Here is a 245,362-nt window from a genome sequence, read left to right as displayed (position 1 = left end):
GTGGAATAGCACGTTCGGGAGTCTTTCCGAACGTGCAGAGCAATATTTGGCATGTCAGATATTCTGAGCGTGCGTCTGAGCGTTGACCAATGAGATGGCACAACGCCACCTACGTCACACGCACGCCCTCTCCCTTCAGTACACAGTTGAGAGGCGCCATATTGACATTCATTTCAAGCCTATATGTATATATGCCGTTTCTGAGCACAAGTAAATTGAGAATCACTGGAAAACCCGTTGTTAACTGTGTGATTCGTTCCAATAAAATAATGAGAAATATCATTTTCGTGGCAAAAGAATTATTGTAACTTTCGTATTATGAGAGTAGACTATTTGAAGGCAGCGACACACTGAAGATCCACCCAAAATGCAGTGTTCTTGGTGCAGTTTGTTATAATTAATAATTAAACTTCAATTAGTAACATATCTACGATTAAGGTTTTCAGCAAAGTGGAAGATACTTTTGTTAGATGTAGCTTGGTAGTTGTTGGTGTAGCGTAATGAGTAGCATCAGTGCCCGCTGTTGCGATATGTGTTGGGGCGGTGGTTCGCATGTTGCCACTACCGATTTTTTCCCTAACATTCGCGTTTTTATTACGTTCTGGTACTTCATTATTAGTTTAATATAAGTATATGCTATAATATTTGATGTTATGTAAAGATAAGTTCACCTTTTTTTGAGGCCTGACTTTGTTCGATTGGCTTAATCTACAGGACTACTTCTTGTATAAAGACATTTTGCTCCTTTTTCTTTTATACTTCGTAATTCACATGTTGCTAAGATTCTGCTACTGGGTAGGAACAGTGATAAAGTAAGACTGACCTTGGGGTTTTACTAAAATGTGGGAATGATGAAATAATGTTTATCTTATGTGGAGATGTATTCCAAATTTGTAGCGCACTGTTTGTAATGGAACTTTTATAAGCCTGTGTCCTTATTGATTGGACGTGGTACTTTCCTTTTCGTGCACAATGGAGGAAATGTGCGTTTTAATAGAGCTAACGTAAGAATTTTAGGCACGCCCATTGAGTAAACAGTGTGATTTACGAACGAGAAACATCCCTCAACTGCCGCTGGAGTGCGTTGCGATCGCGTATACCACGTTGCGGCCCACGTACCGAATCGTGGAAGTAAGAATAGAGGGAGACGCCGTGACGTCACAGCTGTGAAGCTATGTGAAGCCGAGGGTAACCATCTCAATCCGACCAAAACATTGCTGCTGTAAGCTTGTGTGCATAGGCTTGTCGCTCGTTTTTGGAAGGATTTTGCGCTACTATGGTGACTTGTGTGGTGTTCGGATGTACGAATCGTTCTGATTGTGATGCGAAATCGAAGGGAATAACATTTCATGTGTAAGTTCTCTCGTTAAATGTGATTTTACAACTTCATTGTGAATGAACGTGTGCTACATCGGTACTTATACTATAGCGTGTTTTTCTCCTGTATGATTTTAGATTTCCTAAAAATGAAAGTCGGAAAGCTTTGTGGGAGAATGCCGTGAGGAGGAAGAATTGGCGTGCGTCTAAATGGAGCACTATATGTTCTCAGCATTTCCGAGAAGAGGACATAGGCCGAACTTCCCTTTCAACAGTAAGGCTCCGAGAAAATGCTGTACCATCAGTTTTCCCTACACACCCAAAACATTTGCAAAATGTATGTTAGTTCAAAGAATTAAATTCTTAGTTTTCAAGTTCACGTTTCAGTATAATACGTACGTATCGTCGATAATCGAAGTGTTGAGTAACTCACTTTGTCTTCATCATGTACCAAATTAAAAGCTAACACTACATTAACTGGCGTAAAGTATAGGCCTAAACAGGACACTGTGTAGATTTGCCATTCTTTGTACCGTATTTCAGTAAATATTGGTGGTAATGAACAGTGTTTCCCAGTAGTGTAACGTAACTGAAATGTCCCAGTACGTATTAAAAACAAGATGTATTTATGGGGCTTTGGAGGGAGGGTATAGCTAACTTAGTTTTCAGTTTCTATTATTTAGTTTGTGATACACGTTTATTATTGAATTAACAAAATGGTATCGTTTACATTGAAGGCTAGCTATTCGTAATATTACATTAATAACTTTTTTTATCAAAAGAAACGCGGAATTTCGCCTTTACGAGATTTTATTTTAAACAAAAACTTTGAAACAACCAATCTGATGACGTGACATGCGTATATGGTGCAATTAGCGACTGTAATACACGCAGCGCTATAGCACACTGGCAATGTTTTGGTCAGAGTGTCACGGCAGAGAGCCACGCCCCCATGGCTTCAAAACGTAGTACGGCTGGGATACGTAGCGCCGTCTCCCCTTATTCTTACCTCCATGTACCGAATGCACAAGTGGCATCGTTCCAGAGCGCTCAGCAGCACGTTGGACTTGGCACGCTCAACGTTAAGGGGCTCCGGAACGCCCTATACTTGCAATGTTAAAATAACGCTTATAAATTACATCTTTCCTCACAAAGTATTTGAGGTAGGAAGTTGAACTTTTTACAGATTATTTATTGGAATATGGGCTACAACTTAACACAGGGATTTTACAAAATTTTAGTTCAGTTATTAAAGATGATTTTTTTTCAATTGTAATGAAAATTCACAACATTTTTTTGCAATTTTTTATTTATATATTCAAAAATATACAGTTTTTTTGGAAAAAGGCTGTGTTAAATTATGCAAAAGGTACTGTGTAACATTTACTGAAAGTTTGAAACAAATATGTTTGGAATATCCTTAGAAAACATGTAATTAGAATGAGAAAATAAAAGTTTTGGGAATCGAGCGACAAAGATTGGATTAACTTTTTAGTGCATTCCAGGTCCATAGGATGGATTATCTTTATCCTCTGCAAACTCCTCCTCCAGCTTCCTCTTGTTCCTCCTCCTGTTTACTCTTGCTTGTATTTTTAGACTCTTTACAGCCCTGTCTGCAGCCCGAAGGCGTTCCTTGTCTAAAGCAAGCATCGCTCGTACCATGTTAGAACCTATCTTCATTCCCATATTTCTAAATACCTTGCACCTTACAATGTTGCCATCATTGAAAGTCGCAACAGCAACTTCACTTTTACTCATTATTATACTTCAACAAAACAGAGACTCAAGAAACAGAATTAATTACGAATATTTTCGAGATAACGACAGAGTAAATAAACATGAAACAATCGACAATCACACCAGCGATAAATATTGAACCATCACAGGTTAGCCACAACACATACTTTGTCTCACATCACTAAAATGTACCTGATGAACACGGACGTTAATAATAATACCATTTGACAGCAGTTCAACAGCGCCACAGTGGGTCACGCCGATGTAGAACATATTTAAAAAAAAATTTAAAAATACACTCCTGGAAATGGAAAAAAGAACACATTGACACCGGTGTGTCAGACCCACCATACTTGCTCCGGACACTGCGAGAGGGCTGTACAAGCAATGATCACACGCACGGCACAGCGGACACACCAGGAACCGCGGTGTTGGCCGTCGAATGGCGCTAGCTGCGCAGCATTTGTGCACCGCCGCCGTCAGTGTCAGCCAGTTTGCCGTGGCATACGGAGCTCCATCGCAGTCTTTAACACTGGTAGCATGCCGCGACAGCGTGGACGTGAACCGTATGTGCAGTTGACGGACTTTGAGCGAGGGCGTATAGTGGGCATGCGGGAGGCCGGGTGGACGTACCGCCGAATTGCTCAACACGTGGGGCGTGAGGTCTCCACAGTACATCGATGTTGTCGCCAGTGGTCGGCGGAAGGTGCACGTGCCCGTCGACCTGGAACCGGACCGCAGCGACGCACGGATGCACGCCAAGACCGTAGGATCCTACGCAGTGCCGTAGGGGACCGCACCGCCACTTCCCAGCAAATTAGGGACACTGTTGCTCCTGGGGTATCGGCGAGGACCATTCGCAACCGTCTCCATGAAGCTGGGCTACGGTCCCGCACACCGTTAGGCCGTCTTCCGCTCACGCCCCAACATCGTGCAGCCCGCCTCCAGTGGTGTCGCGACAGGCGTGAATGGAGGGACGAATGGAGACGTGTCGTCTTCAGCGATGAGAGTCGCTTCTGCCTTGGTGCCAATGATGGTCGTATGCGTGTTTGGCGCCGTGCAGGTGAGCGCCACAATCAGGACTGCATACGACCGAGGCACACAGGGCCAACACCCGGCATCATGGTGTGGGGAGCGATCTCCTACACTGGCCGTACACCACTGGTGATCGTCGAGGGGACACTGAATAGTGCACGGTACATCCAAACCGTCATCGAACCCATCGTTCTACCATTCCTAGACCGGCAAGGGAACTTGCTGTTCCAACAGGACAATGCACGTCCGCATCTATCCCGTGCCACCCAACGTGCTCTAGAAGGTGTAAGTCAACTACCCTGGCCAGCAAGATCTCCGGATCTGTCCCCCATTGAGCATGTTTGGGACTGGATGAAGCGTCGTCTCACGCGGTCTGCACGTCCAGCACGAACGCTGGTCCAACTGAGGCGCCAGGTGGAAATGGCATGGCAAGCCGTTCCACAGGACTACATCCAGCATCTCTACGATCGTCCCCATGGGAGAATAGCAGCCTGCATTGCTGCGAAAGGTGGAAATACACTGTAGTAGTGCCGACATTGTGCATGCTCTGTTGCCTGTGTCTATGTGCCTGTGGTTCTGTCAGTGTGATCATGTGATGTATCTGACCCCAGGAATGTGTGAATAAAGTTTCCCCTTCCTGGGACAATGAATTCACGGTGTTCTTATTTCAATTTCCAGGAGTGTAGTTGTAGTCTTCGGAATTGAATAAATTATGTATCTATTAAAAGGTAATAGTCTGCAGATTCAGAAAACGCAAAAAAGTAAAAATTGAACTTTTCATGATTTTGAGCCTTTCCGGAGCCCCTTAACGTTCGGCAGAACGGCCCGTGTGCCGCCGGCTTCAGGCGGGGGCCGAGCGAGAGGAGGCCGTTTGCCTCCCACCTGTGCCCGGCGCCTCGTTACAGGAGTCGCGGCGGCTTATCTGGCGGCTCAGTGCGAGGTGCCCGGCAGACGGCGCGACAGGATGGCCGCCCTCGACCGCAGGTTCCTCAACGTCGTGGTGCTCGGCCTGGGCTTCATGTTCGCCTTCACTGCCTTCCAGACCATCGGCAACATCGAGGTGGGGCCCACGCTCTTTCTACACGTACATCTATACTCTGCAAACCACTGTCACATGCTTGGCAAAGGGTCCTTCACATCACGTATCAGGATTTCTTCCCATAAGCAAGTCACGAAGGATGTAGCCAGAATTTTGTCAAAGGGAGGGTCGGATTTGTTGTAGAGGGCCTTAAAAAGACTCGTGTCTTCCATTTATTCTGAAAGTCTCCACAAATAACGATCAACCATTTTACATTAAATGAATCCGCAATTGCAAATGAGGACAACCATCAGCTGTAGAAAGTAAAGACGGCAATCAAAATTTGTGCCGGCCGCGGTGGTCTAGCGGTTCTAGGCGCTCAGTCAGGAATCGCGCGACTGCTACGGTCGCAGGTTCGAATCCTGCCTCGGGCATGGATGTGTGTGATGTCCTTAGGTTAGTTAGGTTTAAGCAGTTCTAAGTTCTAGGGGACTGATGACCACAGATGTTAAGTCCCATAGTGCGCAGAGACATTTTTCAAAATTTGTACCGGACCGGGACTCGAACCCGAATTTCCCACTTATCGCGAGCAGTTGCCTTGCCATTTGTCGTCAACCATGCGTCTGCGACCTGTACATCCACTACGTACGGGGTGTTCAAAAGTCTCTCCGCAGTGCCGTACGATTGTTAGCCGCGCGTGCCGTATGATTGTTCGCCTACCTGGGTTACTTCCCTTCAAGTGGACTCTCCCAACAATCCACTGTTTCCTTTATCTCAGCTTCTGTTAAGTGAAATACTGATGGGTTATTTTCAACAAGATGGTGCAACCGCGCATACAGCTCGAGTTTCAATGTCGCTCTTGTTGATGTTTTTGGTGATCGGATAATTTCACAGGGTCTTTGGCCTCCACGGTCGCCTGATCTAACACCACCTCACTTTTCTTTTCTTTTGGGGTGCAACGAAAGCCACTGTTTATAAAAACCGTCCATCGATGATTTGAAAACTGCAACATCCACTTTCACTGCTTCTGTTACAGAAGATATATTACAGCTTGTGTTTGGAAACATGATTAGACGAATTGAATTGTGTTCAAAAATGGTTCAAATGGCTCTGAGCACTATGGGACTTAACATCTGAGGTCATCAGTCCCCTAGAACTTAGAACTACTTAAACCTAACTAACCTAAGCACATCACACACATCCATGCCCGAGGCAGGATTCGAACCTGCGACCGTAGCGAGTTCGTTTTATATTATTGCGAAACAGAGGACAGAGTGTCTCGGATATGATACGTGAATTGGGGTGGTAATCGTTAAAACATCGGCATTTTTCGTTGTGACAGGAGCTTTTCACGAAATTTCAATCATTAACGTTGTCCTCCGAATGCGAAAATATGTCGTTGGCACTCACGTCGGGAGAAATATTCGTTGTAATAAAATAAGAGAAATCAGAGCTCGCTAGGAGAGATTTAAGTGTTATTGTCTCCCGTGCGCTGTTCGAGAGTGGAACGCTACAGAAGTAGCTTGAAGATGGTTCGACGAAATTTCTGCCAACCATTTAACTGTGAAATGCGGAGTAGGCGTGCAGACATAGATGTAAATGTGAATGGAGCGCTGTAACAATTTGCTTAAATGCCTCTCTGACCGCGTTATAATTAGCGTAATATTGCCTTTGCGGTCGGTTCTGGAGGCATACGTAAGGCGTTGTGGTATACTCCTAGAATCCTCACGAACGCTGGTTCCTGGAACCTTCTAAGTAAACTCTGGCAGGGTAATTGGTGTTTTAAACGTCTCCCAGTTCAGATTTTCAAGTTTCTTCGTGGTACTCTCCCAAGGGTTAAAAAAACCTTTGACCATTCGTGCTATCCCTTTCTGAATACATTCAGTATAGAGATGGGTCGTTCGCGAACTAACGGGTCCAAAGGAACGGTTCACCAAGATGAACGGAACGAGCGAGGAACGAATTGTAAGGAACGGTGTTTTACAGTTCACTTCGGTCGCGGCTTTCTAATTATAGTTCCCGGGAACGGGAACCGGTCGGTTTCGTTCCCGAAACGGGAACGTCGGCCGGTCTCGTTCCAGCCTCGGTCCCGTTCCCGTCTGTCTCGGTCTCGCTCGGCCGGACTCGTCCTTCTTCGCGCGGCCACTCGTCGCAGTTCCATTACCGACTGCTCATAGTTCTTTATCGAGTTGTTGCTCGTTCCGTTCGCTTCGCACCCTCATTCTAGATCTGTTTCAAACCTTTTTTGAACTCTGAACTGAGCGTCCGCAGCTCGTGGTCGTGCGGTAGCGTTCTCGCTTCCCACGCCCGGGGTCCCGGGTTCGATTCCCGGCGGGGTCAGGGATTTTCTCTGCCTCGTGATGACTGGGTGTGGTGTGATGTCCTTAGGTTAGTTAGGTTTAAGTAGTTCAGATGGTAAGTCCCATAGTGCTCAGAGCCCTTTGTACTCTGAACTTCTGGTCTGGTTCTATTCAGCTTCCACGACCGGTAATTAAAATGTATTTTATAATTATGTAAATTACATAAAAATATCGTGATATGTAATACATACATATTTTCAGGTAACAAAACGGCGTATCAGCTTACTTCACTTTTCCGATAAACAGCAGAAGAAATACAGGGTTATTACAAATGATTGAAGCGATTTCACAGCTCTACAATAACTTTATTATTTGAGATATTTTCACAATGCTTTGCACACACATACAAAAACTCAAAAAGTTTTTTTAGGCATTCACAAATGTTCGATATGTGCCCCTTTAGTGATTTGGCAGACATCAAGCCGATAATCAAGTTCCTCCCACACTCGGCACAGCATGTCCCCATCAATGAGTTAGAAAGCATCGTTGATGCGAGCTCGCAGTTCTGGCACGTTTCTTGGTAGAGGAGGTTTAAACACTGAATCTTTCACATAACCCCACAGGAAGAAATCGCATGGGGTTAAGTCGGGAGAGCGTGGAGGCCATGACATGAATTGCTGATCATGATCTCCACCACGACCGATCCATCGGTTTTCCAATCTCCTGTTTACGAAATGCCGAACATCATGATGGAAGTGCGGTGGAGCACCATCCTGTTGAAAGATGAAGTCGGCGCTGTCGGCCTCCAGTTCTGGCATGAGCCAATTTTCCGCGGGCTACGCGTGAAACTTGCCCGCACACGTTCAACCGTTTCTTCGCTCACTGCAGGCCGACCCGTTGATTTCCCCTTACAGAGGCATCCAGAAGCTTGAAACTGCGCATACCATCGCCGAATGGAGTTAGCAGTAGGTGGATCTTTGTTGAACTTTGTCCTGAAGTGTCGTTGTACTGTTATGACTGACTGATGTGAGTGCATTTCAAGCACGACATACGCTTTCTCGGCTCCTGTCGCCATTTTGTCTCACTGCGCTCTCGAGCGCTCTGACGGCAGAAACCTGAAGTGCGGCTTCAGCCGAACAAAACTTTATGAGTTTTTCTACGTATCTGTAGTGTGTCGTGACCATATGTCAATGAATGGAGCTACAGTGAATTTATGAAATCGCTTCAATCATTTGTAATAGCCCTGTACTTGTAAAAAGGAAAGATTTTTTGTTATTACACATGCAAAGGACGTCGGCACGGCACACACTAGTAGCCATTTTCCGTCTTTTTTTAATGCAAGGTAAAAGAGCATGTTCATTATTATGGAAGGAAGACCGACTTATAACCGAGTGTATGGTGTCAAACATTTTGTAAAGAGCATATGATAACTCCTACAATATTATTTCAGTGGTACAGGGTAGCGCACGAAAAATCGGCCCCGAGTACTAGCTGCTCATTGTCGCTTACCAATCGTCATCTATTGTTTCGAAGTTGTTTGTATTAGCTTATTTGTTATTTCTTCACTGCGTAATTATTACATATTTATCTGTTCTGCTCGTAGCGGTCTACAAATCGTGCGTAATTGGCGAGCAGTCTGAACTCGAGGCTGGTTTTTTGTGCGCCACCTTATATCATTTTACTGCGATCAGCCACATAACGCTACAGTTCGCTAAACGAGATGTTTTGCAGAATCACGAAAACTACAAGTGTGTGAGAATTCTGTTATGAATAAAAACTAAGTACTCCAAGGGGCACGCAAGTGCCCCCTCTTGGCGGCTTCCATCTTCTTTCATAAGAACTATATACCAAGCACAGTGAACGGTGAACGAGTAAAAATGAACGGTTCCCAAGAAAGAGCGATCACCAGCGAACTAGTTCCCAAGGATGAACGACTTTGCCCACCTGTAGCTCAGTATCGGCTGCTACTCCCATGTAGTATCGCTGCCACACATCAAAGCATTCTAGGACGGATCGCACGAGTATTTTCTAAGCAATCTCCTAGCATCTGACCTGTGAACTGAAGTTAACCACCGGCTTTATCCATTTCATCGTTCCGTTTTACATCGTTATAAATTGTTAAACCCAGATTTCTGTAAGGGCTGACTGATGCTAGTTATGACTCACTGACGTTGTAGCCTCGTTTCTTGCTGGTTGGTTGGTTGGGGAAGGAGACCAGACAGCGTGGTCATCGGTCTCATCGGATTAGGGAAGGATGGGGAAGGAAGTCGGCCGTGCCCTTTCAGAGGAACCATCCCGGCATTTGCCTGGAGTGATTTAGGGAAATCACGGAAAACCTAAATCAGGATGGCCGGACGCGGGATTGAACCGTCGTCCTCCCGAATGCGAGTCCAGTGTCTAACCATTCTTGCTGGTAGAAAAGAAAAGTGTGCCATTAGGTTTAGTTACTACAATAAATTATTTTTTAAAAATACTCTACGTTTTCATTACTACGTTAGTCTGCAGTGGCTATTAAATCATTATCGTCAATTATTTGACATTCAGCTTTGGATAAATGTCTCTTTCAGGCCCTTTCATGCCACAGCGTTTTCAGCGAGTTCTCATCTTCGCTACTTCTGTATTTCTTTTTCCTAGTTCGATCTATTAATGCTGCCTTAGGTCGTCATTCAGATCATTCTCTATCTCTTGCAAACCAAAAAGAGAACTTCCTGATCGATTCACTATCCACTCGTCTGGCTACATGTACTTGGCACATCCATTTCGTTTCCATTACTGCCGAAACACGCGTCTATCCCAGCCTGTTCCCCTATCCATTTTTGTATTTTCCTGCGTAATGATTTCTATGCAAAAGCAGCCCTCGTCAGTTTTACTCTTCTGTTAATTTTATTCGCTGCTAGTCATCGGAAATGAATTGTCTTAACATTGATTTTTATGATGTGGAAAATACACTACTGGCCATTAAAAATGCTACACCACGAAGATGACGTGCTACAGACGCGAAATTTAAACGACAGGCAGAAGATGCTGTGATATGCAAATGATTAGCTTTTCAGAGCATTCACACCTACAACGTGCTGACATGAGGAAAGTTTCCAACCGATTTCTCATACACTAACAGCAGTTTACCGGCGTTGCCTGGTGAAGCGTTATTGTGATGCCTCGTGTAAGGAGGAGAAATGCGTACCACCACGTTTCCGACTTTGATAAAGGTCGGATTGTAGCCTATCGCGATTGCGGTTTATCGTATCGCAACATTGCTGCTTGCGTTGGTCGAGATCCAATGACTGTGAGCAGAATATGGAATCGGTGGGTTCAGGAGGGTAATACGGAACGCCGTGTTGGATCCCAACGGCCTCGTATCACTAGCAGTCGAGATGACAGGCATCTTATCCGCATGGCTGTAACGGATCGTGCAGCCACGTCTCGATCCCTGAGTCAACAGATGGGGACGTTTACAAGACAACAACCATCTGCACGAACAGTTCGACGACGTTTGCAGCAGCATGGACTATCAGCTCGGAGACCATGGCTGCGGTTACCCTTGACGCTGCATCACAGACAGGAGCGCCTGCGATGGTGTTCTCAACGACGAACCTGGGTGCACGAATGGCAAGACGTCATTTTTTCGGATGAATCCAGGTTCTGTTTACAGCATCATGATGGTCGCATCCGCGACATAACGGTGGACGCATATTGGAAGCGTGTATTCGTCATCGCCATACTGGCGTATCACCCGGCGTGAAGGTATGGGGTGCCATTGGTTACACGTCTCTGTCACCTCTTGTTCGCATTGGCGGCACTTTGAACAGTGGACGTTACATTTCAGATGTGTTACGATCCGTGGCTCTACCCTTCACTCGATCCCTGCGAAACCCTACATTTCAGCAGGATAATGCACGACCGCATGTTGTAGGTCCTATACTGGCCTTTCTGGATACAGAAATTGTTCGACTGCTGCCCTGGCCAGCACATTCTCCAGATCTCTCACCTATTAAAAACGTCTGGTCAATGGTGGCCGAGCAACTGGCTCGTCACAATACGCCAGGCAGTACCCTTGAACTGTGGTATCGCGATGAAGCTACATGGGCAGCTGTACCTGTACAACGCCATCCAAGTTCTGTTTGACTCAATGTCCAGGCGTATCAAGGCTGTTATTACGGCCAGAGGTAGTTGTTCTAGGTACTGATTTCTGAGGATCTATGCACCCAAATTGCGAGAAAATGTAATCACATGTCAGTTCTAGTATAATATATTTGTCCAATGAATACCCGTTTATTACCTGCGTTTCTTCTTGGTGTAGCAATTTTAATGTCCAGTAGTCTATACTGATCAGCCAGAACATTTTGATCACCTACCTAATAGCCTGCGTGTCCAACTTTGGCACGGATAACAGCGGCGACACGTCGTGGCATGGAAGCAATGAGGTCTTGCTAGGTCGCGGGAGTGATTTGGTGCCGCATCTGCACACACAGGTCACCTAATTTCCTAAAATTCCAGGTAGAGGGGCGATAACCTCTGACGCCACGTTCACATCCCAGATGTGTCCGATTAGGTTCAGATCTGGCGAGTTGGAGGGGGGAGGGGGGGCAGCACATCAATTGAAATTCGCCACTGTGTTCCTCGGACCAATCCATCACACTCTTGGTCCTGTGGCGTGACGCATTATCTTGTTGAAAAATGCCTCTGCCGCCAGGAAACATGATAGTCATGAAAGGGTGTACGTGGTTTGCAGCCAGTGTACGATATTCCGTGGCGTCATGGTGCCTCGTACAAGCTCCACTGGACCCATGGATACCCATGTGAAAGCTCCCCAGAGCACAATGGAGCAGCCGCCAGCATGTCTCCATCCCACAGTCCTTGTGTCAAGGAGCTGTTCCTCTGGAAGACGATGGATTCGCGCCCTCCTATCGGCATAATGAAGAAGGTACCGGGATTCATCAGACCACGCAACGCTTTGTCACTGTGCCAATGTCCACTACTGATGGTCACGTGACCATTTCAGTCGTGGTTGCCAACGTCGTGATGTTAACATTGGCACTTGTATGGGTGTTCGGTTGCGAAGGCCCATTGTTAGGAAAGTATGGTGTTAGTTCCTCCACAGTTCGCCACCTATCCTGTTTTACCACTCTGCCCAGCCTGCAACGTCCGACATTTGTAATGAGGGGTGGCTGCCCAACCCCACGACGTCTGGATATCTTCATCTTCACCTTGATTTCGCCACGTGTTGAAGACACTCACCACAGCACTTCTCGAACATCCGACAAGTCGTACAGTTTCCAAAATGCGTCCCGGCCATCACAATATGTGTACAACACAGACACAGGTTAATGCTACAAACCTCAGACGAAACAGCACAGTATAGCTTTGTCGTACAAATGTTCCATAGCACTCACTGAACATGTACATGAGGTGCACATCGAACAACTCTTCATCAATAAACCTATCGATACTGCTGTGTACTGGTGATAACGTACAACTGATACTGCCAGAAAGACAACCCCGATAAAGGACTGAACAGTACTGAACGGAAGCCTGAGTGTGGACATTACTGTGTCAACAGCAAGTACGAAGAGTGAATGCAACAAGTTTGTTCAAACAAGCCAAACAGCCCATACAGTTGACATTTACACTGTTGTGCAGTTATTTTCAGTGTAACAATATTATGAAAAGGATAGTTGCTACTCACCATACGGCAGAGATGCTGATTTGCAGATAGGCACAACAAAAGAATGTCAAAAAGTGAGCTTCCAGCCAACAAGGCCTTCGTTGGAAACACACACACACACACACACACACACACACACACACACATGCGTGCAAACACAACTCACACACTCATGATCAGAATTTCTGCGTGCTGGGGCCAGACTGTGAGCAGCAGTAGTGTATGGTGGGAGAAGCAGCTGGGTGGTGGGGGTAATGAGGAGCTGGGGCAGAGTGAGGAAGGGATAGCAGGGTAGGGGTGGGGGGCGGTAAGGTGCTGCTTGTGGGAGCATACAAGGACGAGGTGGAGAGAGGGTAGGGTAACTATATGCAATTGGGTGGCTAGATGGAGGGTAGGAGGGAGGGGGCAGCGGAAAAGGAGAGAAGTAAAAAGACTGTGGGTGTGTTGGTGGAATAGAGGGCTGTGTAGTGTTGGAACTGGAACAGGGAAGGGGCTAGATGCATAATGACAATGACTAACGAAGGCTGAGGCCAGGAGGGTTAAGCGAACATAGGATATATTGCACAATTAAGAAAAGCTGGTGTTGGTGGGAAAGATCCAGATGGCACAGGCAATTCCGTGCAGTAGAGATACAAAGGTAAATGGGGATCAGAAATCCATTTACTCTGTAATAATCCACCAGAAATAAGCCACTGGAGACCATGTGCCTCTTATCAATGGGTATGAAAACAACAGATTTGTGTCAGGTAGAACAGTCACCAGAGTGTCGTTACCAGGCCTGGTAGGATATAGGCCCACATAATGGGTCATTAACAGCGTCAGATGTTGAGTAATCACTGTGAAGGACACGGAGATGCTGCATACTCATGAGAGACAGTGTTATCAGCACTTGACAGAATTTGAAAGGGACCTTATTGTGGGTCTCCATTTGGCTGGTTCGTCGAATCGTGGAATATCCAGGTTGGTAGGGCTTTTGGATGTGACAGTGGCCCTATGATGTACTGCATAGGACAATGACAACAGGCATACTTGTCATTAACGTTCCAGTCGACGTCATCTGACCACCACAAGGCAGATCTGCCGTATTGTGCATCGGACACATGGTAACCCTTTCACATCTCTATCTGCCATCTAAGAACAAAAAGGGACTCTCTGCAGCAACATTCTGTGTCGTCCTGCACCAGTGGTCAGTGACTAGCACCAACTGGATTAGGGAATTAACATCCCATGTATAGGCTGCAGCTAACACCACAACAAAAACTCTTCATTTGGAGTTGTGCCGTGACTAGGAAGCACAGATTCTTATGAATGGCGTCGCGTTGTGTTCAGTGACGTATCACTGTTTTGCACTACCCTGAATGCCTATCGTCGGCGAGTTTGGCGGCTTCATATAGAGAGGACCAATTCTTCTAATGTTTTAGAGAGGCATAGTGTGTTATTCCTGGTATCAAGATGTAGGGAGGCAGCAGATATGGCCACAGGTGATGGCTGGAGTGATTGAAGGAGCTCTGTCAGCACAACAGTATGTCATGGACAAGCTACATCCTCGTGAATTACTTCTCGTGTGACAACATCGTGTTGCAATTTTTGAACAGAAAGAGCTTGTCCACATGTGGCATGTGTCTCTGTCAACCATGTGTGTGATGTTGAGGTATTCCAGTGGGCAGAAAGATCCCCAGTACCAGTCTAAAGGATATGAAGAACAGTTTACGACATTTGTTGACCATCTTGTATCAGGAGAGGATATATCCGCTTTATGATACCCTACCCAATTGAACCTGGACAAAGGGCCTCTTTCAGTCCATTCCAGTACCAGTATCAACGATGACAACGACGATTTACAACATTTGTTCGCCATATAGTGTCATCAGAGGATACATTGACTTTATGACACCCTACCCAAATGAACCAGGCCAAAGGGGTCCTGCACCAGTATCAAGGACGATTTTCAACATTTGTTGGCCGTCTTGTTTCAGGAGAGGATACATCAGTTTTATGATACCCTGCCCAAATGAACCATGCCAAAAGGGCCCTGTCAGCTCCATTCCAGAACCAGTGTCAAGGATGTTGGCCATCTTGTCCCTGGAGAGGATACATCAGCCTTATGGCTCCCTACGCAAATGAACCAGACCAAAGTGCAGCTTCATACTTATAAGTGGGCTCATATTGTTAAGTTCTTTGTAAATTTTACTCGATTGTGTAACCACTGAAATAACATCATATACCCTCTCAACCTGTTAAATTTAATTTCATTTCCTCCTTAACTTCTGCATTCTTCACTTTTTTACTGTCAAAGCAAAACAAAAAACAAACACTGTCCAAACAGGCCTTGAATGCCCACCAGTACCGACCGGCCGCTGTACCGTCCTCAGCCCTTAGATGTCACCGGATGTGGATACAGAGGGGCATGTGGTCAGCACACCGCTCTCCCGGTCATTGTCAGTTTTCCCAACTGGTATCACTATTTATCAATGAAGTAGCTCCTCAATTGGCCTCACAGAGCTGGGTGCACTCTGCTTGCCAACAGCACTCAGCAGCCCCGGACAGTGACCCATCCAAGTGGTAGCCAAGCCGACAGCACTTAACTTCGGTGATCTGACGTGAACCGGTGTTACCACTGTGACACGGCTGTTGGCTTTTTTTGTTGTCAGTCAGTGGATATGCATATGAAATTGCTTCAATCATTCCAGAACCATGCTCAGTTACACTGCCCAGAACACAACTGCAGCCCATAGTGAAGTTTAACCTGCAAGTGTATTTTGAAGAGAATTTGTACATTGTCTAGCTACTTTACCAGTAAACCCCAGATTATTTAAAGAATCAAACTCCCATATATAAAACAGATCCAGACATCTGATTTCCCTGCAAATGAGTTAATTTGTTAAATATGTGATGTTAAACATGTAAGTGGGAATAAGTCTCTAAATGTAAAGATTTTTGGAAGTCGCTAAGTGCACTCATTCTCAAATACTAGACGAATATAGTTTGGGTAATTTGCGTGCCATGAGTTACACTGCTTCAAGACATATACACACTTTCGAACTGTAGTACTTGTCTTACTGTGGTTAAACTCTTAATATAAGATTACACCTCTTACTGAGTAAATTATGGCAGCATTTTAAATTTGTAAATTCGATCAATAATTGTACGAAATATTGGAAATCAAATTTTTTTTGCCCGTGAGACCGTTGAATAAGCAACTTGCAAATGGAGGGTTTCTGGCAAAAAAAACAACCAAGGTAAAAAAAATGAAATTTTCAGAAGAGGTAAGAATTTGTCTGTATTTGATACTGCGTTACGATGAAAGCCGGCAAAATTCTCATACATTTGCTCATAGGAAAGAAACAGTTTGTTGAAGTTTTTGAAGTTGAAAGTTTGAAACAGCCCTCTTAAACAACAAAAAATATACTGGCATTGGTTGTTTTTCCATGAAACTGCCTCAGAGGCACATAATATTTCTTGCATTCACCTTTTAATGCAGCAGAACCAGTGATTACAGTTGCACGTTTAGTTCAAGGCAATATTTTCACAATTTCTTCAACAAAACGTGATGTGCTATAGATATGTTTATAGTTTTTTTTACTTATTTTCCTTTCATCGCGTGGTACTGAAAACGGACTAAGAAAATTACACCGTGATGTCATGATTTCACTCGGTGCACCCATCACTGTTGTCGCCTTCACCTGCATTAATATCCCCACCGGCAATATATTCTGGGCTCTCATCCAGCTGTGTGTAGAGCAGCCTACATTCTGGATTTTGAAGGAATGCTCGCAACCGTTTCAAATCAGGTCCACTGGGGGCCGAACTGCACAGTAACCCTGAGTTCGGTGTGGGGCAGCGATAGGGTGCGTGGACTGCTGTGACCTGTTGTGGGGTTGTGAACCACTGAGGACTACGGCAGGACGAAGCCTCTCCGCCGTTTCTAGGTCCCCGATTCAATACAATACAATACAATCAAATGGCTTTACCATATGTGAACTGCAATGATTACTGATACATGAATCCCCAAAAGCACTCGCTCAATGATGCACCATGTGCTTTGTAATTAGGCACACATAACCTTAAAGTTAACAAGCAACATACCTGCAATCTCACCAGTTGTTCTTCTAGGAAGTGAAACACCTTTGTTGCTTTGATAAGACACTCCATTCACTCTGTATTCTTTTATCTCGGCATTTCTTCGTTTCTCCTGCCTGTTAAGTGGGCATGCTATCCAGCACTCAGGATACCTCTCAACTTCCGACCTAATGCAACGGAAACAGCGGATGGCTGGAACACAAGATGGCGCAACATGTTGTAGATTGCAAGCAAAACAATCAATGTCATCTGGCTACGGTTGTTCTTGCTAGAAAGCTGGCATTGGTCGTTTTTACAGAACTACCTATATTTCTTGGCATTTTTATGTCAGTGACTATGGTTGCTTTCGTAAAATGTAGTATGTGATGTACATAGAGAGAGGAGCATCTGTTATTCCCATTCTACTAATACTCTCATTTTTGGCATTTTTTGACTTTGGTTGTTTTTGCCAGAAACACTTGAACTGTGACTGTCAACCATGAACCGGATCCGTCCGTTAGCAATATAATTGCAATTAAATTAGTTGATCATGTCGATAGTAATGTTACACTGTTCATTCATATCTCATTACTGCACATATTGCAAGCACTGAAAACATTATATTAGGACCATGTCAGTATACCGGCCGCTGTGGTCGAGCGGTTCTAGGGGCTTCAGTCCGGAATCGCGCTGCTGCTACAGTCGCAGGTTCGCATCCTGCCTCGGGCGTGGATGTGTGTGTGATGTCCTTAGGTTAGTTAGGTTTAAGTAGTTCTAAGTCTAGGGGACTGATGGCCTCAAATGTTAAGCCCCGTAGTCCTTAGAGTCATTTGAACCTTTGAACCATGTCAGTATCCCCTCATCTGCGTTACATTCTTCAAGCCTTTCCAGTTTTTTTCTGTCTGAAAAACGCAGTCTGCATCCCTTCACAGTGGAGCAGATGTTGAGTTATGCACGGTTATTTATATAAATGATTGTATCATACATTTTAGCCTTCATGGTTAAGGAAGGCGGAAGGAAGTCTTACACATCACAAAACACGAGTGTAAGTTTTTTCAGTAATACGCTTATACAGTGGAAGTGTTCTTTGCAGTGGCAAGTGTGTTCCATTATTAACATTACACCTTTACCATCTGCTGCTCTGCGTTATCCAAATATCCTTGAATATGTGTTGTTCAAGTGGCACACTTTAAATCTGGTCTCTTTGGACAATTTATTGTAGCATTTTACGTCACCAAATTCTAAATTTTAAGAATAAACATGCTCTGAGAAAAAAATTGTGGGGCATTAATGATGGAATGACCCTCGTATTTTTACCGATTATAAACATTTTAGAGGGTTCTGTGCCTTATCTGGGTGGAGGATGGACAACACGAAAGTCTCCGTGCGTGCTGGGAATGCTCAGATCTCGCGCTCATAATGTAACTGGGTCTGCCTCTGTTCGACTGGTTATCTCGCTGGCCTAGTCTCTCGTTCCGTTACAGGAATCTGAAAGATCAATGAATGTAAGGAGGAAGGAGTATGGAGCGTGCAGCTTTCAAGGTGGCTTGTTATTTGTGTCCATTAGACGTAAACACGCTCCTGGTAGCCTGCTCTGCTAATGGAGATTCAAATGGTTCAAATGGCTCTGAGCACTATGCGACTTAACTTCTGAGGTCATCAGTCGCCTAGAACTTAGAACTAATTAAACCTAACTAACCTAAGGACATCACACACATCCATGCCCAAGGCAGGATTCGAACCTGCGACCGTAGCGGTCGCCGGCTCCAGACTGTAGCGCCTAGAACCGCACGGCCACTCCGGCCGGCGCTAATGGAGATCTCGTATTCTGGATGCTTAAGTAACAGGCCACTCTTAACGGTTTCTTCCAATACAGTCCGTCACAGCTCTGCTCAGCTGAATAAGTGGATGAGGCTGCGAGAGAAAGTAGCTTCGCGATCAGGCCCAGTGGAGCAAACGACGCAGACTGGCTGTCATGACATCCCTCTGCACACCACTCTCCCGGCTGTTACAAATGGTTCAAATGGTTCTGAGCACTATGGAACTTAACATGTGAGGTCATCAGCCCCCAGACTTAGAACTACGTAAACCTAACAAACCTAAGGACATCACACACAGCCACGCACGAGGCAGGATTCTAACCTGCGACCGTAGCAGCAGCGCTGTTCCGGACTGAAGTGCCTAGAATCGCTCAGCCACAGAGGCCAAATTTTGGAGCCGCTACTTCTCATTCAAGTGTAGTTCTTTAATCCGCCAGAGGCTCAATGGATCCTTTCTCAGTCCTTCTGTACAGGAAAATTTCCTGGCAGTACCGCGAGCTGAACCAGTTTCTCCCGTACGGCAGCTTCTCTCGCTGACCGCTCACATATGGTGGCGGAAGGTATGAACTACGAAGCTCATCAAAAACATTAATTTTTTATTATTTCTAACGAAATTTGGTCTCTTATTTCTCAGAACAGGTAAGATGAAACCTAATGTATAAACATAGAATTTTTCGGCGGAGTCGATAATTTTGGTCCTCACTTACTGACAACAAAAATTTGCGTCTAGGACAAGATGCGTACAGCCGTCGCGGGAAAATTCCGGAAAGCCAACCGTGTTACTCAGGAAACACCCCGCGAGCTGTTCAACAAGAATTTTTTTTTTGTTCTGCTCGCAAGCACATTTGTTATTTATTGTTAATATAACGCATTGCCACGCCTTTAGAGCTGGTTGTACTCATCATTCAGGCGATTTCGCTGCATGCATATGCAAATTCGCTGGAAAAAATCTAAATTTAACTATCTGTTTATTTCGAAATCGGATATAACATAATCGTATCGCAGTCGCTTCTTTGAGAAAATGCAGTATTGAGGGAGGGGGGAGATTGAAAAAGTGACGTGCTCTGTTGCTGTGATGTCGATCTGTATATTGTTGATTGGATACATGATGATATTTTGGCAACAGTTAGTATGTAGTAATAATTATCTAACATCGTCTTCGCAGTTTCCATCATAACATTATAAGTACAATTTTCTGTAGTGCTGTGATGCAATTCTGCAATGTAATGCATTAATTCTCCAAGAATTACGTGAAAATGAAGCTTGGAACGCTTAAATGTGACGTAAAACCTGTGAAATACAGAAGAATGTAAAATAATTATTTATTTGTTTTCTTTATTTATTGCCAAATTATAGACCTGTTACCTGATGTTTTAAAACAGGTCGTACATCTTACAAGTTTCGTTTTTCATTTTTTTTGCAATTTTCTTTTCTTTTGTTTTATCTACAATATTTACAAAGACTGATACGTTTCAAAATTACAATAATTTAAGGTTGAAATATAAATAAATGTTGTTGTTTTTTAAGAAGAATATAAAAAGATGATAGGACAGAGGAGAGATCGGAATGGTTTCTTCGAGCCGTTGACCGCCAGTCTCTCTCTCTCTCTCTCTCTCTCTCTCTCTCTCACACACACACACACACACAGAAACAACGCGCGCGCCCACGGACACACACTCCTGTTCCTCCTCATTGTCGCTGTTTTCGCTGTCACTGTGGGTATCGCTGTCCACCCTCTGGAGATTGTTGTTACGCTGCACACAGGCATGTCTGTTATGTCGTGTCCGCATGTACTCATCATGTGTTGTTTTTGAAATACTGTTTGTCAGTACGTTCTATTGTGCCCATTGTTCTCCGTCTCTTATTGCTGTGTATACATCTATGTCTGTATCTGTGTAGTCTAAATGTAGTGTATGTCTATTGTTCGTGTATTGCCCTCAGAAAAAGACGGTGTGTTCTGGGGAACCTTCTTCCCCGCATGTGCATGTAGGTGTCAGCATCAGATTCACGCGGTGTAAGTGCGTGGGATAAGGTCCGTGTCCGGTTAAGAAATGTACCATACCGCGGCTTAACTAGCGTAACTTAGTAAATGACGCAAAAAAGCGTCACTCATCCTCCACATTCAACAAGGTGCAGCTCAGCATCACTACAGCAACAACAGCCACCTCTTATTTTCTCACTAGAGCGACTGTGTCAAGATTATAGTATAGTTGGAACCGCGGGACTGCTACGGTCGCAGGTTCGAATCCTGCCTCGGGCATGGATGTGTGTGATGTCCTTAGGTTAGTTAGGTTTAAGTAGTTCTAAGTTCTATGGGACTGATGACCACAGAAGTTAAGTCCCATAGTGCTCAGAGCCATTTGAACCATAGTATAGTTTGTAAATCATCAAAACATCTACCGTCGGTTCTTAGTAGAACAACATTATATTAAATGAAAAGCACCAGTTTGCTTTTACTCCACAGTATACTGTGGAACAAAAACAAACTGGTGCTTTTCATTTATTAGGTACTTTTAGATTATTTCGGTACTTTTCTTTTCATATGAATCCAATGAAATCGGGTGACGATGAGCATAACGAATACTAAGCTCCAAAAGAATTAATATAATTTATTTTACTTATTTACACATTTATTATCCTGAGTGACAAGGTTTATCAGAATCTTCCGTTTAACATCTAATCAATTAACTTTTACAAATTTCTTTAAATTTTAATTTGATTTATAAAAATGACGGAATAATAATAATAATAATAATAATAATAAAACCACACTTAATATCCAAACAAATTCAGATAACATCACATCACAGCCAATACAGATTAAGCGTGGAATATACCAAGGAGACTCATTAAGTCCTTTCTGGTTCTGTCTTGCTCTGAACCCACTATCCAACATGCTAAATAATACAAATTATGGATACAATATTACTGGAACATACCCACACAAAATCACACATTTGCTATACATGGATGATCTAAAACTACTGGCAGCAACAAATCAACAACTCAACCAATTACTAAAGATAACAGAAGTATTCAGCAATGATATAAATATGGCTTTTGGAACAGACAAATGTAAGAAAAATAGCATAGTCAAGGGCAAACACACTAAACAAGAAGATTACATATTGGATAACCACAGCGACTGCATAGAAGCGATGGAAAAAACAGATGCCTATAAATACCTAGGATACAGACAAAAAATAGGAATAGATAATACAAATATTAAAGAAGAACTAAAAGAAAAATATAGACAAAGACTAACAAAAATACTGAAAACAGAATTGACAGCAAGAAACAAGACAAAAGCTATAAATACTTATTCTATACCAGTATTGACCTACTCATTTGGAGTAGTGAAATGGAGTGACACAGACCTAGAAGCACTCAATACACTTACACGATCACAATGCCACAAATATAGAATACATCACATACATTCAGCAACAGAAAGATTCACATTAAGCAGAAAGGAAGGTGGGAGGGGATTTATAGATATAAAAAACCTACATTATGGACAGGTAGACAATTTAAGAAAATTCTTTCTAGAACGAGCAGAAACTAGCAAAATACACAAAGCAATCACTCATATAAATACATCAGCTACACCATTGCAATTTCATAACCACTTCTACAACCCTTTAGATCACATAACATCAACAGTTACAAAGAAAGTAAATTGGAAAAAGAAAACACTACACGGCAAGCACCCGTATCATCTAACACAGCCACACATAGATCAAGACGCATCCAACACATGGCTAAGAAACGGCAATATATACAGTGAGACGGAAGGATTCATGATCGCAATACAGGATCAAACAATAAACACCAGATATTACAGCAAGCATATTATTAAAGATCCCAATACCACAACAGATAAATGCAGACTTTGCAAACAACAAATAGAAACAGTAGATCACATCACAAGCGGATGTACAATACTAGCAAATACAGAATACCCCAGAAGACATGACAATGTAGCAAAAATAATACATCAACAACTTGCCATAAAACATAAACTAATAAAACAACACGTTCCCACATACAAGTACACACCACAAAATGTACTGGAGAATGATGAATACAAATTATACTGGAACAGAACGATTATAACAGATAAAACAACACCACATAACAAGCCTGACATCATACTCACCAATAAAAAGAAGAAATTAACACAACTAATTGAAATATCCATACCCAACACAACAAATATACAGAAGAAAACAGGAGAAAAAATTGAAAAATACATCCAACTGGCTGAGGAAGTCAAGGACATGTGGCATCAGGATAAAGTCGACATTATCCCAATTATACTATCAACTACAGGAGTCATACCTCACAATATCCACCAGTACATCAATGCAATACAGCTACATCCAAACATATATATACAACTAAAAAAATCTGTAATTATTGATACATGTTCAATTACCCGAAAGTTCCTAAATGCAATATAACATATACCATACAGTTACAAGGAAGTCACGCTTGACCGAGGTCCGCGTCACGTTCCATTTTTAACCAGACTTAAGTCTGAGAAAAAAAAGTCAATTATTAAATAATAATAATTATTATTATTATTATTATCATTATGAGATAAAATGCTTTTTGTAGCCTAAACATGAAGGAAGAATAGGCGGAGAAAAACAGGATACAAAAATACTAGTGGTGAGGGAAGATTGATCACGTGAAATAAATTTCTTTAAAAGGAAGGGGCAAAGAAATAATGGAGTTGGGAGAAGCATTACGAAAATAAATAAGCATCTCCTTCACTTTTTGTACTGTTAAGGAAGTCTCTTCTGTCATTATTGGGACAGGTTGTGTGACGATTGCTGAACTGGTGACTTTCTTTCACTAAGCGTGGCTGTGCATTATATGCAGACTGCAGGATACTTGGCTCTAGTGTCCGGCCGCTGTGGTCGAGCGGTTCTAGGCGCTTCAGTGCGGAACCACGCGGCTGCTACGGCCGCAGGTTCGAATCCTGTCTCGGGCATGGATGTGTGTAATGTCCTTAGGTTAGTTAGGTTTAAGTGGTTCTAAGTCTAGGCAGTAAAGGAAACAAAAGAAAAATTCGGAGTAAGTATTAAAATCCATGGAGAAGAAATAAAAACTTTGAGGTTCGCCGATGACATTGTAATTCTATCAGAGACAGCGAAGGACTTGGAAAGCAGTTGAACGAAATGGATGGTGTCTTGAAGGGAGGATATAAGATGAACATCAACAAAAGCAAAACGAGGATAATGGAATGTAGTCGAATTAAGTCGGGTGATGTTGAGGGTATTAGATTAGGAAATGAGACACTTAAAGTAGTAAAGGAGTTTTGCTATTTGGGGAGCAAAATAACTGATGATGGTCGAAGTAGGGAGGATATAAAATGTAGACTGGCAATGGCAAGGAAAGCGTTTCTGAAGAAGAGAAATTTGTTAACATCGAGTATAGATTTAAGTGTCAGGAAATCATTTCTAAAAGTATTTGTATGGAGTGTAGCCATCTATGGAAGTGAAACATGGACGGTAAATAGTTTGGACAAGAAGAGAATAGAAGCTTTCGAAATGTGGTGCTACAGAAGAATGCTGAAGATTAGATGGGTAGACCACATAACTAATGAGGAAGTATTGAATAGGATTGGGGAGAAGAGAAGTTTGTGGCACAACTTGACCAGAAGAAGGGATCGGTTGGTAGGACATGTTCTGAGGCATCAAGGGATCACCAATTTAGTATTGGAGGGCAGCGTGGAGGGTAAAAATCGTAGGGGGAGACCAAGAGATGAATACACTAAGCAGATTCAGTAGGATGTAGGTTGCAGTAGGTACTGGGAGATGAAGAAGCTTGCACAGGATAGAATAGCATGGAGAGCTGCATCAAACCAGTCTCAGGACTGAAGACCACAACAACAACAACAAGTCCAGGGGACTGATGACCTCAGACGTTAAGTCCCATAGTGCTTAGAGCCATTTGAACAATTTTTTTTTTGGCTCTAGTGACGGAGGCATTTTTTGTTTAATAGCGGGTATGGTATACTGTTGATGATTAGGATCCTTCATGCTGGTTGGAAGTTGGAAATCACTTGTGGATTCCGGGTGTTAGCCCGCATTTATTTCCCCTTTCTTTTCTTCCTCAAAATAATTTTATCGCTGTTGAGTTTTGACAAAATAAAGCACAAAGTATTTCTGTAGGATTTTTAAAGCTCCTGACATCTCAATAAAGGCATATCATTGAACTAAAGGAAAGTTGACATATCGGGTAGAGTGGGAATTCCATTACCCTTTGGCTTTCACCAGTGACGTAGACTGCATAAGTAACATTGCAACTATAGCGTCATATCCTTGACCATATTTTGAAACTTAACTAGAACAGTCAGTTTTGATTGGGAGTATTTAATGCACAGGGAAAATAAATTACGAGTTACAACTACGATACTCAGTCACAGATAAATAACAGAAACATTTATCGGAAAGAAAGTGAATCGAGTATCGTAAAAGAGGCGCTATTGCTCTAATGGATATCACGACGCACAGTATGAAGATATAAAAAGAAGACATATTTATTGTAAAGAAAGTGACGTAAAGTATTGCAAAATACATTTTAGCTATATAATAGGCCTTGCTCAACTGCGGACTACGTTACGCAGTTACAAACATACGTATGGATTCGAAACGGCTATCTCAGGAAGTTTAACTGTTGAGCGAAACGAAAATGAACCGAGTGTCGTAAAATATACTTTGAAGTTGTAGGGTAAAATACGTGAGACAGCAAGAATTAACAAAAAAATGTTTGCCGTTAAGAAAAGAATGATTGATAAATCGACGAAGTATTAAGGACCTTACATACACACGTTTTAAGAAACTCATGTTGTGCCCCACTTCAGATGATAGATACAGCAATAAACACACACAAGAAATGAAGCATTTAACAACTGTCGGAACCATAAAAACCTTTTCAGTGCAGTAACCTGCTCCTCACAGCAGACAGCGTTAGCTTGATTTTAAACACTTCCAACAATGAAGCAAGCGCTTCATTTCTTTCATCTCTGTTGTTCCTCCTACGACAAACATTCACAATCTTTAAACTTCTCCATAAATTCTTTCATTAGAGTTTCGTCCGACTTGCACTCTGTCATGTTAGCGTTTTTTCCCGCGCACTGTGACGACGAACTTTTGTCGAGCGGTTGGCAATATAGCTGTAAACGGTAGGGGTAGGGGAATCAGCTGCCGAGTGACTACTTCCATCGGACAGCCCGATACGCGAAATCTGTACGTTGGTCGCCCAACAAGTCAACACACGTGCAGTTTGCTAGGTCGGCCGATATATCGGCGTGTGTGTAGGGTCCATTACAATCATCGCCTAGAAAAATGACAGAATTTTGCTTTTCAAACGATGTAGAAATTTAGAAATAATTTCTCTTACAACCAATGAAAAAATGACATGTAATGACGGTATAAAGTGTGGTGTCACCGCCAGACACCACATTTGCTAGGTGGTAGCCTTTAAATCGGCCGCGGTCCGTTAGTATACGTCGGACCCGCGTGTCGCCACTGTCAGTGATTGCAGACCGAGCGCCGCCACACGGTAGGTCTAGAGACACTTCCTAGCACTCGGCCCAGTTGTACAGCCGACTTTGCTAGCGATGCTACACTGACAAATACGCTCTCATTTGCCGAGACGATAGTTAGCATAGCCTTCAGCTACGTCAATTGCTACGACCTAGCAAGGCGCCATTACCAGTGTATATTGAGATTGCACTTATGTATCATCAAGAGCGATGTACAACAATTATGGATTAAAGTTAAGTATTCCAGAAGCTATGTACTATTTTTGGCTACTATATATAATTCCTTGTCATTTTCCAGACCTCAAGCCAGCCTGCGTGAGCTTTAACGCGTGCATTTCGGCCTCCTCTAGCTATACGGTGTTGGCTCTTCTGCCAACACATCATAAAGAAATTAAATTCCAAGAAAGCACCAATAAATGATGTCACAGCAGCCGACATGTAGTGCTACAAATTCCTCTCGACCCGACAAATTCATACTCATATACATCAGATAGAAATAAAATCATTTGGAACTAATTTGCAAGAAATTGAGGTCGTGCAGTATTCAGTAATCTCTCATATCTTTAACCTTGTGGGCACATCTGGTGGATTACTATGACAAAATCTCTTAAAATCAGTACACCCTCTTATAACGAGTTCGAATGTTAAGTTCGTATTTGTTACGCATCTCTGTTATTCTATTTTTAACTGTCAATAAATGATTGTGTCGTACATAACAGACTGTCGCTATTTACGTTGGTCGGTGTCCTGTATGAAATGGCCACATTACAGACTAAAACTGAAGTTAACTTTTCACTGTCACTTACGACACATTTAATATGTAATTGGAGGGACGTGAAATGTCAGTACAACATCCTGCCGTAGACGTTTCGTAGCGAAGCATAGTTGGTCTTACCTTGTACTGACGTGAAGCCTATGGGATGTGATATCTTTGAAGATGTGCTATCTGCAGCGCGGGAAAAAAGATGGCGGAGAGTGTTCTCGTGGTATTATTTAAACTACTGTCCGCTCCCGGTATCCGAGTGGTCAGCGCGACAGACTGTCAATGCTAAGGGCCCGGGTTCGATTCCCGGCTGGGTCGGAGATTTTTCTCCGCTCAGGGACTGGTTGTTGTGTTGTCATCATCAATTCATCACCATCGACGCGCAAGTCGCCGAAGTGGCGTCAAATCGAAAGAAAGACTTGCACCCGGCGAAAGGTCTACCCGACGGGAGGCCCTAGTCACACGACATTTACATTTAAACTACTTACGAAATCATCCGGGATTCCAGTCACTGAAGACGTACTCGCTTCGGCGGTACATATACTAAAATTGGAACGATACAGAGATGATTAGCCGGCACGTTAGCTTAGCGTGTTCGGTCAGAGAGCTGGTTGGCCTCTGTAATAAAAAAAAAAACTGAGTAGAAGGATCAACAAACAAACTTTAATGTATGTCTTGTGACGTTCGCAACGACCAAGCACAACGATAAAAAAGACCTGCAAATGTTAAAAGTATAGGAGCAGTAACACAGCTAATATCAGGTAGTAAATGCAATTATTTACTCCATTAACAAATTTATTTTTCCAGAACATGCTTCAGCGCCTCCACTCATTGTTTGATTTCGCGACGTTTCTTGCAACAACATAACACTGATATTTAATCATATCTTTTGCTCTCGCAATAAATAGTTGCCACGAATACAAAAAACTTCGGTTCAATATTAATATTTTCGTTCGGTCCAAAACCTTATTATCAAAGCAAATTTCTGTACATTAAGCACATGTGCGCACTTCCATATTACTCCACCGTACAACACAACATGTCTACAACATGAAAACTATATGACTAGTTATGGTCCTTATTCCCTTGTAAACAATTTCATGTTCTTCACGATTCAACATGGAAGCCAGACATGTGTGACTCGAAAATCAAACATTCATCTGTCTCGCAGAAGACACTCTTTTCTTGTTCATTTCTGTTTGGCCTGTTGGAATTTTCACGCAGAAACATTTTTGTTTGGTCTGTTGGAGTTTTCAGCCAGAAACAGTCGCATTTAATTTTGGCAGTTAACTCTGCGCCCACAGTTGTTCACAAATACAAACTTTTCACCATCTTTATATAAAATTAACTTTCAAAAACGAATTGTCGACCTGCACAGAATAATGAAACGGTGACAGAATTTTACAACGTAACATTAGTATGAACTCTACAAGTATATCCACGGGCCTAAGCAAAAACTTTTCCGAGAGGGCGGAAATTCTGAAACTGTAGTTTTTATGTAACTGGTTCGATGAGTTTGAAAAAGCGTTGTGCACCAGGAACTACATTTGACAAAACTATACAAAACTTACTGTACATCGAACGATGTACAGTTATCCAATAAGAATTTTTAAGATATATTACTTTGATATCCAAATGGTAAGCATATTCAGTTGCACGTGCAAAGTACATCTTTTTATGTTATTAGTACGAATATGGATGATGCCTCCTTCTTGATTCAATAATGTAAAATTTCACTGTCATATGACTAAATCCAGCGTATCCAACGCGTTATGAAATGAAGCCGGAACATATTTACAGGATGGGGCAACTGGAAGTGGCCGGCCGATGTGGCCGTGCGGTTCTAGGCGCTTCAGTCGGGAACCGCGTGACCGCTACGGTCGCAGGTTCGAATCCTGCCTCGGGCATGGATGTGACGTCCTTAGGTTAGTTAGGTTTAAGTAGTTCTATGTTCTGGGGGACTGATGTCCACAGATGTTAAGTCCCATAGTGCTCAGAGCCATTTGAGCCATTTTTGAAAGTGGCCCAGACGAGTCAATACGATTGGACATGAATGTATGCGTACAACCACACCCCAGAGGAGGGAAAAACCTAGTTACAGTCCGCGCAGGATACGGTGGCCGATGCGCCATGACTAATTTTCGTCCATAGTAACGGGCGAGTTCATTCGTTTGTTTGGAAGGGAAGGCCAAATTTGCTTGCCACCTTTCTGCGGGTCGGCGACGACACAATCGAGGCGTACACTGTGCAATGTTCCTCAAACGATTTTACAGAAGCTATTCGCAAAAAATTTCATTTTTGCGTTACTTGGAGTTTTATATGTCAGATTCGTGACTATGTGCCCACCATTTTGTTAATGGTCATTGCTATTGTGATATTTATGCGCGAAATTCGAAACAGTTCGCAATGAAAAATAGGGGTCACTATGATTTTGCGTTTGGTACTTATTACATCATATGTTACTGCGTATGAAATTTAGTTAAAATATCGAATTTTTCTTTAGACTTGGGTGGAGGTTTCTATCTGTCAACAATATCGAGAAATGTGATTTGATGCAGCAAACTCATTTGCGATCACGCTGCTCCAGTGATAAAGCCAGTGTGAAATATCCACAACATTACTCGTATTTTATCAACGGTTTGAGGTATCCAGATGAGATTTTGGCAAATAATAGCACGCAAATAGGAGAGCATTTTACCATTTGGTTAATATGCGAAAATTCATTGCCTACAGTGATATTCCACCAACTACAGACTTATTAGACGAAAGAATTTAATTTCATGGGTCATCAATAGTTGGTTAAACGAGAAAGGCTATGAGTTTCGGAACAATGTAAATGAAGGCACTACAAGCTTATTTTGTACCAAGTATATACATTTTCATAAGCTACTGTCCTTACTTTTCCTCATTTGCTCTGTTAACAAACTTAAAAAAATCACTGTTTCAGAATCCACTCACAACTGCATCTGCACGACATGTTAGTGGAGTGACACTGTGTTAACTCCACTGTGTTTTGACAAAAGAAGCAAATTCAAATATGGCAACAAGAGAAATGTGTAGGTTTTACTCAATATTCGCCTCTCATGACGCTTCACTGGGAGTTACAAATGGTTAACAAGTCAAGCGAAAATAGATCTCTGCATTTTCAGCAGAATTCTTCTTAGGCACTAACCAAAGCAGATGTGACAGATCTTTTTGAATGGTCACCATGCAAATGTGGGCATGGGGGGGCTCCACTTAATATTTGCAAAAACTCGAGCATAGGCTCCAGTTTAGAGCAGCACATTCCCTCCAGCCCTTGGCATTTCCCCTACAGCGTCTGCCCATAACCCCCACCACTACCTCCTACCTCCAACGAGGAGCAGCACGTTTCGTTATAGATTCATCTAGTAAGCGCGAAAGCGTCACGGATGCTCAGCCAATTCCAGTGTCACGCGCTGCAAAAGAGGCGTTCTGCATGGCGGTTAAAATTCCGAGAGCGTACGTTTCTAGAAAAAGACAGCCAATGTATTGCTTCTTCATACGTATATTTCGCGAAAAGACGATGAAGATAAAATTAGAGAGTTGGAGCCCACACGGAGGCGTACCTGCAATCTTTCTTCTTACGAACCATTCGTGAGTGGAACAGAAAATGGAAAGTGATAGTGAAAGTACCCTCCACCGCACACCGCCAGGTCTCGCGTGGAGTACAGATGTAGACGCGGAACACTGGAACACTACTCTGGAAATGGACGCATTTCTCTTACAGATGTGTTGCATTATTGAAAAAACTGCTCCAGCGACTCTAACAAGGGGAGGCCACGCGGATTTACTGCAAACTTCGTACACTCGTAGTACTCCATGAGGACAACAAAATGTGTAAGCAGTAGCGCGTACTTCTCAAGCGTTATTGAGAAAATCGCAAGATAATTTCGGTCGTCAGATATATATACAGGGTTATTACAAATGATTGAAGCGATTTCACAGCTGTACAATAACTTTATTATTTGAGATATTTTCACAATGCTTTGCACACACATACAAAAACTCAAAAAGTTTTTTTAGGCATTTACAAATGTTCGATATATGCCCCTTTAGTGATTCGGCAGACATCAAGCCGATAATCAAGTTCCTCCCACACTCGGCGCAGCATGTCCCCATCAATGAGTTCGAAAGCATCGTTGATGCGAGCTCGCAGTTCTGCCACTTTTCTTGGTAGAGGAGGTTTAGACACTGAATCTTTCACATAACCCCACAGAAAGAAATCGCATTGGGTTTAGTCGGGAGAGCGTGGAGGCCATGACATGAATTGCTGATCATGATCTCCACCACGACCGATCCATCGGTTTTCCAATCTCCTGTTTAAGAAATGCCAAACATCATGATGGAAGTGCGGTGGAGCACCATCCTGTTGAAAGATGAAGTCGGCGCTGTCGGTCTCCAGTTGTGGCATGAGCCAATTTTCCGCGGGCTACGTGTGAAACATGCCCGCACGCGTTTAACCGTTTCTTCGCTCACTGCAGGCCGACCCGTTGATTTCCCCTTACACAGGCATCCAGAAGCTTGAAACTGCGCATACCATCGCCGAATGGAGTTAGCAGTTGGTGGATCTTTGTTGAACTTCGTCCTGAAGTGTCGTTGCACTGTTGTGACTGACTGATGTGAGTGCATTTCAAGCACGACATACGCTTTCTCGGCTCCTGTCGCCATTTTGTCTCACTGCGCTCTCGAGCGCTCTGACGGCAGAAACCTGAAGTGCGGCTTCAGCCGAACAACACTTTTCTACGTATCTGTAGTGTGTCGTGGCCATATGTCAATGAATGGAGCTACAGTGAATTTATGAAATCGCTTCAATCATTTGTAATAACCCTGTACTTGTGCGTGGCCATTTTTACCATGAAGCGGCGGCAGCCGAGTGGGTAGCGTTCAAGCCCCGTAATCGATGGATCGAGTCCCGTTCGTCAGTTTTTATTTTTATTTTCAACACAGTCATTTTCTTTACTATTTATATTACAATTGATGTAATTGGAAAAATACGTGTAATCGGATGAACTTATATTAAATTTACAATGTTATTTGGCACTCTACAAATTTTTTATCATCACAAATAATATAATATTCATAACTATCGACTAGTAAACGACCAAACACATAAAGTGATACTGAAAATGTATGCTTGTCCGTGATTTGAGAAATCCCTCATACCTGAAAGGAGCCCGTAGCGACTTGTTACCTCCAAGTTTATGAGCGGCACAGGCGGATTTCGAAAGATGTACAATTAATCGTCGCTTTCGACATTACGAGTACAAGGTGCAGGATGGTATTTTTCGTAAAAGCAAGGAAAACAAAGTTAAACGGCACCAGCTGCATTGAATAAATGCTATGTTTCCGCAAACGCAAGGTCTTTTGAGGTTTTCCGTGGGGAAACGAACCTCGTTAGCATTTTCAAAAACCTGTCTTCCAGACGATAATTTGGAAGCAAACCATGCATAACGCAGCATTTCCTTAAATATGGACGCTGTTAATTGGTTATGCAGTATCGATTGTATTTTAATAGCGTCTTCACGAGAAGCAATTTCTCGTTCTCTTTCGATTAAATACGAACTATTTTGAAAACACGGACAAGCATACATTTTCAGTATGACTTTATGCGTTTGGTCGTTTACTAGTCGATAGTAAATTATATTATTTGTGATAATAAAAATTTGTAGACTGCCAAATAACACTTTAAATTTAATAAAAGTTCATCCGATTACACGTATTTTTCCCATTATATCAATTGTAATATAAATAGTAAAGAAAATGACTGTGTTGAAAATAAATAAAACTGACGAACGGGACTCGATCCAGCCACCCAATTGTTACGGGGATTGAACGCTAACCTGTCGGCTGCCACCGGCTCATAATAAAAATGGCCACGCACAGGTATATATTGGACGACCGAAATTATCTTGCGATTTTCTCAATAACGCTTGAGAAGTACGTACTACTGCTTACATATTTTGTTGTCCTAATGGAGTACTACGATTGTACGAAGTTTGCAGTAAATCCGCGTTCCAAACATCGTGGCCTCCCCTTGTAAGTCTTCCAACTACCTCCCTAATGCTGTTTTTACGTAGTCGTCCTATCCCATATCGCTTCATAATATCACTGGTAAACAGTTATGGGATGTGCTATACTGAAAATGTTCTCCACTATTCTTGCAATCGGACGCTGCCGGGTTGTCTCTCCTTATCACGGGCATTATCCTGCATTTTATCCGAATTTAATGAAATATGCCATTCGGCAAGTGGAAATTTTGTCCGAGTCTCTTTGCAGTTTCTTACAGTAGCCCGACGACGAGACGTTTCTGTGTACAACAGCTTCGTCAGTGAGCAGTCTTACCGTTGCGAACAACTCGTGTTTTCCTACGAGACACCGTTCGTCGATCCGTCACTCCCGAGTGTCAATAAGTGGACAGGCAGGCCGTTTGACTTGGCCGATAATCGCTGTCCCAGTTCTTCGGCTGTCGCTGTTTACCGAACCTCCGACGGCGCAAGTGGAACAGAAATCTCATTCCCACACGTGGCACTCTACGCACTTAAGAAAATAGCGTTTCAGGCTCTTGCTGTCGTCATGTTAGATGAAAAGTGGTACATCGTGTTAGAAAAGTGTGTGATGATTAGCGGACGACATATGTTTTTAGGATCGTTGAAATACTTTTTTTCAGATAATGAAAAAAACTGAAATACCAGGCGGTACGTACTCAAGGGAAGAGCTATCATTATCGTACGCTCCAGAATAGGAAGTCGACTGGTCCAGTGTCAGAGCATACAACGATCGTGGTACCGCCATGGGAAATACGCGGGTGCAGTCAGTGCAAAATAGTGAATGCAGACAAGCAGAATTCTGTTTGTGTTGTCCTGGCAACTTGGCAGTGACTTAATTATCGCTTCCCCGAATAATGTATGGCAGTACTCTATTTTGTATGTAAGCATATAGTCATATCAGAGAATACACGTTTCATGTTTTACATACACAAACGGAACGCAAAATGTTACATCACGAAATATTAGTCCGATATTTATGAAACTTTGTGCAGGTGATCACCACATAACACGTATAAAATTATTAAACTTTCATCCCGTTCTTAACTCACGCGTATCTGTATCATCATCATCATCATCATCATTATGAGATGCGAGCAGCACGGGAGCGAGTACGCTGTTATTTTTCTAGTAGCATGGAAGCAAATGTTTTCTTGTGGAATTTCCTGCCCTGCTGTGTCAATGCTTGAAGACTGCTCCTTCCATGGTGGTATATATCTTCCCATCGCATCGCATACATGCTCTGTAAGTGACAAATTAGTAGACCAGCAGGTTAGTCAATGGTCCTTCCATTTCTCGAGGCGTTTGTTGCGTGAAATGCAGTGTGCAGTCTTGCATTAGCATGCTGGATATGTCATTTGGTACTGTGGTGATGATAACAGCGTTTATCATTCTTGCCACCCACTGGCGACCATTCAACCTTCCTTCATCAATAACCAAATCACTCCTATTGCCATATCCAATAGCTCCCCAGAATTGGAGTGGTACGGCTCACGAGAACTCTTGCTCCTTGTAATATTTCGAAATGTCCAATAGGTGCTCCAAGAAGAGAGGAAGGTGTGGTAAATGGGTGAGTTTTTATAGGATGCGGGTTGGGGAAGGCAGGCGTATCTAGAAGGCGAGACAGAGTATGTGTCTTTCTCGGATTCAAGGGTATGCAGCAGTCTAGGAGTGGCGAAGACGTAGCGACATTTAGATTCGTTAGGTTGGGGTGGATGAGAGATTTATAGATGATCCTAGAAGTATGAAGACCACAGATGCGACCTGTCAGTTTTGGCACAAATGCAATTATTAACACCGGCATAAATGCAGCCACTAATCCAAAATTCTAAATACTAATCTTTTCCAGACCACAGAACAAACAGCTACAAATAAAACAATGCCGAAACAACGACAGTAAAATATTTATTTATTTTTAAACCATCGTATTGGATACAAGTTACTGTCATGATTCCTGGCATGGTTCTATGTATGTGTGTTTATTGTGTTACCTGGACACTATTCGTACCCGTTAGAAGTTTTTAGCTGCGGCTGCATTTACGCTTGTTTGTATATCTGCATTTGCATGCGTCCTCTCTAAATACATCCATTCACAAACGACTTGAGCAATGCTTTCCACAATCTGTCACGCAGCGTAGCTCCCGTCGTAGCTTCTCCGCTGATGAGCAACTCCTTCACCAAAATGACTTCCTTAAAGAAAAAACTACTACTACTACTACTACTACTACTACTGACGCCACGCGTCCCTTTTCCTCTCCTCAGGCATCGAAAAAGCCTAAGACCGCGTCTGGCGGTTAATTACATCTGCCTAATTACATCCTTTCTGGCCAACATAATCCATTTTTCGTCCAATAGCTGACGCCCTTTTGCTTTTAGTTAATCCTAGCCTATATTCCATCAGCCGGTTCCCTCAATTTCCTCTCTACTACTTCAACTTCTGTTTTAACCAGTGGTACCTTTCCATCTATACCACAGAAGTCCATGCAATAGTTATAAGAAACACCTGCCCAGTATTCTGCCCCAGAGACCTTTGCCTGATAATCCACAACAGTGCTATCTACGTAACTAAAACACTAAAATTAGTCCACTACTGTTACATAGCCCACAACAGACTAAAACGGCTAAGGGACCGAATACTGAGATTAAACCCCACGGCCAAATCGAAAGCTATAAAACTCTCATCCATCCCATTCCTACCTATGCCAATGTAGCACAGTGCCCCCCCCCCCTCCCCCAAGTTGTATCACTCCCTCCAAAATCTCGCTTTCCTTATTCGACTACCTTCTCACACAAGTATCCTCAACCAGCTGAAAAGTCTCCACATCTACTCAAACAATAGAACACCTTCGCCTCTCCTGCATCTCCTGTAAACTTGAGTCACAACACACTGCAGTCTCCCCTGGACTTGAGAACCCTGACCTTGTCCTCGCCTCCATCAACATGTCTCACGAGCCCTCCATCTCCAGCACTCCATGTCATTTCCCGTTGTAATTTCCATAGTCTTCCCCGTCGAGACGATGGAGTTATCCTTGAAATTTTCCCATCATTCCAATTACACCTCACCCAACTTATCCCTAATGGCCGGCCAGAGTGGCCGAGCGGTTCTAGGCGCTACAGTCTGGAACCGCACGACCGCTACGGTCGCAGGTCAGAATCCTGCCTCGGGCATGGATGTGTGTGATGTCCTTAGTTAGGTTTAGGTAGTTCTAAGTTCTAGGGGACTGATGACCTCAGAAGTTAAGTCCCATAATGCTCAGAGCCATTTGAAACCATTTATCTCTAATGAGGGTTCTAGCCAGTCCTTATCCTGCCCTTCTGACATCGAGCTCCTCTGTCGACACCTGCGTTACCTGATCGAACGTGTCCGGACATCTATTAGTTGACATTAAACTGGAGTGTGTGCACACTTATTCTTTCCGGCGGGTTGAACTCTGCTGGGAAGACTTTCAGTTCCGTTTCTGAATGTCTATGAAGGAATGGCAGCCCATGTTTTATCAAAAGCCAAAACTAGAGAAGGTAGTGATGTTAGTGCGGGGGTCTGGAACTAAGTCATGTTCTTTTAGAAGGAATATTAGGATTTAATGTTGTAACCTCCCAACAGAAAAATATTTATAATATATATATATATAATATATTTAAGTTCCCAATAGAGAAATTTCTTTACAATAATAAAATTTCCAGTTGTAATGTGACCTTCCATTAAAGAATGACTGCATATAAGTTTTGGCGTCAACAGCGCTGTGTCATGACCCTGTGAAATCATCCTGAATAAACTGAAAATTCTTACCTCACAATGACGTCGCCGGATAACGCTGTCTGTATACCTGCTCCTATAAGAAATTTTTGGCACAGCCCAGTGCAATGCTGGTCACTAGATTTTCATTTGTAGGAAAACAACAGATTTTTTTTTACTTAATCAACGTGAGTATGCACAGGAAAAATTCGTAAAGTCTTTAAACTCAAATAAATGACTGGCAAAAGCTTTCTTCAGAACAAAAGCTATTATTGAAACTTTTCTGCAAGGAACTTTAACATTACAATTGTGGTTAAATCAGTTGTGGCAATTAACATATGCGCGCGGCAACAAAGAAAAATAATTTTTTTTTACCTTATCCCACATCGCTCAGGCACCGTCATCGTTCTGCGCGATTGGCCCAACTCAAGTCAACCGCTAGACTGCCTTGCCGGAACTCAATTGCTCTGTGTGAACTACAAAACACGACTGCTCTCTGCTAGCTACTAAACTCGACTTCCTGCCAACACTGCTCTGACCTGCGATTCTATTGTAGCATAGATATTCCATATCGCAGGCAGCGCGTGAGCAATCCATCGAAATTACATCTGCTCAAGTGCGCTAGCGAATAGTAAGGAACCCGTAACCAACCCCCTACAATGTCTTACCGACAACGAGATCATTACAGACGGAAGATATGGGAGGCACACACAACACTGGTGTAATATTCTACAATATTTATTATTTGTTACGGGAACCAGTTTTCGGCTGTTAAGCCATTTTCAGGTACAAATATACAGGGTCATTACAAATGATTGAAGCGATTTCACAGCTGTACAATAACTTTATTATTTGAGATATTTTCACAATTCTTTGCACACACATACAAAAACTCAGAAAGTTTTTTTAGGCATTTACAAATGTTCGATATGTGCCCCTTTAGTGATTCGGCAGATATCAAGCCGATAATCAAGTTCCTCCCACACTCGGCGCAGCATGTCCCCCATCAATGAGTTCGAAAGCATTGTTGATGCGAGCTCGCAGTTCTGGCACGTTTCTTGGTAGAGGAGGTTTAAACACTGAATATTTCACATAACCCCACAGAAAGAAACGCATGGGGTTAAGTCGGGAGAGCGTGGAGGCCATGACATGAATTGCTGATCATGATCTCCACCACGACCGATCCATCGGTTTTCCAATCTCCTGTTTAAGAAATGCCAAACATCATGATGGAAGTGCGGTGGAGCACCATCCTGTTGAAAGATGAAGTCGGCGTTGTCGGTCCCCAGTTGTGGCATGAGCCAATTTTCCGCGGGCTACCTGTGAAACTTGCCCGCACGCGTTCAACCGTTTCTTCGCTCACTGCAGGCCGACCCGTTGATTTCCCCTTACAGAGGCATCCAGAAGCTTTAAACTGCGCATACCATCGCCGAATGGAGTTAGCAGTTGGTGGATCTTTCTTGAACTTCGTCCTGAAGTGTCGTTGCACTGTTATGACTGACTGATGTGAGTGCATTTCAAGCACGACATACGCTTTCTCGGCTCCTGTCGCCATTTTGTGTCACTGCGTTCTCGAGCGCTCTGGCGGCAGAAATCTGAAGCGCGGCTTCAGCCGATCAAAACTTTATGAGTTTTTCTACGTATCTGTAGTGTGTCGTGATCATACATGTCAATGAATGGAGCTACTGTGAATTTATGAAATCGCTTCAATCATTTGTAATAGCCCTGTAAGTATGTGGTGTAGCGAAATTTTATTGGATCGAAGATTTTAAATTTATGCATCCACACAGTACCTCCATTTCCAGAGATGGTTAATATTTGAATTAAGAATAAAAGAAGCGAGATTGTTTCAGTGTAAATGTGACGTAAGATTATGTAACCAAGATAAAATATCTGACTCATTAACTAATGAACTGTAGACAAATTACAACAGTTGTAAATAGAAGAACTTTGGTGACATATTCCAGTGACGTGGCTGAACAAAATAATCTTGTCTTTCATAGATTATAAATTACAAACAAATACGATATAATAGTGATATTAAGCAGGTGAGTGAAGCAGCTGTGATTATACAAAGTAATTGTTTTTTAACAAACGATAGAAATTACACTAACATAAAGGAAAGAGGGGTGGTTTACAACATGACCCGGATGGGATTATGAATATTATCTGCAGTTACAAGTGATGAGTAATGGAACAGTATCTGCTCATTCAGTACTAAGCTTGGGTTGATAGACATGTGTTTATTAATGTCCATTATTTCATATAGTTCATCTGCCTTCCTTTGTGAATGTGACGTAGTACTTCATGTTTCACCTTGTAACTACGGCCTACTTTAAGCAGGTGGTCTGCAAAAGCTCAAAAGGAGAACAAGGAATGCTGAGAACATTGCACACATTCCTTGTCGGATAATCTCAGAATATTTTACTGAGGAAAAAAAAATTGTTGAACGTGTAGTGAAAGTTCTGTAATTAAATTATGATCTCGAGTATTACAGTGAGTCCAAAAAGTATTCGTCTAGCTGCATATCTTTTAGGAAACAAAGGCTGTGTAACATGAAAAGAACTGCATACAAAATCTAAAAAGCCAGTCGTGTTAGAAGTACCCCTGTAAGTCATTTTTGTTGAAAAGAAAGGAGAGAAATACATCCAAATCGACAGCAGATTAACAAAATAGAAAAAACTCTACCATCTGGTGAGCAAGATGTATGAGACAGGCGAAATTCCCACAGACTTCAAGAAGAATATAATAATTCCAATCCCAAAGAAAGCAGGTGTTGACAGATGCAAAAATTACAGAACTATCAATTTAATAAGCCACAGCTGCAAAATACTAACGCGAATTCTTTACAGACGAGTGGAAAAACTGGTAGAAGCCGACCTCGGGGAAGATCAGTTTGGATTCCGTAGAAATGTTGAAACACGTGAGGCAATACTGACCCTACGACTTATCTTTGAAGAAAGATTAAGGAAAGGCAAACCTACGTTTCTAGCATTTGTAGACTTAGAGAAAGCGTTTGACAATGATGGCTGGAATACTCTCTTTCAAATTCTGAAGGTGGCAGGGGTAAAATACAGGGAGCGAAAAAGCTATTTACAATTTGTACAGAAACCAAGTGGCAGTTATAAGAGTCGAGGGGCATGAAAGGGAAGCAGTGGTTGGGAAGGGAGTGAAACAGGGTTGTAGCCTCTCCCCGATGCTATTCAATCTGTAAATTGAGCAAGCAGTAAAGGAAACAAAAGAAAAGTTCGGAGTAGGTATTAAATCCATGGAGAAGAAATAAAAACTTTGAGGTTAACCGATGACATTGTAATTCTGTCAGAGACAGCAAAGGACTCGGAAGAGCAGTTGAACGGAATGGACAGTGTCTTGAAACTAGGGTATAAGATGAATATCAACAAAAGCAAAACGAGGATAATGGAATGTAGTCGAATTAAGTCGGGTGATGCTGAGGGAATTAGATTACGAAATGAGACACTTAAAGTAGTAAAGGAGTTTTGCTATTTGGGGAGCAAAATAACTGATGATGGTCGAAGTAGAGAGGATATAAAATGTAGACTGGCAATGGCAAGGAGAGCTTTTCTGAAGAAGAGAAATTTGTTAACTTCGAGTATTGATTTAAGTGTCAGGACGTCGTTTCTGAAAGTATTTGTATGGAGTGTAGCCATGTATGGAAGTGAAACATGCACGATAAGTAGTTTAGACACGAAGAGAATAGAAGCTTTCGAACTGTGGTGCTACAGAAGAATGCTGAAGATTAGATGGGTAGATCACATAACTAATGAGGATATATTGAATAGAATTGGCGAGAAGAGGAGTTTGTGGCACAACTTGCCTAGAAGAAGGGATCGGTTGGCAGGACATGTTCTGTGGCATCAAGGGATCACCAATTTAGTACTGGAGGGCAGCGTGGAGGGTAAAAATCGTAGAGGGAGATCAAGAGATGAATACACTAAGCAGATTCAGAAGGATGTAGGCTGCAGTATGTACTGGGAGATGAAGAAGCTTGCACAAGATAGAGTAGCATGGAGAGCTGCATCAAACCAGTCTCAGGACTGAAGACCACAACAACAACAATACAAGATTTAGTTCATGAAGTATTCGTCCACCAACTGAACATGCCGAAATTCTGCGTGCAGTGATTAATCTATAACACTGCCCCACGGCACACACTAGAGTCAACCATGCGCAGCCCCACTCTATCGCCTGTTGTGGTTCTGAATGGCGCCGATACAGTGCAATTAGCGTCATGGGCCGTAAGGGTAGTGAGGCGTCGCTGATAGAAAGGAAACTTATTCCGCGCTTACATAATGAGTGCAAATCTTCTTAAGAGATTGCTAAAGTAGTCGGTAGACCTAGATCGACGATTCAGTCGATGTTAGATCGATTTTGCGCAACAAAATCATTAAGAAACCAACCACGTACCGGACGCCCTCACACTTTGACTGATGCAGATGTCAGATTTATCATGAGGAAAATGAAGAAGAAACCTAAAATCAGCGCTCCTAAGTGGGCTGGGGAGTTAGAGTTGGCACATACCTTCTTTCCCCTAGACTCTATCAGCAATACCTTCAAAACGTATGGGTATGACGGCCAGGTAGCGAGCAAGAAATTTTGGGTTAGTGAACAGAATCGAAAGAAACGTCTCCATTTTGCGATGTAACATAGATTCAAAAAGGAATACTTCTGGAATAGAGTAATATTTTCTGATGAGAGTAAATATAACGTATTCGGGTCGGATGGCAGGCGAATGGCGTGGCGTAAGAAGAATGCGGAGATGTTTCCACACAATCTCGTGCCAACGGTTAAACCACAGTGTGGTGTGGGGCTGTATGAGTGCTACAGGTGTTGGAAAATACATTTCATGGAAGGTACAATGGATCACTATATGTATATCGACATTTTAAAGGACAATCTGAATCCTAGGGCCGAAAAATTAGGTCTGCAAGGAAATTACATTTTTCAACAAGATAACGACCCAAAGCATATGGCTCTATTACAAGGCTGTGGCTCCTGTGTATACCTCAAAACAATTTAACACCCCTCCAAAGAGCCCAGACATTAATCCTACTGAACACCTTCAGAAAGTAAAGGAAGATAAGAAGACACATTTCTAACAAGAGAGACCGAAAAGAAGCACTTCAGGACGAATGGGACAAAATTCCAGCCTCTCTGACGGTAAACTTGGTCAAGTGATGCCCAGACGACTACAAGCAATAACAGTTGCAAAGGGAAACACTACTAAATATTAATTTTTGTAACTGAAATCATATTTTCAGATTGTAAATTTTTTTTAAAAAATATGAGTGAAGGAATACTTTTTAAAGTAGCCCTTGAATTAATTCTCAATTTTGTCAAATTTGTTATCGCTATAGATGTATTTATTTCCTTGTCTATTAATAAAAATTACTTACCAAGGTTGGTTGCATATGACTGGATGTTCACATTTTATGTTACCTTCTTTCACGTGACATTTACTTAGCTTTTTTTTTAAAATTACAACGAGACGAATACTTTCTGGACTCACTGTAGTTATTTATGCGTACCATGCAGTGATCAAAGATAATAAGAGGCAAAACAAAATACGAAGGGCACACATTTTAATTTACATTTATTATACACTACTGGCCATAAAAATTGCTACACCACGAAGATGACGTGCTACAGACGCGAAATTTAACCGACAGGAAGAAGATGCTGGGATATGCAAATGATTAGCTTTTCAGAGCATTGCAACAGGGTTGGCGCCGGTGGCGACACCTACAACATGCTGACATGAGGAAAGTTCCAACCAATTTCTCATACACAAACAGCAGTTGACCGGCGTTGCCTGGTGAAACGTTGTTGTGATGCGTCGTGTAAGGAGGAGAAATGCGTACCATCACGTTTCCGACTTTGATAAAGGTCGGATTCTAGCCTATCGCGATTGTGGTTTATCGTATCGCGACATTGCTGCTAGCGTTGGTCGAGATCCAAAGACTGTTAGCAGAATATGATATCGGTGGGTTCAGGAGGGTAATACGGAACGCCGTGGTGGATCCCAGCGGCCTCGTATCACTAGCAGTCGAGATGACAGGCATCTTATCCGCATGGCTGTAATGGATCGTGCAGCCACGTCTCGATCCCTGAGTCAACAGATGGGGACGTTTGCAAGACAACAAGCATCTGCACCAACAGTTCGACGACGTTTGCAGCAGCATGGACTATCAGCTCGGAGACCATGGCTGCGGTTACCGTTGGCGCTGCATCACAGACAGGAGCGCCTGCGATGGTGTACTCGACGACGAACCTAGGTGCACGAATGGCAAAATGTCATTTTTTCGGATGAATCCAGGTTCTGTTTACAGCATCATGATGGTCGCATCCATGTTTGGGGACATCGAGGTGAACGCACATTGGAAGCGTGTATTCGTCATCGCGATACTGTCGTATTGCCCGGCGTGATGGTATGGGGTGCCATTGGTTACAGGTCTCGGTGACCTCTTGTTCGCATTGACGGCACTTTGAACAGTGGTCGTTACATTTCAGATGTGTTACGACCTATAGCTCTACCCTTCATTCGATCCCTGCGAAACCCTTCATTTCAGCTGGATAATGCACGACCGCATGTTGCAGGTCCTGTACGGGCCTTTCTGGGTACAGAAAATGTTCGACTGCTGCCCTGGCCAGCACATTCTCCAGATCTCTCACCAATTGAAAACGTCTGGTCAATGGTGGCCGAGCAACTGCCTCGTCACAATACGCCAGTCACTACTCTTGATGAACTGTGGTATCGTGTTGAAGCTGCATGGGTAGCTGTATCTGTACAAACCATCCAAGCTCTGTTTGACTCAATGCCCAGGCGTATCAAGGCCGTTATTATGGCCAGAGGTGATTGTTCTGGGTACTGATTTCTCGGGATCTATGCACCCAAATTGCGTGAAAATGTAATTACATATCAGTTCTAATATAATATATTTGTCCAATGAATACCCGTTTATCATCTGCATTTCTTCTTGGTGTAGCAATTTTAATGGCCAGTTCAACAGGAAATAATTTTCCTGTTTTGAGACATGTCTATGAAAATAAAATTTGTATGTAATTAGGCTGACAATAATTATTTTATAGATAAAGAACGATAAAATGAAAACGAATGCGCTTACATGCGCAAATTTCACCACAGAACGGTACAAAGATAAAGCAACAACTAAATCGCAACCGACGTTCACTTCAAAATGCCCGGTCACGGACTGAGGCAAATGTGACCCGCACAGTAAACAATATAGACTAGACAGCTCCCATACAACACACTAGGCGTGGCGTCGGTCACCTGACGTTCCCCGAGCTACCAAGCCTGGCGGGACGGGACACCGAACGTGTTAACGGAACAAAACCGACAGAGGCAAAGATAACTTCGAGAGTACCACAAGCACGTGTTTTAGGGCCTCTACTATTGACAATTTATGTGAATGATGTGATGGATAACGTTGGAGGCTAAATGGGACTATTCGCGGACGATACTGCTGTCTAGCAGAAGGCGGAAACGCCAGAGGAGTGCAGCAAAATGGAGGAAGACCTGCAGAGAATCGACGGCCGGCTGGTGCAGAGACTGGAAGAAATGTGAACAAATAAGCGAAGAGATCCACAATATAGACCACAAATCACTGGAAATAGTAACCACCGTAAAATACCTCGGAGCAAACAAAGTTAGCAGTGACTACATTTTTTGCTGCAAACTTTTCTAAATACGCGTTGCGTTTTTCTTCATTTCGAAGTATCACAATAACCATGGGCAAACCTGAAAAGATAACCAGTTCACTGCCGGCCTCTGTGACCGAGCGGTTCTAGGCGCTTCAGTGCAGAACCACGCGGCTACTACGGTCGCAGGTTCGAATCCTGCTTCGGGCATGGATGTGTGTGATGTCCTAAGGTTAGTTAGGTTTAAGTAGTTCTAAGTTCTAGGGGACTGATGACCACAGATGTTAAGTCCCATAGTGCTCAGAGCCATTTGAACCATTTTGAAAGTCAGACAACGCCGGAAGGGGGGGGGGAGGGGGGGGTATGTGCCGTCAGCCTGACTGAGATACCCAAGCACGACAGAGGACCCGCCCTCATAGCTTTACTACCGCCAGTACCTCGTCTCCAACATTCTAAACTTCACAGAAGCTCTCCTGCGAAACTTGCCGGACTAGCTCTCCTGGAAGAAAGGATATTGCGGAGACATGGCTTAGCCAGAGCCTGGGGGATGTTTTCAGGAGAACTTCTGTGAAGTTAGGAAGGTAGGAGACGACGTAGTGGACGGACGGGCCCTCAGTTGTGCTCGGGTACATCAGTTGATAGAGCACTTGCCCGCGAAAGGCGAACTTGCCGATTTCGAGTCTCGCTGCGGCACATTGTTTTAATCTGACAGGTAGTTTCTCATCAGTGCCTACCCCACTGCATAGTGAAAATATCATTTTCGTTAATGAATATGTTAGGTAATTATATGAGGACTGCGTTCTGCTCCCACCTCAGATAAGTGCTTGATTTGTTATTCATCACGAGCAGTGCCGACAGAAAGCTCGTGTGCATTGTCTGTGGAAGGGGCGAGCGCTGATTCGTCGGCAGCAGCGTTGACGGGATGCGAACCCGCGGTCTGTCGCGTCGCCGCCGACGCGCGGCTGTTTGAGCTTCACACGGCGCGGCGCCGGGCCCCCCTTCGGAGGAACAAATCCCATTTGCATCGGAGACGTGTTTACTGGCGTGTCGCGGCCGGTGACCGCCAGTAAACAGTGCAAGCGCGTCCGCATTTGCATGGGAAGTACACGAGGAGGGAGCGGCAGTGGAACGTCAGTAACTTTCCGCGCCCTCCGCCAGAACCTGCCGCCCGTCAAACGCAGCCTTACTGCTCCGCGGCTCTTGACTCTGCTAGCAAACGGTGGCCCAACTGAGAACAGAACTACCAGTAAACAAGCACACCCTTCGAGACGCGTCCATCTACAGAGTACTACGTACGTAGGCACGCATATTTTCTATTCTTTAAAAAATGTCGGAACGAGCCTTCCCTTAAGAAATTGTGCTGAAAGTCCTTCTGTTCTGAATTGAAAATGTTCAAATGTGTGTGAATTTCTAAGGGACCAAACGGCTGTGGCCATCAGTCCCTAGACCTACACACCACTTAAATTAACTTATGCTAAGAACAACACACACACCCATGCCCAAGAGAGGACTCGAACCTCCGGCGGGGGGGGGGGGGGGGGGGGGGGGGGGGGGGTTCGCGCTGTCAGTGACATGGCGCCTCTAACCGCGCGGCTCTGAATTGAAAATTGTGCACTAAATAATCTCATTTGTACTCATTTGTATAGTATTTAAATTATTCAAGGTATATCCTTACAATTTCCATTCGCTTTCAGTTGCAAAGACGAATAAGTTTCGTGATTATCCAACACGTGAACATGCTACGTATACTGATCCATGCAAGAAACTCGAGTGTTTTAAATTGACTCCGCTACACTGGAATATTTACCCCTGTGCTAACCTTATCGGAAATACGAGAATGATAAAGTTAGCTGAAATTAGTGTAATTGGTGGTATGAATAATGACTTGCGTTTTTATTCTCCGGTTAATACGAAGGTTGTTCAGAAAAGAATGATGATAATTTTTTTTGGCAATATGCATCCTTTGGATGCGATGGGCTTGTCCTAGAGTTTCTGCCAGTCTGTAAAGCCATGCTGCAAACCATTTTTGAAAAGTCCTTTACAATCGCAGCTGGAACATTCATTACTACCTCTGAAGATGGATAACGCCTCCCACAAAAGTGTTTCTTCAGGTTAGGTAGTAGACAAAAAGATATGGAGCTGAATCTGGACTGAGAGACGAACTCCGCATTGATTTTTACAAGATATTCAGTAACAGCATTTGCAATATGCAGTAGAGCGTTATCGTGGTGCATTATCCAGCCTGTTTTACGGATATGTGGTCTCAAAATGGTTCAAATGGCTCTGAGCACTATGGGACTTAACATCTTTGGTCATCAGTCCCCCAGAACTTAGAACTACTTAAACCTAACTAACCTAAGGACATCACACACATCCATGCCCGAGGCAGGATTCGAACCTGCGACCGCAGCAGTCACGCGTTTCCGGACTGCGCGCCTAGAACCGCTAGACCACCGCGGCCGGCCGATATGTGGTCTTTTTCACTTGATATGCACTTCCGAAGTTTTCAGGAAAAAATGGTTCAAATGGCTCTGAGCACTATGGGACTTAACTTCTGAGGTCATCAGTCCCCTAGAACTTAGAACTACTTAAACCTAACTAACCTAAGGACATCACACACATCCATGCCCGAGGCAGGATTCTAACCTGCGACCGTAGCGGTCGCGCGGTTCCAGACTGAAGCGCCTAGAACCGCACGGCCACCCTTGCCGGCAATTTTCAGGACGTGCTTGTAGTATACTCCAGTTTTGACATGTGTGCGAGAAAAACGTGCTAATATACCATTCCACGAAAATTAAAAAAATGAGATGAACGTAACTTTCTCGGAGAAAACAGCCACTTTTGCTTCTTTTGTGTCGGTGATCAAGGAAATTTCCACACTGAGCTTAGCTGTTTGCTTTCAGGATCGAAATGACGTACCCAGGTTTCATCACAATAGTGATTGTCTTCGAAGAAAGTGAAACTTACATCAGCTTCAACGAATGTCGTTTTGTTCGGAAATCTACAGTCTTGGAATCCACCGTGCAAAAGCACGTCTCATGAGTAAATTTTCTGTCGCCATCTTGTGGGCGGCACCCAACGAAATACTAAGAATTTCACAAAGAATTTGTAATGTTATTCGTCGATCCTGTCACACAGTGACAGCAGCGGTGTTGTTTTTTTCCCCTCTCGCAAAGCAATAACCGGAGTGCCGGGTCCACCTTCCTTTCAAACTGATTGTCTCCAGTCTTTAAATAATTTAAATCACCTTCGAGCTGTGCTGTCGGGAAGAACAAACTCTCCGCAAACGTCCTACTACGTTACACAGGCCTCAGGTAACGATTCGTTGAGGCAGAAGGAGGACTTAAAAGCCACAAATTGTTCATCGCGCATCACCTTCACTGTTGAGTTAGGCGATACTGAACACGTCTCACCTTACCCGCCTCTCTGAGGTGACAACCAGAAGTGTCAATAATGAAAATAGTACCGCGTGTTCGTTACACATTAAGCAAAAAGAATATCGTAATATTAAATTCCAGTACAAGTAATTATGACCGTAAAAGAGTTATGATCATTCTTTATCGATCAGACTACGCATTTCCTCTTCTATGACGTTGTTTAGCAGATTTTTGCGAGGGAATACCGGGAGTATTGAGAGAATTTAGGAATTGTTTTGTGAAGCTTATACACTCCTGGAAATTGAAATAAGAACACCGTGAATTCATTGTCCCAGGAAGGGGAAACTTTATTGACACATTCCTGGGGTCAGATACATCACATGATCACACTGACAGAACCACAGGCACATAGACACAGGCAACAGAGCATGCACAATGTCGGCACTAGTACAGTGTATATCCACCTTTCGCAGCAATGCAGGCTGCTATTCTCCCATGGAGACGATCGTAGAGATGCTGGATGTAGTCCTGTGGAACGGCTTGCCATGCCATTTCCACCTGGCGCCTCAGTTGGTCCAGCGTTCGTGCTGGACGTGCAGACCGCGTGAGACGACGCTTCATCCAGTCCCAAACATGCTCAATGGGGGACAGATCCGGAGATCTTGCTGGCCAGGGTAGTTGACGTACACCTTCTAGAGCACGTTGGGTGGCACGGGATACATGCGGACGTGCATTGTCCTGTTGGAACAGCAAGTTCCCTTGCCGGTCTAGGAATGGTAGAACGATGGGTTCGATGACGGTTTGGATGTACCGTGCACTATTCAGTGTCCCCTCGACGATCACCAGTGGTGTACGGCCAGTGTAGGAGATCGCTCCCCACACCATGATGCCGGGTGTTGGCCCTGTGTGCCTCGGTCGTATGCAGTCCTGATTGTGGCGCTCATCTGCACGGCGCCAAACACGCATACGACCATCATTGGCACCAAGGCAGAAGCGACTCTCATCGCTGAAGACGACACGTCTCCATTCGTCCCTCCATTCACGCCTGTCGCGACACCACTGGAGGCGGGCTGCACGATGTTGGGGCGTGAGCGGAAGACGGCCTAACGGTGTGCGGGACCGTAGCCCAGCTTCATGGAGACGGTTGCGAATGGTCCTCGCCGATACCCCAGGAGCAACAGTGTCCCTAATTTGCTGGGAAGTGGCGGTGCGGTCCCCTACGGCACTGCGTAGGATCCTACGGTCTTGGCGTGCATCCGTGCGTCGCTGCGGTCCGGTCCCAGGTCGACAGGCACGTGCACCTTCCGCCGACCACTGGCGACAACATCGATGTACTGTGGAGACCTCACGCCCCACGTGTTGAGCAATTCGGCGGTACGTCCACCCGGCCTCCCGCATGCCCACTATACGCCCTCGCTCAAAGTCCGTCAACTGCACATACGGTTCACGTCCACGCTGTCGCGGCATGCTACCAGTGTTAAAGACTGCGATGGAGCTCCGTATGCCACGGCAAACTGGCTGACACTGACGGCGGCGGTGCACAAATGCTGCGCAGCTAGCGCCATTCGACGGTCAACACCGCGGTTCCTGGTGTGTCCGCTGTGCCGTGCGTGTGATCATTGCTTGTACAGCCCTCTCGCAGTGTCCGGAGCAAGTATGGTGGGTCTGACACACCGGTGTCAATGTGTTCTTTTTTCCATTTCCAGGAGTGTATTTTGGTCTTGATTAATGATTGTATGAAAGTGTTTGATGTTGTGGTATCAATAGCTACGATGCCACAACGTAGGTGCGCTCTGCTAGGTTGGCACTACGACAGACACCGACGACAGCGCCCTCTAATCGGAGCGGGAGATCTCTACGAGCTCCGCTCCAGATTCTGCCCATTTTCATCAAGAGCTGACGGCCTGGAAACATCGCTTCAACCTAAGCTTGCTATTGAGACTATGTATTACTTACGACGGGAATACGGTTTTGCACCTACAGACTCTTCAGCTGTAAAGTTACGTGTGTCACTGACTAATAATTAAATGTACTTTCATGTAAAAAGCCGTACCGAGAATCTTACCTCACCTGCTCCTACTCACTTCCTACATTCGACCTACCCATTCAGTTTACAGGAGCAGACCCACGCGCCGGTGGGATACAAAAGTTGTTTTTCTCCTGGTATCATATTCTGTACTCGGTAATCTGGTGGCTGAACTACATTTTCCTTTGCTACAACTCTCCGCTCATACAGCCATTGTTTGTTTATGTAGTTTATAAGGGGGTACACATTCTGAATGAGTTTTTCCTCTGTCTTTACTCCAGGACTGCGGATCAATCTGATACGCGCTGCTTCGAAGATGTACTCTAGATCATTCGAGAATAATCTAGAAAGTAAGGAAACATTTGTTCAGATTGGAGAATATTCGTAAAACCACGAGAGCATTTTAGAAAAAATCTATTATTTTTCCCTTGAAACATACACTGAGGCGAAAAAGACCAACACGATATGATCGCGACCACTTCAGGCAGTCATATCTCCACAGCCGCAATGGATAGGTACCACCGCATAACCACGGTAGTGCCCAACGAAGGAACCAAGGGTGAAGGGTGGCAGCGGACGCAAAAGCCCATCATTAGCTGTGGGTGGTTTTGAATGTATCATCAACTTCACCCATAGACGGGTTAATTTTTATAAATGAAAGGCTGCTCCAGCTGCTGATATATTCTTTGTTTCAAGTCCACGGCCAGTTTCTAGCTTGACATTGAGGCCATTTCCAAGTGTATCTGAAACTGTCATTGTCAATGCATGATACACTGAAGCGCCAAAGAAACTGGTATATGCATGTGTTTTCAAACAGGCAGAATATGGTGCTGCGGTCGGCAACATTATATAAGACAACAAGTGTCTGGCGCAGTTGTTAGATCGATTACTGCTACTACAATGGCAGGTTGTCTAGCTTTAAGTGAGTTTGAACGTGTTGTTATAGTCGTATCACTAGCGATGGGACTCAGGATCTCCGAGGCAGCGATGAAGTGGGGATTTTCCTGTACGACCATTTCACGGGTGTGCCGTGAATATCAGGAATCCGGTAAAACATCAAATCTCCGACATCGCTGCGGCCGGAAAAAGATCCATCAAGAATGAGACCAACGACGACTGAAAAGAATCGTTCAACGTGACAGAAATGCAACCCTTCCGCAAATTGCTGCAGATTTCTATGCTGGGCCATCAACAAGTGTCAGCGTGCGAGCCATTCAACGAAACGTCACCGATATGGGCTTTCGGAGCCGAAGGCCCACTCGTGTACCCTTGATGACTGCACGACACAAAGCTTTACGCTTCGCCTGGGCCGACATTGGACTGTTGATGACTGGAAACATGTTGCCTGGTCGGACGAGTCTCGTTTTTATTGTATCGAGTGGATGGACGTGTACGGGCCTGGAGACAACCTCATGAATCCACGGACGCTGCATGTCAGCAGAGGACTGTTCAAGCTAGTGGAGCCTCTGTAATGGTGTGGGGCGTGTGTAATTGGAATGATATGGGACCCCTGATACGTCTAGAAACGACTGTGACAGCTGACATACGTACGCATCCTGTCTAGTCACCTGCATCCGATCATGTCCATTGTGCATTCCGACGGACTTGGGCAATTCCAGCAGGACAATGCGACACCCCAGACGCCCAGAGTTGCTACATAGTGGCTCCAGGTACACTCTTCTGAGTTTAAACACTTCCGCTGGTCACCAAACCCTCCAGACATGAACATTATTGAGAATGTCTGGGATGCCTTGCAACGAGCATTCAGAAGAGTTCTCCACCCCCTCGTACTCTTACGGATTTCTGGACAGCCCTGCAGGATTCATGGTGTCAGTTCCCTTCAGCACTACTTCAGACGTTAGTCGAGTCCATGGCATGTCGTGTGTGCCACCTCTGACTTCGACGGCAAAGCACCGGATTAGCACCGGAGACCATCAACCAATAAGCAAGAGAGCATGTCGTGTGTCAGCAACGAAGCGTCGAATAATTCGCGACGAGGTAGAGAAAATGATGAAGAATGACATCGTCCAGCCTTCGCAGAGCTCATGGTCGTCACCAGTGGTCCTCGTCAGGAAGAAGGATGGCAGTTGGCGATTTTTGTTGATTACAGATAACTAAAAGGGACGTTTACCCTCTTCCACGAACTGACGATACACTAGATTGTCTGAAGTGGGCTAAGTTTTCTCAACCATGGACATGTACTCGCGATACTGGCAAATCGAAGCAGATGAAGCTGATCGTGAGCAACTGCATTTATCACCTCTGAGGGCCTGTATGAGTTTAAGATAATGCCGTTTGGTTTGTGTAATGCACCAGCAACTTTTGAACAGATGATGGATAATCTTCTAAGGCACCTGAAGTGGACGATGTGTCTGTTATTTATATGACATTATAGTGTTCTCAGAAACATTTGATGAACACATAAAAAGACTGAGGGCCATTCTTAAGTGTCTCCAACAAGGCGGTCTGAAACTTAATCCAAGAAAGTATCTCTTTGGAGCAAAAGAAATAAAAATACTTGGACACCTTGTGTCAAACGAAGGTGTGCGGCCAGACCCAGTAGAAGTGAGATCTATAACAGAATTTCCTATTTCTAAAAGTATTAGAGATGTGAGGAGCTTCCTCGGGTTATGTTCTTATTATTGTCGTTTTATAAATGACTATTGTATCAAAGCCAGGCCACTCCAAGAATTGTTAAAAGCTGATGCTCCATTTATCTGGGGTGGTGCTCAGCAAGATTCTTTCGATGTGCGGCGAAAAGCTCTGACGGCTGACCCTGTACTTGGTCTGTATGATGACAGAGCACCTACAGACCTACACACAGATGCCAGTGGATATGGGATCGGTGCTGCTCTGGTGCAAATTTCGGATGGAAAATAGAAGGTTATAGGCTGTGCTTCTAGGACACTTACAAAAACCGAGAGAAACTACTCAACTACAGAAAAAGAATGTCTTACTGTGATCTGGACCATGTGCAAATTTCGACAGTATCTCTATGGAAGGCCATTCACAGTTGTTACAGACCATCATTCACTTTGCTGGTTGACGGGTCTTAAGGATCCAACAGGACGACTCGCCAATTGGGCACTACGTCTTCAAGAGTATGACATTACCACAGTGCACAAAAGTGGAGGAAAACACCAAGATGACTACTGTCTCTCAAGAAACCCTGTGCAAGACCATCAAGACTTTGATGAAGATAGTGACTGTCTCGCTGCACTCCAGGATCTCTGTGCTGAGCAGAAGAAGGACCCCAAGATATCTCAAATTATGCTTGGCTTAAATCGGTCAGAGGATGTGAAAGGACAATTTAAGGTAGTTAATGGATTACTTTGCAAGAAAAACTTGGATCCGTTTGGTAAGTGGTGCATACCAGTGATTCCTAATCACTTGCGCTTGGATGTTCTACAGAAATTCCATGACACACCGGACGCCAGGCATTTAGGATTTTGTTAAGACATACGATAGAATCCGCAAGAGATTTTTCTAGCCTGGTTTATTTAGGAGTGTCCGTCACTATGTGTCGCACTGTCGAGAGTGCCAGAGAAGAAAGACAGTTCCTCAGGAACCACCTGGCCGACTCATACCAATTCCACCAGCCGAAACGCCTTTCCAGCGTGTTGGGATTGACCTCAGACGATTTCCAACGTCTGCTAGTGGCAATAGATGGATTATTGTTTGCGCTGATTATCTGACTCGCTACGCTATTACAAAAGCCGTGAAAACACCCGAAGCATTCGAGGTAGCCAAATTCATTGTGGAAGACATTGTATTAAAACACGTTGCCCCAAGGTCGTTAATTACGGATCGAGAGAAATTTTTCAATCGAATCTTACGACAAAGACCGTCGATGCAACATTACTCATCACATCACGACTGCCTACCATCCGCAAACTAACGGGCTTATTAAACGCCTTAATAAGACCTTGGCCTACATGCTATGAATCTTCGTCAATGTCGAGCAGAGCAACTGGGATGAGGTGCTACCTTTCGTGACGTTTGCTTATAACACCGCCAAACAAGACACCACAGGATTTACGCCATTTTTTCCTGGTGCATGGGCGTGAGGCGACTACGACGATGGACACTGTGTTTCCGTTACATCCTGATGACGTGGACGACGACTACAGCGGCCAGGTGTTAACCAGAGCTGAGGAAGCTCGGCATTTAGGTCGACTCCGCGCGCTGCAGGCTCAAGAAAACGATCACTGAAGATATGACGCGAGCCACCGCCCTGTTTTCTACCAGCCTGGTGACCTCGTCTGGATCTTCACTCCTGTTCTCTCTGAGTAGCTCCTCAGGCGCTACTTTGAACCTTATAAGGTTGTAAGACAGTCGTCTGATGTTACTTATGAAGCTGAAGATTTCGACCCCGACACAAGACGACGAAAGATCAGAGATACGGTCCACATCCTTCGAATGAAGCCCAATCGAAGCTCCAGCGACAGGCAACAAGCGGAAAGGTGACGAAGAGCGTAGAGCAGGGGCGGGCAAACGTTGCACGCGGCTCATGAGCACACAGCGCTGCACGTGTGCTGCTCGCGTGCAATCGTCAAACGGGACAGTGACGACAGCCGGCAGGTTGTGGCAGTGTAGTACCAGGCTAAGCTGCGGACGTTGAAGCGAAGCGACCACTACGTAGTGAACGTTGTATTTCAAGAACCAGAAAATGCAGAGTGAATCAAGGAAATGGAGAAGTGGAGATTTGCTATCTTCTAAAAAGGAATGGGAGAATCATTTTTTCTTTGTGTAAAAACGTGAAAATTCGAAATGTATAACATGTGATAGTATTCTCGCTGGTCAGCGGAAGTTTAATATTGAACGCCATTATAATAAATTTCAATATGTTCCCGTACTTAGTGCAATAAAAGAGGAATTTCTCAAGCGATTTGGGGATATATCACACTTATCCCAAGGTTTTGAATAGTTCTCGAGACAATTTGCTGTTTCTGTAGATGATATTCATCCCAGTTTGCAAATGGAATTAATAGATCTGCACTGTAGATTCTACAGCATAATTCTCGTCTGAGAGACAAGTTCCTTTTGGCAAGACGTGTAATAGATTTTTATAACAACTTTCCACAGCAAGAGTTTTCTCGTCTCCATCGTGAAGCCACGAAGATAATGTCAATGTTTGGCTCGACATACGTTTGTGAGAGACTTTTTCTGTTATGAAAATTAATAAGTCTCGGTTAAGAACAAACACAAGTAATGAAAATTTACGTAACTGTTTGCGTTTGTCTGTATGTAGAAATTTTGTTCCAGACATTAAATGTATTGTAAACTCCACCTGTGATAAATAAATAAAACGTATCGTAGGTAATAGGTACTCTTTCAAACCACGATTTCTTTCAAGCACTCCTACTAACCTTATTCCTTCATTCAATAAAACAGCCAGGAAACAAAACGCATTACAGAGGAAGAAGCGGAAAGACGATATGGTGGGGAGTGGAGAGAAGCGGGTGGCCAGGTTTCCCCTGTGTGCACGCAGAACACCTGTTAACTGCACACGTGCAAGTGCATCGCACACGTGCAGGATTCCTGCCCGCCCCTGGCGTAGAGGCAAAAGAAGTTTTAAGTTGACCGCCAGGGCGAGCATCAGTGATCGGGAGTCTGAGTATGCAGGACCGATGACTCGTTCCCGGACCAGGACGACGTAACACCGAGACGCTATTCTCTTTAACGAGAGAGCAATGTCCCAGGAGAAGCTGAGTAGCACCATGGTGTAGTGGTTTATGATACTAAACTGTTGCATGGCGGGTCGTGAGTTCAAAACTCACTTGGACTGTACAATTTTAATTTCTATATTCGGTTCGGGTACATTCTAGAAGTATCCACAAATGTCAAGAAGCATTGTACTGGAATGTTCTGTAGCTTTATATATACTGTATGTGTTCTGGCCAGAGGCAGTTCACTCCGCGCTCTTGTTTGTGTAAGTACTGAATAAACTTTCGTTAAGTGCAGTTAGTGTTTGCCATTCATCTAACTACACCGTCTTCTACGTGACAATAATTTATCTCCGCTACTTTCAGAATTTCAAAGACAGTATTCCAATCAATGTCGCCATAAGCTTTCTCTAAATCTACAAATGCTATAAATGTAGGTTTGTCTTTCTTCAAGCTGTCTTCTAAGATATGTCGTGGAGTATGAGAGACTTTTAATGTAACATTTCTTGACTTCCTCCTAAAAACATTGTATCTTCGGTAATAGGTGGGTGTAGCCGATCATTGTAAACATAAGAAGACTATAGAGTAATAATGAATAATTTGGCCGTGGTATATGTTTTGAACTCACCAGTTTTCATTTCTTTGATCAGTATCACTGACAAGTATTCTCCGCTCAGTGACAGAGAAAGAAGCCATACTTTCATATTTTTGTCATTTGTTTCGTCAGAGAAGGGCAGTGAAAGCAATTTCTGTGGATAAAATTTACACAGATGATTGACATGTTGAACCAACTTCCAACCACAACGAAATAAATTCTACTAATAATAGAAATAATTGAGAGTTTCCATGGTCCCCCCCCCCCCTTTTTTTTTTTTTTTTGCTTGTCGCTTCTCATTTTCATCAATTTCATTAATGTTTTATAGCATTTCACGGTGGGAACGGGCCGAATAAGGTTATTCTGATGAGAGTATTTGTACTGAGAGCTCAAATTACTTTTCACTTGATTGCTACGCTCCATTACTTCCCTGTGTGGCTTGTTGCGAGGCGAGCACTGGAGGACGCGACACACTGAGTTTTCGTGCGGGCGGGGGGGGGGGGGAAGGGGGGGTCTGCGCTTCTCCGAACATGGAGAGAGTCGTACACAATGGGTTTGTGTACTTGGTTGGACGACTGACCTCGGTCAGGTTTCACCTACTGTATGGAGGCCAAAACGACCTGCGAGCTGTCTGAATGTCACCACAATTTATGTGTTTACCGTTCCGGTGCGTCTGGAACGAAGACTGCTGGCGCCGACTGACTATTGTCTTCACGATTCTGGGAATTCTTGAGGGCGGTGCCCTGCTGGGTGTGACTGTCTGGCGCCAGATGGCTGGTGGTCTTGGCGTGCTGCTTATGTCGTCGGTCAAACGCCAAGATCAGGGTCCTAAGCTAAATAGCAGAGTCATGATGGTCAACGTGAGCTGTGGTCAGTTGACGTCATAAAGCCCTGCACGAAATTGGAGGGAATGGTCGCTACTGGCGTGAATTATGTTCTGAGATAGTGTGAGAAATTTTGGAATCAGCATTGAATGCTGATTCGCGGCTTTTCGAGGGCGGTGGGGAGTTGCTTAACGGTGGCTTCGCTCTTTCGTTGCGCGGGCGCATAGTATTCGGGATCTGATCTTCATCGGAATCAGACGGTCCTGCGTCTTAGTCGCACTTTTTCAGAATCGTTCGGTCATACTCCAGTTTCATTCTGTGACTTAAGACCCAGATTCTTACTCTGCGTTTTCGCAACTGTACCGACAGGGCGAGTTTAGGCGGTTTGCTGTGTCTCTTCCTGGAGATGCATCCTCGTGCATCCAGGAGTTTCTCTGCTTTCGCCATGTGAGGAGAACTTAGAATTCTCAGATAGCAATCGAGGCCACGGGTTGAAACTGCGTTGCTGCGCAGCAGGAGTCGGCGCCTGCATCATCAGAACGCTGCTACCGACGACGTGCTGCAGGTTTCAGTACTGGTTAAGTATTTTGCTGCTCCGGCATTGTAGGACCTATCATTTTTATACTGAAGTCCTCAGCAGCAGCCGGCCGTGGTGGCCAAGCGGTTAAAGGCGCTACAGTCTGGAACCGCGCGACCGCTACGGTCGCAGGTTCGAATCCTGCCTCGGGCATGGATGTGTGTGATGTCCTTAGGTTAGTTAGGATTAATTAGTTCTAAGTTCTAGGCGACTGATGACCTTAGAAGTTGAGTCGCATAGTGCTCAGAGCCATTTGAACCATTTTGAATCCTCAGCAGCACACACGCTCGCTTTGGTACAAGTCCGCTTTGTCTATTCCTCAATGTGTTCGCATTTGAACTCTCACTACAAATTGCGATACTGCATTATAGTTGGGGGAGTAATATTTGATTCATTAGGACCTCCAGTCATTATCATCACTCTATTGCATCATAGAGAGTAGGAGCCTCTTCTTCCCGAGCCAACTCTTATTCTCATAATAGTTCAATATACCCCACCTTTAGCCTAGTGTTTGTATTGACAGTCAAGTACCTTCATGTTCTGATTTATAATAAATCTTATTGTAATATTTAATCCGCAAATCATTTCGTAGGTAGATGCAGAATCCCATTTGCTGTCGTTTGTTATGGTAAAATTCCCTTCTTTTTACTGAATACATTACGATTTTTATTAAATTATTGTGAGTGTGCACTCCTTACTTTACCAACTAGCAGGGACCACCATCAATTCCTTTCGTTGCCGTTGTGCACATAATTAATTAGGTGGTAAGTAAGGAGCGGGTCGAGTGCATTCGCCAGAATTAAAGAGGTACAAACTCTTCTCCATCCCAGAACCTCGCGTAATGACCAGTCGTTTCCTGCCGCCGATAGGGGAGGTGTATGGGACCTTACAGTGGTCAGTGCCGTCTCATGTTTCTTACAATTCTTTACCGCTACGTGTAAAATGTTATTGCGTGTGAAGTGCCCAGGACGTGAAAGGCAGCGTCTTAAGAGCGGTGATGCAGGAGGTACCTGCTGACAGGAAGCAGTTTATGTTCCCTCGTTTGTCGTCAGTTAATGCTGGAGCGTCCCACGTCCGTATTGAGGCTACCTGACGCTCCGAACGTAAATACTGCTAGTAGGAGGCAATTTGGCGTGCGTTACGTCTCGTAAATGCTGTGAGTGCTCCACATACGGAAATAACCTCCTTTCACGCAGTCTTACGACAGCAGCTTACAAATTGTAAACTACTACAATAACCGTAGCATTTTTCTCACGGTTTTGGTTTGGCCTACACTGTTCTGCCCTAAGTCTGCAGACACTGATGGTTATCCAAAAGGCGACATCAGTGCAGATGTTCGCGTGTGACATCGCTCTTTGCTGCTATTCTACTGAGCAAAAGTGCAGTTTCAATTACTTGATGGAAACGCTGCGAAATGTAAAAACGATTTCTATGTGCCTATGTTCGTGCTGTTTTGTCTCTTGCTCATATGACCCGTAACCTATACGCAAAGGGAGCGGCAGTGAAACTGGCGATTTTCAAACCTTCATCAGCTATACAAATTTATTGACAGCGGTATAAAAGAAATACGATATGAATTTATAATGACTGCAATTTAAAATTTCCATGTCTTGAAAATGACATCACGTATGTGGCCGCCATTTTCCTTCACATTTACTTCGAGCCTTTTGCGGAAGTTAGATACAGTATCACATCTTGCAGGACTGGCACTGGAATCCGATTAATTTCCTCTCGAATTTGATCCTTCAGTTCCTGGATGGTGTGTGGTGGGTCACGCCGCTAGGTTTGAGATTTCAGATGACCCCAAAGGAAGAAATTACACGTTGGAAGGGTACTGGATCTAGGAAGCCAGGGACGAGGAAAGGTGTTCTGTAGCGTGTTGATGGAATGTCGAGAGGTATGACATGTGACGCCGTCTCGTTCGAAGAAAGTGTTTGCAGTTACAGGAAGATCAGTAAGCTGTCGCCCTAGGAAACTGTTCGACACGTGAACATAACGTTCTGCATTCGCAGTAACAGCATTGCCGCGAACGCCTTAGAAAAGAAAAAGGTCCTATGATTCCAAATGGTGATTGATAACGCTGCCCCACACTACTTCTTTCGCACTGTGAAGTGGCTTATCATGAAGCATTTCAGGACTTTCACATGACCAGTACCTAAAGCTTTGCTTGTTAACAAAGCCTGAGAGATAAAAATTGGCCTCATCGCTCATCATCAGATTGTTGCACAGGCCTCGGTTACCTGAAGTAAGCAGTGAATTCATCGTCCGCAAAAATTTAATTCTGGAGGCCACTACGTCGTTCTCTTCAAGTCAAAATTGTCTACAGCCATTCTGACGCTTGTAGTTAAATCCTATATCGCTTAATATGCGTATCATAGATCGAGCGGACCCAATAAAATTTATTTTTTCAATTAACTTTTTTGTCAGTTTTTCTGACGTTGGGTAGTCGCCGTTGTCGTAAAATTTATAGACTGTCCGCCTGAGGACGTTTTGTCTGGTTAAGACTTTAGTTACTTAATACACTCCTGGAAATGGAAAAAAGAACACATTGGCACCGGTGTGTCAGACCCACCATACTTGCTCCGGACACTGCGAGAGGGCTGTACAAGCAATGATCACACGCACGGCACAGCGGACACACCAGGAACCGCGGTGTTGGCCGTCGAATGGCGCTAGCTGCGCAGCATTTGTGCACCGCCGCCGTCAGTGTCAGCCAGTTTGCCGTGGCATACGGAGCTCCATCGCAGTCTTTAACACTGGTAGCATGCCGCGACAGCGTGGACGTGAACCGTATGTGCAGTTGACGGACTTTGAGCGAGGGCGTATAGTGGGCATGCGGGAGGCCGGGTGGACGTACCGCCGAATTGCTCAACACGTGGGGCGTGAGGTCTCCACAGTACATCGATGTTGTCGCCAGTGGTCGGCGGAAGGTGCACGTGCCCGTCGACCTGGGACCGGACCGCAGCGACGCACGGATGCACGCCAAGACCGTAGGATCCTACGCAGTGCCGTAGGGGACCGCACCGCCACTTCCCAGCAAATTAGGGACACTGTTGCTCCTGGGGTATCGGCGAGGACCATTCGCAACCGTCTCCATGAAGCTGGGCTACGGTCCCGCACACCGTTAGGCCGTCTTCCGCTCACGCCCCAACATCGTGCAGCCCGCCTCCAGTGGTGTCGCGACAGGCGTGAATGGAGGGACGAATGGAGACGTGTCGTCTTCAGCGATGAGAGTCGCTTCTACCTTGGTGCCAATGATGGTCGTATGCGTGTTTGGCGCCGTGCAGGTGAGCGCCACAATCAGGACTGCATACGACCGAGGCACACACGGCCAACACCCGGCATCATGGTGTGGGGAGCGATCTCCTACACTGGCCGTACACCACTGGTGATCGTCGAGGGGACACTGAATAGTGCACGGTACATCCAAACCGTCATCGAACCCATCGTTCTACCATTCCTAGACCGGCAAGGGAACTTGCTGTTCCAACAGGACAATGCACGTCCGCATGTATCCCGTGCCACCCAACGTGCTCTAGAAGGTGTAAGTCAACTACCCTGGCCAGCAAGATCTCCGGATCTGTCCCCCATTGAGCATGTTTGGGACTGGATGAAGCGTCGTCTCACGCGGTCTGCACGTCCAGCACGAACGCTGGTCCAACTGAGGCGCCAGGTGGAAATGGCATGGCAAGCCGTTCCACAGGACTACATCCAGCATCTCTACGATCGTCTCCATGGGAGAATAGCAGCCTGCATTGCTGCGAAAGGTGGATATACACTGTACTAGTGCCGACATTGTGCATGCTCTGTTGCCTGTGTCTATGTGCCTGTGGTTCTGTCAGTGTGATCATGTGATGTATCTGACCCCAGGAATGTGTCAATAAAGTTTCCCCTTCCTGGGACAATGAATTCACGGTGTTCTTATTTCAATTTCCAGGAGTGTATTTTTCCTTGGAGAATTGAACGTTTGAGATTTTCCTCCACGACTCACGTGCTGGATAGTTCTTAAACTAATATCACAAGCTGCAGCACAAATAGCCTGTACGGTAGCAATGTTTTTTTCTTACAATGGTTGTTTTTTCCGGTAACATACCATTCATTGCATTTCTTGATACGACCGCTATTTCTTGATACCATCGCTATCTTCCGCAAATCTTTCATAACGTGCCTGAATGTAGATGCTGACACTTCACCACCACTGTCTACAAGATGCTTTAAATATTCGTAGACTCTGTGGATTATGGATTTGCTTTGCCGCTGAAAGTCAGTTGCCTTTTCCTGTCGCATTCTTCCTGCTGTCAAAGTACGTCTTGCAGGATTGTTTGGAACCCGACTCACATGGCACAGGGCCAAACTCTCTTTTTTCCTGCTTTTCCGCTTTCAAGTTACACAAACACTACGCATCAATAAATACGTAGGTTGGAACTTAAATAGTGGCAACACTGCTGTGGAGACTTCAAGCAATGGGATCTACTATTGTCGCTGATAGCACACGTTGTTGACATACCTACCTTACCTCCGAGCAAACGGATTCGCCCGTTCCACGTCACCGGCGTGCACACAATCGAGGGAAACACAGTCACTTGCGAGCGAGCGGTCTAACGTAACGGTGTCACTATGTTTTTCGAAACAGGAACAACAGAGTTGGATCAAGATTGAGTGTGCCAGAGGTCGTACAGAACGACAGTATCATCAAGGTCTTCAAGAGGCGTGCTGGGAATCGGCATTACCGTACAGAACAGTGGCACGTTGGGTAAAAGCCTTCAACGAAGGTCGGCAAACTGTGGCTGACAAGCATCGGGCAAGTCGTCCTAGCGTCTCTGAAGAAGAAGCGCATGCTGTTGCCGCGTTAGTGGACAGTGATCAACGCCATACGATTCGTGAGCTCGCCCACGAAACCGGATTAGCGCATACGACTGTGCTTCGCATCCTGAAGGAACGCCTTGGCATGCGAAAAACTGCATGACGATGGGTTCCGCATGACTTGACGGAAATGCAGAAATGGATGCGTTACGACGCTGCTCAGACGCACTTGAAGCGCTACGAGCGCGAATGAGAGGCTTTCTTACGCCGTATCGTAACACTGGATGAGACATAGGCCACATCACGAGTCAAAACTGAAATGCCAATCCAACGAATGGCGCCATTATGGGTCGCCGTGAAAGTCGAAAGTGCATCAGAGCCCCAGTATGGTGAAAGTTGTAGTGATTCTCGTGTACGACTGTGATGGTGTTATCCTAACGCATTACGTTGCTCCATGGCAGAAGTTCGTTTTTGGAGCATCACCTGCGACTAGCTTTGCGAAAGAGGCGGCGACACTTTCTGCGCAACCCGCCCATAATTTTGCACGGCAATGCGCGGGCGTTTACAGCGCAAGCTGTGGCTGCTCTGTTCGGTCGATAGGACTGGGAAGCACTGTACCATCCACCATACTCCCAGGCCTTAAATCCTTCTGACTTTGATTTGATTCTGAAGATGAAGGAACTACTTCGTGGCATTTGCTTCAGAATTCCAGAGATTCGACAGGCAGTAGACCGCTCCATTCGCACCATCGACAGAACAGGCTCTGCTAACGGTATACTACGCCTTCCACATCGCTGCCAACGGATTCTACACAACGCTGGTGACTACTTTGAAGGACAGTAACAGGTGCAAACATGTAACATTTTTGTATCGGTTGTGAATAAATAGTTGCCACTATTTAAGTCCCAATCATCGTAAATTGTACAATTAATACTATAAGATACACTATTTTACCTCGAGTCAAACTGCAGAAAATAATAACTCAATAAGGAGATGAACAGCAACAAAAGCAAAACGAGGATAGTGGAATGTAGTCGAATTAAACCGGGTGATGCTGCGGGAATTAGATTAGGAAATGAGACGCTTAAAGTAGTAAATGAGATTTGCTATTTGGGGAGCAAAATAACTGATGATGGTCGAAGTAGGGAGGATATAAAATGTAGACTGGCAATGGCAAGGAAAGCGTTTCTGAAGAAGAGAAAGTTGTTAACATCGGGTAGTCATTTAAGTGTCAGGAAGTCGTTTCTGAAAGTATTTGTATGGAGTGTAGCCATGTGTGGAAGTGAAACATGGACGATAAATAGTTTAGACAAGAAGAGAATAGAAGCTTCCGAAATGTGGTGCTACAGAAGAATGCTGAAGATTAGGTGGGTAGATCACATAACTAATGAGGAGGTATTGAATAGAATTGGAGAGAAGAGAAATTTGTGGCACAACTTGACTAGAAGAAGGGATAGGTTGGTAGGGCATATTCTGAGGCATCAAGGGATCACCAATTTAGCATTGGAGGGCAGCGTGGAGGGTAAAAATCGTAGAGGGATACCAAGAGATGAATACACTAAACAGATACATAAGTATGTAGGTTGCAGTAGGTACTGGGAGATGAAGAAGCTTGTACAGGATAGAGTAGCATGGAGAGCTGCATCAAACCAGTCTCTGGACTGAAGACCACAACAACAACAAGGAATGGAAAATAAGAACTGCGCGAAAATCTTCACACCGTATCGTTAGTGACACTCGACCTATGCAACTACGAACACTCAGCGTTGCCATTTTCGAATTTTAGAGAGAGCGCGTTACGCTAGACTAGACACAAGTGCGGCGTCAGCGCGGTTGCTGTCACTCACTATTACGCCTGGGCAGAGCTATACTTGTATCGATGTTTGCTTTTGTCAATAGGAGCAGTGAGAGTGATGGAACTGCGATACGTTTTTGCAGAAGACGATCTTGGACAGCATCCACGGCGACGACCCTTCGTTCTCGGGGGACGGCTACAGCAGCCTGGCCATCATCTACGCCGTGCTGTCGCTGTCCAATTGGCTAACGCCGTCCATCATCAGCGTCACGGGGCCCAGGGTCGCCATGGATGTGGGCGCCCTCACCTACGGGTTGGTCTCACACTCTCACTCTCTCTCTCACACCTGTATCTGTGCCTCTTTGCTGCGGAAGATACATCAGCAGCAACCAATTGTCACCCAGAGCACGAGAAAGGCCTCTCTCAGACTTTACAGCGCGTCCATCTGTTATTGTCTTCAGCCATAGGAACGAGATGGGCAATGCCGTTCAATTTTGAGAACCAGTCCACTGGCGACCGATCCTTTTTCGGGTCCGTTCATTTTTACTCATTCACCGTTTCTTTATTATCTAATTGCGTAATGCCGTATGGGTTTTAAAAAGTGAAAATGGAATATTACGACTACTGTATCCAGTAACAATAGCCTACCCTGATCTGTGTTAGGAGGGAGGGAGGGCAACTAATGTTAGTTTCTAGGTGAATGGCGAAATAGTTTGAGATTTTCCGACAAATGGCTCTGGGAACACATGCTACTGTCACTGTCACTACATCCGTTACATGTTCCGCCTTAGTTCAGACTGATACTTAACCGGTACTCGACAGTAGACTGGTTTTGTGTTTTGTGACTGGGTACGACGCGAGTCCTTTCGTTCGTTGGGGCTGTGGACAGATGAGTGTTGTAGAACCTTCCTTCTCCCATCCTGTTACCTGACCGTAGGGCACACCTGTGTAATAGTGGCAGGGAGAAATTGGCTTAGCAGTGTATTGTGCCGCACGGAGTGACCGCGCAGTTTGAGGCGCCATGTCACGGACTGCGCGGTCACTCCCGCCGGAGGTTCGAGTCCTCCCTCGGGCATGGGTGTATGTGTTGTTCTTAGCATAAGTTAGTTTGAGTAGTGTGTAAAGGTAGGTCCCTTACGTATTCACACACATTTGATTTGAACAGTGTATTGTATCAGAAGCCGTTTCACGAACTCTCAAACTCTGCCTACCGTAACGGGAGTGGCAGCTCGGCCTCCACAGCAGTAGCGACGAGGCCTTTCCAAAACTGGCGACGAGGGTGTACAAAAAGAGGTGTGCATGCCCGTAGTACCACTGGTAATAACCAGTTCACAACAGTTCGTGTTGACAAGTCTGGGCTCACAAGCCCTCTTATATGTGCTGTGGTAGCTGTAGGATATGCCATTGCTGCCCTCACAATACGACGATATGAATGTTCATGTGACCATTGAGACCAGCATCATTACACAATTGAAGCAAAAGAAAAAAAAAAAGGTTCAAATGGCACTGAGCACTATGCGACTTAACTTCTGAGGTCATCAGTCCCCTAGAACTTGGAACTACTTAAACCTAACTAACCTAAGGACATCACACACATCCACGCCCGAGGCAGGGTTGAAACCTGCGACCGTAACTGTCGCACTGTTCCAGCCTGTAGCGCCTAGAACCGCTCGGCCACTCCGCCCGGCCAATTAAAGCAGCAGGTCCAACTTCGGTGGTAATTCTCCGAAGGGACCATCCCTCCAATGGAAGGCCACAATTTGACCCCTTCCAAACTCGCTCTGCTGGCTGTAGGAAACACGAGTGCGTCACTGTGGCATGCTTGCCTGCTTGCTTCACACGTTTGCACCACATTGAGCCTTCTGCCTGCTAGCATTCCCTATTAAATAGTAGACAAAGATGGCACTCTGGTAGCTAAGCTACTAAGCTGTCCGTTGGCGGACGACGTTGGAAACATGATCAGTATATCTTCTATCCTATAGGTGGCATATGCCGTCATCGGATCAAAATTTCCAGGTGTATTAATTTTTTTCTGGCAGCGTAGATCAGGCGAGAAGAGAAAAGAAGCTTTTCGTATCTGGCGCTACAGAAGAATGCTGAAGCTCAGTAGATATGATAACCAACGAGGCGGAACTGAATCGAGCTGAGGAAAAAAGAAATTCATAGCACAACCTGACTAGAAGACCACAACAGCTACAAGTTGGCCGCGCATTTGTAATACTGTTTCTGACACACGATGTTCTAATAGTAGAACCGCAGGCGACTCCAGCCTTTGCTATTGACAAGGGATTCCAGATAGATTCCGTATTTCTGGATTTCCTGAAGGCATCTGACACTGAACCACACAAGCGGCTCGTATTGAAATTGCGTGCTTATGGAATATCGTCTCAGTTATCTGACTGGATTTGCGATTTCCTGTCAGAGAGGTCACAGTTCGTAGTAACTGACGGAAAGTCATCTAGTAAAACAGAAGGGATTTCTGGCGTTCCCCAAGGTAGTGTTATAGGCCCTTTGCTGTTCCTTATCTATATAAATGATTTGGGAGACAATCTGAGCAGCCGTCTTCGGTTGTTTGCAGATGACGCTGTCGTTTATCGACTAATAAAGTCATCAGAAGATCAAAACAAACTGAAAAACGATTTAGAAAGCCGGCCATGGTGGCCGAGCGGTTCTAGGCACTGCAGTCTGGAACCGCGCGACTGCTACGGTCGCAGGTTCGAATCCTGCCTCGGGCATGGATGTGTGTGATGTCGCTAGGTTAGTTAGGTTTAAGTAGTTCTAAGTTCTACGGGACTGATGACTTCAGAAGTTAAGTCCCATAGTGCTCAGAGCCATTTGAACCATTTGATTTAGAAAAAAAAACATCTGAATGGTGCGAAAAGTGGCAGTTGACCCTGAATAACGAAAAGTGTGAGGTCATCAATATGAGTGCAAAAAGGAACTCAAACTTCGGTTACACGATAAATGAGTCCAATCTAAAAGCCGTAAATTCAACTAAATACCTAGATATTACAATTACGAACAACTTAAATTGGAAGGAACACATAGAAAATGTTGGGGGAAGGCTAACCAAAACCTGAGTTTTATTAGTAGGACACTTAGAAAATGTAACAGACCTACCAAGGCGACTGCCTAACTACTCTTGTCCGTCCTCTTTTAGAATACTGCTGCGCGGTTTGGGAGTACATCGAAAAAGTTCAAAGAAAGGCAGCAGGTTTTGTATTATCGCGAAATATGGGAGAGAGTGTCACAGAAATGATACAGGATTTGGGCTGGAAATCGTTAAAAGAAAGGCGTTTTTCGCTGCGACGGAATCTTCTCAAGAAATTTCAATCACCAACTTTCTCCTCCGAATGCGAAAATATTTTGTTGACACCGACCTACATGGGGAGGAACGATCACCACGATAAAATAAGGGAAATCAGAGCTCGTACGGAAAGATATAGGTGTTCATTCTTTCAGCGCGCTATACGAGATTGGAATAATAGAGAACTGTGAAAAGGTGGTTCGATGAACCCTCTGCCAGGCACTTAAATGTGATGTTCAGAGTATCCATGTAGATGTAGATGTACCTAAATCTCTCCTCCATTAATCCATGCAGAGGCGTGGTAGGACTCTCCTTTAACCATGAGGCTAAGTGTTCAATCTGATGTGACTGACTAGAGCAGACACCTGGAGAGTGCACAGAGTTTTGTGGCTGACACAGGCTGTTCATCGCGTCGTTCTTGGCGGAGAGCACGTGGCTTCTGTACGCCGCCTCTGCGCTGGTGGGCTTCGGCGCCGCCCTTCTCTGGACTGGCCAGGGCGCCTACCTGGCCCACAACTCGGACCCGGACACCGTCTCCAGGAACTCGGCCGTCTTCTGGGCGCTGCTGCAGTGCAGGTGGGTACACGTCTCCCAATTTCCATATTCCTGCCGCCAAATCTACATCTCTGCAGTGGCACAGGGCTCTACCGACCAGTACCATCTTCTCCCCTTTCCTACTAGTCCATTTTTTTAATGATGCACGCGAAAAAATACTGACGGCCGTCCTGTAAACGCTATCTGGTCAAAAGTGGCCGGTCACCCCTACGTATCACATGATATCTTGTGAACCATGGATGAAGGGTATCAGACGGATGCCATATTCCTTGACTTCCGGAAAGCGTTTGACTCGGCGCCCCACTGCAGACTCCTAACTAAGGTACGAGCATATTGGATTGGTTCCCGAATATGTGAGTGGCTCGAAGACTTCTTAAGTAATAGAACCCATTACGTTGTCCTCGATGGTAAGTATTCATCGGAGGTGAGGGTATCATCTGCAGTGCCCCAGGGAAGTGTGGTAGGTCCGCTGTTGTTTTCTATCTACATAAGTGATCTTTTGGATAGGGTCTAACATTCTGCGTGGTGTCTGTTTGTTCTAAGTCGTGTCTCCCTACCACTTTCGCGCAACGACGCTCTGAGCGTGTTTTTTAGGGAATTAACTAGTTTGAACCTGGGACCTATTGCTGGTAAGGAGACGCCAGACCACACATAACTTGTAGATTTCAGAAGAGTTCAGTGAGACTAGCGATGATACAATCAAATACTTAATGATTTCAGCGTCAGCTCCACGGCACTCCCTGTAAAAGAATCTTAATACTAACTACTATTTTTAGTTAGCTGGTAAAATAACGTCGAAAAAGTAGTTAAGTTTATCATTGGAATTCTTATTCTACTCACAAAACATTGTTTATAAATTGCACTATTGATAAAAGGAAATATTTTAATACAGGATGATAAAAACCAACTGCGTTCAACAAAAATGTGAACGAATATTCCCTGATTGGGTTTCCAAGTTCTACAATGGATCGAAGGATGACATATGCCATATCACATCTATAATCTAGATTTAAGTTAAGTTTCATAAAAGAGAAAACTATCAAAATGGTCTACAGTGGCCCTCAATTATCTTTAATTACTTATTTAACTTGTCATAAATTACAGTGGCTGATGTGGCTTCTCAATAATTATATAACAGAAAAATCATCGCGTTTCAGATTTTTACTTCTAGTAGCAAATGTGAATACCACGAAGTTTAATTGACGATCGACAGTAGTATTACGTAAAAAGGGGATGTAACAGATGATACTTCTGCAGTTCTGAGTGAAGCCTTAAGGCGGCACCGCGTGCATTCATTACCTTGTCGGTGTTTAGGCAGCATCAGGGGGTGGCGGGTGGCGCAGCTCCACGCACCTCGCTGTCTCGGAAACAACTCTTTTCTAACTTCTCCTTACTACTATTTACCGAAGTTGGTTTAAAAAAAAGGTATCTGGCTCTGTTTTCAACTGACCAATCAGGGTCTCAATGTTAACCTTAAGCTCTGCGTACAAAAATTCTGTCTATCCAATGAGAAGCGTAATACTTTTCGTGGTGGGGCAATGTTTTTAACGATTACAACGTAACAGAGACGCGTATAGTCTCACGCTAAAACTTTCAGCTGGTGTGGTCCTTTTAGTGTTATCGTAAGATCTATACTGTTCTTCTGGAGGGCTCTATCTTTTAACATGGGCTGGGGGTTGGTCCTGGCGGTCGGCTGGTGACGTGGGTGTCCGTCCCTTATTGTAGGGCCTCCTAGCCTACACCACTCTGCTCTCAGTTTCTGTTCTCGTTTCTTCCCTCAGAACTGCGTCTGGTTCACGGTGGGAAAGTATGACATGCATTTAGGCGTTCTTGTGTTAGTCTGTGGTATTCCATTTGCTCACTCATTGATCGTATTACTTTGGTTAATTTAATGTCAGGATTTATTCGGAGCTATGTGACATACTGCCGGATTTGCTATCATGTCAGGGTTTTCATGGAAGGTGTTGGATGTTTCCTGACACCTTACAAGGGTGGATAGCAACGTGCGGCTGTTTGCTGACGATGCTGCAGTGTACGGGAGGATGTCTTCGTTGAGTGACTGTAGGAGGATACAAGATGACTTGGACAGGATTTGTGATTGGTGTAAAGAATGGCAGCTAACTCTAAATATAGATAAATGTAAATTAATGCAGATGAATAGGAAAAAAATCCCATAATGTTTGAATACTCTATTAGCAGTGTAGCGCTTGACACAGTCACGTCGATTAAATATTTGGGCGTAACATTGCAGAGCGATATGAAGTGGGACAAGCAAGTAATGGCAGTTGTGGGGAAGGCGGATAGTCGTCTTTGGTTCATTGGTATAATTTTGGGAAGATGTGGTTCATCTGTAAAGGAGACCGCTTATAAAATACTAATACGACCTATCTTGAGTACTGCTCGAGCATTTGGGATCCCTATCAGGTCGGATTAAGGGAGGACATAGAAGCAATTCAGAGGCGGGCTGCTAGACTTGTTACTGGTAGGTTTGATCATCACGCAAGTGTTACGGCAATGCTTCAGGAACTCGGGTGGAAGTCTCTGGAGGAAAGAAGGCGTTCTTCTCGTGAATCGCTACTGAGGAACTTTAGAGAACCAGCATTTGAGGCTGACTGCAGTACAGTTTTACTGCCGCCAACTTATATTTCGCGGAAAGACCACAAAGATAAGATAAGAGAGATTAGGGCTCGTACAGAGGCATATAGGCAGTCATTTTTCCCTCGTTCTGTTTGGAAGTGGAACAGGGAGAGAAGATGCTAGTTGTGGTACGAGGTACCCTCCGCCACGCACCGCATGGTGGGTTGGGGAGTATGTATGTAGATATAGATGAGGATGTAATGCGTGAAACGCCTGGTTAAATCCGCAGGACAGAACAGGCAGTTGGAATTGTGGAAAGGGGCCAAAAATGAGCAGCTGTCAGTTACACTCGAACACACATAACTTTATTTAGTTGCCCAAACATACAGCGCAAATTTCCGAGCTTAACTATCGACTGAATATGTCAGACAATCATATGGCTTAAGGGCACAACCTCTTTAATTTTTAAAACGGCTGAAGGTCCAAGATTTAAAACAACTACAATAAATTTTCAAAAGGCAGAAAGCGCGAGGTTTTAGCCTTAAATAATATTTCAAATGAGGCTCAAGGCCCCTACAATCTAAGACTTGACAAGTAAGGAATTTTAATTTTAAATTGGCTGAAGGCCCATGATGTAAAAACACAACTACAATGAATTTTCAAAAGGCAGAAGGACCAAAGCTATTTTAAATGAGGCTGAAGGCCCAAACAATGCAAGGCTTGACAAGTAAGGAACTTTCAATTTTAAAACGGCTGAAGGCCTATTATTTAACCCAAGTAAAAGTATACAAATTCAAACAATCGGCTATGAGCCATTAAAATACACATTCAAACACTAATAAGAAAAGGCAGTACAGCCAATGGCGCTCAGAAGTTTCCGGTGGTCGGTCTGCACTTGAAATATTAAGGTTCGCTTAGGGGAGACAGGTAGTCGGCCCAACTATATCCGATCCGCCGGCGACCCAACCAAGAGACAGTCAACTGATCCACCGACAAGACGACTCGCTTTCACCCGACCAGTACATATGGAACTCCAAAGCCTAAACGTAAAAGGCATAGCCGCCCACAACCAAGTATGCATAAGCTGTCAAAACTACACACACGTGTTGGACAGCGACAACACGGTGAGGAAAGGACACTGCCTGAGTTTTACGTCAGCGGCCAGGGCAGGTAAACGGAACGCTAACGGCCACAAGGCAGAAAATTCCGCTGGTCCACTTGGACTTCAAATAACCAAAATACAGTTAAACTCCACAAGATGGTGGCCAAACTTTCGCCAATTCGAACACTCGCTGTTGCTCACGGGAATACCCCCAACAGCCAACCATGAAAACCAACGGCACAATGTGAACAGTCTGGCTTCGGTAATTAAATCACAACTCTACTTCGATGTCCTGGGTCGGTGAGCCACGAACCTCGTAGGAATCAGAACAGCTCCCACACACTCCGACACTGCGTAGAGACCGCCAGCGGGCCCGGCCCACTGCGCCGCGCAGAGATTTCCTGCTTGATCCACACCAACCGACCGACTGGCGCACACCGGCTAGCCGGAAACTACAAGCACAACGTGCTGCCACATGTAGAAAGAGGAAGAAACACGGCATAATCGCGGGAAACCAACGCAGAGTAACAGCAAAGGTTTAAACCAATGCATAAGCCGGGGCCAGCACGGCTCAATGCGGAACCGACCAGTAGATGTCAAGAGACGCCTCGCCAGTTTAAAAGGGGGTGGAGAATACTGAGTTATAGCTAGAGGAGCAGTAATAGAACTGTCAGTCAGGAGAAATCAATGACTGTGGAAGTGGACTAGTCGTTGGCTGTCACTCGAACAAATCCATTACGGATATTTCAAAACAGTGACAGTGAGCAGGGAGTTAAAAAGAATGGGATACAGTGGCCAAACGGATCCTGATAAGCCACATATTTCTTCCGTCATTGATAAACGACGCTTGAGGTGATGTAAAGAGAGACGTCATTGGACAGTGGATGACTGCAAACGAGAGATGAATCACGCTGTACTCTGTGGCAATCCGATGGAAGGGATTGGGCTTGGCGAATGCCTAGAGAATGTTACATGCCACCACATTTGGTGCGAACAGTGAAACACGGATGAGGTGGTGGTACGCTATGGATGTGTTTTTCGAGGTTAGGGTGTTGAATTAATATTTTCGAAACAGAAAGTTTTCTCTCTATTTTGTGTGGCGCTCTTTAGTGGTAAATGATAAACAAATTTTGATAAGAGGAAATTAACTGGAGTGCCGTTAGTTAAAAGAAGCAGCCAAGTAAAAAAAAAAGAGAAGTTTAAACTATCGCACGGCACAGATAAATTTACCACTAAGAGAGAGAAAATTAATTATTCAAGAGTTTGCCTAACCTTCTTTGATACCGAGGAGTGTACAGACCGCGCACATAGTTTGTTGGCTATTTGCCGATCATTAATATTACGCGTTTTGCACAGAAGTGCTGCCCGGAAATTGCATTTACAGTCGGCTTAACAGATCTCAGGAACACTCGAGTGGCTGGTACAAATTCGAACATCAATTATGTTCGGAGCGGCCAGCAAACGATACGTCGGCAATCTTGCGGTTTTCCTAGCTGAAACATAGAAAAGTTGGCAGACAAGGTTAACGTTGTTGAAATGAAACACTGGTAAACAATAACAGTTATTCATATAATGACGATACTTTTACATAGATAAGTACACACTTCAAAAAAGTTTTGCATCACCCCGGTTTCCAAAACTCCTGAAGATAGACGTTGAATATGGATATTTTATCACAGACACAATCCCTTTGAGCAGCGCCAATTAGACGGAGGGGGTCCGACAGCCGATCAGTTCCAGTCGTTCCACCAGGAAGGAGGTACACGGCTCGTGTTGTCTTTAGTTCAACCATGCCTACACTGTCAATACAGCGGTTCGATCGCGTCTGCATTGTTACTTTGTGCCAGAAAGGGCTGTCAACAAGGGAAGTATCCAGGCGTCTCGCGGTGAACCAAAGCGATGTTGTTCGGACATGGAGGAGATACAGAGAGACAGGAACTGTTGATGACACGCCTCGTTCAGGCCGCCCAAGGGCTACTACAGCTGTGGATGACCGCTACCTACGGAATTTGGCTCGGAGGAACCCTGACAGCAACGCCATGTTGAATAATGCATTTGGTGCAGCCACAGGACGCCGTTTTATGACTCAAAGTGTGCGCAATAGGCTGCATGATGCGCAACTTCACTCCCTACGTCCATGGCGAGGTCCATCTTTGCAACCACGACGTCATGAAGCGCGGTACATGAGGGCCCAACAACATACTGAATGGACCGCTCAGGATTGGCATCACGTTCTCTTCACCGATGAGACATCGCATATTTCTTCAACCAGACAATCGTCAGAGACGTGTTTGGAGGCATCCCGGTCAGGCTAAACGCCTTAGACACACTGTGCAGCGAGTGCAGGTGGAGTTTCCCTGCTGTTTTGGGGTGGCATTATGTGGGGCCGACGTACGCCGCTGGTGGTCACGGAAGGCGCCATAACGGCTGTACGATACATGAATGCTATCCTCCGACTGATAGTGCAACCATATCGGCAGCATATTGATGAGGCATTCGTCTTCATGGACGACAATTCGCGCCCCCATCGTGCACATCTTGTGTGACTTCCTTCAAGATATCGAAATTGCTCGACTAGAGTGGTCAGCATGTTCTCCAGCCATGAACCCTATCGAAACAGGCCAGGGATAGATTGAAAACGGCTCTTTATGAACGACGTGACCCACCAACCACTCTGAGGGATCTACGTCGATTCCCCATTGAGGAGTGGGACAATCTGGACCAACAGTGCCTTGATGAACTTGTGGATAGTATGTCACAACAAATACAGGCATGCATCAGTGCAAGAGGACGTGCTACTGGGTATTAGATCTACCGGAGTCCCCCCTGCGGGTTCGGGGGTAAGAATAGGCCCGCGGTATTCCTGCCTGTTGTAAGAGGCGACTAAAAGGAGTCTCACATGTTTCGGCCTTATGTGATGGTCTCCTCTCGGGTTTGGCCTCCATCTTTCTAAATTATTCCGAAGAGCGAGCCAATTGGGGAAGGGCGCCTTACATGGTGCACTGTATCAATCGTGCAATTAGACCTTTAGCCAGCTTTCTCGTCGTTGCAATGGTGTCCCACTCGTTTTCGATCGGGGATACGTCCCTGGGTGCGATTACCACGCTGCACTCTTCAGTGTTTCTTTTAACTGTGACGACGACCTTGGACATTTTTGCACCTAAGATCCAGCACGGTAGCCAGTCCGTTGTGGTGGGGCCGCCATGTACCCTGTTGGTTGTAGCCCCCTGACAACACAGGGATCGCTCTACTGATGCCTGCGCCGTTAACTCCCCACGTATGCCAAGGAGTAGATGCCCATCTCCCTGGGGCATCAGGACTCCTGGCAATGGCCATCCTGCCAGGTGGCTATTGCTGCGGCTGGGTGGCTCCCGTGGGGAGGGCCCTTGGTCAGAGTAGGTGGCATCAGGGCGGATGACCCGCAATGAAGCGTGGTACATCATCTCTCGCTGGTGGGCCTCCACCAGCAGTCTCTAAGCGATCGAGGTCTAACCTCAACGTGAAGAAATTTGATCAACGATCGTTTCCCTCCCTAGCCACTCCATGGGAGGAACGTCTTGCTAAAGAAGGCAGTGGAGACTATTCCCCCCGGTACCTCGTGTGTACGCGGGTTGATGGAGAATCGTTTATGTCAACCAAGCCCCAGTTTTTTGTGGAGAATTTAGAGGACAAGTTCGGGGAGGTGGAGGGCTTGTCCAAAATGCGCTCTGGTTCTGTGCTCATCAAAACGGCATCCTCTGCCCAGTCACGGATGTTGCTCAATTGTGACAAGCTGGGGGATGATTCAGTTAGCATCACGCCGCATAAGAGTCTCAACATGGTCCAGGGTATTATATTCCACAGGGATCTTCTTCTGCAGTCCGACGATGAATTACGCGCCAACCTCGAACGACGAGGTGTTCACTTCGTCCGGCGCGTCCATTGGGGTCCGAGGAATAATCAGGTAGCCACCGGTGCCTTCATCTTGGCCTTTGAAGGTGATGTTTTACCCGAAAAGGTCAAGGTGATGGTTTACCGTTGTGATGTGAAGCCATATATCCCTCCTCCGATGCGGTGTTTTAAATGCTGGAAGTTCGGGCACATGTCATCTCGCTGTACTTCCACCATCACGTGTCTGGATTGTGGACGTCCTTCGCATCCCGATACTCCATGTGCCCCGCCTCCTATCTGTGTTAACTGCGGAGAACACCATTCCCGCTGCTCGCCGGACTGTAGGATATTGCAGAAAGAAAGGAAGATAATGGAATATAAGACCCTGGACCGACTAACCTACCCTGAGGCTAGACGGAAATATGAGAGGCTCCATCCAGTGGCAATGACGTCAACCTACGCCGCTGCTGCAACGACGGTTCTCCCATCATCACGAATCGGCTCTAAGATCGGTCAGCATCCACCAGCCCCCTTGCTTGTGGGGGGCACTTCACAACCTGTTGCTCCTGCTCCATCTACTTCAGGAGCAACACCTCCCAAACCATTGGGGACATCAGTTCCCCCTTCCCAGCTGGAGAAGAGTAAGACTTCTTCGGCTACTCTCGCAAGGAAGGGGTCCCTTGGGGATCTCCCTTCGCAAGTTCCGACCAGCGGCACAGCAGACACCTGCAAGTGGCTCAAACAACCACCAGTCCCTGGTCGTAGGGCCTCACGGTCGTCCTCCGTCCCTGAGACTGTCCCTGTGCAGCCCTCCAAGCCTGAACCACCGAAGGCACGACGAGAGAAGCAGAAACAGAACCAGAAGAAAGTCCCCAAGAATACCAACATTGTGGTGGCACCCGTCCCACCGCTTCCTACAAGCTCTGCGTCTGAAGACGAGGTGGACATTCTGGCGTCCGCTGAGGACCTCGATCTCGCCGATCCCTCAGACGCCATGGCAAGCACTGGCACAGGTGCTCAATCGGAGGCAGCAGGTGACCCAACGGCGAAATCTGCCTACCCAGTCCCGTCACGCCTTTCTCAGACATGGACAATACCATCCTCCAGTGGAACTGCAGCGGTTTCTTCCAACATATAGCTGAGCTGCGCCAACTTATCAGCCTTCACCCTTTCTTCTGCATTGCACTTCAGGAAACATGGTTTCCAGCAATGCGAACCCCCGCCCTCCATGGCTATCGGGGTTATTATAAAAACCGGGTAGCTTATGAAAGGGTGTCTGGTGGCGTCTGCATCTATGTCCTTAACTCTCTCCACAGCGAGTCTGTCCCTCTACATACCACTTTAGAGGCTGTCGCTGTTCGGGTGTGGACGCCACAGGCTGTTACTGTCTGCAGTCTTTACCTTCCACCAGAGGGTGATGTCGCGCAGCATGTTCTGGCTGCGCTGATAGCCCAATTGCCGCCACCTTTCTTGTTACTGGGCGACTTTAACGCCCATAACCCTCTGTGGGGTGGGTCAGTGGCAACAGGTCGAGGCGCCACTATTGAGCATTTATTGGCGCAGCTCGATCTCTCGATCTTAAATGACGGTGCCTCCACACACTTCAGTGTGGCGCATGGCACATACTCCGCCATTGACCTATCGCTCTGTAGCCCTAGCCTCTTACCGTCTGTCCAATGGGGTGTGCATGACGACCTGTGTGGTAGTGACCATTTTCCAATCTTTCTGTCACTGCCACGGCACCACTCTTCTGGGCGCCCCAGCAGATGGGCTATGAATAAGGCTGACTGGGACTTGTTTTCCTCCACTGCCGCTATTGAGCCTCTCTCTCGTGATGACATTGATGCGGTGGTTCAATCGGTCACCACCGGCATCGTTACTGCTGCCGAATCTGCCATTCCTCGTTCTTCTGGGTCCCCTCGGCGGAGAGCTGTGCCTTGGTGGTCGCCTGAGATCGCTGAAGCGATTAAAGATCGCCGGCGGGCGCTCCAGCGTCACAAGCGACATCCCTCCATAGACCACCTTATCGCCTTCAAACGGCAGAGTGCGCGGGCCCGCCTCCTTATCCGCCAAGGCAAGAAGGAGTGCTGGGAGCGGTATGTGTCCACCATTGGCCTCCATGTCACTCCATCGCAGGTCTGGGCGAAGATTCGACGCGTCTACGGCTATCGGACCCCTGCCAGCGTCCCTGCGCTCTCACTGAATGGAGCAGTTTGTACTGACTCCGACGTCATTGCAAGCCGCTTGGCAGAGCATTTTGCTATGAGTTCCGCTTCTACGAATTACCCCCAGGCCTTCCGCTCCATTAACGAGCGGATGGAATGTCAGAGTCTTTCTTTTCGCACCCACACTTCTGAATCCTACAATGCTCCATTCAGTGAGTGGGAATTTCACAGTGCCCTTGCCGCTTGCCCTGATACTGCTCCCGGGCCCGATCGCATCCACTGTCAGATGCTGAAACACCTTTCAGTGGACTGCAAGCGACGCCTCCTCGACCTTTACAACCGTCTCTGGGTCGAGGGTGAGTTTCCGTCGCAATGGCGGGAAAACATTGTCATCCCCATTTTGAAACCGGGCAAGAGCCCTTTGGAGGTGGACAGCTACCGCCCCATTAGCCTCACCAACGTTCTTTGTAAGCTTCTCGAACGGATGGTGAGCCGGCGCTTGAATTGGGTACTGGAGTCTCGGGGCCTTCTGGCTCTGTCTCAGGGTGGGTTCCGGAGGGGCCGCTCCGCCGCCGACAATCTGGTGAGCCTGGAGTCAGCCATCCGTACTGCCTTTGCCCGCCGTCAGCACCTGGTCGCTGTCTTTTTCGACATGCGGAAGGCGTACGATACGACATGGCGTCATCACATCCTTTCTACGCTTCATGAATGGGGTGTTTGGGGCCCTCTGCCGATCTTTATCAGAAATTTTCTGTCGTATCGTACCTTCCACGTGCAAGCCGCAGCCTCATATACTTCCACCCTCGTCCAGGAGAACGGTGTGCCACAGGGTTCTGTTTTAAGTGTCTGCCTGTTTTTAATAGCCATTAACGGGCTCGCTGCGGCCGTGGGAAATTCTGTCTCTGCTTCCCTGCATGCTGACGACTTCTGCCTTTATTACAGCTCTACTGGCATTGCAGCCGTTGAACGTCAGCTACAGGGTGCTATCCGCAAGGCTGTAGCTCATGGGTTCCAGTTTTCGGCAGCCAAGACCTGCGTTATGCATTTCTGCCGGCGACGCACTGTCCACCCGGAGCCGCGGCTTTATCTAGCCGGCGACCTTCTTTCAGTGGTGGAATCACACAGGTTTTTGGGGGTGGTTTTCGATGCCCGGTTGACTTGGCTGACTCATATCTGGCAGCTCAAACAGGCGTGTTGGCGGCATCTCAATGCTCTGCGATGTTTGAGCCACACCCGCTGGGGCGCCGACCGATCTACCCTGTTGCGGCTCTACCAGGCGTTAATCCAGTCTCGCCTGGATTATGGGAGCCTAGCCTATGGCTCAGCATCCCCATCTGCGTTGCGGGTGCTGGACCCAATCCTCCATAGCGGGATACGCCTTGCCACTGGTGCTTTTCGGACCAGCCCTGTGGACAGCATACTGGTGGAGGCAGGTGTCCCTCCACTGCGGTTACGACGCCAAAAATTACTGGCCGCTTATGCTGTCCATGTTTTTAGCTTGCCCGGGCATCCAAATTAGCGTGTCCTGTTCCCGCAGTCTGTCGTCCATCTGCCAGACCGTCGGCCCCGGTCGGGTTGTTCGATCGCCGTGCGCGTCAAAGAGCTTCTCTCCGGGATTAAGGGTTTCACTGTTCCTCCACCTCCTTTCCGGGCCCCTTTGCGTACACCCCCATGGTGTGTTCCTCGCCCTTGCCTTCGGCTCGACTTGGCACAGGGCCCGAAGGACTCCATCCCTCCAGAGGCCTTCCGCCGCCGCTTTTCTTCTATCCTGGCCACGTATCAGGGCTCTGGCATTGTTTACACTGACGGTTCGATGGTCGCTGGTCGTGTCGGGTATGCATTAACTCTAGGGGACCATTTCGAACAACGTTCGTTGCCGGATGGCTGCAGCGTTTACACTGCTGAGCTGGTCGCCATCTTTCGTGCCCTAGAGTATATCCGCTCCTGCTCAGGTGAGTCCTTCGTTATCTGTAGCGATTCCCTGAGCGGTTTACGAGCTCTCGACCAGTGTTTTCCTCGTTCTCGTCTGGTGATGGCTATCCATGAGTCCCTGCATACTCTTGCGCGTTGCGGCCGCTCTGTGGTCTTTGTGTGGACCCCCGGTCAAGTCGGTATCCCGGGCAATGAACATGTTGACCGCCTGGCGAAAGAGGCCACAAGACAACCGTCTCTGGATGTTGGCCTCCCAGAGACTGATTTGCGGGCAGTCCTCCGCCGAAAAGTTTTTGCGTTTTGGGACGCTGAATGGCGCGATCGGATCACGCCCAATAAACTCCGTGCCATTAAGGAGACGACGACTGTGTGGCGGTCATCCATGCGACCCAACCGCAGGGATTCAGTCGTCCTTTGTCGGCTCCGCATTGGCCACTCCCGGCTGACACACAGTTATTTACTGCGCCGGGAGGACCCTCCTGTATGTCGCTGCGGGCTGCCTTTGACAGTGGCCCACATTTTGTTGGCCTGCCCCCTTTTAGCTGTGGTCAGGCAGACATTTGCGCTGCCTGATACGCTCCCTGCCCTTTCATCTGATGACCCTGTTATGGCTGACTTAGTTTTATGTTTTATTCGGGCAGGGGGCTTTTATTCTTTAATCTGAGTGTTTCTGTTTTATTTTCTTGTTTTGTGTTGATTCTGGACTTTGGCCTACGGTTTTAAACTAAGTTTTTAATGTGTTTTCGGTGGTTGGCTTTTCCTTTTTTTTGTTCCTATGGTCGGCCAACCACCGTCACACTCTGTGTGATTTTATTTCGTTTTGTCTGGTCCTTGTCTATGTTTCTTTTGTTCTCTGTCGTCTGTCTCCTATTTTGTTGAACTTTTTTTAATTCTCTATGGCTATTTTTAGAATTTTGGAGAAAGGGACCGATGACCTCTGCAGTTTGGTCCCTTTAATCCTTAAACCAACCAATCTACCGGAGTGTACAGCAATCTGGACCACCACCTCTGACGGTCTCGCTGTATGGTGGTAGAACATGCAATGCGTGGTTTTGATGAGCAATAAAAAGGGCGGAAATGATGTTTATGTTGATCTCTGTGCCAATTTTCTGTACACGTTCCGGAACTCTCAGAACTGAAGTGATGCAAAACTTTTTTTGACGTGTGTACTTTACAAACCTTTCAAGCACAACTGGTTGTTACAGAATGATTCGAGAGATCGATCAACAAGAGCGGAGACATCAATAGAGAGCTGGCTTCTCGAGAGAGCGATCCAGACGCCGCACGTGTTTATATACAAGTAGACAACTGAAGGCAGCTCTACTGTCATGTTTCCTCAGTCTCTTCCTGTTCTGGAAGCCTCTTGCGTGGAAAAACGTCGCTGCGCTCCTTTCCGGCGCGGCTGATCGCATCAAATCTGATTGCTGTCGCCACTTGCAATGCGTCTGATGCATTATTTGCCAATTAAAAAATACAACTGCTTTCTTTTTCTAGTTTTAACATCTGTATGCTCTATCACATTCAAGAATTAACTACGATTTTACATTATAAGACAACTTAAAGAGCATACGCAGAATTAATACAAAAATACAGCGTTTCTTACTTAGGTTTACATATTTTTTTTACTGTTGGGGCATAATCTTATTTAGACATGAAAAGAAACCTTTCATTGTAGCACCCTTATTACCCTCCAGAAAACGCCGAATGCGAAAAGATGCGAATACATTTTCAAGAATGTGTATCCCATAAGGTCGAGGAACAATTAGGAGACGACAGTTGTTTCTACCAGCATGATAACGCACTGCCATAAAGCAACATCTAAGAGGCAGTGGTCTGTGTACAATAACATACTGTAAAACGGGCTGAGTTGCCCGGAGTCCCAACCTGAATCCTGTGGAACACCTGTGGGACGAGTTAGAATATAGGCTACGATCCACACATCAATATCTGATATCACTACCTGCTGTGATTTTCGTTCTTGAGGGAGAATTGGTTACCAATGCTGCACAGACATTCAGACACCTCTTCGAAAGTGTCCCCAACTGACTTCAAGCCGTCATAAGGACGAAAGGTGGCCACATCCAATACTAATGACCATTAATAGTTGCATGGGTACTTTTGATCAGACAGTGTATAAGCCTGAAGTACTGTTCTTTCGCAGTTATGGTGATTATTAAGACGTATACTGGAGAAATTAATACCGACCTTGATATCCTCGAACCTATCCTCTTGGAATTTTGGAACATTCCTTCGCCTCAGGCTCAGAGCTTCCTTGGCGACGCGCGATGGCCCAGTTCATGCACTATTAGCGTTTAGCGCCGCACGAAGTCAATTAGGCAGTGTGTAGTGTAGATCCGAAGGTTTAATGGGAAACGTTTACTGGTGGAACCGGGTTAATAGTCTGAGATGTTGCACTGTGCTCTATTGAAACCAGTCTAGGTAATGGTTGAGACCCTCGATTTGATCGCCAGACAGAGTTAAACTGGTCACTACTCCACAGTCCATGATTAATGCCCTGTAGCTATCCAGCTCTATAGAGTAAGATGCTGAGATGCGACAACTAGGTTGTACATGTGAACCGCTAACACTTAGTGCACCATATCCAGCTGATACAACAAGTTCTGTGTATAATCTCCGTAAAGACTTAAAGGATAACAGCTGAAAGTGAGTAGGCCAAAGGACTCTCAGAACACTACATTCCACCGAGCGAGGTGGCGCAGTGGTTAGGACACTGGACTCCCATTCGGGAGGACAACGATTCAATCCCGCGTCCGGCCATCCTGATTTAGGTTTTCCGTGATTTCCCTAAATCGCTCCAGGTAAATGCCGGGATGGTTCCTTTGAAAGGGCGCGGTCGACTTCCTTCACCATCCTTCCCTAATCCGATGAGACCGATGTCCTCGCAGTTTGGTCTCTTCCCCCAAACAACCCAACCCAACACTACACTAACTTTCTCAGACAGATTTAATATATTGCCTTCACATATACCTCTCTGATTAACGACCACCTCCATCTCTCTTATGAAGCCCAGCTCTGATACAAGGCGTTTTCCCACCCCGCATATCGCTGAATAGTCACTCGTATACTTCCTGACAGAAAAGTGAAACACTCAGAAGAGGAGGAGGAAACGGAAGTTCTCGTATTGAGAGGCTATTTGATGTTATTTCAGTAATTGCAAAATCAATTCAAATTTACAAAAAAACTTGACTTCATGAGTCCACTTGTTATTATGACATGTCCGAGAGAATAGAAACCATATACACTGAAGCGCCAAATAGGCTTATACAGGCATGCGTTTTCAAATACAGAGATATGTAAACAGGCAGAATACGACGCTGCGGTCGGCAACACCTATATAAGACAGCAAGTGTCTGTTAGATCGGTTACCGCTGCTACAATGGCAGGTTATCAAGATTTAAGCGAACTTGAAAGTGGTACTATAGTCGGCGCGCGAGTGATGGAACACAGCATCTCCGAGCTAGCGATGAAGTGGGGATTTCCCTGTACGACCATTTTACGAGTGTACCGTGAATATCAGGAATACGGTAAAACATCGAATCTCCGACATCGCTACGTCCGGGAAAAGATCCTGCAAGAACGGGACCAACAACGACGGAAGGGAATCGTTCAACACGACAGAAGTGCGACCCTTCAGCAAATTGCTGCATATTTGAATGCTGGGCCATCAACAAGTATCAGTGTGCGAACTATTCAACGAAACATCGTCGATATGGGCTTTCGCAGCCGAAAGCCCACTCGTGTACCCTGGATGACTGCACGACACAAAGTTTTACACCTCGCCTGGGCTTGTCAACACCGACATTGAACTATTGACGACTGGAAACATGTTGACTGGTCGGACGAAAGTCGTTTCAAGTAGTATCGAGCGGATGGAGTGTACTGGTATGGAGACAACCTCATGAATCTTGCATGTCAGCAGGGGACTGTTCAAGCTGGTGGAGGCTCTGTATTGGTGTGGGACGTGTGCAGTTAGAGTGATATGGAACCCCTGATAAGTCTAGATATGACTCTAACGGTTGACACGTACGTAAGCATACTGTCTAAACACCTGCATCTATTCACGTCCATTGCGCATTTCGACGGACTTGGCCAATTCGAGCAGACAATGCGACACCCCACACCTCCAGAATTGTTACAGACTGGCTCCAGGAACCCTCTTTTGAGTTTAAATACTTCCGCTGGCCACCAAATTCCCCAGACATGAACATTATTGAACGTATGTGGAGTGCCTTGCAACGTGCTGTTCAGAAGAGATCTCCACCCCCTCGTACTGTTACGGATTTATGGACAGCCCGGCAGGATTCTTGGTGTCATTTCCCTCCAGCACTACTTCAGACTTTAGTCGAGTCCATGCCAAGTCATGTTGCGGCACTTCGGCGTGCTCGTGGGGGCCCTACACGATATTAGGCAGATATACCAGTTTCTTTGCCTCCTCAGTGTATTAATGCGTTGATAGAAAACACGGATGACAGAATGAGACTCACTAGAATTTATTCAGCAAGGAAGTGCATGGGGGCTTAATTATAAAAATGAATATGCAATAATTTTAGTAGCTGTGTGTCCGGTTACGAAGTCTCGTAACCGGTTGGCCCCGAGTAGTATTAGTACGCAATCTGACTGCATAAAATGACAATAAACAATGAAAGGAAATTTCCGTTAACACAATTGATTAATTAAGTCCCCAGAAACTATAAAAGCTACGAAACAACAAAGCACAAGTGTAACTGTTCTGTGTGTGGAAGTATGATTCAACGTACACGTATCTAGCACGGTTCTTCCTCAATACGACGAGATATTTTAAACACCATTTACAATGAATTAATTGAAAAACCAGAAATACTATAATTGCACATAGAAACCAGAATTACAAGTCTAATACATTGAAACATCCCCTTAGAACAATTTATACACGACTGTGCTTATACTGACACACAATATTATTTAGTGCAACGCAATCTGACTATCAAAGATCCCTGCAAAAGAATGGCCCTGAGTAACATCAAACTATACCTTTCACAAATAACTTACCTCACAAAAATCTTCGTTACTCGAACTACTGCAATACAGCGAGCGCCACTACTGCCAGCTAAATAAAAGATTCAAACTACTGAAGGCACTAACTACTGATAGGGATAGTTAGCAAATGAAAGATATTAATAGAGAACAAACAATGTATTTACCTTAATATTCATAATTGACATCCAGTATTACAAATTATCAAAACTCCGCCATCTCTCTCCCCACATCCACCACTGCTGGCGGCTCACCTCCAACTGTGCAACGCTACGCGCTGTTCACATCCAGCTGCCGCTGCCTAACACTACAATGGCAGACAACAATGCAAACTAGCCACAGGCTGCACACAGCACAGCCAGTGATTTTCATACAGAGCGCTACGTGGCATTACCAATATAAAAATCTAAACAGCCTACTTACATAGCCCCCATGCTCCCCACAAAAAATTTTACAAATTTTTTTGGCTAGTGGCCAATAATGATTTGTAAAAATTTTTCATAATTAAAATAACAAAGATATCAAATGCACACACTTATTTATACAATGTTGGTCAAAAGCTAAAATTTTCTCACAGTCCATAAAGACAGTCCTGATCATTCATCATAATAGTAATTACAGTTTTTTTTTCACAAAGTCTCATTAGTAAAAGCAATTGCACACAGAAGTAGTGGATTTCCATGCAGTCTTGAAGAAGTAGTGTTGTCCTTCCAACGGAAAGACAGTGCTGACACTTGACATGCTGACAGGTAATGGGCCACAATGGAGCAAACCCACAGCAGAGTCATTCGAAGTTCTGACGAATATTGGTAGGTAGGTCATCACAGAGTAGACCCACTGTAGTCCTGGTAGAGATTGTGGTATTGGTGGGCCACCAGAGGTGCAGACCCACTGCAGTCCTTGTAGAAATAAGCAAATGAAAGATATTAATAGAGAACAAACAATGTATTTACCTTAATATTCATAATTGACATCCAGTATTATAAATTATCAAAACTCCGCCATCTCTCCCCCCACATCCACCACTGCTGGCGGCTCACCTCCAACTGTGCAACGCTACACGCTGTTCACATCCAGCTGCCGCTGCCTAACACTACAATGGCAGACAACAGTGCAAACTAGCCACAGGCTGCACACAGCACAGCCAGTGATTTTCATACAGAGCGCTACGTGGCATTACCAATATAAAAATCTAAACAGCCTACTTACAACATGAACAGCAGCCAGATGCTTTGTTGACTGAACCTGTGACCAAGAGGCATTGTTATTTAGGAAATTTGAAATAAAAAGTTTTTTGTTACCTTCATATATATTGACGAAAGAATACACTGTGATCATTGCAACATCTTCCACCTATACATTACACCAACCGAACAGCATCTGCTGTCTCGCCCAACAGTACAACTGCACACGACATGCTCTCAACTAGTACTGCTCTCCACATCCTCTCAACAAGCACTGCCCACGGCAACCTCTGAACTACAACTGCCCTCGACATTCTCTGAACAACTACCGCGCCAGTGGAGGCGGCGGAATAATACTCTTTGGCGCAATCTCTGGCGCTGTGACTCAGTGTAGCCACCTTTCAGAAGTTACTTCAAAAATCTATTGTTCATCGACATATGACCCCTAATAAAACGACTTGGGGGCAACAGAGAAAGGAGATTCATAAATGAGCTGCATGAGTGGTTACTAATTTCCAGAACGAGATTTTCACTCTGCAGCGTAGTGTGGGCTGATATGAAACTTCCTGACAGATTAAAACTGTGTGCCGGACCGAGACTCGAACTCGGAACCTTTGCTTTTCGCGGGCAAGTGCTCTGCCAACTGAGCGACCCAAGTACGACTCATGCCCCGTCCTCACAGCTTCACTTCTGCCAGTACCTCGTCTCCTACCTTCCAAACTTTACAGAAGCTCTCCTGCATACCTTGCAGAACTAGCACTCCTGAAAGAAAGGATATTGCGGAGACATGGCTAGTTCTGCAAGGTTCGCAGGAGAGCTTTTGTAAAGTTTGGAAGGTAGGAGACGAGGTACTCGCAGAAGTAACGTTGTCAGGACGGGGTGTGAGTCGTGATTGGGTAGCTCAGTTGGTAGAGCACTTGCCCGCGAAAGGCAAAGGTCCCGAGTTCGAGTCTCGGTCCGCCACACAGCTTTAGTCTGTCAGGAAGTTTCGGTCACTAATTTATTTAGTCAGTGCAAGATGATCACAGAATTCTACAAAATATGACCACCATGACACAAAATCGACAGACACAACGAATCGATACATATTTTTAAAAAATGGATAAATGGATGTGGATGTGTATTACACGTCTCCTCCTAAACCACTTGACAGATTTCAAACAAATGTGGTAAATGTATCCCTTACTGTTTGAGAAGAATCGCTGTCTGGGTAAGAATCACCTACCTACCTTAGTTCAGGAGACACGACGTCACAAACACTGAGATGCATGAAGAAATGCCGCATCACGCAAGAAGTTTTAACACATTTTTTCTCTACTCTTGAGACAGTCCTACAGTCGAGTCAGTTGAAGGATATCCCTGGCACATGGCAGCGCTTATGACTGCTTTCAACTGCGAAGTGCAAATGGCTGTAGGCGAAAACAATGGTTAGTAGTTGAAGAAGGTCGTAATGTGAAATAGGCAGACATCTATCCAGACAGCTCACACAGGAATTCCAAATTGCATCAGGATCCACTGCAAGTACTATGGCCGTTAGGCGAGAGGTGGGAAAACTTGGATTTCACGGTCAAGCGGCTGCTCATAAGCCACACATCACGCCGGTAAATGCCAAACGACGCCTCACTTGGTGTAAGGAGGCAAACATTGGACGATTGAACAATTGGAAAACGTTGTGGCGAATCACGATACATAATGTGGCTATCCGATGGTATGGTGTGGGTATGGCGAATGCCCGGTGAATGTCATCTGCCAGCGTGTGTAGTGCCAACAGTAAAATTCGGAGGCGCTGGTGTTATGGTGTGATCGTGTTTTTCATCGAGGGGGTTTGCACCCCATGTTATTTTGCGTGGCACTATCGCAGCACAGGCCTACACTGATGTTTTACGCACCTTCTTGCTTTCCACTGTCGAAGAGCAAATCGGGGATGGCGATTGCATCTTTCAAAACGATGGAGCACCTGTTCATAATGCACGGCCTGTGGCAGAGTGGTTGTACGACAATAACATCCCTCTAGTGGACTGACCTGCACAGAGTCCTGACCTGAGCCCTACAGAACACCATAGAGACGTTTTGGAACGCAGACTTCGTGCCAGGGCTCACCGACCGACATCGATACCTCTCCTCAGTGCAGAACTCCGTGAAAAAATGAGCTGCCATTCCCCAAGAAACCTTCCAGCACCTGCGAGAATGGAAGGTGTCATCAAGGCTATAGGAGGGCCAACACCATATTGAATTCCAGCATTGCCGATGGAGGGCGCCATGAACTTTTAAGTCATTTTCAGCCAGGTGTCCGGAAACTTTTGGCCACATAGTCTATGTATGGCACATGTTAATGTTTCATTATGCGGAAGTGAGGAAGTAGGTTTTCCTTACATACTACATTTGATGTGTTTTCTGGACGATTTGAGTCCCTGGTATCCGTTAAATGTAAGAATATTTTGCTTACTTAGTATATTATTTTGTTCTCTTTGCTCTTAAGCATTTCCAAACCATTATTACGTCCTCCATACTGCTTTGTATTGCTGGGTCTTTGTTACATTACTTTATGTATTTCACCTTTCTTCTGGTTTGTTGATGTATCTTTCAATGGTGCTTGTTCCTTTCCCTGCTCCTGTAAATGCCTATATACGTGTTGTCTGCCACGACTGTTTTCTTCTTCTTTCTTTAACATTGGAATTTCATTTATTTTATTCTATAGCATTATGTGTTGTGGTTCACACTTTCTGTCAATACGTCATTTGTGCATAATTTTGATTTTGTGTAACTGGTTTGTATACCTTATGCATGTTGTTTTAGACGTCTATTCTATTGATGGCATTTATGGCAATGTAAAAACTGTTTTACGGCGTTTTGTTTAATTTTCTTGCTTTGTATATCTTTCTGTAAATTATGTTTTACATTCAACAGTTTTTATGGACATAAATTAAAAGTTATCATTCTGTTTTCGCCGCTATGCGGCAGCACCTATGTCTGCTTCACCGCTCTCTGGTGGCGTAAATTGTCTACCTAGAAGAATGATGTAGTTTTGAAGTTAGTCTGCCGTGACTGCTGTATCAGTTGCAACGTGTCTTTATGTATCTGAATACGTAGATGACCATGGTGTGTAAGTCAGTTCCCAATATGACGAAACTTTGTAATGCTTGTACTCTTATGTTGCTGTCTATACCTTTGTCTATTTTGGTTTCCAGACTATCTGATGATGGATATCTCCCGAAACGCGTCAAATAAAGAAACTAGTTTTGTAACTAGTGGCGTTTCATTTAGCGGCCAATTCTGCAATTTTCCGGCACTCACGTTCGTAGTCATCCATGATGAACGTAGTTTTTCAGGCGTGTCAGTATTTAAGTCACATCTCCTGAACTAAGTTTCATACAATGATATCCTTTGTGGGTGCATTCAGCCACATATGTGCATACTATCTGCGATAAGTTTTCGAATAGAGTTAGTAGCAACGGAGTAATATATTTAAACGTCTTGACTGATGCGGAAGTTTTTCACGCATCTCAGTATTTATGATGTCATCTCTCTTGAACTATGAGTCATAAATTAAAACGTCTTGCATGAACAGCGAAAATATAGTAGGCGACAAAGTTTTTTCCTTTCATCGTTTTGTGGGGGTCATCAGTGATAAAAGGTTTCTTAGAAGTTTGAAATTATGTGTAAAGTTCGGTGCAAGTCTCTAAGTGCTCTCATTCTGAAATACAGCATGAGGATAGTGCTATGTCACAGCTTCACCAACACCTGCACCCTCTTGATAGGCATGTGTTTCTTGCCCCAAAAGCTATTCTCTCCAAACAATATATGATATGTGTACCAAGGTTGGTTGAAGTCGGTCCAGTGCTTTAGGGGGAGATGTGAAAAACACACACACACACACACACACACACACATATATATATATATATATATATATATATATATATATATTAGTGGGATTGGTATAATTAGCGGTTTCTGCAACCCTGTCAAGCATATTTTGTATTGAGCGTGTTGCTTCTTAGTTTACCACTTGCGACATAAACGTAACGATATTGCATATAGAGACCCAGTACTCATCATCAAGAACTATTCCTGCACCTATGGTGCGCCAAGACTGCAGTGCTACGTTATGTAGTAAAGAAATACCAACGAGAATGGTCGAAATGCTTAGGTCGGCATACGACAGTTAAAGGAAGCTGCTGCCACTTCGCAGCAAATAGGGGTCACTTCGAAAATCCATTTCCGCACTGGTGGCATGTTATTTTACGCAGGTACTGACAATGTAAGCAATTTTAAGTTAATACAGATGAGTAGGAAAAACAAATCCGTAATTCTCAAATACAGCATTAGTAGTGTCCTACTTGACACAGTCGCGTTGTTTAAATAACTGGGCGTAATGTCGCAAAGCAATGTGAAATGGGAAGAGCATGTGATGTCTGTGACAGGGAAGGCGAATGGTCGATTTCGGTTTATTGGTAGAATTTTTGGAAAATAAGGTTAATCGGTAAAGGAGACCGCATGTTGCACGCTAGTGCGACCTATTCTTGAGTACTGCTGGAATGGTTGGGATCTGTACCAGTTCGGATTGAAGGAAGACGTCGAAGCAATTGAAGGGGGGCTGCTAGATTTGTTACGGATAGGATAGAACAACACGCAAGTGTTACGAAGTGGTTCGGGAACTGAAATGGGAATCCTCGGAGGGAAGCCGATGTTCTTTTCGAGAAAACTATTGAAAAAATTTAGAGAATCGGCATTTGAAGCTGACTGCTGAACGATTCTACTGCCACGAACATACATGTCGTTTAAGGACATGTTTGTAAACACAGAGCGATAAGCGATAGGCGATTGCGTAATGACCAAGGTCAATGCTCACACAGAGTATCTCCCATGTGGCTGACGCAATGGCTTTGTAATTTGTTTTTTTATTATTTGGTATTCTTCTTTGAAAGGACTAAGGGAAAGGAAAGATTAATTTCTATAATAATGGGTAAGGTCACCGACGAGTTTAATTTCTTTGCAATTGTCAGCACCTTTAACCCGTACAGACACAGATTCAGATTCATTTATTTTACGATGATTTCTGGTCCTGAGAACGAAGGGCATGGTTGACAGGTAATATGATTTCCCCATATCTCTGTCGTAGACCTCTGCGACGTGAAATGTCCGGTATGCGATGACGTCACGGCTATTAAAACTTTCCAGCCCTGGAACTTTATCGACTTTGGGTCCACGGACGAGGGCTACGGTTACCCATCCGTTACCTTGCAGCAGGGTATCACTGTTGCTATTAGTAAAGTTCAGAATTCCACCACAGAGAACTGATGGACATGCAGGATGACTTGTCCACCAACGTAGTTAGAGGTATTAATAGCAATATTGTCTGTTGCTTTATACACTGTAAGGCGCATACGCCTTCTTCTCCAGTAAAATACCAAATAACAAAAAATAAATTACAATGCCATTGCATCAGCCACATGTGAGATACTTTGTGTGAGCGTTGACCTTGGTCACTAAGCAACCGCCTGTCACTTCTCGCTCTGTGTTTAGAAACATGAAAAGCCAAATGAGACGCGTGCTGCTAGTTTTACTACAGCACGCATACGGGATATCCACCCGACTTCGGACTTAGAAAATTTATGACTACTAGCGTCAGCCGAGAACCGCCAAGTGTACATCGAGAACCAGGGGCTCAAGGATCCAACAGTTTTGTCTATATAAGTAATGAATCTGGTAAGAAGGCGTCAGTCTTCTTGCAGCCCTGCGAGCAACAGCACTGGACCGCTCACGCAGAAGATGCCACGATTTTACAGGAGAAGAAGGCATACGCGCCTTACAGTGTTTAAAGCAATAGACAATATTGCTATTAATACGGAGAACTACGTAGATGTACAAGTCGTCCTGCATGGTCCATCAGTTTTCTGTGGTAGAGTTCTGAACTTTTCTATTAGCAACAGTGATACCATGCAGCAAGGTAACGGATGGGTAACCGTAGCCCACGTCCATGGACCTAAAGTAGTCGAGAAAGTTCCACGGCTGGAAAGTTTTAATAGCTGTGACGTCATCGCATACCGGACATTTCACGTCGCAGAGGTCTACAACAGAGATATGGGTAAATCATGTAAGGAGATGAGATACTAGAAATTTGGGCTCATACGGGGATATATCGACAGTCGTTTTTCCCTCACTGTAGCTGCGAGCCTAACAGGAAGGCAAACGTCTAGTAGTGGTACATGGTGCAGGGTACCCTCCGATATGCATTTCACGGTGTCTTGCAGCGTGCGTATGTAGATGTAGATGTATTTTAATAGTTACGTTAAATACTGCCAGTTCCTCACAAAAACACGAACTGCGAGGCTGTTTGAGTTTACTTCCGAACAGCTGCAGACAGTCCAAGTGGAGTGACTGAGCGACCGGCCCGTGCGTTCCAGCATGTTCTTCGGCAACCTGTTCGTGTACGTGGCGTTCTCGGGCGCTGCGCGCATCGCCCGGTCGACTCGCCGGTTGGTGTTCGGGGTGCTGGCGGGGGTGTGCGGCGTCGGACTGGCGATGCTGGCGGCACTGCGGCCCGCCCCCGCCGTCCCTGCCTCTGACGACGACGCCTCCGCCGGCAGCGGGGCCGACGGACCCATGGACGCCTTTCGCGGAGCGCTGCGACTCGCCGCCACGCCACAGATGCGCCTCCTGGCTCTCACCTTCCTCTACTCTGGTAAGCCGCCTGCAGTCCCGCCGACATTCCTCAGTTGTGACACCTCGTACCAATGATATCTTTACTGTAAACAATGTGATCAAAAGTATCCACCTACTAGTGGGCTCTGATACCGGGTCTGACCACCCTTGGCCTTTATGATGGTTTGAATTCCACTGTGAACACTTTTAATGAGGTAAACTCTGGAGGAATGGCAGCTTATTTACGCTGGAGAGCCGAAACTAGAGAAAGTAGTGATGTTTGACGACGGGGTCTGGAGCGAAGTCTACATTCTGACTCATTTCAAAGGTGTTCTGCTGGGTTCAAGTATGGACTCTGGGCAGGACAATCCATTTCAACAAACTGCTGCCTAATAGTTGCTGCTTCATGATAGTGTGCATTATCACGCTGAAACAATTAGTCATGGTCTGAGAACTGTTACACTACTGTATGCAATACACAATGCTGTAAACTGTGTCCATATCCTTCTGCATTTAGTGTTTTGTTAATCCCAATAAGGGAACCACAGCCTAACCAAGGAAACAACTCTCTTACACCACCACTCTCTTACACCACCTCCTGCCTACTGTAGTGTTGGCACTACAGATGATGGCAGATGACGTTCTCCATGCATTCGCCAAATCCAAACCCCTCCATTGGACTGGCACAGGTTACAGAGTCATTCATCACTCCAAATCACTCATTTCTAATCATCCATTGTCCAGTGGAGTCACTATTTATGCACCGAGCGAGATGGCGCAGTGGTTAGCACACTGAACTCGCATTCGGGAGGACGACTGTTCAATCCCGCGTCCGGCCATCCTGATTTAGGTTTTCCGTGATTTCCCTAAATCGCTCCAGGCAAATGCCGGGATGATTCCTCTGAAAGGGCACGGCCGACTTCCTTCCCCGTCCTTCGGTTATCCGATGAAAACGATGACGTCGCTGTTTGGTCTCTTCCCCCAAATAACCCAATCCACTCTTTACGCCATCTCAATCGTCTTTTAACCCTGGCTAAATAAATGTGTGGCTTACTGAGGACATGCTCGATTATTATACTTCACAGTTTTTAAGTCCTTGCATGTGGTCATTGTCCTAGCTGGATTGCTGCTAGCACTTCACAGCACACAAGTGATTCCTTTCGCTGACATCATGCTCAATGATCGACGGTTTCTGTCCATCAGTAAATGAGGTCTGCTTGGTCCTGCTTCAGCTGTGGTTGTTCCTTCGCCTTTCCACTCCAGTCACGCATCAACAGTCCACTTGCATAGCTTTACAAGGGCTGAAATGTCCCTCAGGTGACATCCAATGGCTAGTCCAAGTTTCAAGTACTAATCCCTCCTGATCGGCGCATTCTGCTATTTCTTCTTCTGTACTGGCAACGCAATGCTTCCTGCCTTTTATATAGTCTCATGGCATCTGAATTACATATAGGCATCTGGATGCTTTTGGCCAGACACTGGTAACTGTTTCTCCTTTCCTCGACTTGCTTAAATAATTTTCTTTAAGGTCACGCTAATAACAATGTACCAAAAGGCTTCACCTAACTTGAATATGATGCGTAGTCCTATAATTTTAATTATCACCTAGAAAAAAAATCAAGCTTTGATGACAGTATTGGGTGAAGGTGTTACTGTTCGAAATATTCACCTTTCAGTGAGAAGACTTTTTCGTAATGATGGGTTACTTGGCGTAGACCTCGGTTGCAGAAGTCCCTATTTCGGCTGTTCAGGAAACGTCCGACTTGGAAAATAACAACTTCGTCATTCTAGAGATGCTTCCTGCTGGGCAATGGTTTCTTTATCAGAGGAAATACGAAGAGGGCACTGGGTGCTGAGCCAGAAGTATATATAAGTTGAGGCAAAACTTGACAGCCCATAGAAGCAGTATGTGGACTGTGTCCTGTGCAGAATGACCTGGAGAGTGGGTCTAAGGCAGAAATACCCTCTTGTATAACTTCCCATGATTGTCTTAACAGCCTCCCACAACCTTGTTGTGAGACTTCAACAGTACATCCCTGTGGAGGTTTGTCCCTCATGCCCATAATTCATTTGCACCAGGCTGTGGCAATCAAAAAGATATTCATCGTCACTCGCCTGATAATGGTTAGGTGCTACACTTTTTCGACAGTGGCGTATTTACTTCATTGGCTCAATCATGCCATGACTTCCAACTTGAATGCAAAACCTAAACATAAAACAAACAGCCCGCCTTTTCTCCATGGCACCCATGCCTTTGCTTATGTATATATTCGAAACACACAATGAACACACCTTCTCAACCTGTCTGTTTCCACCTCTTCCTCCCTCTGTCTGTCCAATTCATCCTACCACCTCTATCTATCTCCTCCTCCCCACACTCACTGTCTCTTCATCTCCTCTTCCCCATCTCTTTGTCCATATCTTCCTCCCCTTCTCTCTTTCGGTCTCTGCCACCCATCTTCTTTTTTCACCTGCCCACCTCCCCACCAAACCTTCCATCTGCCTCATGGATCTCCCCCTCCTCCCTTCTCTCTGTCCCTTTCCTCCTCCCTCCACTCTGTTCATCCCCTCCTCTATCCATATCAACCTGTCACCAGCCATATTCATCGGCACATGAAGCCCCTGCAATACAGTTCAACAGAACAGGCTAATGCCACCCCTACAGCACATCTGTCATGCAGGGCGGGCTACATACCAAGGGATTGAAATTCATTTACTTACTCCTGAAGTACCGGACCATGCAAAGTAGGCCAATACAACTCCAACACAACATACCTGTCATTCAGGGCAGACTGTATGCCAGGAGCTGGAAACAACTCCTTTTGCCCATATTTCCACTCCTGCTGGAGCTAGGAGTTACCAGTTTTCTTTGGAATCGATCCAGGGGTGTGGGAGAAGATCCCAGACATACCAAAATACACACCCACACTTTTCTTTGTGTATATATACAACAGATGTTATGTAAGATGACTTTAACAGTTCTTTAGTTTTGACCATGAATCTAATGTTTCCTTGGTTTTGGTTGTTGCAGTTGGGTGTCTCCGTTTGATCACTTTCTTTTCCTTAATCTGACTGATCTCTTCACTTTAAGAGCTGATTTCTATTTTATCATATCTACAGTGCCATGTACAAATAATTTTGAAAAAGGTGATTGTATTTTTCTTGCAACTTTTGTACTAACATCCAGAGTTGTTGGATTAAATATTGATAGAATCTTTACTCAGATGAGATGATGGCCTACACTATGTAATGTGGGCAGTAACCCATTAACCAGATGTACTCGTTATGCTTTACATTTCAAAAGAACTTCTATTCAGGTCATGACATACACAAGATGTCTGTCTCTTTGGGCGCCATCCAGGTAATTGTCACTAATTTGAGGTGTCCATCTCCATATAATTTTGGATTCTCCATAATGAAACTGACACAGAATGTCGGGTCTGAGTTACACACATTACATTGCAATATCTAATGTTAAACATAATCTATTATTTTCAGGTGTCTTGAAAATTTCGTTGACTGCTTTCACCTACGTCTTTCTGACGTCAGAATTAGTAATGTACTATGAATATTCCACCATATTTAATTCGAGTAGCATATGGATGAGCAGTTGGAAGAGCAGTTGAACGGAATGGATGGTGCCTTGAAGGGAGGATATAAGATGAACACCAACAAAAGCAAAACGAGGATAATGGAATGTAGTCAAATTAAGTCGGGTGATGCTGAGGGAATTAGATTAGGAAATGAGACACTTAAAGTAGTAAAGGAGTTTTGCTATTTAGGGAGTAAAATAACCGATGATGGTCGAAGTAGAGAGGATATCAAATGTAGACTGGCAATGGCAAGGAAAGCGTTTCTCAAGAAGAGGAATTTGTTAACATCGAGTATAGATTTAAGTGTCAGGAAGTCGTTTCTGAAAGTATTTGTATGGAGTGTAGCCATGTATGGAAGTGAAACATGGACGATAACTAGTTTGGACAAGAAGAGAATAGAAGCTTTCGAAATGTGGTGCTACAGAAGAATGCTGAAGATAAGGTGGGTAGATCACGTAACTAATGAGGAGGTATTGAATAGGATTGGGGAGAAGAGAAGTTTGTGGCACAACTTGACTAGAAGAAGGGATCGGTTGGTAGGACATGTTTTGAGGCATCGAGGGATCACAAATTTAGCATTGGAGGGCAGTGTGGAGGGTAAAAATCGTAGAGGGAGACCAAGAGATGAATACACTAAGCAGATTCAGAAGGATGTAGGTTGCAGTAGATACTGGGAGATGAAGAAGCTTGCACAGGATAGAGTAGCATGGAGAGCTGCATCAAACCAGTCTCAGGACTGAAGACCACAACAACAACAATGGATGAGCATCAGGTGCCTCCACATATAATGTGATATGTTGTCATTGCTGATTTCTCTTCTGCTGAATCCAAGAAATTATAAGTTGAAGTAATTCGGCACATGGACTTCCCTACCGTCATCAATGATGAACTATCTGGACTAGGACTGGTAAGCAAGAACTCACTCCTAGATGGGCAAGAAAAAAGGAAACATTTATTTTAAAACAACAGAAAACAACACTTCACAATTGTTTGTGCGCTGTCAGTAATTCAATCAGCAGTAAAAATCACAACTATCTATTGTCTACTTATAAGCCGTCTGTGTGAAGTTCATATTAGCTGTCCATAACTAAGTAAGTTCACTGAATTTTACATAGGTGAAGAAGACTATGTCTGGAAAAAAACCACTGTTTTGGACAGCTGTCCAGTAGCACTAACACAGTAACAAGCTGGTGAATACCAAAGTCTTGGCACCAGAGCTCTACGAGACCAGTGTCGCAGTGTTGCTTCGCGGTGGACGATGGCAGCACGAGGTCGACTCTGCAAGGCTGTGGTCTCCAGATTGGGGCGACGGCTTTGACTGCCGGGCATTGACCGTGTGGCTTCATAGACAAAATGCCAACTGAAGAATACGTAGCAGTCTATTTGCGAATATGTGAGAGGGCAAAAACAAATATCTCCGCACTGGCAGCGCCTCTTACGGGGGTTGTGTCTGCTGGTTGGCGGCATGCCGAGTGCCTCTAGTCACAGTGGCAATCAGTGTTGGTACAAAGTCACAGCAAATGGATCATACAACCCACTATAAAAATGTCATGCTACCACCGAAAATACTATAAATCTTTATTTTTTAATCTGCGCCTCCCCTTCTACCATCTCGTCCTTCGGTCTATGTTCTACTGTTACAAAGAAACATTAAAACTTTTTAACAAAACAAGCTAATTTTTATCAGAAGGTACAGTAGCGTTTCTTGTAACAGCCATTCTTTTGCTTCTTTTCATAACACTATTTTGTACTATTCTAGAACCAGGAACAGCATAGTTGTCAAATGGTCAGTTGTTGTTGTTGTTGTGGTCTTCAGTCCTGAGACTGGTTTGATACAGCTCTCCATGCTACTCTATCCTGTGCAAGCTTCTTCATCTCCCAGTACCTACTGCAACCTACATCCTTCTGAATCTGCTTAGTGTATTCATCTCTTGGTCTCCCTCTACGATTTTTACCCTCCACGCTGCCCTCCAATGCTAAATTTGTGATCCCTCGATGCCTCAAAACATGTCCTACCAACCGATCCCTTCTTCTAGTCAAGTTGTGCCACAAACTTCTCTTCTCCCCAATCCTATTCAATACCTCCTCATTAGTTACGTGATCTACCCACCTTATCTTCAGCATTCTTCTGTAGCACCACATTTCGAAAGCTTCTATTCTCTTCTTGTTCAAACTAGTTATCGTCCATGTTTCACTTCCATACATGGCTACACTCCATACAAATACTTTCAGAAACGACGTCCTGACACTTAAATCAATACTCGATGTTAACAAATTTCTCTTCTCCAGAAACGCTTTCCTTGCCATTGCTGGTCTACATTTGATATCTTCTCTACTTCGACCATCAGAAGTTATTTTGCTCCCCAAATAGCAAAACTCCTTTACCACGTGTCTCATTTCCTAATCTAATTCCCTCAGCAACACCCGACTTAATTCGACTACATTCCATTATCCTCGTTTTTTTTTGTTGATGTTCATCTTATATCCTCCTTTCAAGACACTGTCCATTCCGTTCAACTGCTCTTCCAAGTCCTTTGCTGTCTCTGACAGAATTACAATGTCATCGGCGAACCTCAAAGTTTTTACTTCTTCTCCATGAATTTTAATACCTACTCCGAATTTTTCTTTTGTTTCCTTTACTGCTTGCTCAATATACAGATTGAATAACATCGGGGAGAGGCTACAACCCTGTCTCACTCCTTTCCCAACCACTGCTTCCCTTTCATGCCCCTCGACTCTTATAACTGCCATCTGGTTTCTGTACAAATTGTAAATAGCCTTTCGCTCCCTGTATTTTACCCCTGCCACCTTCAGAATTTGAAAGAGAGTATTCCCGTCAACATTGTCAAAAGCTTTCTCTAAGTCTACAAATGCTAGAAACGTAGGTTTGCCTTTTCTTAATCTTTCTTCCAAGATAAGTCGTAAGGTCAGTATTGCCTCACGTGTTCCAACATTTCTACGGAATCCAAACTGATCTACCCCGAGGTCGGCTTCTACCAGTTTTTCCATTCGTCTGTAAAGAATTCGCGTTAGTATTTTGCAGCCGTGGCTTATTAAACTGATAGTTCGGTAATTTTCACATCTGTCAACACCTGCTTTCTTTGGGATTGGAATTATTATATTCTTCTTAAAGTCTGAGGGAATTCGCCTGTCTCATACATCGTGCTCACCAGATGGTAGAGTTTTGTCATGACTGGCTCTCCTGAGGCCATCAGTAGTTCTAATGGAATGTTGTCTACTCCCGGGGCCTTGTTTTGACTCAGGTCTTTCAGTGCTCTGTCAAACTCTTCACGCAGTATCTTATCTCCCATTTCATCTTCATCTACATCCTCTTCCATTTGCATAATATTGACCTCAAGTACATCGCCCTTGTATAAACCCTCTATATACTCCTTCCACCTTTCTGCTTTCCCTTCTTTGCTTAGAACTGGGTTGCCATCTGAGCTCTTGATATTCATACAAGTGGTTCTCTTCTCTCCAAAGGTCTCTTTAATTTTCCTGTAGGCAGTATCTATCTTACCCCTAGTGAGACAAGCCTCTACATCCTTACATTTGTCCTCTAGCCATCCCTGCTTAGCCATTTTGCACTTTCTGTCGATTTCATTTTTGAGACGTTTGTATTCCTTTTTGCCTGCTTCATTTACTGCATTTTTATATTTTCTCCTTTCATCAATTAAATTCAATATTTCTTCTGTTACCCAAGGATTTCTATTAGCCCGCGTCTTTTTATCCACTTGATCGTCTGCTGCCTTCACCACTTCATCCCTCAGAGCTACCCATTCTTCTTCTACTGTATTTTTTCCCCCATTCCTGTCAATTGTTCCCTAATGCTCTCCCTGAAACACTCTACAACCTCTGGTTCTTTCAGTTTATCCAGGTCCCATCTCCTTAAATTCCCACCTTTTTGCAGTTTCTTCAGTTTCAGTCTGCAGTTCATAACCAATAGATTGTGGTCAGAATCTACATCTGCCCCTGGAAATGTCTTACAATTTAAAACCTGGTTCCTAAATCTCTGTCTTACCATTATATAATCTATCTGAAACCTGTCAGTATCTCCAGGCTTCTTCCATGTATACAGCCTCCTTTCATGATTCTTGAACCAAGTGTTAGCTATGATTAAGTTATGCTCTGTGCAAAATTCTACAAGGCGGCTTCCTCTTTCATTCCTTCCCCCCAATAATGGTCAGTTATATTAAACGAATCTCATGAACTGCTAGGAACGCGGCAATTTTAAGTTCGGTTTCCCAGATGGAGTATGGGGACCGAATGAACATGTCTCCAGGACCACACACGAGGGCTAGCAACAATGGAAATCGTAAGCAACACGGAACGATAATTTAACCTCACGAAACTTGTGCTGCTCTAATGTTGTTTCTAATCCGAAAAACAAGAGAAAAACATGGGAAAAAGTAACATTGTAACATATTTGTAACTACTACGTAATATATTAATTATAAATGTAAAAAAAACACGTATTACCGGCCACTGAAGATGTTTCATAAATAAAAAAAAGCGGAACGTGTATGGCATAAAACAAACTGCCTTTCTTACTTTTGAATACATTGTGGGAGTGAACAGTGATCAATGTGTTACAAATATTTACTATCAAAAACAGTCTTGATCACAATTTATTTATTACGGTTACCAGTTTCGACCACTACTGTGGTTATCTTCAGACCAACGAGTAGGAACCTCCTTCTAGTGATTTACCACCAGAAGGAGGTTCTTACTGATTGGTCTGAAGATGACCACAGTAGTGGTCGAAACCGGTCACCGTGATAAATAAATTGTGATAAAGACTGTTTCAGATAGTAAAAAAAAAACTGCCTTTCATTTAGTTGCAAATACGGAACATAATTAATGTTTGCATCGTAAAATATTTATATTTATTTAATTAGTTCATGTGATGTGCTATGCCATTGTGGAGAGCCTCGGTGCGAGGCAGCAGCCTTGGATGAGCCCCCACTTGATACCCGCCCTGCGCCGTGCTGTGGTGTGCCTGCAGGGCTGGAGCTGTCCTTCTACAGCGGTGTGTACGGAGCCAGCGTCGGCTTCACGACCCGCCTGGGCGCGCAGGCCAAGCAGCTGGTCCCCCTGGCCGGCATCTTCTGTGGCGCCGGCGAGGTGGCAGGTGAGTCCCGCCGACTGCAAGCCGTCTTCACCTTACTCGTGACAGCGGTACCATTTTTGGAGCGCCCTTAATTTGCAGCTGTGCACTAACAACTAATGATGCTTTCTCACACAGTTCGACGCCTTGGAATCAGCTCCACCAGCTGCGGTTAGCGCATTCCATACTGGGTAAGGCTGCGAATCTGTTATAACTTCCCGAGTGCTCGAGAGTTCTGCCGATTTTTCTGTTCTTTTCAGTTAGTCACGAAATAAGTGTTTTTGGCAATTCTATGTAACATACGAGTTCCAAAACCCACCAAAAATGCACCTGAAGCAACGAAAAGAAAACTTACAAACGACGTACTTTAACATGCAACTGCAGCTGGCAACGGAAACTAAGGACACATAGCATTGAGAAACATCTGAAACCGCTAAACTCGAACAAAGCGGTCGGCCGGAGTGGCCGTGCGGTTCTGGGCGCTACAGTCTGGCACCGAGCGATCACTTCCGTCGCAGGTTCGAATCCTGCCTCGGGCATGGATGTGTCTGATGTCCTTAGATTAGTTAGGTTTAATTAGTTGTAAGTTCTAGGCGACTGATGACCTCAGATGTTAAGTCGCATAGTGCTCAGAGCCATTTTTCGAACAAAGCCAAGGGCCCACTGGAATCCCTGTCAGATTCTATACCAAATTTGCGGTTGTGTTAGGCCCTCTTTTAACCATTATCTACCGTGGACTCCTTCAGCAAAAAATCATGCCCAATAGTCGGAAGAAAGCACAGATCACCCCCCCCCCCACATGAAGGGCAGCAGAAGTGATCCAATATTCTTGAAATCCTTTAGTTGGAGAACCATAGAACATATCTGAGCTGAGTAACCACATATCTGAATAGAATGATGTCCTTCATGCCGACCCGAATGGATTCCGAAAACATAGATCACATGAAACCCAATTCGCACTTTTCTCGTATGACATACTGAAAGACATGGAAAAATGCCTCAATGCGGTCAGGTAGATGGACTATTTCTCGATTTCCGAAAGATATTTTACTCAGTACTACATCTACGCTTATTAGCAAAAGTACCATCATATGGGGTAGCAAGCAGACTTTGTGAATTGATTGAAGAGTTTTTGGTAGGGAGGGCACAGCAATTTATTTTGGTTCACGCGTCATGAACAGATGTAGAAGTAACTTCAGGTGTGTCCCAGGGAAGTGTGTTGGGAGAAAGGTGGTAGAAAGATTGGTTACTTGCTTTGAATGGTCAGAAATGTAGAATTGTTCACTACACAAAACGAAAATGCGTAGTACCCTATGGCTACAATATCGAAGAATCAAATAGAATTGGTCAACACACACAAATACCTGCTTGTAACAATTTCTAGAGAGATGAAATGCACGATCACATATGCTCAGTTCCTAAGTAAACCAGCTAGCAGACTACGGTTCATTGGCAGAATACTGGGGAAATTGTCACCAGTCTACGAAGGAGACTGTTTGTACAACGCTCGTGTGACCCAACCTGAAATATTGCTCAAGGGTTTGAGGCCCGTACCAAATAGGACTAACAAGGGTATTGAAAGTGTACAGAGAAAGGCAGCACGATTGGTCACAGGTTTGTGTGGTCCGTGGAGGGAGCCAGAGAGATGCTAAAGAAACTAGACTGCCAGACGCTTGAAATTAGAAGCAAACTATCCCGACAAAGTCTACTTATAAAGTTCCACTGACCAGCTTTAAAATGACGAATCAAGGAATAACTACAACTCGTTCCGTATCGCTCCCGTAGGGATGGTTCAAATGGCTCTGAGCACAATGCGACTTAACTTCTGAGGTCATCAGTCCCCTAGAATTTAGAACTACTTAAACCTGACTAACCTAAGGACATCACACACATCCATGCCCGAGGCAGGATTCGAACCTGCGACCGTAGCGGTCGCGCAGCTCCAGACTGTAGCGCCTAGAACCGCTCGGCCACCCCGGCCGGCCCGTAGGGCTGGCTAGGGCAAGATTAAACTAATTACAGGGCACTCAGATCCATTTAACCGATCATTCTTCTCGCACTTCGCTCCATACATGAATGAAATGCGTAGAAGCCGTAATAAATGGTACAGTGAGAGAGCGCAGCATGTTATCATGGATTTCGGGGGGGGGGGGGGGGGGAGAAGGGGGTAACTGTAATTGTGTGTGTGTGTGTGTGTGTGTGTGTGTGTGTGTGTGTGTTTGTTGTACATGTGAGCATGTTTCGCGCCCTTATTTCATCCAGTTAGATTAGACTGGATTATATTAGACATAATTTTTGTTGTGTAGACCCACAGTGGCGAGCCACTCAACGATGAAGAAAATTGCAAAAAAACAAGAATACAAAATAGATATTTCCATTAAAGAGGTAGTAACAACTTGTCACAAAACATGTAAATGTATAACACACTGACGTGCATATAACATTTCTTAGGCTAATGTAGACCCGGAAACAGAGAATCAAATGGCAGTATGCGACTTAACATCTGATTCATCAGTCCCCTAGAACTTAGAACTAATTAAACCTAACTAACCTAAGGACATCACACACATCCATGCCCGATGAAACAGAGAATCAGTTAGAACACTTACTTACATTAATCACAATACTATACTGGAGATGTCCGGAAGTCGGGTTTTACCTAACACTCACGTTCTCTGAGATTGTTAATACTATATGCGTCAGTTTGTTCTACTAACAAATTCAACAATGGAATGGCAGCAATTAGCCATCAATAAATCGCTTAGGTTCCTCTTAAACTGAACTTTACGAAGAACTCGTGTGTCCCTCAAAAGAGTGTATAGCCCTCAAAGGAGACTGTTGAAAAGTAAGGTGAGTTGTTCACAAAACATTTTTCTTGCTTTTTTTTACCAGACTTATCAAACCAGCTAGGCACTCGTAGATAAATTTTATGGTGGTTTTAAGTTATTGAAAAGCCGTAGTCCTGGATAATGGACACCTCTCTGGAGCAAATAATTATTATTATTGCTTCTAACATTCATTCCTTGAATTTAGCTGTTGGCTTGAAGAAGACTTAAATAATAAGCCTATACATGACGTTTTTCAATGCATTCCACAAATAATTCGTATCATACGGTCATCTAATGCATTCTAGCGAGGCATTTACAAGTTAAGCGTATCTTTTGTACAACGGATAGATTTGGCAATGACAGCAACAAAAACTGTATGTTTCACACTATTAAAAGTTTAGTTTTAAAAGTCAATTAATGACGCATCAAAGCATATTATAGAGAGTTACACAGGTATTCGAAGAGTGAGGTTCAGCCACTCTCGTGATTCCCCTTCACTGCAAGAAACATCCGCCCCGATAGCTGAGTACAGTCTGCCTTCGGCGGTGCTACGGCACGGACGTCTGTTTACGTCCCTGCCGGAGAAGTTCGCGCTCGCGCAGTTGTTTACCTCGTCGGCGTACTCGTGCGTTTAGACGACTCGATATAGAATGGCACATGCATACCGAAAGTCGACTCTCAAGATTAGTTCTTCGAATGAATATGCGAGACCGAAAGCCTACGAAATAGAACTTATCGGAATCCACCTCTCCATAGTGAGCAGTGTTGTTTACGTCAAGCTGATTAACGACGCAGTATGTGACAGAATCATCCGAGATACTAAACATGGACTCAAATTTTGCCACTCTGATGGACATGTTGGAGAAGTAACTATTGATCATGCAGGACTGGGCTTACGGAACATACGTATTTTCGAACTTCCCTTCGAGGTTCCGTCTGACTTGGTCGTTGACGCCTTACGCCCATATGGAAGAGTGCTTAGCCACGTTGAGGAAAAATGGTCCAACTTCACGACTTACCCCGTTCTCAATGGGGTGCGTCAAATCAGAATAGAACTGACACGACATGTACCCTCGTACTTGTTCATCGGCGGATGCAGAGCTATAGTCATCTACGATGGACAACCCAAAACATGCACAGGCTGTGGGAAAGAGGGCCACGTCCGTTCCGAATGTATGCAGCGGAAGATAGTGCAAGTTCCAAACGGCGAACCCGTACCTCCGTCCACGTTGACGCCGCTGCCACTAACGTATGCGGACGCATTTCGAACGGATCCCATCCCGAAGACTGACCAGCTACAGAATCCTGACAGTTTACGGCAACCGACTGCGCCAGAGACCGCCTCCAGTGACGAAACGACGCACACCTCTGCCGCTCCGGCGCCGACGACGCACTTAACCGAGCGGAAAGGATCGGTAGGAGAAATGGAAATTGATCCTGCTGTTGTGCCGACAGTTGCTTTCGTCCCTGGGCACCGGGAGTCACTTCCGCACTCGGATACGGAGGCGCACACGCGCAAACAACGATCACCGAAGCGCCACAAGAAACGACGGCTCGCGCCGTCGGATACCTGCTTACTGCAGTACACGTCCGACGGACTTGGGTGTAACGTCGATACAGTGCCTCCGGATGCGCAACGGGAGGATCTGCCTCCCACACAGCAGTACGACGCGAATCATGCTACGCAGGGGTTGAATACAGACACACCGGACGGAAAGCCGACGGACGGAGTCCCTCCACCCACCGCAGCAACGCCACCGCCTTCGGTCAGCCCGGCCGGAGAGACACGACGGGAGCTGGACCTCCAGCACAGGAACTGGGCCGACGAATCCGATACTGACCCCCACACCGACGACGCACCCGTAATGGCGAGTGCTGCGTCCACCGGATGTTAACCGCGCAGAAGATGCAGACTGACGCACAGACAGCATGTCACCGGGCAGCAGCACACAAATTAACATAAGCGTTTATGTGCGCTTTACGCACTGAGGAACAGCGGCAGGCATATCGAACAGCCTCTATTAATATTAATACGATCAGAACGCCTGTCAAATTGCAATTATTACGAGACATGTTGCATGCGTCAGACGTCGACATCGTTCTGCTGCAGGAAGTATGTGTTGAGAGCTTCCCCGACCTCTATGAGTACGATACGTACATTACACCTACTACCGACGGCGGCAGCGGAACAGCGATACTTCTACGTAGCGGCATAGTAGCCGAGGACGTGGTGTACCTGCCGTCAGCGCGAGGACTAGCGCTCACAGTGCTGGGAGTACGCGTCGTTAACATTTACGCACCGTCGGGGTCAGACAGACGGCGCGACCGACCCCGATTTTACGCAGAGGAGATTGCAACACTATTCTTAGGTCGGTATGAACATGTCTTATTTGGAGGCGACTTCAACTGCGTGCTCGCACCAAAAGATCAACACCCCCGTTATACTTCATGCCCGGAGCTGCGGCAACTCATACTGGACATGAATCTCATTGATACATGGGACCAGATACATGGCGACAGACGTGGATACACCTACGTCACGAGTCACTCTGCAAGTCGTCTCGATCGCATTTACGTAACACGTCGTCTCGAACCTGCGATCCTCGATGCGGAATTGTGGCCTGTCGCCTTTTCAGATCACATAGCATATATATGCACGGTCTCCCTGAGTCGTCAACAGGTGTGGATGAGTCGCAGTGTTTGGAAACTGAATACAGCACACTGTAGGGAACCTGAGTGCAGACGCTTAGTCGAAGACACTTGGCATGTGTGTGAACGACGCCTCCCGACATATCCGACTACGTTGCAGTGGTGGCTGGAATGCGTTAAGCCTGCATTGCGCCGAGCGTTAATTGCATACGGAAGAGAGCAGATGATGTGGAGGCGGTACACGACGGAATTTTATTTCACGATGCTCCGCGAACTATCTGTACAAGCACCTTCACAGGAGGGTCGTGCCGGTATAAAACGAGCACAGGCCCAAATAATTTCCATAACGCGCCGCCGACTGGAGGGTGTCGCAATCCGTGCAAGGGCCTTTGAACGAGTCCGTGGAGAATCCCCGTCGATGTATCACGTTATTAGAGAAAAACAACGTAGCCGCAGAACCTTAATACAGACGGTCGTACTGCCAGATGGTCGCCGCATGACAACGCAAAAAGACATTGCCAACGCTTTCGTGGAACACTACGGTCATCTCTATGAAGAAGCGGAACACTTTCATGAGGTCCGACGAACGCTCTCCGCGTGTCTCGACGAGTCGGCCAACCTGGAGTTAACAGGTGAAATCACAGTTGACGACGTAATGGAAGCGATTGATAAGGGAGCGTCGCACAAATCGCCGGGGCCCGACGGGTTTCCGTTAGAGTTCTATCGTACATTTAAAGATCTCATGATTCCACGATGGACTGCCATGTACGGCGAATTGATGTCTCCCAACGTGCCTCTTCCACCCTCCTTCGTGGAAGGAATGATCATCCCCATCCACAAACCATCTGGCGGCACATGGATACAGGCCTACCGGCCACTGACCCTTCTTAATTGCGACTACAAGATCTACGCCAGGATACTTGCAGCACGCTTTAAACGCGTAATACGACAAGTGATTTCACTCGACCAAACCCAGCTAGGAGGAGCTAGCAATATACAAACGGCACTCAGCGACTACCGCGATGTTATCGCACTGGCATCAACATGTCGTCTCCGGGGTGTATTGGTATCGATAGACTTCGATCGCGCATTTGACAGGCTGAGTCATGCTTATCTCACGGACGTGATGACGAAAATGAAGTTTCCGGAAAGTTTTGTCACCGTCGTCATGCGACTACTCCACGGAGCCGCATCCAAAGTGCTCATCAATGGACGCTTGGTGGGGCCCATCACCATCTCACGATCGGTCAGACAAGGGTGCCCGCTGTCAACGATATTGCATGCCATCGCCGCTGCTTTGCGGACTCCGGAATCGACTCCAAGGAATGACGATAAGGCACAACAAGTTTGTATGCCGAACATACGCAGATGACCTAGTGTTTTTAGCACGGTCAGGCGACGAGGCAGGAACGGCCTTGCATTGGATTAATTTGTATTGTATGGCTACGGGAAGTCGCCTGAACATGGCAAAGTCGGGAGCGATGAACATCGGGAGAGGACTCCCAACAGGAAGTGTAGCACCATTACAGCCGATCAACAAAATGAAATGCCTAGGAATTATCTTCACTACCGACGTTCGACGCACGGTGGCACTGAGTTACAGAAATCTTCTGCAAACAATTCGTGCGAGTGTCCAAAGTCACAGGTTAAGGGCACTGGATATGATACAACGGGTCACCTTTGCCAACACTTATCTAGCCTCTCGCATCCCCCACCTGGCACAAGTCCTTCCTATGCCGGTGGTGTTGGCCCGCCGAATCCTCGCGGCACTCGGATATTTTGTGAGCACAGGTCTGCTTTTTAAGGTAGGGTACGAAACCCTCATCCTTCCTCGTAGTCGTGGAGGTCTTGGACTAGGGACTAGTCCACGTACGCGACCGAGCAGTGGCTATTTATGTAACCACAATGATCAAGATGTGGACACGACACCAGACAAGTCTGACGGGCAGCTTGATAGACGAACTCGCTCCACCTTCTCTTTCGGCTCCGGTAGCGGTGGCTCACATCTCACCATCGCTTGCCCATATGCGAACCTTCTTTGTGGAACACAGTTATGTACATATGGAACTACCGACTACCAGGACGGCAACGGCACGTGATATATATCACATCTTCACTCGACGACGGCCGAATAATGCCGTAGAGCGCCGCCAACCAACAGTTACGTGGTCAGTGGTATGGCGTACAGTGCACCACCCACACCTCGATACGGGAACGCGCGCATTGTGGTATCAGGTGGTAAATGGGAAATACGTGACTCGTTCCAGGTTGTATACAATTCATATGGCGGACGAGCCACTGTGTACGCAGTGCAATGTTGTAGACACTGAGGAGCATCGCCTGATATGCGGTCCTTCGGCGGACGTCTGGTGTTTGGTCAAAAAAATGATCGCCTTCCTCCTTCGGGTGGGGCCGCAAACAATAGAACCACGCACACTACTTCTCCCAGATAGGACATATTATCCCAGAACGAAGACAAACGCAGTGACTTGGATTCGAGGTTTGACTGTGCGTTATCTTTTCCGAGACGGCAGTAAGAATGTGCTTGACTTTTGGGCCTTACTACAGGAACATCACTCACAGCTTATGAGACATCCGAGATATCGAACATATTACGCAAATTTTTTAGGGAGTGCCTTGCTTGATCCCCCACCCAGTTGGGGTGTCCCAGGTAGGAGAATATAATTATTGTCTATAAGTATCAGAACAAGAAAGGACCAGGACAGTGGAGGATCCACAAACACACGTGAAGACGTACCCGACACCAACGCGAGGTGTGACGGGATTAGCGAGGTACGCGCCTAAAAGAGGAACGTAGACCGTTATTGTTTGTACTGCCAGAAGCAGGATATTTTATTTATTTTTTTCACTATTATGTTGAAAAAAATCCACTTATTTACGTTTCCCAGAAACATTTTCTTTCATAAAGTCATCGTCTTATATATTAAAAAAATGCTAGAAGCAGTTTATGTTTGTTATTGTAAAAAAAAAAAAGTCGGTAGAGCATTAGGCTTTTAACCTAAGGGTCCAGGGTTCAAGTCCCTGTTCGGGCGAAAATTTTAAGTAAATTATACTCCGCTCCCGTGCACATGTTTACATATGTTGTACCACTTATTCTGTTGCATATACTGTACTCAGAAATAAATCTACCGAACTCAAAAAAAAAAAAAAAAAAAAAAAAAAAGTGGTCAGCGTGATGGATTACCGTCCTACGGGCCCGGGTTCGATTCCTGGCTGGGTCGGAGATTTTTCTCCGCTCAGGGACTGGGTGTTGTGTCGTCTTCATCATCATTTCATCCCCATCCAGCGCGCAGATCACCCAATGTAGCGTCGAATGTAATTCGATTACATTCCTGATCATTACATGATTCCTCGACTTGCGCCATAGGGTGGTGGGGTTTCGGGTTCCGCTGGATAGGTCAGGAGTCCACTACACGCAACAAGCGGCTACACGGGTAGCAGGGGTTGTGTGGCGTGGGCTGGGCGGTTTTTTAGGTTAGATGGCCTTGGGCAAGTACAGAAAGGGCAACAGCCTCAACGGGTGCGGGGCAAAGTCAGGACATGCAGGGACCAAGCAGCAATCGGTATTGTAATTGTAAACTGTCGAAGCTGCGTTGGTAAAGTACCGGAACTTCAACGCTGACAGAAAGCACCGAAGCTGAAATCGTTATAGGTACAGAAAGCTGGCTGAAGCCAGAGATAAATTCTGCCGAAATTTTTACAAAGGTACAGACGGTGTTTAGAAAGGATAGATTGCATGCAACCGGTGGTGGAGTGTTCGTCGCTGTTAGTAGTAGTTTATCCTGTAGTGAAGTAGAAGTGGATAGTTCCTGTGAATTATTATGGGTGGAGGTTACACTCAACAACCGAGCTAGGTTAATAATTGGCTCCTTTTACCGACCTCCCGACTCAGCAGCATCAGTGGCAGAACAACTGAAAGAAAATTTGGAATACATTTCACATAAATTTTCTCAGCATGTTATAGTCTTAGGTGGAGATTTTAATTTACCAGATATAGACTGGGACACTCAGATGTTTAGGACGGGTGGTAGGGACAGAGCATCGAGTGACATTATACTGAGTGCACTATCCGAAAATTACCTCGAGCAATTAAACAGAGAACCAACTCGTGGAGATAACATCTTGGACCTACTGATAACAAACAGACCCGAACTTTTCGACTCTGTATGTGCAGAACAGGGAATCAGTGATCATAAGGCCGTTGCAGCATCCCTGAATATGGAAGTTAATAGGAATATAAAAAAAGGGAGGAAGGTTTATTTGTTTAGCAAGAGTAATAGAAGGCAGATTTCAGACTACCTAACAGATCAAAGCGAAAATTTCTGTTCCGACACTGACAATGTTGAGTGTTTATGGAAAAAGTTGAAGGCAATCGTAAAATGCGTTTTAGACAGGTACGTGCCGAGTAAAACTCTGAGGGACGGGAAAAACCCATCGTGGTTCAACAACAAAGTTAGGAAACTACTGCGAAAGCAAAGAGAGCTTCACTCCAAGTTTAAACGCAGCCAAAACCTCTCAGATAAACAGAAGCTAAACGATGTCAAAGTTAGCGTAAGGAGGGCTATGCGTGAAGCGTTCAGTGAATTCGAAAGTAAAATTCTATGTACCGACTTGACAGAAAATCCTAGGAAGTTCTGGTCTTACGTTAAATCAGTAAGTGGCTCGAAACAGCATATCCAGACACTCCGGGATGATGAAGGCATTGAAACAGAGGATGACACGCGTAAAGCTGAAATACTAAACACCTTTTTCCAAAGCTGTTTCACAGAGGAAGACTGCACTGCAGTTCCTTCTCTAAATCCTCACACAAACGAAAAAAAGGCTGACATCGAAATAAGTGTCCAAGGAATAGAAAAGCAACTGGAATCACTCAACAGAGGAAAGTCCATTGGATCTGACGGGATACCAATTCGATTCTACACAGAGTACGCGAAAAAACTTGCCCCCCTTCTAACAGCCGTGTACCGCAAGTCTCTAGAGGAACGGAAGGTTCCAAATGATTGGAAAAGAGCACAGGTAGTCCCAGTCTTCAAGAAGGGTCGTCGAGCAGATGCGCAAAACTATAGACCTATAGCTCTGACGTCGATCTGTTGTAGAATTTTAGAACATGTTTTTTGCTCGAGTATCAATCGTTTTTGAAAACCCAGAATCTACTATGTAGGAATCAACATGGATTCCGGAAACCGCGATCGTGTGAGACCCAACTCGCTTTATTTGTTCATGAGACCCAGTAAATATTAGATACAGGCTCCCAGGTAGATGCTATTTTTCTTGACTTCCGGAAGGCGTTCTATACAGTTCCGCACTGTCGCCTGATAAACAAAGTAAGAGCCTACGGAATATCAGACCAGCTGTGTGGCTGGATTGAAGAGTTTTTAGCAAACAGAACACAGCATGTTGTTCTCAATGGAGAGACGTCTACAGACGTTAAAGTAACCTCTGGCGTGCCACAGGGGAGTCTTATGGGACCATTGATTTTTCACAATATATATAAATGACCTAGTAGATAGTGTCGGAAGTTCCATGCGGCTTTTCGCGGATGATGCTGTAGTATACAGAGAAGTTGCAGCATTAGAAAATTGTAGCGAAATGCAGGAAGATCTGCAGCGGATAGGCACTTGGTGCAGGGAGTGGCAACTGACCCTTAACATAGACAAATGTAATGTATTGCGAATACATAGAAAGAAGGATCCATTATTGTATGATTATATGATAGCGGAACAAACACTGGTAGCAGTTACTTCTGTAAAATATGTGGGAGTATGCGTGCAGAACGATTTGAAGTGGAATGATCATATAAAATTAATTGTTGGTAAGGCGGGTACCAGGTTGAGATTCATTGGGAGAGTCCTTAGAAAATGTAGTCCATCAACAAAGGAGGTGGCTTACAAAACACTCGTTCGACCTATACTTGAGTATTGCTCATCAGTGTGGGATCCGTACCAGATCGGGTTGACGGAGGAGATAGAGAAGATCCAAAGAAGAGCGGCGCGTTTCGTCACAGGGTTATTTGGTAACCGTGATAGCGTTACGGAGACTCTGCAAGAGAGGCGCTCTGCATCGCGGTGTAGCTTGCTCGCCAGGTTTCGAGAGGGTGCGTTTCTGGATGAGGTATCGAATATATTGCTTCCCCCTACTTATACCTCCCGAGGAGATCACGAATGTAAAATTAGAGAGATTAGAGCGCGCACGGAGGCTTTCAGACAGTCGTTCTTCCCGCGAACCATACGCGACTGGAACAGGAAAGGGAGGTAATGACAGTGGCACGTAAAGTGCCCTCCGCCACACACCGTTGGGTGGCTTGCGGAGTATAAATGTAGATGTAGATGACCGCACCAAGGCGGCCGGAGCTGCCCCGCAAAGAGCCTCCCGGCCAATGACCTCAAACGCTCATCTCCATTTCCACTACAAGAAACGACTTGTCAAAATCGCGTGGAGGTTGATATTTCCTTAGGTTCAGCTAGTTGTGTCTTATAGAATTCCTCACAGCCACTCTCACAAACCTCTGCTACACCGAGCGAACTTGTATTTGAATGTGCAGACTTAAGGCGATCTACTACCTTTTTGAAAAGATCAATCGGAGTCAATAGTTGTAACGTTCTTTTAAATAAAATGAATGAGTATGATGACGATTACGTTGAATCAATGTCTGTACTGTGGAATGGATACATAACTCGAACTGTCGTGTAGCGTGTTGTAACTACAAGTGGTGTGCTTACTCTGTGTTATTGTTAGCAATAACTTTATACGAACTGATTGGGCAATGCAACTCCCAATACCAATAACGAAATACAGTCAGTGCAAAATACATTCAGCCCTCTTAGGCCCTGAATCATCTGGCCCTGTTCAAAACTGGTAACTTCGGTCCCTGTGCACATAACAAACCAATTAAATTGTCTTACCTCTAAAGCAGCAACGGAGTAACGCGATATAGTCTGCTCTCTTAAAAAATAATACTTGAAATGGACATGAAATCCATTTGGCTGATAAAGGTGAACATTTAAGAAAATCCAGCTTATTTAAAAAAAAAAAATATGACCTGGACTGGTAGGCGGTACTGATTACGGTGAATTACTCAGTTTTTTTTTAGCAAAGTTATATTGGAAGTTAAGTTTGTCTTTTAAAAAACAACTGACAACTGAAGCTACATTACTCACAACTGATTCACAAACAATGAGATTTAAACAGCAAGTATTATCTAACTTCATTAATCCAACATAAATGCAAATCATCAAATTACACATAGCTGTATTAACAAATATTAAAAGCATTACGAAAATGAAATATGTAAGTACTCCTTTTCTTAAAGCAATATACGTACATTCTGGGGTTACTCAACAATTATAAATTATCAGCCAACTCACCAATACTAACGCGCTGGCAAAAACAGAAATCATTATTATTATCACGGTCGGCGTCCGTAGATGAAAAAAGGGTGACGTAGAAAGGGGTGACGTAGAACCTTAATTGAGGAATGTCTCAATTTCAATCAAATTTTGTATATACATGTATTATTACTTGTATAATTTTCAATAATTATTTCCCTGAAGACTTCTGCTTCCATGTTCAACAATATTGACATACCTACATTAATGTAATTCTTGGTGGCTTCACGCAGCACACCATAAAAACTGCCTAGTACATAGTCTTTCCCTCACAGACAGCTACTTACAACTCTGCGCCCAGCGCTCTCTTACTCCAACAAAACAGTACAGTATCTTTGGCTCTGTGGTTCGCGCACAGTCATCGATCTACATTACCGTGCCTATCAGACACATTTATCGTTTATAGTATCCTAGTTTCATTTTAATTTATTAATATTCTTATCTTATTCTGGTGCCACATACAAGTGTGCCCCAGTATACTCCTTTCATAGTTCTTAAAAATGTTGAGTGCCATTATTTAAGTGATATGGAAATCATACGAAACGTTTTCGAATCAATTTCTGGACTGAAAAAGAATTTATTGTACCTCTTAGAGAAACTCCGCTCAGAGCACTTATCTACGAGCCGTCCCTGTCGCGGATATCTGGTTCAGTAATGTGACGTTTCACTTCGCAATAAAAAAAAAAAAAGTCCGGGATGGAAATTCCGAATTAGTGAATATTAAAGAGTATAAGGAGTATTTCGGCACTTGAGGACAGATGGAATCCAGAAGAGAGTCTTGACATGGAGAACATTCTATAAATGTAGCCAGCTGCTTTTTAATGTATAAAAATGAATGTTTGCTTGTCCGTCTTCTGCGCGTTCCTGCATACCAGTGATCAGATTATAAAGAAACTTTAGTGAGTTGTTCTTGCGCACGCCTGCTAAAGTTTGTGAGAGTCTAAGAGCTACCCATAGGTCCGTAGATGATTTTCAATTTCAATTTGCTCTGAGCACTATGGGACTTGACCTAGAACTTAGAACTAATTAAACCTAACTGACATAAGGACATCACACACATCCATGCCCGAGGCAGGACTGGAACCTGGTCGCGCGGTTCCAGACTGTAGCGCCTAGAACCGCTCGGCCACTCTGGTCGGCGTCCGTAGATGAAAAAGGGGTGACGTAGAAAGGAGTGACGTAGAAAGGGGTGACGTAGAACCTTAATTGAGGAATGTCTCAATTTCAATCAAATTTTGTATATACATGTATTATTACTTGTATAATTATTTGTATAAACATCTTGGGGGGGGGGGGGATATACTCCAATCAGTCCTAGGCGTCGGGATAAGAAGACTTGATATGTACAAATATTCGATAATGATCGATGTTTGCATCAAATCAACAGTTCTCTGGGTCGTTAGAAGTTTAGTGACAATCACAGTGACGTTTCACGCCTACAGTAAGGATAAGGGGAATGGATGCAAAGACAGTGACACATCTGCATATCTCTGCAATGCCTGAAGGAATTTGTACCAAATCTGGCACACTTAACTGTTATACGGAAAAATTTACTGTGACAGTAGTACCCCTAGCACCTAGGCTGAGAATTTGCGGTCAAATGAGGTTTCACAAAAGCGCAACTCAGGAACGTCTCAAACAGTTTTAACAAAGTGAAAATCTTCTCTGTTATTAGGCCGCGTCATATTTCTTCTAAAATGATCGACGTTTCGACCCCTCTGCTCTAGCAGTAGCGGACAACAGAAGATCCCGAGGATGATCCCAGCACAGGGCTCGAAACGTCAATCATTTTAGAAGAAATATGACGCGGCCTAACAACCCAGAAAATTTTAACTTCAGTGACAACGGCCACGAAAGCCTGCACACTTACATAATTTTAACAAAATTTAGCGTATGCAAGACTCATTATTTGCATAAAAGTACTGTGCAGTTTAGGAACCCTTACTGCCGCTGGGGGTGGCGGTGTGGAGAAGAAGGGGTGACATGTAGGGATGCGTTCCAGGGCCAAAGATCATACCAGACGACTCATAATATGTACATGTACCGTTCTATTTAGAGTCACATAGTCTGAAACAGCGGAGAATCTGAGAATTGCCGTCGACTGTCCCTCTCGAAGCGGCACTTAGTTAACGGTAGAATTATAAGCTTCCTCCAAATTCAGATGAAGCTGCATTGAAAAATTCGGTAGAGGTGAAATATGTGTACAAATATATACGTGTGTGTATGTGTGTGTGTGTGTGTGTGTGTGTGTGTGTGTGTGTGACTTACGCTTACGTGGCCGAAGCCATGGGCAACAAACCAGCTAATTTTATGCACAAAAAAACCATTGTCTTCCATTCGTTTTCTACATGTAAATGTTTATGCTTTGTATATAACTGCCTACTTAGAAAAAAAAGAGGCACTGCACTGCATGCTAGGCATAGCTAGTATTTCTGAATGTAACATACTGAAAGGAAAATGCCACAAATTAACAAAAAAGGCATAGAACTGGCTGATGAGTTCTTTGTATTTAGGGAATTCGATGCCAGTTGTTGGAATGAAGAGCGGTTGGAGCGATACTCAAAGCATGCTCCGCGGAGCCCTGGGGCTCCACAGGGCCTCTACGAGGACTCCACCGAAATAATATCAACCTAAAAAACAAAGCACGTCACGTACTATCACAGACCTATAAATACCAAATCAATATTGGTTTTATTAAAGTTTTTTTTTCTCTTAGTGCGAAATAGCCGAAAATGAGGGGAGAAGCAGCATAATAATTCTATAATAAGACTCATCAAAAACTATGTACTTCCCCCCCCCCCCCCCTCTCTCTCTCTCTTTCTCTGCGTGCTATCTCATCCACACACGCCGCGAACATTCCACTACGCTCTCTCCATCTTTCTCTCATCCAAAAACATCTTGATCCACTTCGAAAGATTTAGTCGCTTCACCACCCGGGCTATATAAACCCATGCCCAGCAGCCCACTATACAGCTCGTGCTCGAGTTTACAATTGCAACGTGCAGTTCATTTTAGCGCGGCGTTTCCGCGCCCTACTCTCAGACCGCGGCATATTTGAGTCATGTTTCTTATTGACTGTAGTTGCAAAATTCAGTATCCAGTGGAGATATTTTCTGTTTCTGTCACATTGTAAAATCGAACTGTTGGTTTTAAAAGATAGAATGGGGCGTTGGCTTAATGGTGTTGCAAGAAAAAGTTTGAAAACTGGTTCACCCGTAAGATTGGGCACCAACTTCAAAGATTTCATAAAACCATATGCGGCAGACGTAACACAGTGTGTTGTTGCACAGGACAATAATTTATCATGCAGGCTTAAAATTTTGTTAATGTTCTACCAGGCGAGCTTGTAATAGAGTAGGCCAGCGCTGGGTTGGTGTACCAATCGTTATGTCAACAAGACATGCAACAGACCTCGAAAGGAGGCAGACTCAAACGCAAGCACAGCATCATTATTGAAATTAACATAGCAAAGCAAGGATCACTGATGGGACCGATAGAAGCGCTCATACATCCACAGCCACAAAGGTGTGCGCTTGGCCCAATAAATAGAGATTCTTCCACAGCTGAAGAACACATTCTAACATGCTGCCATTCTGTCTGTGTCGCTAGAACCAGAGGGAATGACAGTCTATGGCGTTTCAGTGAAACCACCACATGCTGATCAAAGATGGCTGGCCTGCTACTTGCTTGCTGGTCTGCCATTACTGCGTCATTGCGGATGAAGAGACTGGTGAGTGACGAGCCCTCCTCCATTACTGGATCATCACATACGACCTGAAAGCTGCGACCTTCGCACCGACGAGCCAACGCACGCTCACGCAGCCTTCTTGTCGACTCGTGAGTATCTGCTGCAATCTTGGTCGATCCATGGTGGGTCACAAGGCCGAGTGTTCATGACAACTGGCATCCTGGACCACAGTCGACAGTCTCCACCAGAGCGCACGATGGGCTGTCTTCAAGAGTGCTTGGGTGGTGGCCGTACTATATCAACGTAAAACTTCTGGCCGGGCAGCCCCTTCTTCGCCCCTCCATCGACGCCAGCACAACACACGCTGACTCAGGCTCTGCGGCGGCCGGCCGCCGGCCAGGTTTTTTGTCAACGAGTGTACCAATCTAGCCCTGGCACTGACTCGCGACGGCGACATCACGACTCTCTGATGAGACGTCAGCTCTCCATCGCGGCTCGTGCACTCGTGGCGATTGCACCTCTGGAGATAGCTATACCTTTGTAAATCTGCACGAGGAATAAATGTTATTTCAGATATCACTGTATCACTGACCCCTTGGCTGGACCTGACTATGCTCGACCTCGTAATCAGGACATCTAAGGAGGATGCCGCAGCATTGGTGTTAGTAGCCAGGTCGCAACAGTATGCAGTCTGCAAAGCATCTTTTTACAGTGCTGTGCGTCTAATTATCAGTTTTGCAGGCCATCTCAAACAAGACCTACTTGGTCACCTTCAACACGAGAAATTCGTCCTGCAGATGAATGAGCTGACAGATGATGCTGAACTGGCTTCTTGCTGATAATAATTGTATGATATCCATGTAAACATTCACTCGAAGAATACTTGCTTAGGTAAGCAATGCTGGCAACTAACACTATAAATTTTCTACAGAATTAACAATTTTTTGATATAACCATCCCGACTGGAACGATTGTAACGACATTTGTACTTTTGGGACTGGTAAAATAGCAGAAGCAGTATCGCTAATGAGAAATAAAGCGCCACACGGTGGTTCCAGACATTTTATCCCGCATAGACGAGCAGTTGCGTTAAAGAGGATGCCGCCAAAATCTAAAATTGGTTCTATATGTAGAAGTAAAAATAATTAGTTACATTAAATCGCGTGCTTTTCAGAACCAGTTTCAATATTGTGTGAAGACTATGAGAGCAGACATGAAACACTACTGCTCCACGCTCACACCGTTGGTCCTTGGGAAAAGACCTTAACAAAATTATTCGAACTAAGAGCTGAATTACAAGCTTTTATGACTGATATATCTTTTAAATTAAAAGAACGTTTGATCGATGTGACTTGGTTATTAGGACTAGCTCATTTAGCAGATATATTTCGAAGAAATACTGAATTAAATTCGTCTTTACGAGGAAAACATACAGCTTTCATTACCAACAACAAAATAACCGCCTCATAAGAGGGCAGTTCAATAAGTAATGCAACACATTTTTTTTCTCGGCCAATTTTGGTTGAAAAAACCGGAAATTTCTTGTGGAATATTTTCAAACATTCCCGCTTCGTCTCGTATAGTTTCATTGACTTCCGACAGGTGGCAGCGCTGTACGGAGCTGTTAAAATGGCGTCTGTAACGGATGTGCGTTGCAAACACCGGGCAGTGATCGAGTTCCTTTGGCGGAAAACCAGGGCATCTCAGATATTCATAGGCGCTTGCAGAATGTCTACGGTGATCTGGCAGTGGACAAAAGCACGGTGAGTCGTTGGGCAAAGCGTGTGTCATCATCGCCGCAAGGTCAAGCAAGACTGTCTGAACTCCCGCGTGCGGGCCGGCCGTGCACAGCTGGGACTCCTGCAATGGCGGAGCGTGCGAACAGACTCGTTCGAGATGATCGACGGATCACCATCAAACAACTCAGTGCTCAACTTGACATCTCTGTTGGTAGTGCTGTCCCAATTGTTCACCAGTTGGGATATTCAAAGGTTTGTTCCCGCTGGGTCCCTCGTTGTCTAACCGAACACCATAAAGAGCAAAGGAGAATCATCTGTACGGAATTGCTTGCTCGTCATGTGGCTGAGGGTGACAATTTATTGTCAAAGATTGTTACAGGCGATGAAACATGGGTTCATCACTTCGAACCTGAAACAAAACGGCAATCAATGGAGTGGCGCCACACCCACTCCCCTACCAAGAAAAAGTTTAAAGCCATACCCTCAGCCGGTAAAGTCATGGTTACAGTCTTCTGGGACGCTGAAGGGGTTATTCTGTTCGATGTCCTTCCCCATGGTCAAACGATCAACTCTGAAGTGTATTGTGCTACTCTTCAGAAATTGAAGAAACGACTCCAGCGTGTTCGTAGGCACAAAAATCTGAACGAACTTCTCCTTCTTCATGACAACGCAAGGCCTCACACAAGTCTTCGCACCCGAGAGGAGCTCACAAAACTTCAGTGGACTGTTCTCCCTCATGCACCCTACAGCCCCGATCTCGCACCGTCGGATTTCCATATGTTTGGCCCAATGAAGGACGCAATCCGTGGGAGGCACTACGCGGATGATGAAGAAGTTATTGATGCAGTACGACGTTGGCTCCGACATCGACCAGTGGAATGGTACCGTGCAGGCATACAGACCCTCATTTCAAGGTGGCGTAAAGCCGTAGCATTGAATGGAGATTACGTTGAAAAATAGTGTTGTGTAGCTAAAAGATTGGGGAATAACGTGGTGTATTTCAATACTGAATAAAACAACCCCTGTTTCAGAAAAAAAATGTGTTGCATTACTTATTGAACTGCCCTCGTAAAAAGATTTTCGGCTTGTTTGTCTTGGCAAGAGAGAACTAGGTGAGACAACAGAATTACCAAATGAAATACTTGAAGAAGTGGCCCAGTGTCTCCATGATGTCCAATGTCACTTCATAATTTTTGGTGCAGTGTTCGTGATGAATGCCCACAACTAGTCACAGAGTCTCTGACTTTTCTTCTCTGGTTCCCAACAACATTCTTGTGTGGAATAGGATTCTCAGCATATGAAACTACCAACACAAAATACCACATTCGACTGGATGCTGAACCTGATACATATTTTCAGCTCTCTTCTGTCAAGCGTGACATTAAACAGTTGACCAAAAATAGAAAACAACTCCACATCTCCCATTACATGGAAACGATTTTATGAATTTACAGTGGAATCAATACAGAGTTATTTTGTGTACACTGAGGTGAAAAAAGTCATATCTCGTAATATTGTGACGGACCTCCTTTTACCCAGAGTAGTGCAGCAACTCGACGTGGCATGGACTCGGCCAGTCGTTTTAAGAAATGCTGAGCCATGCTGTCTTTAAAGCCGTCCATAAATGCTGAAGTGTTGCCAGCACGTCATGTTCTGCGCGTATTGACCTCTCGATTGTGTCCCATAAATGTTCGACAGAATTCATGTCGGGCGGTCTGGGTGGACGGATCATTCTCTCGAATGGTCAAGAATCTTCTTCAAAGCGATCGTGAACAACCGTGGTCCGGCGACATGGCGCATTGCCATCCATAAAGATTTCATCCGTGGACGGTTGCAAATGGTCTCCAAGTTGCCGAACATAACCATTCCCAATCAATGGTCGACCAGCTGGACCATTCTATACAAACACAGCTCGCACCATTATGAAGCCACCAGCTTGCATCGTGCCTTCTTGACAACTTGGGTTCATAGCTTCGTGGGGTCTTTACCACACTCGAACCCTTCCGTCAGCTCTTACCAACAGAAACTGGGACTCATCTGACCAGGCCACGGTTTTCCAGTGGTTTAAGGTTCAGCCGATATAGTCAAGAGCCCCGGAGACGCGCGGCTGGCGATGCCGTACTGCTACCAAAGGCACTCTCATTATTCGTCTGCTGCCATAGCCCATTAACTCCAAACTTTGCCCCACTGTCCTAACGGTTACGTTCGCCGCGCGCACGACGTTGATTTCTACGTTTATTTCACACACTGTTGCTTATCTGTTATCCCTGAAAAATCGATGCAAATGCCGCTTCTCTCGGTCGTTAAGCGGCCATCGGCCACCGCGCGGTCCGTGTTAAAATATAACGCATGAAATTTGGTCTTACCGGCACACACTAGTCACTGTGGATCACGGAATATTGAATTCCGTAACCATTTCCGAAATGGAATGCATGCATCTAGCTACTATCATACCCTGTTCAGAGTCTTAATTCCCGTCGTGCGGCCATAATCACGTAAGACACAGTTTATCACCTTAGTAGAAATGACAGCTTCACCAGTGTCCTGCCCTTTTCTGACTTGTGTAGAGGATTCTAGCGCCGTTTGTACACGTGCGTATCGCTATCCCTGTTTTTGTTAGCTCAGTGAATCTTATTATTGTCTGTTTTATATGATTTGTGTGAGTCAGTAGCGTATAGCGTAGCTATTTTTGTCTGCTTTTCATTAAATGACTGTAAATAAAGAATGAACGTCAAACGAGGTTTTGATTAAGGCTCCGTAAAATATTTGGTATTTCAAAAGGATTCTGTCACAAAAAATGTTTGAGAACGCTGCTTTAGTGTATTCCCTCTGTGCCTCAGGGGGCGTGGCGCTGGGCGTGCTGGGTAAGCGAGCGACGCGCCACGGCCTGTTCCCCGGGGTGGTGGTAAGCTGCCTGCTCCACGTGGCCGCCTTCTGCCTCGCCTTCCTCAACCTGCCCGACGCGGCGCCCTTCAAGGACACCGACGACCCGGCCTTCATCAACAGCAAGTGAGCTACACACTCCTGTCACCATATTCCCTGTTTCAGCTAAACATATACTCTGACCGAAAATGCTTTACAATCCTGGTTGGTAACTATAACAATGTCACCGATATTGTCAACGGAGGGCTTACACTGTCTGACCAAAAAAGTGAACCGCCAAGAAGAAGAGGAAGCAAAATGAAACTTCACGCATTGAGATGGTCAACGTAAATGTCGTGTGAGTAGGGCCTCGCGTCGGGTAGACCGTTCGCCGGGTGCCAGTCTTTCGAGTTGACGCCCCTTCGGCGACTTGCGCGTCGATGGGGATGAAATGATGGTGATTAGGACAACACAGCACAGTCCCTGAGCGAAGAAAATTTCCGACCCAGCCGGCAATCGAACCCGGGCCGTTAGGATTGACATTCTGTCGCGCTGACCACTTTTCATTTTTTTAAATCTCATTTTGTGCGCTTTTGTTCGTTGCATCTGCTCGGAGCGGACGTCGTACGACATCCGTTTAAGTTCGTTGTTGATCGATTAGCTCAGTTTTTTTCATTACAGAGGGCTGCTAACCCTCTGACCGAACACGCTGAGCTACCGTGCCGGCATTTACAAAATAGCCAGATTTAAGAAGAGCTTGGCAGTATGAGACCATTTACTAGTATGATGCTGCATCCCCTCTGACCTGAATGCACACAATGATTCGGTTTATTTATTTATTTATTTAACCTGGCAAGATTAGGGCCATCAGGCCCTCTCTTACATCTAACCAGGCATTCTACTTATTTTACATTCATATGTTTTGGTAGCATGTTAAACTACATGTAGTACAAAAAGTGAAATAAACAATTACAAAGGCACACTTGGAAAAATAGATACATATAGAGTTTATATTCGTAGATGATAAGTACTGTCATAATTAGACATTATGAAAGAGACAGATTTTTAGATAGGAGTGCTAGCAGCAGGGAGTATGAGTGAGACTGATCGTGAAGGGAGGAGAAGAATAGAGACGTGATGTAACATAATTAAGGAAATATAAAGGAAAAGAAGATTGCATGGTTAATAGAGATAGATGAAGAGGAAGAAGAGAAAGGAGCAAGATAGGAGATACTACCTTTGCTATTTGACAGAGGAGAGGATTGCCCTTTTACATTAATTTTGTGGAAGACGCTATGAGGATGATAGTAGGAAATGCTTCAACTTCTTCTCGAAAACAGCAGGGGATTGAATTTTGCGCAAGGTAAAGGGCAGTTTGTTCCAGAGGTAACTGAGAAGGAGTTTGCAAACGTTTTTGTTTTGTGAGTGGGCACAGTTAGATTACCAGATAAGAGTGACTTCGTGTTCCGATTATGATGGCATGAAAGGTGTTTAATCTCTGGAGCAAGATACTGGGGTGCTTGCGCGACGAGGAGTCGGTGAAGTAGACAGTCATAAAAACATAGTATCCTCTTCTGAGGCAAACTGGTCCATAACTCTTGTAACTGACCCTTGATATCCTCGATACGAGTACAGTGGTGGAGTCGACGCCGAAGTTGGTCCTATACATCTTCTATCGAAGACAGATCTGGGGATGTTGCTGACCATGCGTGTCCTTCAACATCACACAGACATTTCACTGAGACATGTGCCATATGGGGGCGAAAATCGTCCTTTTGAAACATGACATCAGGATACTGTCACTTGAAAGCTAACACATGGAGAGACAGGTTGGGTATGGAGTTCATCTATCTACATCCACACTCCGCAAGCCACCTGACGGTGTGTGGCGGAGCAAGCGCAGTATCATGTGTGAGATACAGAGACGAGCGAGTGTGGCGGGACGTAAGCCAGTTCACTGCTAGTAGCGCCACGTCACCTTAACGCGTCTGCGCGCAGCGCGCAAGTATTGCACCACAATTAAGTTGTTGTTGTTGTTGTTGTGGTCTTCAGTCCTGAGACTGGTTTGATGCAGCTCTCCATGCTACTCTATCCTGTGCAAGCTTCTTCATCTCCCACTACCTACTGCAACCTACATCCTTCTGAATCTGCTTAGTGTATTCATCTCTTGGTCTCCCCCTACGATTTTTACCCTCCACGCTGCCCTCCAATACTAAACTGGCGATCCCTTGATGCCTCAGAACATGTCCTGCCAACCGATCCCTTCTTCTGGTCAAGTTGTGCCACAAACTTCTCTTCTCCCCTATCCTATTCAATACTTCCTCATTAGTTATGTGATCTACCCATCTAATCTTCAGCATTCTTCTGTAGCACCACAATTAAGTATGAAATTAAAAATCAAAATTTATGTTTAAAACTGTGTTAAAATATAGTTTTGTGTTATAATGTTCCAAATACCAAATCTTTAAGTACTAGACTTAATAGTTTACGTTAAAAAAAGCCGTTTTAAGAGGAAAATAAGTGGCGCTAAATAATAAAGCTAGAAAACCAGAATTTAGTCAGAAGGTGCAGTTAGAGCTTATAAATAAGTGGTGCAGATTTCCAAAACCATATAACAAAAATTAACACCGGAATCCACGTTTTTGGGGAAAATCGGAGGCGCTAAATAATGGACTTAGAAACATGAAAATTTGTTCTATGCTTCAGTTCACCCCAAAAAATAATAACTGAGAGACCACGTTAAGCTAACTCCTAATTTGAGTAATTAAGTAAAAGCCAATTTTGTAACTAAAGTATGCCCAGTCGTAGTAGATTAAGTACCTGTAATTTTAATGATAAGAGAATTTTGGTTAAAGTGAATGATAAAACATACGAAATGATAAAGCTATAACAAATTTTAGAGTCGTAGTGTTAATGACATACGATATAAATGTTAGTAAATGTTAGTAGCGGTAACGATCTACCGTTAGTTCCACTATGAAATTTCTAGAAGGCAAAGTATTCATTCCAACGAGCTGAAACTTCTTCGGTGATTTCAAACAACTTAACTGAATACAAATAAAAATTAAGAGGTTTCTGACGTAATTTGTAACCATATTATTAAAGTTCGTGTGCCCGAGAAAGCGGTCGTTCGGAGGCTGCTGCAGTATGCAGATAGCCGTAGACAACAGACGTTCCCTCGGCCGTCCGCTGCGGCACCTATATAAATACAGCCCGAGAGGCACTAGTAAGGTTCACTTCGAATTTAGCTGCTGTAAGATCCACCTGTGTTAAACGTCGGATCGCGCCCTGCCTCGGATGACGTCAGAGCCGAACTGTGTCAAATCGCGTATTTTGCGGTAAAAACGGACAGTGAACTCGCGAGGACTGTACACCGTCCTGGATGGCTTAGAATTCGCCAGAGTAACTGTTAGTGTGCCGTCTGTGCGAATTACAATTCCGCAAGGCGAGTAGTGACTTTATTGCCACTTTTAAGGCAAGCATTAATTTTGAACATTTATTACAAATTTCCATTGAGTAATTTTAGTCAGGGTGAAGGACAATTTGGTAGGAACGTACCGTAGAGGTCGTCTCTGAACTGCTAAATTTGTTGTTAGAATAGAAAGACTTGCTTTCAATTGAAAATAGCGAATTTACAAGTGTTGTATGGGAGAAACTTTGTGCAATATAATTTTGATTGGAACTTTATACTTTTAATTAAAATCGAAGTCCTGATCCCGCAAAGAAATAGGAGGATAGAAACTTTTCTTTCAGTGGGCTGGACTAGAATGTGGCCATGTTGTTGTGTTGTTGTTGTTGTTGTTGTTGTTGTGGTCTTCAGTCCTGAGACTGGTTTGATGCAGCTCTCCATGCTACTCTGTCCTGTGCAAGCTTCTTCATCTCCCAGTACCTACTGCAGCCTACATCCTTCTGAATCTGCTTAGTGTATTCATTTCTTGGTCTCCCTCTACGATTTTTACCCTCCACGCTGCCCTCCAGTACTAAATTGGTGATCCCTTGATGCCTCAGAACATGTCCTACCAACCGATCCCTTCTTCTAGTCAAGTTGTGCCACAAACTCCTCTTCTCCCCAATTCTATTCAATACCTCCTCGTTAGTTATGTGATCTACCCATGTAATCTTCAGCATTCTTCTGTAGCACCACATTTCGAAAGCTTCTATTCTCTTCTTGTCTAAACTATTTATCGTCCATGTTTCACTTCCATACATGGCTACACTCCATACAAATACAATCAGAAACGACTTCCTGACACTTAAATCTATACTCGATGTTAACAAATTTCTCTTCTTCAGATATGCTTTCCTTGCCATTGCCAGTCTACATTTTATATTCTCTCTACTCCCCAAATAGCAAAACTCCTTTACTATTTTAAATGTCTCATTTCCTAATCTAATTCCCTCAGCATCACCCAATTTAATTCTACTACATTCCATTATCCTCGTTTTGCTTTTGTTGATGTTCATCTTATACCCTCCTTTCAAGACACTGTCCATTCCGTTCAACTGCTCTTCCAAGTTCTCTGCTGTCTCTGACAGAATTACAATGTCATCGGCGAACCTCAAAGTTTTTATTTCTTCTCCATGGATTTTAATACCTACTCCGAACTTTTCTTTTGTTTCCTTTACTGCTTGCTCAATATACAGATTGAATAACATCGGGGAGAGGCTACAACTCTGTCTCACTCCCTTCCCAACCACTGCTTCCCTTTCATGTCCTCTTATAACTGCCATCTGGTTTCTGTACAAATTGTAAATAGCCTTTCGCTCCGTGTATTTTACCCCTGCCAGCTTCAGAACTTGAAAGATATTATTCCAGTCAACATTGTCAAAAGCTTTCTCTAAGTCTACAAATGCTAGAAACGTAGGTTTGCCTTTCCTTAATCTTTCTTCTAAGATAAGTCGTAGAGTCAGTATTCCCTCACGTGTTCCAATATTTCTACGGAATCTAAACTGATCTTCCCCAAGGTCGGCTTCTGCCAGTTTTTCCATTCGTCTGTAAAGAATTCGCGTTAGTATTTTGCAGCTGTGACTTATTAAACTGATACTTCGGTAATTTTCACATCTGTCAACACCTGTTTTCTTTGGGATTGGAATTATTATATTCTTCTTGAAGTCTGAGGGAATTCGCCTGTCTCATACATCTTGCTCACCAGCTGGTAGAGTTTTGTCAGGTCTGGCTCTCCCAAAGCTGTCAATAGTTCAAATGGAATGTTGTCTACTCCTGGGACCTTGTTTTGACTTAGGTCTTTCAGTGCTCTGTCAAACTCTTCACGCAGTATCATATCTCCCATTACAGCTTCATCTACCTCCTCATCCATTTACATAATATTGTCCTCAAGAACATCGCGCCTGTATAGACTCTCTATATAGTCCTTCCACCTTTCTGCTTTCCCTTCTTTGCTTAGAACTGGGTTTCCATCTGAGCTCTTGATATTCATACAAGTGGTTCTCTTTTCTGCAAAGGTCTCTTTAATTTTCCTGTAGGCAATATCTATGAGATAAGCCTCTACATCTTTACATTTGTCCTCTTGAGGGGCGGCGGGTGGAATAATTTCGTTGTTATATATGTGTAGAATGTTGTGTAGAAAAGTTGCATTTCCCGGCCGATTAACCATATGTGGGGCGGCGCGTGGAATTAATTGTTGTTAAATGTTCCTAATATTTATGCAGTCTTTTGCCATTCTCAACACTGGCTCTCTAACTACAATATTGGCAACCAGAAAGTGATTAACAAAACGTGAAGCCTGTAATTAGAATTCCTAGTGCCCACTTCATCTCAGAAATACATTCACAGCTACAGCTTATAGCTCTGAGGAATTAGGATATTGTCTGGGATTCATAAAAAAAAATGATTCTCTCTAAAATGTTCACTATATTCTGAAAGTCACAGACCAAAAAGAATTCACACAATCCAACTACCAGAGCAGTTCAGAGTCTAATGCGCTGATGCAACTATAACTGTTCAAACCAAATGTTTAAGTGAATGCCCGCCATAATTTGATGATAATGTTCATCAAACGCCACGCTAAATAATGGTAGAATGTCTGTCCCGCGGCGGCACGTGAAAATACGACATACGCAAACTGAAGATAGATCATTAAAGTCATCCCAGAATTAACACTTCACTCGAAAACGATTTCATGGTTACTCGTATCCCGAGTAACTTATTACGGCATCCGAGGCTGTTTCTAGCAATGATACCGACGCGACGCGACTCCCGGCGCAGGTAGTGTGCTATTCAGCGTCTGGAGAGAACTGGGGCCTTCTTCTCTCGCGCCGCGTTCTTATATATAAAGCCGCGGTGCGGACGGCTAAGGGAACGCCTGATCAATTCCGCTCTCCCGACTAGCCGCTGGGCTAGTAATGCACCACTGTAAGTTATCGAATAAATCATTGATTCCTTTGCTGATGGCCGATGAAGCTCTCAATTTAAATGTGCAAATTAGCACACAGGTAAGTAATCATAATAAAAGTCTGACGTGGCTAAGTCAAATATTTTGGGCGAGAGAATTAATTTAATTACACTACACGCAATAGACGAGCTCTGAACTTGCTGTTTCGAGATACGCTAAACCACTTTCATTATTATCGTTGGGTTCCTTCTCAAGTGACAATTGGTTACAGCTACTGGGTTCATCGACCCCCAACAGGCTATCCTCTACATTCTCACTTACCTCCTGTCCTAAATCTATTAGTACAGTATCAACATCCTGCACAGTCACTTTAGATAAGAGCACATCATCCTCATCGTAAATATAAGCATGAATTTCTTCTGCTTCTTCCCCTGACAATTCAGTATCTTGTAGCTCTTCCCTACCGTTACACTGCTGCGCCTTCTCTTTCTCTTCCCACTTACAAAGCGTCTCTAACACGGTATCTATCAAATACTGTGAGTGATCTAATATTTCTGCTGTATCCTTAGATTCTACCGACCCTTCATCCACATGTTCAGTTTGAGTATTCTGATCTGTCTTACCAATTACTGTAATTACTGGCTTAGGAAAAGTAACCGCCTGGTGAGCGCCAGTGTCCTCATAGACGGGAACTAATTTTCCTGCCTCGGCCTACTACTGTTTCCTTTATTTGCATTATAGTTAACTGGCACCGCATTGCTTTCCGCACTGTTGTTTACCTGCATAATTTTGTTCGAAAAAAAATTACTATCATTAGGATGCCATTGTTGGTTCTGATAATTATTTCTCCAATTCCTACCTCTCTTAGGATGGCGAACACCTACTGTTCTGATGTTAACATTGTCATTCTGCTCGTTCTTAAAATTACTACTAGTGTTATTAGCATTTCTGTTATTATGTGCTTGCTCCTCGTTGGCAGCAACACGCTCTACACGTTCCAAATATTCAATGAAACGATCCAGATTATCTCTAGGGGCAGATATAATTCTAGTTTGCCAATACCATGGCAGTTTGGCTTCAAGACCTAGTATTATCATTTCAGGTTTTAGCTTTTCGGCCAAGTGTGACAAACGTGAGATCCATGACCTGGCAAACTGTTTAATAGATTCCTTGCCTACATTGAAGCGTTTTCCACTCCAAAATTCTCTCAACACTTCATTTTGCTTATTACTAGACCAATACTCATTAATGAAAGCTGTTTTAAATTCCGCTAATGTTTTACACTTCAACATAACATCAGCTGACCAACGCATGGCGTCACCTGCTAAATGGCTTCTAATAAATGAGATTTTCTCTCGTTCAGACCAAGTTGGTGGAATCACATCTTCAAAATCGTTCCAGAAATCTAGCGGTTGGATATTTTTATCTGGATCGAACCGCAAGAACTGCCGACACCCGATAAAAGCGGCGTTTGCAACTACAATTTGTTGCATACTACCATTACCAGAAGTTACTGAAGCTACTTTACTCTCAATGTTAGCAATGTTAGTACTAATATTTTCTACTCTCATTTCAACATTATTTACTCTTTGCACAATATTAGTATCAGTTTTGATTGCGTCTACTTCTGCTTGACATATGTTATCTTTTATATTAACATCTTTAAACCTATCTGGGCACAGTTCAGATTCCGCCTCGATCTTTTCTGTTAACTTGTGCTCCAGCTTCGCATCTTCCGTTTGGAAGTCTTTGCGAACCTCAGCCACTTCGGATTTTACTGTTTTATACATTTCAGAAAATTGTTGTGCAACCTTTTTCTTAATATCCTCATGATTGTAATCAATTTTATAATTCAAACTGTCCAGATCCTCTTTCAACTTATTGCAACCAGCCTTGAAGGTATTGTCCATTACCTCCAATCGTTTATTAAAATTAGTTTGGCTGGCCACAATCTCATATTTTAATTCAGCATTGCTGCTTTTGACCTCAGTTATTTCAGACTTTAATTCAGCATTGCTGGTAGCTATTGCTTGTAATATAACATTTAAATCAATAGCCCCAGTATCTTTGGGTTGCTCACTAGCTGGCTTTTTATCACACTCAGGTGACGAAAAACTAGCTCCAACACCAGAATCATCAAAACTAAATGAAACTTCTGATTGATCAGTCATATCTAACTTATCCTTTTTAAACGCTACCACCTCTGATGACTGTTTCGTTTTTAACTCATCAGATAAACTATCATCCAATAAATTAACAATTTCTGATTTCTGCTTTACTACAGGGGTTTCTATTATTGAATCATTGCGCCTTTTTACACTACTGTGAGGAGACAATACTTCATATTTCACTTTAACATTACTATTTTCATGCATATTTACACTTGAACCGTTGTCTAGATTTACAGTTCCCTCAACAGACATAGGTTCTGATTTAAGTTTAACCCCAGTTTCTTCTGGCAGTTCCATCGCCGACAGTCTTTTAGTGCAGGTTAGTAAAATTTTTAACAGCTTTTCACTTAACTTAGTTCCTTCTGCATGACATATGGCGTTGCCGGCGCGGCGTACCAGGATTACTGATGCGACGCGGCGCGTTGAACTGCAGACGGCACTTCGATGGCTGCTGTGTTTGCGTGGCCCGTAAATGCCGGCGCGGCTCCGGTTGCTCCGGCGGACGACTGCGGTGAGGCGAAACTGGCTTCTCGCGATGCCGGCAGCGCCGCTAGACTCAGTGCCAGCTCCGTCAATCCAGCTGCGTTGTTAGTCCAATTGCGTCGCCCACATGCACACGTAACACTATCACTGTCCTATTACTCAGTTGTGTGTCGCATGTCACTTCTGAATCCGAATATTTAAAAATCACTTTCACTTTTACTCAGTTTCTTTCCCGGCCGATTAGCAACATACGTGGGACGGCGGGTGGAATTTAATTGTTAATAGATGTAGAATGCTATGTAGAAAAGATGCATTTCCCGGCCGATTAACCATATGTGGGGTGGCGGGTGGAATTAATTGTTGTTAAATGTTCCTAATATTTATGCAGTCTTTTGCCGTTCTCAACACTGGCTCTCTAACTACAATATTGGCAACCAGAAAGTGATTAACAAAACGTGAAGCCTGTAATTAGAATTCCTAGTGCCCACTTCATTTGAGAAATACATTTATAGCTACAGCTTATAGCTCTGAGGAATTAGGAGATTGTCTGGGATTCATAATCAAAAAAACGATTCTCTCTAAAATGTTCACTATATTCTGAAAGTCACAGACCAAAAAGAATCCACACAATCCAACTACCAGAGCAGTTCAGAGTCTATGCGCTGATACAACTATAACTGTTCAAACCAAATGTTTAAGTGAATGCTCGCCATAATTTGATGATAATGTTCATCAAACGCCACGCTAAATAATGGTAGAAAGTCAGTCCCGCGGCGGCACGTGAAGATACGACGTACGCAAACTGAAGATAGATCATTAAAGTCATCCCAGAATTAACACTTAACTCGAAAACGATTTCATGGTTACTCGTATCCCGAGTAACTTATTACAGCATCCGAGGCTGTTTCTAGCAATGATACCGACGCGTCGCGACTCCCGGCGCAGGTAGTGTGCTATTCAGCGTCTGGAGAGAACTGGGGCCTTCTTCTCTCGCGCCGCGTTCTTATATATAAAGCTGCGGTGCGGACGGCTAAGGGAACGCCTGATCAATTCCGCTCTCCCGACTATCTGCTGGGCTAGTAATGCGCCACTTTAAGTTATCGAATAAATCATTGATTCCTTTGCTGATGGCCGATGAAGCTCTCAATTTAAATGTGCAATCAGCATACAGGTAAGTAATCATAATAAAAGTCTGACGTGGCTAAGTCAAATATTTTGGGCGAGAGAATTAATTTAATTACACTACACTCAGTAGACGAGCTCTGAACTTGCTATAGTTTTATAGTTGTTCTGTTGAAACTTCTCACATCTTTATGATTATAGCGGATCTCTCTTCTACTTAAATTTAAACATCCTAGTCTTATTTATTAGCCTACTTAATCTATCTCAGTTCCTTAATTTCTAAGACAAAAACCAGAAAATCATGAATTTCAACAAAAATTTTAATTTGTGAGATCCAGAATACTGTTTCTACTAAATTATTATGCAAAAGGAATCTAAATACAAATTTTTAAGTTTCTAGCTCTTTTCTGTTGCGCCAATGATTTTTACAGAAAAACGTCCAAATTTCGAAAATGGTTAAAGTTATTGAACTGACATTCAACACATATTGATTTAGTATTACTCCTGAAATGCTAGAAACGTTTCAGGTAATTTACTTGATTTTTAAAGTATTGTGCAACATTTATGACGTCAGAGCTAATTACAGCGGACTGGTTTGCACACAATGGAAAGACTGATGTGGATTTTATACAGCGTGAGTAGGCTGCTTCCCTACACTCTAGCCATGTGCATGTGGCCATGCAGACTGAAAACTAAGGTCAGTGTGTTTCCCTTCGCTTTCTGTCTGACCACTAAATTAGTTGCAAGGCTCGCATGAGAAAAACTGCGAACAAAAAAATGATTAACTTTTAGCCGCCGCCCCACAGTCTGCCGATGTGCTGTCAGAGTTCTCTCAGCCGCTACCAGCCTTGAGTTGAAAGCAGCACCGCTTTCAAAGAAAATTAAAGCAACAACGTTACACATCCTGGCAGGGTTGCCATGTGTAACGTTGTTGCTTTAATTTTCTTTGAAAGCGGTGCTGCTATTCAAGACCATAAAAGTGGGTTAAAAGCTGTGAGCTGTCTGGGGAAGTTGTCTAGCTTACCAAATTCCCAACCAGACTAACATTAATTATAATCTTTAAAATAGTCATACGACAACCGGTGATATAGATATAAAAAAGAGAATTTAAATAAAAAGAAATAAATCAGTTTATATTTGGAAATTTATTTTAACATTGATCATTGAAATTTCAGCATATTAAACGTGAGTCATAACTAAGCTGGTGCCTTATTTAGGACTGTGAAAATGTGAGTTCGTAATCTTCTGAAACACATCAAATATGGAGCCAAGATTGCGAGACTGCATACAACACTGCATTCATAAAATAACACACGGAGAACGTTGAAACATATGCAAGAAGAAATTAACCACAACCAACCGATTCAATTTTCACCCAAAGAAGTTACGTTCGTAGCACAATCCTGTCCATCATGTAATCACCACACACTGGTATCCTAAATTCATACTAACTCCCTGTGAAATCTTCCCGAAAAGAGTAGCTGAGGGCTACTTTGATGATTACAGCACATGCTTCACGTGGTCAACTTGGTTTACACAAAGAGTGTAACTCCACAATAAATTTCGATAATTAAAATAAATTAGATTGAAAAGCAATTTACAAAAGAAAAACCTCAAACTGGTTACTATCGTCTTACTATTAACCTGATGGTTCAAACAATTGTATAAGCACGTGGTACTGGTCTCACAAAGTACACCCCACGTGGGTTGAACATAAAGAAAAGTTGCTATATTGAAAAATATTGTCGAGACGAGACGTTATAATCTCACGCACATTCGCATTGAAGATTGATGATGCTAGTTAGAGTTACTGATCAACACGTGGTTCCACTTTACTCATAAAGTAGTGACAAAGCAACTACCGGAATATATTCTGAACTTCACGCTCGAATTACACTGCGTTGCAATTTAAGATAACATTAGATATTTTAGAGCTAAACCTGAAATAAAGGTGATTAAATTTTCAGTTAGGCTGAACTTAAGAAATCCATTGTCCTAAGGACTTAGCAGACACGCGCTTAGCTGGAGATCTTACCACTTCAGACGCTCGCCGCGGACAGACTGCCGTGGTCCCTTCCTGAGGGTGGCTCACAAATACAAACGGAAGTGGCCAGAGGGGCAGCTTCCTATACCAACATGACAAGGGATGGACAGGACCATACTAAGGATAGAAACCTCTTTGCTTTTAGAAAGCGTAGCTACCTGTTCCGACGTTGGTCCTACTGTTCTCTAGCAGACAGGCTTGTCTGCTACCCTCAAGCATGCAACTAGAAATACATTTGCTCATTCATCCTCTCACACAGAAGGGAAGGGGGATGACAGTATCTTATCATATACAGTATATAAAAGAAAGCAGATGTAGGTTCCGTATGAGACTGTGTGACATGAATTACATATAAACTGTGTTTTAAAGTGTAGTAGTGTGACAGATCGTTCTAGTTTATGTGTAAAAGAAACACGTTTCACTGCTCAGTCTCCGCCCAGATAGAAACACCACAGTAAATTTAGAAGAGGAATTTATGCCATAAATGACAACAGATTTAAGAAATTAACATGAAAGGAATCCAACAGAGACCTTTTACCACTCGGCCACTGCGGCCGGCAACCAATCATACAGGATGACACAGAATGTTGCACGGTGTCCAATATTTGTTCTCTGATGGCAGTGGCAGATGTGAATGGATTACAATGTGCTTGGTGCGGAAGATGCCGATCCTCCCATGTGGCGACTGGAACCTTGGCAACGAGTGTGCATTCCCTCTCGTTCTCATACAGCTCAAGTCTCCGTTGTATGCTAGGTCTGGGGGATCCCCGACCCTATATCCTTGACCAGCCTACTCTTTCACACCTGTTAACCTGTGTTTTATTCGCTTTTAGATTCGGTTCGCTTTCTTTCTGCCAAGCCATATTTCTACATCTACATACATACTCTGCAAACCACCATACGGTGCGTGGTGGAGGGTACCTCGTACCACAACTAGCATCTTCTCTCCCTGTTCCACTCCTAAACAGAACGAGGGAAAAATGACTGCCTATATGCATCTGTACGAGCCTTAATCTCTCTTATCTTATCTTTGTGGTCTTTCCGCGAAATGTAAGTTGGCGGCAGTAAAATTGTAGTGCAGTCAGCCTCAAATGCTGGTTCTCTAAATTTCCTCAGTAGCGATTCACGAAAAGAACGCCTCCTTTCCTCTAGAGACTCCCACCCGAGTTCCTGAAGCATTTCCGTAACACTCGCGTGATGATCAAACCTACCAGTAACAAATCTAGCAGCCCGCCTCTGAATTGCTTCTATGTCCTCCCTCAATCCGACCTGATAGGGATCCCAAACGCTCGAGCAGTACTCAAGAATAGCTCGTATTAGTGTTTTATAAGCGGTCTCCTTTACAGATGAACCACATCTTCCCAAAATTCTACCAATGAACCGAAGACGACTATCCGCCTTCCCCAGAAATGCCATTACATGTTTGTCCCACTTCATATCGCTCTGCAATGTTACGCCCAAATATTTAATCGACGTGACTGTATCATGCGCTACACTACTAATGGAGTATTCAAACATTACAGTTTTCTTTTTCCTGTTCATCTGCATCAATTTACATTTATCTATATTTAGAGTTAGCTGTCATTCTTTACACCAATCACAAATCCTGTCCAAGTCATCCTGTATCCTCCTACAGTCGCTCAACGATGACACCTTCCCGTACACCACAGCATCATCAGCAAACAGCTATCCGCCCTATCCAAAAGATCATTTATGTAGATAGAAAACAAAAGCGGACCTACTACACTTCCCTGGGGCACTCCAGATGATACCCTCGCCTCCGATGAACACTCACCATCGAGGACTATGTACTGGGTTCTATTACTTAAGAAGTCTCCGAGCCACTCACATACTTGGGAACCAATCCCATATGCTCAGAGCCATTTAGTTAGGAGTCTGCAGTGGTGCACCGAGTCAAACGCTTTCCGGAAGTCAAGGAATATGGCATCCCTCTGATACCCTTCATCCATGGTTCGCAAGATATCATGTGAAAAAAAGGGGCGAGTTGTGTGTCGCAGGAGCGATACTTTCTAAAGCCGTGCTGATGCATGGACAGCAACTTCTCTGTCTCAAGGAAATTCATTATATTCGAACTGAGAATATGTTCGAGAATCTATTTTGTGTGTCATACTTCCTTGAATACTGGCGCTCTTGACTTTAAGGGGCTCCAGAACGCCCTATACTTGCAATGTTAAAATAACGCTTATAAATTACATCTTTCCTCACAAAGTATTTGAGGTAGGAAGTTGAACTTTTTACAGATTATTTATTGGAATATGGGCTACAACTTAACACAGGGATTTTACAAAATTTTAGTTGAGTTATTAAAGATGATTTTTTTTCAATTTTAATGAAAATTCACAACATTTTTTTGCAATTTTTTATTTATATATTCAAAAATATACAGTTTTTGGGAAAAAGGCTGTGTTAAATTATGCAGAAGGTACTGTGTAACATTTACTGAAAGTTTGAAACAAATATGTTTGGAAGATCCTTAGAAAACATGTAATTGGTATGAGAAAATAAAAGTTTTGGGAATCGAGCGACAAAGATTGGATTAACTTTTTAGTGCATTCCAGGTCCATAGGATGGATTATCTTCATCCTCTGCAAACTCCTCCTCCAGCTTCCTCTTATTCCTCCTCCTGTTTACTCTTGCTTGTATTTCTAGACTCTTTACAGCCCTGTCTGCAGCCCGAAGGCGTTCCTTGTCTAAAGCAAGCATCGCTCGTACCATGTTAGAACCTATCTTCATTCCCATATTTCTAAATACCTTGCACCTTACAATGTTGCCATCACTGAAAGTCGCAACAGCATCATACACACCAAAGTGAAGTGTTTCTATTCCAACAAATACAGTCTTGGGGATTCTCGACCATATAACACTATTTACACTTTCATTGGGGTTTTGAGTTTTTCCGTGAATACACTTTTTCAACAGTTCAGGTGCTGCTAAGTATCTGAAAATAGGTTAGCCACAACACATATTTTATCTCACATCACTAAAATGTACCTGATGAACACGGACGTTAATAATAACACCATTTGACAGCAGTTTAACTGCGCCACAGTGGGTCACGCCCATGTAGAACACATTTCAAAAAAAATTTAAAAATAGTTGTAGTCTTCGGAATTGAATAAATTATATATCTATTAAAAGGTAATAGTCTGCAGATTCAGAAAACGTAAAAAAGTAAAAATTGAACTTTTCATGATTTTGAGCCTTTCCGGAGCCCCTTAATGGATCAGGGGTGTGACAGCAGTGGGTAAGACTTTTTCTGTCGCAAGCAGAACCCCAGAGATGTCAACCTGCTGACTTCCGCACCTCATTCATCTTGCTTTCATTATTGACTGGATAAAGGATGTACATTAAGTTTTTTATCCGTCTCGCTTTGACTGTTATGAATTTCTCGACTTCAGCACAAAACGTCAGTGCTTGGAGTAGGCACTGCGACGCTGACGGTGTGGTGCGTGTTGCAGCGCCTACGTGGCGATGACGTGCGCGGCGCTGCTGGGTCTGGGGGACAGCGTGTTGGTGACGCAGCTGTACGCTCTGCTGGGCGGCGTGTGGCCGCGCGATGGCGCCTCCGCGTTCGCCATTTTCAAGTTCGTCCAGGTGAGCGCAAATTGTGTACCACTGACTGCACAACACACGCCGCATCTCTCCGTGTTTAAAGTACAGCGTTATTACAAATGATTGAAGCGATTTCACAGCTCTACAATAACTTTCTTATTTGAGACATTTTCACAAAGCTTTGCACACACATACAAAAACTCAAAAAGTTTTTTTAGGCATTCACAAATGTTCGGTATGTGCCCCTTTAGTGATTCGGCAGACATCAAGCCGATAATCAAGTTCCTCCCACACTCGGCGCAGCATGTCCGCATCAATGAGTCCGAAAGCATCGTTGATGCGAGCGCGCAGTTCTGGCACGTTTCTTGGCAGAGGAGGTTTAAACACTGAATCTTTCACATAACCCCACAGAAAGAAATCGCATGGGGCTAAGTCGGGAGAGCGTGGAGGGCATGACATGAATTGCTGATCATGATCTCCACCACGACCGATCCATCAGTTTTCCAATCTCCTGTTTAAGAAATGCCGAACATCATGATGGAAGTGCGGTGGAGCACCATCCTGTCGAAAGATGAAGTCGGCGCTGTCGGTCTCCAGTTATGGCATGAGCCAATTTTCCAGCATGTCCAGATACACGTGTTCAACCGTTTCTTCGCTCACTGCAGGCCGACCCGTTGATTTCCCCTTACAGAGGCATCCAGAAGCTTTAAACTGCGCATACCATCGCCGAATGGAGTTAGCAGTTGGTGGATCTTTGTTGAACTTCGTCCTGAAGTGTCGTTGCACTGTTATGACTGACTGATGTGAGTGCATTTCAAGCACGACATATGCTTTCTCGGCTCCTGTCGCCATTTTGTCTCACTGCGCTCTCGAGCGCTCTGACGGCAGAAACCTGAAGTGCGGCTTCAGCCGAACAAAACTTTATGAGTTTTTCTACGTATCTGTAGTGTGTCGTGACCATATGTCAATGAATGGAGCTACAGTGAATTTATAAAATCGCTTCAATCATTTGTAATCTCTGCATACATCATACTAAACAAAATGCTATGAGGAACGTGTGTCATATCAGTTGCTGTTATACAAGGTGTTATACCACAACCATCAAGTGAACTCAATACAATTTTAAAATTAGACTGAAGGAAATTACTTACTTGGGGCTACAAATTGGTGCAGGAAGTTCGGTAATTCAAAGACCGTCCAAATTTCCAGATCGATTTTACTCTGATGAGCCAAAAGATTATGACCACTGCTCTCTGCGACGTTCGATGCTGCCTGGTGGCACTGCGGGCAAGTGACGCGTATATAAGCGGAGCAGACACAGACGCCGCATCACCCTAGCGAAGATCTGGGCTGCAAATGGGGAAGTCCATTGAGATAAGCGACTTCAAAAATGGTTCAAATGGCTCTGAGCACTATGCGACTCAACTTCTGAGGTCATCAGTCGCCTAGAACTTAGAACTAATTAAACCTAACTAACCTAAGGACATCACACACATCCATGCCCGAGGCAGGATTCGGACCTGCGACCGTAGCGGTCACGCGGTTCCAGACTGAAGCGCCTTTAACCGCACGGCCACACCGGCCGGCCTAAGCGACTTCGACAAAGGGCAGATTATTACATATATGCACAAACAGTGCCCGAACTCTTACGGCAATCGGCAGTAAAGCCGCGAGTAATCAGTACGATGTGCAGGGGTACTATGAATATAGTGCGGGACAATAAGTTGCGAATGTGGGTCTCACGGGAGACGTGCCAGACGTAAGTCCCTGCAGTCGCACTATCCTCTGTGTCCTCGGTGGCTCAGATGGATAGAGCGTCTGCATGTAAGCGGGAGATCCCGGGTTCGATTCCCGGTCGAGGCACACATTTTCTGTAGTGGACTGACAAGAGAGCCAGTCCATAGTGACGGGTAACCGAAAGGCACGCGTACACACACGCCGACTGGCGTGAAGTCTGGAACAGGATACGTTATTAATGCACTAAAGAAAAGTACGTAGCGTCTGTTTACTTAACTTTAATTCATCCTTGTGGTACATCGCTCTTGACTATACAAATGAGACTCTCTCCAGATATGGTTAATGGGCGCCTTGCTAGGTCGTAGTCATGGACTTAGCTGAAGGCTATTCTAACTGTCTCTCGGCAAATGAGAGAAAGGCTTCGTCAGTGTAGTCGCTAGCAAAGTCGTCGTACAACTGGGGCGAGTGCTAGTCCGCCTCTCTAGACCTGCCGTGTGGTGGCGCTAGGTCTGCAATTACTGACAGTGGCGACACGCGGGTCCGACATGTACTAATGGACCGCGGCCGATTTAAAGCTACCACCTAGCAAGTGTGGTGTCTGGCGGTGACACCACATTTTCAACTGTCCCCGTTGACTTATATCAACACCTGTATGCAGCCGAGGGTATTCATTTCATTGTAATTTCAGATTATTGTTACACAGAGCCAGTGAACCAGCATCTCGGAAACGGCGAAGCTAGCCGAGTGTTCACGTGCTACTGTCGTGAGCAACTACGAAAAGAGGTAGAAGGACAGTGAAACAACCACTAGGCACCAAATGACTGGACGTCCACGACTCTTCACAGAACGTGGGGTTCGGAGGCTTGCCTGCTCTGTAAAGTAGGATAAGTGGTGATCTGTGCCATCTCTGCAGAAAGAGCATAGTCTGGTGCACGCACAAGCGTTGCGGAGCCGTTCATCCTCAGTTCGTACAGGCGGTTGGCGGAATTGGTGAAGGCGGAAAGCCTCGCTCGCGGGGTGGAATCAGAGCTAACTATTTGTAGTATCGTTCCCAGAACCGATCGCGGGCCTCTGGTTTGGAGCCGAGTGGAAGGCTTAAACCAGAGGCTCAGACGATTCTGCGGAGATCTGGGGTGCAAATTTCTCGACCTCCGCTATCGGGTGGAGAAATGTAGGGTCCCCCTGAATAGGTCAGGCGTGCACTACACGCCGGAAGCGGCTACAAGGGTAGCGGAGTACGTGTGGAGTGCACATGGGGGTTTTTTAGGTTAGAGAATCCCCTCCCTAGGCCCGACAAGACGCCTCCTGAGACGCGGCAAGGTAGGAGTAGGCAAAATGCAACAGGGAATAACAATATTAATGTGCTAATAGTAAACTGCAGGAGCGTCTATAGAAAGGTCCCAGAACTGCTCTCATTAATAAACGGTCACAATGCCCATATAGTACTAGGGACAGAAAGTTGGCTGAAACCAGACGTAAACAGTAATGAAATCCTAAACTCAGATTGGATTGTATACCGTAGAGACAGGCTGAACAGTGAAGGGGGAGGCGTGTTTATAGCGATAAGAAGTGCAATAGTATCGAAGGAAATTGACGGAGATCCGAAATGTGAAATGATTTGGGTGAAGGTCGCGGTTAAGGCAGGCTCAGACATGGTAATTGGATGTGTCTATAGGCCCCCTGGCTCAGCAGCTGTTGTGGCTGAGCACCTGAAGGAAAATGTGGAAAATATTTCGAGTAGATTTCCCCACCATGTTATAGTTCTGGGTGGACATTTAATTTGCCGGATATAGACTGGGAGACTCAGACGTTCATAACGGGTGGCAGGGACAAAGAATCCAGTGAAATTTTTTTAAGTGCTTTATCTGAAAACTACCTTGAGCAGTTAAACAGAGAACCGACTCGTGGCGATAACATATTAGACCTTCTGGTGACAAACAGACCCGAACTATTTGAAAAAGTTAACGCAGAACAGGGAATCAGTGATCATAAAGCGGTTACGGCATCGATGATTTCAGCCGTAAATAGGAATATTAAAAAGGGTAGGAAGATTTTTCTGTTTAGAAAAAGTGACAAAAAGCAGATTTCAGAGTACCTGTTGGCTCAACACAAAAGTTTTGTCTCAAGTACTGATAGTGTGGAGGATCAGTGGAAAAAGTTCAAAACCGTCGTACAATATGCGTTAGATGAGTATGTGCCAAGTAAGATCGTAAGAGATGGAAAAGAGCCACCGTGGTTCAACAACCGAGTTAGAAAACTGCTGCGGAAGCAAAGGGAACTTCACAGCAAACATAAACATAGCCAAAGCCTTGCAGACAAACAAAAATTACGCGAAGCGAAATGTAGTGTGAAGAGAGCTATGCGAGAGGCGTTCAATGAATTCGAAAGTAAAGTTCTATGTACTGACTTGGCAGAAAATCCTAAGAAATTTTGGTCTTATGTCAAAGCGGTAGGTGGATCAAAACAAAATGTCCAGACACTCTGTGACCAAAATGGTACTGAAACAGAGGATGACAGACTAAAGGCCGAAATACTAAATGTCTTTTTCCAAAGTTGTTTCACAGAGGAAGATTGCACTGTAGTTCCTTCTCTAGATTGTCGCACAGATGACAAAATGGTAGATATCGAAATAGACGACAGAGGGATAGAGAAACAATTAAAATCGCTCAAAAGAGGAAAGGCCTCTGGACCTGAAAAGAGGAAAGGCCTCTGGACCTGATGGGATACCAGTTTAATTTTACACAGAGTACGCGAAGGAACTTGCCCCCCTTCTTGCAGCGGTGTACCGTAGGTCTCTAGAAGAGCGTAGCGTTCCAAAGGATTGGAAAAGGGCACAGGTCATCCCCGTTTTCAAGAAGGGACGTCGAACAGATGTGCAGAACTATAGACCTATATCTCTAACGTCGATCAGTTGTAGAATTTTGGAACACGTATTGTGTTCGAGTATAATGACTTTTCTGGAGACTAGAAATCTACTCTGTAGGAATCAGCATGGGTTTCGAAAAAGACGGTCATGTGAAACTCAGCTCGTCCACGAGACTCAGAGGGCCATAGACACGGGTTCACAGGTAGATGCCGTGTTTCTTGACTTCCGCAAGGCGTTCGATACAGTTCCCCACAGTCGTTTATTCAACAAAGTAAGAGCATATGGACTATCAGACCAATTGTGTGATTGAATTGAGGAGTTCCTAGATAACAGGACGCAGCATGTTATTCTCAATGGAGAGAAGTCTTCCGAAGTAAGAGTAATTTCAGGTGTGCCGCAGGGGAGTGTCATAGGACCGTTGCTATTCACAATATACATAAATGACCTAGTGGATGACATCGGAAGTTCACTGAGGCTTTTTGCAGATGATGCTGTGGTGTATCGAGAGGTTGTAACAATGGAAAATTGTACTGAAATGCAGGAGGATCTGCAGCGAATTGACGCATGGTGCAGGGAATGGCAACTGAATCTCAATGTAGACAAGTGTAATGTGCTGCGAATACACAGGAAGATAGATCCTTTATCATTTAGCTACAAAATAGCAGGTCAGCAACTGGAAGCAGTTAATACCATAAATTATCTGGGAGTACGCATTAGGAGTGATTTAAAATGGAATGATCATATAATGTTGATTGTCGGTAAAGCAGATGCCAGACTGAGATTCATTGGAAGAATCCTAAGGAAATGCAATCCGAAAACAAAGGAAGTAGGTTACAGTACGCTTGTTCGCCCACTGCTTGAATACTGCTCAGCAGTGTGGGATCCGTACCAGATTGGGTTGATACAAGACATAGAGAAGATCCAACGGAGAGCAGCGCGCTTCGTTACAGGATCATTTAGTAATCGCGAAAGCGTTACGGAGATGATAGATAAACTCCAGTGGAAGACTCTGCAGGAGAGACGCTCAGTAGCTCGGTACGGGCTTTTGTCAAAGTTTCGAGAACATACCTTCACCGAAGAGTCAAGCAGTATATTGCTCCCTCCTACGTATATCTCGCGAAGAGACCATGAGGATAAAATCAGAGAGATTAGAGCCCACACAGAGGCATACCGACAATCCTTCTTTCCACGAACAATACGAGACTGGAATAGAAGGGAGAACCGATAGAGGTACTGAAGGTACCCTCCGCCACACACCGTCAGGTGGCTTGCGGAGTATGGATGTAGATGTAGATGTAGAACATGGACCTCTGCAGTAGACTACCCCTACATGTTCACATCTCAACCCAACGACTTCGTCAATTGCGATTCTAGCGGGCACGGGACCGTCAGTATTCGATCGTCGACGAATGCGAAGGTGTCGGGCTTTGGGTGAATCTCATTTGCTATACCAGGTCGATGGTCGTCCCCACAAACGGCGTCACCGAAGTGAAAGGCGGCGCTACGGACGCAGCTGGCGGGAGCAGTATTATGCTGTGGGAGACATTCCCCTGCGCTTGCATGGGACCTGAGGTAGCAATCGAAGATATCTGAGAGGTGCGAACCAACTACATCCCTTCGTGCTTAGTGTCTTCCCCGACGGCTATGTCCTCTTCCACCTGTATAATTGTCCGTGTCTCGGAGCAAAAACCGTGCTACAGTGGCTTGAGGGGAATTATAGTGAACTCACATTCATGTCTCGGCGACCAGATTCTCCTGCTGTAATCCTATGGGACCCATCTGGGTCGCTGTCGGGCGCCATCATGGCGTACGCAAATCAACGGCCCATTATGCACACGAATGTCATCATCTAATGCCACATACCTCCGCAAACCTACAAACAAACTGTCGAATCCCTGATACGCAGAATCAGTGATGTATGTTGTTCCAAAGACGGACATTCAAGCATCAGTGTACTTGTGATGCGACAGATAGTAAAAACATAATGGTGATACTGAGGTATAAAGGAACATTTGCTTGATATTGCCAGTCGATATCTCGTTCTAGTAAATACTTACTAATTATTGCGCAAAAGCCGATTTTAGTTAAAACCACGTCTTTGTGTGAACCTGACTGCTTTCACACACGAGGACATCCAGCAATGGGAAATTGGCCGTTAGAAGAGGACAGTACATGGAAAATTAATCTCCCATAGTGACACTACCAGAATGAAATATATAAACGAGTCCACGATCTTGTCTGGCACTTAATTATTTTTTTCTTCTGCGAACCTAGCAGAACTAGCACTCCTGGAAGAAAGGATATTGCGGAGACATGGCTTAGCCACAGCCTGGGGGATGTTTACAGAATGAGATTTTCACTCTGTGGCGGAGTGTGCGCTGATATGAAACTTTGGTAGAGCACTTGCCCGCGAAAGGCAAAGGTCCTGAGTTCGAGTCTCGGTCTGGCACACAGTTTTAACCTGCCAGGAAGTTTCACAGCTTGTTTTACCCTGATTTTAAGTAGCGATTTTGTTATTACATACTGTATTGTACTTTAAGATGTGTGTGCTACACTAAAACATAGTCACGTGAAACTATTTTAACTAACGATCATGAATATTCCATTTTAAGCTATGTTATCTGTAATGCTGGTCACTTACGAACCTCAGAATTAGCATCTCGTACCGGCTATAGATCATGTTACTATAATTATAGGACCCCCAAGGACATCGCTAGCACTCACCCATGTACTTAAGTGTACAAATTATTTTACGACTGTCAGATATTTTATCTTTTCTACGTACTGAAAGGTAACCCAGTGAGGACTGTACAAATGACTGAGAATGCTGGCATAATTTTAGTGTTCTAACAACATTTATGTTTTGTTTAAAACAGACACAAATTATGCTAAACAAGTTTTTGATTGAATACCGTAAACAACTAACAGGTGATGAGACAGTTTAACTAGTGGAACGAGTCAATTCTCTGGCCCTAAAAATGTGGGTAACGCAATCTGAATTGATCTGACGCTGAGCAGACTGTGATTGATCAAATCTACTGTAGTTTCTCTACGTAGGTGCAGCTGAGAGCAAGTGGCAATTGAGATCTGTACGCCCTGATAATGCCGGAGCGGCAGTACGTTACCCCGTTTGCTTCGTGCCGCGATGTAACTTGCAGCTGGCAAGATGTGTGCGGCGGAGGTGAGGCGAGGAGGCGGCACCTGTGAATCGATCGCGGCCACCAAAGAAATGCAAAAACTATCACGGTCTAGCGATCATTCAGACGGATCCCAATTTATTCTCTACCAGAGCCCTGAAACCACGGTAGATTTCAGTGTGTGACACACTCTTTCGCTGGTAGTACCAAGGACCAATTTGGCTCACTTACACGACAGAGCGCACAGGGATACCAAACGTCAAGACTGGTAAACCGTAAACGAATAAGTGTGCCCTCGGCAAACGAGTAGTCCGAGAAGTTTGAAGTCACACTGTCGGTACAGTAAGAACTTCACCACAGGCTCCACAATCTAAACTACTCGCAAGGGAAGTCAGTCTCAGGACAGGTCCCAAGTACCAATCACACATTCCAGAGCTTCGACCAGAAGTACTTCCAGACCAAAGTCCTGCACCCGAGTGCTTCGCACCTCTCCAAAAGTAAATTCCGTTTTCCTGCGAAGTGATGCTGATCAGACAGAATGCTTACGTACGTGTCACCTGTCAGAGTCGTATCTAGTCGTATCAGGGGTCCCATATCACTCAAACTGCACAGTCCCACACCATTACAGAGCCTCCACCACCTTGAACAGTCTCCTGCTGACATGCAGAGTATGATTTAATGGATTGTCTCCATACCCGTACACGGCCATCCGCTCGATACAATTTGAAACGAGACCCATCCGACCAGGCAACATGATACCAATCATCAACAGTCCAATGTCTGTGTCGACGGGCCCAGGCGAGGCGTAAAGCTTTGTGTAGTGGAGTCATAAGGGTACACGAGGGGCCTTCGGCTCCAAAAGCCCATATCGATGACGTTTCGTTGAATGGTTCGGACACTGACTCTTGTTGATGGCCCAGCATTGAAATCTGCAGCAATTTGCGGGAGGGTTACACTTCTGTCACAAACGATTCTTTCCGTTCTTGCAGGATCTTTTTTGGGCCGCAGCGATGTCTAAGCTTTTTATGTTTTACGGGTTCCTGATATTCACGGTACACTCGTGAAATGGTCGTACGGGAAAATCCCCACTTCATCGCTACCTCGGACATGCTGTGTCCCATCGCTCGTGCGCCGACAATAGCACCATGTTGAAACCTACTTAAATCTTGATAACCTGCCATTGTAGCACCAGTTACCGAACTGCGTCAGACTCATGTTGTCTTATATATGAATTGCCGACCGCAGCGCCGTATTCTGCCTGTTTATATATCTAGTACACCCCCCCCCCCCTCCACCCTTTTACGCATATTATCACCAACTTTAGCGCGTAACTAAACTGTACAAAGAAAGACTTTTGTTGGAACACTTTTACTTTTAAAGTTATGAAAGATGAACGATATTTAGTTAGTGTTTGCGTGCGTATGCGTGTGCGTGAGAGGGGGAAGTGTTAGGAATTCGTGGTGTATCGCAAGTGCTACCCACAACTCCTTCTCAGGTAAGAAAGCTAACTATTCACAGTGAGGGTAGACACTTGTTACAAAACATACTTCCCCTGCATTACTCCTCTCTACTGAGACATTTACTTGACCTGCACATTGCAACCCCATTTAAAATCAGACAAGTTCGAATGTGTCCACTATACTTACTATTCGTAAATCACTTGATTTTTGCGCTCATTACTTCTGCACTGGCAGAAATTAGAAGACTTCAGGCTGTTAATGCTTTGCATGTAATCACTCTAATAACGATAATAATGTTGTTGTTGTGGTCTTCAGTCCTGAGACTGGTTTGATGCAGCTCTCCATGCTACTCTATCCTGTGCAAGCTTCTTCATCTCCCAGTACCTACTGCAACCTACATCCTTCTGAATCTGCTTAGTGTATTCATCTCTTGGTCTCCCCCTACGATTTTTACCCTCCACGCTGCCTTCCAATACTAAATTGGTGATCCCTTGATGCCTCAGAACATGTCCTACCAACCGATCCCTCCTTCTGGTCAAGTTGTGCCACAAACTTCTCTTCTCCCCAATCCCATTCAATACTTCCTCATTAGTTATGTGATCTACCCATCTAATCTTCAGCATTCTTCTGTAGCACCACATTTCAAAAGCTTCTATTCTCTTCTTGTCCAAACTATTTACCGTCCATGTTTCACTTCCATACATGGCTACACTCCATACAAATAGTTTCAGAAATGACTTCCTGACACTTAAATCTATACTCGATGTTAACAAATTTCTCTTCTTCAGAAACGCTTTCCTTGCCATTGCCAGTCTACATTTTATATCCTCTCTACTTCGACCATCATCAGTTATTTTGCTCCCCAAATAGCAAAACTCCTTTACTATTTTAAGTGTCTCATTTCCTAATCTAATACCCTCAGCATCACCCAATTTAATTCGACTACATTCCATTATCCTCGTTTTGCTTTTGTTGATGTTCATCTTATATCCTCCCTTCAAGACACCATCCATTCCGTTCAACTGCTCTTCCAAGTCCTTTGCTGTCTCTGACAGAATTACTATGTCATCGGCGAACCTCAAAGTTTTTATTTCTTCTCCATGGATTTTAATACCTACTCCAAATTTTTCTTTTGTTTCCTTTACTGCTTGCTCAATATACAGATTGAATAACATTGGGGAGAGGCTACAACCCTGTCTCACTCCCTTCCCAACCGCTGCTTCCCGCTCATGCCCCTCGACTCTTATAACTGCCATCTGGTTTCTGTACAAATTGTAAATAGCCTTTCGCTCCCTGTATTTTACCCCAGCCACCTTTAGAATTTGAAAGAGAGTATTCCAGTCAACATTGTCAAAAGCTTTCTCTAAGTCTACAAATGCTAGAAACGTAGGTTTGCCTTTCCTTAATCTTTCTTCTAAGATTAGTCGTAAGGTCAGTATTGCCTCACGTGTTCCAGTATTTCTACGGAATCCAAACTGATCTTCCCCGAGGTCGGCTTCTACTAGTTTTTCCATTCGTCTGTAAAGAATTCGTGTTAGTATTTTGCAGCTGTGGCTTATTAACTGATTGTTCGGTAATTTTCACATCTGTCAACACCTGCTTTCTTTGGGATTGGAATGATTATATTCTTCTTGAAGTCTGAGGGTATTTCGCCTGTTTCATACATCTTGCTCACCAGATGGTAGAGTTTTGTCAGGACTGGCTCTCCCAAGGCCGTCAGTAGTTCCAGTGGAATGTTGTCTACTCCGGGGGCCTTGTTTCGACTCAGGTCTTTCAGTGCTCTGTCAAACTCTTCACGCAGTATCGTATCTCCCATTTCATCTTCATCTACATCCTCTTCCATTTCCATAATATTGTCCTCAAGTACATCGCCCTTGTATAGACCCTCTATATACTCTTTCCACCTTTCTGCTTTCCCTTCTTTGCTTAGAACTGGATTTCCATCTGAGCTCTTGATGTTCATACAAGTGGTTCTCTTATCTCCAAAGGTCTCTTTAATTTTCCTGTAGGCAGTATCTATCTTACCCCTAGTGAGATAAGCCTCTACATCCTTACATTTGTCCTCTAGCCATCCCTGCTTAGCCATTCTGCACTGCCTGTCGATCTCATTTTTGAGACGTTTGTATTCCTTTTTGCCTGCTTCATTTACTGCATTTTTATATTTTCTCCTTTCGTCAATTAAATTCAATATTTCTTCTGTTACCCAAGGATTTCTACTAGCCCTCGTCTTTTTACCTACTTGATCCTCTGCTGCCTTCACTACTTCATCCCTCAAAGCTACCCATTCTTCTTCTACTGTATTTCTTTCCCCCATTCCTGTCAATTGTTCCCTTATGCTCTCCCTGAAACTCTGTACAACATCTGGTTCTTTCAGTTTATCCAGGTCCCATCTCCTTAAATTCCCACCTTTTTGCAGTTTCTTCAGTTTTAATCTACAGGTCATAACCAATAGATTGTGTTCAGAGTCCACATCTGCCCCTGGAAATGTCTTACAATTTAAAACCTGGTTCCTAAATCTCTGTCTTACCATTATATAATCTATCTGATACCTTTTAGTATCTCCAGGGTTCTTCCATGTATACAACCTTCTCTCATGATTCTTAAACCAAGTGTTAGCTATGATTAAGTTGTGCTCTGTGCAAAATTCTACCAGGCGGCTTCTTCTTTCATTTCTTAGCCCCAATCCATATTCACCTACTACGTTTCCTTCTCTCCCTTTTCCTACACTCGAATTCCAGTCACCCATGACTATTAAATTTTCGTGTCCCTTCACTATCTGAATAATTTCTTTTATTTCATCATACATTTCTTCAATTTCTTCGTCATCTGCAGAGCTAGTTGGCATATAAACTTGTACTACTGTAGTAGATGTGGGCTTCGTATCTATCTTGGCCACAATAATGCGTTCACTATGCTATTTGTAGTAGCTTACCCGCATTCCTATTTTCCTATTCATTATTAAACCTACTCCTGCATTACCCCTATTTGACTTTGTGTTTATAACCCTGTAGTCACCTGACCAGAAGTCTTGTTCCTCCTGCCACCGAACTTCACTAATTCCCACTATATCTAACTTTAACCTATCCATTTCCCTTTTTAAATTTTCTAACCTACCTGCCCGATTAAGGGATCTGACATTCCACGCTCCGATCCGTAGAACGCCAGTTTTCTTTCTCCTGATAACGACATCCTCTTGAGTAGTCCCCGCCCGGAGATCCGAATGGGGGACTATTTTACCTCCGGAATGTTTTACCCAAGAAGACGCCATCATCATTTAATCATACAGTAAAGCTGCATGCCCTCGGGAAAAATTACGGCCGTAGTTTCCCCTTGCTTTCAGCCGTTCGCAGTACCAGCACAGCAAGGCCGTTTTGGTTATTGTTACAAGGCCAGATCAGTCAATCATCCAGACTGTTGCCCCTGCAACTACTGAAAAGGCTGCTGCCCCTCTTCAGGAACCACACGTTTATCTGGCCTCTCAACAGATACCCCTCCGTTGTGGTTGTACCTACGGTACGGCTATCTGTATCACTGAGGCACGCAAGCCTCCCCACCAACGGCAAGGTCCATGGTCCATGGTTAATAATAATAATAGTAATAATAATAGTACTGTGTAAGGCGCTATAGTAGCCGTTATGTACACTCATGCTGATAAATTAAGGATAATTACAGAATGGGGTGCCACACAATGTGCACTACACAAAACTGTTGCTAACAGCATAGGCACATAGGGAACACACACGACACAGATCTGTAAGTCCACGGTATTGGTGATAAGTTGAGAAAACCGTCCCGAAACGCATGTGCTACGAAACGCCACTGTTTCCTGCGCATGTACCCGACATCAATATGGGATATTATCACCATGCACACGTACACAGGCCGCACAACGGGTTGGCATACTCTGGATCAGGTGGCCGAGCAGCTGCTGGGGTATAGCCTCCCATTCTTGCAGCAGTGCCTGTCGGAGCTTCTGAAGTGTCCTCGGGGTTTTAATATGTGCAGCTATACGTCGACCGAGAGCATCCCAGACGTGCTCGATGGGGTTTAGGTCTGGAGAACAGGCAGGCCACTCCATTCGCCTGGTATCTTCTGTTTCAAGTTACTCCTCCACGATGGCAGCTCGGTGGGGCCGTGCGTTATCATCCATTAGGAGGAAGGTGGGACCCACTGCACCCTGAAGAGGCGGACATAGTAGTGCAAAATGACGTCCCGATACACCTTGTAACCTCTCCACAAAAAATGAAAATGAAAATGAGCCAAGTGTAACCTACCCAAAGAATAATAATTAAATGAATTTTAAATATTATAACCTCTGAACAAAATTGTCTTGCATTTATAGTCTGTGTGCAGAAATCCATTCACATTTAATGTTACCACAAAAATTCTATTCTCATTTAGTGTCAAGTTCGAAACAGAAATATTCCTAACACCAAAATAATAAAAAAAAATTTTGTAACCTGATGGATTTTATGAGGACAGCAGCGCTGCCCTTCGGCCCTGTATTCTGAATAAAAAAAAGCAAAAAATTCTTACCTCAATAAAACTGTAATTATATCTGCTCTTAATTAGTCATTTTTCGACACAGCTTCGTGCAATGCTGGCGTATATATATATATATATATATTTTTTTTTTATTCTTGGATGCAATGATAATGCATTGGAAATTCTTTAAATTAAAATGAATGCTTTTCTTTAAAAGAGTTACTTTATATTATAAAAAATATTATTGGGGCATTTTTTTGAACAAATTAAATTACAATTAACATACATTATTAAATATGCGCAAGGCTGCTTCTTTACCTTCTACAACAATACTCATCCTCCAGAGTCCTGACCAGAGTCCCGAGCAGAGCACACAGCCGACGCATGCCGACTCACGCCGACTCACCAGACTTCACCGGACTATTATCGACTCGCGCAGACAAGCGACAAGCAACAACTAACGATAAACTACTCTCTGGTCAGAGATTCTGTCATGCCTCGCCCATCGCCGGCAATGTATACGTCTTACAACCTGACCTGTTACAGTTCCTCTGTGTACGTGCACCAATGATGATCCCACCCCACACCATCAAATCATGACGTCCATATAGGTCCCTTCCAAGGACATTAAGGGTTGGTATCTGGTTCCTTGCCACTTTGTGGCACACGGGGGGCCCGTGCTACGACCTGCTGTGTATGACCAGCTTCCAGTCGCCCTAGTATTCTACCCCTCATAACGTCATCAATATGTGTTCTTTGAGCCATTTTCAACACACAGTTACCATTAGCACGTCTGAAAACGTCTGCACACTCACTAGCTGCACCGTACTATGACATGCACCAACACACCTCTGCGTATGTGGACTGCTGCCAGCGCCACCGTGCGACGACCGCAGGTCAAATGCACCGCACGGTCGTACTCCGAGGTGATTTAAACCCGCAAACCGCCCACCAGATCGTTGTTTCACCATGTATCAGCATTATACTTAATTTATGAGTGTAGTTACTGCTGAGTCATTGTGTCAATTAATTCATTTATCTGTTTCGATGAGAGTAATGAAGCAATTTCTGGACTAGCTACAACTTTGAGAAGACATTTTCTTGCGATATATGTATATGTATGTGTATGTATATGTGTCACTTTTATCATCAGCGATGTATGGGACAAAGCACAACATATTTGTGTAATGGGTGGACTATGTGAGGAACCCATAACTTACACCACATTAAAGATGCTAATTGTGAAGAAGTGACTATTGACAACTTACATAGTCACTATTATAGACATACAGAACTGTGTTTATAGTAACGACGTTTCGAAAATAATTTAGTTTTGTTGCTGAAACAGAATCGAATCGGTTAGTTTTTACCCTTCAGAAGATTTCATATCGCCCCTCAGGGGGGAATTGCCCCCACATTGGGGACCGTTGCAATAGTGGAACACGTTATTCCGAAGAATCTGATCTACACCTACATATCTAAATATATACTCCGTTAGCCACCAAGCGGAGTGTGGCGGAGGGCACAATTCGCGCCAAACTCATATTTCTCCCCCTCTGTTCCACTCGCGGATCGTGTGAGGGAAAAACGGCTGTCTGAACGCCTCTGTACGAGCTCTTATTTCCCTTATCTTTGAATGATGATCATTGCGCGATTTGAAAGTTGGTTGTAGTAATATATGCTCTACATCCACGGTGAAGATTGGATTTCGGAATTTAGTGAGCAGCCCCTTCTGTTTAGCGCGTCGTCTATCTGCAAGTGTGTCCCACTTCAAACTTTCTATGAGATTTGTAACGCTCTCGCGATGGCTAAATGTACCAGTCACGAATCTTGCCGCTCTTCTTTGGACCTTCTCAATTTTTTTAATCAGACCCAACTGGTAAGGGTCCCATACAGACGAACAATACTCGAAGACTGGGCGAACTAACGTATTGTAAGATATTTCCTCTGTTGAAACATTGCATCGCTTCAGGATTCTACCTATAAACCGCAATCTAGAGTTCGTCTTACCCGTTACTTGTGTAATCTGATCATTCCATTTGAGATCATTTCGAATAGTCACACCAAGATACTTGACTGATGTTACCGCTTCCAAAGACTGATAATTTATTTTGTACTCATACATTAATGGGGATTTTCGCCTTGTTATACGCAATAGGTTACACCTACTAATATTGAGAGACAACTGCCAGTCATTATACCACGCATTTATTATCTGCAAATCCTCATTGATTTGTTCACAACTTTCGTGTGATACTACTTTCCTGTAGACTACAGCATCATCGGCAAATAGTCTAATGCCGTTGTCAATACCATCAACCAGATGGTTTATGTAAATCGTAAAAAGCAGAGGACCTATTATGCTGCCCTGGGGCACACGTGAAGTTACTCTTGTTTCTGTTGAAGTTAGCCCGTTCAGGACGACATACTGCTCTCTGTCTGTTAGACAACTTTCTATCCAACCGCATATGTCATTGGATAGGCCGTAAGCGCGCACTTTTTGTAGCAAGCGACAGTGCGGAACTGAGTCGGACGCCTTTCGAAAGTCGAGAAATATGGCATCAACCTGGGAGCCGGTATCTGAACACAAAATATGTTCCATGATTCTACAACAAATCGATGTCAGTGAAATTGGCCGGTAATTATGTGCATCCGATTTTGTACCCTTTTTATAGATTGCTATGACCTGGGCCTTTTTCCAGTCCCGTGGAACTTTCCGCCGTTCCAATGATCTCTGATATATGACGGATAAGAATGGTGCTATATTTATAGTATAATCAACATAAAATCTTACGGAGATACCGTCTGGGCCATATGCCTTTCTGGCGGCTAAGGATCTTAACTGTTTTGCAATCCCAGATATACTAAACACTATGTCAGCCATCCTTTCGTTTGTTCGATAATTGAAAGGGGGAATGGTGCTGCAGTCCTCTATCGTAAAAGAGTTTTTGAAAGCTAGGTTTAGAATTTCGGCCTTCTGTTTATCATCATCAGTTACATTACCCATTACCCATACTGTCAGCAAGAGAAGGTATTGAATTATTTGTAGCGTTCATAGATTTTACGTACGACCAAAATTTTTTGGGGTTATTTTTAGAATCTGCAGATAAAATATTGCTTTCAAATTCGTTAAAAGAATCTCTCATTGTCCTTCTGACAGCTGCTTTCATTTCGCATAATTTCAATTTGTAAGCGGGGCAGTGGCTACATTTAAAACGACTGTGCAAAATTCTCTGCTTTCTCAGCAACTTTCTAATATGTATGATGTACCAAGGTGGATCCTTTCCCTCCCTTATACTTTTGCTAGGCACATACTTCTCTAGCACATGCTGGACAATACCTTTAAATTCCGACCAAAGGTGCTCAATATCTTTGTGTCCCGCAGTGAATACTTTGAGCTGACTATGAAGATATTCATTAATGACACTTTTATTTGCTTTCCCAAACAAGGAAAACTCTACGCTATTTTTTTCAGCTTCCGCTGACATAGAATCCACAAAGACATTATGGTCATTAATACCTTCTTCTAGATTAACTTCCTCAAAAAGATCAGGTCTGTTTGTCGCCAAGATATCTAATATGTTCCCATCTCGAGTTTGTTTTCCAACCAATTGCTCAAGGTTGTATGTTGAGAGCGCTACTGGAATAACTTTACACGAATCTTTGCTTCTGCCCCTTGTGATAAACGTGTAATTTTCCCAGGCAATGGATGCTAGATTAAAATCTCCACCTATAATTAATGGATAATTTGGATATTTACTTCCTATGTACTCAAGAGTTTCCCTGAATCGTTCCGCGACGTTTGTTACGGATGCCGGTGGTCTATAAAAACATCCTAATACAATGGTCAATCCTTGTCTGATTGACAGCTTTATCCATACTATTTCACAGTCCGACGCAGTATCGATCTCAACTGCGCTTAAACAGCTTTTAACTGCAATGAACACCACCACCTCCCACAGCATCAGTCCTATCCTTCCTAAACATTTGAAACGTCCCCTTAGAAGAATTATACAAGACTGTGCTTAAACTGACACACAATATTTTTAGCGCAACACCATCTGACTTTCAAAAATCCCTACAAAAAAATGGCCCTGACTAACATTAACCTATATGTTTCACAAATCGCTTACCTCACAAAAATCTTGGTTACTCGAACTACTGCAATACAGCGAGTGCCACTACTGCCAGCTAAATAAAAGATTCAAACTACGGAAGGCACTAACTACTAATAGGCATAGTCAGCAAGTGAAAGATTTTGATAAACAATGTATTTACCTTAATAGTGTTGAAAAATCATAATATACATAGCAGTTCATAATATCCAGTATTACAAATTTCAAAACTCCGCCATCTCTCTCCCCACATCCACTACTGCTGGTGGCTCACCTCCAACTGCGCAATGCTACGCGCTGTTCACGTCCAGCTGCCCAACACTACAATGGCAGACAACAATGCAAACTAGCCACAGACTGCACACAGCACAGCCAGTGATTTTCATACAGAGAGCGCTACGTGGCGGCGGCGTTACCAACATAAGAACCTAAACAGCCTACTTACACATTGTCCAATCAGAGTTCAAAATTCCGCTGCTTTTTATGTCTGATTTCAACCAGCTTTCGGTACCTAATACAATATTGGGATTGCTACAGTTTATGTCGGAGATTAACTCGGGGATCTTGCTACAGACACTTCGACAATTTACTAACATGAGATTAAGCGTATTTAAATCCTTTTGAATGAGCTGTTTAGGCGGACTAACAATTTTTAGAGTTGACACACCCACATGAGTGTCACGAACTGGTAATTTTTCATGAATTGGATTAGCAGTGTAGGTGCGCAGCGGCCGATGAGCAATCAGTGTGTGAGCTGAGTGATCTTTTGCTTATGTTAGTGCTGGTCTCTAGAGAGTGTTTATAGGCGGTGTGTTTGTCAGTCGGTGGGCGCGGCGGCGAGCTTCGTGTACAGCCGGTGGCTGGGGCTGCACGCGCAGCTGGGGGTCCTGGTGGTGGGCTGCGCCGTCTCCACCGCTGCCTTCAGCCGGGCAGAGGCGTCCCTGCGGCGGCGCCACGGCGCGCGCGCGGACGGCGACAGCAGCGCCGACGGCGACGGCGACGGCGACGACAAGCCGGCAGTGTGCAGCAGCAAGCAGCGGCAGGCCATGGCCGTGCTGTGCGACGCCGAGTAGCCCACGTCCTGCTCTGCGGCGCCGACCTGCTGCAGTGTGGAGGGGCTGCGCCGCTTCTCTACAAAACCTGAGGCCTGCTGTGGCATCTCCGTTACACCGCCTCAGACATTATAGCACAGTTCCCTCTGAGGCAGTGCAGTATGTGGTACGACACGTTCCAATAAACAGGGCAAGAGCGACGGTTATCTACACGACACTCGTGTTCCCACACAAGCGATACGACAAGCAGCAGGACACAGCTGGCGGTAACAGCCTTGCGTGCGGCACGTCTCTATCAGCCTCGTCGCGGACGACTTCCAAATACATCACATTTTTACTCTAGACTAGAAAGAAGTATAGCTCCTCTTCCAGCAGTAAAAACAATTTTGATATGTTAGCTAAATTTGGTACGCAGTGTTGTATGACCTGAAATGTACCAAACAAAGTCAGCAGTGACTACATTTTTTGCTGCAAACTTTTCTAAATACGCGTTGCGTTTTTCTTCATTTCGAAGTATCACAATAACCATGGGCAAACCTGAAAAGATAACCAGTTCACTGCCCGGCCTCTGTGACCGAGCGGTTCTAGGCGCTTCAGTCCGGAACCACGCGGCTACTACGGTCGCAGGTTCGAATCCTGCTTCGAGCATGGATGTGTGTGATGTCCTTAGATTACCTAGGTTTAAGTAGTTCTAAGTCTAGGGGACTGATGACCTCAGATGTTAAGTCCCTTAGTGCTTAGAGCCATTTGAACCATTTTTAACCAGTTCACTACCAAGCTGTGATATTAGACCGTAAAAGCATTTTTTTATAGTTTTTACCGAATAGTTTCCTCAAAGTCCAATGAGAGAAGCTGCATAGCGAAGAACGCGCGCAAAACCCAAAACGATGGTTTTTAATTTTTTACGCAAAAAGTATAAGTGTCACTGAGAAATTAACTACGGAGACAGGTGTAGCACTGCTTCATCTACATAAGACAATTTCTTTGCACGCACATCAATGGCTTGAAAGGTCCCTCTCCATGTATCGTAAGATACAGCTGCATGGAGCAATGAGCACTCAGAATTGCGCCAGGCAGTACGACAGAGAATCGTGTCGGTGTTGTATCGCTGTCGGCCCAGTGTGAAACAGTCAATCCCTCCTTCTATATGTCTCTACCTGCTTCACCAATCCAGGTTGCTTCTGCGTCATGTCGTGAGTCACATCACGTGTCATAAGGCATATTGCATCGCCTTAGTAAGAACCGCATCTATCAAGTATCACCAACGCACAGGGCAGCAATATCTCCATATTGAGCATAATGAGCGTGTCGCCGGTATGAAACCAAAACAGTTTCGTGTCGATGGTATGTCGCCGTTGTTTACATTTTGCGCTGACACCGAAACTTTGATGTATTGCACGTATTAATGTGTTTCCAACAATTAATTTACTGTCAACAGCAGTGATGCCGCATTGTTTCTGCTACGGTTGCAAATCGAAATTTGTTGATTGAGTAAAAGTTACTTTTCATAACTAAGTATAACTAAGGTCTGTTTATAGTTATCATGAGAGCCCCCTCTTCCGGATTCGCACAGGTAACACGAAGTGTCTACGACTTGTCTGACGCAATGCTAATAAATTATACTTGCTCGTGAATCAGTCTGCTAGTGAAAACCATATCAAAATTCTTACAGTAGTTCCTGAAATTACCCTTTACATAAAGACTGTAATCTACATTGATGTGTAGATACTAAGAGATGCTTTATGTCTTGATTAATGTCAAGCATAGCATCCTTTATGGCCATATATTTACAACGCGCTTTAATAGTGTGGAAGGTGCTGCCAGTCAGTTCGTTGAATTTACACTCACTTCGATCAGTGTTCATCTGCATATAAGGTGTTTTTACATAGACAATCTGATTCATTTCCTTCGTGTTATTCAGTTTTCCAAATTATTGTGCTTATCTTACACTCGCCAAAGTTCCTATAACGTGGTCAATGATTATGTGCGATTGATATTTCACTTTCCCTAAGAATGAATAGACATTAATTCGATTGTAACACGAAGTAAAAACAGAATAAATGCGTCCCTAAAAATATTTTATGGTGTGATAAATCGCTAATTTGCTGTATGTCATAGTTCCAAATGCAAAGGTTTTCGGCATATTTTCACTTTGGAGGAGTAGGAAATCATTTTGAAACACCCCAACAACACAATTTATTAAAAAAGAAACTCGACAATGTGATGACGTTCAGTTCAAAACGAAAAATAGTGATGGCTATCCCTTCTTTACTTACAGCGAAATCTAAAAATAGCGACATACGAGTTGTTACACGTGCCACAAACAAGCAAAACGCCCTCGCGTTTATGTCTTGAGAGCTTTAAATCGAGTTCACTCCACTTATGAAATGGAAGTTGTTAAGATGCATGTGGATCCACGATACTTTTGAACAAGATCTGTCAATAATGGACATTTAAAATCTGCAGTGCCCTTACGGTCAAACCTTACGTCGTATCATAGTCACCTGACTTACGTAGTCGATACATGCTGGCCACGAAAAGTCTGTTCGCACATCTGAATCCTCATTCCTTACATACTGGTACACTATGCACTGATGCAACGATAATACAGTGAGTAGGGCAACGTGTCACGTATCTTTGTACTTTGAATTTGATGTAAGGTTTCTTGACCTTATGAAGTGAGTGTGACATCTAAGGAAACAATGTCAACTGAACTTTACGATACACTTGCAGAGATACTCGAGTTATCGATCTCTCATCACAAAATAAACAAAAGTCAAACCAACACCCTCCTTAAACTTGGGTGTGATATACACATCTACAGGAGCTGCTGAGACATACGAGGTGCGACAATAAAGTAATGAGACTGACGTGAAAAAAAATGTTGCTTACAGTTTTAGTCAAGTTTAGTGTTGTCTCCTTCAAAGTAGTTCCCTTCTGATTGCACACACTTTTTCCAGCACTTCTGCCATTGATGGTAACATTTCTGGAACTCATCTTCTGTAATATCCTCCAAGACCCTCGTCACAGCTGTTTGGACATCTTGTGTTGTTTGAAAATGGTGTCCCTTGACCGCTGTTTTGACTCTTGGAAATAGAAAAAAGTCACACGGACCGATATCTGGTGAATAAGGTGGCTGTGGTAGTACTGAAATTTGTTTTGATGTTAAAAATTGCTGTACTGATAGAGCAGTATGGGATGGCGCATTATCATGATGCAGAATCCAATTGTCAGCGATTTTGGCACAGACACGAAGAACTCTTTTACGAAGCCTTTCTAAAATTTCTTTGTAGTAATATTGGTTAACTGTTTGTCCAGGAGGCACTCACTCTTTACGAACAATTCCCTTGGAATCAAAGAAGCACACAAGAATGTATTTCACTTTTGACTGACATGCGAACTTTTTTTGGTCTGGGTTATCCCTCTGAGCATCATTGTGAACTTTGGCGTTTTGTCTCTGGATCTTACTGAAAAAACCAACTTTCATCACCAGTGATAACACGGCTCAACAATTCTGGATTGATTTCCGTTTGCTCTATCAGGTCGGCTACCACATTTTTCTGTGTTTCTCGCTGTTATGGTGAGATATTTTTGGGACCATTTTTGAACAAATCCCTCTCATAAGAAGATCTTCAGTTATTGTTAGCCAAACCGCTTCTCGATTGATGTTCAGTTCTTCTGCAATCATTTTTACGGATAATCTTCGACCAGGTCGTACGAGTTCACGCACCCTGGCCAAGTTGACATCCGTTGGTGAGGTTGATGGTCGTCCACTGCGGTCTTCATCTTCAAAATTCGTTCTGGCTTCACTAAACATTTTATGCCAACGAAAAACTTGAGGTCTTGACATAACCTCCTCCTCAAAATCCTTCTGCAGCTTACCGTAAGTTGTCGTCGTGTTTTCACCCAATCTAACGCAAAAACATGGCATACTGTTGCGCAATATTATGCGCTTCTTCGTTTCCGTGACGAGAGACACAAACACGTGTTAACTTATTACAGCACAACTCACGACTGAGCAGTTGCACCGATGTGCCTCTTGGACTAGAAGCAGCTTATAGACCAAGGTCAAAGATATCGCGCCTATGCAAGCCTGCAGAGGTGCCACATCTTGCAAAGAAAATCAGTCTCATTATTTTATTGTCGCACCTTGTACAACTTTAGTACTGGAGACAAAATAATCATCTCTCCAAACATTAATAACTGGATGTTTCGGAGTTAAAGTGACGATGTCCACTTTTGTTGCAAGTATATTGTAAATTCGTACAACTGTATTGTAATAGAATATTCGTTTACAGTGTTGTGTTGAACCAGCTTTTAAATTTTCATCCACCAAATGGGAACAGACCCCTTCCACTCATTTGTGCAATCAATTACTTTCAGAGTTATAATGAAACCAGGTCACAGTAGTTCTCTTGGTGTATTTTTTTCATTTAAATGTTTTGTAAATAAACAGCGAAACTTTAGTTTCAGTTTTAATGCTTTGATGAAGTTCATGTCATCAGCATCTTTTATCAGCGAATTTTTAAGAGAAAATGCTCGAAACTTCAAGCATGTAGTTTTATTTTCAGACTCGTGCGCTGGACAAAATCAAAACATCATATTAGCTCTGTCTCTGTTAAAACCATCTCAAGCTCCTGAAGTGAAAGTACTAAAAATGCATTTGAAGTTCCTCCAGTGTGGGAATTCATTATTGCTTAGCGATGCTGACACTGGTACATTCGAAAAGTAAGTAAAACGAAACAGTGTGTTTACGTGCCAGGGGACTGGACCAAAGGGACAAAAGCTGCAAAGACGAATAAGCTTAAATTCACAGTCGTTTTAATGTTCAGTAATTAAAGTATAAGGCTAAAGCTTTGGAAAATTCCATAACTGGCAGAAGAATGGACGCTCTGTCAATTAGATGAACAGAAATATGAGCTGAGGTTCAATTCAAAGAAACGTTCAACGAATTTTGTACTTCGTTTCGAGATACTAATCTGAAAAAAAAAGACAGTGACGAAATGTGCAGTCTTTGCCAAACATGCATCAACGTTTACCTTATGACTCCAGAAGACCAGTGAGTAGGTACAAGAAAACGGCATGAAGTCATTCTTGCCATGCGTACCACCAACACATCACCCATGATTATAAAACCATTCAGTCCAGTTGATCAGACAGTCCAGCAACGTAACCTGCAAAATGAAGACCACTGAGACATATTTTATAACTAGAATGTTGAGAAATACGAAGTTGCGACATCAGGATTGATATTACAGGCTCTGTAAACTCTACTACTTTAAAAACAGAGGATATGAGGAATATGTCTGTATATGTGGTAAACACGTATTTCGTATGCAAGGCGAAAAAAGTATTCCGTATTTTGAGAGGTGTAATATGGGTAAACAATAACAAAAAAATCTAGTAAACATGGGCTCTAAAATGTATACCCTAAAACCCATGTTTACTGGACATTTTTATCTTATTTTGGCTTATATTACCACATTTCAAAATATGGAGTACTTTTTCTTTACAACCTGTATTTTGTTACAGAAAACTAATATTAATAATGAATGTTATGTCAAATCTTATCTAAAAGGTTGAGATGGAAATTGAATCAATTCCCAAACTCTTAAATTTGATGCTTCTAAGCTGTAAGTATAATGAGGTAGTGCACGTAATGTGAGAGAAATGGTCAATTTAAATATTTAATAAACATACCTCAGCCTTGAAAATAATTTAAATCGTATGGTTAATTAATGCAAGTGGGTTTCCTTTACAATTCTTCCTTTCGAAACTAACTTTAATAGACCTGGTGCACTTTTTGTACCAGAAACAGACAGATCAAATACAATCAACAATATGCTTAAGTCAAACTACAGAATTGGAAAACCATAAGCATAAGCAACATCTGAGTGTTAGAAGTAGATGGATAACGCTATGATAGGGTTTAATGAATGTTTCCACATACCGCTTCATTGATCAGCTGTGTGCATATATACCAGACAGTGGCTTAACGAAATACGAAACGTAAGATTAGGACCCTTTATATTACCAGTCAAAAGAGTGGTCAAGTACTTAGCGCTTTGCGTATGTCATAATATAACATGGTCACATCATATTAATCGTGTAATTAAAAAATGTGAAGGTTCCGTAAATATTCTTCGCGCTGTGACAAGCATTTGTTGGGGAGCAGACTCAACAATCTCCATTAACACACATCGCGCTATAATACGACCTTACATTGACTACGAAAGTATCTGTTACGGCTCAGCAACGCAAAATACAGAAATTAGGAAAGTGCCAGAGTAAAGCTACTGTAGCATTAAAATCAACTCAAATTACTGGTTTGCTGGTGGAAGTAAATGAAATGCTATCAGAACTATGTAGAAAACACGTCACCGTCAAATTTCTTTTGAAACGTTTTCTCTTCTTAAATGTCTGTTTATTAATGGAGATTACAGATCTCACTACAAAGTGATGTGCAGGTTGGTATTGGATTAAGAAGGAATTACCGCCATAGCAGAATTTTATTTCGCTGCTTCGTCGTTTCATAGATACTTCGCCGCATCCCTGAATTTAAGCTGTTCCGGCGCGCCCTAAGGTAACATTTTAATCAAGCTGAATATCAAGAGGTACTTCCCCTTTCATCCGAGGTATTCTGAATGCAAAAATTTTAGCCGACAGCCAATCAGCGTGGCCATCCTCAAGACACAGATTTACACAGATCGGTCTACACAAATAGACAGGGCAGAATGTTAGCTCCTAGGGGACAAGACTAACCGAGCAAGCAAATTCAAGCCCCCTGAAGTTGGGTCCATACTCACTGCAACAGTGCAAAACATGCTGCAAACCACAGAGTAACTAGAAACTTACCTCGTTGTGGAGATCTTTAGGTTACAACGCCAAAAAACTGGAGGAAACATAGTTCCACTGTATTTTTTTTTAACGAATACCGATGTCAATGATATAACGGAATCCAAATTACCCTTGTAGATCCAAATTACCCTTGTAAATCCAAAATAACCTTGTACTTTACAAAGTCAAATATGGTGTTTCCTGTATTTAGAGAACCAGCAAATATCTCTTCCACCTGTCTTTACCATCTAGATGCACACAACAGACACCACAATCGATGTTCTCTCGATCAAATACAGACGGGAAACTTGCAGAAGCAGTCAACAGGCCAATTTACACTGTCCACCGCAAACACACGCCCATATTGAATCTTCTCAAATTTTCACAGACAACACAATTGATCACGAAGGCTCCCCAGTACGTACTGAATATTAGATCGCAATCCACGCGCCTAGAGGGCGACAGGGTTAGGTCAGCTGCGTTCTTGTACTCCAACCCGTCCAGTTCGGACGGCTCCGCCGTCAGTCAACCGTTCCTGCTACAGGAAACTGCCGTAACGCGCGCTCCCGCACCCCAGGTAGAACAGTCCTAGGAAACTAGCCACATAAATTTTGTCACTCCACTTACAATTAAGTATTACGATTGCAGAATCAATCTGGCGACATTCGACGAGCGCTGTATCGAAAATATCCCCTCCTGACGACTGTGACTCTGGAAATAAAAATACCTACATCCTTCTTATGGCTGGACATAATTTTCTACGTAAAAAAATCCTTCATCCCCTTTACGCCAATCACGGTTTTCACCTTCAAATCCATGCCTTCCTTACGACAGGACATAGTCATTTTCTTTGCATACGTCAGAACACACACATTCTTTATAAGCCTGTGATCACAGCGAATCTATCACACATCCCCTACAAAGAATAATACTTTGCCAATAACTGAATGATGGTGACACCAAACACTCCATCCACGATGATGTACATGCCTCATTTATTTATTTATTTATTTATTTTGCTCTTGGTACCAGTGTGCCTTAGGAAGAGACGTGTAATTGTCTTATAAGCGTCCAGCTATTAAGAAAACATGGGTGCAACGGCTACATTACTGTCACGAGTGGTCTTGGATCTACATGCTCACTCAAGTATCACTAACGTTATCCACGTTAAAAACTATACAAGTTTTGTAAGTCAAGGTGTGGTATGGCTTCTGAATGAAGTGGTCTTCCACACAAATACCGTAACATTGAATATAGATGGTGACCGCTGGGGTGTATATTAACAGACCGAAAGTGTGGAGTGCACGTCGCCGCCATTGTAAGCTTGTAATAAAATCGCCAAATATAGAAAGTGATTCGCCTAAGGAACGTGGTACGAAGCTAATATTTGCAACTCCCTCATACCGCCGCTAGATATTTATCCAGTATTTGTAACGCATTCTATCTCGATGCCATGTGACACGTTCTGCGATATATCCACTGGATTATAGGCCACGGAAAATGATGGTAGATTGAGAATGACCACATACAATAGATGGTGTGCTGTGCGACGAATCACTTTAAAAAATGCAACGCTAGACTGTGGTCGTGAGAAATACATAAAATTCTATGATCAGTACACTGGCTTGATCTGTAGTGTTACGCTTCTGATTTTTTCATGTAGTTTGTGTATTTAGTGTAGCTTTTGTTTATTGCTAGCACGTAATTATAGAGAGAATTTTCTTGGTAGTTGTGGTTTTTCATTGTTGCACAGTAAAACAGTTGTGGCATGCATGTAGATTTGCACCAAGTATTTCGCAGCTGCGCTTGCTATTAACTAGATATTATTTTCAGTTCTATGTTAAAAAAAAAAAGAAAGAAAAAAAAGGTCTTTTTTTTCGGCTCGGATCACCACGTCGGGGTCACCATTTTTTTCTTTCTTTTTTTTTAACATAGAACTGAAAATAATATCTAGTTAATTGCAAGCGCAGCTGCGAAATACTTGGTGCAAATCTACATGCATGCCACAACTGTTTTACTGTGCAACAATGAAAAACCACAACTACCAAGAAAATTCTCTCTATAATTACGCGCTAGCAATAAACAAAAGCTACACTAAATACACAAACTACATGAAAAAATCAGAAGATTCCAGTGAGGTATCCTCGGCTAAGGGTCGACATATGAAACGTCCCCTTTAGAACAATTTATACATGACTGTGCTTAAACTGACACACAATGTTTTTAGCGCAACGCAATCTGACTTTCAAAAATCCCTACAAAAGAATGGCCCTGACTAACATTAAACTATACCCTTCAGAAATCACTCACCTCACAAAAATCTCCATTACTCGAACTACCGCAACACAGCGAGCGCCACTACTGCCAGCTAAATAAAAGATTCAAACTACGGAAGGCACTAACTACTGATAAGGATAGTTAGCAAATGAAAGATTTTAATAGAGAACAAACAATGTATTTACCTTAATAGTCATATAATATATATAGCAGTTCATGACAAATTACAAAACTCCGCCATCTCTCTCCCCACATCCACCACTGCTGGCGGCTCACCTCCAACTGCGCAACGCTACGCGCTGTTCACATCCAGCTGCCGCTGCCTAACACTACAATGGCAGACAACAATGCAAACTGGCCACAGGCTGCACACAGCACAGCCAGTGATTTTCATACAGAGCGCTACGTAACATTGCCAATAAGAAAACATAAACAGCCTACTTACACGCTTTCTGGTATAAATGCTGTCTGCCATTTGGAATCAAATCTTCCCATTCAACCACATACCTGCGTTGGATCCGAGGGAGATGTCTTTTAATGATTACAGCCACTATTGAATCAAATTCATGGCACTCTCATATCACGAAAAGAGTCACCTTTTTCGAACCCATCTGCTTCAATATAAAACTGCAACATTGTTTTATTTTCATGCAGCCCCTATCCATCTTTTAATTGTTCCTTAGTCTCTGCCCCGCTCTCCCTGCAGCTTTGTGCATTTGATCGTTCCAATTTAAGCCGGAACTGAGCAGAAATCGGAGAGCGCTTCATCTATCACCTTCAGTTAATGCGACAGGACCGTATTTGGACCATTCGGTGGAAATAGGAACATGTTGCTGTACATCACCCAACATAGTACGATGTATAAGGCCAACGCTAAACGAAGCTTTCTTCTGCAACGTGTGTCAGTAGTACAAAAAGACAGTATGGGATTTGGAAGGAGGACGAGGATTTCGTTACTGCATTGCGGTGTCTCTCTAAACTACAGGGCTATTACAAATGATTGAAGCGATTTCATAAATTCACTGTAGCTCCATTCATTGACATATGGTCACGACACACTACAGATACGTAGAAAAACTCATGAAGTTTTGTTCGGCTGAACCTGCACTTCAGGTTTCTGCCGCCAGAGCGCTCGAGAGCGCATTGAGACAAAATGGCGACAGGAGCCGAGAAAGCGTATGTCGTGCTTGAAATGCACTCACATCAGTCAGTCATAACAGTGCAACGACACTTCAGGACGAAGTTCAACAAAGATCCACCAACTGCTAACTCCATTCAGCGATGGTATGCACAGTTTAAAGCTTCTGGATGCCTCTGTAAGGGGAAATCAACGGGTCGGCCTGCAGTGAGTGAAGAAACGTTTGAACGCGTGCGGGAAAGTTTCACGCGTAGCCCGCGGAAAATTGGCTCATGCCAGAACTGGAGACCGACAGCGCCGACTTCATCTTTCAACAGGGTGGTGCTCCACCGCACTTCCATCATGATGTTCGGCATTTCTTAAACAGGAGATTGGAAAACCGATGGATCGGTCGTGGTGGAGATCATGATCAGCAATTCATGTCATGGCCTCCACGCTCTCCCGACTTAACCCCATGCGATTTCTTTCTGTGAGGTTATGTGAAAGATTCAGTGTTTAAACCTCCTCTATCAAGAAACGTGCCAGAACTGCGAGCTCGCATCAACGAAGCTTTCGAACTCATTGATGGGGACATGCTGCGCCAAGTGTGTGAGGAACTTGATTATCGGCTTGATGTCTGCCGAATCACTAAAGGAGCACATATCGAACATTTGTGAATGGCTAAAAAAACTTTTTGAGTTTTTGTATGTGTGTGCAAAGCATTGTGAAAATATCTCAAATAATAAAGTTATTGTAGAGCTGTGAAATCGCTTCAATCATTTGTAATAACCCTGTACATACAGGTACTGCAGTCGAAGGAGATCCGTGTCCCTCAGGGTGCATTCACGTCTTTCACCCTAACATTCTCCCTATCAAAGTTACACTGTACCACCCAACATATAATAAAAAACTACGAACTATAAAAATTCCGCTAACATCATCCAGTAGAGAACACGGTAAGATTTTACCACGGCCCTGTATTCCGAGATATACAGGGTGTCCCAATCAAACCTCCCTGATTTCAAGAGACCAGGAGAGAAAAACCACAGTAGAGACGACAATGAAAAATGCACCACATTGTAGAGCATCTCAAGGAATTTATATTCGCGCGTCAGAAGTGCCAAGTATAGTCGCCAACGTGCAGCATGGTCGCATGAAGTGAAAATGTCGACTCCACAGCTGCGCGCGCAAGCAGTAGTGTAGTTTGCACAGACAAAATCGCCGATTACCGTGCAAAGAAATTGTCGTGTGTATGAATGTGATCCACCTGATGTGAAAACAATTAAGGAATGGTACAGGAAGTTTCTGGCAACTGGAAGTGTTCTGAAACATTCTGGCGGTGCACGTTGCGGAGTTTCAGAAGAGACAGTGGAGGACATTAGACAAACGTTTCTCAGAAGCCCAGGTAAGTAGTCACTTCGTCAGGGATCTAGGCAACTTGATGTACCTCGATCAAAACTGCATCGTGTAGTTCACCAGCGTCTTCGTATGCGTGCTTACAAAGTGCAAATTCAGCAACATCTGACGCCGAACGACAAACCACGCCGAAAACAATTTGTTGCGTATATGCTGCAGTATATTGATATGGATGCCAGCTTCATCGCAAGATGTTTATTTTCAGATGAGGCAACCTTTCATCTAACAGGAAGGGTTAAAAGGCATAATGTTTGGATTTGGGGTTCCTTAAAATCCGCACGTTGTCATTGAACAAGTTCGTGATAGCCTTAAACTAAACATCTGGTGCGGGCTAATGCACAACAGGATTGTTGGACCGATCTTCTTTGCGGAACAAACAGTGAGTGATCTGGACATGTTGGAGCAGTTTGTGTACCCTTAGAAACAAGACTTGCAACCCAACTCTATTTTTCGACAAGATTGAGCTCCGCCGCATTGGTGAACGGCTGTTCGCAAATTACTGTAATTTGCCATCATTGGATCGGAAGCGGAGGACCCATTGCCTGGCCACTACTTTCACCCGACAACACGCCGTTGATTTCTTGATGTAGTGATTCGTGAAGGACCGCGTGTATGCGACCAAAGTGGACGATATTCCTACGTTGCGACATAGTATCACTAATGCGATTGCAACAATAACAGAGGAAATGTTACAAAGAACTTGGCAAGAAATTGAATGTAGACTCGATATTCTTCGTGCTACAAATGGTTCACATGTAGAGGTGTATTGATGATAAATAAATTCTTTGAGATGCTCTACAAGGCGGTGCATTTTTCCATTGTCGTATCTACTGTGGTTTCTTTTCCTGGCTCTTTGAAATCAGGGACGTTTGAGTGGACACCCTGTATAGATAGAAAAAAAATGCAGTCTGCGTGCTGGCATCAATCATATGCGCTGACCCCTATTAAATATACAGGTACTGATCCACTCAGTGATAGAAGTCGCTTACACAGACCAGTCTAAAGTGTCATCGCCTGTACTGTAGAAGGGCCACATCCCCCAGACTATCAGTAGTAACAGAGGGTTCCTGTGTTGTTTGACACTTGTTTTTTCTGCTATAACACGTGCAAGCTGCGTATGACACAGCTTGCACACCGCCGTACATTTCGTTTTCTCCAGGACTTCGAGGTCTGTGTCAGGTTCTAAACTGACATTAACACGTTTCGATCCATTTGCTCTGTTTGAAAGCTGCACGTCGCAAGGTGTCAATTATGCTGCCGCTCCCACAACATAAACACAAGATGATTTTAAGTAAAAGATAGTCACAACATATGGAAATTGGAAGAGTTTGTGACGTTGTGAAGCGTTGTGAAAGTGATTGACAGCCTCTACATTTAAACTCCTATTTCACAGTGACGGGATAGCAGATGGCTCATCGTTCCGTTTCGATTGATTCCTCATATCAGCCATGTACACGATCACTGTTTCGGTGCTAGCCGTCGCCGGAAGGTGTTGCCCCTCCACCAAGACTTTTTCTCCATCTTAAACAAGGGATGTCAGTCAATCATTATGTGGTAATCAACAGTGTACCGGTGGATGGATGTGATGGGAAAGACACTATCGATGTACTGTCATAAGCATCATGGTTGATAGAGCGATCAGCTTTATCAATTTTTCCATAATTTCAACCAATAACGCGGCAGCATGCTTCCCAATTTCTTTATCATCACTAAACCGCCCCTCCATTACTTTGTACCACATACTAGATTGTGAATGTAGATAGATGGCGGTTCTAGACACTTCAGTCCGGAACCGCGTGACTGCTACGATCGCAGGTTCGAATCCCGCCTCGGGCATGGATGTGTGTGATGTCCTTAGGTTGGTTAGGTTTAAGTAGTTCTAAGTTCTAGGGGACTGATAACCTCAGATGTTGAGTGCCATAGTGCTCAGAGCCATTTGAACCATTAGATACATGACTGTGCAGTACGTCCATTCATTGTTAATTCTCGAACATATACACTACTGGCCATTAAAATTGCTACACCAAGAACAAATGCAGATGATAAACGGGTATTCATTGGTCAAATATATTTTACTAGAACTGACATGTGATTACATTTTCACGCAATTTGGGTGCATAGATCCTGAGAAATCAGTACCCAGAACAACCACCTCTGGCCGTAATAACGCCCTTGATACGCCTGGGCATTGAGTCAAACAGAGCTTGGATGACGTCTACAGCTTCAACACGATACCACAGTTCATCAAGAGTAGTGACTGACCTATTGTGACGAGCCAGTTGCTCGGCCACCATTTTCAATTGGAGAGAGATCTAGAGAATGTGCTGGCCAGGGCAGCAGTCGAACGTTTTCTGTATCCAGAAAGGCCCGTACAAGACCTGCAACATACGGTCGTGCATTATCCTGCTGAAATGTAGGGTTTCGCAGGGATCGATGGAGGGTAGAGCCGCGTGTGGTAACACATCTGAAATGTAACGTCCACTGTTCAGAGTGCCGTCAATGCGAACAAGAGGTGACCGAGATGTGTAGCCAATGGCACCCCATACCATAGCGCCGGGTGATACGCCAGTATGGCGATGACGAATACACGCTTCCAATGTCCGTTCACCGCGATGTCCCCAAACACGGATGCTGTAAACAGAACCTGGATTCATCCGAAAAAATGAAGTTTTGTCATTCGTGCACCCAGGTTCGTCGTCGAGTACACCATCGCAGGCGCTCCTGTCTGTGATGCAGCGTCAAGGGTAACCGCAGCCATGGTCTCCGAGCTGATAGTCCATGCTGCTGCAAACGTCGTCGAACTGTTCGTGCAGATGGTTGTTGTCTTGTAAACGTCCCCATCTGTTGACTCAGGGATCGAGACGTGGCTGCACGATCCGTTACAGCCATGCGGATAAGATGCCTGTCATCTCGACTGCTAGTGATACGAGGCCGTTGAGATCCAGCACGGCGTTCCGTATTGCCCTCCTGAACCCACCAATTCCATATTCTGCTAACAGCCATTGGATCTCGACCAAAGTGAGCAGCAATGTCGCGATACGATAAAGCGCAATCGCGATAGGCTACAATCCGACCTTTATCAAAGTCGGAAACGTGATGGTACGCATTTCTCCTCCTTACACGAGGCATCACAACAATGTTTCACCAGGCTACGCCGGTCAACTGCTTTTGTGTATGAGAAATCGGTTGGAAACTTTCCTCGTGTCAGCACGTTGTAGGTGTCGCCACCGGCGCCAACCTTGTGCGAATGCTCTGAAAAGCTAATCTTTCGCATATCACATCATCTTCTTCCTGTCGGATAAATTTCGCATCTGTAGCACGTCATCTTCGTGGTGTAGCAATTTTAATGGCCAGTAGTGTACATCAAAGTATACCAGACAGCGATCAACATATTTCTAGCACTTCCATCATAGTGCGTAATTTACGATTACGATTTCCCTGTATGGATGGGAATCATAGTGTCCTCGCATTTTTAGATATAAAATGGTTCAAATGGCTCTGAGCACTATGGGACTAAACATCTCTGGTCATCAGTCCCCTAGAACTTAGAACTACTTAAAGCTAACTAACCTAAGGACATCACACACATCCATGCCCGAGGCAGGATTCGAACCTGCGACCGTAGCAGTCGCGCGGTTCCAGACTGAGCGCCTAGAACCGCTAGACCACCGCGGCCGGCACTTTTTTAGAATAAAGTTAGAGATTGAAAGATCTCCTCGTATTGTCTTTGATCAACGCTCCCTGCAACACTGTCATCGATTACATTTCCAGCTGACCAGAAGTAGATCGCTACATTCTACGTTTCGTGAAGGAACAGAGCAAGCTGAGTTCGTAACTGTTGTCCTGCACCAATCTTTCTCACTGCACCCACCCAAGTGGACAAGATTTCTCCAGATGAGCGCATGTCGAGGAGCTTAGCACCCCTTATAGGTGTATAGTACATTTGAAAGCGTTGGGATGATGTAACAGACGGTCAGGAAGAAGAAACGCGCGGTTTTTATGCATGATGGAGCTCCAGTTGGACGGATTTTGACGGAGTTTATGTACATCAAGATCTTAAAGTATTGTTCTAGTGTCTGGGTCTAGTACCAAGAAACTACTGGTAAAAGAGAACATAAACACATGCACTCCTACGCCTACCTGGATCTGCACTTAAAATACGCTATAATGCTGTTTCAGACCTATTAGTCATGGGGAATGCAAGACTGTTGATCTTCCAATGTAAGAAATATAATTCCAGCGCATGACATTCTCCTTGCAGGTTTCTCTACGATAAACTACGGTGACAAACTATAAAACGAAAAGACTATTACCTTGCGCACCAAAGAAAACAGATTATTTGCGATACATGCGCAATATAGCTTTCCAGAGGTGTATAGCGCCCACTGTTCACATCCGGTTCAGAAAACATACTATGCTCACATCAGTCCTCTAAAAATATGATCGTTAGCAGTGGAGAATGCCTCTTACGAGGAAACAGACAAACGCATAGCAGCAGTCATGCTGGCACTAACTTCGCAAACAGGACATCTGTCAAGCAGATGTATACATGGGGATTGCAGGATCTCACAGAAACCTGTGGCTAACTTAGAATCACCGTAGTTACGAAACTGAAGAGTCTATTTTATGCCCGAGATGCGACAGGGGGAAGGAATACGTCGCATAAATATTCGTTCGCCTAGAGGAATATGTCTAAACAGGATGGACATGTTTCATCACACATGAGATGGAAGTCCTCTGATGACTGAGGGGTTTGCTGTTAACGGTCGCATGTGGATAGTGCTCTAAATCACACACAGAACACGCAGTTATCTACGAGTCGAGCTCACGTTACGCTACACAACTGATACACCCCGACAGATTAACGCAAAACATGGTTCAATCAATGACTTGCAGCAACATCTGTCTCTCTCTGTCTCTAGAATACTTCGTCAGTCTAACACTAAATCATAACTCGTGAGCCGGCCGGTGTGGCCGTGTGGTTCTAGGCGCTTCAGTCTGGAACCGCGTGACCGCTACGGTCGCAGGTTCGAATCCTGCCTGGGGCATGGATGTGTGTAATGTCCTTAGGATAGTTAAGTTTAAGTAGTTCTAAGTTCTATGGGACTGATGACCTCAGATGTTAAGTCCCATAGTGCTCAGAGCCAGCCATAACTCATGACAAATCCACCTCAGCCGATCACTCCATCCACTTTCTTTCATCCTGTAACGCAGATGTAAGTCAATTTAGAGTCAGATAGTTCTCTGTCTTCCAAGAAAGCATCAAAGCATCACAGAGTAGTCAGCTCGCATGTATCACTGTTACCTCAATAGACATATAGTAGAGTGTCGCCGTACAGCAACTGTTTGTTAGCTGACACTGCAAGGTTGTGGTTGGCGGGAAGTCCAGAGAAGCGCATTGTAAATACCGTTTGTTAGGATTAAAACACCTAATGAGTCCTGCATGGGGTCAAACGCGCGATCAATTCCGCAGATGTACGAGGTGCATTCAAGTTCTAAGGACTCCGATTTTTTTTCTCCGGACTGGAAAGAGATAGAAACATGCGCATTGTTTTAAAATGAGGCCGCGTTCATTGTCAATACGTCCCAGTGATGGCAGCACCGTACGGCAGATGGAATTTTACCGCCAGCGGCGATAATGAGAACTGTTTTAAATACTTAAAATGGCGACGTTTCCCTTACTTGAACAGCGTGCAATCATTCGTTTTCTGAATTTGCGTGGTGTGAAACCAATTGAAATCCATCGACAGTTGAAGGAGACGTGTGGTGATGGAGTTATGGATGTGTCGAAAGTGCGTTCCTGGGTGCGACAGTTTAATGAAGGCAGAACATTGTGTGACAACAAACCGAAACAACCTCGGGCTTGCACAAGCCGGTCTGACGACATGATCGAGAAAGTTGTTTTGGGGGATCGCCGAATGACTGTTGAACAGATCGCCTCCAGAGTTGGCATTTCTGTGGGTTCTGTGCACACAATCCTGCATGACGACCTGAAAATGCGAAAAGTGTCATCCAGGTGGGTGCCACGAATGCTGACGGACGACCACACGGCTGCCCTTGTGGCATGTTGCCGAGCAATGTTGACGCGCAACGACAGCATGAATGGGACTTTCTTTTCGTCGGTTGTGACAATGGATGAGACGTGGATGCCATTTTTCAATCCAGAAACAAAGCGCCAGTCAGCTCAATGGAAGCACACAGATTCACCGCCACCAAAAAAATTTCGGGTAACCGCCAGTGCTGAAAAAATGATGGTGTCCATGTTCTGGGACAGCGAGGGCGTAATCCTTACCCATTGCGTTCCAAAGGGCACTACAGTAACAGGTGCATCCTACGAAAATGTTTTGAAGAACAAATTCCTTCCTGCACTGCAACAAAAACGTCCGGGAAGGGCTGCGCGTGTGCTGTTTCACCAAGACAAAGCACCCGCACATCGAGCTAACGTTACGCAACAGTTTCTTCGTGATAACAACTTCGAAGTGATTCCTCATGCTCCCTACTCACCTGACCTGGCTCCTAGTGACTTTTGGCTTTTTCCAACAATGAAAGACACTCTCCGTGGACGCACATTCACCAGCCGTGCTGCTATTGCCTCAGCGATTTTCCAGTGCTCAAAACAGACTCCTAAAGAAGCCTTCGCCGCTGCCATGGAATCATGGCGTCAGCGTTTTGAAAAATGTGTACGTCTGCAGGGCGATTACGTCGAGAAGGAACGCCAGTTTCATCGATTTCGAGCGAGTACTTAATTATAAAAAAGATCGGAGGCCTTAGAACTTGAATGCACCTCGTATACTGTAGTCCCACTGGCAGGTAACACACCTCGGATGCAGGGCTGCGCCACAGCGGTCAGTGCCCGTGCTCGGTCATGCGGTAATCTTAAGAACACTTCCTGACCCTCTGGAAATACCCAAGCCTTCCTTCTTTGAGACTACATGAAGCCGGCAGCAGACCTGAAGCCACACTGCCTTCCTCCTTGAACCATCTGTGCCGTATCTCAAAAAGGCAGAAGAAAAATAACTGATTTGTCAGATAAGTAATCCGAATGAAAGAGCTGTAGTACTGACCGCTCAAAAAAAATTGCCTCACTAATGGACTTCTTTGTCTACCTAGCTGGGTTATGTTTCATTTTTAGTACTCACGACAATGTTTCCAGAACGGCGTGAAGTACTCTGCTCAGAACGAACACTTGTACTACTTTCGCATTCATGTCGTGCACATTTTTCTGGTGACAAAGGGCGTAACCCTGGCGTCAAAATTACGAACCCGCCAGTTCATTTGAAGCGTATACAGTCTGTTAAAGTCACTGTAATCGTATCACAGGGGAATCCGCGGGTTGACAGGGTAATAAAACAGCATTTTTGCAGTTACGCACTATAAGTGATTATTACTCTGATGAACATAGCCTACTACGTCTAAAAGTTATAACATGATTACGTTCAGTTCATGTGTACAAATGTACGGAATAATCAGAAGTAAGTTGTTTACACATCTGATACATTAGAATTAACGCATATCGCCTTCGTAATTTTGAGAGTTTCTATGATTGACATTCTACACGTGACATTCTAAACGTGATCTTCAAAAGCTGTATGTTCTAGGATAGGTTATTGGGACAGGATTGCGGGAAGTGGGACGCCAAACGTTTGCATTTAGCACCATAGTCTATCATTAATACCTGCACATTCATTTTTATTAAAATATCGATATTAAAAAGAATTAGGTTTATACCACTGACTCCACCCGCGTCACCTTGCAACATCAGCACGCCCCCCCCCCCCCCAGGGAGGGGGGGGGGGGCGCCCACCAGTTTGGAAACCTCTCTGTAAAGCTTTGTGTTGTGCAGTCATCAAGGGTACACATGTGGGCCCTCAGCTGCGAAAGCCCATATCGATGATGTTTTGTTGAATGGTTCACAAGTTCACGAGTATTGAAATCTACAGCAACATAGAAAACAGAGCAAAAGCACTGCAACTGCGTTCGAGTACAGAGATTTACTATACTAACCGACCAGAGGAAAAAATAGTGTGTTTGCGCTAGGTGTCGTCAACTGTACTACTACATTTACAAGCAATTTTAGAATATGTGACGAGAAATGATGTAGAGATGCTGTGGGGAGAGCTGACATAAAATTACCAAAAAATTGACGGAAAATACGTATAAATTGAGGGAAGAAATAAACGTCGAAATGCGGGAGTACTTGCATGTCTTGTGATTGGTGTAGGACAATTCTTGAATCTGACAGCAAGAGGAATACGAGAAAAATTGACATGTAAGCACTGGGAACGAGGGAAACAATTTTACATCGACAGCGATAGGACGGCTGGATACAATGTTTTAAAGTGATTGACTACCAAATGTAGAGTAATATGCTGGATCACAACAAATGACAACCTTCGAGAACGAAGACAATGTTGATCGCAGTCTATGATGGTAAACGATTTATTCACCATGGGTACGTTCCTCCAGGTCGAACAGTGAACCAAACTCTTTACACCGAATCCTGAAACGTTTGCGACAAGCAATTCGACGTCGCCGCCCTGATCTATGGCAATCTCAGGACTGGTTCTTACTGCATGACAATGCAACACCCCATACTGATTCAACTGTTATCGAGTATCTGGCCAGACATTCTGTTACTGCCGTCACAAATCCGCCATATTCGCCTTGCGATTTTTTCTTGTTTCCGCGAGTGAAAAGCGACTGAAAGGAAAGCTCCATCAAGATATCGAAGGCATTCAATGGACTGTGACGAATGAGCTCACAAGCATTGCAACTGAAAATTTCGCTGCTTACTTCCAGGATCTCCAGAAACTTTGACAACTGTGCACGGATAGCCAAGGGGACTCCTTCGATGTTGATGTGGTCTTTAGTCCTGAGATTGGTTCGATGCAGCTCTCCATTGCTACTCTATCCTGTGCAAGTTTCTTCATCTCCCAGTACCTACTGCAACCTACATCCATCTGAATCTGCTTAGTTTATTCATCTCTTGGTCTCCCTCTACGATTTTTACCCTCCGCGCTGCACTCCAATACTAAATTGGTGATCCCTTGATGCCTCAGAATATGCCCTACCAACCGATCCCTTCTTCTAGTCAAGTTGTGCCACAAACTCCTCTTCTCCCCCATTCTGATCAATACCTCCTCATTAGTTATGTGATCTACCTATCTAATCTTCAGCATTCTTCTGTAGCACCACATTTCGAAAGCTTCTATTCTCTTCGTGTCAACTATTGTCCACGTTTCACTTCCATACATGGCTACACTCCATACAAATACTTTCAGAAACGACTTGCTGACACTTAAATCTATACTCGATGTCAACAAATTTCTCTTCTTCGTAAACGCTTTCCTTGCTATTGCCAGTCTACATTTTATATCCTCTCTACTTCAACCATCGTCAGTTACCGGTTATTTTGCTCCGCAAATAGAAAAACTTCTTTACCACTTTAAGTGTCTCATTTTCTAATCTAATTGCCTCAGCATCACCCGACTTAATTCGACTACGTTCCATTATCCTCCTTTTCCTTTTATTGAAGTTCATCTTATGTCCTCCTTTCAAGACATTGTCCTTTCCGTTCATCTGCTCTTCCAAGTCCTTTGCTGTCTCTGACAGAATTACAATGTCATCGGCGAACCTCAAAGTTTTTATTTATTCTCCACGCATTTTAATACCTACTCCGAATTTTTTTGTTTCCTTTACTGCTTGCTCAATATACAGATTGAATAACATCGAGGAGAGGCTACAACCCTGTCTCACTCCCTTCCCAGCCACTGCTTCCCTTTCATGTCCCTCGACCCTTATAACTGCTATCTGGTTTCTGTACAAATTGTAAATAGCCTTTCGCTCCCACCTTCAGAAATAACGCGATAGGAACTAGAATCATTACCTGGTAAGTGCAGTATTCTATCCTGCCAAAGGAAGTACTATGTGGGGCGTACTTATCGTTTCGTCATACCGTGTACTGTGAAGCCGCTGAATGATTCCTGGTGCATATTTTCGTATATTTAACCATAAGAGCAGTGGAATACCTCTTCGGGAACAGGTCCAACAAAATTTTCACACCTGCACGAGCGGAACCTACAGCTTCAATTACTCCTCTGTTATCGCTAAAAGCACCACCACAAAAGAAAAAAAGTCGCTGCCAGACTCGGGAGCTGAAGTAATTAGTTTAACAGTTCACAAGAAGCGCGGAGAGTCCGCCTCAAGAAGACAGCGGCGAGCGAAGCCGAGGAAAAACTTCTCAACTCTCTTTGATTAGCGCGTCGCCGGACATTCGTTACGGCAGTCCGTCTTTGCCCACTCGAAATAATTTTTCTGTTCCTTAATGGAGACAAATTTCACTTTTTCGTGATGGCGAATTCGAGCCATTTCATAACTCTAAATAATCTTGGACCGTGTTGCTTTTTTGCTTGCGCCGTAAGTGATTAGGCGGGTCGGAAGATTGCTTTCTCGGGCGGTCCCGAGTGGAACGGATAAAAGGAGGCAACAATTACGAACGAGAACAACGCCGGCCTCTGATAGCGGAGCTGAGTAGACGTTAATGCGCGTCTCCTTGAAAGGCAGCCGCGTGTTACGCGGAGGGCACGGACTGGCGGCTGGTTGCGGAGACAAAGGGTCCTCGGTTTACGGCCGGGTCAGGGTCCCGTCTGAGCTACAATTAACAGCCGCGTAAAATCGAGAAACACACACAGTCCCCACGGAGTGCCTCGACGTCGAGGATGAGAGCTGCTCCCAGTAGCGTCAGTTGAATGTGCGCATGCTAAGAGCAGCTGCGGCTTCGCTGCTTCCACTAGTTATTTACGAAAAAATCTCCCACCCCCGAGTCTTAACATTTTGGGTGCCATACCCGCCATGTTACACTGCTTTCACATTTGGAAAGAAAACCGTGCCCATAATATTTCGGGTACATCTGTAAGGTCCGTTATATGCGATCTAACCAGAGATAAAACTTATTGAAAATACTTCCCATCAAATAGTGACCGAATTCTGACTGATTCATTAATGAATCGCAGTTTCAGATTACACAAGACGTCCGTCACATCGTGACAGATAGAATTATCTTTAAATTATTCGTAAGAGTTGCCTTAGAATAAAATAACTTTCTCTTGCACTGTTAATCAGTTGACTGAATACAACGTATTTCTCCACGAATTAACAGGCTTGGTTATAAGATTTCCATGAAGACGAAATTTAAAATTATACGTGCATCAACTTCTTTTCGCACGTGTGCAACGGACTTCGTCAAATAAAACAGACGTAAATAATTGTTATCTCAATGAGACGACGGCAATGGCAGCTAAACAGATCACGACCAGGCCGGCTAACGCTGTTCACCAAAAACTCGCCACTTATTCTTTGACACGAGCAATTAAAACGCAACAATAGGATTAAAATGACGTATCACAACACACACAATACATTTTCTTCATCACTGATTATTCAACGAGGACAACGGCCTTGCCGCAGTGGATAAACCGGTTCCCGTCAGATAACCGAAATTAAGCACCGTCGGGCTTGGCTGGCACTAGGATGGGTGACCATCCGGGCTGCCATGCGCTGTTGCCATTTTTTCGGCGTGCACTCAGCCTCGTGATGCCAACTGAGGAGCTACCCGACCGAATAGTAGCGGCTCCAGTCAAAGAAAACCATAGTAACGGCCGGAGGAGCTGACCACACGCTCCTCCTACCCGCATCCTCATCTGAGGTAGACACGGCGGTCGGATGGCCCCGATGGGCCATTTGTGGCCTGAAGACGGAGTGCTTTATTATTTAACGTAACTTACATGGACAAAACATCGGTTCAGTTATCAGCTGGAGCTAAGGTTAAACGAGGTAGATTCTCTTTTGTTCATGGAGTCAGCGTTGTCATGTTTTGAGTTCATTAGCATCCGAGTCCTTCGCTCGTTCAAAAATGGCTCTGAGCACTATGGGACTTAACATCTATGGTCATCAGTCCCCTAGAACTTAGAACTACTTAAACCTAACTAAGGACAGCACACAACATCCAGTCATCACGAGGCAGAGAAAATCCCTGACCCCGCCGGGAATCGAACCCGGGAACCCGGGCGTGGGACGCGACAACGCTACCGCACGACCACGAGCTGCGGACCTTCGCTCGTAATAACAATATTATTTCCACATTAATAAAACATCACTATCTTTCCAAGTAAGTTTTGCACACTAAGAATGAAAAAAAAGTGTTTTTGAGTCTGTACATGCCATTCTCTTAATATTATGCGCGTGCCAGTGCTGTGCCTAAAACATCACGGGCGTAGCATTCTTTCCAACACTGACCGCAACGTAATACAAGGTCTGCCTAAAAGAATCCTCCGATTTGGCACGTCTACATTTCTGAAGCTAACGAACATACACAACGAATTTTCTTTTTTGATGAACGTGAAACTCAAAAAAAGATTTTTTCACACCTTTTCATAGGTGTCCAGTACACCCCCTCTTGACATGCACGGCATATTGTAGCAATGCGGTTTTCAAATTGTTTCCACACTGCAGCGAGCATGTCTTGAGTTACACATTCCACAGTTGCTGTTATGCGATGTCTCAATTCATTCATTGTCTTCATTGTCGTTGATAACGGACGCCCATAAACAGAGCCTTTTTTAAATCCCCACAAGAAATAATCACATACAGTCAGGTCCGGTGACGTTGGAGGCTAGTAATCTAAGGCTGAATCCTTTGGTCCAGTGTAATCGATCTATCGTTCAGTAATACTTTGATTTAAAATTCCTGCACTTCCGGATGAAAGAGGGGCGGTGCCCCTATCCTGTTGGTAAATGAAGTCGTTCGAATCAATCTCCAAGTGTGGGAAAAGAAAGTTCTCAAGCGTATCGAAATAAGCGCTCCCTGTAGCAGTGTTCTCGGTAAAGAAAACTGGACCATACACCTTTTCCCGTGAAACTGCACAAAGACACATTAAATTTTGGACAGTCCCTCTCATGTTGTTCCGTGCTTCATATTCTCGCGTTATGACTGTTCCTCTTTCCATTTAAATGAAACGTTGCCTCGTCACTAAACAGTAAGCGTGTAAGAAAACTGTCATCCTCCATCTTGTCAAGAACGAAATTACAGAACTGCACACGTTGTTGTTTGCCACCTTCACCAAGAGCTTGCAGCAGCTGAATTTTTTGTGGTTTCATGTGTAAACGTCGACGCAACACACGCCAGACGGACATCGGGGGCATGTTAAGATGTCGAGCTGCACGGCAAACGGATTTCTACGGACTCCTTGTGAAACTATGGCGGATGCGTTCGACGTCTGTTTCAAACAGTCGGGGACAGCCAGGCGATTTGCAGTTACACAAACAACCAATTTCTCGGAATTTTTCGTACCATCGTCTAACGCTCTGTGCTGTACGAGGATCCTCACCATACCTAGCACGAAAGTCGCGCTGAACAGTTATTAACGTCCCGCACTGCGGGAAACGTAGAACACAAAACGCTTTCTGTTGTCCCGACATCGTTTTTGCTAGAACTAAGTGGACGCACACTGCTGCTACCTAGAGGAACCATGTAAAACTTGAGAGTTTGCTCTTTCCAACAGTACGTTGTTGACACACATATCTCAAATAACGTAATAGTTATGATTTTTTTTAAAATCGGTTGATTCTTTCTGATACACCCTGTATTAGGGACATTGCACTCAAAGTGTTAAAGAGGCCTCTGTAGTAGAGCCGTGTGAGAACTCTACCTTCCAACGCAGGTTGTTTTAGCTGTACAAACATTTATACAACCGATACTGAGAAGTATTTACGTTTTTGTGGAAAATTAAATTTTCTCCTTCGCTATGTGTCATACAATGACATAATGTTGTAGGTGTCCTCAGCTGTACATGTGGATACTGTCTGCAAAATGGGCAGCGAAGAGAGTTACTGGCAAACAAATAATAAATCAAAATGTCATGTTCGATGCAGAAGATTTACCATACGGACAGCGCCATTTAGTAAGCGATAAACTATTTTCATTATGTTGTGGGGTTGTAAGGGAGAAAAAGTTTTAAAGTTTGCTGTAATACGCCAAGTGCCCTCTTTACCAAACATTTGGTAATTTGCCGGCTCTTTTAAGAAAAGCTAGTTTTTCACGCGTCTCAGTGTTTATATGCCGTCATATCTCCTGAACTACGTGTGCTACAATTATATAATTACGCAGTACATTCAGTGGTGTATGTGGACACTGCCTCAATTTTTTTTTTTTTTTTTTTTTTTGCGAATAGTTTGTGATACTCATTTTACTAAGGTTTGAAGTTCCACTTTTCATTCTTTCGTGTTTGCTATTTAAAAACTGGGTTTTTTGGAAACCAACCTTATGCAAACCCAATTGGTTTATTTTAATATTTCCCCAGACATGTTTCGACACCAATGTGTCATCTTCTGTGGGTTAAATTCTTTATTTCTGTAAAGTATAATATCACATTTGTAATAGTTTAACTACTGTAGGCCTAAGAGATACAATATTTGCAATTTGCTTCGTTTTGCTTTCGACACTCACCTTAAATTGCATTGCGCACTCGCTCTCTCTCTCTCTCTCTCTCTCTCTCTCTCTCACACACACACACACACACACACACACACAGACACACACACACACACACAAAATCTGCGCCATAACAAACACAAGACGAACGATGAACAAGTGAGCAACGACAATAACATCACACATCTCACTGAGTGTATTATTAGAAGTGTCTGCTCAGATCTCATTTCGCCACATTTTGTGTAAGTGCATATGAGGTGAAGTAGTGTGCGGAAATTTATGAAAAACTGAGTGAAAGCAATGCAATGAATAGTAGCTGATTGAGACACCAACCAGGGACACGAAACAGGACGGAAAATGTTAAGTACAGAATCGTACATAACTTCTACCCTCGAAACAGCTCTCCACAAATATGCAATAATTTTTTTCACGGCTAGGTGGCAGATGACATGCTGTCAAAAAATGACGAGAACGAGCATTAAAATCGACGTACAATAATACAGTTCAATCAGCGATGCAATTTAAGGTGAGTGTCCAAAGCAAAAAGAAGCAAATTGCAAATATTGTATTTCTTAGTCCTACAGTAGTTAATTTGTGGTGTCACCGCCAGACACCACACTTGCTAGGTGGTAGCTTTAAATCGGCCGCGGTCCATTAGGACATGTCGGAACCGCGTGTCGCCACTGTCAGTAATTGCAGACCGAGCGCCACCACACGGCAGGTCTAGAGAGACTTATTAGCACTCGCCCCAGTTGTACGGACGACTTTGCTAGCGACTACACTGACGAAGCCTTTCTCTCATTTGCCGAGACATAGTTAGAATAGCCTTCAGCTAAGTCCATGGCTACGACCTAGCAAGGCGCCATTAACCATTTCTAGAGAGAGTCTCACTTGTATCATCAAGAATGCTGTATACAAATGATGGATTAAAGTTAAGTATTCCAGCAGCTACGTACTTTTCTTTATAGCATTCATTACGTATCCTGTTCCAGACCTCACGCCAGTCAGCGTTAGATTATAGTGTGCATTTCGGCCTCCTCTAACTACACGGTGTTGGCACATCTGCCAACACATCAAAATTATTATAAATGTGATATTATACTTTACAGAAATAAAGAATTTAACCCATAGAGGATGACACATTGGTGTGGAAACACGTGTGGGGAAATATGAAAATAAACTAATTGTGTTTGCCTAAGGCTGATTTCCAAAACAACCCAGTTTAATAGAGTTTGTAGTGAAGAAGTATTACACTGTGGTGACAGAAGTAGTAGGATACCTCCTAACATCTTGTCGGCTCTCCTTTTGCCAGGCGTTTTACAGCATCTGGATGTCGCATTGACTCAACAAGTCGTTGAAAGTCCCCTGTAGAAGTACCGAACCATGCTGCCACTATAGCCGTCCGCAGAAGCGAATGTGTTGCCAGTGCACGGACTGACCTCCCTATTATGTCCCATAAATGCTCGATAGGACTGAACTGAGTGGCCATATAACTAGCCCCAATTGTCCAGAACGTTCCTCAAACTAATCGTGGAACAGTTGTGGCCCGGTGATATGGCGCATTGTCATCCATAGAAATTCCATCGTTGTTTGGGAACACGACGTCCATGAATGGCTGAAAATGGTCAATGATCGGTCCAGAGGACCCAGTCCATCCCATGTAAACACAACCCACACAATTATGGAGCCACCACCAGCGTGCACAGCGCCTCGTTCACAACTTGGGGCCATGGCTTCGTGGGTCTGCGCCACTCTTGAACCCTACCACCAACTCTTTCCAGCTGAACTCTGAAGTCGTCTGCCCAGGCCCCCGTTTTCCAGTCGTTTAGGGTCCAACGGATGCAGTCACGAGCCCATGAGAGGCGCTGAAAGGCGATGTCGTGCTGCTAGCCAAGGCATCTGCTTCGGTCGTCTGCAGCCCATTAACGCCACATTTCGCCGCACTGTCGAAACGGATACGTTCGTCGTACCTTCCACATTGATTTCTGTGCTTATTTCACGCCATGTTGCAACTCTACGCAAACGCTGCTGCTCTCGGTCGTTAAGTGAAGACCTTCGGCCACTGCGTTGTCCATGGTTAGAGGTAATGCCTGAAGTTTTGGTCTTCTCGGCCGACTCTTGACACTGTGGATCTGGGAATATTGAATTCCCTAACGATCACCGAAATCAAAGGAGCCATGCGTCTAGCTCTAATCACCATTCCGCAGCCGTCCGGTGTGGCCGAGGGGTTCCAGGCGCTTCAGTCTGGAACCGCGCGACCGCTACGGTCGCAGGTTTGAATCCTGCCTCGGGCATGGATGTGTGTCATGTCCTTAGGTTGGTTAGGTTTAAGTAGTTCTAAGTTCTAGAGCACTGATGACCTCAGATGTTAACTTCCATAGTCCTCAGAGCCATTTGAACCATTTTTGAACCATTCCGCGTTACGTCGAAAACCTTTCACATGAATTATCTGACTACAAATGACAGCTCCGGCAATGAATTCCCTTTTTATACCTTGTGTAAGCGATGGCTGCAGCTCGTGGTCTCGCGGTAGCGTTCTCGCTTCCCGAGCACGGGGTTCCGGGTTCGATTCCCGGCGGGGTCAGGCATTTTCACCTCCCTCGAGATGACTGGGTTTTGTTGTGTCGTCATCATCATCATCATCCATCTCCATTACGGTCGGAGGAAGGCAATGGCAAACCACATCCGCTAGGACGTTGCCTAGTACGGCGGTGCAAGTCTCCCGCATCGTCACCTACGCTCTGTCAAGGAGTATCGCGTAAGCAATACTAGCGCCATGTGCATATCGCTATCCCACTACTTTTGTGACTTCAGTGTATGTCGGGTACAACATCTTACGCAGCACTGCCATACCCGTAACTGACATAACTTACGAGGTATGTAATTTTACTGATAAACTCAGTAATTTATACGGTAAACACGCTCCGGCACAACACTAAGAGTCAGGAGAAAATGTGCTCCGTGCTTTACCAATTAACTCAAACATCCTATGAATATCAGAGTCGCAGCACACAGGAAATACACTCCTGGAAATGGAAAAAAGAACACATTGACACCGGTGTGTCAGACCCACCATACTTGCTCCGGACACTGCGAGAGGGCTGTACAAGCAATGATCACACGCACGGCACAGCGGACACACCAGGAACCGCGGTGTTGGCCGTCGAATGGCGCTAGCTGCGCAGCATTTGTGCACCGCCGCCGTCAGTGTCAGCCAGTTTGCCGTGGCATACGGAGCTCCATCGCAGTCTTTAACACTGGTAGCATGCCGCGACAGCGTGGACGTGAACCGTATGTGCAGTTGACGGACTTTGAGCGAGGCCGTATAGTGGGCATGCGGGAGGCCGGGTGGACGTACCGCCGAATTGCTCAACACGTGGGGCGTGAGGTCTCCACAGTACATCGATGTTGTCGCCAGTGGTCGGCGGAAGGTGCACGCGCCCGTCGACCTGGGACCGGACCGCAGCGACGCACGGTTGCACGCCAAGACCGTAGGATCCTACGCAGTGCCGTAGGGGACCGCACCGCCACTTCCCAGCAAATTAGGGACACTGTTGCTCCTGGGGTATCGGCGAGGACCATTCGCAACCGTCACCATGAAGCTGGGCTACGGTCCCGCACACCGTTAGGCCGTCTTCCGCTCACGCCCCAACATCGTGCAGCCCGCCTCCAGTGGTGTCGCGACAGGCGTGAATGGAGGGACGAATGGAGACGTGTCGTCTTCAGCGATGAGAGTCGCTTCTGCCTTGGTGCCAATGATGGTCGTATGCGTGTTTGGCGCCGTGCAGGTGAGCGCCACAATCAGGACTGCATACGACCGAGGCACACAGGGCCAACATCCGGCATCATGGTGTGGGGAGCGATCTCCTACACTGGCCGTACACCACTGGTGATCGTCGAGGGGACACTGAATAGTGCACGGTACATCCAAACCGTCATCGAACCCATCGTTCTACCATTCCTAGACCGGCAAGGGAACTTGATGTTCCAACAGGACAATGCACGTCCGCATGTATCCCGTGCCACCCAACGCGCTCTAGAAGGTGTAAGTCAACTACCCTGGCCAGCAAGATCTCCGGATCTGTCCCCCATTGAGCATGTTTGGGACTGGATGAAGCGTCGTCTCACGCGGTCTGCACGTCCAGCACGAACGCTGGTCCAACTGAGGCGCCAGGTGGAAATGGCATGGCAAGCCGTTCCACAGGACTACATCCAGCATCTCTACGATCGTCTCCATGGGAGAATAGCAGCCTGCATTGCTACGAAAGGTGGATATACACTGTACTAGTGCCGACATTGTGCATGCTCTGTTGCCTGTGTCTATGTGCCTGTGGTTCTGTCAGTGTGATCATGTGATGTATCTGACCCTAGGAATGTGTCAATAAAGTTTCCCCTTCCTGGGACAATGAATTCACGGTGTTCTTATTTCAATTTCCAGGAGTGTACAACCGCTCACTTGACGAAAGGTCTGTTCCTAAAGACTGGAAAGTAGCACAGGTTACAACAATATTCAAGAAAGGAAATAGGTGTAGCCCACTGAATTACAGACCCATATCACTGACCTCAATTTTCAGTAGGATTTTGGAGCATATACTGTACTCTAACATTATGAATCACCTTGAAGAAAATGACTTATTGATACATAACCAACACGGATTCATATAATATCGTTCTTGTGCAACACAGCTAGCTCTTTATTCCCAAGAAGTAATGAGTGCTGTCGACAAGAAATCTTAGTTTGATTCCATATTCCTAGATTTCCAGAAGGCTTTTGGAAACCGTTCCTCACAAGCGACTATTAATCAAATTGCGTGCATATGGAGTATCGTCTCAGTTGTGTGACTGAATTCGTGATTTCCTCTCAGAGAGGTCACAGTTCGTAGTGATAGACGGTAAATCATCGAGTAGAACAGAAGTGATATCTGGTGTTCCACGAGGTAGTGTCATAGGCCCTCTGCTGTTGCTGCTTTACATAAATGATCAAGGTGATAATCTGAGCAGCCCTCTTAGATTGTTTGCAAAATGGTTCAAATGGCTCTGAGCACTATGGAACTTAAGTGCTGAGATCATCAGTCCCCTAGAACTTAGAACTACTTAAACCTAACTAACCTAAGGACATCACACACATCCATGCCCGAAGCAGGATTCGAACCTGCGATCGCAGCGGTCGTGTGGTTCCAGTCTGTAGCGCCTAGAACCGCTCGGCCACAAGGGCCGATGACGCTGTAATTTATCGTCTAGTAAAATCATCAGACGATCAATTCCAATTACAAAACGATCTAGAGAGAATTTCTGTATGGTGCGAAAAGTGGCAATTGGCACTAATCAAAGAAAAGTGCGAGGTCATCCACATGGGTACTAAAAGAAATCCGATAAATTTTGTGTATACGATAAATCGCACAAATCCAGGGGCTGTCAGCTCTACTAAATACCTACGAATTACAATTACGAGCAACTTAAATTGGAAAGACCACATAGATAATATTGTGGGGAAGGCGAAACAAAGACTGCGCTTTGTTGGCAGAACACTTTGAAGATAGGACAAACCCACTAAAGAGAGAGCCTACATTACACTTGTCCCTCCTCTGCTGGACTACGGCTGCGCGGTGTGGGATCCTTATCAGGTAGGATTGACGGAGGACATCGAAAAAGTGCAAAGAAGGGCAGCTCGTTTCGTGTTATCGCACAATAGCGGTGAGAGTGTCACTGATATGATACGCGAGTTGGGGTGGCAGTCACTGAAGCATTGGCGATTCTTTTTGCGGCGAGATCAATTTACGAAATTTCAAACACCATCTTTCTCTTCCGAATGCGAAAATATTTTGTTGACACCCACATACGTAAGGAGAAATGATCATCATAATAAAATAAGAGAAATGAGAGCTCGAATGGAAAGATTTAGGTGTTACTTTTTCCCACGCGCCATTCGAGAGTGGAATGGTAGAGAAGTAGTATGAAAATGGTTCGATAAACCCTCTGCCAGGCACTTAAGTGTAAATTGCAGAGTAGCCACGTACATGTAGATGTAGAATGTTGACTTTTATATTCTCCTCACTAAACTCAAAAGACATACTTTTTCTTCAAGTGCTGTACAATGGTTCTACTCACACCTTACGACGAACAGTGTGTAGTGATCGGAACAAAGAGGTCACAATGGAAGAACGCAGTATCAGGCGTCCCACAGGATAAGCACAGGGCCCATTACTTTTCTCATTACATTTTAACGATGTGTCGATTATAGTCTCCCATTGCAAATATCATTTATACACTGATCTCCTTCAGTTATATCTAACTGCAAACCCAACAAATCTGCGCACGGCAGTCCAGAACGCAAATGCTAACTTACTTGCTTTATCAGAATAGGCGCAGAACATATATTTGAAACTTAACCCATCTAAAGCTTAAGCAACCTTAGTCGCTCACAAAAGACTTTATTACTCCTCAGTTCAGAGAATCTCGTCTAGCCTTGATCCTAAACAGCACAGAAATCACCTTTTCTTCTTCTGCACAGACTTTGGAGGTAATTTTGGACCATCACTTAGACTGGACTGAACACACAACTGTAGTTTCGAAGCAAGTGTCAGAATCACTTCATTCACTCCAGAAATACACATAAAACTATTTCCTCTCGAGCTTAAACAGAAATCGTACAGTCATTAATGCTCCCCATCTTTGATTAGGGTGATCTTCTTCTCCAAGGCCTTTTGTATGAGAGCTCACATCGGCTTGAACTGGCGCTGAATGCCTGTTTGTGGTACATCTGTGATGTATGCTATTTCGACCATATCACTCCTGCTTTTCAATAGTTATCATGGCTGCGAGCCGATAAACAGAGATTGTCATACCCTGTGTTTGCTGTCTCGTCTTCTCAATTATTGCACCCCATCCTGTGTGTGTCCAACCCTTACACTACTATTTGAACAACACTGCGGAAATACTCGTTCCCAACAAAGTAAAATCCTTCTGTACCACTACACTAAACGGCCGTGTTCTCTGAATCATTTTCTGTATCAGGAATCCAACTTTTGGACAAACTTCAAAAACAGCTAATGACCAACCTCTCTCTCCTTGCAGCTCACTCTTGTCAACCTTACCTCCACCACCACGTTTCCCTTCCCTTGTCTACAGAGATCTCTACTGAAATTCTCTTCTTTCCTAGTGCCGTTGTCACTTTCCTTTTTATCTTCTCCTCTTTCATTATCCCTTCTACCTCCTCTAATACCAAACAAGGCTTCAAAAGTGCAAAATTAATCAATTTCATTCTTAATGCCTCCATTACTTTACCTTTATTATTAGTGAAGCTATTAACATTGCTGCTGCCAATTATTTAATGATACTTAATTGAAACCCTCAGCTGCCGATAGGTGTTGTTGACATACCTCGATGGGAACAGTTAGAAGTGTGTGCCCCGACCGGGGCTCGAACCTGGGATCTCCTGCTTGCATGGCAGACGCTCTATCCATCTGCGTTTCGTCTGGGCGGACGTCACAAGACATTCGTTCAAGTTGATCGTTGATTCCTTTACTCAGTTTTTTTTTAATTACAGAGGGCGAGCAGCCCCCTAGACCGAACACGCTGAGCTACAGTGCCGGCGATCCATCTAAGCCACCGAAGACGCACATGGATAGCGCGACTGCGGGGACTTACCCCTTGCACGCTTCCCTATCGAGGTATATCAACAACGCCTGTCGCAGCTGAGGATTTCAATTAATTATCATTTATTCTAGAGAAGCTGCACGGTCATCAATGGTATCTGTTCTTTCGAGAATAGTTACAATCTTCATAGCCAATTATTACTTTTACTAACGAGGCAAATTATTATTATTATTGAGCTTGTTATGTAATAACTAATCAATATCATCGTTCAGTTCTCCATTATTATATCATCATTATTTCCAATTATTATGGCGATTAACAATGGAAATTATTATTATTATTATTATTATGAATGCTATGTAATATTTTTCTGCGTGTGTTTTTCTTAGTCAGATGCAAGGGAGGGCATGATCTGGTCAGGCTAACTAAGCAATAAATAAATAAAATAATAAACAATATTATAGGCGTGGCAGTTCTCATTAAGATGCTTTGCCAGAAGCATTACGGGCATGGCGTTCTTTCCAACATTAAAGGCCACGTAATATTACGAGTATCGCACTCAAAGCGTTAAATAATCGAACTGTTGTATATAAGACTCATGCTTATTTGTGAATCGTAATTCCTTAATTCTATATTCATAGATGGCGTGGTGGCCGAGCGGTTCTAGGCGCTTCAGTCCGGATACGCGCTGTGCTACGGTCGCAGGTTCGAATCCCGCCTCGGGCATGGATGTGTGTGATGTCCTTAGGTTAGTTAGGTTTAAGTAGTTCTAAGTCTAGGGGACTGATGACCTCAGATGTTAAGTCCCATAGTGCTCAGGACCATTTGAATCGATATTTATAGAACCGATGTTGAGAAATATGTACTTTTGTACGAAAGCCTAATTTTTCTCTTAAACTATGTGTCACTATGTGTCATATAACGACATAATTTTGTAAGTGTCTTCTGTTGTGCATGCCAATACTGTCTGTAAAATGGGTAACGATTAGGGTTAGCGATAAACAAATAATAAATCAGAATGTCATCTTTGGTGCTGAAGGTTTACCGCATGAAAAACGCCATTTGGTAACAGATAAACTATTTTACTTTCATTATTTTTGTGGGTCTTTAAGGGAGGAAGGGTACAGAAGAGATCTAAAATTATTTTGAAAGTTGCAAAGTGCTCTCATTATCAAACACTGGATGAGTGTAAACTAGGTAATATGTGCAGTGTGAATTACGTTACCTCAAGACATATACGATGTTTCTAACTTCAATAATTGGCTCATTGTGTAAATCTTTACTGTAAGATTATACCTCTTAGTGAGCAGATTACACAGCATTTTAAATTGGGTCAATAATTACACGAAATAAGGATAATGAAGTTTTTGTTGCCGCTGGAAGCCGTTAGATAAGAAACCTGCAACTGCGACTTTGTGCGGTCCACTCTACTTTTAGTCTTATGTAGATTTATGTCATTACATCGAGTCAGTCAGTCAGTCAGTTTCCTTGATAGCGGACTGAATGAACATGGTGTAAGTAGGCTGTGTAGGTTTTTTTTATTGGTAACGCCACGTAGCGCTCTGTATGAAAATCACTGGCTGTGCTGTGTGCAGTATGTGGCTGGTTTGCATTGTTGTTGGCTATTGTAGTGTTGGGCAGCTGGATGTTAACAGCGCGTAGCGTTGCGCAGTTGGAGGTGAGCCCTCAGCAGTGGTGGATGTGGGGAGAGAAATGGCGGAGTTTTGAAATTTGTAAGACTGGATGTCATGAACTGCTATATATATTATGACTTTTGAACACTATTAAGGTAAATACATTGTTTGTTCTCTATCAAAATCCTTCATTTGCTAACTATGCCTATCAGTAGTTAGTGCCTTCAGTAGTTTGAATCTTTTATTTAGCTGGCAGTAGTGGCGCTCGCTGTATTGCAGTAGCTTGAGTAACGAAGATTTTTGTGAGGTAAGTGATTTGTGAAAGGTATAGGTTAATGTTAGTCAGGGCCATTCTTTTGTAGGGATTATTGAAAGTCAGATTCTGTTGCGCTAAAAATATTGAGTGTCAGTTTAAGCACAGTCGTGTATAATTTTTCTAATGGGACGTTTCATAAGGCGACCCTGCCAGGATTCGAACCTAGAATCTTCTGATTTTTTTTCTTGTAGTTTGTGTAATTAGTGTAACTATTTGTTTATTGCTAGCACGTAATTATAGAGAGAATTTCCTTTGTAGTTGTAGTTTTCATTGTTGTACAGTAAAACAGTTGTGGCATGCATGTAGATTTGCACCAAGTATTTCGCAGCTGCGCTTGCAATTAACTAGATATTATTTTCAGTGCTATGTTAATGTGTTTTCTTAATTTTCTCTTCAAATTGTGCTTTTCTGTGTTGTCGTGTGAAATATTGTGACAATAATGGCGTGTGAAAAACGTAATACTGGGCTCCAAAGTAAACTGAGAAATGACAGTGAAGACGAAAGCAGTGTGTTAGCGCCGCCGAGTAATGAACTAACTAATGTTGAAAGTAGTAATCTGGTAATTGTGCATAGGGAAATGGAGCGGGCTGCAAATAATGGTGTAGACAGTGAAACAATTAGTGAACAGGGAAGCAATATCAATCGATCGGTCAGCATCAGTTCGCCTCAGGAATCCGAAATGACAGGACACAATCTTGCAAATACTGTAGATTCAGGTTTTGTGTCTTCACCGTTTTCTCAAATAAGTCAAGACACATTTTCTGCTCGTCAAAATGTGAATGTTGCCGGTGCAAATGCACTGCCGAAAAGCATAGAGGAACAGATTCCAGACACTAATACATTATTATTATTGCAATTAATGCACAGCAACAGTTAGACACAATGGAACAAAATCTTCAAAAGTTAGACACAATGGAACAACACCAGAGACAAACACAGCAACAGTTAGACGCAATGGAACAATATCTTCAAAAGTTAGACACCACACTTGAACAAACACGTGAAGATTTAACTACTGAGTTACATAAAATCGAATCGAAATGTCAAAAAGTCTGTAATAACGTAAAAACACAAATTTGTGAGCATTTCCAACCTATTTTTTCGCGTCATGAAAGTGCATTACAGAATCACGAAGCAGCCATAAAGGAACAGCAAACTATTGTTCATGAAAATCACGACATCTTGCAAGCTAAAATTGACTCAGCTGCATCTACCGATTCGGTTATGCAACTTGCAAAAACTCAGGAAAACTTAAAGGACACGGTAGATACGATTTCAACACAAATGGACACTCTGAAACTTGGTTCAGAAAAACACACTAAGGAAATAAGTTCCCTATCGGAGAAAGTAGCCGAACTTTCGGATCAGTTCACTAACTTATCTACAAAGGTGGATGATGATCTGAGTGACACAAGACCTGTAGCCTTCACTGACACAGAAGAGTATGAACAAATTAAGAAATTCAAACAAAATAAGAATCAAATGATTACGCAACACAAAAGAGAAATCCGGGAAGTACAAGATCAGTTGGCACAAGTAATACAAGAATTACATATTTTAGAGGACACTTGCGCTCCAATACGGGAAGAGGGACATAGAAATACGGAATAGCCACAAAATAATAACACAGCGCATTTCGGAAATTATGAAAGAAATTGGCAAGGTACACCGAATTTTGAAATGGAACCGTCGAAACGACGTAACAATGACCGACATGCGACTCGCCGACACGATGATTTTGACTATAAGCTGTTCATTACTACACGTAAATTCAAAACATTTAAGAATTCTGGCAACGACATTCATCCACAAGCGTGGCTTCATAAATTCTCTCATTGTTTTCCTCCCAACTGGTCTTTAGAGCACAGATTAGAATTTATGTGTGGCTATTTAGAGAATGAACCAGCTGTAAGAATGCGATCGGTCATTCATGATTGCCACAGTGAAGGAGAATTTTATCATGCCTTCCTCTCAGCATCTTGGTCTCAAGCCACACAAGACCGAGTAAAACATAGCATCATAATGATGAAACGTTTCGAACAATCTGAAGTTTCCAGTCTTGTGAAATATTTTGAAGACATGTTGCACAAGAGTCAGTACCTGTCAAACCCATACAGCCCCTGAGAACTCATCCGCATTTGCTTAATCAAACTACCTGAACATTTACGACATATTATTTTGGCAGGACGTTGCAAAGACGACATTGAAGCTTTTCAAGGACTCTTACAACCATTAGAAATTGACACTGACAATCGCGGAACGCGAAAACAGGAACACAACAATTACAGGTCACATCCGTCACAATTCCGCGATGAAAGAAATAACAGCTGGACACGACAAGGCTATTCTCACAACACAAATCGTGACCAAAACAGATACCACCCCTATGACAACCGTTGGCAGAGTAGTAATAATTACAGGGAAAGATCGCCTCTCCATGGTAATGACTATCAAAGAGACAATCAGAGAAACAGACAATATGGGAACCAAAATAATTATTATCAAGGGAGACAGAATAACTTCAGACGCAACGCTCCAGCGCGCAGTTACGATTCAGGGAGAAATTCTCCACCACGTGGCCGACAAGAAAGAAACTATGGAATCTACCGACATGATGACAGACAATATGATCGTAACGACAGACCTGAATCACATCAGAGCTGGCGGGATTCAAACAGGGCAGGGCCCTCTCGACAAGGTGAATTTGTAGAAGTTAGGTCTCCAAATCCCAATAACGATGCGCGCCAACAAAGAGACAATAGGCAATGACTCATACCGCTGGCAACCACAAAACGTACTTATGAAACTGACGACGCAGCTGCCGTAGCTAGTAATTACGTAAAAATGGAAGACATTAGGGACATCTTACTCCAAGAACATGACATAAAACATAACAACATGTCATATCCCGTGATTCACATTACAGGAAATGACGTAAAATTTACGGCAGTACTTGACTCTGGCAGTCCCATTTCAGTAATTAGTGAAACAGCCTTTAGCAAATGCAACAAATCGAATGATTGCCCCACACTTCCATCTTTGGAAAAAGTGTAGATGTATGCCAACAAACCAACTTAGAATTCTTTTGTCAAAGCCACAGCTTCTCTATGAACTTTCTTATTGTTCCATTATTGTCGACGGAAATTATATTGGGAGTACACTTTTTTAATTAATACAAAGCAATCTTAAACTTTCACGATGCTGAAATAAGTTTAGAGAAAGAAGGTAAGTCAAGAGCTTTGAAATTTGAAGATTGGCTCTCAAACCATGACGAAGAAATTAATCGGCTTTACCTCCTGTTAGACAACAGTTCGGAATTTTCGACGGAACTTGACAATAACAATCATTCTGCAAGTACTGACAGGGATGATATCGACGGCGCATTTGATACTAATGAGTTAATTCAGAATAAAATTCAAATAATTAAGAATTGTAATGACACTGATAGGCAAGACCTTTTTGAGATTTTACAAGCACATTCCACAGTTTTTACTCACAAAACAGGAACAATCAAGGGATTTCAATACCAATTTTGTGTTCGTGAGCATACTAAATTTTGTGTTAGACCATACGTAGTTCCGGCGCATTATAGGGACCGTGTGAGAACAGAAATACAATCAATGCAATTATTGAGCCTGTAGTAAGCTCATACAACAATCCGTTACATGTTGTTGAGAAGAAAAATGGATCGATCAGGCTTGTCTTAGATTCGAGACAAATCAATACTATCATCATTCCTCAAACAGACAGGCCGCAAATGTTGGAAGAACTTCTTCAAAATTTTAATGGGGTAAAAGTGTTGTCTTCTATTGATCTCAGATCCAGCTTTCATCACATCGAACTTCATCCAGAATGTAGAAAATACACAGCTTTTCTTTGTTTCGGCGTTTGTTATCAGTTTCGGAAAATTCATTTTGGTTTGAACATTTCTTCGGCAGCATTCATTCACGGGCTAAATTCCATATTACCTGAGTTCTTAAAACGTCACATCACCTTACATGTGGACGATATTCTGATAGCAGAAGCCTCATGGGAACAACACATTCGGATCCTCAACAGCGTGTTACATATTTTTGCAGAATCTGGAATTACAGTTAACTTGGAAAAGTCTGAATTCGGTAGGACAACGGTGAAGTTTTTGGGACATATTATTTCTTCTGAAGGCATTCAGCCGGATCCTGAAAAGTTAGAAGCAATCAGAGCCATTCCAGTTCCATCCACAAAAAAACAAGTCCGCAGTTTTCTAGGTCTCGTAAATTTTTACCGTCGTTTTCTGAATATGCAAATTATAGTTACACCAAAACTTTGTTCTGTCACTGGAAAAAATACTATTTGGAACTGGGACGAACAAGCACAGTTGGAATTCAATTCTTTGAAAGAATCGCTACTTAATGCGCCAATACTAGCTCATCCAGATTTGTCACAAGATTTCTGCCCTAGCACGGATTCTTCTAAAGTCGGTCTTGGTGCCCATTTATTTCAAGAAGCCACAGAAAATGACACTACTGTTCAGAAAACCATTGCTTTTGCTAGCCGAGTGCTAACAAAATCTGAAAAAAAATTATTCCGTTACTGAATTAGAAGCTTTAGCTATCGTTTGGGCATTTAACAAATTCCGTTTCTTTCTTTCTGGTAAGCACGTAAAAGTATACAGTGATCATCGTGCATTACAACTTCTTATGTCTTCAAAATTAAATCATGACAGGTTAAAACGTTGGGCATTGTTTCTGCAAGAATTCCATTTCACAATAGTCTACATTCCCGGCAAGGAGAACATTGTTGCGGACGCACTGTCACGCGCACCGGCTGCGCCTGAGAAAAGTAACACAGAAGGCAACCTCGAGAAAAATTTCAGTATTCTTTACATTCAGAAAGTCGCCTATGAAAACTTAATCACCACATCTTTAAAGGACATTGCTCATGATCAAAATAAAGATCCGATTTGGAAAGACATCAAAAGTAAATGGCATGAAAAGACGCACACTCAGATTCGGCATTATTATCTGGTTAGAAACAACATACTCTTCAAACGCTGCACTGTTGATGACAAGCTATGGGTACTTTGCATTCCAGACGATTTTGTTAATAAGCTCATTTGGTACATTCATTTCAGCTACGCACATTTTGGTCTACGAAAATGTTATCATATTCTTCGAACGACTTGTTATTTTAACAATATGGAAAAGAGAATTCGAAGAGTCTTGTCTATTTGTAAACTTTGTCAAAAGGCGAAACCGTCTACTATCTCACATCATGCTCCGTTGTTTCCTACCATTCCTTCTAAATTAAAAGAATTTGCTGCTGTTGATCTCTTGGGACCCCTTGTCAGAACATCGAATGGATTTTCGTACGTTCTAGTTGCTGTTGAACTTCCTTCATAAATTTGTTTCTTTCACTCCGTTACGTAAAGCCACTGGACGGTCTGTATCCAACGCCTTTGTTAAAAATTTCTTACGTGAAGTTGGACACATTAGTAAAGTCATTTCAGATAACGGACCGCAATTTAGATCTGCTGTTTGGTCATGTATGCTCCGGAATCATAAAATCAAACCTGATTTTATTTCATTGTACTCACCACATTGTAACCCGTCTGAACGGATTATGAAAGAAATCAATAAGCTTTGCAGACTTTATTGTCACAGAAAGCATCAGCACTGGAACAGATATTTACACTTATTTCAAAACGTGTTGAATGAAATGCCTCATGACTCTACTGCTTTACCACCTATTCTTGTACTGAAGAATGAAGAACCACCGAACAGAATCAGAGAGCTTGTACCTCTTCCGAGTACATGTAAACTTCGACACAAAGACATAATTGATTTGACTATTATAAATATAAATTCTGCAGCAGACAAAAGGAGAAAACTACACGGTAAAGGAAATGCAAAGAAATTATATATTTTGTCAGAAAGTTCTCATTAAAGCTCATTCATTGTCACATAAGAAGAAACACTTGAGTCACAAATTCTTTCTGATTTACAATGGACCTTACAGAATCCGACGTATACCACATGATAATTGCGTTGAAGTTGAAACTCTGTGTACTAGGAAGAGTAAAGGATTGCAATTCATTTCGCATGTAAAACCGTTTACTGAGAGATAATCTGCTTTTTAACTTAGTGTTTGCCATACAACTTATCACTTCAAGTTACTAGTATGCTTTGTCAGACTTAGAAACTGCTAACATGCAACAATGTTTGAAGTTAAACACAGTCAAGAACCAAGAGAACTTATTTAAACAGAAATTACGAATGCATTGTTATAGTGAACAGACGACACAGTGTTATTGTGTGTGTACATTCTTGCTTGTTAGTTGCACGATTACGTAACGACCATAAGGCTCACATACTTAGAACATGTACCGGTACTGCTAATGAGATTTTAATGCAGCATTTTGGTTCACTTAAAAATACATTCTGGATTTAAAGTACTTTCTGAAAAGATATCAGATGACACAGTGGTTAGTTTATTTGACAGCTACACGATTATATCACGACACTACTAATAAGTGACACAATTTATATTATTGCTTTTGCGCTGTATCTGTTTTGTATCTGCACAGTTTTTCTTAATTCTTCTGGAAAGGAAAACATGTTTTAGTAGTAACTTTTGTGGTATAGCTTCAATGATACAGCCTTTTCTGTAGCACAACAATACGTTACAGTACAGTACTTACTTCATCACGGCAATAAGTGTAACAACTAGGATATCTATACGCATAGCAATTTACTTCGTTTATTACGAGGTAAGTACATTGACTTCTACAGAACTTTGCTTACGGACGACGATAATTACTACACTTGGCACATTTTTTACCCCCAAGTAATGACAGAGATTATGTTACAACAAGACGCACAATTTAGCGCCGCAGTACACGTATTTGAGTGTTTAATTTTGTACTTAAAACATTTATTTTTAAAGATTTTTAAAGATTTTTGAATTACAAAGAAAGTTTTCCGTGATACATTTCATTCCATTTCTGTAATCAGTAACACCTGAGGGTATAATTACATTAATCCTCAGGGGGCTACACGCCTACTTTGTGTACCATGTGTTTGGCAAGCACAAGGAGCCCTAGCTAATATGGTATTTGCTTATACAAGTTTACACATCGGTATCATATTCCTCTAACACAGAATTACACAGCTATCTGATGATTTAACTGAGAGAGACAAACATTTTTTTTACTACGTCAGTGACAGATGTTTACGCAATTACACAGTTGGATAACTTCACACTTATGAAATTGTATTTCGTCTGTACTTTGTGAACTGTTCATATTTTTTCGGAACCATTGTGATACTATGAGAGCTTTGAGATATTTGGTACGGGATCATGATTTTTAAAGTACGTTTGAGGTAGATGACACTATTGAAATGAGCAGAGAATGTTTTTAGGTTTTGAAATTGTTGGAGGAAGCTACGACGATTTTGAGATTTGGCTGAGGTGTCATGATATTATTACGACGACGATGTGTATTATGCTGTTGAGGTATGTTTATGATCAATAAGCTGATGCTATATGAGGAATTTGATTATGTTACCTATTTATTATGATGAAATATTGAAGAAGTGTCGACGAATATGTATATCAATAATGAGTAGTGGTTAGGGACTCTGATTTGTGTAAAAGGATGTTGGAAACCAAGAATCGTACTTTGAGAGTTATGAAATGTGTGTAAATGCGCAAATGTATCTCAATGACGACGAAAATTTTTTGAACACTGTTATATTTATAGGATTTTGTTTCTACACATTTGTAACGCAAATTCTCGACCTGTGAAATTTTTTGTATGAGACTGTCACTGTAGTGCAAACTGGTGTCGTAAATATTTCGGTAAGAAAGTTAAGTGACTTTCACGTAATGCGTCGTGGGCACCCAGCTGCGTGACAGTCGCCTGGAAAAAAAGCATTAGTGTGTGCCTTTCAGAAGCACAGGTGGAGAAAAAAGGAGACCATTAACCTCGCTATTGACATTCCATTGTAGAAAGCATCGCAAATACGACACGCTCATTACTTGGAAACATATCGTACTTTGTGCCACTTACTGAAATGCTTATGAATTGATGGGAAATATTCTTACACCTGCAAACCTGATTATGACAAGTGTCTTTCTACGAGAGTTGAGAGCTACTGACTTACGAAATGCCACATAGCTATTGAATGATGTTTTTATGCTTTGGTTTGCATAATTGCTTATTTCATTTGATATCTGTTTTCCATCTGTGTTGCAGCATTGGTTTTATTAAATAAACTTAAATGCATTTGCTAATGTGAACACTTTCTGTCAACAGATCTATTAAATAATTATTTTATGATCCACATTCTTCGAAAAAGGAGCTCTTGGAATGGAAAGAACGGTAAGAAGGGACTAATAACAGTAACTGCATATATAATTTTCTTTTCAAGTACTTGGTAATTTTTTGTAGAATTAGTTTTTGTGGTGCACCATTTTAATTACATAGACATTAAGATGTGATTATATATTTCCCTTATCTGCACTGTTGTCTTTAGTGTACTACTTTTTCTGCTTGTGGGTTTGTCATGTCTAGATGTAAGTTATTACATTTACTGCTGCTTGCTTTACCAATTTCCTTTTTTTGTCACTGCTGTTTGTATTAATTGTTTTGTGCTGCTGCATTGCCTCGTCCCTTAGTTTATGCATATGAGCTCAATAGATTGAAGTTAGCTTAAGAGGGGATAGACTATATAAGAGAATGAGTTGCGATGAATTGGAAGAAATGCATTGAGAAGTTATACGAAAAAAGTACAGAAAGCAGGTATAGATAGGACTTTTTGGAAATAATGAAGAACGAAGGGAGTTCTCCGAGAAGTAAAGAAAGTTTTGTTTGCAAAATACTGCAGTAAAACAAACCCTGTCCTTTCCTTGTGTTATCCCACTATGTGTTTGTGTACCCTTGGGTATTTGTGTTTTTTCTGTCTTAATGTGTTTATCTGATGAGAGTTATGTTGTAGAATTTTTCTGATAAAATGTTATTTACTATGTAAAGATGTTTAGACATTATTTATTCTGTTTTGTTTTAATGCTCATGTGTGAAGTTGATGTTTCAAAAGTTATTCTGATCTTTTATGTATTTACTTATGTCATAATTCCTGTAACACTGATGTATATGTTTATTTCTATTCTTTTGTAAAGCCCCTATTACTACAAATGTTATCTGTATTGTTATGTTCTATAATGATGTATTTTGTACCTTTGTTATAGTATTCTTATGTTATAAAATTGTAATTGACACCAGTTCATCAAATTAAATGACTTGTAAGTTACATTTCACTGCACACGTTTCTGTTGGTCATAGTATATGGACAGTATGTGAGAAGTAGGGACTGATAGTGTTTGCACAAGTGTTAGTAATTCAGCAAGGGACTGGATAACAGCATTGCTGGTTCTAAGGAAATTTCAAACAAATTTTTTGTGAGTGGACAAGTGGTGGTCTATGGACTTGCTATATTCTCCGCAAGACTCTTCGATGGTGATTGTGCACCTGCACAGTCGCAACAGATGGCTGCTGACCGTCTCTACAAGGACTACAGTGGGTCTGCACCTTTGATGACCCACCAATACCATTATTTCTACAAGGACTGCAGTGGGTCAGCACCTCTGGTGGCCCACCGATACCATACTCTCTACCAGAACTACAGTAGGTCTGCTCTGTGATGACCTACCTACCAATATTCTTCAAAACTTCGACTGACTCTGCTGTGGGTTTGCTCTGTTGTGGCCCATTACCTGTCTGCATGTCAAGAGTCAGCACTGTCTTTCCGTTGGAAGGACAACACTACTTCTTCAAGACTGCATGGAAATCCACTACTTCCGTGTGCATTTTCTGTTACTGCTTAGACTTTGAGAAAAACACTGCAATTTTACTGTGATGAACGATCAGGACTGTCTTTGTGGACTGTGAGAAAATTTTAGCTTTTGACCAACATTGTATCAATAAGTGTGTGCATTTGATATCTTTGTTATTGTAATTATGAAAACTTTTATCAAATCATTACTGGCCACTGCCCAAAAAAGTAGGCTGTGTAGGTTTTTTTATTGGTAACGCCACGTAGCACCGTGTATGAAAATCACTGGCTGTGCTGTGTGCAGTATGTGGCTGATTTGCATTGTTGTTGGCTATTGTAGTGTTGGGCAGCTGGATGTTAACAGCGCGTAGCGTTGCGCAGTTGGAGGTGAGCCCTCAGCAGTGGTGGATGTGGGGAGAGAAATGGCAGAGTTTTGAAATTTGTAAGACTGGATGTCATGAACTGCTATATATATTATGACTTTTGAACACTATTAAGGTAAATACATTGTTTGTTCTCTATCAAAATCCTTCATTTGCTAACTATGCCTATCAGTAGTTAGTGCCTTCAGTAGTTTGAATCTTTTATTTAGCTGGCAGTAGTGGCGCTAGCTGTATTGCAGTAGCCTGAGTAACGAAGATTTTTGTGAGGTAAGTGATTTGTGAAAGGTGTAGGTTCATGTTAGTCAGGCCATTCTTTTGTAGGGATTATTGAAAGTCAGATTCTGTTGCGCTAAAAATATTGTGTGTCAGTTTAAGCACAGTCATGTATAATTTTTCTAAGGGGATGTTTCAATGGAACCAAAGGAAAGTAAACTACTATTACAAAGTCAACCCCCAATTTGTAGCTCGTAATTTTTTTTATTTACTTAACCTGACAAGATTAGGGCCATCAAATCAGACATTATACATACATTTATGTTCTAACAGCGCTGACTGAAGTGCTTTTTCCTCGAAGTCTTCCATAGCAACTAACCTTTGTATGGAATGCTTCGAGGGAAAAGTCAGCGGTGTTGAAACCTATATGCTTGTTGAGATACGTGGACGACGCCTTTGTAGTATGGCCACACGCGGCAGCAACACTCGTACATTTCTGGAAACCCTCAACTCCCTCCATTCAAGCATTGCTTCACTGTGGAAGTGAAGAAAAATGAAGGCTTCCCGTTCTTAGACGTCTTGGTCTGCAGAAAAGGTGACGGATTCTTGGGTCAAAGTGTGTTTCGAAAAACAACCACACTGACCTATACCTACGAGCTTAGAGCTGCTATCACCCATCTCAAAGCAGAGGCGTATTACGAACCGTCGTTAATAGGGCCAGAGTCACCTCAGATGCAAGGAGCTTATGAGCATAGCTTATAGCCATCTTCGCTCTGCGTTTGTACAAAACGAGTACTCTGATAAACAGATCCGTAATACGTTTCAACCGGCACGCATTAAATCTCGAGAACGGCCAGAAGAAACGGAGAGCTCTACGAGGATTCTTTTTCTACATTATATTGGTGGCGTGTCCTTTAAGATCGGCAGGCTGTTCGAGAAACATGAAATAAAATATGTCTTCTGCCCTCCAGCGCGAGTGCAAACGATGCTGGGTTCTGTTAAAGACAACCTTAAGTCCAAGGAGACCACGGATATTAAAGAAACGGTGCCAGTGTGGGAAATCATTCGTTGGAGAGACGTGTCGCACTGTTGAAGGTAGATGCGCCAAACATAGACGTCACACCAGACTGGGTCAGTCAGAAAGGTTTGTTGTTGCTGAACACTGTCTTGACACTCGACGATAGCACGAAATACGAAGAGACAAAGATCGTTTCGTCCGCTTCCATGTCTTTTTTTTTCCTCCTTTATTGAATTTCTATACCCCCCGAAGGGGGGTGGGCTGGCAGTTGCTTAGTACGCCGCTCTTCAGCCTACAGAATTTGTTTTTTTTTTTTAAAAAAAAAGTTAATAAATAATAAATGCAGGAGATAAAATCGGTGACTTAAATGGTAAAATGACGGAAATTTGTGGAACTTAAAACATGAAACAAAGGGTTGGTGATGCTAATAAAATGCACAGGAAGCAGACAGGTAAAATAATAGACAATTAAAAAAACACGGCGACAGTCTGGTTTCTGTTCGCAAGAGATATAAAAATCACACCCAGCGACAGCATGATTTCTGTTTGCAACACTTTGGAAAGATGCACAACACTGAACACTCACTTGAACACTGCACTAAAAAGTTGGCACAAATATGACACACCACGGCTGAGGGAAATGGGGGGAACCTGGACAGATAATGGGAAAGAAAAAGGGGGGAAGGAGAGGAAAAACGAAGTGGGTGGGAGCGGGGAAGGAGCCGACAGAGGACGTGGACACATAAGAGGGGGCGGGGGAGAGGGCAGGCAGAAGCGAGAGGGAGTGTGGAAAGGCAGAGGATGGGGATGCAAAAGGACTCGGGGGCGGGGGGGAGAAGGATGGAATGAGGGGGAAAAGGGAGCCTGGGGAAAGGACAGAGGAAAGGAGGGGGAGATAAGGATCAGAGTTGATAGGAGGGATAAATGGAGGGGGAGAGGGCATCATCCGGGAGGGGGAGTTGACGGAAGCCAGGAGATGAAGGGCGTAGAGATGGAGGGTAGGGGGGGACACAACATTGAAGGCACGGCAGAGGGCAGGCGTTGGAGAGGAGAGGAGAGGAGAGGAGAGGAGCAACCAGGGGATGAGGAGGATCAAGGCGGCGGGAGGTGTAGAGAATGCGGATACGTTCGAGGAATAGGAGCAGATGGGGGAAAGGAATCAAGTCGTAGAGGATCCGCACAGGGGACAGGAGTATATGGAAGGCGAGGCAGAGTGCATGGCGCTCCAGGATCTGGAGGGACTTATAGAATATGGGGGGGGGGGGGCGGATATCCAGGCGGGACTGGCATAAAAGAGGATGGGACGGATTAAGGATGTGGAGGTGTGGAGGATGGTAGAGGGGTTCAACCCCCATGTCAGGCCAGAGAGGAGTTTGAGGAGTCTGAGGCAGTTGTGGGCTTTGGACTGGATGGAGCGAAGATGAGGGATCCAGGTGAGGCGACGCTCAATGGTGAGGGCAAGGTAGGTGAGGGTGGGGGAGAGGCGGACAGGACGGGCGCAGATGGTAAAGGAGAAATCCAGGAGCAGGAATGAGTAAGTGGTACGACCTACAATGATTGCCTGGGTCTTGGAAGGATTGATTTTCAGGAGCCACTGGTTACACCGTGCGGCAAAAAGGTCAAGGTGATTCTGGAGAAGGCGTTGGGACCGATGGATGGTAGGAGCGAGGGCAAGGAATGCGGTGTTATCGGCATATTGCAGGAGGTGTACTGGAGGGGGGGGGGGATATCTGCCGTGTACAGGAGGTATAGGGGGGAGAGGACAGAGCCCTGGGGCACACTTGCAGAGGAGTAGAAGGTGCAGGAATCGGTGTTATGGATGGTAACGTAGGAGGGGCAGCGAGAGAGGAAGGAGGCAATCAGACGGACGTAGTTGACAGGAAGGGCGTAAGTCTAGAGTTTAAACAGGAGATCGGGATGCCAGACAGGGTCGTAGGCTTTTTCGAGGTCGAGGGAGACAAAAATGGCGGAGTGACGGGAGTTAAGATGAAGGGAGAGGAGATGAGTGAGGCGTAGGTGTTGGTCATCGGCAGAGAAGGAAGGTCAAAAGCCACACTGGGTGTTGGGGAGGTGTTGGTTTCGGTGAAGGTGGTGATGGATGTGCCGGGCTTTCCATGTCCTGGGACGCCATCATTAGACGTATAAGTTACGTATTAGTAACGGCCAGATTGAGAGAGATAAGGGATTTCAGCTCACCAAGGTATGGGAACCAGGTTACTAAGGCATCGTCAGTCGCTGGTGAATGAAGCCGAGTCAACATATACGAGGAATCGGAGTCCGCACACTTAAATTGGGCGCCAACACACTGCCCGTGTGGGCCGGCCGGTGTGGCCGTGCGGTTATAGGCGCTTCAGTCTGGAACCGCGTGGCCGCTGCGGTCGCAGGTTCGAATCCTGCCTCGGGCATGGATGTGTGTGATGTCCTTAGGTTAGTTAGGTTTAAGTAGTTCTAAGTTCTAGGGGACTGATGACCACAGTTAAGTCCCATAGTGCTCAGAGCCATTTTGAACCACTGCCCGCGCGATTTCCGGCTGCGCTTTTTCCGAGTCGCGCGTGAGAAAACCGTGGCCCGTTTCTCCGTCAGGTGGCACTGGATATCGCCGTGCTCTATGATCCGTATAAGATGAAATTATAGCCCCACCCGTTGGGCCTGCGCTTTTGTAGCGAGCTAGCATATACCGCAGCAACACATCAGTAACCATTATGATGACGAGTATCTGCCTCGTTGAAATATTGTGAAGGTTCCACAACATTTACGACGCGACGCCCTTGAATCAATGATGAACTTATTGCGTCGGGACAGTCTCAAACAGCATAAATACGATGTTGCAGTGCCTGTGTTAGGTACAACCCGACTACACACAACATCATTGAGTGTACATCATCATAATTTTGTGAACAAACAAGCAAAAGTATTCCGACAATATCCACTTTTGCTGGGAAGTTTTGAAACGAACGCCTTTGAACAGTCACTTCAGGGGTCAGAAGCCTTTGATCTCTGAGAAATGAGCGCTGTCTTCTGGAAGCGAACCTCTCGGTGAATTAGCGCCCCCGTGCATGCTGACCACGCTCATAAATCAACTGCTGCCTTCTCTGGGTTGGGCTACAATCTCCTCTGGGCTTAGGTCACAGGGACCGTGAGAACGTCTAGCGAGCGAGAGATGAGTCCTTTGCCAAAAGTTCCGGCTCCAGTCCGTCGGCCAAGTGCCGGCGTGACAAGGCAAAGCTAGTTTCATTCGATGCATACCGGGAAGTGACATCAAAATGACGTATAATTGTTTAGGACACCTGTCGACTGCTATCAAGTTTATTTTTTTTAGTTACAGCCCGCCATCCATGTGGAGCACTTCTAGGACTGAGCAACATACAATTGATTTCATCAAAGTGTACGGGCCTGAAGATGGCGTTGACGTAACGTCGAAACAAGTAGCCAAATAAATATAAAATCTTAAGTACAGCTGGAGGAGTTCCATTTTTAATAAAAAAAGCTTTCAAGTTTCGTGGTGGCATGACTGGCCGAATGCACATCCGTGTTTATAGTTGTTAATTCAAGCTCCTACCGTAGTTAATGCGCTGACGTCGCTTATACGCCAAGAATAAAAGAACAGTGTCGGAACTTTAAGAACAGACGGTGTATATAAAACTCCCACGTTTCAGCATCCATTCTTTCCTTGGTATTGGCTTTCAATGCGCGGTAGCGATGGCGGTTATCGCGAAAACTAGCGTTTTTCGAGTATGCTGTTGTTTATTTTTCATCTCCAGTTTAACCTATCAAAATCGCTAAAAAAACCGTTTTCTGGAATAACCGATTTTCAAATTTTTATTCCTATTATTTCCAGTAATAAACGTAAGCAGAGACTGAAAAATCGTACGAGATCCTCAGACTTTTGAGTAATACGTTTCCACATACGTTTAATCAAAATATCCAATAAAATAGGTAAATAAAAGAAAACTTAGTCCGTTCAGTCCCCATAGCTTTTCGCGAGAAGCAGTGTGGGCTGGATAGTACAAAAAGTCACCACAGTTCTCCTACTGATTCTAATTTTTTGAAAATGTGCTCAGAAATCGTGTTCTAATTAAGGATCATACCATTATTTTAGCGTTAGGAATAGTCATTACTAAAAGGTTGTAGAACTCTCTTTTTCGTGTTGTCTGTTACCAAGCGACACAATCACATTTAGGCGTGCATATTATGAAGACACAGGCAGCACACCAGATACTTTCTGTTTTTGTTATAAACTATGAATGAATTGTCAAGATTTTAATTTATTACAGTTGCTATAAATTCCTTTCCTTTTTACGATGTCACAGATATGGCACACAAGTAATAGACTTTTGTGTAAAGATGACAAAGGTGAAGGAGACTCACGCTGTGAAGGCGAGAGCGAAATGTTATAAGTTGTTGACTTTCCATCATCGCCATTTTTGGATGGTACCAATTTTTCCTAAAGCAACCACAAAATTAAGGATTCAGTTACTATCCGAAGTTTACGGTACGTCAATGAAGGTATGGGTACATCAATCAAATTTACCTTTTCTTCCAAGGAGCAATGTGATGTTCTACACTCCTGGAAATGGAAAAAAGAACACATTGACACCGGTGTGTCAGACCCACCATACTTGCTCCGGACACTGCGAGAGGGCTGTACAAGCAATGATCACACGCACGGCACAGCGGACACACCAGGAACCGCGGTGTTGGCCGTCGAATGGCGCTAGCTGCGCAGCATTTGTGCACCGCCGCCGTCAGTGTCAGCCAGTTTGCCGTGGCATACGGAGCTCCATCGCAGTCTTTAACACTGGTAGCATGCCGCGACAGCGTGGACGTGAACCGTATGTGCAGTTGACGGACTTTGAGCGAGGGCGTATAGTGGGCATGCGGGAGGCCGGGTGGACGTACCGCCGAATTGCTCAACACGTGGGGCGTGAGGTCTCCACAGTACATCGATGTTGTCGCCAGTGGTCGGCGGAAGGTGCACGTGCCCGTCGACCTGGGACCGGTCCGCAGCGACGCACGGATGCACGCCAAGACCGTAGGATCCTACGCAGTGCCGTAGGGGACCGCACCGCCACTTCCCAGCAAATTAGGGACACTGTTGCTCCTGGGGTATCGGCGAGGACCATTCGCAACCGTCTCCATGAAGCTGGGCTACGGTCCCGCACACCGTTAGGCCGTCTTCCGCTCACGCCCCAACATCGTGCAGCCCGCCTCCAGTGGTGTCGCGACAGGCGTGAATGGAGGGACGAATGGAGACTGTCGTCTTCAGCGATGAGAGTCGCTTCTGCCTTGGTGCCAATGATGGTCGTATGCGTGTTTGGCGCCGTGCAGGTGAGCGCCACAATCAGGACTGCATACGACCGAGGCACACAGGGCCAACACCCGGCATCATGGTGTGGGGAGCGATCTCCTACACTGGCCGTACACCACTGGTGATCGTCGAGGGGACACTGAATAGTGCACGGTACATCCAAACCGTCATCGAACCCATCGTTCTACCATTCCTAGACCGGCAAGGGAACTTGCTGTTCCAACAGGACAATGCACGTCCGCATGTATCCCGTGCCACCCAACGTGCTCTAGAAGGTGTAAGTCAACTACCCTGGCCAGCAAGATCTCCGGATCTGTCCCCTATTGAGCATGTTTGGGACTGGATGAAGCGTCGTCTCACGCGGTCTGCACGTCCAGCACGAACGCTGGTCCAACTGAGGCGCCAGGTGGAAATGGCATGGCAAGCCGTTCCACAGGACTACATCCAGCATCTCTACGATCGTCTCCATGGGAGAATAGCAGCCTGCATTGCTGCGAAAGGTGGATACACACTGTACTAGTGCCGACATTGTGCATGCTCTGTTGCCTGTGTCTATGTGCCTGTGGTTCTGTCAGTGTGATCATGTGATGTATCTGACCCCATGAATGTGTCAATAAAGTTTCCCCTTCCTGGGACAATGAATTCACGGAGTTCTTATTTCAATTTCCAGGAGTGTATGTCGTGCGGGGTAGCCGCGCGGTCTTGGGCGCCTTGCCACGGTCCGCGCGGTTCCCTCCGTCGGAGATTCCAGCCCTCCCACGAGCACGTGTGTGTGTGCGCGCGCGCGCGCGTGTGTGTGTGTGTGTGTGTGTGTGTGTGTGTGTGTGTGTGTGTGTGTGTGTGTGTGTGTCTGTGTCTGTGTCTGTGTGTATGTCTGTGTCTGTGTGTATGTGTGTGTGTGTGTGTGTGTGTGTGTGTGTGTGTGTGTGTGTGTGTTCTCAGCGTAGGTTAGTTTAAGTTAAATTAAATAGTGCGTATGCTTAAGGACCGATGACCTCAGCAGTTTGGTCCCATACGATCTTACCACAAATTTCCAAATTGATGTTCTGTGATGTTACAAGTTTATTATGTCTCCTCCCGTTTTTAATCTTAATGCAAATGGAGCACTGAACTTCATAGCTACAATACTTTAAAATACGTCGAGCCTATGAACGACGCCATTCTTGAGACAACGTGGGAACAAGGCATGCACGCTGCACGTATAAGACATTATCGTCTCAACAATGCTGTATTGACTCATGGCTTGTGTCTGTTGGTCGTTTCTAGCTGCCGACATTGTTATTAAAATAACACTGATCGCTTTTCTATTTTTCTACAATAACCCAATATTTCAAAAAATGGTTCAAATGGCTCTAAGCACTATGGGACTTAACATCGGAGCTCATCAGTCCCCTAGAACTTAGAACTACTTAAACCTAACTAACCTAAGGACATCACACACATCCATGCCCGAGGCAGGATTCGAATCTGCGACCGTAGCAGCAGCGCAGTTCCAGACTGAAGCGCCTAGAATCGCTCGGCTACCGCGGCCGGCACAGTGCCAGATTATGAAGATATAAGTGCGTTTGACGTCATGTTATAGTCGGCGCACGAGCAATGGGACACAGGATCTCCGAATTAGTGATGAAGTGAGGTTTTTCCCGTACGATCATTTCACGAGTGTACCTGATTCCAATGATGGGCCATCAAGAGCGTGCGAACTATTCAACGAAACATCACCGATATGGGCTTACGGAGCCAAGATCCACTCGTGTACCCTTGATCACTGTCTAGTGGGTCCGTGAACACTGACATTGCACTGTTGATGACTGGGAACGTGTTGTCTGGTCGGACGAGTCTATTTTTAAATTGTTTCGAGCGGATGGACATGTACGGGTACGTAGACAACCTGATGAATTCAGGGACCCTGCATGTCAGCAGGGGACCGTTCACTCTGGTGGAGGCTCTGTAATGGTGTGGGGCGTGTGCAGTTGGAGTGATATGGGACCCTGATACGTCCAGATATGCCTCTGACAGGTGACACGTACGTAAGCATCGTGTCTGGTCACCCGCATCCATTCATGCCCATTGTGCGTTCCGACGGACTTGGGCAATTCCAGCAGGACAATGCGACAACCCACATGTGCAGAATTGCTACAGAGTGGCTCCAGGAGCACTCTTCTAAGTTTAAACACTTCCAGAAAACTCCCCAGAACATAAACATTATTGACCATATCTGGGATGCCCTGTAACGTGCTGTTCAGAAGAGATCTAGATCCCCTCGTATTCCTACCCATTTATCGACAGCCCTTCAGGACTCTTGTTGTCAGTTCCCTCCAGCACTACTTCAGACATTAGTCGAGTACATTCCACATCTTGTTGCGACACTTCTGCGTGCTCGATATTAGGCAGGTTAACCAGTTTCTTTGGCTTTTCAGTGTAGTACAGCGCCGTATCTCGGAAGCTAGCGGTTAGCGCTTCACGCTACACGGACAGGTATTCCCTGCGCAGAGTATAAACAAGCGAGGCGCATTGCAGCTGCGGCGGCGGCGCCACTTGTTGCTTGCAGGGCGTGTACCCGCGGCCCCGGGCACAATTTGTTGAGGGGCCGCTCGGCCGGCACGCGACACCAGAGCGTGAATCACGCCAGCCAGACAGAGACGGCCACCGGCAGCTGCAGCTGCAGACCCACTCCCCTCCAGCACGCGAGGGCCAGCCACCGTGCCTTGCTGCCTCTGCACGAATCACCCGTTCCCGGTAAACATTCTATGGGCTTGTGTTTTCAACTTATGTGACTGGGCAAGATTTGAGGAGAAACTAATATTTCGATTATGATGAAATCAAGTAAAAACTGCCCCACAATCACTAAAGCGCCACCAGGGTCATAAATACAGTACTGTATCTCGTCAGTTAAACAAGTAATGACTGAATATTCTTGGCTATACGACAAACGTCAAGGAATATGTATATCCTGTCATCTAAATTACTCTGCTTGTTCACCTCTGAATCAATGAATTCGAAAGTAAAGTTCTATGTACTGACTTGGCAGAAAATCCTACGAAATTTTGGTCAAAGCGGTAGGTGGATCAAAACAAAATGTCCAGGCGCTCTGTGACAAAAATGGTACTGAAACAGACTAAAGGCCGAAATACTAAATGTCTTCTTCCAAAGCTGTTTCACAGAGGAAGACTGCACTGTAGTTCCTTCTCTAAATTGTCGCACAGATGACAAAATGGTAGATATCGAAATAGATGACAGAGGGATAGAAAAACAATTAAAATCGCTCAAAAGAGGAAAGGCTGGGCCTGATGGGATACCAGTTCGATTTTACACAGAATACGCGAAGGAACCTGCCGCCCTTCTTCCAGCGGTGTACAGTAAGTCTCTAGAAGAGCGTAGCGTTCCAAAAGATTGGAAAAGGGCACAGGTCATCCCAATTTTCAAGAAAGGACGCCGAAGAGATGTGCAGAACTATAGACCTATATCACTAACGTTGATCAGTTGTAGAATTTTGGAACACGTATTATGTTCGAGTATAATGACTTTTCTGGAAACTAGAAATCTACTCTGTTGGAATCAGCATGGGTTTCGAAAAAGACGATCGTGTGAAACCCAGCTCGCGCTATTCGTCCACGAGACTCAGAGGGCCAGAGACACGGGTTCCCAGGTAGATTCCGTGTTTCTTGACCTCCGCAAGGCGTTGGTACAGTTCCCCACAGTCGTTTAATGAACAAAGAAAGAGCACATGGACTATCAGGCCAATTGTGTGATTGGATTGAAGAGTTCCTAGATAAGAGAACGTAGCATGTCATTCTCAATTGAGAGGTCTTCCGAAGTAAGAGTGACTTCAGGTGTGCCGTAGGGGAGTGTCATAGGACCGTTGCTATTCACAATATATATATAAATGACCTTGTGGATAACATCGGAAGTTCACTGAGGCTTTTTGCGGATAATGCTGTAGTGTATCGAGAGGTTGTAACAATGGAAAATTGTACCGAAATGCAGGAAGATCTGCAACGACTTGACGCATGGTGCAGGGAATGGCAACTGAATCTCAATGTAGACAATTGTAATGTGCTGCGAATACATAGAAAGAAAGATCGTTTATCATGTAGCTACAATATAGCAGGTCAGCAACTGGAAGCAGTTAATTCCATAAATTATCTGGGAGTAGGCATTAGGAGTGATTTAAAATGAAATGACCACATAAAATTAATCGTCGGTAAAGCAGATGCGAGACAGATTCATTGGAAGAATCCTAAGGAAATGCAATCCTAAAACAAAGGAAGCAGGTTACAGTACACTTGTTCGCTCACTGCTTGAATACTACTCTCCGGTGTGGGATCCGTACCATATAGCGTTGATAGAAGAGATAGAGAAGATCCAACGGAGAAGAGCGCGCTTCATTACAGGATCATTTAGTAATCGCGAAAGCGTTACGGAGATGATTGATAAACTCCAGTGGAAGACTCTGCAAGAGAGACGGTCAGTTGCTCGGTACGGGCTTTTGTTAAAGTTTCGAGAACATACCTTCACCGAGGAGTCACGCAGTATATTGCTCCCTCCTACGTATATCTCGCGAGGAGACCATGAGGATAAGATCAGAGAGATTAGAGCCCACACAGAGGCATACCGACAATCCTTCTTTCCACGAACAATACGAGACTGGAATAGAAGGGAGAAACGATAGAGGTACTCCAGGTACCCTACGGCACACACCGTCAGGTGGCTTGCGGAGTATGGATGTAGATGTAGGAAAGGAGGCGCGATCTGTAAAAACTGTTTAAGTGTATCATTTTACACTTCTCTGTGGTACCACTCTTTCCGTCAATGGCATTGTAATAAGACGCGTCTTTTCCGTGCCTAAAAGTAATTTGCAGAATATAAAAACGGTGATTCAAAAGCATGTCTGTTCTAATACAATTCTGCCAACTTTGGATGATAAACTGCTCGGAGCCGAAATCCCATTCACGGGACAAGATCATAATAATTAAAGGACATGATTAACAGAGACGAAGACTGTAGGTCAACAGGTTTGTTTGCATGACCATCCTCCGCAGCAAGCACAGAAATACTTTTTGTTAATAAAACCGCCTTTTCTTGCCGAACGTTAGGTTGGCAACATGTAACTAAACAAACCAAAGAGAACGAAAAACATACTGAAGTTACATTTACGTTGTTAAAAGCACAGAGTTCGAACAAATAACTATACCTAGTGGAAAAGAATAATAGCACACTACAAAAAGGAGAAACGTGGTGAACAGCGTGAAAAAGCTCGGAATACAAAATTGTGCTAATGTTTCGAAAATAAAGTGGTAGTGCGACCTCCAGACCAGGTGAGAGGAAACGCAGATCACAGCAAACTGTAAGTAATTACTAAACTACGTATAAAAACACGACATGACTATTTGATAATCTGAAAATAACAAAAATCGTATGCTTCGATCGTGTATCGTTATAGATCCCACTGAAGATGCCTTAGAGCAAGAGAAAGGCGAAACGCGTCTTTTTCTTAACTCAAAAGTTGCAGCAAGAAAAGGCGGTTTTATTTACAAAACAAGATGACTGTAGGTGTTTATAATACGTTGGTGATAAAGTACTTGAAATTAACACTGTGCACTTGCCAGCTCTAAATCACAACCATCTTTTCATTTTACACAGAATGAACATTTATGAAACCCACCAACTGCAGGGACGGATTCCTGACTGAAAATGGAGGGAAAAAATGTCGTTTGAACATGTGTCCGGAAATGCATTGTTGCCACGGTAGATGGCGCTGACGAATGAAAGTTCCTCTGACCACGTGCCGTGTGTTCCCTGTGTGCTGCAGGCTGTGTGATTGACGCAGCGTACTGTGAGCAGCAGAATGGTCCGGTACTCATGTCGGTGAAAGCTCTACTATCCCTATCACCTCTTGGAGGCTACTTTGAACCATCTGTTGTGATGTGGATGCTTTGCAGCTCTGTAGTGTGTTTCGGGACGATTTGTTGTTGCGCTCACATCGTCCATTTCCGGATGCAAGTTCATACGACATTTTTTCCTTCATTTCCAGTCAGGAATGCGTCCCTGCAATTTGTTTTATTCGTGTTCATCCTGCATAAAGTTGTAAACACCTACAGAAGTTACACACCAGCCGCCCAGAAAAATTTGAATTTATCTGTTCCACACCATTTTAACACGATATAACCGCAGACACACAATGCAATGCTGCTATTAGTCAGACTGTTGATTTGAACAAGGCAGTGCTCTACCTGACACGGCCCAACAGAGCTGACTTACGCAGACAGTTTATAGGGCGACCTACGCAAGTACAACGTGGCCTTCGAACCACTCTGAAACCATGAGGTTCGAACTCTGGATCTCCGCATTTGCTGTCTGACATTTACTCATTTGCACGCCATTTTTTAATTTATTATTTATTTCGCCACAAGTCGCCTCTAGTGAAATAGTTCATTCTGGTTGGTTCAGTATTGTTGTTGTTGTGGTCTTCAGTCCTGAGACTGGTTTGATGCAGCTCTCCATGCTACTCTATCCTGTGCAAGCTTCTTCATCTCCCAGTACCTACTGCAACCTACATCCTTCTGAATCTGCTTAGTGTATTCATCTCTTGGTTTCCCCCTACAATTTTTACCCTCCACGCTGCCCTCCAATACTAAATTGGTGATCCCTTGATGCCTCAGAACATGTCCTACTAACCGATCCCTTCTTCTGGTCAAGTTGTACCACAAACTTCTCTTCTCCCCAATCCTATTCAATACTTCCTCATTAGTTATGTGATCTACCCATCTAATCTTCAGCATTCTTCTGTAGCACCACATTTCGAAAGCTTCTATTCTCTTCTTGTCCAAACTATTTATCGTCCATGTTTCACTTCCATACATGGCTACACTCCATACAAATACTTTCAGAAATGACTTCCTGACACTTAAATCTATACTCGATGTTAACAAATTTCTCTTCTTCAGAAACGCTCTTCTTGCCATTCCCAGTCTACATTTTATATCCTCTCTACTTCGACCATCATCAGTTATTTTGCTCCCCAAATAGCAAAACTCCTTTACTACTTTAAGTGTCTCTTTTCCTAATCTAATTCCCTCAGCATCACCCGACTTAATTCGACTACATTCCATTATCCTCGTTTTGCTTTTGTTGATGTTCATCTTATATCCTCCTTTCAAGACACTGTCCATTCCGTTCAACTGCACTTCCAGGTCCTTTGCTGTCTCTGGCAGAATTACAATGTCATCGGCAAACCTCAAGGTTTTTATTTCTTCTCCATGGATCTTGGTTCAGTAATGAGGTGAAATTTTTACTATAACTAAATCAAGGGCCTGTGTGTGTGAAGAATCACAAAATAAAACTTCTATTCAATCTCACCTTCAAAACTATAAAATAACGGTAATTTGTGGTAAGCTGTTATGGGACCAAAACTGATGAGATCATATGGTCCCTAAGCTTACACACAACTTAACCTAACTTAACTTACGCTAAGGACGAGACACACACCCATGCCCGAGGGAGGACTCTACAAGAAAAAAAAATTATTTTCAAGACTACTTTATAGCGGCCCGGTGTAGCCGAGTGGTCTAGGGCGTCTTGTCACGGTCCGCGCAGCTCCCACCGTCGGAGGTTAGGACAAAAAAAATGTACTGAAAAATAAAAAGCGATAAACTAAAACGCCGACTTGCTATCGTGCCAGGTACGTAAGCAAAGATTGGATAGGAAGATTGAAAGTGGATTAGCAATTTGTTTTTACAAAATGCAGGGGAACTCGAGAAGGAATTTCAACGCTGCGACTGTTAACAAAGGGCAGATTTATGAAAAACAAGGAAATCGCGTTTGTAGATCTGCAGCAGGTTTCCCACAACGGGGAATAAAATAAAACATTTCTTATTCTAAGATGGTGTGGTGTCAGCTACAGGAACAGTTGGAGGTGGCTGAAAGTGGTCAGTACAAGAGGCCCTCACAGAGTGTGTGAGGCAGGGTTATTCACTGACCAGCACTTTGTGTGTTGAAGAGACAGTGAGGGCAGTAAAGGGCTGTCTACATATAAGGGATGTTTGTCAGGTCTACGAAATGAGCAGAATGCGCTTCACTGAAGACACCGGAGCAGTCTGCCAAGTGCAACCCGGACTGAGTGGTGTGCTGAATGAAATGTTGAAAGGCATATGTTGTTATCGTACACTTTCATAACCTTGTTATTCCACGGTTTGCATTTGATTTAGTTCTGTTCGTATCATTTTCATATTTCTGTCCCATGCCGATGCTTTAGGGAGGAATTTTATGGGACATTTTTATTTTATTTTATTAATTTATTCAGAACATTGATATTGTCATAATAAATTTCTCGTTTTGCCTGTTAATTGCTTTAGCTCTAAAAGACCACTGTAATAGCTGCAGCATATCAAACTCATATATTGAAAAACAACCAGCAGGCTTAGTTTGAAGCCTTATCTTAAAGGTTCTGTAAAATGTTGCACCAGGCGTAAGTTACTGTTCCGTAAAATATTGCACCAGACATAATGCTGCCCCACTGTGTTTGCTGTTCTCAGGCAGGATGTCAGTCGATTGCTATTTGTAACCGGCTGGAGATCGCCCTGATTACTGCAAGCGATTGGAAGTTGAGAATGGGCGTGTTACCAGGGCTACCGAGCGTCACGCAACGTGCCTAATATACCAAAGGTACCGAAAATACTATCCTCTCCTGTGGATACCGTCTCTTCTGCGGGAAGTACAGGATACAACATCACTCGTCCACTTCGCTGTGAGTGGCGTCTCACTGTAGCTCTAGGCGTTCTGTACAGGGGAGACAGCGACCAACAAGTTCGAGGTGTTGGGTAACCTCCTTTATCCTGTGCGAAGATGAGGCAAACACAAAACAGTGGGATCTATTAATCGTCCGCAGTTCAAACATACGGCGAATAATGGTACCCCTTAGAGAAATGGCAGCAATACGTGAGAAAGAACGGCAGGTTAACTCAGTATGTATGCCTGGGGGCCTCATTCAGCATGTTTAAGAGGCTTTTCGGGAAGGGAGGGTGCAACAAACTGCAGATTGTCGCCCACGTTGGTACAAACGATGCCTGTCGTCTGGGCTCCTTGGTCATACTTGGATCATTTCAGCGACTACCAGAGCAGGTTGAGAATATCAGCCATGCTCATGCAGTTTCAACGAAGTTCACAATCTGCAGCATTGTCACCAGAACAGATCGTGGCCCCCTGGTTCTGAGTCTTGAATCAAAGACTTTGAAGGTTCTGTGAGAAGTTAATTTTCAAGACTTGCACCATAGGGTTGAGAACTGTAGGTGCCCCATAAACGGTTCAGGTGTGCGCTGACACATCGGAGGCAGCTAAGAAAGTACCTGGAGTGCACACAAAGTGTTTTTACATTAGACGACTCTCCACCCAATCCAGATAACAATACCCATAGGAAACCAAGAAGTATCAGTGTAAGATCCAAAGAAGTGCGCACTGCACATGAGAGTATTAAAATCCTAGTCGTTAACTGCCGACGTTCTCACAGCTAAGTGCCATAGTTCGAAGCACTCCTAAAAAAACAGCGAATATCACAAAATATAGCTAAGAAAGCTGGTTAAATCCTGAAGTTGACAGCAGTGAGATTTTTGAGGAAAATGAAACGTATGCCGAAGGAATAGGCTAATCCAAAATGGAGGTGGCGTATTTGTCGCAGGTAGACAAGAAACAAGTCTGACAAGACAATAATCTAAGCTGCATGTGAGATTGTTTGGGCAAGACTCAGTATTCAGAATGAGTAAAAAATCATAACTGGATCATTTTGTCGACAACCAGACTCACCTCCTGATGCAGTATCTCAAAACCCCAGAAAAAACCTCGGTTACTTGCACGTAAGTTCCCTAATTATACTCATTGGAGGAAACTTTAATCATCCAACAATCAATTGGGGTGATTACAGTTTGTTAACGGTGGCCGTGACAAGACATCCTCTGAAAAATTACTACATGCCTCCTTTGGAAACTATCTTGAATGGATAATCTGGAACCCCGCCCATTATGGAATTATATTAGAGCTAATAGCAACGAACAGAACTGACCTATTCAAGGATGTCTATATTGATACGAGTATTAGTGACCATGTGACAGTTATAGCAGCAATAAAAAATAAACCACATCGGATAACTAAAGCAAACAGAAACATTTGTATTGTAACGTATTACTATCTTTACGACGTTTCTCATCGAGCCATATACGTTATCTCGCATTTCCAGCTGCTGCTCTCACACAATTAATGATAAAAATTCAGAAACTTAGGGTCGCCACCAGCCCAAGTCCTTCCTAAACATTTAGAGAAAAACGGAGCTGGACAATTATTACTTTAATTACTTTAATAATTTCCCAGGCACCTTCCACTACCATCACTCCTGGTGTCTCATTTACCTTTTAAAATTGGCAAAATATAAAATAAAAATGAATACACCTAGGCATAACACAACAAAAAGTCACTTCTATTATTACAAAGAAAAAAATTAAGTTAATAAAAATGATTCACTGCTGACATCGTTAGCTTGCCCACCGCCCAATAAGCACGAATTTGAAAAATTATTATCATATTAACATTTCATATATTTTATTATGACTAATAAAATTCTAGTCCTCGGTGGTACATTAAAAGCAATGGTGAGAACAAGTTAAATTTAGGTGGGGAGGGGCCGCACCAGTAAAAACCTGTGACCTCTCCACGCAGTACTGAACCCTGCGCCCGCGCCTGTTGGTGCCTAATATGTTCGAAGGGTGCCCTTCCACCGCGTTACTGCTAATAGATATTTCCCTTGCAAATCGCAGATTTCCGTGCGCTTAGCGGCCCGGGCGGGCAGAGACTGTACGTGCCCAGCCGGGGGAACCCCCGGTGCGGCGCGCCACGCGACCTCTGCGCACGCGCGGCGCGCACGCCCGCAGGTCACGTGCCGGCAGGCAGCCGGCTGCGAGCGGTGACAATGGCCGCCATTGTGGAGACGCCGGCCCGCCGCTTTCAGAGCCGCCGACCGTTGTCGTGCGGTCGGCCGGGCTGCGAGGGGCCCGTGGGAGCAGAGTGCGGCCGAGCTGGTTCCAGCGCGGCTGCAAAAGGGCCTGGATAAATATTAATGAACCACGACCTGGGCACGGCCGGCCGTGAAATCCCCTGCAAATACTACAGTCGCAATTACCCGTCAGCCGTGCTGCGCGTACGGCGACGCTCGACACAACGCATTCGACCCGCCGCTGATCGTTAATCTCCCGCCTTAGCAACGAGTTACAATGGCCAGCAATGAGACTGAACGGAGAATGGAGTTACGCATTTATAGACGCGTCATCTCCAAACAACAAGTTGTAACAACGTCCCCGAAGACGCCACGGAACACAACAAATTCACATCGCGTTCCCAGCTATTTGCCGTGATATTTGCCTGATATGCGAGGAAACGTAGTATCCGGGACAAATCTCATCAAGGCTGAACTTGTTATACGGTCTGGACAAGCATCGCCAGACTCGTTTACGCCCACAAGACAACATTTATAACGCCGTGAGTCGTATCGGATAGCCTAGTGTGAAGGCGACCGCTCGCGATAAGCGGAAAATCCGGGTTCGAGACCCGATCTGACAAACTTCATTGCCGTCTTTCCATTATACAACTGATGACTGTACATATTCGCAAATGTGAATACATTTCGTGTATTTCATCATAATGCCTCAGAATATGTCCTGCCAACCTATGCCTTCTTCTAGTCAAGTTGTGCCACAAATTTCTCCCCAATTCTGTTCAATACCTCCTCATTAGTTAAGTGATCTACCCATCTAATCTTCAGCATTCTTCTGTAGCGCCACATTTCGAAAGCTTCTATTCTCTTCGTGTCTAAACTATTTATCGTCCACTCCATACAAATACTTTCAGAAACGACTTGCTGACACAAATCTATACTCGGTGTTAACAAATTCCTTTTCTTCAGAAACGCTTTCCTTGCCATTGCCAGTCTACATTTTATATCCTCTCTACTTCTACCATCATCAGTTATTTTGTTCCCCAAATAGCAAAACTCCTTCACTACTTTAAGTGTCTCATTTCCTAGTCTAATTCCCTCAGCATCACCCGATTTAATTCGACTACATTCCATTATCCTCGTTTTGCTTTTGTTGATATTCATCTTATATCCTTCCAAGATATTGTCCATTCAGCTCAACTGCTCTTCCAAGGCCTTTGGTGTCTCTGATAGAATTAACAATGTCATCGGCGAACCTCAAAGTTTTTATTTCTTCTCCATGGATTTCAGTTCCTTCTCCGAATTTTTCTTTTGTTTCCTTCACTGCTTGCTCAATATACAGATTGAATAACATCGGGGATAGGCTACAACCCTGTCTCACTCCCTTCCCAACCGCTGCTTCCCTTTCATGCCCCTCGACTCTTTTAACTGACATCTGGTTTCTGTACAAATTGTAAATAGCCTTTTTCGACCTGTATTTTACCACTGCCACCTTCAGAATTTGAAAGAGAGTATTCCAGTCAACATTGTCAAAAGCTTTCTCTAAGTCTACAAACGCGAGAAACGTAGGTTTGCCTTTCCTTAATCTATTTTCTAAGATAAGTCGTAGCGTCAGTATTGCCTCACGTGTTCCAACATTTCTACGGAATCCAAACTGATCTTCCCCAAGGTCGGCTTCTACCAGTTTTTCCATTCGTCTGTAAAGAATTCGTGTTAGTATTTTGCAGCTGTGGCTTATTAAACTGAGAGTTCAGTAATTTTCACACCTATCAGCACCTGCTTTCTTTGGGATTGGAATTATTTATTATATTCTTCTTAAAGTCTGAGGCTATTTCCCCCTGTCTCATACATCTTGCTCACCAGATGGTAGAGTTTTGTCAGGGCTGGCTCTCCCAAGGCTATCAGTAGTTCTAATGGAATGTTGTTTAGTCCCAGGGCCTTGCGGTAGCGTTCTCGCTTCCCACTCCCGGGTTCCTGGGTTCGATTCCCGGCGGGGTCAGGGATTTTCTCTGTCTCGTGATGACTGGGTGTTGTGTGATGTCCTTAGGTTAGTTAGGTTTAAGTAGTTCTAAGTTCTAGGGGACTGATGACCATAGATGTTAAGTCCCATAGTGCTCAGAGCAATTTAAATTTGAACCCAGGGTCTTGTTTCGACGGTCTTTCAGTGCTCTGTCAAACTTTTCACGCATTATCTTATCTTCCATTTCATCTTCTTCTACCTCCTCTTCCATTTCCATAATATTGTCCTCGAGAACATCGCCCTTGTATAGACCGTCTATATACTCCTTCCGCATTTCTGCTTTCCCTTCTTTGCTTAGAACTGGGTTTCCAATCCAGCTCTTGATATTCATGCAAGTGGTTCTTTTTTCTTCAAAAGTCTCTTTAATTTTCCTGTAGACAGTACCTACCTTACTCTTAGTGATACACGCTTCTACAGCCTTAAATTTGTCCTCTAGCCAACCCTGCTTAGCCACTTTGCACTTACTGTCGATCTCATTTTTGAAACGTTCGTATTCCTTTTTACCTCCTTTATATACTGCATTTTTGCATTTTCTCCTTTCATAAATTACATTCAATATCTCTTCTGTTACCCAAGGATTTCTATTAGCCCTCGTCTTTTTACCTACTTGATCCCCTGCTGCTTTCACTATTTCATCTCTCAAAGCTACCCATTCTTCTTCTACTGTATTTCTTTCCCCCATTCTTGCCAATCGTTCCCTAATGCTCTCCCTGAAACTCTCTACAACCTCTGGTTCTTTCAATTTATCCAGGTCCCATCTCCTTAAATTCCCACCTTTTTGCTGTTTCTTCAGTTTTAATCTACAGTTCATAACCAATAGATTGTGGTCAGAGTTCACATCTGCTCCTGAAAATGTCTTACAATTTAAAACCTGTTTCCTAAATCTCTGTCTTACCATTACATATTCTATCTGACACCTTCCAGTATCTACAGGTTTCTTCCATGTATACAACCTTCTTGTATGATTCTTGAATCAAGTATTAGCTATGATTAAGTTATGCTCTGTGCAAAATTCTACAAGGCGGCTTCCTCTTTCATTCCTTCCCCCCAATCCATATTCACCTACTACATTTCCTTATCTTTCTTTTCCTACTATCGAATTTCAGTCACCCATGACTATTAAATTTTCGTCTCCCTTCACTATCTGAATAATCTCTTTTATCTCATCATACATTTCATCACTCTCTTCGTCATCTGCGGAAATAGGTGGCATATAAACTTGTACTACCGTGGTAGGCGTGGGCTTCGAGTCTAACTTGGCCACAATAATGCGTTCACTATGGTGTTTATAGTAGCTTACCCGCATTCCTATTTTCCTATTCATTATTAAACATACTCCTGCATTACTCCTATTTGATTATGTATTTATAACCCTGTATTCACCTGACCAGAAGTCTTGTTCATCCTGCCACCGAACTTCACTAATTCCCACTATATCTAACTTTAACCTATCCATGTCCCTTGTTTCTCCTGATAACAACGTCCTCCTGAGCAGTCCCCGCCCGGCGATCCGAATGGGGGACTAGTTTACCTCCGAAATATTTTACCCAAGAGGACGCCATCATCATTTAATCATACAGTAAAGCTGCATGCCCTCGGGAAAAATTTCGGCTGTAGTTTCCCCTTGCTTTCAGCCGTTCGCAGTACCAGCACAGCAAGGCCGTTTGGTTAGTGTTACAAGTTCTGATCAGTCAATCACCCAGACTGTTGTCCATGCAACTACTGAAAAGGCTGCTGCCCCTCTTCAGGAACCACACGTTTGTCTGGCCTCTCAACAGATACCCCTCCGTTGTGGTTGCACCTACGGTACGGCTATCTGTATCGCTGAGGCACGCAAGCCTCCCCACCAACCGCAAGGTCCATGGTTCATGGTTTGGGGCGGGGGGGGGGGCGTTACATGTATATATACACTATTGTTCATTAAAATTGCTGCACCACGAGGATGACGTGCTACAGACGAGAAATTTAACCAACAGGAAGAAGATGCCGTGATATGCAAATGATTAGCCTACAACGTAGCCTATCGCGATTGCGGTTTATCGTATCGCACCACTGCTGCTCGCGTTGGTTGAGATCCAATGACTGTTAGCAGAATATGGAATCGGTGGGTTCAGGAGGGTAATACGGAACGCCGTGCTGGATCCCAACGGCCTCGTATTACTAGCAGTCGAGATGACAGCCATCTAATCCGCATGGCTGTAACGGATCGTGCAGCCACTTCTCGATCCCTGAGTCAACAGATGGAGACGTTTGCAAGACAACAAACATCTGCACGAACAGTTGGACGACGTATGCAGCAGAATGGACTATCAGCTCGGAGTCCGTGGCTGCGGTTACCCTTGACGCTTCACAGACAGGAGCGCCTGCGATGGTGTACTCAACGACGAACCTGGGTGCACGAATGGCAAACGTCATTTTTTCGGATGAATACAGGTTCTGTTTATAGTATCACGATGATCGCATCCGTGTTTGGCGAAATCGCAGTGAACGCACATTGGAAGCGTGTATTCGTCATCGCCATACTGGCGTATCACCCGGCGTGATGGTATGGGGTGCCATTGGTTACACGTTTCGCTCACCTCTTGTTCGCATTGACGGCATTTTTAATAGTGGATGTTACATTTCAGATGTGTTACGACCCGTGGCTGTACCCTTCATTCGATCCCTGCGAAACCCTGCGTTTCAGCAGGTTACCATGTTGCAGGTCCTGTACGGGCCTTTCTGGATACAGAAAATGTTCGACTGCTGCCCTGGTCAGCACATTCTCCACATCTCTCACCAATTGAAAACGTCTGGTCAATGATGGCCGAGCAACTGGCTCGTCACAATACGCCAGTCACTACTCTTGATTAACTGTGGTATCGTGTTGAAGCTGCATGGGCAGCTGTACCTGTACACGCCATCCTAGCTCTGTTTGACTCAATGCCCAGGCGTATCAAGGTCGTTATTACAGCCAGAGGTGGTTGTTCTGGGTACTTATTTCTCAGGATCTATGCACCCAAATTGCGTGAAAATGTAATGACGTGTCAGTTCTAGTATAACATATTTGTCCAATGAATACCCGTTTATCATCTGCATATCTTCTTGGTGTAGCAATTTTAATGGCCAGTAGTGCATATATAATCGAAAACCGGTTGTTTCAGCGATAACCTCCATCACTAGTCCTGGCTGGTTTGATGCAGCTCTCCACGCTACTCTGTCCTGTGCAGGAGTCTTCATTTCTTCGTATCTACCCATCAACCACATTGGTTTGGTCTTGCTTGCAGTATTCAAGCCTTGATATCACGTGCACCTGCCTACATGTTCCATTATTACTGAACTGATGATTCGTTGATGCCGCACTGTCTGTCGTGTCAATAGCTCCCTTCATTCAGTCAGGTTATGCCATTAATTCTTTTCTTCCCAATTCGATTCTGTTTCTCCTCAGTAGTTCCTCGACCTACCCATCTAATTTTCAGCATTCCTCCGTAGAACCACACTTCAAAAGATTCTATTCTCTTCTTGTCTGAACTATTTATTACCTACAAGACCATGCTCCAGACAAAATATCTTCAGAAAAGATTCCCGAACATTTAACTTTATATTAGTTGCTAACAAATTACTCTTTTTCAGAAACGCTTTTCGCGCGAGTATCACTTTGTAACCTCACTGCTTTGGCCTTTATCAATTACTTTGCTGCTCAGATAGCAAAACTCATCTACTGGTACCACTTTTACGGTATTATTTCCTTATGCAATTCCCTCAGCATGACTTTATTTAATTCGATTACTTTCCATTACACTTCTTTTACTTTTATTGATGTCCAATAATATCTTTTGAAGACACTACCCTATTACAATGTCATCGGCATGTCCCATAATTTTTATTCCATTTCTCTGAACTTTACTTTCCTTTCCAAATTACTCCTCGCTTTTCTTTACTGCTTGTGCAATGTAAAAACCGAGTAACACCGAGAAGATGCTACAACCCTGTCTCACTTTCTCAACTGCTGTTTCCCCTTCGTGTCGTTAGACTCCTAACTGCAGTCTGGTTCCCGTAGTATTTGCACATAACCTATTGCTCTCTGTATTGTATCTTCTCTTCCTTTAGAATTCCGATATGTTTAGATCAGTCAACATTGTCAAAAGCTTTCTCTAAGTCCACAAATGTAGCACTGTGAGCAGTCAGAACGTGAAATGTTTCCTGTTTTGACGTCAGTATGCTGTTTGTGGCTTTGCTTTAGCTGTAGCCGACTACGCAACAAACCTCAAATTCTGCAGATGTCTGTAACGGGAATTGTCTCTCCCATGGTCAACAGTTAAAAAGATTTTGTGTCGCATTTCACAATGGTATCCCTACAAGATTCAGAATGTGCACCAAATGAAGTCCAAAGACAGGCTACAAAACCATGACCTTGCCCTTCGTTATTTGGCACTCATGGAAATGGATGACATGTGGTCGGCGAATATACTTCGGACGGATAAGGCACGTTTTATTCTGCATGGTGCCGTGAATGCACAGAAATGTCGCATGTGGAGTTCTACTATGCCGCATGTTGTGCAAGAACATCCAATGCACTCAGATTGTGTGACTGTGTGGTGTAATTTACAAGCTTTTCTTTCTGTCCGTTTTTCATCGAGAAGGTGACGCTACGTGGGCTGTCAGGTGTAGAGTGACATCTGCACGTTATAAAGAACGTCCTCGTGCAACACATGATTCCAGTTTTGCAAGAACGCAACTGTGTCTACACCACTATTTTCATGCAAGATAGGGAGACATCACAAGTCGCTTGCCAGTTGAAAGACTTGCTTCAAGAAACCTTCGGTAAAGACTGCATCATATCTAGACAGTGTGACCTTCCAGATTCCCCGACATAAATCTATTTAACATCTGTTTGTGGGGATATCTGAAAGATCGTGTCTATCAGGGACGTATCCGGAGTCTTCCTGATCTGAAGAATAGCATAGACGACATTTCGCTCTGGTTAGACTACACTGGATATGCTGCGAACAACTGTCGACCATGCTGTGATATGGATGGAGGACATAGCTCGTGTCGGCCATTCTGCCACGTCTCCACGTCTGCACATCTTATTACGCTCATTCCATACAAACAGGGGGCACAAAATTCCCTACCATGACTTAGCTCAGCGCTAAGGACCCACATGAGCGTCTGTTACACAACCTATGAGGGACATTTAATAATTAAAGAGACAAACTGATGTAGGAAAAAATTGTATTTTTACAAAAGAACACTTTTGCTACTTCTCAACACAATCTCGACCAGTATTAACGAACTTGTCCCAACGATAACCATTTACATAACTCATTCAAAAATTTCTTGTCGTTTGACCCGTTTTCCCCACCAAACTTTTTGACCTTTGTCGATGAACTCTTTTCCACGTAATGCCTCCTTGAGTGGGCCAAACAAACGAAAATCCGAGGGAATCTAATCTGGATGGTAGGGAGGATAAGATAGTATCTCCAAACACATTTTTTCGATTCTTTCTTGGATCAGGTGGGCGGTGTGAGAGCGAGCAATGTCGTGCAGAAATAGCTTGTCTTTTCTTTGAGATCCGCGACGTTTTTCTCTCACTGCGCGGTTTACTTCGTTCCTCAGAATATTGAAGTAGTGCGCGCTGTTTATTGTACGCTGACCTTCCCAATAATCACAAAAGGTGACACCTTGAGCCTCTCAAAAAATGGTCAACTTCACTTTTTCAGCTGGTGCTTCCGTTCCATGCTTTGTCTTTTGAACTGTGGTTCAAAATGGTCAATCTAAATTTCATCACACGTTAAAATTCTGTTAAGAAAAGGGTTGTGTTGTATTGTATGTTAACCGGGTGGCTAGAAACACCAGAGACACACTGTCCCCGCCGCAGCCGCAGTGGTCCACTTCACCCCTCCGCCGCCCCACACCAAACCCAGGGTTATTGTGCGGTTCGGCACCCGGTGGACCCCCCAGGGAACGTCTCACACCAGACGAGTGTACCCCTACGTTTGCGTGGTAGAGTGATGGTGGTGTATGCGTACGTGGAGAACTTGTTTGCGCAGCAATCACCGACATAGTGTAGCTGAGGCGGAATAAGGGGAACCAGCCCAGATTCGCCGAGGCAGATGGAAAACCGCCTAAAAACCATCCACAGACTGGCCGGCTCACCGGACCTCGACACAAGTCCGTCGGGCGGATTCGTGCCGGAGACCAGGCACTCCTTCCCAATCCGGAAAGCCGTGCGTTAGACCGCACGACTAACCGGGCGGGCAAGAAAAGGGCTACTTTCCCTTTCACAGCAGTCTTTCAAATTTGTACACATTTTCAGTCTGGTTTTCTTGTGTTTTGCAGTAACACTTTCAGAACCGACCTTGCACTTTTTTTTGCTGTACGTGAGTTCGTTGCTGATAACATTATGAACTATGCCAACACTTATTACAACCGTTTTTGCTTAAGTTCAACTGTAACAGTCTTCAAGAATACTATCATCAATATAGGTTCCAAGTGAAGTCACTGAGGTTCGACTGTTTTTGAATTTTCTACCACCTTATAAAACTGAGGTTCATATATGATACATCGTACTGTTAAATCATCCGAGAAAACACTTTATCCGGTTTCTCACCTTCAGAATGCAAAAAGCGGATCACTGAATGTTGTTAATCTAATGTGGACACATCATACGATGTATGGCGGAGGGTATATCGTGTACCAATATCATCACTACCCCTCTACTCCCCTCTTGTTCTGTTTGCGAATAATGCACGTGACGGACGACTGCGGCTAAATTTCCATACGAGGTCGCCAACCTCTGGCTTTACCATCCTGATCTTTTAGTGAAATCTGATGCACGTTGCTTCCCTTTTAACGTCCCTCGTCGGAGTTGGGCGAGCATGTCCGTGACGCCTCCTCGCCATCAGTTATCGCGGTAGACAGATATTACCTGGTCTCTGCTTGCCACCAAGGTGCGTGCGCCGGTAAGTTAATTGCTTCGGTTTTAGTGTGCTTGTGGCGTCGGTGTAACCTGCGGAATTTTTACGACGGCCATAAGGTCTCCAATAAATCTCGAGATCGTAGAGTCTGGCCTCCAGATGCCATTTCAGCGCTTCCACGTCTGTGGCACTGGATGTGATAAGATCGACAATTCGCACATAACAGCCGCCGAAGGCATGGGCTATCGACTTGTACTAGAGTCACTCATCTAGTGTTGGCACTTGGGTGGTTGTTGACTGATTTGCAAGAGGATGGTCGCTAGTGGTAGCGATCGTTTATAAGCCTAGCAGATTTCAGCTTTCTCGATCTAATGGATCAACAGCTGCGTCTCAATATGTTTTGTTATGAGCGTCGGATAGACTACAGCAGCGATGGCGTGGAAACAGGTGCTTCGTAATTACGACTTTTAGCCACGACTAAACACTTGCGTCGTTAGCAATGAGTTTTTGGTAGCTTAGCAAAGAATGATACACGTCTCCAGTTTATGGTTAGGACATTTTTATGACCACTGCTCTTAGACGTGTTACAAAACTGAGTGGTACACTATTCCCTGTGGATACACTGAACAGTCGTGTTAATACACCAAGAAATACGCAACTTCACTCAAGGTGTGACCAAGGGGATATCCAAACATGATAGCTAGTTTCTGCCGTTCTGTCACTTCATCACATCGACCTACACTATGTGATCAAAAGTATCTGGACACCTGGCTGAAAATGACTTACAAGTTCGTGGCGCCCTCCATCGGTAACGCTGGAATTCAAAAAGGTGTTGGCCCACCCGTGGCCTTGATGACAGCTTCCACTCTCGCAGGCATACGTTCAATCAAGTGCTGGAACGTTCCTTTGAGAACGGTAGCCCATTCCTCACGGAGTGCTGCACTGAGGAGAGGTATCGATGTTGGTCGGTGAGGCCTGGCACGAAGTCGGCGTTAAAACCAACCCAAAGGTGTTCTATAGGATTCAGGTCAGGACTCTGCATTCCAGCCCAATACAGGGATGTTATTGTTTTGTAACCACTCCACCACAGGCCGTGCATTATGAACACGTGCTCAATCTTGTTGAAAGATGTAATCGCCATCCTCGAATTGCTCTTCAACCTTGGGAAGCAAGAAGGTGCTTAAAACATCAGTGTAGGCCTGTGCTGTGATAGCGCCACGCAAAACAGCAAGGGGTGCAAGCCCCCTCCACGAAAAACACGACCACACCATAACACCACTGCCTCCGAATTTTCCTGTTGGCACTAAACACGCTGGCAGATGATGTTCACCGGGCATTCGCCATACCCACACCCTGCCATCGGATCGCCACATTGTGTACCGTGATTCGTCACTCGCACACAACGTTTTTCCATTGTTCAATGTTTACGCCCCTTACACGAAGCGAGGCGTCGTGTGGTATTTACCGGCGTGGTGTGTGGCTTATGAGCAGCCGCTCGACCATGAAATCCGTTTTCTCACCTCCCGCCTAACTGTCATAGTACTTGCAGTGGATCCTGATGTCTGGAATTCCTGTGTGATGCTGTGGATAGATGTCTGCCTATTGCACATTACGCCCTCTTCAGCTGTCGGCAGTCTCTGTCAGTCAAGAGACGTGGTCGACCTGTACGCTTTTGTGCTGTACGCCCTCTTCACGTTTCCACTTCACTATCACATCGGAAACAGTGGATGTTTAGGGGTGTGGAAATCTCGCGTACAGACATATGACACAAGTGACACTCAATCACCTGACCACGTTCGAAGTCCGTAAGTTCCGCGGAGCGCCCCATTCTGCTCTCACGATGTCTAATGACTACTGCGGTCGCTGATATCGAGTACCTGGCGGTAGGTGGCAGCACGATGCACCTAATACGAAAAACGTATGTTTCTGGGGGGTGTCCGGATACTTTTGATCACAGTCTATCATAGCGCAATGATTTCACTAGACTTGCGCACTGTAATGTTATGTGTGCCTCACGGTTTTTTTAAACTAATTTGTGCCTGATTTTATTCTGAGAACCTCAGTAATGTATGTAAATACGGTATGTGATTTATTAAAAAAAAAAGAAAAGAGGGCTGTTAAACTGTATCTTGTGGAAAGAGGAAATGTTGCTACGCCGTCGATCAGAACGTATTGTTACATTTAATGAAAATTGATATTTTAGTGATAAAAGCGAGTAAAATATGTGTAAGAGTTGCGAAACATTTATGCATACAAATTTTCTGGAAGTGAAGAATAGAGATATCTTGTTTTTGGAAATGGATGTGAATTTCATTGTCGTTGCCGTCTATCAATCGCCAGAATTGTAAGTGTACAAAGTTCACTAAAATACAGGAAAAGAAATGCATTTTCTATAGTTTTCATTCAATAAGTAACAACCTCTCATAATTTCTCAATTACAGCAATTGGATTATGTTCTTGTACAACAGTATGGTGCTGATCTCCACTGACCAATTTTGATGTAGCAGGACGTGGAGTTTGGAGGAAGTTTGTGTGCCAAGCAATCTCCTTTTCTCACGAAAAGTAGATTGCTGTTTGATCTTATTTACTTACGACAGTGGTCCCTTAGGTATGAAAAGCTACGAAAACTTGGGCTCAAAGCTATCCGCAATACGGCCAAGTAACTGACAGAGTCGTATTTTAAACCTTAAAGAACAATAACTTCCTCCAAATTGTAATACGTCACCAATTGGTGCAGAAGCTGATCACTGAAGGAAGCAGCAACCAAAATTCAGGTACCAGTTACGACTTAGAGTAAAAATCTCAATCAAAAATCAATCTATCTCTCTCTCTCTCTCTCTCAAAACACATATATAAATATTCATATTATTAAGATAAAGGTCGTTTTATAACACCACCCCTCCATCACGACGTACGTCAGCGGTGTGGCCTCACATGATCACCTGCTACCAGTCCTAACACCGTCTACAGCGCTCAAAATCGATCAGGTTGCTCTTTTAAGTGGGATCACCAATATTTTCTCCCGTAAGCTTACATAAAGTTTACAACATGATAAGCGAAGACTGTGATTTGCTCATCACTAATTCTTATAAAATATTCCATACAACATAATCCAACTTTTGTTGATGATGGAAACTCATCTGCCTACAGTGATAAATAACTTATTTCGGGTTTGGTACTCCAGTTCCTATGGGTATATTTATCGATTGTCGTTTTTATTTCGAAACTGAAGTTCTGAAGCTGTATTTGAGTTTACGCAACTGAATTTTTCAACTGTGATTCTGATGTGATTTGTTGGCCCACTATCGCTTAAGCATGCCGCACATACAGGGCTATTACAAATGATTGAAGCGATTTCATAAATTCACTGTAGCTCCATTCATTGACATATGGTCACGACACACGACAGATACGTAGAAAAACTCATAAAGTTTTGTTCGGCTGAAGCCGCACTTCAGGTTTCTGCCGCCAGAGCGCTCGAGAGCGCAGTGAGACAAAATGACGACAGGACCCGAGAAAGCGTATGTCGTGCTTGAAATGCACTCACATCAGTCAGTCATAACAGTGCAACGACACTTCAGGACGAAGTTTAACAAAGATCCACGAACTGCTAACTCCATTCGGCGATGGTATGCGCAGTTTAAAGCTTCTGGATGCCTCTGTAAGGGGAAATAAACGGATCGGCCTGCAGTGAGTGAAGAAACGGTTGAACGCGTGCGGGCAAGTTTCACGCGTAGCCCGCGGAAGTCGACGAATAAAGCAAGCAGGGAACTAAACGTACCACAGCCGACGGTTTGGAAAATCTTACGGAAAAGGCTAAAGCAGAAGCCTTACCGTTTACAATTGCTACAAGCCCTGACACCCGATGACAAAGTCAAACGCTTTGAATTTTCGGCGCGGTTGCAACAGCTCATGGAAGAGGATGCGTTCAGTGCGAAACTTGTTTTCAGTGATGAAGCAACATTTTTTCTTAATGGTGAAGTGAACAGACACAATGTGTGAATCTGGGCGGTAGAGAATCCTCACGCATTCGTGCAGCAAATTCGCAATTCACCAAAAGTTAACATGTTTTGTGCAATCTCACGGTTTAAAGTTTACGGCCCCCTTTTCTTCTGCGAAAAAAACGTTACAGGACACGTGTATCTGGACATGCTGGAAAATTGGCTCATGCCACAACTGGAGACCGACAGCGCCGACTTCATCTTTCAACAGGATGGTGCTCCACCGCACTTCCATCATGATGTTCGGCATTTCTTAAACAGGAGATTGGAAAACCGATGGATCGGTAGTGGTGGAGATCATGATCAGCAATTCATGTCATGGCCTCCACGCTCTCCCGACTTAACCCCATGCGATTTCTTTCTGTGGGGTTATGTGAAAGATTCAGTGTTTAAACCTCCTCTGCCAAGATACGTGCCAGAACTGCGAGCTCGCATCAACGATGCTTTCGGACTCATTGATGGGGACATGCTGCGCCGAGTGTGGGAGGAACTTGATTATCGGCTTGATCTCTGCCGAACCACTAAAGGGGCACATACCGAACATTTGTGAATGCCTAAAAAAACTTTTTGAGTTTTTGTATGTGTGTGCAAAGCATTGTGAAAATATCTCAAATAATAAAGTTATTGTAGAGCTGTGAATTCGCTTCAATCATTTGTAATAACCCTGTATTTACAAACGCCGAGTATGTCAATGTGGTATCTTTTGTATGATGTGAGGTCGTGGTCCGACTCGGCAAGACTCAGAGGACGAGCGCCTCTGAAGATGTCCAGAGCAGTTTTGGACGAAACGTCAGGAACAGAAGAGTTTCTTGGACCACGACCTCACATCCCGAAAGGTTTACCTGCAACTATGTCATCCAGTCGTGAAATCCTTCCTCCTATGATTTTTGTACGAGTTTTAATCACCGTAGTTGCAGCAAGCTCTCGATCGGTAATGAGGATACTCTAGAGCAACGGTATGTTACACCAGACTGCTCGAAAGGGATGGAAAGTCAGCCTTGAACGAAGACGGCTGCCACTTCCCCTTTACGGCTGTTCTCGAAGTGACACGTCTAGCATCTTCAAGCGACTGCTTACGACTGGGGGTTGTAAGGTGGCTTCCGAGGACTTGTTACTACGTGCACCTCTCCACAGTGCACTTTCGCGATAAATGAAAAGGTACCCATAGCCAACATAATTGGTGGGGAAGGCGCTAACAGTTCCTGTGTCCTGGACACGAGGCACCGATCGACCGCTTGAAGATTAAGTTACCGAACCTGTCTCTCTGTAGCGCATTACAAATTGGTGTCCTTGCGCGACCATGTGCCGTCTGGTTGTATTACAACCCAACGGCTACAAATTTTAATTCGCAATCTTGAGGGATTTTAATATTAATTAAACGGGAAAATAAAAAAAAGGTTTAGCCTCTCCAACCGATAGCACGCCTTGCAGGCACAACATTAACGTGATTTGCTGGTGCGAGAAAACTAGCTCTGATACTCAAATTGAATTATTTAATTAAGGAACTGTGACAGCGCATTTGACAGTTCCTTGCTCGGTATCAATCAGTTCGTCTTCTCGCCAGCAATGTGAATCTGTAATCACATTTTCTGAACTAATTTTATATCTCCCTCTTTGCCTCTGGCAATGGAAAGGGCAGTCTTGATGCCGTCACTATGTACTGCGAGTGCCGACGAAAAGTCTATGTGTTACAACCTGTCACCAAAAACTGGTTCAAATGGCTCTGAGCACTATGGGAACTTAGAACTACTTAAGCCTAACTAACCTAAGGATATCACACACATCCATGCCCGAGGCAGGATTCGAACCTCCGACCGTAGCGGTCGCGCGGTTCCAGACTGAAGCGCCTAGACCTGCTCGGCCACAACAGCCGGCCAACCTGTCACCAATCATTCGTTTACAAGATACATACCTTTCCCGGTTCGGGTAGTTTAGCCAAGGAACTTGGCCATCTTAACACATTAGTCATGGAAAAAGGATACTTCGTCTGTGAGATTATTGGGCCACTTTGAGCCAAAGGATAGTATGTTGGTAACATTCATAGCTACAGAATATATTCCGTAACATTCCAGTATTTTGTCCATGGTAGTAACAACTCTCTCTAATGTTGAAGGTCATGAAATTTTCCGCGCACTATGTGGTTAGGTTAGTTAGGTTTAAGTAGTTCTAAGTTCTAGGGGACTGATGACCGTAGATGTTAAGTCCCATAGTGCTCAGAGCCGTACAACAATGCTGCACTCATGTTTTGAAACCCATCGAGCCTGCTGTTGGTGAGCACTGTTATACCCAAAGGATAATCAAGAGAAAGCTGAAGATAATATTGGTTACAGCAACGTACTTTTCGGACAGCATCATTGAAAGTCCGAGAATATACGCGTTGCGGGAAACATTAGCCGTTGTAACGCCTATCCATTGGTTAGCACGTGGAATGTCGTCATTTCCACCTACTGGATTCTGCGCAGAAAAGAGACTGCGCCTACGTCCACGGCGAGCAGCAACCCGCCGGACAGCTGAGTTTCGCACTTGCAGCGTCGACGGCGTTGCCCGTACTACCGAGCAGTGCAACGTGGCGAACTAGACCATTAGTTGTTTACTCGTCGACAGGTCATTTACAAATTTATATCAGAAGTGCCATATTTACAAAATGATGTCAGACATGTCATCTTAGGGCAAAAAGATCAATGGATGATGCAAACAATCGCGCATTAGGAATAATAAAGACGATAAACGATAAATACGCAGTTGCAATTTTAATCGGGGCAACGGCCTTGTCGCAGAATGCACTGGTTCCCGTCAGGTCACCGAAGTTAAGCTCTGTCGAGCTTGGCCGGCACTTGGATGGGTGACCATCCGGGCCGCCATGCGCTTTTGCCATTTTTCGGGATGCAGTCAGTCTCTTAATACCAATTGTGGAGCTACTCGACAGAATAGTAGTGGCCCCAGTCAAAGAAAACCATCATAAGTACCGGGAGAGCGGTGTGCTGACCACACGCCCCTCCTACCCGCATCCTCATCTGAGGATGACACGGTGGTCGGATGGTCCCGATGGACCACTTGTGTCCTGAAGACGGTGTGCTATAATTTTAATAGTCATCGCAGGTGTTTCTGATAATCTTTGGTGCCCTGCGTTGTCAGCTAGGCTGAGGGAGATGCGACTACCCACTGTCTTGTATTACAGCTTATTAGATTATTGCATAAACAGGACTGCAGAGTGCGGAGCAGGACATCAGAAAGTAGTCAAGAATATAACTAAACGATGCCAACAGGGCTCAATCTGTGGACCAACATTTTGGGACATAACTATCGAGCCACTTCTTTGGATGTGGATGACAGAGTAAAAGGAGTAGTCGCTTATGCACATGACTCTTACTACTTGTATCAGCAAACTGACGAGTACACCTAGAGAAACAAAACTACACACATCTCATAAGTACACTAATCACTAATCAGCCAAAATATTATTACCACCTACCGAACACCCGATATGCTCGCCTTAGGCATGGATAACAGTGTCGACGTGTTGTGGCATGGAAGTTATAAGGCCTTGATAGGTCGCACGAGAGTGCTGGCACTACATCTGCACACACAAGTCATCTAGTTCCCGTAGATTCCGGGGAGGCGGCCCACGAGCTCCGAGCTCCGACGCTACGTCCTATCACATCCCCGATATGTTCGATCAGGTTCGGATGTGGCGAGTTGGGGGGCCAGTACAACAACTAGAACTCGCCACTGCGTTCCTCGAACTACTCCACCACACTCTGGCCTTGTGACATAGAGCATTATCTTGTTGAAAAATTCCACTACCGTCGGGAATCGTGATTGCCATGAAGTGGTGTATGTGGTCTGCAGCCAGTGTACGATTCTTCTTGGGCGTCATGGCGCCTTGCACGAGCTCCACTGGACCCGTGGACACCCACGCGAATGATTCCCAGAGCATGATAGGGCCGCTTTCAGCTTGTCCCCGTAACGCAGTACAGGTGTGCAGGAGCTGTTCCCCTGGAAGACGACGGATTCGCGCCCTCCCATCCGCACGATGAAGAAGGTATCGGGATTCATCACTCAATGCAACACACTGCTACTGCGCCAACGTCCAGAGCCGATGGTCACGTGCCCATTTCAGTGCTAGTTGTCGATGACGTGGTGTTAACATAGACACACGTACGTGTCATCTGTGCAAGCCCATCATTAGAAGTGTTCGGTGCATTGTGTGTTCAGAATCACTTGTACTCCGCCCAGTGTTAAAGTATGACGTTAGTTCGGTCACAGTTCGCCGCCTGTCCTGTATTATCAGTCTGCCCAGCCTACTACATCTACCATCTGTTATGAGGGATGGCCGCTGAACCCCTCCAAGTCCGGGCTTGATTTCACCTTGGTTGGTTCAAATGGCTCTGAGCACTATGGGACTTAACATCTCAGGTCATCAGTCCCCTAGAACTTAGAACTACTTAAACCTAACTAACCTAAGGACATCAAATACATCCATGCCCGAGGCAGGATTCGAACCTGCGACCGTAACAGTCCCGCGGTTCCGGACTGAAGCGCCTAGAACCGCACGGCCACCACGGCCGCCGATTTCACCTTGGTTTCGCCACATGTTGAAGACACTCCTCGAACTACTCTACCACACTCCTGGTCTTGTGACATGGTGAGTTATCTTGTTGAAAAATGCCACTACCGTCGGGAAACGTGGTAGCCATGAAGCGGTGTATGTGGTCTGCAGCCTGTGTACGATACTCCTTGGGCGTCAACCGAGCGAGGTGGCGCAGTGGTTAGACACTGGACTCGCATTCGGGAGGACGACGGTTCAATGCCGCGTCCGGCCATCCTGATTTAGGTTTTCCGTGATTTCCCTAAATCACTCCAGGCAAATGCCGGGATGGTTCCTCTGAAAGGGCACGGCCGACTTCCTTCCCCATCCTTCCCTATTCCGATGAGACCGATGACCACGCTGTCTGGTCTCCTTCCCCAAACCAACCAACCAACCTTGGGCGTCATGGTGCCTTGCACGAGCTCCACTTGACACGTGGACACACAGTGTTCCTCGAACACCCAACAAGTCGTGCAGTATGCTCGTGCCTAGCCTCCGGGCCATCACTATCTGCCCTCGGTCATACTCAGACCGCGCTCCTTCTACATTCTACTCAAGGACAGCACGCTCACTGATACTACATGCATCGTGCGTGTATTCTGACTAGCAATCATTGATTGCCAGGTGACGCTGCTATCGCCTGGACGGGCTTACATAGATAGTAGGTAGGTAGTCATAATGTTCTGGCTGATCAGTCTTGAAGTGACTGGTATTGCCAAAACAAACTAAAATAGCTACAAACAAACAGTACATCTACAGGGTGTTTCAAAAATGACCGGTATATTTGAAACGGCAATAAAAACTAAACGAGCAGCGATAGAAATACACCGTTTGTTGCAATATGCTTGGGACAACAGTACATTTTCAGACGGACAAACTTTCGAAATTACAGTAGTTACCATTTTCAACAACAGATGGCGCTGCAAGTGATGTGAAAGATATAGAAGACAACGCAGTCTGTGGGTGCGCCATTCTGTACGTCGTCTTTCTGCTGTAAGCGTGTGCTGTTCACAACGTGCAAGTGTGCTGTAGACAACATGGTTTATTCCTTAGAACAGAGGATTTTTCTGGTGTTGGAATTCCACCGCCTAGAACACAGTGTTGTTGCAACAAGACGAAGTTTTCAACGGAGGTTTAATGTAACCAAAGGACCGAAAAGCGATACAATAAAGGATCTGTTTGAAAAATTTCAACGGACTGGGAACGTGACGGATGAACGTGCTGGAAAGGTAGGGCGACCGCGTACGGCAACCACAGAGGGCAACGCGCAGCTAGTGCAGCAGGTGATCCGACAGCGGTCTCGGGTTTCCGTTCGCCGTGTTGCAGCTGCGGTCCAAATGACGCCAACGTCCACGTATCGTCTCATGCACCAGAGTTTACACCTCTATCCATACAAAATTCAAATGCGGCAACCCCTCAGCGCCGCTACCATTGCTGCACGAGAGACATTCGCTAACGATATAGTGCACAGGATTGATGACGGCGATATGCATGTGGGCAGCATTTGGTTTACTGACGAAGCTTACTTTTACCTGGACGGCTTCGTCAATAAACAGAACTGGCGCATATGGGGAACCTAAAAGCCCCATGTTGCAGTCCCATCGTCCCTGCATCCTCAAAAAGTACTGGTCTGGGCCGCCATTTCTTCCAAAGGAATCATTGGCCCATTTTTCAGATCCGAAACGATTACTGCATCACGCTATCTGGACATTCTTCGTGAATTTGTGGCGGTACAAACTGCCTTAGACGACACTGCGAACACCTCGTGGTTTATGCAAGATGGTGCCCGGCCACATCGCACGGCCGATGTCTTTAATTTCCTGAATGAATATTTCGATGATCGTGTGATTGCTTTGGGCTATCCGAAACATACAGGAGGCGGCGTGGATTGGCCTCCCTATTCGCCAGACATGAACCCCTGTGACTTCTTTCTGTGGGGACACTTGAAAGACCAGGTGTACCGCCAGAATCCAGAAACAATTGAACAGCTGAAGCAGTACATCTCATCTGCATGTGAAGCCATTCCGCCAGAGTCGTTGTCAAAGGTTTCGGGTAATTTCATTCAGAGACTACGCCATATTATTGCTACGCATGGTGGATATGTGGAAAATATCGTACTATAGAGTTTCGCAGACCGCAGCGCCATCTGTTGTTGAAAATTGTAACTACTGTAATTTCGAAAGTTTGTCTGCCTGAAAATGTACTGTTGTCCCAAGCATATTGCAACAAACGGTGTATTTCTATCGCTGCTCGTTTAGTTTTTATTGCCGTTTCAAATATACCGGTCATTTTTGAAACACCCTGTATTAGTCAAAGGTGCATGAAAAAGAACGTAATTATTAAACTGGATAACATTAACATGATATATAGGAATACATATTGACGAACGACTGGCTTTCAATGTGCACATCAGACTGACAGTTGATAAAGCGACGAAACTGATGCACGAACTTGACTTGTAAGGCTAAAGACCACACAATACATACAGCTTTTGAAGGCGCTAGGAACGTAATCACACAGCCCTCATGGAAGCGACAGTACGCTTTGCAGCAAGTGCATGAGCACATCGACTGTGTGTAGTGACCTATGGAAACAGCGAGGTGCGGAGAGAGAAGCATACTGCTCAATGTCGGTTGCTTTTAGCATCGCTTCGTAGAAGCCTTGTATGTGGTTCTGGGGGTTTGCCCCAATGACATCACTATTCCCCATAGGTCGGCTGCAAAGTGGGTGAAGAGGGGGAGACACGAGCAGGTTCTTGAATTGACAGGAGAAAACATTGTAGACATGCGTCAATTAAATAGCTCGCGCCTTACCACGTGGCAACGGGAATGGGAGACGACCGACAAAGGCAGTCACGTTTTCTGCTTCTCCAATTTACAGAACGACTGAAGTTGAAGCATGCGAATCCAAGGCATGGTACGATTCACTCTTTGACCAGCCACGGCTCATACCCAGCACATCTGAACTGAACTACAGGAACTTAACCAGAGCGCTACATGCACATTTGGGGTTTATGGGCCTTCTGAAAAGTCGCATTCCGCTGCAACACCCTCATACACATATGACCTGTAACAGAAAATAATTAGTGAAATTAAATATATTGAAGAAATGTCACGTGACCCAGACAAATGGTGTACTCAGAGCAACGTCGCTGATAAGGTTTTAAGAACATTGCATGACGTTTATAGGCAAGAAAATCCATACGGCAGATCTCTAACAGTTACACAACAAAAACACAACAGCATCCTTGGGCGACCATAAACTCTGACAGAGCCACAGACACTAATAACAAATATAGAAAATGACACAAACACATCATCATGAGACACCGACTCATAACATGAGTATAACACCTAAAATAGATAAATAAGACAATTATAAGAAAAGCAGACTTGTATGTAAAGTGCACTTTAAGTATGATAACTAAATAATGAAAAAAAATGACTGATACAAGCAAAGAATCATCACATCTAAGGACGTAGGCAAGGCTTAAAGTGTAAGTTCCGAGGCTGCCCTCACGCCTAAGGGTAACAGCATTACGCACACAAACACACAAGGGTGGCTTTAAAAATTCTCGGAATCACCACGAGAGATCAGCGCTAGCTCAACGACTTGTTCACGCGATATTCAGTGGTTTGTTGCCTGTAAACACGTGTCACGTCAGTGCTCTTGGAAGAGACCTGTGGCGGTGACGTGGTTGTGTTGCTGTTCCCGCTTAGTGATGGAAGATGAAAAAAATTGAGATTCGTATACAAACGTATGAAAGATGATGATGGGGCGCTCAACTGCGCGGTTATCAGCGCCTGTACAAACCTTTGCATAGTCCAAACTCGCCACTTGCATGAATGATGATGAAATGATGAGGACAACACAAACACCCAGTCATCTCGAGGCAAGTGAAAATCCCTGACCCCACCGGGAATCGAACACGTGACCCTGTGCTCGGGAAGCGAGAACGCGACCACGAGACGACAAGCTGCGGACAAAGGTATGAAAGCAAAGGACATCCATGACGATTTCCACAATACACTGGGGGACTCTGATCCTTCATATTCAACTGTTGCCAAGTGCACAAATGAATTTCAATTTGGTCGGGAGAGCTTAGATGATGATCCGCGCAGTGGTCGGCCAAGATGTGTCATTCTTCCAGAAATCATTGCAAAAGTGCACAAAATGTGAAACGTCCCCTTAGAACAATTATACATGACTGTCCTTAAACTGACACACAATATTTTTAGCGCAACGCAATCTGACTTTCAAAAATCCCTACAAAAGAATGGTCCTGACTAACGTTAACCTATACGTTTCACAAATCACTTACCTCACAAAAATCTTGGTTACTCGAACTACTGTAATACAGCGAGCGCCACTACTGCCAGCTAAATAAAAGACTCAAACTACTGAAGGCACTAACTACTAATAGGCATAGTTAGCAAATGAAAGATTTTAATAGAGAACAAACAATGTATTTACCTTAATAGTCATCAAAAGTCATAATATATATAGCAGTTCATGACAACCAGTCTTACAAATTTCAAAACTCCGCCATTTCTCTCCCCACATCCACCACTGCTGGCGGCTCACCTCCAACTGCGCAACGCTACGCGCTGTTAACATCCAGCTGCCCAACACTACAATAGCCAACAACAATGCAAACTAACCACAGGCTGCACACAGCACAGTCAGTGATTTTCATATAGAGCGCTACGTAACGTTGTCAATAAGAAAACATAAACAGCCTACTTACAAATGGTCATGGATCATCGCCGTTTGAAAGTGCGTGAAATTGCTCATGCTTGCCGGATGTCATCTGGAATGGTATATCAAATTTTATCTGAAGAATTGGAAATGAAAAAATTATCTGCAAGATGGGAGCCGCGACTCTTGACTCCGGATCAAAAACGCTTGAGAATAGATATATCGGAACAATATTTGGCCCGTTTTAGGAGAAACGAACAAGATTTTCTGCGCCGGTTTTGACCACAGATGAAACTTGGGTACACTACTATACCCTAGAGACAAAACAACAGTCAAAGCAGTGGAAACATGCCGATTCTCCGCCACCAAAGAAAAAAAAGACAATTCCTTCTGCGGAAAAGGTCATAGCATGAACATTCTGGGATGCGAAAGCGATTCTGTTGGCAGATTATCTGGCCACTGGGCAAACAATTACGGATAATACTATGCTAACCTCCTGGACAAATTGCAACAAAAGATACGCGAAAAGAGCCCAGGTTTAGAAAGGAAGGAAGTCATCTTTCATAAGACAATGCTCGCCCGCACACATGTGCCGTCGCCATGCAAAATTACGCGAACTAAGGTATGAATTCCAGAATGAAATTTTCACTCTGCAGCAGAGTGTGCGCTGATATGAAACATCCTGGCAGATTAAAACTGTGTGCCGGACCGAGACTCGAACTCGGGACCTTTGCCTTTCGTGGGCAAGTGTTCTACCATCTGAGCTACCCAAGCATGACTCGTGCCCCGTCCTCTCAGCTTCAATTCCACCAGTACCTCGTCTCCTTCCTGCGAAACTTGCAGAACCAGCACTCCTGGAAGAAAGGATATTGCAGAGACATGGCTTAGCCACAGCCTGGGGGATGTTTCCAGAATGTATGAATTGTTGCCACAGCTGCCTTATTTACCTGGTATGGCTTTGTCAGACTTTCATATCTTCCCAAAACTGAAAATTTTTCTTGGTGGACGAAGATGCACTTCAAACGAAGAATTGATAGCTGGAGTTCACAACTGTTTTGCAGGGCTGGAGGTAACTCATTTCCGAGATGGAGTCAGGGAACTGGAACATCGTTGAACTAAGTGCATTGATCTACACGGAGACTACACTGAAAAATAAACGTTTCAGTGATGTAAGTACTTTTTTCTACTTCGTTCCGAGAACTTTTCAAACCACCATCGTACAACGTAAAAGCACACACACAACACGTACAACTGTCTAGATATAGTAACACAAATGGATATGGCGTGCATAAGCACTTAGGAGATGTAATAAATAGTACTAGTTCTTAGACAGTAGAAACAAATACAGAATCACTCATGATGTATTTTATGTTGTGTTATAGGAAGACATAATTTTGTATGCTTCTTCATATGCGCCAGGCTCTATGTACCGAGGCCTTCCCAACCGGAATAGCAAACGAACCATAATTTATACGTTATATTTGGTTTTAACAGTAAAAGAAAATTTGCAGACCGTCCCTTTCCCATCTTTCTACTATTTTCTTCTAAATTAATAACATTTATTATTTTAAGACTCCGTTTCCCACAACTAATTTAATTTTCCTTGTAACACATTGTTATTGCTCATAACAAATTTTGCTAGTAATGTGGGACATTGTACTATTACATGTAAAACTATAACTAAATATCAGGCAATGTGCAATAAATCAAATGAATGAATGAATGGAGAAAAGGAAACAAATTTTTAAAAATTACCTAAATAAAGTAAAATTCTCTCATGTAAGTCTAGATTAACGTTGCTAATTTTGATTTGTTGTGTGCTGTGTTTTTACAAATATTTGTAAACAAGTTTACAATCAATCTAAGAAAAGATGTGTTTACAGAATTCCACTGCACCACATCGCTGGTCAATGCCCACTCTACAATCATACACACGATACACTGAACTACGCGCGCGACTGGCATCAGAAACTTGATAGTACTTGCACTATTGTACAAAATTCTTCGTGTTGCCGTTTAGCCCGTCTGAAAACGCCGAATCAGCACCTCGCCACAAAGAATGAGCTGTTAGGCTCATGAAAATGGAATGAGTTTAGAAACAAGGGACTGCGGTTATCGCTATAATATCAGCAATAAACATAGATATCGAACAAAGATTGCAAAACTCTACCATTCCGTCGCACTTTTACATTATACGTTTCAAGATACATACAAAAAATGGTTCAAATGGCTCTGAGCACTATGGGACTTAACATCTGAGGTCATCAGTCCCCTAGAACTTAGAACTACTTAAACCTAACTAACCTAAGGACATCAGACACATCCAAGCCCGAGGCAGGATTCGAACCTGCGGCCGTAGCGGTTGCGCGGTTCCAGACTGTAGTGCCTAGAACCGCTCGGCCACTCCGGCCGGCCCTTCACTTCCAAATTATGTCAAGATTCGCCAAGAACGATATGTTATTCGGATTCCACGTTAGGCTATAGGTATTCGTGTAAGGCTTTGGTATTTCTGCTGTTTTA

General features: G+C 44.2%; 1 protein-coding gene across 1 annotated transcript; it reads left to right on the top strand.

Moving 5' to 3' along the window:
- The first annotated feature begins 5,053 nt into the window (after positions 1–5,053).
- Positions 5,054–220,756, top strand: LOC126092683 (UNC93-like protein MFSD11). Its single transcript, XM_049908405.1, has 10 exons — positions 5,054–5,149; positions 64,554–64,723; positions 68,117–68,293; positions 92,544–92,821; positions 101,380–101,505; positions 122,632–122,800; positions 138,306–138,441; positions 157,021–157,160; positions 212,182–212,400; positions 220,480–220,756. Exons 1-10 carry the CDS (start codon positions 5,054–5,056, stop codon positions 220,754–220,756), a joined length of 1,788 nt encoding a protein of 595 aa, XP_049764362.1.
- The last annotated feature ends 24,606 nt before the right edge of the window (positions 220,757–245,362 follow it).

The sequence above is a fragment of the Schistocerca cancellata genome, chromosome 7 (assembly GCF_023864275.1).
Source record: "Schistocerca cancellata isolate TAMUIC-IGC-003103 chromosome 7, iqSchCanc2.1, whole genome shotgun sequence".
In the NCBI taxonomy this organism is placed as follows: domain Eukaryota; kingdom Metazoa; phylum Arthropoda; class Insecta; order Orthoptera; family Acrididae; genus Schistocerca; species Schistocerca cancellata.
This window is presented reverse-complemented; position numbering and strand designations above follow the sequence as displayed.

Excerpts from the sequence above, each read along its gene's own strand:
- LOC126092683 (XM_049908405.1), top strand. The coding sequence starts at position 5,054 with ATGGCCGCCCTCGACCGCAGGTTCCTCAACGTCGTGGTGCTCGGCCTG. Across the intron at positions 64,724-68,116 it reads GTGGGCGCCCTCACCTACGG|GCTGTTCATCGCGTCGTTCT; the intron begins GTTGGTCTCACA and ends TGGCTGACACAG. Across the intron at positions 157,161-212,181 it reads CTGCGGCGGCGCCACGGCGC|CTGCGGCGGCGGCGCCACTT; the intron begins GCGCGCGGACGG and ends GGCGCATTGCAG.